Source organism: Dendrobates tinctorius, unplaced genomic scaffold, assembly GCF_039654945.1.
Source record: "Dendrobates tinctorius isolate UK_male_01 unplaced genomic scaffold, ASM3965494v1 ptg000070l, whole genome shotgun sequence".
NCBI lineage: Eukaryota > Metazoa > Chordata > Amphibia > Anura > Dendrobatidae > Dendrobates > Dendrobates tinctorius.
In genome coordinates, this window is record NW_027361738.1 from 99,614,275 (window position 1) to 99,879,856 (window position 265,582).

Genomic DNA, 265,582 nt, shown 5'->3' on the forward strand with positions numbered 1-265,582 from the left:
AAGATTATTACTATTAAGTCTTTCACACGTGCTGTTGCTTAGTTCTGTTCCTCCCATTCTATAGATGTAATTTTCATCTTTCTTGCCCAGATGTAGAATCTTGCATTTGTCCCTGTTAAATACCATTCTGTTAGTCGTATCCCAATGTTCAAGCTTATCTAAATCCTCCTATATCTTTTCTCTGTCTTCTCTAGTGTTAGCTATTTCTCCGTGTTTTGCATTATCTGCAAAATTAGTTTACCGTCAGTTCCCTTATCTAGATCATTTATAAAAATGTTGAAAAACACTGGGGCCAGGACAGAGCCTTGTGGTACCCCACTTGAGACATTCTTCCAAATGGATGTGCAGCTTTACTACCATTCTTTGGGTCCGATCACTAAGCCAGTTATGAATCCACCTAACAGTTGCCTTGTCAATCCCATACTTGGTCATATCTGCAAAAAGGATAGTGTGAGATACTTTATCAAATGCTTGCTGAAGTCAAGATATACTATATCTACCGCATTTCCCTGATCTACTCAGTCAGTGATTCCACCATAGAAGGAAATTAGATTAGTCTGGCATGACTTGTTTGCTGCAAACTCATGCTGGCTCTGGTTAATTACTGTATTTTTTTCCAAGTACTTACTGTATTTACTCGCGTATAAGACAACCAGAATATAAGCCGAGGCACCTAATTTAATTAAAAAAAAAAAAAAAAACTGGGAAAACTTATTGACTCGAGTATAAGCCTGGTATGCATGACCCCCTCGTCTCTACCCTGGTATGCATGGCCCCCTCGTTCCTACACTGGTATGCATGGCCCCCTCGTTCCTACCCTGGTATGCATGGCCCCCTCCTCCCTACCCTGTTATGCGTGGCCCCCTCATCCCCATCCTAGTATGCATGGCTGGGCGATCACATGTGCCCACTACTACGTGGGGAATGGGGCCAGATGTTATACACTGTGGGTAATGGGACCGGATGTTATACACCGGAGGGCAATGAGACTAGATGTTATAGACCTGGTGTAATGGGGTCGGATGTTATACACCGGGGTTAATGGGGCAACTGAACTGAAGCAGAAACCGGAATTCGCTGGCTACGTCATGCGCCCAATACTTTTCTCTATACAGTGTATGTGCAAGACGATTAACTGCTGCTCCATCGCCATCTGCTGGTCACTTTATAGTATGTGACCTCTTTTCTAGAACATACAGTAGCTGTTTTTCTCCTAACCTGTTTCACACTTCAGTCTTTTGCAATCAGTCACAATCCGTCAAAGTGTTCAAAAGACGGATCCTGTGCATATTGCAAAAAACTGATGCACTGGATCAGTTTTTATGACAGATCTGTTGTAGCAGCCTTGCTGTAGGAATTAAAGGAACAGAATTCTGGAGAAAGAGAGAGAAATAGATTTTGGGGTTAAATTAAAGGAAGAGAAATGATTCCGGGCATGCTCAGCTGCAAAAAAAACGGAATCCAGTGACAGATCTGTTTTTTGACGGCCAGTGATGGATCCTGCGCCCATAGGCTTCCATTATGGCCAACGACGGATGACCCTGGATCTGTCGCTGTCCGACTTTTCGACGTTGACAAAAAACGTTACTATGTCCGTTGTATCCAGCCGACGGACTCTGAATTTCCGACGGAGCTGTCAAAAGACGGATGAAACGTGTGGCTATCCGTCACAATCCGTCACTAATACAAGTCTATGAGAAAAAAACGCTGGATCCGGTTTTTTCAAAAAAGACGGACTGTGACTGATGGCAAAAAACTGAAGTGTGAAACAGGCCTAACATGTGAGTAACGCCATATTCACAGATGGAAGCGATTCAGGGTAAAATCTCTGACCCGACAAACCTATAAACAGTATTTTATTATTTTCTTCCATCTGTTCTGTGATGTCAGTAATGAAAGCAGCCCTGAGCCATGCAGTCAGCTCATCATAAATGTAATTTCTGGTATAGTGACATTTGTGTAGTCCTGCTCTGCTTCACGTACTGTCAGTTTTCATTGTTCTGTAATTCTATTTATGAACAAGGAAGCTCAGGATGAACTCAAATGGTCACTGCCTGATAGAGGAGCGCTGCAGGACTGGGCATTATGGTGGGTGGGGCACCAACATAGAAGATGGGAGGAATCCATGATATGTGATAACCACGTACTAGGATTGGTGGCATTGAGGACTTGGAGATATGACGCAAGGTGGTGTCCTCCTCAGATGATGATTGGTAAGAATGGACATTGCAGCATTTTCTGGGAATTGCGTGTCCGGAGGAAGCCGTGAGTAACCGGGACTCGGAGAATGAGTGCACACCACATCCACAACTTTCTCCAGAAACTTTTCTTAATTTATCTTTGGGTGTGGAGATCACTCATGTGTCACAGGAAACGCTCCCATTCTCCAAGACCAACGACTTCCTGGACTTAGTGTCACAAGGGCAAGAACGGCGTGAAAAGGAACCGGGCACCAAACCTACAGAGAATGACTTCATGTACGGGGGGATCTATGGGAGGCGTTGTTATATACAGTCACGGACAAAACTGGAGAGGGATACTAATCTGTTGTCACAAAGTGTCAATTTTGTTCTTAGAATGATCAGATGAATGAGGCATCCCTTACCATGAAGACAAACGTAATCTCAAAAATTGGTGAAGATTAAACTTCATGAACCTCAGTCATTTTTCAACCTATGTAACAACCTATGTAACTATATGTAAGCCTATTTCCCCAGATTTTCATCCATGATACAAAATGAGCTGCTTACATCATTTCAGTGATCTTCTGGTTAGCTCAGGATAAAATGTTAACAAGGACAAGGCAGCTGATATAATTCAATCAGAATGATAAAAGCAGGCTGGTTGTTATAACAAGGGGCTGGCGTTTGGAATAATGGTCTTCTTATAACCATGAGTACCTCCAAACAGTCAACATTGCCTTACAGGCATGGACATTGCTGCTTGTAAGATTTCCACTAAATCAACCATTTATCAGGATCATCAAGAATGTCACGGAAATTTCAAGACAGTTCACCTAAAGAAGATTCAGCTATAACATCAGATGAACACCAGTGCAGAGCTTGCTCAGGAATGGCAGCAGGCAGGTGTCAGTGTATCTGCAGGTACACAGAGGTGAAGGCTTTTGGAGGCAGACTGGTGTCAAGAAGGGAAGCAAAGGAGCCTCTCCTGTCCAAGAAAAACATCAAGGAAGACCGTCATTCTACAGGGATTGCACTGCAGAGGCCAGGGTTAAAATTATGTTCTCTAATAAAGACATAGAGTATAAGGACAACTGTAAGAACGATTGTCCAGAGAAGAGAAGGTGACGCTGCCATGAGTCCTTTGTCTGACAGCAGTAAAACCTGTGGGGGCTTCTCATCCATGGTGGGGCTAACTCAAAATTTTGCCTAAAAGCACAGCCATGAATAAAGAAAAGGAGCTAAACCTCCTCCAAGAACAACGTCTCCCATCATCCAGGACAATGTGCCGATGATGCTTATTCCACCATGAAGGAGATCATGTCACGAGGCAAATGTGAGTGCTTAGGTGCAAAACCTTTAAAGAGAACCTGTCAGCAGGATTTATTCCTATAAACTAAAGGCATGGCTATAATGGCAGTGATGCTGATTAATATGATACCTGATATGAAGGATCCGCTCCGTGGCTGCTGAATACTCACCTTATGAAGTTTTCAGAAAATGACGTCTTCTATACTCCATGACGTCTTCTATACTCCAGTGGGCTTCGTGGTGGGACGTGGGGACAGGCATGCAGGCACTGTATGTGGGTATATAGATATCACTGCTAGTCATCCAGTTCAGCCTATAATCATCAGAATAAATCCCCAGATCTACATCCTTCTAAAGAACCGAACAGTAACTGTAAGATACAATATTGTTCCGCTCCAGGAAGACGTCCAGGCCTCTCTTGAACCCTTCGATTGAGTTCGCCATCACCACCTCCTCAGGCAGGGAATTCCAGATTCTCACTGCCCTAACAGTAAAGAATCTTCTTCTATGTTGGTGGAAAAACCTTCTCTCCTCCAGACGCAGAGAATGCCCCCTTGTGACCGTCACCTTCCTTGGTTTAAACAGTTCCTCGGAGAGATATTTGTATTGTCCCCTTATATACGTATACATGGTTATTAGATCGCCCCTCAGTCATCCTTTTTCTAGACTAAATAATCCTAATTTTGCTAATCTCTCTGGGTATTGTAGTTCCCCCATCCCCTTTATTAATTTTGTTGCCCTCCTTTGTACTCGCTCTAGTTCCATTATATCCTTCCTGAGCATCGGTGCCCAAAACTGTACACAGTACTCCATGTGCGGTCTAACCAGGGATTTGTACAGAGGCAGTATAATGCTCTCATCATGTGTATCCAGACCTCTTTTAATGCACCCCATGATCCTGTTTGCCTTGGCAGCCGCTGCCTGGCACTGGCTGCTCCAGGTAAGTTTATCATTAACTAGGATCCCCAAGTCCTTCTCCATGTCAGATTTACCCAGTGGTTTACCATTCAGTGTGTAATGGTGATATTGATTCCTTCTTCCCATGTGTATAACCTTACATTTATCATTGTTAAACCGCATCTGCCACCTTTCCGCCCAAGGTTCCAACTTATCCAGATCCATCTGTAGCAGAATACTATCTTCTCTTGTATTGACTGCTTTACATAGTTTTGTATCATCTGCAAATATCGATATTTTACTGTGCAAACCTTCTACCAGATCGTTAATTAATATGTTGAAGAGAAGAGGTCCCAACACCGACCCCTGCAGTCCCCACTGGTCACAGAGACCCAGTTAGAGAATATACCATTTATACCATTGTCCCAGTCACCAGATTAAGGTCATCTCTAAGCTGGTCACACTTTGCCTTCCTAAAGTTAAGTGTTTCTGTGACTCCCTGACATGTCCCCCTAGCGAAACACAAGTGACACTGTACAATATTGTGGTCGCTATTTCCTACATGCCGACGACCTGCAGATCTGTTATTCTGTCAGGTCTGTTAGATAGTATTAGGTGTAAAGTGCTGCTCCTCTGGTTGGATTCTGCACCAATTGTGAGAGAATTTTTCTTGGTTATTAGCAGAAACCTGTCGCCTTTATGGGTTTCTCAGGTCTCTGTTTCCCAGTTAATATCCGGGTAGTTAAAGTAGTAGTTATATTCTTGTACATAGGGGCAGTATTATAGTAGTTATATTCTTGTACATAGGAGCAGTATTATAGTAGTTATATTCTTGTACATAGGGGGCAGTATTATAGTAGTTATATTCTTGTTCATAGGAGCAGTATTATAGTAGTTATATTCTTGTACATAGGGGGCAGTATTATAGTAGTTATATTCTTGTACATAGGAGCAGTATTATAGTAGTTATATTCTTGTACATAGGGGCAGTATTATAGTAGTTATATTCTTGTATATAGGGGGCAGTATTATAGTAGTTATATTCTTGTACATAGGAGCAGTATTATAGTAGTTATATTCTTGTACATAGGAGCAGTATTATAGTAGTTATATTCTTGTACATAGGAGCAGTATTATAGTAGTCATATTCTTGTACATAGGAGCAGTATTATAGTAGTTATATTCTTGTCCATAGAGGGCAGTATTATAGTAGCTATATTCTTGTACATAGGGGCAGTATTATAGTAGTTATATTCTTGTACATAGGGAGCAGTATTATAGTAGTCATATTCTTGTACATAGGAGCAGTATTATAATAGTTATATTCTTGTACATAGGAGCAGTGTTATAGTAGCTATATTCTTGTACATAGGGGCAGTATTATAGTAGTTATATTCTTGTATATAGGGGGCAGTATTATTGTAGTTATATTCTTGTACATAGGAGCAGTATTATAGTAGTTATATTCTTGTACATAGGTGGCAGTATTATAGTAGTTATATTCTTGTATATAGGGGCAGTATTGTAGTTATATTCTTGTACATAGGAGCAGTATTATAATAGTTATATTCTTGTACATAGGTGGCAGTATTATAGTAGTTATATTCTTGTATATAGGGGCAGTATTGTAGTTATATTCTTGTACATAGGAGCAGTATTATAATAGTTATATTCTTGTACATAGGTGGCAGTATTACAGTAGTTATATTCTTGTATATAGGGGCAGTATTATAGTAGTTATATTCTCTTGTACATAGGGGCAGTATTATAGTAGTTATATTCTTGTATATAGGAGCAGTATTATAGTAGTTATATTCTTGTACATAGGGGCAGCATTATAGTAGTTATATTCTTGTATATAGGGGGCAGTATTATAGTAGTTATATTCTTGTACATAGGGGGCAGTATTATAGTAGTTATATTCTTGTACATAGGGGCCAGTATTATAGTAGTTATATTCTTGTATATAGGGGGCAGTATTATAGTAGTTATATTCTTGTATATAGGGGCAGTATTATAGTAGTTATATTCTTGTACATAGGGAGCAGTATTATCTTTTGTGAATTGTTACTTGTACCCAGTAATTTTAGAATCTACATAACTTTCCTCTCCGCGCAGACGTCGCAGTTTCTGAATGGATCCGTGTCCTCCATGATATCGAGTCCATAGTCAGCACTTCCGTGTCGGCTGTAACACAAAGACTCTTTCAGTGTTGAGGGAATTTAATATCCTATAATTGGCTCTTAAAATTGTAATATTTTATTGTTCTTTATTGAACACCATTAATCGTCAGCATTGTTAAAAAGTATTTGCCCCCCCCCCCCCAATATAAAGGAGGGCAGGCCATTGTTTTGGAGAAAAACCCTCATGCATTCTTTGTGCCATGTTCTCCACATAACTGGAATCTTGTAGTCGTACATGCTGCAGAGAGTTGCAACCGATCAAAACAGTTTTATGACCTTCTGAGTCGCATTTATGCCTTCTTTTCTGGCGCAACGAAGAGGTGGGAAGTGGCCTCCGAGCATTTATCACAATTCGCACTAAAGGCTCTGTCTCCGACACGAAGGTGTGCTCGGCTGCAATCAGTGAAAGCCATTTTGTTTGATGAATCTTTAGAAGTCTTTGTACATGGCACTAAATATTCCAGTGACACATATACAGCGAAGCAAAGATTCTGTTGGATTCGCTTTGTCCGGACCCTTTTGTAGTCTCATTATGTGTTTGACATCTTGCTGCAGGTCGACCAAATCAGCCTGGCTTTACAGACGAAAACTATGACCCTCTCCAGCACAACTCCACTGGTTGAGGCCATCACTGCTGCCTTCACAGAGTATTTCACATTGGGGGTTCAAACAAGCAGAATGTAAAGCTGCCGATATATGGAAGAAGCTTGACATACCCACCGAGTACCCAGCAAACAGAATTAGGAAAAAAACTCGGCAATGCAATGATAAAGATTGCCAAGAGCCAGCGGAACGTGGAACGTTTAAACTTTGCTGATCCAGCAGTTGATGATGGAGAGATTCTGCTGGAGGAATTGAAGACACTGGCTAGGATGCTGCCTGATAATAAAGAATAATCTTTATTTTTATATAGCGCTAAAGGGCATGTCACACTAAGAGATATCGCTAGCAATATCGCTATAACTAGTGACGTTATAGCGATATTGCTAGTGATATTGCTGCATGTGATACTTACCTCCGACCGGCTCCCCCGCTGGTTATCGCTGATCGCGCGAGAACAGGCTGGACTGTTTCTCGTCGTCAGCTTCCTGCGGCGCTTCCTGCTGTGACGACGAGCGACGCGTGGAGCCGGGCGGGAGGACGCAGGATCGCCTGGTGTGACAGGTAAGTAGCGATCCCCGTCCCCAGCGATGTCGCTGGTGAGATCTGCCTGTGTGGCAGCTCACTAGCGACCACTTAGCGATGTACCAGCGATCCTGACCGCGTCATATCGCTGGTCGGGATCGCTGGTACATCGCTAAGTGTGACAGTACCTTAACATATTCTGCAGCGCTGTGCAGTTTGCACACATTATCACTGTCCCCGATGGGGCTCACAATCTAAATTCCCTATCAGTATGTCTCTGGAATGTGGGAGGAAACAGACAAACTCTTTGCAGATGTCATCCTTGGTGGGATTCGAACCCAGGACTCCAGCGCTGCACGGCTGCAGTGCTAACCACTGAGCCAACATAACAGCCACCCTCACAGAATGCAGCCCTAGTGCTGCTGAAGGTGGCTCCCCCACCCCAACAAGCCCTGATCATCTAACTCCACAGGAAACACTGCAATATCTGTTTTCTAACTAGCTGAACCTGGCATTCCCAAATCTGGTATTGGCATGGAAGCTCCTGCTAACAGTGCCCGTTTCAGCTGAAAGAAGCTTATTAAAGACTTCCTCAGGTCCCAGATGTCTCAAGAAAGGTTAAATGCATTGGCAATTCTGTCAGTTGAGTCACAAGAAGCAGAAGGTGTAGATTTTAATCAAGTTATACGTTGTTTTGCCGCTGAAATAAACAGGAGAAAAGCTTTTTAGCAATTTTCAAATCAAATCTTTGGTTTGCCACCGAATTGCACTACTGGTTTGTTTTGTTTTGTTTTCTTGCTTTTTATAGCTCTTTAGCTGCATTTTTGCACATGTCACTTATTGGGGTCAGTCGTCAGCACTACAAATTGACAGTGAATTCTAAACAATGGGACAACGAATGCTGATGTGTTGTGATGCTGCAGCCCATTTTGTACTTTTACAAATGTTCTACGTTAATACTTTCTAATGTTTACTGTAAAGTGTTTTCCATTAAAAAATTGTCATTCAATGTATATGCAGTGTTTTCTTCTAACAATAAAATGCCTACTGGTAACTGAGGAGGTGGGAGTAGGTCACAAAAATTGGCATATAAGGGGCTGACTTATATAAAGCCCCTCTGCTGTATGGTATTGTAGAATTTACAATAGCGATCACTCATGTAAGAAGTGAAATCTGACATTGTACTATACCTTTATTTCTCTACTGTAGCCCACTGAGACGCTTTCGCCCGGGGCCCTCAAAAACCTGGAGACGGCCCTGGTAACAGTACAGACTGGATGGTCTCTCATGTATTGGGCAGAGACTTGTGACTGTTCATCCAGTTCTCCTGATTCATAAGTATACAATGGGTGTAACCCGCCGGCTTCTTCGTTCAGAATTTGTATCTATGAGGAGTATGGGACGAATTCTTTTGTTTTTTGTTGTTTTTTTTTCCCACTTGAAAATTTTCTTTAATATGTGAATAGGGCAAAAAAATAGATAAATTATTTCCGAGCCAAGGATGCAGATTGTGATCGTAGGCTAAACTCGTCAACGGCATCACATGTGAATTTAGTCATAACGTATCTTCCTTCATCAATTCATGCGTCCTACAGTCTGAACCTCCAGAGACTAAATGGTTGATAGCAGGGAGCAGTAGAGACTGTATATGCATTGGAAGCAGCGGCAGCCTGACCCTTGTGTTTATAGGCTCCTCTGCCATATGAGAAGACCCCAGAAGAACAGATGACACATGGGAGGTGGGCGCCTTGTTATAGACTTTATCCCCAGCTGAAAATTGCTGATAACAGAGAATACTAGAGTCTACAGCTGCCTTGAAAATGCAGAGATTGTCGAATGTCAGAGTCAAGAAAACTGATATGAAATAAGACCTTCCAGGAAGCCCCCATTGTCCCATCCCCTGATGACACCATGGATGCGGTGAAACATGTTGGGGGGCAGGAGTGAGGTTTAATGCTCCTGATATTTGCCTCATCTTTGGGTAGTACCCCGGGGGGCCGTATATTATATCTAGGATAAGTAATTTCCGTCTATAATAATGTAAATACTATCAGTATTGTCGTAGGGCAAATATTAATGTTTTATCTTCACCCTATGTTAGAAATGTATGTTTTAGCTATAAGGATTAAATGTCAGGTTTTATGACCTGTTAGTGAGGGTTAATATCCAGGGGCTTTGCCCTTATAAGCGTTTGATGTCGTACAGGTAAAGTGAATGTTTAGACTGCAAAATTCTATAATGAACAATTTTTTAACCACACCTCAATCCAATTCTTTATTATTACACTGGTGCGACTAGGTATTGCCCTCTTATAGTCCTCTGTCTATAAAGAAAACCTCTTCTCATTTCAAGCTGTCAGTAGTGGCACCACATGGAAGAGAAGTGTCACAAGACCTGAGAAAAAAGTAATTTCTTTACTCAATAAAGATGAAGGCTACAGGAAGATCAGCAAAGCTTTACTTATCAGTCAGATACTGGAGCAATAGTGATATAAAAATGTAACAGGTATAGATAGAGAAGAGTAGGGGTCCCGGGACAGAGCCTTGAGGGGAACAAGCAGAGAGGGGGTGGGATGAGGAGGTAATGTGGAAATGGTCGATGTTAAATGTGCAGTGGGAGAGGTATGAGGAGATTCAGAAAAGGGCAAGTACCCTGATACCAAGGTCAGTGAGGCTCTGTAGTAGGAGCGAGTGGTGGACAGTGTTGAAGGCAGAGGACCGGTCTAGAAGGAGGAGTATACAGAATTGTCTGTTGGCTTTGGTGGTGCGTTGTTAGTAATTTTGGTCAGAGCAGTTTCGGTGGAGTGGTGGGGATGGAAGCTGGACTGTAAGTTGTCAAAGAGTGAGTTAGATGGGAGAAAAGTTCAGCATGGACGTGCTGTTCAAGGAGTGATATGGGGCAATAGCTCCATTTCTGAAGAACAGATTGACATTGATTCGGTGGCCGAGTGTCTCCTGATCTGACCTCGACTGAACAGCTATGAGGAATTCTGAGAAGACACATGGTCACCACTCTTCATCCGGCACCCAGACTCTCACAGAGCTCCGTCTTGAAGAATGAAGAAAGATTGATGTTACAATATGTCACCAACTTGTTCATTCCGGTCCAAGAAGATTCTGTGCCGAACTTACACATCATGGGAGTCTTACATAAAATTAGAATACTAGATATAGTTTTTGTTGTGGTGTGTACTCATTTTTGCATAAACTACTTTGTGTAAAACTGAAGATTTTGTAATGAAAGTTATATTATTAACCTTTCCTTCACGTCATGAGTTACAAAAATTGTTCTATGAAACTTGTCAAAATCTTGGACTTTGCTCTTGTATTCAGTGAGAGGTTGATTATAAGTTTACTTTCCAAAAGGGGTGTACTTATTTATGCTGAGCATTAAATCTAAATATATATTCAAGCCAATCCTGATGTGCACATTAGCCCCAAAATGCTTTGTGTTCCTCAATTTCAAGGTTATCTGAAATGTGTTGTGAATCAGCTTCATGGGATGAAGAGGATCATCCTAATCCCAAAACTCATTCTGGGCATCAGCGAAGGCTAATTCTGAGTTGTTCTGTTAATCAGCATCATCTTCTGAAGAGTTAAGACCTAAAACGCGTTGTGTGATGAAAGGATGACGGTAATCTAGAAACACGTTGTCTACGAAGGGATGAACTAACGATTGATGCAGTCTGTGCACGAGGTCGGTCTTCAAATGCGTTAGTCATCAGCATCATGTGAGCATTTGCGCGGTCAGTCCCGAAAAGTGTTGTGTGCAACTGTGCTGTCCAATAAAGGCACCATGTTGATCTTGAAACACATATGTATTAGCCTCGTTTGATGAAAGAACAAGTCCAATCCACAAAACCCAGTTCTGAAATGCGTTGTGTGAATTGACACCATCCTATGAAGAGACTGAACAGACTCTACAACATGTGAAGGCGATATATCATGAGGGACATTTTTAAAGTCCATTTAGTATCTGCTTTCCCAATTTCCAACATGTTAAAAAAAAAAATGAAAAAAATTAAATATTCCCCCAAATTGCTTCAACTTCCTACAATAAAATGATCCAGAACGCGTTGTCTTCACCTGTATTATCAGATTTAGGGATGCGCCTGAGCCTCATGTGTTATGCGCATCATCATCATTTGGAGAATTTACGAGGTCGATCATCATCACTATATAATAAAGGGATGAGGCCGATCATGAAACGCGTTGTGTACGTCATCTGATGAGATCCCAGGAAGCTCCTAGTGCATCCACATCATTTAGAAAAGATAAAGTCCATTCTGAGATCTGTAGTGTGCATTACTTTCATACAATGAATGTGTGTGACATTCAGATCCTGAAATGCGTGGGAATCAATATATATTGAAGATCAGTTCACAATTCTGCAATGCATTGTCTAATGAGAAGACTGGGCATTAATATATGATCAAAAGATAACGACAACCCAGAAACGCACTGGAAATCGGCTTCATTTGATCAGAAGATGTGTCTGACCCTGAACGGCACGAGACAGATCTTCAAATGCGTTGTGGGCATCAGCGCCATCATCTCAGCAGGGGGATGTGGCTGACCGTCACTGCCAGAGGCCAATCTTCAAATGCATTGTGTGCATCAGCACAAACTGGAAAATTGATGAGATCCATCAGCAACATCTAATAAAGCTGAGACAAAGTAGCTGCACTCTCAATTCTGTAGTATGCAGACTCCGAATATATGGAGTTGGAGCTGCATTACTGCTGCAAAAATAGAGCTTAAAAATGAAGGGACTTATGCTCTCCTTAATTGGCCGACATGTAATAATGGGATAGGGTCGATCATAAAACGCGTCGGCCGCATCATTCGTCATAATCCGTGCTGCTTAATGGACGTCGCCCGCAGCTCAGGACTGGATAGTGGGAATATTTATCTTGTAGGACTGACTGTGTTTGGATCTTACCGAGCTGCCAGGTCCTGCCCGGATTCCCAATAATAAGGGCAGGATGCCGGAGGAAGAGATTGTGTCCCCTCCCTGCTAAGGAAACGGAGAGGGGGTGACAGCAGTGACAGGCCACCAGTCCTGATCACACAGGGGGGGCTTGGTCGGAGTGCTGCCAACGCTGACTGTTTACAATGACACAGGGTGTGACGTCCTGGCGAGTGTCCCTAGGTCCTGACTCGGGGACTCGTACGGTCACAGGTTTGTCCCTGGAGAGTTTTGGGATAATGTTACTGCGCCCACTGCAAGGCTCATTCCTGAGTCACATTCTCTGGTGGTCAGCGGGGGGGGGCTACAATCAGCCCCCAGACACCAATCACTGTCTGCCGTGACGTGGCCTCGATGTGTGAGGATTAGCCACTTTCCAATATACGTCATTTTTCAGTTCCTCGTCGGTTTCCAGATCTCTGCTTTCTATCAGTGAATAAGAACTTTCAGGCCCAGAAGTTGAAAATCCGTCGGCATCTGACACCAGAGACTTTGCTACAATTTACTTCAGTCTGAACAATCCTCTATGACAGAAAGCTGTGACCTTCCCAGCCGCGGCTCTCCAGTCTCCTCATTACCCAGCATGCACTTCTGGGGTCACACTCTCTTGCCTCATTCAGCAGCTCGGGTTGCGGAGCGCTGCCTGAGTATTTAGGTAGTTGACGTTGGTGTGTGGATTGCTCTGCGCCATGTGAAATTCCCACCATCGTTTCCTAGATGGGAGCTGCATAGCACTCCTCTGCTATACAGTGCTGCCTCCTGACAAACACAGCTCTGCTATGCTTCTGCTACTACACTAATCTCTGCTGCGTCTCATCCCTGAGTCTCCTGACCTCCTCAGTTCTGCTACATCAACTGCACTATTTTGCTCTGCTGTTTTCCCAACTCTGCTTCATTAGTCTTCCTATGCAGAGTCTCCAAATTATACAGCTGCTGTTCTTCCTGCTGCTATCCAGCCTCTACAGCATCTGTTACTCCAACTGCCTTCCCTCCTCTGCAGCCTCCATTGTTCCCGCTGGTTCTCCCCGCTGCATAAAAATTCATATATCCATTTTGTGGCCTCCATTCCTCCCCGTTCCTTCAGCTGTCATCCAGCCTCTGTCTTCCATCCCTCTAGCTTCCAGCCAGCCTCTATGGCCTCCGTTCCTCTAGCTGCCAGACAGCCTCTATGGCCTCCGTTCCTCTAGCTGCCAGACAGCCTCTATGGCCTCCGTTCCTCTAGCTGCCAGTCAGCCCCTATGGCCTCTGTTCCTCTAGCTGCCAGCCAGCCTCTATGGCCTCTGTTCCTCTAGCTGCCCTCCAGCCTCTATGGCCTCCGTTCCTCTAGCTGCCAGCCAGCCTCTATGGCCTCTGTTCCTCTAGCTGCCAGTCTCTATGGCCTCCATTCCCCTAGCTGCCATCGAGCCTCTATGGCCTCCGTTCCTCTAGCTGCCATCGAGCCTCTATGGCCTCCGTTCCTCTAGCTGCCATCCAGTCTCTATGGCCTCTGTTCCCCTAGCTGCCATCGAGCCTCTATGGCCTCCGTTCCTCTAGCTGCCATCCAGTCTCTATGGCCTCTGTTCCCCTAGCTGCCATCGAGCCTCTATGGCCTCCGTTCCTCTGGCTGCCATCGAGTCTCTATGGCCTCCGTTCCTCTGGCTGCCATCGAGCCTCTATGGCCTCCATTCCTTTAGCTGCCATCGAGCCTCTATGGCCTCCGTTCCTCTAGCTGCATCCAGCCTCTATGGCCTCCATTCCTCTAGCTGCTGTCCAGCCTCTATGGCCTCCATTCCTCTAGCTGCATCCAGCCTCTATGGCCTCCGTTCCTCTAGCTGCCATCCCACCTCGGTAGCCTCTGTTCCTTCAGCTGTCTTTCAGCCTCTTGCTCCAGCTGGTTCTCCTTGCTTGATTAACCTTCATCCATCCTTGCTGTGGCCTATATTCTTCCAACTATCTTTCAGTCTCTAAGTTCTCCATTCCTCTAGCTGCCACCCAACCTCTGTGGCCTCCATTCTTACACCTGTCTTCCAGCCTCGACGGCCTCCGTTCCTGCACATCCCATCCAGCCTCGACGGCCTCCGTTCCTGCACATCCCATCCAGCCTCGACGGCCTCCGTTCCTGCACATCCCATCCAGCCTCGACGGCCTCCGTTCCTGCACATCCCATCCAGCATAGACAGACAAATCCACAATTCCTAGCAGCTGAACATTTTGCTGCAAGAAATCAGAAAAGATTCTCCCTAAAATCATAGTAAACTTTATTAAATTATTATTCACAAAACATAATGGGAGCCACAACCTCCAGAGGGGACGGTGCAGAAGGAGAGGCCGAGATGTCTCCGGAGCCTGGATGAAATCTATGAGGAATGTAATTGCTTATAATGACATGCTCCTGGGCTCAGTGAGCAAAGGAAAATATTTGTTGTAGCAAAAGTAAATAAAAGTAACCAACTAATATTCTGAATAAAGTGCTCAGTGCCTAAATTATAAGGTGACATTACCCAGCGTGGCCTCCTATGTACAGTCACAAAAAAATGAGCAATCTATAGAAACCCTAATAAGTGTAAGTTGGATGCAACAAACCCTAGAAAATGCCACATATCAGGGTTACATGTGTGACTGCTACAGGAAAAGTATAAGTTAACAAAGCATTTCCTATTAGCACATCACCTTGTACACTGTTTCACATATGCTTACACGTCATCCCTCTGTGGGCTCCATTTCTGCATATGACATCCTGTCTCCCAGCCTCTATGACCTCCGTACCTGCACATTCCATCCCACCTCAATGGTCTTTGTTCCTGCACACACCATCCCGCCTCTATGGCCTCCGTTCCTGCACATGCCATCCCGCCTCAATGGTCTTTGTTCCTGCACATGCCATTCCGCCTCTATGGCCTCCGTTCCTGCACACGCCATCCCATCTCTACAGCCTTCGGTCCTCCAACTGTCTCCCAGCCTCTATGACCTCCTTACCTGCCCGTGCCATCCCGCCTCTATGACCTTTGTTCCTTCACATGCCATCCAAACTTTATGGTCTCTGTTCCTGCACACACCATCCTGCCTCTGCAGCCTCCGTTCCTGCACACACCATCCCTCCGCTGCATCCTCCGTTCCTGCACACATAATCCTGCCTCTATGACCTTTGTCCTCTATGGCCTCTGTTCCTGCACATGCCATCCAGCCTCTATGGCCTCTGTTCCTGCACATGCCATCCAGCCTCTATGGCCTCCGTTCCTGCACATGCCATCCAGCCTCTATGGCCTCCGTTCCTGCACATGCCATCCAGCCTCTATGGCCTCCGTTCCTGCACATGCCATCCAGCCTCTATGGCCTCCGTTCCAGCACACGCGATCCCGCCTCTGCAACCTCTGTTCCTGCACATGGCATCCCGCCTCTGCAGCCTCCATTACTGCGGCTGATTCCCCTTGCTGTATCCGTACTACATTCCATCTGTTCATTCAGATCAAGGGTCCGGTATCAAGCAAATGAAATGAAGAAATGTTTGTCCTCTGGACTGATACAGGGAATCCTTGCAGGTAAAATGTAGGAAACTATCTGGACAGGATGGAGGTTTGTGCTGCTGATGTGTCTGCCGCTCACAGAGGATTGTCCACACCGGACCCCTCTGATGTGAGATATATTTGGTTTGTGCAGATTTTCAGTATTGTCACCAGTCACTGACAGCAAGTAGAGGTCTAGAGCATTGCGGCCTAGGACACCGTTGATTGGAATGTGCTTTTTTCTACGATGCGCTTCAGTCACTGAGAATCCAGGGATGATATACTGTACATTGGAGTCAGACGCGATATTTCCTGCAGGCAGCAGAATAATAAAATACTTTCCAGGAAAACCTGCTGTCCCCGAGTATAGCCCTGACCTGTGTGACTGCGGTGATGAGTGATTGTGGCGGCGCTGCTTCCAATCATCTTCATATTGTCCTGCTTTCTCCAAAATAGTATTCCCATCCTTATTAGTCATACATGGAGACAGTCAGCACGCAGGATCAAATATGAGAGCTGAATGAAGCTTTACCCTTCCATCCCAGTACTATGCGGCTCATTACTTAGGCACTGTAATGTATTCTTCAGGTGCTAAAAAAAGCACTATGTGACCGCTGTATGTCAGCATTGTATTCGCAGAATATGTGCTCACGCGACGGCTCTTATGTTGGCAGAGTATGGTAGGATTACATGAGCACTGAATGACCATAATATAGTATCACCTATGGCCGGTGTATGTGAGCACTATATGGAAATTCTCACGGTGACCTGCGGTGAACTCAGTGACTTTTTTCTCACTGTGCTGAGGTCACCACAGTTCAGGGGTTCGGCTGGGAAAGCAGCCTCACTGACCAGCGGTAACCCCGATGATGTGACTGCTGGTCACGAGCAGCTCATTCATCAGTGGTTCTGAGGACGTTCGCATCTTGGCACTGTCCAGGTTGAAAACGGTTTATCCCCAGATCTGGATTACCGTTGTGGGACAGAACAACGGACAGGTGAGGGGTATTGTTTTTTTTTTTAAAGGAAACGGGGGCTTCAGTGGAATTAGGCGTTAGGTGAGTATAACTGGGTTTGTGATTTTTAAATAAAAAATGTGTAACAACCCTGCTGGCATCACTGCATGGCCTCCCATCCCCCACACACCAACTTACTCACTGCTACAGGCCATGCTGTGATTTCTGTCTGCTGCCAGCTTCATGCTTTGTGCCTCTTGCTTCCTGTCTGCTCTCTGCATGCTTCCTGGCTATGTGCATAGGGAGGCGGCACCGGCACTCTCTGGTTCTTATGGAATCGGTGTGCACCTGCCTAATGTGCTTCCGGCCAATCATCAAGAGGTCTCTGGTATTTAGGGCAGCTCCACCCAGTGGAACTTGCCTGTGCAATCTCCTAACTCGGTGTCTTGCTGCTGAGCTGCCAGGCCTTGTTCTGTTTCGCCTTCTCTGGAGGCTTTATTCCTAGCTTTGCTGTGTACCTGTCTTTCCACCCTCCAGGAGGCAGAATATCCTGGTCTCGTTGCTATTGCTCCCAGACTTATCTTGTACCTATCCTCTCTGCCCACCAGGGGGCAGTACATCCTGGTCCCTGTGTCCTTGGTCCTGTACTTTGTCTCATACCGTTACCTTGTCTGAACTCTGTTCTACCTCTGTTAGTCTCCTTGTCTTTGGTTCTTTTCCTGCTGTGTCTTTCCTTGTGTTCCCTCTGTCTGCCTGTGTTCCGCACTCTTGTGGCTCAGTTTGTGCTCCGCACTCTCGCGGCTCTGCCTTGTTCTGGTTCTGCTGCTGCAGAACCTCTTGCTGCTCTACTGCTCTTCTCCGCAGCCTTGCTGTTCTCCTCCTGTGTGAACAGGTCCAAATCTGTTCCTTCATACTCCATTTCTTCCTGCCAGTACCAGTACCTTCACCTGCTGTGTGAAAAGGTCTCTACCTATTCCTCCATTTCTTCCTGTCAGTACCAGTACCTGCACTTGCTGTGTGAACAAGACCCTACCTATTCCATACACCACTCCTTCCTACCCGTGTCCCTGTGCCTTCCAGTTGGTCCCTGCCTCTGTGTCTCAGCCATGCCCGCTGTGCTCACCTGTCTGTCTGCTACTCGTGCCTGTCGCATGTACCGTCTCCCCAAGTGGGATCAGCAGCCACAGCTAGACACCGCCCTGGAGTGGTACCTGGCAGCTGCCTGCCACACAAGCTTGACCTCACTATCAGAGGCTCCAGTGAAAACCAAGGCAGAAGTCTTAGTCACGCCCCTTCCAGGGTAGTCTGGTTTGTTGCACAGTGGGGCCCAACCAGTCAGGGCGTGAGTGTGACAAAATGGAAAACTTTTGTTTTATTTCTAATAAAAAAACTTTATTCCTGCTGTGTCTTTATTTACCATGTAACTATAGGATTAGTAATGGATAGGTGTCTTATAGACGCCTCTCCATTATTAATCCGTGGGCTTGATGTCACCTGACAATACAAAGGTGATATCAACAAATATGAACCCCACTTGTCACCGCTACTGGGCAAATGGGAAGACCTGGGCAAAGTGCCAGAATTGGGGCATCTAATAGATGTGCCTTTGGGCTGCTATTTTTAGGCTAAGAGGGCCAATATTCATGGCCCCTTACCAGCCTGAGAATGCCAGTCCCCAGCTGTCTGCTTTAGCAAGGCTGGTTGTCAAAAATGGGGGGGCCCCCACACCGTTATTTTTAATTATTTAAATAATTAAAAAATACGGCATGGGAAGTGGGACCCCTCCTCTATTCTTGATAACCAACCTTTCTGAAGCTGAGGGTTGCAGACCGCAAGTGTCAGTTTTGCCTGACTGGTTATCAAAAATACAAGTTTTTTTTTAATTATTGCGCAGGTGGCGTGTGATGAATACTCCCAACAGCCACCACCTGCCTTCGCTCTTATCAGTTGAATATAACTCCTCATTCTCCCCTGCTCTTGCTGATCGCCGGCAGAGCAGGGGAGAACGATGAGTCGTCTTTAGAACCCATCTCCGGGGAACATCGCTTACTGTACGACTGCTTGTCAGACGCCGGTACGTGTGGTACTGATGAGGCATACGTGTCCCGCAAGTATTACACACATGGACACTGATATCTCCAGTACTGGTCTTTCTGGTTCCTGAAATTTCAGGACGTGTGCACCCGGCCTTATACATCTGGATGAGAAACAGATAGAGGAAAACTGAAAAAAAAAAAAAATCAGACTTAAAGAAAGAAATTAAAAAGTGTCGCAAAAGGTATATAAGGCGGAGAAACAACAATGATGAATGGCGGCCAGTGTGAGTAATCTTCCTCTTGGCTCTGCTGAGCAGACACCTCCCAAACTGGCTGTGCGCACCTGGCGTCGGAGGAGCTCCGCACCGTAGAGCCCGTCGTTTCTGTTCCTGCCAGCAGACGACAATGGGATCCGCATCAAACCAGAAAGATCCCCAACTCCTGGAAGGGTACGTACAACTAGATCCATGATCTACCCCCTGATCTGCAGCTCTGGTCCATCAGGGGTCACGACCTCTGATTCTCCAGTACAAGTCTCAGCATGCACTGACTACCTGCAGCCTGCACGTCACGCTGAGGCTAGTAGTTCCACAAGTGCAGGAGACACTTTATTCGTTTGCATAAGAAAAAATTATTAAACATTTTGAGAAAACTTGCGTGAGAAAAATGTAAATGTCCTCGTCACATGCTTTATAATACTGAATGTACTACAACTCCCATCATAGCATCAGCTACAACCCAAAGTTATCCTGTATCTGACCTTACCCTGTGTGACACTGTCTGCTGAGCCGTGTATCTAATCCTCTCCTGTGTGATACCGACTGCTGAGCCGTGTATCTAATCCTCTCCTGTGGGATACTGACTGCTGAGCCGTGTATCTAATCCTCTCCTGTGTGATACTGACTGCTGAGCAGTGTATCTAATCCTATCCTGTGTGATACCGACTGCTGAGCCGTGTATCCAATCCTCCTGTGTGATACCGACTGCTGAGCCGTGTATCCAATCCTATCCTGTGTGATACCGACTGCTGAGCCGTGTATCTAATCCTATCCCGTGTGATACCGACTGCTGAGCCGTGTATCTAATCCTATCCCGTGTGATACCGACTGCTGAGCCGTGTATCTAATCCTCTCCCGTGTGATACTGACTGCTGAGCCATGTATCTAATCCTATCCCGTGTGATACTGACTGCTGAGCCGTGTATCTAATCCTATCCTGTGTGATACTGTCTGCTGAGCCATGTATCTAATCCTATCCTGTGTGATACTGTCTGCTGAGCCGTGTATCTAATCCTATGTGATACTCTATTGTGCCCCCTTATATCAATGCCCCCCTCTATTGTGCCCCCTTGTAATACTGCCCCCACCTCTATTGTGCCCCCTTGTAATACTGCCCACACTGCTATTGTGCCCCTTGTATTAATGCCCTGCCTCTATTGTGCCCCGCTGCCGCTCATGGTGACTGACGCAGGGCGCTGCTGCCCGGCCGGGTCCTGGTGTTTAATGCTGTGAATTCTGCTCTCTTAGTCACACACTTTTTGGGAAAACACAGGGACGAGTGTCGTGTATCAGAAGCCTGGATGTGTCCGACCCCTGAATAATACGGGAAACGACAAACAACGTCCCCCCAATGCTACCACATAAGACTAGATAACACCGCCACACTATAACCGGGACAGCAATGCCATATTGCTGACTGTTTCCACCATGCAGTGGTCAGATATACTGCAGATCGCCTGCGGGATCACCAGACTGGACAATCCATAAAATACGGGTCAGCAGGTGATGCTGCCGCCGACTGCCGTTGATCGCCATCTCCTCCATCCGCCATGACGGCGTTTTTCCAGCTGTGATTCACTTTTGCAGAATTTGAGCTCATTAAACATAAGGCCTCGTTCACACTCAGCGTCTGTTCTCAGAAAGCATCACCAGATCGTCTGCACAACGAATCCCCCCTGCGCCCAGCGACTTACACTGGCTCCTGCGCCATTCCTCGTGGCCATTACTTTTTCATGTGTTTGTGGAAAAGCTGAGGACAACCAATGTGCCCACCATAAGAGCGGCCACAGGGAGGGTCAAACCATCGCCGTAACTCCAGTGGCAGGACCATGATGTCCGGATCGGCCCCAGACACTTGTCAGCTTCATATACAGCTCTGGCAAAAATTAAGAGACCACTGCACAGTTTTATAAAAATCCGCTTCTCTCCATGTCTGACAGCCATTCCATTCCAGTGTCAGCTGAATTCCAACCGGAGTCCACCTCATTCTACTTAATGTGCTTCTGATTAGGTGATCACCTGAACCAAATCTTATTTAACAAAGGAAAGTATAAAACCCTGCTGTGGTGTTCACAATGCTCCTGCAATAGGACAAGCTGGATGGCAAAACAAGTGCTAGTGATATCCCAAAAGGAATAGGAATTAAAAAATTACTTTTAACCATGCCAAAGGAGCTGAAAAGAAAAGTCTTGAGTGAGGAAAAGAAGGGATCAATTCTGGTGTTACTAGCAGAGGGATACAGTGAGCGTCATCATGCCTCCATCCTTAAAATTCCTAAGATGGCAGTCCATTACAACAAGGTCAAGCAGCAGACATTGGGGACAACAAAGCTACAGATCGGCAGAGGGCGAAAACGACTCTCCACTGACCGGGATGACCGTCATCTTATTCGAATGTCACTCAGCAAACGCAGGATGACATCAAGTGACCTACAAAAGAAATGGCAGCTGGGGTGAAGTGCATGGCAAGAACAGCTCATAACAGGCTCCTAGAGGCAGGGCTCAAGTCATGTAAAGCTAGAAAAAAACCTTTCATCAATGAGAAGCAAAGGAGAGCCAGGCTGAAGTTTACCAAACACCATAAGGATTGGACCCTAGAGGACTGGAGTAAGGTAATCTTCTCTGATGAGTCTAATTTTCACCTTTGCCCAACACCTGGTCATCTAATGGTTAGACGGAGACCTGGAGAGGTGTACAAGCCACAGTGTCTTGTACCCACTGTGATATTTGGTGGAGGATCGGTGATGATCTGGGGATGTTTCAGCAAAGCTGGAATTGGGCAGGTTAATCTTTGTGAAGGACGTATGAATCAAGCCACATACAAGGTTATCCTGGAAAACAGCTGATTCCTTCTGCTCAGGCAATGTTCCCCAACTCTGAGGACAATGCGCCATGCCACACAGCTAGGTCAGTCAATGTGTGGATGAAGGACCACCACATCCAATCCCTGTCATGGCCGCCCAATCTCCAGACCTGAACCCCACTGAGAACCTCTGGAATGTAATCAGGAGGAAGATGGAGAGTCACAAGCCATCAAACAAAGAACTGCTGACATGTGTGTCCCAGGAGCGGCATAAGGTCACCCAAAAGCCGTGTGAGAGACTGGAGGAAAGCAGCCAAGACGCAGGAAAGCTGGGATTAACAATCATGGGGATCCCACAGAATATTGATTTCTGAACTCTTCCTGAGGTAAAACATTAGCATTGTTGTTTCTAAATGATTATGAACTTGTTTTCTTTGCATTTTTTAAGGTCTGCAAGCACTCTGCATTTTTTTTTTTCCTTTGACCATTTCTCATTTTCTAAAAATACAAAATTTATTGCTTGGAAATTCGGAGACATGTTGTCAGTAGTGTTGGAATAATGCATATTGATCTGTATGTATTGCAACAACTACTACTGTACTGTTTTATATATTGTGCATTTTGTGAGATTGTTAACAAAGTTCAGTGAAGAAAAAAAAAAAAAACAGACAGGATGCCCCCTCCTTCTCTTCCCTTCTTGCTGTTGTATTGCTCCCATGCTGCAAGCCACAGCAGATACCAGACTGATCACATTTCATGCTGTAAGCTGTTCAACCTGGATATGAATAAATCTACATTCTGTGTTGCTGACTCTGGATGTTACGCTGATTAATCCGCTGCTAACAAGTTATGGGCCCAGAGTCCTAGAGTCCCAGATCCCCAGAGCACAGAGAAAAGAAAGGAAGACAGCAAAGATGGCCACCAGCAGCAGCAACTCCATGAAGTTTACAGTACCAAGTCTCACTAACCAGAATTATCATTCCCGGAAATTCAAAGTGAAAATGCTGCTGATAAGAGAAGGTACATGGAAATACACACAGGAGCCTAAACCTGTACCTGTACCTAGACCCAGTATCACAGGAGTGGAAAGAGATGGATCAGAAAGCACAAAGTACCATATCACTCAGTATAGATGATGATCAGATTGTGCATGTGTGTAAAAGTGAAACTGCAAGAGAAATGTGGGAGCAGCTGCAAAAGGTGCATAAGAGGATAAATTTATGCAATAAACTTTATCTTATGAGAAAATTGTACCAGTCTAAACTACAGAATGGCCAGGATATGCAGGACTACATAACAAGCATTCTAGAGATTGTAGAATGCCTGAGAGGCATTGGGGAAGATTTGAAGGACTTTCATGTAGCTGAATTACTGCTTAGTGGTCTTCCAGAAAACTATGACACGCTTGTAACCGCACTAGATGCGCGCCCAGATGATGAGCTTACATTGGAATATGTCAGAGGGAAGCTCATAGATAAATATAAGCAGAAAGCGGAAGGTGTAAACAGCAGGACATGCGATGCAGAATCTGCTTTACAGACACAAAATCTAAATGATAACAGAAAGCACCTAAAAGAAACACGTGAATGTTTTGTTTGCAAGAAATCAGGACATTTGAAAGCCGACTGCAGAGTCTGGAAAGCTAGAATGAATCAGCTGAAAAAGCAAAGCAGTCTTCAAAGGGTTAAAAGTGCTGTGTCTGCAGAAAATGATTCTGTGAATACTGAAACTGCATTTACTGTCAGTGTAAATACATCAAAGCATGCATGGTGTATAGACTCTGGAGCAACTAGTCACATGACTAATAACAGGGACTTCTTTTCTAAGCTTAACCAAAGTAAGTCAGAGAATGTGATTATGGCTAATGGTCAGTACATGACTTCACAAGGTATAGGAGATGGTTATAGTGATTGTCAAATCTCACCAACACAAAGCAAGAAGATCCCAGTAAAAGATGTGCTCTATGTGCCTAGTCTTGAGAGTAATTTACTATCTGTGAAGAAACTCACAAAACAAGGAAATGAAGTTACATTTAAGCATGATAGCTGCATCATCTCAAAAGAGGGCCACATATGAGCAGAAGGAAAAATCACAAATGAACTTTACCAGCTTAAATGCAAAGTGTGTGTGTACACTGCTCGGGAAGAAAGGCACAATAACTGCATTCATGTATGGCATAGGCGCCTAGCACACAGAGACCCAGAAGCAATAAGGAAGTTAGTTCAAAAGCAACTAGCTGAGGACATTACAATTGATCTATGTAACCAGATAATGAAATGTACTAGCTGCATCAAAGGGAAAATGTCTAGAAAAGCTTTTCCTAAGAGAAGTTCTACAAGAACAGAACAGACACTAGATTTAATACATACAGATGTCTGTGGTCCAATGAGCACTCAGACTCCTGGGAAGAAGAGATATTTTCTCACATTTATTGATGATCATTCAAGATATACAGTTGTCCATCTGCTTCACAGCAAGAAAGAAGTTCCAGAGAAACTTGAAGTATATCTAGCTGAGGTATATAATAAATTTGAGAGAATGCCAAAGATTCTACGTGTAGATAATGGGACTGAATACACAAGTAATGAGACACAGAGCATTTTAAAGAAAAATGGAATCCTATTTCAGACCACTGTACCGTACAATCCTGAGCAAAATGGTGTTGCGGAAAGAAGGAACCGAACACTCTGTGAAAGTGGAAGAAGTATGTTGTTTGATGCAAATCTGCCCAAAGCGTATTGGGGTGAAGCAATCATGACAGCTTGCTATCTTCAGAACAGACTACCAGGTAAAGCTACAGAGAAAACTCCGTTTGAGCAATGGAACAGCAGAAAGCCAAAACTACATCATATAAGAATATTCGGAAGTAAAGCGCTTGTACATGTTCCCAAAGAAAGGCGAACTAAGTGGGAATCTCACGCTAAGGAAGGGATCCTGGTAGGCTACAGTGAAACCCAGAAAGGTTATAGGATTCTACACCCAGAAACAAACAAGGTCACAATAAGTAGAGATGTAGTGATTGATGAGAACTTTGTGTCCCCCAAGTTTTGTGACATCACGCCAGTAGTCCAGCTGAAGTCACAATTACAAGACAATAACAAGGAGGATGTAGAGGTCTGGCTGGATTCTTCAACCACTGAAGGAACAACAGAAAAATCATTTGAATCTGAAATCAGGAGATCGTCAAGATCAAACAAAGGCGTACCAGCTAAACGTCATTCCTACATAGTCAAGACACTACCAGAATCAGAGCCGCAGTCATGGGATGAAATGCAAGAACTACCTGTCCAGTCCATGAAAGAACAAAGTGGATCAATGCTGCTAATGAGGACAACCAAGGATGCATTAAACTTGCATGCAGTGAAAAGATCAGTGCTAGAACCAAGCACATTGACGTCAGACATCATCATTTACGTGATTTGATAGATCGTGGCATAATTCAGTTCGTCTATTGTGAAACTGATAAGATGGCAGCTGACATTATGACAAAGCCATTGCCATGAGCCAGGTTCCAAGAATTGAGGACCACACTGGGGCTAAGAGGATAAGTAGTTGTTGAGTGGGGGTGTTGGAATAATGCATATTGATCTGTATGTATTGCAACAACTACTACTGTACTGTTTTATATATTGTGCATATTGTGAGATTGTTAACAGAGTTCAGTGGGAAAAAAAACCCAGACAGGATGCCCTCTCCTTCTCTTCCCTTCTTGCTGTTGTAATGCTCCCATGCTGCAAGCCACAGCAACCAGACTGATCACATTTTATGCTGTAAGCTGTTCAACCTGGATATGAATAAATCTACATTCTGTGTTGCTGACTCTGGATGTTACGCTGATTAATCCGCTGCTAACAAGTAGTTTTGTAGAATAAAAGAGAAATTTACATTTTACTCAAAAATATAAAGAGAAAAATCAGACAAACTGAACATTTTGCAGTGGTCTCTTAATATTTGCCAGAGATGTACAGTATGTCTATGACGCTGTTGATTCATAGAATGGTAGAGTTGGAAGGGACCTCCTGGGCCATCTGGTCCAACCCCCTGCTCAAAGCAGGATTCGCTAAATCATCCCAGACAGATGTCTGTCCAGCCTCTGTTTGAAGACTTCTATTGAAGGAGAACTCACCACCTCTCGTGGCCGCCTGTTCCACTCATTGATCACTCTAACTGTCAAGTTTTTTCTAATATCTAATCTGTGTCTCCTCCCATTCCGTTTCATCCCATTGCTTCTAGTCTTTCCTTGAGCAAATGACAATAAAGATGATCCTTCTACACTGTGACAGCCCTTGAGATATTTGTAGACAGCTATTAAGTCTCCTCTCAGTCTTCTCTTCTGCAAGCTAAACATTCCAAAATCCTGCAACCTTTCCTCATAAGACATGGTTTGCAGACCGGCCACCATTCTGGTCGTTCTTTTCTGAACTTGCACCAGTTTGTTGATGTCTTTTTTAAAATGTGGTGCCCAAAACTGGACACAGTATTCCAGATGAGCTCTGACCAAAGAGGAGTAGAGGGAAATAATGACTTTACGTGATCTAGACTGTATGCTTCTGTTAATACATCCTAGAATTGCATTTGCCTTTTTTTGCTGCTGCATCACACTGTTGACTCATTCAGTCTGTGATCTATTAGTATACCCAAGTCTTTTTCACATGTGCTGTTGCTTAGCCCTATTCCTCCCATTCTGCATATGCTTTTTTCATTTTTAGTGCCCAGATGTAGTACTTTGCATTTTTCCCTGTTAAAAACCATTCTGTTGCTGCCCACTGCTCCAGTTTATGTATATCTTTTTGAATCCTCTCTCTCTCTCTTCTCTAGTATTAGCTATCCCTCCTAGCTTTGTGTCATCAGCAAATATAATCAGTTTACCCTCAATTCCTTCATCTAAATCATTGATAAAGATGTTGAACCGTACAGGGCCCAGGACAGAGCCCTGTGGTACCCCACTTGAGACATTCTTCCAACTGGATGTGCAGCCATTTACGACCACTCTTTGGGTCCGATCACTGAGCCAGTTATGAATCCACCTAACAGTTGCCTTGTCCATTCCATACCTAGTCATTTTTTCAATAAGGATTGTATGAGATACTTTGTCAAATGCTTTGCTGAAGTCAAGATATACTATATCTACAGCATTTCCTTGATCCACCCAATCAGTGATTCTGGGTCACCCTCACACCCAGGGCAGTGGGGTACTCGGTACCGGGCCCGATGGTCCTCAATGGGAGATGTCACGGTAGCTGTGACCCGGCCCATGGCCCTGGGCGCCCATTGTAAATGTTCAGTGTCAATGTGTAAGTCGTGACGCCACCTGTGGTGTTCGGCTATGAAGATGTAAGCCGACGTTGCCGACAGAGCCTCTGGGACAGATGGTGTGGTGCAGCAGTGATGTTATAGCCCTCCACAGGCAGGGCTGTAGTCCCAGGGCAGAGTAGGTGAAGTGACACGTACAGTAGATGGTGTAGTGTCAGGCGCAAGGGATGTAGCAGTGCTGGGCAGGTTGGCGCAGGAATAAGTGGAGGACACCAAGGCATGTAGTTCCAAAGCATTACTCATAGTCTGTTGTACAAACAGGTGCCTGCCTCCGTACCGTGTTCTCCGGGTCAGGGACTCAGTCAACCTCCAGGCCAGATGGAATACTCCTTTCCAACACTCCGCCAACATGTGCCTTTCTGAACATCTCCTATAGCGCCTTTGAGTGAAGTACTCCTAGTACTGAGTTACACTGGAGTTCCTCATGTCCGATGTTCTTATGAACTCTACTTGTACGGCAGACAGCTGTAGCCTGCTTCAGGGACTTCTTGCTACTAAGTCCCGGCTCACTATCCAGTTGCTGTTGTGCCCCCAAGTCTTGTGTGGGAATAAAGTGGTCACTACTTCTATTCCTCCGGTGTCTGCTGCAGGACCATTAGTATCCTTACAACCTCGGGGACCGGGCCCCGGCCTTGCGCTTGGAACTTCTAGGAAGGGTTCTCTTCTAACCCACGTCCTCTGTTCCCTTTTACTCCTCACGTTCCGTACTAGTCTTTCTTTCTACGGAGAATCAGGCTTTCAGTCTATGTTGTTCTCTCTCTCCTTTCCCGTGCCAGCAGACCCAGGTCACTGGGATCTGCTGCAGCACTTCCATCCATCTATCCCCCTCTCCAGGGATCTTCTTCTCTCCAACTCTAACCAACTGACTGACTGACCGTTGTCCTCAACTCTTCCCACTCTTTGTAATGTAATCTAACTCCACCCACCTCCCAGCACGTTTCGTGTTCCAAGCAGGGAGCCACCAATGGGTGCTTTGCTATACTCCAAGCAGGGAGCCACCAATGGGTGCTTTGCTATACTCCAAGCAGGGAGCCGCCGAAGGTGCTTTGCTACACTACTTTGTGGTGTGGGGTGTAGGTGTTGGAGCGTGGTCAGGAGTCTCCACCTTACCTGGATGGTGGGATACCACACCTCAGAAGGAGGTGCAGTACCTCTGTGGTGACTGAGCCTCAGGGGCACCAAAATTCTGTCATAGAAGGAAATTAAGTTAGTCTGACATGACTTATTAGTTAAAAACCCATGCTGACTCTGGTTAATCACTTCATTCTTATCCAGGTACTGACATACATGTTGTTTTATAATTTGTTCAAAGATCTTTCCTGTGTAGGGATTCGACTCGCTTAGGTGCAGCGGGAGACAAACATGAGGCACGTTCCTTTAAAATTTCACCAGGTTTATTACTCCATAAACCATAGACAGCATAACACTGAAATGTAACCTTCACTTCAGGCAAAGGAACAGAAATGTCCGTGGCTTCAGACTCGGACTGAGAGTCTCAGCAAATGCTGGGAGCTGTAGTCCTCCCCATATACACTCTCTGTAGTGTCCCACCTGGACACATGGAAGTCTGTTCACACTCTGACAGACTCCCTCCACTCTCTCACATGTGCCAAACACCTCAATTACATAGCCCTGTAACCACACCCACAGGTGATCACATGGCTATGACATCACTAAAGGTTGTATTGCACATACAGTCTTCCCTGACACAGTGTAACAGAAAGATCAGCAGTACCTCTGCTGATCAATACACCCTGGATCCTGCATCCCAAGGCCACCCACCTTGAGACCCATAATGGTCATTTAGGACCCTGCTCCTGTTACCACACTGAATGTGCCTGTACACCCGTCCTGGGACACCCACACAGCGCCCCCTAGCTGACATAGTGGTCACTACACCACACCTGGTATAGAAGTCAGACTCACCGGCCTATAGTTGCCTGGGTCCACCTTCTTCCCCTTTTTGGGTCAGGACATTGCGGGCTTGAGAAGCCCGCCAACTCTGCTAGGACAATTGCTCCCATCCAGATTGGGGATGCTGAGAAAGACCACACTGAGAATAGTAGTCGTACAGTACACAGACCATTTACTCTGTGAAATAGTGTCCGCAGGTATCTGTCATAGCAAGTCAGCAGACATTGCCCAAAGTCATGGAAGAAGGGACAAGAACCGGGATCCACGTCGAGTGTTTGCCTTCTGCAGAGAAGACCTCTGGGGCGATTACTTCCAGGGAGGAGCAGTGACTGACATTCAACCCCTGAGGGGCAGCTGGCTCTGTGATTGGTGGAACAGCAGCTACAAGGCGCCAGTCAATCTTACAATCAGCCCCTGCAGACACTGTGCACTCACGCATCAGGTGTATACAGCGTATACTCACACTGAGGACATACAGGGTGCAATTTATCAACATCAATGTTTCGTACCCCAGTTTTGCCGACCTTTTTGCTGCAGTAAGGTGTGTTTGTTAATGAATTCGGTGAATTGTTCAATTGGCGTGCGGCACTTCCAGAAATGTTACCAACCCCTGGTGCCATCATTTAGGCCACGACAGTGACGTAAATTTTCATGAATTAGTTGGGGGTGCTTGGTCCTGCCAAAGATCTGATCGCTTTTCTAAAAGCTGGAGTGAAGTAAAATTGCCAGAAATTAAAAAAGTTTATGCAGCTCTTTCCGCTCTGAGCGCCGACCGGTTAGGACTTCTAACCTGCAGGATTACATTGTGGTAAAGGAGAAATATGCCAAGTTCCTGCCCCACAGCTCGGGACGCTATGCCGCGAAGCGTTTCCGCAAAGCTCAGTGTCCTATTGTGGAGCGTCTTACAAACTCCCTCATGATGCACGGGAGGAACAACGGCAAGAAGCTGATGACCGTCAGGATTGTGAAGCATGCTTTTGAGATCATTCACCTGCTGACCGGAGAGAACCCTCTGCAAGTGTTGGTGAACGCCATCATCAACAGCGGTCCCCGGGAAGACTCTTCTCGTATCGGCAGAGCTGAAACAGTGAGGAGACAGGCTGTGGATGTGTCCCCCCTCCGAAGAGTCAACCAGGCCATCTGGCTCCTCTGTACCGGGGCTCGTGAAGCCGCCTTCAGGAACATTAAGACCATCGCAGAGTGTGTGGCCAACGAGCTCATCAATGCTGCCAAGGGCTCATCCAATTCCTACGCCATCAAGAAGAAAGATGAACTGGAGAGCGTTGCCAAATCCAACCGCTAAGTCGGCGCTGATCTCTGCTCATGCTTCACAGCAATTAAAAAATATATGTCAAAAAAAAAGTTTATGCAGAAATTTTGCTAAATTTGAAGGTGTTTTACATCAGAATTCTCCCCAAAACAACTTGATGGATCTGGGGCTCAGTGGGTCTCACACAGGAGGTGATACTGGAGTGGGCAGGAGCAGCTCCGTGCTTCCTCAGAGGTGCCGGTGTAACAAGGTGGCACGGGGTGGTAGTCATGTCCGAGTCTATTAAAGCAACAGTCCAGAAGCCCCCCCGGCCCCTTGCATATGAAAAAGACAGGTGCGGTCCCTGTCCTACAGCACAGTCAATTACCTTCTTTCCACACTCACTGCAGCGAGTGTTAGGCGTCAGATTCCTGGCACTGCACAACGGGAATCCAGAGCCAGACATCCTGCGATCTCCCATTCTCCGACTGCTCAAACTCCTGCTCAGCAATCACGGCGAGCCAGGCATTCTCCTCAGACTCGTTCTGTGAGCCTGGATGTTGCTGCCACCTCCAGTGCAGCAATGGTAGCGCAACCTGCTTTGCAGGGAACCGCTCCAGAGGCTAAGTCCTCGTGCCATGCTACTGGGCATGCCCGCAATGTGCCCTCTCAGTGGAGAGCAGGGGTCACATGTGCAGGTCCTGTGTCAGATCTGATTGGTCCTTCCTAAAGTATTGGAAGGTCCCGGAAGCGCATGGCTATAAAAGCTCCGCATGGCGGCTCGGCCATGCGCTAGTGTAGCATATTATTCTGTGTGTGTATGGTGAGGGATGCATGGACTGGTGTCTGACTCATTATGAAACCCCTACCCTCTGATATTACGAGTGGTGACTGAGTGTGCATAGTCAGCTCCAGGGTTGTGGCAAGCTACACGCCACTTGCTCCACGCCTACACTAGCGTCCGTCGGCACCCGGTTCTTGGCGCCGACGCTTGCGGCCTTAGCTGCCGCTGCGCTGCAATACCAGCAGCTATTGGTGTTCGCGGCTGCGACGCCACACGCCGGCTCCTGTGACGTTAACAGGGCCAGCGTCTTTGCATATATTTTTGCCAAGCGACTGTGTCTGAACAGAGCCGCTCTTAGCGTTCGGGTGACGTTAACCCGTGCGCACTACGGCACCTTCTGGTGCATCCGCCATTGTCCAGCAGCGGTCTAGTCACCTACCGCACAGTGGACCCCGGGCGGCGAACGCACCTCCTATTATTTATATTTGGTGCGTTCCGCCGTGCCTAACATTACACTAGCGCCAGGGTCTGGCTGGCAATGGCAGACGTGCAGCAGTTGCAACGCTATATTCGACAGCTGGAGAGCAGGTTGGCGGCTATTGAGAGCGCCAACTCAGCAGCGAATACCGCGCTAGCTGCTGCCCAGACAGTCGCCGAGGCTGTCTCGCGTGCGCTCGCTCTCTTGCCCATGCCGACAGTTTCTCGCCTCCCGCTTCCCGACAAATTTTCGGGTGACAGCGCCACCTGTAGGGGATTCGTCAGTCAGTGCTCAATTCAGCTTGAGTTACTGGCTGCACGGTTTCCTACAGAGCGGGCTAAGGTGGGGTTTATTGTGTCACTTTTGTCTGGCAGAGCATTACAGTGGGCCACGCCATTGTGGGAACGTGATGATCCCGTGGTTCAGGGTGCTGCGCAGTTCCTCGCGGCTCTGAAGCAGGTCTTTTTGGGACCACGGATCACGCACGACACCTCTTTACAATTACTCTCCCTAACACAGGGGTCACTCTCGGTCAGCCATTATGCCGTCCGGTTCCGGACATTGGCTTCCGAATTAGATTGGCCGGACAAAGCCTTAGTCCCGGTGTTTTGGAGAGGGTTGGCGGAGCACGTTAAAGACGCTCTAGCTACCAGAGAGGTTCCCACAAGTCTGGAGGATTTGATTGCCGTTTCCACCCGCATTGACCTCCGGTTTGCGGAGCGCAGGCTGGAACGGGCACAATCCAGACGTAGGGTTAACTTGGCTCCCACATTCACCGAACCACTAATATACTCCGCACAGGAGCTTTCACCCTCTGAACCTATGGAGGTGTCTCACACCGGCTCTAAGCCACGACCAATGCGAAGCTCTGCACGTTGCTATCAGTGCCGACAGTTTGGTCACCCGGCTAGCACGTGTCCTCTGCGGGCGAAAAGGCGTCCACGCCCAGTGGCCGTAGGTAGTGGGCAGTCCAATATGAAACCCTTCTCACCCAAACCGGTATTCCGGGGCATCTTAGACAGTGGGTCCTCCACCTGGGAGGCAGAGGTTACCGTGGACTCTGGGGCTGAGGGGAACTTTATGTCTTCTACCTTCGCCCAGAAACACGCAATTCCCCTGGTATTATTACCTCAGCCTCTGACCATCAGGGTGGTTAACGGAGCACCGTTACCCTCTCAGGTGACCCATCAGACAGCTCCACTAGGGCTCTCTATCTCACCCTCTCATCATGAGACTCTGTCCCTGCTAATCCTGCCGGACGGCATCGATCAGGTGCTGCTCGGGGTTCCCTGGCTTCGGTGCCACTCTCCTCATATCGAGTGGGCGACAGGGAAGATACTGGCCCGGAGCCAGGACTGCGAGGGGAGATGTCTGAGGGGCAGTCTTCAGGTGGCTTCCACTGAAGTGCCTGCGGATCTCTCCGCACTACCTAAACCCTACCACCAATACGCGGACGTCTTCTCCAAAAAATCTGCAGAGACTCTCCCGCCGCACTGTCCTTACGACTGCCCGATAGACCTCATGCCAGGCACAGAACCTCCTAGAGGCTGTGTGTATCCACTATCTCTCCCTGAGACTGAAGCCATGTCACAATACATCCGGGAGAACCTGGCTAGAGGTTTTATCAGAAAGTCGGTGTCACCGACTGGTGAAGGGTTCTTCTTCGTTCAGAAGAAGAGCGGAGAGTTACGCCCCTGCATTGACTACAGCGGTCTCAATGCGATCACGGTTAAAAACAAATACCCTCTACCGTTGATCTCTGAGTTGTTTGACAGGTTGCGAGGGGCCCAGATCTTTACTAAGTTGGATCTGCGAGGGGCATACAACCTGATCCGCATTCGCAAAGGAGACGAATGGAAGACAGTTTTTAATACGAGGGATGGCCATTACGAATATCTGGTTATGCCTTTTAGCCTTTGTAATGCGCCAGCTGTCTTCCAGGATTTTGTCAATGACGTCTTCCGCGACATGCTTTCTACCTCGGTGGTGGTATATCTGGATGATATACTCATCTTTTCGCCAGATTTCACTACCCACCGGAGGGACGTCTGCAGGGTCTTCGACCGTCTGCGGGCGATTTCCTCTTTGCCAAGCTGGAGAAGTGCCAGTTTGAGCAGGAGTCCTTGCCGTTCCTGGGCTATATCATCTCGGCCCAGGGGCTGGCCATGGATCCTGCCAAACTGCAAGCGGTAATGGACTGGCAAGAACCTCGTTCACTCAAAGCGGTGCAGCGCTTTCTGGGGTTCGTGAACTATTACCGCCAGTTTATACCACACTTTTCCACCCTGGTAGCTCCTTTGGTTGCTCTCACCAAAAAAGGAGCTAACCCCAACGCTTGGTCTGAACAGGTCTCCAAGGCCTTCGCGGCTATAAAGTCTCATTTTGCTGGCGCTCCCATCCTACATCGTCCCGATGTGAACAAGCCATTTATACTAGAGCTAGATGCCTCCTCTGTCGGTGCAGGAGCAGTTCTTTTCCAAAAGGACGCTCAAGGTCGGAAGCATCCCTGCTTCTTCTTCTCAAAGACCTTCTCACCGGCAGAGAAGAATTACTCCATCGGTGACAGGGAGCTGCTAGCCATGAAGTTGGCCTTTTCAGAATGGAGACATCTCCTGGAGGGGGCTCGGTTTCCCTTCCAGGTATATACGGACCATAAAAATCTGGTCTATTTACAGACTGCCCAGCGCCTAAACTCCCGTCAGGCTAGGTGGTCGCTCTTCTTTTCCCGCTTCCGCTTCACCCTGCACTACCTTTCTGGAGAGAAGAACGTCCGTGCGGATGCTCTCTCACGCTCGGTGGTCTCGGCGGAAGGAGGAGAGGCTGAGCCTCGGTTAATTCTCCCGCCGGAGAGTTTTACGACCGTGGCTCCAGTCGCTCTCGAGTCAGTGCCACCAGGCAAGACCTTGGTGCCTCCTCAGCTACGGCCGGAGGTCCTCGCCTGGGCACATGCCTCCAGGGTGGGTGGTCATTTTGGCAATAAACGGACCACCGAACTCCTGGCAAGGTCATATTGGTGGCCACATATGGCTCGAGATGTCAAGGAATACGTTCAAGCATGCGTCTCGTGTGCTCGAAACAGACCCTCTAGACAGAGGCCGGCGGGGCTGTTGTATCCCCTGCCAGTGGCGGAAAGACCGTGGGAGATGGTTGGCATGGATTTCATAGTTCGCCTGCCCAAGTCTGGTGGCAGTACGGTCATCTGGGTGGTCACCGACCATTTTTCCAAAATGGTGCACCTGGTGCCACTCGCACGCCTGCCTTCCGCTCGAGGTCTGGCCACTTTGTTTATTAAGCACGTATTCCGTTTGCATGGCATGCCGGACAAAATTGTGAGTGACCGAGGTCCCCAGTTTGCGTCTCGGTTGTGGAGGGAGCTCTGCAGCCTACTCAGCATCGAGCTAAATCTGTCCTCCGCCTACCATCCCGAGACGAATGGCTTGGTCGAGAGAGCCAATCAAACCTTGGTCACCTATCTACGGCATTTTGTCTCTGCCAGGCAGGATGACTGGGCATCCTTGCTACCTTGGGCTGAATTTGCCCTAAACAATGCGGTGGCTGATTCCACTGGACAGACGCCCTTCCTCTTAAACTACGGTCAACATCCACGGCGTCCCTGTCCCAATGCCAGTGTCCTCCACTGACTCCAGGGTGGCAGACTGGGCAGTGGAGGCCCAGGACATTTGGGATCGCACTCAGGATGCTATTCGGGCATCTAAAGAAAGGATGAGGGCGTCCGCCGACACGCATCGGCGGCCCGCGCCAAGCTTCTCCCCTGGCGACATGGTATGGCTCTCTACCCGAAATATTAAACTGCGGGTCGAGTCTCCCAAGTTCGCACCGCGATACATTGGACCATTCAAGGTCCTCGAGCGACTTAGCTCGGTGGTCTACCGCCTGGCTCTTCCTCCACATTTGGCCATTTTGGACGTGTTCCATGTGTCCCTCCTCAAACCAGTTCACATGATTCGGTTTTCTGAGTCATCTGCCGGGTCATCAGACTTATCGTCTGACGAGTTTGAGGTTAACGCCATCGTGGGGCGCAGGTTTGTCCGTGGCAAAAAATTTTATTTGGTGGACTGGAAGGGTCATGGTCCCGAGGCTCGGACCTGGGAGCCGGTGGAAAACATTCATGCACCGCTCCTGATCGCGGCCTTTGAGCGCAGTGAGTCTCAGTGGGGGGGGGCCCTAGGAGGGGGGGTTATGTTAGGCGTCGGATTCCTGGCACTGCACAGCGGGAATCCAGAGCCAGACATCCTGCGATCTCCCATTCTCCTCCGACCGCTCGGACTCCTGCTCAGCAATCACGGCGAGCCAGGCATTCTCCTCAGACTCGTTCTGTGAGCCTGGATGTTGCTGCCACCTCCAGTGCAGCAATGGTAGCGCAACCTGCTTTGCAGGGAACCGCTCCAGAGGCTAAGTCCTCGTGCCATGCTACTGGGCATGCCCGCAACGTGCCCTCTCAGTGGAGAGCAGGGGTCACATGTGCAGGTCCTGTGTCGGATCTGATTGGTCCTTCCTAAAGTATTGGAAGGTCCCGGAAGCGCATGGCTATAAAAGCTCCGCATGGCGGCTTGGCCATACGCTAGTGTAGCATATTATTCTGTGTGTGTATGGTGAGGGATGCATGGACTGGTGTCTGACTCATTATGAAACCCCTACCCTCTGATATTACGAGTGGTGACTGAGTGTGTTTAGTCAGCTCCAGGTTTGTGGCAAGCTACACGCCACTTGCTCCACGCCTACACTAGCGTCCGTCGGCGCCCGGTTCTCGGCACCGACGCTTGTGTCCTTAGCTGCCGCTGCGCTGCAATACCAGCAGCTATTGGTGTTCGCGGCTGCGACGCCACACGCCGGCTCCTGTGACGTTAACAGGACCAGCGTCTTTGCATATATTTTTGCCGAGCGATTCTGTGTCTGAACAGAGCCGCTCTTAGCGTTCGGGTGACGTTAACCTGTGCGCACTACGGCACGTTCTGGTGCATCTGCCATTGTCCAGCAGCGGTCTAGTCACCTACCGCACGGTGGACCCCGGGCGGCGAACGCACCTCCTATTATTTATATTTGGTGCGTTCCGCCGTCCCTAACAGTGAGGATCCAGGAAAAACATGACAGGCACAGTTCTGGAAAACGTTACCGAACATGAAATAATGCTTTCTGCTCTGTCTCCACAGCTACTTGAGGCCAGTCAGTATCAGTGGCTCCCTCCTGAACTGGAGAGCCACAGCCGTCTTTCTGATGACTGTCCCAGGGTCCTTCTACACTGCTTGGTAAACTGAGGCAGAGGTCTGCGGAAGCTTTGTCCTGTCGTCAGGGGCACCTTCTGCTCATAGCCATACGAGTGTCTTGCCCTGGGCAAGCCTGCCTGGGCACTGATTGGGAGACAGGACCTTCCTGTTCCTTTGAGTCTGCTGACCCAGCCCACCGGATGAACTCTTCCTATCCCTTTTGTTAACACGTTCATTACAACACAGTATATACAATACAAGGGCATGAGACGAAAGAGCATCACACAGTACACATAGCATTAATAAAACAGTAAAATGTAGGCAAACCATCCAGGCACCGCACGGGGCACTCATGCCCGGCATCCAGGAGAGAGTGAGCACTGAGGGTCTCCCCACTACCACCTTACACCCCTCCCTCCCAAAATATGGTTGTCCCCGACCATAACGGCTCCTGAAACAAAAGGTGACATAGTTCATAAAAACACACTTAATCTCTTAAATATGTCCATCTGACCCTGGTCCCTTTGATCCAGGGACCTATAAAACATACCCTGGACCGATGGCCACTTAACACAGTTCTCACATTCCTGACCTGAGGGTCCCCACCACCTCCTTACACCGGTGTACTACACTGATTGGCGAAGCTGCCGGCAGAGTAGTGCTGTATTGTGCTTCCAGTCTGCTGGACTCTTGTTTCGGCACTGTTGACTGAGCTATTTAACCCCATCATGTGTGACACTGTTGGCTGAGCCACCCATCTAATATCACCATGTTTGATACGGTTTCCTGCGGCACACATCTAACTCTGCCATGTCTCACACCGCCTGCTGAGTCACATATTTAATCTCGTCATATATGATACCATCTACTGAGCCATGTATCCAATGATATCATGTGTGATACCTTCTGCTGCTTAGCCATGTATCTACCAATGTCACATGTGATACTGTTTGCTGAGCTGTGTATCTAATCCTATTCTGTGACACTGCTGAGCTGTGTCTAATCCTATCCTGTGTGATACGGTCTGCTGAGCCATTTATCTAATCCTCTCCTATGTGATGCTGAATGCTGAGCCGTGTATCCAATCCTATCCTGTGTGATACTGTCTGCTGAGGCAGTGTATCTAATCCCATCATGTATGATACGCGTTGCAGCGCCACGTTTGCCCGGGTGCGTGTTTGCCGCTCAGCGCCGCCCTGGCACATTACAGTTTAAGCCTTGAGACAATCGTTTTTTTATTTTGCAATGATCGGGTGGAGAAATCTTGCAAATCGCCGTCTCATTTCCCCCCCCAGTATCACTCTCAGCACAACGCAATCTGTAGGGCAGGTCGTGGCTCCGGAGGGCCGGCGCACGGTGACAGGGGGCTACCTCGTTTGGGAAGGGCCGCTCCTGAGCATTGTTATTTGGGGGGAAAAGGAAAAGACACTTCCTGTCTGAGTCTTGTTCTGCGGAGTTCGAGGGAAGGAGATTTACCCATTTATAAATGGGCAACTCCACCAGTCGCCTCAAGGACCTGCCGTCGCCCTTCTCCATAAACTGCTGCTACAAGGAGGAGGAAGCGGCCGAGGAGGAGGTGGCCCTGACCGAGAAGGTGACCCCCAGGTGAGTACCTGCCACCCGGCAGACCCCACCATGTAAACCCATAATCTGTGCATGAATTTCGGGGGAGTGAAAAGTTCTAGAACTTTATAATACATTTGTTTCACGTCTTCACCATTTTCATGATCTTTGCTGTCAGTGAATGAGAACTTCGGCCTCAGTGACGCCGTATATGACCGGCCCAGCGGTTACATTGTATCCAGTGTGGACAATGCTCTGTGAGCGGAACAGCCTGCACCGACACATTGTAACAAAGTCATTTTGTGCATTGAACGTTTGCTCATTTATGGGGTTCACCGCATGTACCCGAGTTCTCAGCAAGCAGAGAACCTAGAAACAGAGAAAAACTGAAGTTTATCAGAAAGACGGAGAACTTCTCGCTTATTAACCCCGTGACTCCCTGGCTCTGACACTTGGGGCTAACACCTGTGCTAGGAGCTTTATGGTGGAGCATTGAGTCCAGAGCCTGGAAAGTGGTCAGGATGATTGTAAGCTCCGCAGCCAAGTGCAGCCGGCCATGGGCGCCTTACCGTGCCGGAGCTACCTCACGGTCAGTCTGGACCTGGAGCCACCAGACTCCGGATACATTGTGTTCCTTCATTGTATCCTGCTAGCAATGGATCAGTGATCCCGGCCGCTGGCTGCAGACACCGGATCAGTGCTCACCACTGAATGGGCCGTAGCTGGTTGTCAGCGCTGGGTTAACCCTTCGAGAACATGCCAAGTTATCCAGAAGTGCACGGGCCTGCGGAGGTTTAGTCCTGGGCTCAGGGTCAGAACTATAGTGGGTGCAGCCGCACAGGGGCCCAAGAAGTCCGGGGGCCACAGCCACCTCAAAGACATGGAATTGTGCAATATGAGGAGCTATTGGGCTGCACAGTGCACAGGGGCCCGCTCCTGTCTGTGTCCCCCAGAGGTGCAGACTAATAGGGCCCAGATATGAGAAGATGGAGACCTGTAATAGTCGGGGGCCCCGTTAGTGGAGATTTTGCATTAAGACCCACAAGCTTCAAGTTTTGCATCTGCTACGAGGTGAGTGGTCACAAGTAATGAGGGTCTTAAGAATGACTTTGGGTTCATTGCTGGACTTCTGAGACTTGTTTGATCAAATAATCAAAACCAGGTTAGGATTAACATTTTCTTTTCATCGATGAGGTTGAGAGTTGGATCATGTGGGTGCATTGCAGGGGTCCGAGTGTATGGTCGGGTGCATTGCAGGGGTCCGGATGTATGGTCAGGTGCATTGCAGGGGTCCGGGTGTAGGGTCGGGTGCATTGCAGGGGTCTGGGTGTTTGGTCAGGTATATTGCAAGGGTTCGGGTGTATGGTCGGGTGCATTGCAGGGGTCCGGGTGTATGGTCGGGTGCATTGCAGGGGTCCGGGTGTATGGTCGGGTGCATTGCAGGGGTCCGGGTGTATGGTCCGGTGCATTGGAGGGGTTCGGGTGTATAGTCGGGTGCATTGCAGGGGTCCGGGTGTATGGTCGGGTGTCTAGCATGGGTCCGGGTGTATGGTCGGGTGTATAGCAGGGGTCCGGGTGTATGGTCGGGTGTATAGCAGGGGTCCGGGTGTATGGTCGGGTGTATTGCAGGGGTCCGGGTGTTTGGTCGGGTGCATTGCAGGGGTCCGGGTGTATGGTCAGGTGCATGGTCGGGTGCATTGCAGGGGTCCGGGTGTATGGTCGGGTGCATTGCAGGGGTCCGGGTGTATGGTCGGGTGCATTGCAGGGGTCCGGGTGTATGGTCGGGTGCATTGCAGGGGTCCGGGTGTATGGTCGGGTGCATTGCAGGGGTCCGGGTGTATGGTCGGGTGCATTGCAGGGGTCCGGGTGTATGGTCGGGGGTAGTGCAGGGGTCCGGGTGTATTGCAGAGGTCCGGGTGTATGGTTGGGTGTATTGCAGGGGTCCGGGTGTATGGTCGGCGGTATTGCAGGGGTCCGGGTATATGGTCGGAGCTAGTGCAGGGGTCCGGGTGTATTGCAGGGGACCAGGTGTATGGTCGGGGGCATTGCAGGGGTCCAGGTGTATGGTCGGGGGCACTGCAGGGGTCCGGGTGTATGGTCGGGGGCATTGCAGGGGTCCGGGTGTATTGCAGGGGTCCGGGTGTATGGTCGGGGGGCATTGCAGGGGACCAGGTGTATGGTCGGAGCTAGTGCAGGGGTCCGGGTGTATGGTCGGGGGCACTGCAGGGGTCCGGGTGTATGGTCGGGGGCACTGCAGGGGTCCGGGTGTATGGTCGGGGGCACTGCAGGGGTCCGGGTGTATGGTCGGGGGCACTGCAGGGGTCCGGGTGTATGGTCGGGGGCACTGCAGGGGACCGGGTGTATGGTCGGGGGCAGTGCAGGGGTCCGGGTGTATGGTCGGGGGCACTGCAGGGGTCCGGGTGTATGGTCGGGGGCACTGCAGGGGTCCGGGTGTATGGTCGGGGGCATTGCTGGGGTCCGGGTGTATGGTCGGGGGCACTGCAGGGGTCCGGGTGTATGGTCGGGGGCACTGCAGGGGTCCGGGTGTATGGTCGGGGGCATTGCAGGGGTCCGGGTGTATGGTCGGGGGCACTGCAGGGGTCCGGGTGTATGGTCGGGGGCATTGCAAGGGTCTGGGTGTATAATTGGGTGCATTGCAGGGGTCCGGGTGTATGGTCGGGGGCATTGCAGGGGTCTGGGTGTATGATTGGGTGCATTGCAGGGATCCGGGTGTATTGTGGGTGGCAGCATCACAAGTAATGTTTATGTATGTGGCTGCGATGTTTCACGTCACGTGAACCAAATAATCTAAAATAGAACCTTATAGAAAACCTGAAAAAAAAAAAAAGCTTGTAAAAAACACAACCACATTTATAAAGGGATTCTATCAGCACAGAATGACTGTTCAAACCAAGCACAGGCACTCGGAGCAGCATGGTGCGGCCACTTGTTTCCCGCCTTCTCTGCTCCATCAACTGTCAATCAAGTCAGAGGAGGAGGAGCCGAGGGAAGGTGCAGGTGAATGTCTGATCGCCGGTGCTTGGAGTGATCAGTCACTCTGTGCTGAGGATCCTTTAGTGCAAAATCCAAGTCTTTCTGCATCAAAAATGTAAAAAGGAGAAACTGCAACAAAAATGCAAATCAGAACAGATTACAGTGCGGACACTGCAGCGATAAAGTGGGGAAAACGCACAGTGGAAACAAGACCTGAGTGTAAGGCTATGTGCACACGCTGCGGTTTTTGCTGCGGTTCCGGCTCTGCGGAACCGCAGCAGTTCCGCAGACATGGTACTTTACCATGTTAGCCTATGGGTTTTCAAAACCGCAGTGCTCACGCTGCGTTTTTTTCCGCGCGGTTTTGCTGCGGTTTTTTTTTTGGCAGCATGTCAATTATTACTGCAGATTCTGCTGCGGTTTCACATCTTTAACATAGTAGAGGTGTGAAACCGCAGGCCAAACTGCAGCAAAACCGCAGGTCACTTTACCTGCGGTTCCGGGGGAAAAAACACGCAGGTGAATCTGCAGTGTGTGCATATAGCCTAACGCTCTGCAGCCTGGCAGCAGTGTATATTCCCTTAGTATCGGTGTATATTCCCGTAGTATCGGTGTGTAACGCTCTGCAGCCTGGCAGCGGTGTATATTCCCCTAGTATCGGTGTGTAATGCTCTGCAGCCTGGCAGCAGTGTGTATTCCCCTAGTATCGGTGTGTAATGCTCTGCAGCCTGGCAGCAGTGTGTTTTCCCCTAGTATCGGTGTGTAATGCTCTGCAGCCTGGCAGCAGTGTATATTCCCGTAGTATCTGTGTGTAATGCTCTGCAGCCTGGCAGCAGTGTATATTCCTGTAGTATCGGTGTGTAATGCTCTGCAGCCTGGCAGCAGTGTGTATTCCCGTAGTATCGGTGTGTAATGCTCTGCAGCCTGGCAGCAGTGTATATTCCCGTAGTATCGGCGTGTAATGCTCTGCAGCCTGGCAGCGGTGTGTATTCCCGTAGTATCGGCGTGTAATGCTCTGCAGCCTGGCAGCGGTGTGTATTCTCGTAGTATCGGTGTGTAATGCTCTGCATACTGGCAGCAGTGTATATTCCCGCAGTATCGGCGTGTAATGCTCTGCAGCCTGGCAGCAGTGTATATTCCCGTAGTATCTGTGTGTAATGCTCTGCAGCCTGGCAGCAGTGTATATTCCTGTAGTATCGGTGTGTAATGCTCTGCAGCCTGGCAGCAGTGTGTATTCCCGCAGTATCGGTGTGTAATGCTCTGCATACTGGCAGCAGTGTATATTCCCGCAGTATCGAGACATTTATATACATCTACTCCCTGTACATTTGGAGTACAACAAATATATACCATATGCATTTGTGTAATTTATATCCTGGCCGCTGCATTCACACACATCCACCGCCCTGGCATTAATTCTCCACACTCCATCCATATTGGCCCCTCGCTCCTTTCCTCTCCTATGTATAGCACTCATGCTCTTTTCACATTGTTAAATTGCACAGATCCAGCCAGTCCCACCATTCAACACCAGAGACGCTCTCACAAATCACTTAACCATCTGCTCACTCTTTCTATCCTCCTTCTCCTAGTTGCAGGAGACATTGCTCCCAACCCTGGTCCCCCATGTTATAGAAAGTCAAACCCCCCCACTGCTACACTCAGAAACCCCTCTAATCTTATTAATATTCCCTGCATGCCATCTGTCTCTCTTAATTGTGCACTTTGGAATTCTCGCTCAGTGTGTAACAAACTCTCCTTCATTCATGACTTCTTCCTTTCTAATTCTCTTAACCTTCTGGCTCTTACTGAAACCTGGATCCAGCAGTCAGATACTACCGCTGCTGCTGCTCTTTCATACGGGGGGCTACACTTCTCTCATACCCCAAGATCAGACAATAGAGCAGGTGGAGGCGTTGGTCTGCTCCTATCACCAAAATGTACCTTTCAGGTTATCCCTCAACTACCCTCACTTGTCTTCCCTTCTTTTGAGGTCCATGCCGTCAGACTCTACACCCCCTTCTCCATGCGAGTGGCGGTGGTATATCGTCCTCCCGGCCCCTCCCATCAGTTCCTGGATCATTTTGCCACTTGGCTTCCACATTTTCTCTCCTGTGACATCCCTACCCTCATCATGGGAGATTTCAACATCCCCATTGCTCTTCCCCTCTCCCCATCTGCTACTCACCTTTTATCTCTAACCTCCTCATTTGGCCTTTCGCAGCTTACTAATTCTCCAACGCATGAAGACGGAAACTCCCTCGACTTGGTCTTCTCTCGGCTTTGTGCAGTGGATGATTTTGCAAACTCCCCTCTCCCGCTCTCTGACCACAATCTTCTTTCATTCTCTATAAAGAACTGCCAGGCTGCTCAGGTCACCCCCACTGTCCAGACTTATAGAAACACACAGGCCATTAACACCCAGAAACTTCTGAAGAACTTGCAGTCTTCATTGGCCCCTATCTCCTCCCTCTCATGTCCTGATTCTGCTTTGAAGCATTACAATGAAACACTTCAAAGTGCCCTGGATGAATTTGCACCCCCTATAAATAGAACACCACAACGCAGACGGCGACAACCCTGGCACACGGTGCAAACACGTTTCCTGCAGCGGTGCTCCAGGTGCGCCGAACGTCTGTGGAGAAAATCCAATCTACACGAAGATTTCATCCATTTTAAGTTTATGCTTAGAACATACAACACTGCCCTTCACCTCTCCAAACAAACCTATTTCAACACCCTCATCATCTCACTGTCCAATAACCCGAAACGTCTCTTTGACACTTTTCATTCTCTACTCAACCCAAGAGTACAGGCCCCAACCACTGAGCTCCGAGCTGACGATCTGGCCAATTACTTCAAAGAAAAAATTGACCAGATCTGACAGGAAATTATCTCCAAATCCCCTCATACCATGCACTGTCCTCCCTCCCCCACTGCATCTAACTCACTCTCTGATTTTGAACCAGTCACAGAAGAAGAAGTAAGCAGGCTCCTTGCATCTTCTCGCCCAACTACTTGCACCAGTGACCCATTTCCGTCACATCTCCTCCAGTCCCTTTCCCCTGCTGTCACCCCTCACCTAACTAAAATATTTAACCTCTCTCTCTCTTCTGGTATTTTTCCCTCCTCATTTAAGCATGCCATCATACATCCACTACTTAAAAAACCATCCCTCGACCAAAATTGTGCCGCTAACTATAGACCTGTCTCTAATCTTCCCTTCATCTCTAAACTCCTGGAACGCCTGGTCCACTCCCGTCTTATCCGCTATCTCTCAGAAAACTCTGTTCTCGACCCTCTCCAATCCGGTTTCCGCTCTTTACACTCCACTGAAACTGCCCTCACTAAAGTCTCTAATGATCTGCTAACAGCTAAATCAAATGGTCATTACTCCATGCTAATTCTCCTGGATCTCTCTGCAGCATTCGACACTGTGGATCATCAGCTCCTCCTCACTATGCTCCATTCCATTGGCCTCAAGGACACCGTTCTCTCCTGGTTCTCCTCCTATCTCTCCGACCGCTCCTTTACTGTTTCTTTTGCCGGTTCCTCCTCCTCTCACCTTCCTCTTACTGTTGGGGTTCCTCAAGGATCGGTTCTAGGCCCCCTCCTCTTCTCCTTGTACACTGCCCCTATTGGTCAAACAATCAGTAGATTTGGTTTCCAGTACCATCTCTATGCTGATGACACCCAATTATACGCTTCTTCTCCTGACATCACGCCAGCCTTTCTAGAAAACACTGGCGATTGTCTAAACGCTGTGTCTAATATCATGTCCTCACTATATCTGAAACTGAACCTGTCAAAGACTGAACTCCTGGTGTTTCCTCCCTCTACTAATGTACCTATACCCAACATTGCCATTTCCGTCTGTGGTTCCACTATTACTCCCCAGCAACATGCCCGCTGTCTTGGGGTCATACTTGATTCCGAGCTTTCCTTTGCCCCCCACATTCGATCACTGGCTCGCTCTTGTCATCTGCACCTCAAAAACATTTCTAGAATTCGACCTTTTCTTACTTTTGACTCTGCAAAAACTCTTACTGTTTCTCTTATTCATTCTCGTCTTGACTATTGTAACTCTCTTCTAATCGGTCTCCCTCTTACAAAACTCTCCCCTCTCCAATCTGTCTTGAATGCTGCAGCCAGGATCATATTCCTCACCAATCGTTACACCGATGCCTCTACCTTGTGCCAGTCATTACACTGGCTACCCATCCACTCCAGAATTCAGTATAAACTTATTACCCTCACCCACAAAGCCCTCCATGGCTCAGCACCACCCTACATCTCCTCCCTTGTTTCAGTATACCACCCTACCCGCGCCCTCCGTTCTGCTGATGACCTGAGGTTAGTATCCTCAATAGTCAGAACCTCCCACTCCCGTCTCCAAGACTTTACACGTGCCGCGCCAATTCTTTGGAATGCACTTCCCAGGTCAATACGATTAGTCCCCAGTCCCCACAATTTTAAGCGTGTCCTGAAAACGCATTTATTCAGACTGGCCTATCGCCTCAACACATTAACCTAACCTATCCCTGTGTGGCAGAGCCAAAAATTTTACCATAACCAGGTTCCCAGCATCATGTTCCCACATGCTTTATGCATCCATTAGCCCTCTGTGTCTGTACTGTTACACACTTAACATTATGGCTGGTCCATACAATCAGGGCAACTGTTACCACCCACCTTTCGTGTCTACCTCTTTCCTCATAGACTGTAAGCTTGCGAGCAGGGCCCTCACTCCTCTTGGTATTTGTTATAATCTACTGTATGTGATTATTGTTATGCTGTAATGTCTATTGTCTGTACAAATCCCCTCTGAAATGTAAAGTGCTGCGGAATATGTCGGCGCTATAAAAATAAAATTTATTATTATTATTATTATTATTATTATCGGCGTGTAATGCTCTGCATACTGGCAGCAGTGTATATTCCCGCAGTATCGGTGTGTAATGCTCTGCAGCCTGGCAGCAGTGTGTATTCTCGTAGTATCGGTGTGTAATGCTCTGCATACTGGCAGCAGTGTATATTCCCGCAGTATCGGCGTGTAATGCTCTGCATACTGGCAGCAGTGTATATTCCCGTAGTATCTGTGTGTAATGCTCTGCAGCCTGGCAGCAGTGTATATTCCTGTAGTATCGGTGTGTAATGCTCTGCAGCCTGGCAGCAGTGTGTATTCCCGTAGTATCGGCGTGTAATGCTCTGCAGCCTGGCAGCAGTGTATATTCCCGTAGTATCGGCGTGTAATGCTCTGCAGCCTGGCAGCGGTGTGTATTCCCGTAGTATCGGCGTGTAATGCTCTGCAGCCTGGCAGCAGTGTGTATTCCCGTAGTATCGGCGTGTAATGCTCTGCAGCCTGGCAGCGGTGTGTATTCCCGTAGTATCGGCGTGTAATGCTCTGCAGCCTGGCAGCGGTGTGTATTCCCGTAGTATCGGCGTGTAATGCTCTGCAGCCTGGCAGCGGTGTGTATTCCCGTAGTATCGGCGTGTAATGCTCTGCAGCCTGGCAGCGGTGTGTATTCCCATAGTATCGGTGTGTAACGCTCTGCAGCCTGGCAGCAGTGTGTATTCCCGTAGTATCGGTGTATATTCCCGTAGTATCGGTGTGTAATGCTCTGCAGCCTGGCAGCGGTGTATATTCCCCTAGTATCGGTGTGTAATGCTCTGCAGCCTGGCAGCGGTGTGTATTCCCATAGTATCGGTGTGTAATGCTCTGCAGCCTGGCAGCAGTGTATATTCCCGTAGTATCTGTGTGTAATGCTCTGCAGCCTGGCAGCAGTGTATATTCCCGTAGTATCGGTGTGTAATGCTCTGCAGCCTGGCAGCGGTGTGTATTCCCCTAGTATCGGTGTGTAATGCTCTGCAGCCTGGCAGCGGTGTGTATTCCCCTAGTATCGGTGTGTAATGCTCTGCAGCCTGGCAGCAGTGTGTATTCCCGTAGTATCGGTGTGTAATGCTCTGCAGCCTGGCAGCGGTGTGTATTCCCGTAGTATCGGTGTGTAATGCTCTGCAGCCTGGCAGCGGTGTATATTCCCGTAGTATCGGTGTGTAATGCTCTGCAGCCTGGCAGCGGTGTGTATTCCCCTAGTATCGGTGTGTAATGCTCTGCAGCCTGGCAGCGGTGTATATTCCCGTAGTATCGGTGTGTAATGCTCTGCAGCCTGTCAGTGGTGTATATTCCCGTAGTATCGGTGTGTAATGCTCTGCAGCCTGGCAGCGGTGTATATTCCCGTAGTATCGGTGTGTAATGCTCTGCAGCCTGGCAGCGGTGTGTATTCCCGTAGTATCGGTGTGTAATGCTCTGCAGCCTGGCAGTGGTGTATATTCCCGTAGTATCGGTGTGTAATGCTCTGCAGCCTGGCAGTGGTGTATATTCCCGTAGTATCGGTGTGTAATGCTCTGCAGCCTGGCAGCGGTGTATATTCCCGTAGTATCGGTGTGTAATGCTCTGCAGCCTGGCAGCAGTGTATATTCCCGTAGTATCGGTGTGTAATGCTTTGCAGCCTGGCAGCGGTGTATATTCCCGTAGTATCGGTGTGTAATGCTCTGCAGCCTGGCAGCAGTGTGTATTCCCGTAGTATCAGTGTGTAATGCTCTGCAGCCTGGCAGCAGTGTATATTCCCGTAGTATCGGTGTGTAATGCTCTGCAGCATATATCCTGTGGCTCTGCAGCCTGGCAGCAGTGTATATTCCTGTAGTATCGGTGTGTAATGCTCTGCAGCCTGGCAGCAGTGTATATTCCCGTAGTATCGGTGTGTAATGCTCTGCAGCCTGGCAGCAGTGTGTATTCCCGTAGTATCGGTGTGTAATGCTCTGCAGCCTGGCAGCGGTGTATATTCCCGTAGTATCGGTGTGTAATGCTCTGCAGCCTGGCAGCAGTGTATATTCCCGTAGTATCGGTGTGTAATGCTCTGCAGCCTGGCAGCAGTGTGTATTCCCGTAGTATCGGCGTGTAATGCTCTGCAGCCTGGCAGCAGTGTGTATTCCCCTAGTATCGGCGTGTAATGCTCTGGAGCCTGGCAGCGGTGTATATTCCCGTAGTATCGGTGTGTAATGCTCTGCAGCCTGGCAGCGGTGTATATTCCCGTAGTATCGGTGTGTAATGCTCTGCAGCCTGGCAGCGGTGTGTATTCCCGTAGTGTCGGTGTGTAATGCTCTGCAGCCTGGAAGCGGTGTGTATTCTCGTAGTATCGGTGTGTAATGCTCTGCAGCCTGGCAGCGGTGTGTATTCCCGTAGTATCGGTGTGTAATGCTCTGCAGCCTGGCAGCGGTGTATATTCCCGTAGTATCGGTGTGTAATGCTCTGCAGCCTGGCAGCGGTGTATATTCCCGTAGTATCGGTGTGTAATGCTCTGCAGCCTGGCAGCGGTGTATATTCCCGTAGTATCGGTGTGTAATGCTCTGCAGCCTGGCAGCGGTGTATATTCCCGTAGTATCGGTGTGTAATGCTCTGCAGCCTGGCAGCAGTGTGTATTCTCGTAGTATCGGTGTGTAATGCTCTGCAGCCTGGCAGCAGTGTGTATTCCCGTAGTATCAGTGTGTAATGCTCTGCAGCCTGGCAGCAGTGTATATTCCCGTAGTATCGGTGTGTAATGCTCTGCAGCATATATCCTGTGGCTCTGCAGCCTGGCAGCAGTGTATATTCCTGTAGTATCGGTGTGTAATGCTCTGCAGCCTGGCAGCAGTGTGTATTCTCTTAGTATCGGTGTGTAATGCTCTGCAGCCTGGCAGCGGTGTATATTCCCGTAGTATCGGTGTGTAATGCTCTGCAGCCTGGCAGCAGTGTATATTCCCGTAGTATCGGTGTGTAATGCTCTGCAGCCTGGCAGCAGTGTGTATTCCCGTAGTATCGGCGTGTAATGCTCTGCAGCCTGGCAGCAGTGTGTATTCCCCTAGTATCGGCGTGTAATGCTCTGCAGCCTGGCAGCGGTGTATATTCCCGTAGTATCGGTGTGTAATGCTCTGCAGCCTGGCAGCGGTGTATATTCCCGTAGTATCGGTGTGTAATGCTCTGCAGCCTGGCAGCGGTGTGTATTCCCGTAGTGTCGGTGTGTAATGCTCTGCAGCCTGGAAGCGGTGTGTATTCTCGTAGTATCGGTGTGTAATGCTCTGCAGCCTGGCAGCGGTGTGTATTCTCGTAGTATCGGTGTGTAATGCTCTGCAGCCTGGAAGCGGTGTGTATTCTCGTAGTATCGGTGTGTAATGCTCTGCAGCCTGGCAGCGGTGTGTATTCCCGTAGTATCGGTGTGTAATGCTCTGCAGCCTGGCAGCGGTGTATATTCCCGTAGTATCGGTGTGTAATGCTCTGCAGCCTGGCAGCGGTGTATATTCCCGTAGTATCGGTGTGTAATGCTCTGCAGCCTGGCAGCAGTGTATATTCCCGTAGTATCAGTGTGTAATGCTCTGCAGCCTGGCAGCAGTGTATATTCCTGTAGTATCGGTGTGTAATGCTCTGCAGCCTGGCAGCAGTGTGTATTCTCTTAGTATCGGTGTGTAATGCTCTGCAGCCTGGCAGCGGTGTATATTCCCGTAGTATCGGTGTGTAATGCTCTGCAGCCTGGCAGCTGTGTATATTCCCGTAGTATCGGTGTGTAATGCTCTGCAGCCTGGCAGCAGTGTATATTCCCGTAGTATCGGTGTGTAATGCTCTGCAGCCTGGCAGCAGTGTGTATTCTCTTAGTATCGGTGTGTAATGCTCTGCAGCCTGGCAGCAGTGTATATTCCCCTAGTATCGGTGTGTAATGCTCTGCAGCCTGGCAGCAGTGTGTATTCTCTTAGTATCGGTGTGTAATGCTCTGCAGCCTGGCAGCAGTGTGTATTCTCTTAGTATCGGTGTGTAATGCTCTGCAGCCTGGCAGCAGTGTATATTCCCGTAGTATCGGTGTGTAATGCTCTGCAGCCTGGCAGCAGTGTATATTCCCGTAGTATCGGTGTGTAATGCTCTGCAGCCTGGCAGCAGTGTATATTCCCGTAGTATCGGTGTGTAATGCTCTGCAGCCTGGCAGCAGTGTATATTCCCGTAGTATCGGTGTGTAATGCTCTGCAGCCTGGCAGCAGAGTATATTCCCCTAGTATCGGTGTGTAATGCTCTGCAGCCTGGCAGCAGTGTGTATTCTCTTAGTATCGGTGTGTAATGCTCTGCAGCCTGGCAGCAGTGTATATTCCCGTAGTATCGGTGTGTAATGCTCTGCAGCATATATCCTGTGGCTCTGCAGGTGTTGATGGCACAGGCCCTGGATATAGCTCCGTCCGCCGCCAGCTCTTGTGCCCGGATCAGGTGTCCGCGCCCGGCTGTACATAGCTGACTAGTGAGAAAGGTCAGTGGAAGTGACGGCACCGAGCTGGGACTGAGAGGATGAAGGCAGGAGCTCAGGGGTAAATAGTGAGTACGCTGCGTGATGGTGAACAGTGAGTAAGAGCACCATTGTGTCACACAGGATGCGACTTTCTGATGGTGACTGTGGAGATTAGAGGTCAGCTGAAGGTATCATTATAATCACTGGCATGGCTGGGGTATTAATGAGCCAAGTGCAGAGGAGATCAGTGAGTAAGTCGCCTGTAGATTAGTATGCAAGTGTGTGTGTGAAACTTTACGTGGCCGTGAGTGTGTGCTCCAAGAGTTAATAAACCTTGTATTTAGTGTGTTTGTAAGTACATTATGCTAGAAATCCTGCATCAGTGAGTAAGTGGGTCGGAAACACGATCAGTGAGTTTACACTTCCGCAGTATATAAGGGCACACGGGAAGCCAAGCGTTCCCACCATGCCCATCTGGCTTTAGTACTTGGATCAGAAATGTTTGATCACTGAGTAAGTATCAGTCATTAATCAGGTGAGAGAAACTGGATCAGTGAGTAGGTGCTGCATGACTATCGTAATCTAGGAATACTAAGGCTGTTTACATGGAGCAGAGGGAGGTTGCAGAGCAGAATATGCGTTTTACAATTGCAGTGTTTTTTATGCATTTTCGGTGCATAAAATCAACTGTTCTAAACATGTGGAGTGGACAAATCACACACTTGATCCGCCGGAAGATCACGGCAAGAGCGCAGGAATAATGCTTAGTCAATGAATGTGTGCGCAGAAAGTGGAGCATCACACTGTACTTGTAAATGGGTCGGAAACACTGGATCAGTGAGAAAGTACTCAATGTATTAAGAACAGAAACACCAGATGAGTGAATGTGTGCTAGAAATGCTCCTTGTATTACCCGTCATCTGTCACACGTCCTGAGTATCGGTGTGTAAGTGCTCTCTGTATTACCAATCGGTGAGTATGTGCACTACTATAAAAGTGTCCGAAACGCTGTGTATCAGTGAGTAAGTGCTCAACTAAAAAGTGTCCGGTGCTCTTTCTTTTACTAAGGATGCTGATTTACTCTTTGCATTAGTCATTATTAGTGTGTGGTTTTATTGTATTGGTGAGTAGTGTTGAGCGATACCATCCGATATCGTGAAATATCGGATCGGACCGATACCCAAAAAGTATCAGATATCGCCGATTCCGATACCGGAAACCAATGTAAGTCAATGGGACAGAAATATCGGAATTAAAATAAACCCTTTCTTTCCTTGTAGTTTAATTCTACATGAAGAAAAACAACTAAGACTAATGTAGAATGTATTGTGGGAGGTGGAGGAGACATTAAAGCCATAGAGGTTTAGCCCAATCAAATGGAATAGCATATGTTGACTGTGCAGACGGCACTTCTGAGCAGCAACTGGCGACGATGTTGGAGCCCAGGGTCAATCAGGGTGTAGGCTGAGGCCTAATTTCATCAAGTTTAATATCTGTTGTAGACTACTACTGATTTTAAACGTGCTCCAATTAGGCCTCTGGCTCCACTCTGTCTCTAGTATTTACCCTGGCCTCCAACACCGCCAGTTGCTGCTCAAAAGTGCCGTCTGCACAATCAACACTTGTTCCTGTGTTACTGGGGTTCAGTAACGTCAGCTGATCCCCTGATGTGTGTCCGGCAATGTCTCCTGCTTTGTCCACATTCCCACTACTAGTGCCATGAAGTCCCGGAAGGTGTCAGTCTCCACCAGCCTGAATGACAGCATTTCAAGGGCCAGTAGTTTGGCAATGCCAGCATTCAGAGCCTGTGCTCGGGGATGGTTTGCCGAGTATGGCCCCATTTTCTCCAATGCCTGTGCTACCGATGGCTGTAGAGTGGCTTGGGAGTGTGAGGATGACAGGGAACGTGGTACTGTGGGGGGAATGTCACAGGGTCTCTGGACAACAGTGCCAGAGGTTCTTCCATGGCGATCTTGTGAGGAAGCCGAACCAGCTGTGTGTGAGCTGGAGGAAGAGGCCACAACACGAGCTGAAGAGGTGGTAGGTGGTGCTGTACGTTGGCCTACGTCTTCAGTGTGTCTGTGTAACTCCACCTCGTGCTTGGTCCGCACATGTTTCCACATATTTGTGGTATTCAGGTTGCTGACACTTTTCCCTCTTTTTGACTTTCTGATTACACAGCTTGCATTTGACAAAGCAAATGTCATCTGCAACTGTGTCAAAAAAGGACCACGCACTGCAAGTCTTGGGAGCGCCCGTTTTGGGTTTTGGAAGAGGAATGCTCCTAACAGGTGCCGAAGTGGAGGCTACAGGCAACCAAGTCTGCCCCCTCCCTCTCCCTCCTGTTTTGGCCTTTCGGGAATCTCCAATCAATCAATCAATCAAATTTATTATCGCCAAGTACATATTACATATATACAAGGAATTCTTTGTGGCAAAGAGGCAACATAATATATAACAACAGATACAACAAGTAACATCTAACAAGACAGATACAGTATATAGTCTACACATGACGATTTAATTGTTGAACAGAGCGTGGATAGAAGCTGTTCATATGGCGGTTGGTGCTGCATTTGGGGACTCTGAAGCGACGTCCTGAAGGGAGTAGTTGGAATGAGGAGTGTCCCGGGTGAGAGGGATCGGATGAAATTTTCAATGCGTGGGATCGAATACTCTTATCATAAAGATCCTGGATTTTAGGCAGGGGGGAGCCTATAATTCTCTCTGCTGTTCTGAAAGTCCTTTGTAAGCGGAGTTTGTCATGCGCAGTGGCTCCCCCATACCAGACTATCAGAGAGGAACAAATCACAGATCTGATGACAGCATTAAAGAATAAGATCAGCAGATTCTTAGACAAACCATATCTTTTCAGCTGACACAGGAAGAACATCCTCTGTTGTGCTTTTCTTATAACAGCATCCACGTTTTTCCCCCATTTAAGATCATGAGAGATGATAACACCAAGGAATTTGGTCTCTGTGACCCTAAGAACCACTTCGTCATGGATGTAGATTGGAAGTATCTCATGTTGATCTTTCCTAAAATCCACAACCATCTCAGCAGTTTTTTTAGTGTTGAGTACAAGATTATTGGCTTTACACCAGTCACATATTCTTTCCACCTCACTCCGATACAAGTCTTCAGCATTTCCCCTGATGAGACCAATCAGTGTCATATCATCGGCAAATTTCAAGATTTTTATTGAGTCTGCTGAAGAGATGCAATCATTCGTATAGAGAGAAAACAGTAACGGGGACAAAACACACCCCTGAGGTGCCCCGATGTTTGTGACCAAGGTGTCCAAAGTGAATGGTCCAACTTTTACACTCTGTATCCTGGCTGTCAGGAAGTTATAAATCCACAAGCATAAGTTGAGAGGGACTCCAAGAGCTACCATTTTCTTATGAAGTAAATTCGGATCAATGGTATTGAACGCTGAGCTAAAGTCCATGAAAAGAATCCGGACATATGAGTGCCGTTCATCTGTATGATCCAAAATGTACTTCAGTGCCAGATTGACAGTGTCGTTTGCCGAACGATTCTCCTTATAGGCAAACTGAAGCGGGTCCCATAGCTTTTGCGTGAATTTTATCAGGTGGGACATCATAATTCTTTCGAAGACTTTCATAGCTACAGATGTGAGTGCTACTGGTCTATAGTCGTTCAACTCAGAGGATCCCACTTTCTTGGGGACAGGGATAATTGTGGAATTTTTCCAACAGTGAGGTACAATGCACTCTTTCAGTGACACATTGTATATATTTGTCAGTATAGGGGCAAGCTGGGTAGCACATACTTTCAGACACATTGGAGATACACCATCAGGGCCAGGTGCCTTTTTGACCTTAAGCATCTCTTCCCCAGAGCTGCTCCCACCACCTTCCTGTTCCTCACGCCATGATGGGTCAAGGACCTCATCATCTAAACTCCCCTCTTCAAACACCTGCTTCTCCTGGGTAGTCTCGCCAGCACAGTACGCACCAGAAAGTGGCACCTGAGTCTCATCATCTGATGCGTACTGAAGTGTGCTGACCATAGGCACTGGCCCACCCGCCTCTTCAGATTCAGAGGGACAAAGCTGTTGCACATCACTGCATACTCCCTCTTCTTCACATTCTAGAATGCTGCTTGGCTGGCCCCCTCTTTCCAAGCCAAGAGATTCAGAGAACAGAAGTAGAGATAGCTCCTGTCCAGGGCTATCTCACTGCCTGGGCAATTTGGCAGGTGATGAAGAGACAGATGGTTGCTCTTCAGTGCTCTGGCCCTGAGAGGATGTGGAAGTAATTGAAGTTGATGCGTTAGCTGCCATCCATCCGACAACGGCTTCAATTTGTTCGTCCCGCAGCAGTGGGGTACGGCGAGTTCCTACAAAGCTGCGCATAAAGAACTGTTGCCTGGTAAAACTGGGGAATGCGGAGTCACTGGTGCCCGCAGCAGGCACAGAATCCCCACGTCCTCTCCCTGCAGAATCCCCACGTCCTCTCCCGGCTGCAACTCCACGACCACGTGCCTTACTCCCTGCCTTCTTCATCTTAGTAGACTGATAAAGATAGGCAGAAAAGTACAAAGGGGGGCTTGGTGTGCTTATTCCTGAACAGCTGCTAACAGGTATAAGAAACACAAATTTTATAAAGTGTGTGTGTGGACTACACTTTAATAGGAGCTAATGTGGCCTACACAACTGTCAAATGGAGTGTTTGGTGAACTTTATTTCCGTGGTTTTTTTTTAAAAAACAAAACAAAAAGGATGTGACGAAAGACGTGAAAGCGATAGTATCACAAACTTTATGGAGCTATTACAATGCAGGAAGGTAACCTACAATGCAATAGATGAGGCTCCAAAAAATAGGCTAATACTAATCTGGCTGCGGCTGCAGGGCACAAGCCAGAAAAAAGGCTCCTCTATCTACGCCTATATAGTGTTTGCAACCAACCAATGTAGATGGATACGGATGGAAGCACTCTAATAGGAGAAAAAAAATCAGGAAAAATGAGCTGCAATAAAACAAAAAAAGGACTATGTATGACGCAGTGACGCACGCTGAGCGGACTACAACCAGAGGTGGCTGCAGAACACACTACATCGTGAGCTGCACTCACACACAGAGACCTCACAGACAGCCGTGAACAGTGCAGAGAACTGGGCACTAGCACTGAAAGGCTGCAGAAAGGCTCCGCAGTCTACTCCTATAGTGTTTGCAACCAATGTAGATGGATACGGATGGATGCACACTAATAGGAGAATTAATGAAAAATGAGCAGCAATAAAACAAAAATAAATATGTATGAGGCAGTGACGCACGCTGAGCGGCCTACAACCAGAGGTGGCTGCAGGACACACTACAGCGTGAGCTGCACTCACACAGACCTTGCAGACAGCTGTGAACAGCGCTGCAAGGCAAAAGAAAGCTACACTGATTGATAATGTAGCCTGGGTAAAGCACAATATTATTTAGCAAATCGCTATCTCTAACTGTCCCTCACAGTCTTGAACAGCAGCCTGTCCCTAACTGAATTCACAGCAGAGTGAACCCTAAATGGCGGCGGCTTTTATAGTGCATCATGACATCATTTCAGCAGCCAATGACAGCCATGCCATTAGTTAACATGCCTACATGCCTAACAAGATGTGCCCACATTTCTGAGGATTCCTCATTGGCTGAATCAAATCAAACTGGCTCATAGCATTATGGGAACTTCCGATTCCGGTGTTCGATATGCTAAAAGTATCGGAACTCAGTATCGGAATTCCGATACCCGATATTTGCGGTATCGGAATGCTCGACACTATTGGTGTGTAAATGCTCTAACGATTAGTATTTGTCAGTGTATTGTGGGGAAGTGCTCTGTCGATGTATTGGTGGGGAAGTGCTCTGTCGATGTATTGGTGGGGAAGTGCTCTGTCGATTAGTAAGGGTCTGTGATGTGGTGAATAAGTGCTTGGTCATTTAGTATGAGTTGGTGTATTAGTGAGTAATATGTCACGATCCCGGCCGCTGACACCGGTATGTCACGGACGGAGGGGCGTACTGCCAATACACGGCTATCACATGCACAGGGGGGCTTATCTTAGTTATCCCACCGCTGCCACAATGTGATGGAAAAAAAAAAAAACCAGCAAGCTAGTCTTGCCCTAACAATTTATCACAGGGGGGTTATTTTGGGTGTCCCACCACTAACAACAATACTTCACGAAACTTTTCAGTTCCACTTTGGAACTCGTAGCTCTCCGGCACCCTCCTTACCCTCAGGTCAGTCAGGTAACTACACCAGGGATAATTGGTTGCCGACCGGCTGCTTCAATGTGGACTGGCCACCCGGCACGCTGCAGTGAGGGAATTATAAAATGCTCTGGCCGCAGCCACCCAATTAGCTTATAAAATCAGCAGTACCTGGGACCCAGACCACACTTTGCCGCCACCAGCTCCCGATTTCTCTGATTAAGTTATAAACTTAATAGAGGGGTTCGAAGCCAACCCAATTCAGTAGCGTAATTATCTTAAAGGCACGTAAATTCATTTTTAGAGCATGAAGACAGACTAATAAAGTTATAGTTTATTCCCCAAAGGCAGGCAGTGATTACACAGATAAAGATTTTACAAAGTTGAGACATTAGATATGTACAATGCAAATATAAAATAAACGGGTTTAAAGAAAGCAGAGATTAACACTTACATTTGCTTAGATGGACTTAGGCTAACCATGTGCTCTGTAATTTAATAAGGGCCTGGGTATTGGTGGGGAAGTTCTCTGTTGATTAGTAAGGGTCAGTGTATTGATGAGTAAGTCCTCTGAATAGTGGTCTAATTATTATGTTTTTACGTAATAGTCTACTTCTAAGTGAGTGCTAATATTGGGCCGTGTATTAGTAATCTGTGCATTAGTTGCTGATTTCTAATCTCCCTGTGTATTAGTAACAATATGCAGGAAAACCAAAAGATAAAGCAACATGAGCCCTAGTAAAGAGCGAATGCAAGATCTGACCCCAGACCCCTGGACACCGACATTCATAAAAGGGAGCACTCTATCAGTGCATCAGGACTGCTATGTATAGCTAAAATCACGATCTCCTATGAACAGCGGCCATGGTCTGACTGTCACAGGATGAGCATAATGACAGGCACAGGGGTCATCAGCAGACCCTCAGCTGTCTTGACAAACTAGGGAGCGTGGAATGATAAGCCCCCACCCCACCTCTGCCGGTACTGTTAAATGCTGCTTTCAGAGATTGACAGCGGGATGCAACAGGTTAACAGCCATGCGTGAAGATTTGCTCCACCCACAGCTGTTAGAGGTACATGATGGCTGATTAAATCAGCCGTCATGTGCAGGAAAAATTGCGGGCTCTGAGTGTGAGCCCACATCAATGGCAGGGACATACATCAAAGGTCATGAATGGGGTTAAAGAGATGAATTGTCTTGACCAGTTGCATGCCATTATAGGTAACCAACACATCCATGAATTATATAAATAACTAGGAACAATGCAATGCGTATGTCAGGATCCAAAAACTTATGAAATTCAGTACATTCCTCAATATTACCTGTCCAGATGAAGAAAACATTGCCTATGTACCTCCACCATCTCAATGTATTGTCAAAATGGTAGGATAATAAGACAAGGTTGTCCTCCAATTCCCACATGGCAATATTGACCTAGGTAGGAGTTATGTTTGTGCCCATGGCGGTCCCACACAACTGAACGCAGACTCAAGTGAAGAGAGTACAGAGGCCAACTTTTTTACAAGACTCTAAGTGTAAGCGTAAAAAACATTTGCGGACTGCACCTTGTCATTTTCTGTATGCAAATTATATTTTTGATCTTTGGTCATATCTGTATTTAAAGTTGCTTCTAACATTGCTGTATTTACTTGAAAAATGGTCAATATTAAAGCTGAAATGTTTAATATTTGAGCATGAAAAAGTAATTTTGTTCACCTTATTGATTTTTGAGTGGCTATTAGTGAGTTTGTGCTGATTATGCTGTGAATAAGGCTAAGTTCACACTTGCCTTTGGGTAGAGTGCGTAGGGCTGCGTACTTCCTCCCTTAATCTCCGCCTACTGACTTCTTCCCCTAAGCTCCGTATGCGTCCTGCGTACCTATCTTTAACATTAGGTACGCAGGGACATGCATTGTATGCGGATGCATCTCCATGCGTCGTATTGATGTGCGCGCCGACCACAGAGAAATGCAACATGTTGCTCTACCCAAACACAAGTGTGAACAAGGCCTTAGTGAGCTAGTGCTTTGTGTACTAACGAGTTTTGTGAGTTAGTGGTCTTAAAGGGGTATTCTCAAATTGTTTCTTCCTGGCAGGGTGAGCTCCCTTCCTAGAGTGACCGTTGTGGTGAGTAGCAGAGTTGTAGCATTAGTAGATCTATAAAGCTCAGCACAAGTTCTGCTGTAATACATTCTGCTGTCAGTGCTTTGTCCTGAAGTGTACACAGTATATTTACATATAGAGAAAACAGGGCATTTGAACAAGCACACCACTCTGGACAATGTAAGGGGAGGCCAGGACTATAGTCATGGCCAGAGACCCTAAAGCATCAGTGTCCCGGCCTTCCTTCACAGAGAATTGCATTACACTCTTCAGAGTACCTGCGTCTCCAGGTTCCGGTCCCCCTGGGCATTTCCCAAGCAACCATGGCCCATCGAGGCGACTCCTAGAAATCAAGACACAGTCCAGAGTTACTTGAACGGTTTCTTTACTGATAACTTCACACAGTATACCCACAGTTGGCTCATCATGGGATGCTCATTCAACTTTACTTGCTTCCTCAGCTTTCCTTACTTTGCTGACGCTTCTAAATGACACATAACCGGACCATCTTAAACTGCTTCCCAGTTTCTTCCTGGCCTAACGTCACCATGATGACAATTCCTTCTGTCTGTTTCTCCCCAGACAGGTTTGGTTGCCTCTGGAAAACCATCTGTACCATTCCCTGCAAACCTTCAACTTCCTTCTGTTCCTCACTCCAACCGACTCCCGCCCTAAAGGCCTCCTCCCAGGCTATGAGTCGCCACATCTTTCTACTGTACTGGCCCACTGTAATGATGTCCAGTGGCCATGGATAATGTGGGCTGTCACTGCTTAACGTTGCGTGGCTGCCGAGCCGTCCTGGACCTATAGCCCATGTGGACACTTCGGGCACCCTGGCCCTGTCTGAACTCACTTCCCTTCTCTGTCCTTAACTCCCGGCAGCCCCTCCTACACTTTACCCTATCCTGCTACGAATTCTATACACTAGAGTACCCCCCTCCAGTGTCCAAAAGAGCTACGCTTTCCCTATACTGTAAATGACAAACCATGAAATGCAGTAAACACAACTATGTGCAAGTAAACGCAATAATACAGTAAAATGTAAAGACAAAACAATGGTAATACCCAGAAGGGGTATCAGTACCATGTCATACGTGCGGTAATACATGTAAACATGTAGCAGTACCAGGTAGCAAAGAGTAATAAATGCAACAATGAACATTTTTGCTTAACCCCTTTACAACAGCAAGAGTCATGATTAGGAGACCTGCTCTGGGACAAGTCCATGCTGCGGACTGATGATTTTGCAAGACCTATAACATCATCTTGTCAGTGGCTGAGAGGGAGATGGAGGGAGGTAAGCCAATAACAATAATGGGCTGGAGAGAGCTGACTGGTATGTTAGGAGTTAACGTCTCTTCTGCAATGTATCTACTGCTCACACTGGCCAGGGTCTAGGCAAGCACTAAATGTAAAGTGCTGCTGAATATGTTGACGCTATAGAAGTAAAAATATTTATTATTATAGTGCCTGAGCTCTATGGAAACCAGCGGTATATTATGAAAGATAAAAGCTTTCATGTTAGAAAAACAAAAGCAGATAGAGAAAGCAAGTCAATTGCAAACTTGCTTATTTTCATGTTGTCTAACTAATTAAAGTAATTTAATAACTTGAAAATACCCTTTTAATCTGAATAAATGCTCTGTATGTTTAGTCTTCTGTACATTAGTAAAGGTCCGAGTATTGGCGAGTAAGTGCTCTCTGCATTATTAAGGTTCCAAGTATTGGTGCGTAAGTGCTCTGTGCATTAGTAAGGGTCCGAGTATTGGTGCATAAGTGCTCTCTGCATTAGCATGGGTCTGAGTATTGGTGAGTAAGTGCTCTCTGCATTAGTATGGGTCTGAGAATTGGTGCGTAAGTGCTCTGCATTAGTAAGGGTCTGAGTATTGGTGCATAAGTGCTCTCTGCATTAGTACGGGTCTGAGTATTGGCAAGTGCTTTGTGCATTAGTAATGGTCCGAGTATTGGTGAGTAAGTGCTCTCTGCATTAGTAAGGGTCCGAGTATTGGTGAGTAAGTGCTCTCTGCATTAGTAAGGGTCCGAGTATTGGTGAGTAAGTGCTCTCTGCATTAGTATGGGTCTGAGTATTGGTGAGTAAGTGCTCTGTGCATTAGTAAGGGTCTGAGTATTGGTGCATAAGTGCTCTCTGCATTAGTACGGGTCTGAGTATTGGCAAGTGCTCTCTGCATTAGTAAGGGTCTGAGTATTGGTGAGTAAGTGCTCTATGCATTAGTAAGGGTCCGAGTATTGGTGAGTAAGTGCTCTCTGCATTAGTATGGGTCTGAGTATTGGTGAGTCAGTGCTGTCTGCATTAGTTTTGGGTCTGAAAATTGGTGCGTAAGTGCTCTGTGCATTAGTAAGGGTCCGAGTATTGGTGCGTAAGTGCTCTGTGCATTAGTAAGGGTCCGAGTATTGGTGCGTAAGTGCTCTGTGCATTAGTAAGGGTCCGAGTATTGGTGAGTAAGTGCTCTGTGCATTAGTAAGGGTCCGAGTATTGGTGAGTAAGTGCTCTCTGCATTAGTAAGGGCCCGAGTACTAATCATTCCTCTTATTGACCAATATTGAAGCTTTTGAAAGGACGCATGATGGATTGGGGGGTCCGTGCTATATCTCTTCACTGCAGCCAGGTGACCCCCAAGCCCTCAAGTGAATAGAAATTCCTGATCGGGATGCCAAGGACTGAGGGCCCAGAGGTAAATGTGCCCTGGTAGATGCTGCTCTCTGTGTCCGTCTTTACTGGACCCACGACGGGAATGACAACGTTTCCACTGATTGTGATGGACGCTCCTGGTTTCACCTCTGCAGAGCATCGCTCTTCTCCCTAAGTGATAAGTTCTGAGTATTATTACACCACTGATCTGTCAGATCCATACAGATTTACTCTGCAGAGCGTTACTCCAGATATATTCTGCAGACTGTCTTACTCATCAGTGATCGGTTCTGGGCACCGATGCCACCTGGAGAATGACGGGCATCCCTGAGTTTGTCCTCTGGTTATTTTTGGCAGCGTTAGGTATTATTAGGGGCTCATGTGATAAGTGTATCGCAGGACATTGTATTCATATGCTGGCAGCTTCATCACGCTGCTATCCATCAATCCACCCAGGGGTCACCGCAAGACGCTCACACACCGCAGACTGTAGGAAGAGCTATGAGGTGGACTGCATTGTATAGCAGATAATACAAGTCGGTGCAGTGTAGAGAGGCAGTCAAACATGTGGCAGATTATACAAGTCAGTGCAACATGGAGAGGTAATCTAATGCAATGCATATAGTGCACTACATGATGCAATTCAGTGTGACATGGAGAGGTAGTGCATTGTATAGCAGATAATACAAGTCAGCGTAGTGAAGAGAAGTAGTGTACTATATGGCAGATTATATAAGTCAGTGCAGCATGGTAAGGTAGTGCATTGTATAAGAGGATAATACAAGTCAGTGCAGTGTAGAGAGGCAGTATAATATATGGCAGATCATACAAGTCAGTGCATAATGAAGAGGCACTACATTGTACAGGACACCATAGTCGATGCCAGTATGTATAACCTACAGAGACAGTTACCTGTACAGCAAATAATACATAACTACTTAGCATGGAGAGGTAGTCTACTGTACAGGAGATAATGAGTCCGATGTGTCCTGTGACCATGTGTAAGGTTGTGGCCAAAAGTATTGACACCCCTGCAATTCTGTCAGATAATACTCCGTTTCTTCCTGAAAATGATTGCAAACACAAATTCTTTGGTGGTATTACCTTCATTTAATTTGTCTTAAATGAAAAAACACAAAAGAGAATGAAGCAAAACATTGATCATTTCACACAAAACTCCAAAAATGGGCCAAACAAAAGTATTGGCACCCTCAGCCTAATACTTGGTTGCACAACCTTTAGCCAAAATAACTGTAGCCAACCGCTTCCGGTAACCATCAATGAGTTTCTTACAATGCTCTGCTGGAATTTTAGACCATTCTTCTTTGGTAAACTGCTCCAGGTCCCTGATATTAGAAGGGTGCCTTCTCCAAACTGCCATTTTTAGATCTCTCCACAGGTGTTCTATGGGATTCAGGTCTGGACTCATTGCTGGCCACCTTAGAAGTCTCCAGTGCTTTCTCTCAAACCATTTTCTAGTGCTTTTTGAAGTGTGTTTTGGGTCATTGTCCTGCTGGAAGACCCATGACCTCTGAGGGAGACCCAGCTTTCTCATGCTGGGCCCTACATTATGCTGCAAAATTTGTTGGTAGTCTTCAGACTTCATAATGCCATGCACACGGTCAAGCAGTCCAGTGCCAGAGGCAGCAAAGCAACCCCAAAACATCAGGGAATCTCCGCCATGTTTGACTGTAGGGACCATGTTCTTTTCTTTGAATGCCTCTTTTTTTCTCTTGTAAATTCTATGCTGATGCCTTTGCCCAAAAAGCTCTACTTTTGTCTCATCTGACCAGAGAACATTCTTCCAAAACATTTTAGGCTTTTTCAGGTAAGTTTTGGCAAACTCCAGCCTGGCTTTTTTATGTCTCGGGGTAAGAAGTGGGGTCTTCCTGGGTCTCCTACCATACAGTCCCTTTTCATTCAGACACCGACGGATAGTACGGGTTGACACTGTTGTACCCTCGGACTGCAGGGCAGCTTGAACTTGTTTGGATGTTAGTCGAGGTTCTTTATCCAACATCTGCACAATCTTGCGTTGAAATCTGTTGTCAATTTTTCTTTTCCGTCCACATCTAGGGAGGTTAGCCACAGTGCCATGGGCTTTACACTTCTTGATGACACTGCGCACGGTAGACACAGGAACATTCTGGTCTTTGGAGATGGACATGTAGCCTTGAGATTGCTCATGCTTCCTCACAATTTGGTTTCTCAAGTCCTCAGACAGTTCTTTGGTCTTTCTTTTCTCCATGCTCAATGTGGTACACACAAGGACACAGGACAGAGGTTGAGTCAACTTTAATCCATGTCAACTGGCTGCAAGTGGGATTTAGTTATTGCCAACACCTGTTAGGTGCCACAGGTAAGTTACAGGTGCTGTTAATTACACAAATTAGAGAAGCATCACATGATTTTTTGAACAGTGCCAATACTTTTGTCCACCCTCTTTTTTATGTTTGGTGTGGAATTATATCCAATTTGGCTTTAGGACAATTCTTTTTGTGTTTTTTCATTTAAGACAAATTAAATGAAGATAATAATACCAAAGAATTTGTGTTTGCAATCATTTTCAGGAAGAAACTGAGTATTATCTGACAGAATTGCAGGTGTGTCAATACTTTTGGCCATAACTGTAGATGCATGCACTTAGATGTTGCATTGCCGGCTGCGTGACGCATGGCAGCCTGCAGAATACGGGGGGCGCAGGGGTCTTCACGCTGTATAATTTAACATTTTCATTGCCCGGACGCCATCACAATGCCAGGATCGCTCATGTTTGGCCGCCGTTTGCATTATTCTCACCCGTTTTGCGACTATTTGAAAAGACGTTCACTAAAGATGAGCAGGATGATCGGAGCGCGACGCCGCACCGGACCTGCTAATCAGAAGGGGACGCCGGCAGGTGGGGGGTCCGCAGGGCTCTAGTGACGCTGTCATGGACTATGGATGTGGCCGCTGGACCAGGGCCCTGCCAATCAGTTCCTCTACACTGGTGCACAGTGCCCACCCGAAGACGTCCCCACAATCTGTGATATTGGGGATATTTGCTGTTTTTGGGACAGAAAAGCCAGAAGGTCGAGGTTTTGCTTTGCTATGTGAAGTACAGCAGATTCCTCTAGAGCTGCTCCCTCTGCCATCACTAGGTGGGCAAGGGTGACCCTTATCCGAACACTCCTGCCCCTCATACGTCTGGGCTCAGCCTGAACATGTTCTCAATGGGGAGAGGGGAGAACCCGCTGACAGTCGCCTGCGACAAGTCTGATTTGGGGTAACAGCACCACAAAGGCTTCGGGTCGGCACTGCCCGTCTGCTCTTCAGCTGTTTTCTTCCTTTCTTAGTCCTGAAGGAAGAGGTATGTGGTCCCCGGTGGGACTTGATGTGGAGCTGATGACGTGGAGGTCACTGATCCAACCCTTCTCCCAGGTGTCCGCACCAGTGCGAGGAAGGACGTGCCCAGTTCCAGCATTAACGTCTCATTTCCCATTAAATCTGAGCCAGTGAAGCCGCCGTGCGCGGTGCCAGGATCTCCATTGTTCTGTGCAGGAAGGTGACGTCCATCGCTTCACTTTCCCGTGCACGGCTCCCTGCGCCTCCTGTCCTGATAAACACGTCCCCCCATCACTAGGAGTTTTACTAATCCGTTATTTCTCAATTTCCACCATTGTAAACTGGAAACTGTCAGCAAGCTGCTGTTGTTGGATCTTGTGTCCCTGCTCAGTGTAATAGTGCCCTGCTGTGAATGGTCCGTGGCACAGATTGGTCACATCCTAATGCACATTTCATACCATTATTGTATCACAGATCATCAACAAACTGCGGCTGTCAAGTGTTAATTACATTGTAACGTCTCACTGCAACATTATTACCGCGGTAAAGTGTGAGGTGGTGTTCTCCTCTCCCACATGTCTGGTAGATTTACAGGTTTTGCCATATGTCTGATATATGTGAGTCTGGCACCAGCACTTGTATTGATAAGCGGGGTCTTCTTCCCCCATCTGTTACCAGAGAGGTTACCACTGATATGATAGTGTAGTAAGTAGTAACTCAAGAAAATAAGCAACAACAGAACTTGCAACTGGCCCTGTCGGGTCCCGTACAGACTAGATGCCCTGACCTCGCAGTCCCTAATGGTTCATATGTGAGCTGCGATAGCCCTAAGCACAGACTAGAAGATGGCAGATCAGACCTAGGCTGCCTGAAAGGCCGTCGAGCGCCTCACGTTCCTCCTAAGGAAGCAGAGGGCAAAGCAGAGTGTAAATTACCTATAAAAGGGAAAGTGTGCTGAAATAGAAGAGATCCTAGAGTGAGAAAAACAAACCACGAAATCCAAAATTAAGGATTAAGTCTGCACTGTTAGAGAATATGCTGCCTACTTCCTACAAAGAAACAGAAGATGGAGGGAAAAGAACATAAACAGCAGATAGATGAACCCTAGCTGGTCTTTCACTGCCCAGCTTCAACTACAGCAGTAAGGCTGGGCAACCAAATGAGACTATCACCGGCAGGAAATACCAGCAGGGGGAATGTATATAAAGCTACACCCAAAAGGTGATAGGGAAGATAAATGAGTAAATGAAAACACCTGTTACCCTCAAAAGAATGAAGCCAGGATTAACAGACACTAAACACCCAAAGAAAAGATGTATCTGCTGTGGCTCGGGGAACAGAGAAGCCGAACACAAAGCACAGAATCAAGGGTTCAAACCCAAACACATGAAATATACACATGGTCACGTAGTTTTGAAAAAAAAAAAAAAAAGTCAATGGAGTGTGAAGAACATTATATATCCTATACTGATCCTGAGTTACAGCCTGTATTATACCCCAGAGCTGCACTCACTATTCTGCTGGTGCAGTCACTGTGTACATACATTACGTTACTGACCCTGGGTTACATCCTGCATTATACTCCAGAGCTGCACTCACTATTCTGCTGGTGCAGTCACTGTGTACATACAGTACATTACTGATCCTGAGTTACATCCTGTATTATACCCCAGAGCTGCACTCACTATTCTGCTGGTGCAGTCACTGTGTACATACATTACATTACTGATCCTGAGTTACATCCTGTATTATACCCCAGAGCTGCACTCACTATTCTGCTGGTGCAGTCACTGTGTACATACATTACATTACTGATCCTGAGTTACCTCCTGTATTATACTCCAGAGCTGCACTCACTATTCTGCTGGTGCAGTCACTGTGTACATACATTACTGATCCTGAGTTACCTCCTGTATTATACCCCAGAGCTGCACTCACTATTCTACTGGTGCAGTCACTGTGTCCATACATTACATTAGTGATCCTGAGTTACCTCCTGTATTATACCCCAGAGCTGCACTCACTATTCTGCTGGTGCAGTCACTGTGTACATACATTACATTACTGATCCTGAGTTACCTCTTGTATTATACCCCAGAGCTGCACTCACTATTCTGCTGGTGCAGTCACTGTGTACATACATTACATTACTGATCCTGAGTTACATCCTGTATTATACCCCAGAGCAGCACTCACTATTCTGCTGGTGCAGTCACTGTGTACATACATTACACTACTGATCCTGAGTTACCTCCTGTATTATACCCCAGAGCTGCACTCACTATTCTGCTGGTGCAGTCACTGTGTACATACATTACATTACTGATCCTGAGTTACATCCTGTATTATACCCAGAGCTGCACTCACTATTCTGCTGGTGCAGTCACTGTGTACATACATTACATTGCTGATCCTCAGTTACATCCTGTATTATACCCCAGAGCTGCACTCACTATTCTGCTGGTGCAGTCACTGTGTACATACATTACTGATCCTGAGTTACATCCCGTATTATACTCCAGAGCTGCACTCACTATTCTGCTGGTGCAGTCACTGTGTACATACATTACTAATCCTGTTTTCCCCTTACAGTCCTGCTAATGGAGGTCAGAACCAAAAATGTCTTCGCATCAAGAACTGGGAGAACCGGACGCTGTCCTACGACATACTGAATGTGCAGGCCGAGCAGGTACTGGAATGGCTACATACTCTGGATATATGTTATACTTTAACCTTTTTGATTTCTTCTTGGAATGCTTCTCCTGCTTCCAGCTATTTCTGGTAACAGGACTGTTTTATGGAATTGCTATTCATGCAGTTCTCCTGTGGAAAGCCAGTATGGTGAATAATACATAATATGAAGCAGTGATTTACCAGTGCCACCTAGTGGTAAGACGTCAGTTTACATCATCCAAGAATTCCTAACCAATCCAATGTAAATGGTTCTCTGCTGAGTTCTGCTGCATGGTCAGAACATCATTTAGTTTTTTCTTTATATTTCTGCGCCATTTTCCTCTCGTTTCCCATCTAAAGCTGAACTCTGCGGCTTTCTTGCACGGGGGATTGTGGGAGCTTAGATGATATACATTTAGAGCTGCGCTGTTATAGCACATGTCTGACTGCAGGGCGGCGTTATGCTGCTGTGTGCAATGCAGAATCTGGTAACTGCCATTCAATGTTGCATGCAGGACGTGCCCTGCACAAAGGCTCGCTGCTTGGGCTCCGTCATGTTTCCACCCCAGATGTCCTGTCCTCAACCACGAGAACCAAAATCCACAGAGGAACTTCTACCTAAGGCCAAAGACTTCATCAACCAGTACTACAACTCCATCAAAAGGTGAGTGTCTGCACCAGGAGGCCCAGGATGAGCACTTTTTTTTTGCATTGAAACAGATTTTCTCCTCCAGTGTCGGCTGCTGCTCCATTGATTCTACAACAGTTTTTTTTTTTTTTCTGTGCCCCTTTACTCCAAAGTTGTGCCCTTTCATTGAAAAAGATGCAAATTTTCCCTTTTAACCAATTGGTCGTATTCAACAGAATTTCTTACCGAAGAGATTAAATAATTTCGTATTAAAATGTAAATAATTATATTTTATCAACTGGACTAATACAGACGCAGCGATAGTGAATGTTTTTCTTTTTTAAATTTTTACATTTTTTTTATTTTTTTTTTAAATTTTGTAAAACTTTTTATTTCCTTTTTGGCGTTGTGATTGTTTGATCGCTTGATTTTTTTACTGCCCTGTGTCTGGGCTTCACAGGAGTACCAAAGTGGCTACGACAAGGGTAACCCATCGGCACCCTGCAGGAGGAAAGCGCCCGAATCGGTGCAACATCGGGATCATGTGACCTAAGTGTCCCAATCGGAGATTGACAATAGCATTTAAGTGGTTAAACAGCAGCGATCGAAGCCAGCACTGATCACTGCTGTCCGCGAGAGGTGTTGATTTAACAACTCCTGAGCGCGCTCCTTACAAACCAACGTTCTCGTAGTCTCATATCAGGAAGGGGTTAAAGTAAAACTCCCAACAATTAGTTTTTATGCATATAATGGTTACTGTGGCAACAATAGTAGTAGTGTGAGACAGCTCAGCTCAGCTACATCCATATATCAGCCAGGGACTGCATCCCCCGACCCAAGAGAAGACCACCCCTGACACCCAAATGTAAAGTTAGAAAAATAGAAGCCGCCCAATAACCTAAAACACATTTGTATCCGTCTCAGGTCCCAGGCGAAGTCACACATAGAGCGGATGAAGGAGGTGGAGCAGGAGATCCTCGCCACAGGGACCTATCAGCTCAAGGAGAGTGAGCTGATCTTTGGCGCCAAGCAGGCTTGGAGGAACGCCGCGCGGTGCGTGGGCCGGATACAGTGGTCCAAGCTTCAGGTACTCCCAGTCCGGGGTCTCTAATGTGGATCATTGTGTTTGTAAACATTCCGAGCTCTGGATACTTTGTATCTCTGTAGTTGTTTGACGCCAGAGACTGCAGGACCACCCACGAGATGTTCACCTACATCTGCAACCATATCAAATACTCCACCAACAAAGGCAATATCAGGTGCGTTGTTTTCATAGTAGTCTCTGAGGGAGGGGTCTTCAGAACAGCCCTGGAGCCCACCATACGTAGAAATTAAAGGGATTGTCCACGTAGTCCCTTGACAATAAGATAATTACAATATAAAGTGTCCCCCTGATGAAGCAATTTGTGGAGAAACCTGTCAGTAAGTGTTGAGTCTCCCTGCAGCTCCCCCACAGGAGAAATTAAGTATTACAATATGGCAAAAATATGAGGCTCCTGAACACCGGATAGCAGAGGACCCTCTTCTTTACTAACCCAGAATTCCCTAACGGGGTGTATGACAATGGATTTTCTAAAGTGGGAACCGCTCTTTAAATATTATATATGAAACTGGACGACCCCTTTAAGGTTCCCTTGATAATGGCTGACAATGCAGAGGATGTATGGTGGCGTTTCTCATGCATTCTCCATTCCGGGAGTCTACAACTTGCCCTCTTCCCTCCATATCGGGCAGCTTGGTAGCCGTCACTTCTGTGGATTTTTCATGTTATTTTTTCTTTCTGAGAACAGGTCGGCGATCACCATCTTCCCCCAGAGAAAAGATGGGACGTCAGATTTCCGGATCTGGAACAGCCAGTTAATCCGCTATGCGGGATACCGACAGGAGGACGAGACTGTGGTGGGAGATCCGATGAATGTGGAGTTGACCGAGGTGCGATTATTGTATTTTTTTTCTCCTCCAGTGCTGAACTCCTTAATTCTCCCCTTGCTTATGTCTTCCTTGGTCTCACGATCTTCTGCTCTATAGTCAGTGTTTCTTTATACTTCTCCTTTCAATGGTAAACGATTGTTAAAGGCATTAATGAGCACTTTCCACCTTACAGTTATGTGTCCAGCTGGGCTGGAAACCAAAAGGTGGCCGATTTGACGTGTTGCCTCTTCTCTTACAAGCCAATGGAGATGACCCAAAAATCTTTGAAATTCCACCTGAACTTGTCTTAGAGGTGCCCCTCAGACACCCAAAGTAAGGCACGAAGTCCTGCATGGCTTTCTTTTCTTGATGTGAATCGTAATATCTGTGGATTCACAAGAGTCCAAATGTGAAAGATGAAGAGCGTTCCCACCAAAAATGTTCAAGACGGATGTTTTCTTGCATTTATATTCCAAATATATTGATTTCTGAGCATGACACCTCCAGACCACCAGGGATGTAAAGGGGCTGTCCACTAGTAATAATACTTTTAGGGGTCTGGATGTCACAATTCTAAAATCTAAGCCCTTTTATATGTGTGTATTAAAATATAGCTCAATGTGATTTTAACAGAAGTTGTAAACCCCTGTAAATCTATTCACTGCTTAACACCACCATAAATGCTTTCACCACTTGCCCACTCTAGACCACCAGGGATGTCACTATTCACCACTCTGGCAAACCAGGCATGTCCCCATTAACCACTTTGTTATTGTAGACCACCATAGTTATCCCCCCTAACCACTTTCTTATTCTAGACCACACATGTCCATCCCCATTTACCCATTACTGCTCTAGACCACCATTTTTTTTTTTCTGTTACCCCTTTTTTCGGTGCCAAACATCCAAAGACATCCCCTGTGTGATATTTCCTGTTGATCGGTGATTTTTTTTGTTGTTTTTGGTCACTGACTACAATGAGACAATTTATCACATCTAAGTATTTGATTAACGTTTTTTGTGTTTTCTTTTGATTTCCAGCTACGAGTGGTTTTCAGAATTGGGATTGAAGTGGTACGCATTGCCTGCTGTGAGCAGCTTGCTCCTGGAGATTGGGGGGCTGGAGTTCCCAGCGGTGCCATTTAATGGCTGGTACATGAGCACCGAGATTGGGATGCGGAACCTGTGCGACTCGTATCGATACAATATAACTGAGGCGAGTGCATAGAACAGGACTTCCCTTTCCCCGGTCCGTACCGTAGTGGTGCTAGTCTGCCTGCCCCGGTAGACTCCCTGCCTTCCCTTCTTGTCCATATCATAGTGGTGCTAGTCACCTGCCCCGGTAGCCTCCCTTTTTGTCAGTACCGTAGTGGTGCTAGTCTGCCTGCCCCGGTAGACTCCCTGCCTTCCCTTCTTGTCCATATCGTAGTGGTGCTAGTCATCTTCCCCGGTAGCCTCCCTGCCTTCCCTTTTTGTCAGCACCGTAGTGGTGCTAGCCTGCCTGCCCCGGTAGACTCTCAGCCTTCCCTTCAGGCCGTTCCATAGTGGTGCTAGCTCGCCTGCCCCAGTAGACTCCCTGCCTTCCCTTCTTGTCCATACCATAGTGGTGCTAGCCTGCCTGCCCCGGTAGACTCCCTGCCTTCCATTCTTGTCTGTATCATAGTGGTGCTAGCCTGCCTGCCCCGGTAGACTCCTTGCCTTCCCTTCTTGTCCGTACTATAATGGTACTACCCCACCTGCCCCTGTAGACTCCCTGCCTTCCCTTCTTGTCCGTACCATAGTGGTACTACCCCACCTGCCCCTGTAGACTCCCTGCCTTCCCTTCTTGTCTGTCCCATAGTGGTACTACCCCACCTGCCCCTGTAGACTCCCTGCCTTCCCTTCTTGTCCGTACCATAGTGGTACTCCCCCACCTGTCCCTGTAGACGCCCTGCCTTCCTTTCTTGTCCGTACCATAGTGGTACTACCCCACCTGCCCCTGTAGACTCCCTGCCTTCCCTTCTTGTCCGTACCATAGTGGTACTACCCCACCTACCCCTGTAGACTCCCTGCCTTCCCTTCTTGTCCGTACCATAGTGGTACTACCCCACCTGTCTCTGTAGACTCCCTGCCTTCCCTTCTTGTCCGTACCATAGTGGTACTACCCCACCTGCCCCTGTAGACTCCCTGCCTTCCCTTCTTGTCCGTACCATAGTGGTACTACCCCACCTACCCCTGTAGACTCCCTGCCTTCCCTTCTTGTCCGTACCATAGTGGTACTACCCCACCTGCCCCTGTAGACTCCCTGCCTTCCCTTCTTGTCCGTACCATAGTGGTACTACCCCACCTACCCCTGTAGACTCCCTGCCTTCCCTTCTTGTCCGTACCATAGTGGTACTCCCCCACCTGTCCCTGTAGACGCCCTGCCTTCCTTTCTTGTCCGTACCATAGTGGTACTACCCCACCTGCCCCTGTAGACTCCCTGCCTTCCCTTCTTGTCCGTACCATAGTGGTACTACCCCACCTACCCCTGTAGACTCCCTGCCTTCCCTTCTTGTCCGTACCATAGTGGTACTACCCCACCTACCTCTGTAGACTCCCTGCCTTCCCTTCTTGTCCGTACCATAGTGGTACTACCCCACCTGTCTCTGTAGACTCCCTGCCTTCCCTTCTTGTCCGTACCATAGTGGTACTACCCCACCTACCCCTGTAGACTCCCTGCCTTCCCTTCTTGTCCGTACCATAGTGGTACTACCCCACCTACCCCTGTAGACTCCCTGCCTTCCCTTCTTGTCCGTACCATAGTGGTACTACCCCACCTGCCCCTGTAGACTCCCTGCCTTCCAGTCACAGCTTTAGTAAAAAACTGCGATGGAAAAGAACATGAAAAATGAACTTAAAACTGAATTCCAATGACAGGCAGCTGCTATAAAGGCTCATACAGTTTTAGGATGCATAAAAAGAAGAGCAAGGAAAAAAAAATCAGCATGAACTGACAAAAGTGAGAAATACTGTGTACAGTTTTGGAATGTCATTTTGCCGGTGTCTATGGATGTAGAGCGAGTCGGGAAAGCTCCTGGAGGTGGATGTGGGGGCACAGACTTTTCTCCATACATTGTATATATGTGTCCTGTATAACCTTATTTCTCCTGGGTTGCGCTCACACTTCCAGCTGCAGGAGCTCCAGTTCTGTCTTGTTGTAAGTTCTTCTACTTTCTGAGATGTTTCCTTAGATATTTTGGTGCAGATGTGAAGCCTGTACTATAAACACTTGTACGCAGATATTTCTCACTACTGGTGCATTACCAGATTGATTCAAACCTCGGCAATCTTCACAGGACGTGGCCAAGAAGCTCGGACTGGACACCAAGAAAACCTCATCCCTGTGGAAGGACCGAGCCGCTCTGGAGATTAACATCGCAGTCCTACATAGCTACCAGGTAACTCCACGTCTGTGCCACACAGTGGGGTTCTTTCCTCTGTGACCTGACCATGTGTAGGCTCCATGGTGCTCGCCTGGTCTTTTGTCATTATGTTCTGGCGTCATGTCTATTTCAGAGTGATAAGGTCACAATTGTGGACCACCATGCAGCCACAGAGTCCTTCATGAAACACATGGAACATGAGACTCGCCTACGAGGAGGTTGCCCAGCTGACTGGGTCTGGATTATCCCACCGATGTCTGCCAGTCTGACCCCAGTATTCCACCAAGAAATGGTCAATTACCACCTTTCTCCATCCTTTCTATACCAGGTACCTAAGAACTCTCTAAGGTCTCGTCTTCTACCTCCAGGGTCGGAGTCTCCGTATTTCTCCATGACTCCTCCAGCACTATTTCCATCTATCTTTTGGTCCCTCAATGGCTGTTGTGATTTCCGTCCTTTGTGTTATCAAGTTAATCGTACCTAGTTGGGTATCTTGCTACCATCAATGGTTGGTGAGACATTTCTTCTTTCTCAGACCCTCTCAGCCTATGTGACATCACTAGGACATTATCTGGTGGTCATAAATGACCATCCATAGACAAAATGTAAGAACGAAAAACGTAACTGCATGGATGACCATCCATCCAGTTTTCTGCTCTCAGGTTCTTGTCTATGTCCTCTTGACTCTTTCTTAATGACAGTCTTGATATTTTAGCCTGACCCCTGGAAGCACCACATCTGGAAGGGATCTCAGAGCACCATCACCAGGAAGAGAACCTTCAAGGAGGTAGCAAAGTAAGTGACAAAGATTTTGGAAGAGCTCAACATGTGGATTTTATCTAACGTTGTGAGACTAATGGGTCATCCCGTCCTGAAGAAACCCCACCACCACCATTGTGCTATATGTCCAAGCTAATAACCCAAAAGGTATTAATATATTCTCCTTTCTCCCCGTAGCGCTGTGAAGTTTTCTGCTAAACTGATGGGTCAGGCCATGGCTCGCAGGGTAAAAGCCACCATCCTCTATGCCACCGAGACCGGCCGCTCTGAGACCTATGCTCAGAAACTGTGCAACATCTTCACGTACGCCTTTGATCCCAAGGTAAGAAGATAGTTGTTGAGCACGAGGGCATGGTAACTTAAGTAAGAGGGTCCCAGTGAGTGTTTTGGGGTTTACAGTGGAGATGAGTGACTTGATAAGCAGGACCATAGTCCAGTGGACACCAGATGGGAGCCTTGTGGACTCCCTGCTACCTGCGGCATTTCTGGTACTTCCTCTGATTTGTAGGTCCAGTGCAATAACATCAAGTTGGGCCTACAAATCGAGAGGTTCCAGGATTCTGCAGGTAGGAGACGGTTCGTAGGGCTTGTGTCCTGTGATCACCGACTACAGATGTAGCCACTGGTCCAGGGTCTTGCAAATCGACTCGCTCATCCCTAGTTTAGAGCCTAAAGAGAATGGGGAACCTAAAGTGGATGCAACGTGGAATTATTGAACCGTGTCTTGACTATCAGATCGCTGGTAGTCAGATTCCAGCTGTGGAGGGTGATGGGGTTGGTGGGCCTCCTTGTAGCCATCACAGTCCTTTGTCATCTCTCCTCTGTAGGTGATCTGTATGGATCAGTACGATACGGTGGACTTGGTGCATGAGACGCTGGTTCTGGTAGTTACGAGCACGTTCGGCAACGGTGACCCACCAGAAAATGGCGAGGTAAATAATGCTGTGAAATCTTACCTGCTGCTGCAGTCGCGGTGTTATCTCTCCGAGTCCAACATCCTCTATACATCCGCCATTATACTTCATAGGGATTTGCCCGGGAACTTATGGAGATGACGTCCCCCAACATTGCTGCCCTCCAGCCGGAGCAACAGAAGTGAGTACACCGGGCTTTACCCTGCCAGAGTGAGGTGGAGCCATGAATGTCTGACCATCTATGATTTGCAACCAGCATTGTGTAGTGAATTGTATATAATTGTATTATACGAGCACTGTATGGCAGTATGATATCAGCACTATATGGTGGTATGATATGAGCACTCTAGGTTGGTATGATATGGGCACTGTTTGGCGGTACTATATATAGGCACTGTATTGCTGTATTATATGGGCACTCTATGGCAGTATTATATGAGCACTGGTGGTATTATATGAGCACTGTATGGATGTATTATGTGGGCTGTCTATGGTAGTATCATATGAGCACTGTATGGAAGTATGATATGGGCACTGTATGGCGGTACTATCTATGAACACTGTAAGGCTGTATTATGTGGGCACTATGATAGTATTATATAACCATTGTATGGCAGTATTTTATGGGCACAGTATGGCAATATCATATGAGCACTGTATGGCAGTATGATACGAGCACAGTATGGCACCATTTCCTTTCTGACCGTGCTAGACGATGTATGGTATGTTAATATTACCCGGTAGGGTTTGTGAAACCCTATATAGCATTATTATTTAGAACTGTAAGAACATTTTCATTGGCCCACATATGGCACAGTATCTGAGCACTAGAACATATGGCACTTTTACGGGTTATGGGTTGCAGTCTCCCCTGGTCTCTGGAGCCTAACGGCCCATATGAGAAGGGCAATGGTGTTGGGGCCAATGATAGTTGAGGACTTGTTGGTGATTTTGCATTGATATCGACAAGCTTCAAATTTAACCATTAAATCCAGAAACCGGTAGGGCCATGTCTCGTATCTTGGCTGCTGACTGCTCCCCAGGAATCATTATGGGGTGCTGGAGAGGGGTGCTGGCTTGGGGAGTCTGATTTCCTGACTTGTTAGTAATATGTCCTTCTGCTCCATATTTAGTCAGGAAAAACTACTTGGTAAAACTGGATGACAACTAATGGCAGCCATGTGGTCGTATTATTCCAGCAGGCAGACGCCGCTACTCCTCCAGAAAGCAATAGTCAATTCCCAGATTTGTTGAGATCACGGGCCGCACTAATCATTTATTATGTGATATTGTCCCCCCATCCAGCAGGAAACAGGATCCCCGGGAAGGAAGTGCTAAAGATTAATTTTAGAGCCCAGTCATGTTCTCACATTATTCAAAAAAGTCACAGCGGCCACATAAAGCGCACACGACGCGTGTTATCACAGCCGGCGTGTCCACACCAATCACTGTATACAGGATGATGTGTACTGACAAGTGCTATGGAGTCATGTGAGGCTTGTGGGAGAAGCTACATGTACACATAGGAGCAGTATTATAGTAGTTATATTCTTTTACATAGGGGCAGTATTATAGTAGTTATATTCTTGTATATAGGGAGCAGTATTATAGTAGTTATAGTCTTGTATATAGGGGCAGTATTATAGTAGTTATATTCTTGTACATAGGAGCAGTATTATAGTAGTTATATTCTTGTACGTAGGAGCAGTATTATAGTAGTTATATTCTTGTATATAGGGAGCAGTATTATAGTAGTTATATTCTTGTACATATGGGCAGTATTATAATTGTTATATTCTTGTACATAGGGGGCAGTATTATAGTAGTTATATTCTTGTACATAGGGAGCAGTATTATAGTAGTTTTATTCTTGTACATAGGGGCAGTATTATAGTAGTTTTATTCTTGTACATAGGGGCCGTATTATAGTAGTTATATTCTTGTACATAGGGACAGTATTATGGTAGTTATATTCTTGTACATAGGGGCAGTATTATGGTAGTTATATTCTTGTACATAGGGGCAGTATTATGGTAGTTATATTCTTGTACATAGGGGCAGTATTATAGTAGTTATATTCTTGTACATAGGGGGTAGTATTATAGTAGTTATATTCTTGTACATAGGGGGCAATATTATAGCAGTTATTTTCTTGTAGATAGGGGCAGTATTATAGTAGTTATATTCTTGTACATAGGAGCAGTATTATAGTAGTTATATTCTTGTACATAGGGGCAGTTTTATAGTAGTTATATTCTTGTACATAGGGGCAGTATTATAGTAGTTATATTCTTGTACATAGGAGCAGTATTATAGTAGTTATATTCTTGTATGTAGGAGCAGTATTATAGTAGTTATATTCTTGTATATAGGGAGCAGTATTATAGTAGTTATATTCTTGTACATATGGGCAGTATTATAATTGTTATATTCTTGTACATAGGGGGCAGTATTATAGTAGTTATATTCTTGTACATAGGGAGCAGTATTATAGTAGTTTTATTCTTGTACATAGGGGCAGTATTATAGTAGTTATATTCTTTTACATAGGGGCAGTATTATAGTAGTTATATTCTTGTACATAGGGGCAGTATTATAGTAGTTATATTCTTGTATATAGGGAGCAGTATTATAGTAGTTATAGTCTTGTATATAGGGGCAGTATTATAGTAGTTATATTCTTGTACATAGGAGCAGTATTATAGTAGTTATATTCTTGTATATAGGGAGCAGTATTATAGTAGTTATATTCTTGTACATATGGGCAGTATTATAATTGTTATATTCTTGTACATAGGGGGCAGTATTATAGTAGTTATATTCTTGTACATAGGGAGCAGTATTATAGTAGTTTTATTCTTGTACATAGGGGCAGTATTATAGTTTTATTCTTGTACATAGGGGCCGTATTATAGTAGTTATATTCTTGTACATAGGGACAGTATTATGGTAGTTATATTCTTGTACATAGGGGCAGTATTATGGTAGTTATATTCTTGTACATAGGGGCAGTATTATGGTAGTTATATTCTTGTACATAGGGGCAGTATTATAGTAGTTATATTCTTGTACATAGGGGGTAGTATTATAGTAGTTATATTCTTGTACATAGGGGGCAATATTATAGCAGTTATTTTCTTGTAGATAGGGGCAGTATTATAGTAGTTATATTCTTGTACATAGGAGCAGTATTATAGTAGTTATATTCTTGTACATAGGGGCAGTTTTATAGTAGTTATATTCTTGTACATAGGGGCAGTATTATAGTAGTTATATTCTTGTACATAGGAGCAGTATTATAGTAGTTATATTCTTGTATGTAGGAGCAGTATTATAGTAGTTATATTCTTGTATATAGGGAGCAGTATTATAGTAGTTATATTCTTGTACATAGGGGGCAGTATTATAGTAGTTATATTCTTGTACATAGGAGCAGTATTATAGTAGTTATATTCTTGTATGTAGGAGCAGTATTATAGTAGTTATATTCTTGTATATAGGGAGCAGTATTATAGTAGTTATATTCTTGTACATATGGGCAGTATTATAATTGTTATATTCTTGTACATAGGGGGCAGTATTATAGTAGTTATATTCTTGTACATAGGGAGCAGTATTATAGTAGTTTTATTCTTGTACATAGGGGCAGTATTATAGTAGTTTTATTCTTGTACATAGGGGCCGTATTATAGTAGTTATATTCTTGTACATAGGGGCAGTATTATGGTAGTTATATTCTTGTACATAGGGGCAGTATTATGGTAGTTATATTCTTGTACATAGGGGCAGTATTATAGTAGTTATATTCTTGTACATAGGGGGTAGTATTATAGTAGTTATATTCTTGTACATAGGGGGCAATATTATAGCAGTTATTTTCTTGTAGATAGGGGCAGTATTATAGTAGTTATATTCTTGTACATAGGAGCAGTATTATAGTAGTTATATTCTTGTACATAGGGGCAGTTTTATAGTAGTTATATTCTTGTACATAGGGGCAGTATTATAGTAGTTATATTCTTGTACATAGGGAGCAGTATTATAGTAGTTATATTCTTGTATATAGGGGCAGTATTATAGTAGTTATATTCTTGTATATAGGGCCAGTATTATAGTAGTTATATTCTTGTACATAGGAGCAGTATTATAGTAGTTATATTCTTGTACATAGGAGGCAGTATTGTAGTAGTTATATTCTTGTACATAGGGGGCAGTATTATAGTAGTTATATTCTTGTACATAGGGGGCAGTATTATAGTAGTTATATTCTTGTATATAGGGGCAGTATTATAGTAGTTATATTCTTGTATATAGGGCCAGTATTATAGTAGTTATATTCTTGTACATAGGAGCAGTATTATAGTAGTTATATTCTTGTACATAGGAGGCAGTATTGTAGTAGTTATATTCTTGTACATAGGGGGCAGTATTATAGTAGTTATATTCTTGTACATAGGGGGCAGTATTATAGTAGTTATATTCTTGTACATAGGGGCCAGTATTATAGTAGTTATATTCTTGTACATAGGGGCAGTATTATAGTAGTTATATTCTTGTACATAGGGGCAGTATTATAGTAGTTATATTCTTGTACATAGGGGCCAGTATTATAGTAGTTATATTCTTGTATATAGGGCCAGTATTATAGTAGTTATATTCTTGTACATAGGGGCAGTATTATAGTAGTTATATTCTTGTATATAGGGGCCAGTATTATAGTAGTTATATTCTTGTATATAGGGCCAGTATTATAGTAGTTATATTCTTGTACATAGGGGGCAGTATTATAGTAGTTATATTCTTGTACATAGGGGCCAGTATTATAGTAGTTATATTCTTGTATATAGGGGCCAGTATTATAGTAGTTATATTCTTGTACATAGGGGCAGTATTATAGTAGTTATATTCTTGTACATAGGAGCAGTATTATAGTAGTTATATTCTTGTACATAGGAGGCAGTATTGTAGTAGTTATATTCTTGTACATAGGGGGCAGTATTATAGTAGTTATATTCTTGTACATAGGGGCAGTATTATAGTAGTTATATTCTTGTACATAGGGGCCAGTATTTTCCCCTCTACTCTTACTAATGAATTTTTCCCATTTATATTCTAATTTTGCAGGAGTTACAAGACGCGATTTAACAGTGTCTCTCAGACTGATCAACTTGTTGCAACCTGGAAGAAGAAACGGAAGGAATCCAGTAACACTGACAGTGCGGGGCCCCTGGGGACGCTCAGGTAATGTTGTGATGTCTGTGGTAGCCATAATATCTTATTCTCGCCCGTCCTTCATTATCTTCTTTGATTTACAGGTTCTCGGTGTTCGGCCTGGGTTCTCGGGCGTACCCACATTTTTGTGCCTTTGGACACGCTGTAGACACCCGACTAGAGGAGCTGGGGGGAGAACGTATCCTGGAGATCGGGGAGGGCGATGAGCTCTGCGGGCAGGAGGACTCGTTCCGGGCCTGGGCCAAGGCCGTGTTCAAGGTGAGATGCTATTTAATATGACTTTCATGCCATTAGGGTATGTGCACACGGTGCAGATTCTGCTGTGGTTCCGCAGCGTTTCTGCAGCTGCGGGTCCGCAGCAGATTCTGCTGCGTTGTACAGTACCTTTATTTCCTATGGAAATAAAAAAAAGCTGTGCACATGCTGCGGTTTTTTTCCGCGCGGTTTTGTTGCGGTTTACAAACCGCAGAATGTCAATTGTTTGGTGCAGAAACGCTGCAGTTTTACACCTCTTCCATTATGAGGTGTAAAACCGCAGATAAACCGCAGGACTTTTGTCCTGCGGATTTGCCTGCGGTTTTCTCTACAGAATCCGCACACCCAAAAAACTACATGTGCACATAGCCTCATACGTTTGGGCCCCCGGCATCCAGTTTGTTTGTGACTATTTAGGTCTACAACTTCAGGAATCTATGGGTAAAAGGAAAAAAAAGATCACTAATGAATGGGTTTCACAGCAGGATGTAAAGCAAGATGTTGTTTCTATTAGCCCAGAGTGTAGCGTGTTGTACTGACATCTGGTGGACAGAATAAAAACTGCAGTATACTACTGTGCATTTTATATGGAAAATGTCCAGAAATTATTAAATGACATAAAAGAAAAGAAACCTTGTGACTTGCCTAATTCCAGTCTGGTTCTCACAGATATTCTGAGGGTGAGGATGGAAGCCATTAATCACCTAGACTCACACCACCCATCCTTATCTAACTGAAGATAAAGCTGACAATGGCCTTTAGTGCTCACACTGTTCTCCATCACTTTTCTCTTAGGTCAGGATGGGGTGGAGAGATAAAAAGTGACATCTGAAAATATAAAAAAAAAACAGATTTAAAGCTGTATAATACTTCCCAGCAACTGTGCTGCAACCACCTCCAGAGCTGCACTCACAATTCTACTGGCTGATATTTGGCACCTGTCTTCAGTTTCTCTCCATCGGCTTACCATATGCGCTCCCATAATACACGGGGAAGTGGCAGAATTGTGATTGCAGCTCTGGTTGTAAGCAGAGTAGATCATTATCATTATTTGCATCCTGTTTCCATGTCTTTTTACACTCCTGACTGTGGCTGAGTGTCGGATCGGCCGGTGCGGTGCGTTCGCCCAGGTCTCGCCTGTGACATGACCGTTTCCTCCTGGCTTCGTATTAGGGAGGGTCTATCCTGGACTGTGCTGGATAAACACTGCAGCCCCTCTATCACAATCGCTTTCCTTCCCTGCTGCTGAGAGGGGGAAATGGAGAGCGATAAGGAGGGAGGGACCCGCATGGAGCCACGATTGTCCTACAGTTCCACAACCACCAACATGGGGACATTAACCAATTCATGGCAGCAGGAAATTCTGCACGTGAAATAAGTATTGAACTCGTCACCAATTTTGTAAGTAAATCTATTTTTAAAGGTGTTATAGAAATGAAACTCTCCCCAGATGTCGGTAACAAACCGTCCAATCCACACAGGCAAAGAAGTCACCATAGATGTCCATAAATTATGTGTAATAATGAGAAAGTATTGAAAACGTTACTGAAATGTAATTAACATTTTGTACAAAAGCCTTTGTTTGTGATGAATCTTCAGGAGTCGGACACCTAATGTACAGTCATGGCCAAAAGTTTTGAGAATGACACAAATATTAATTTTTACAAAGTCTACTGCTTCATTTTTTCTAATGGCAATTTGCATATACTCCAGAATGTTATAAAGAGTGATCAGCTTAACAGCAATTACTTGCAAAGTCAATATTTGCCTAGAAAATGAACTTTATCCCCCAAAACACATTTCAACATCATGGCAGCCCTGCCTTAAAAGGACCAGCTAACATCGTTTCAGTGATTGATCTCCAGCCCTGTCCTCATCAACACCCACACCTGTGTTAATGGAGCAATCTGTCATGATTAAGTAAGAATGACACCACTGGACACTTTAAAAGGAGGCTGGTGCTTGGCATCATTGTTTCTCTTCTGTTAACCATGGTTATCTCTAAAGAAACACGTGCCGTCATCATTGCACTGCACACAAATGGCCTAACAGGGAAGAGTATCGCAGCTAGAAAGATTGCACCTCAGTCAACAATCTATCGCATCATCAAGAACTTCAAGGAGAGAGGTTCCCTGGTTGCCAAAAAGGCTCCAGGGTGCCCAAGAAAGACCAGCAAGCGCCAGGACCGCCTCTTAAAAGTGTTTCAGCTGCGGGATCGGGCTACCAGCAGTGCAGAGCTTGCTCAGGAATGGCAGCAGGCAGGTGTGAGTGCATCTGCACGGACTGTGAGGCGGAGACTCTTGGAGCAAGGCCTGGTCTCAAGGAGGGCAGCAAAGAAGCCACTTCTCTCCAGAAAAAACATCATGGACAGACTGATATTCTACAAGAGGTACAGGGAGTGGACTGCTGAGGACTGGGGTAAAGTCATTTTCTCTGATGAATCCCCTTTTTGATTGTTTGGGACATCTGGAAAACGGCTTATTCGGAGAAGACGAGGTGAGCGCTACCACCAGTCTTGTCTCATGCCAACTGTCAAGCATCCTGAAACCATTCATGTGTGGGGTTGCTTCTCAGCCAAGGGAATGGGCTCTCTCTCAGTCTTGCCTAAAAACACAGCCATGAATAAAGAATGGTACCAGAATGTCCTCCGAGAGCAACTTCTCCCAACCGTCCAAGAGCATTTTGGCGATCAACAATGCCTTTTTCAACATGATGGAGCACCTTGCCATAAAGCAAAGGTGATAACTAAATGGCTCAGGGAACAAAACATAGAGATTTTGGGACCATGGCCTGGAAACTCCCCAGATCTTAATCCCATTGAGAACTTGTGGTCAATCATCAAGAGACGGGTGGACAAACAAAAACCTTCAAATTCAGACAAAAGCATTGATTTTGCAAGAATGGACTATCAGCCAGGATTTGATCCAGAAGTTGATTGAGAGCATGCCAGGGAGAATTACTGAGGTCCTGAAGAAGAAGGGTCAACACTGCAAATATTGACTTGCTGCATTAACTCATTCTGTCAATATAACCTTTTGTTACTCATAATATTGTTGCAATTATATTTCTGTATGTGATAAAAACATCTGACAAACACACATAAAAACCAGAGGGCAGCAGATCATGTGAAAATATAATATTTGTGTCATTCTCAAAACTTTTGGCCATGACTGTATGGAGAAACTAGTCGCAGGCATTGCTCTGGTGTGATTTTGACCCATTCTTCCATACACTCGTCACATCCTGAAGCTTCCGTGGCTTCTTCTATGATCTCTGAGCTTTAGTTCCTTCCATACATTTTCTCTTGGATTCAGGTCCGGTAATCGGCTTGGCCATTCTAGCAGATTTATTTTCTTTCTCTGAAACCATTTGAGAGTTTCCTTGGCTGTGTGTTTCGGATTGATGTCTTGTTGAAATTCTTCTGTAACCAATGCCATTAGGATGTTTTGCAACAATAAGGTTGTGAAGGTCTTGAGACAGCTCACTGGTTTTACCCATTATGGAATGTTTCTTGTGTGGCCCCCTGAGGTAATGCGACCCCATTTTATACGACATAAGTAGAACCAGCTGATATTATTTGTCACTAAGTGGCAGGATTGCTTTCTAATTACTGATAGATTTACACTGGGGTCAGGACTTTCCAGGGCTAGTTGCACCTTTCTTTCTTCACGTATGCAATACTTTTTCCCTGTGTAATTTCTCATTATAAGACATAATTTAAGTACATCTATGGTTATTTCTTTGCCTGTGTGGATTAGATGGGTTTCTACCAACATCTGGTGAAAATGTAATGTCAGCACACCTTTAGAAATAGATTTACTTAGAAAATTGGTGACAAGTTCAATACACATTTCACCTACTGTTTGAACATATGCAGTAGATGTCACATGCAGTCCCATGTAACACCACATATAACACAGTGATATCTCTCTGAGCACAGATAATGTAATAGATGTCACTTGCAGTCCCATGTAACACCACATATAATACAGGGATAACTCTCTGACTGCAGATAATGTAGTAAATGTTACTTGCAGTCCTGTCTAACACCACAGATAACACAGGGATGCCTCTTAGTACAGATAATGTAGTAGATGTCACCTGCAGTCCTATGTAACACCACCTCTTTCTCCTCTTCTCAGGCCGCCTGTGATACATTCTGTGTTGGAGATGACACCGATTTAAATATTCAGGACTTTTTCCAAGCCAAAGGCAGCTGGCAGAGGTCCATGTACCGCATGTCCATCCAGGCCTCCTCCCCGGACCTTGTTACCGGTATTTCTGTGTTTTCTGCTTCACTTCTCTTGTACCTGACTTAAGTTACATACTGTCATTCTCCAGTCACCTCCAGAGCTGCATTCATAGTTCTGAGATCTGACCTCGTTTGTTCCAGCCTGTGATCCAGTATGGAGAAACTACATCTCCAAATATGCACTCACAGGTGTGTAGGAAGCTGAGATATGTGGAGCTGTCCTTGTGCTACCTGTGAGGAGTGAGACATTGGGGTCCCTGGGCTCACTGTTGGGTCTCTTTCTGTTTGGTCATATTTCTGCAATGTATGTATTACATCTGATCTGTTGGGTTTTGCTTCGATCCCTCTCAGGTCTTTCTCAGGTGCACAGGAGGAAGGTGTACGAGGCGACGCTCATCTCAAAGGAGAATTTACAGAGTGAGAAGTCCAGGTGAGGCGCTGGGGTTGGAACCATGCGATGGTCCAGCAGGATGATGTAGATCTGGTGTACAGGGACATTGTGAGGCTCCCGGTTGGTGGGGATCAGGCTTCTACTCTTATCCCACATGCTTTACACTGCGACTTCATTGCTTAACTTAAAATTTCTATGAAACAGTCCTAGGGGCACATTGTTTGTTTTGTTTTTTTTTTTATGTTGGAGGCGATAATGAGACACCACAACAATCTTTTGTTTCTTTTCCCTTTCCAGGCTCCCCTGTACTCCTCCAGACTTTCTACCCGCTCCCACAGACTCCTCTGTCCCTCTTCCTTGTTCTCCTGCAGGCTCCTCTGTCCCTCCTCCTGCAGGCTCCTCTGTCCCTCCTCCTTGTCCTCCTGCAGGCTCCTCTGTCCCTCCTCCTCGTCCTCCTGCAGGCTCCTCTGTCCCTCCTCCTTGTCCTCCTGCAGGCTCTGTCCCTCCTCCTTGTCCTCCTGCAGGCTCCTTTGTCCCTCCTCCTTGTCCTCCTGCAGGCTCCTTTGTCCCTCCTCCTTGTCCTCCTGCAGGCTCCTCTGTCCCTCCTCCTCGTCCTCCTGCAGGCTCCTCTGTCCCTCCTCCTCATCCTCCTGCAGGCTCCTCTGTCCCTCCTCCTCGTCCTCCTGCAGTCTCCTCTGTCCCTCCTCCTCGTCCTCCTGCAGGCCCTTCTGTCCCTCCTCATCGTCCTCCTGCAGGCCCTTCTGTCCCTCCTCATCGTCCTCCTGCAGGCCCTTCTGTCCCTCCTCATCGTCCTCCTGCAGGCCCTTCTGTCCCTCCTCATCGTCCTCCTGCAGGCCCTTCTGTCCCTCCTCATCGTCCTCCTGCAGGCCCTTCTGTCCCTCCTCATCGTCCTCCTGCAGGCCCTTCTGTCCCTTCTCATCGTCCTCCTGCAGGCCCTTCTGTCCCTCCTCATCATCCTCCTGCAGGCCCTTCTGTCCCTCCTCATCATCCTCCTGCAGGATCCTCTGTCCCCCCTCCTCATCCTCCTGCAGGCTTCTCTGTCCCTCCTCCTCCTGCAGGCTCCTCTGTACCTCCTCCTTGTCCTCCTGCAGGCTCCTCTGTTCCTCCTCCTCCTGCAGGCTCCTCTGTCCCCCCGCCTCCTTCTCGTCCTACTGCAGGCTCCTCTGTCCCTCCTCCTCGTCCTCCTGCAGGCTCCTCTGTCCCCCCTCCTCCTGCAGGCTCCTCTGTACCTCCTCCTTGTCCTCCTGCAGGCTCCTCTGTTCCTCCTCATCCTCCTGCAGGCTCCTCTGTTCCTCTTCCTCATCCTCCTGCAGGCTCCTCTGTCCCCCCTCCTCCTGCAGGCTCCTGTCCCTCCTTCTCGTCCTACTGCAGGCTCCTCTGTCCCCCCTCCTCCTGCAGGCTACTCTGTTCCTCCTCCTCATCCTCCTGCAGGCTCCTCTGTTCCTCGTCGTCCTGCAGTCTCCTCTGTCCCTCCTCCTCGTCCTCCTGCAGGCCCTTCTGTCCCTCCTCATCATCCTTTTGCAGTCTCCTCTCTCCCTACTCCTCGCCCTCCTGCAGGCTCCTCTGTCCCTCCTCCTCGTCCTCCTGCAGGCTCCTCTGTCCCCCCTCCTCGTCCTCCTGCAGGCTCCTCTGTCCCCCCTCCTCCTGCAGGCTACTCTGTCCCTCCTCCTCGTTCTCCTGCAGGCTCCTCTGTCCCTCCTCCTTGTCCTCCTGCAGGCTCCTCTGTCCCTCCTCCTCGTCCTCCTGCAGGCTCCTGTGTCCCCCCTCCTCCTGCAGGCTCCTCTGTCCCTCCTCCTCGTTCTCCTGCAGGCTCCTCTGTCCCTCCCTCCTCGTCCTCCTGCAGGCTCCTCTGTTCCTCCTCCTCTTGCAGGCTCCTCTGTCCCGCCCTCCTCGTCCTCCTGCAGGCTCCTCTGTTCCTCCTCATCGTCCTCCTGCAGGCTACTCTGTACCTCCTCCTCCTGCATTCTCCTCTGTCCCTCATCCTCCTTCAGGATCCTCTGTCCCTCCTCCTGCAGTCTCCTCTGTCCCTCCTCCTCGTCCTCCTGCAGGCCCTTCTGTCCCTCCTCATCGTCCTCCTGCAGGCTTCTATGTCCCTCCTGCTCATCCTCCTGCAGGCTCCTCTGTCCCTCATCCTCCTGCAGGCTCTGTTCCTCCTCCTCGTCCTCTTGCAGGCTCCTCTGTCCCTCGTCCTCCTGCAGTCTCCTCTGTCCCTACTCCTCGTCCTCCTGCAGGCCCCTCTGTCCCCCCTCCTCGTCGTCCTGCAGACTCCTCTGACCCCCCCTCATCCTCCTGCAGGCTCCTCTGTCCCTCCTCCTCATCCTCCTGCAGGCTCCTCTGTCCCTCCTCCTCGTCCTCCTGCAGTCTCCTCTGTCCCTCATCCTCGTCCTCCTGCAGGCCCTTCTGTCCCTCCTCCTCGTCCTCCTGCAGGCCCTTCTGTCCCTCCTCATCGTCCTCCTGCAGGCCCTTCTGTCCCTCCTCATCGTCCTCCTGCAGGCCCTTCTGTCCCTCCTCATCGTCCTCCTGCAGGCCCTTCTGTCCCTCCTCATCGTCCTCCTGCAGGCCCTTCTGTCCCTCCTCATCGTCCTCCTGCAGGCCCTTCTGTCCCTCCTCATCATCCTCCTGCAGGATCCTCTGTCCCCCCTCCTCATCCTCCTGCAGGCTTCTCTGTCCCTCCTCCTCCTGCAGGCTCCTCTGTACCTCCTCCTTGTCCTCCTGCAGGCTCCTCTGTTCCTCCTCCTCCTGCAGGCTCCTCTGTCCCCCCGCCTCCTTCTCGTCCTACTGCAGGCTCCTCTGTCCCTCCTCCTCGTCCTCCTGCAGGCTCCTCTGTCCCCCCTCCTCCTGCAGGCTCCTCTGTACCTCCTCCTTGTCCTCCTGCAGGCTCCTCTGTTCCTCCTCCTCATCCTCCTGCAGGCTCCTCTGTTCCTCTTCCTCATCCTCCTGCAGGCTCCTCTGTCCCCCCTCCTCCTGCAGGCTCCTGTCCCTCCTTCTCGTCCTACTGCAGGCTCCTCTGTCCCCCCTCCTCCTGCAGGCTACTCTGTTCCTCCTCCTCATCCTCCTGCAGGCTCCTCTGTTCCTCGTCGTCCTGCAGTCTCCTCTGTCCCTCCTCCTCGTCCTCCTGCAGGCCCTTCTGTCCCTCCTCATCATCCTTTTGCAGGCTCCTCTCTCCCTACTCCTCGCCCTCCTGCAGGCTCCTCTGTCCCTCCTCCTTGTCCTCCTGCAGTCTCCTCTGTCCCTCTTCCTCGTCCTCCTGCAGGCCCTTCTGTCCCTCCTCATCGTCCTCCTGCAGGCCCTTCTGTCCCTCCTCATCATCCTCCTGCAGGCTCCTCTGTCCCTCTCCTCGTCCTGCTGCAGGCTCCTCTGTCCCCCCTCCTCGTCCTCCTGCAGGCTTCTCTGTCCCTCCTCCTCCTGCAGGCTCCTCTGTACCTCCTCCTTGTCCTCCTGCAGACTCCTCTGTTCCTCCTCCTCATCCTCCTGCAGGCTCCTTTGTCCCCCCGCCTCCTGCAGGCTCCTCTGTCCCTCCTTATCCTACTGCAGGCTCCTCTGTCCCTCCTCCTCATCCTCCTGCAGGCTCCTCTGTTCCTCCTCATCCTCCTGCAGGCTCCTCTGTTCCTCCTCCTCATCCTCCTGCATTCTCCTCTGTCCCTCATCCTCCTTCAGGATCCTCTGTCCGTCCTCCTGCAGGCCCTTGTGTCCCTCCTCATCGTCCTCCTGCAGGCTGAGCTGTCCCTCCTCCTTGTTCTCCTGTAGGCTCCTCTGTCCCTCCTCCTTGTCCTCCTGCAGGCTCCTCTGTCCCTCCTCCTCGTCCTCCTGCAGGCTCCTCTGTCCCTCCTCCTCGTTCTCCTGCAGGCTCCTCTGTCCCTCCTCCTCGTTCTCCTGCAGGCTCCTCTGTCCCTCCTCCTCGTTCTCCTGCAGGCTCCTCTGTCCCTCCCTCCTCGTCCTCCTGCAGGCTCCTCTGTTCCTCCTCCTCTTGCAGGCTCCTCTGTCCCGCCCTCCTCGTCCTCCTGCAGGCTCCTCTGTCCCTCCTCATCGTCCTCCTGCAGGCTACTCTGTACCTCCTCCTCATCCTCCTTCAGGATCCTCTGTCCCTCCTCCTGCAGTCTCCTCTGTCCCTCCTCCTCGTCCTCCTGCAGGCCCTTCTGTCCCTCCTCATCGTCCTCCTACAGGCTTCTCTGTCCCTCCTGCTCGTCCTCCTGCAGGCTCCTCTGTCCCTCATCCTCCTGCAGGCTCCTCTGTCCCTCATCCTCCTGCAGGCTCTGTTCCTCCTCCTCGTCCTCCTGCAGTCTCCTCCGTTCCTCTGTCCCTCGTCCTCCTGCAGTCTCCTCTGTCCCTCCTCCTCGTCCTCCTGCAGGCCCTTCTGTCCCTCCTCATCATCCTCCTGCAAGCCCTTCTGTCCCTCCTCATCATCCTCCTGCAGGCCCTTCTGTCCCTCCTCATCATCCTCCTGCAGGATCCTCTGTCCCTACTCCTCGTCCTCCTGTTGGCTCCTCTGTCCCTCTCCTCGTCCTCCTGCAGGCTCCTCTGTCCCCCCTCCTCGTCCTCCTGCAGGCTTCTCTGTCCCTCCTCCTCCTGCAGGCTCCTCTGTACCTCCTCCTCCTGCAGGCTACTCTGTTCCTCCTCCTCGTCCTCCTGCAGGCTCCTCTGTTCCTCGTCGTCCTGCAGTCTCCTCTGTCCCTCCTCATCGTCCTCCTGCAGGCTCCTCTGTCCCCCCGCCTCCTGCAGTCACCTCTGTCCCTCTCCTCGTCCTGCTGCAGGCTCCTCTGTCCCCCCTCCTCGTCCTCCTGCAGGCTCCTCTGTCCCTCCTCCTCCTGCAGGCTCCTCTGTACCTCCTCCTTGTTCTCCTGCAGGCTCCTCTGTTCCTCCTCCTCATCCTCCTGCAGGCTCCTTTGTCCCCCCGCCTCCTGCAGGCTCCTCTGTCCCTCCTTCTCGTCCTACTGCAGGCTCCTCTGTCCCTCCTCCTCATCCTCCTGCAGGCTCCTCTGTTCCTCCTCCTCATCCTCCTGCAGGCTCCTCTGTTCCTCCTCCTCATCCATCTGCATTCTCCTCTGTCCCTCATCCTCCTTCAGGATCCTCTGTCCGTCCTCCTGCAGGCCCTTCTGTCCCTCCTCATCGTCCTCCTGCAGGCTGAGCTGTCCCTCCTCCTTGTTCTCCTGCAGGCTCCTCTGTCCCTCCTCCTTGTCCTCCTGCAGGCTCCTCTGTCCCTCCTCCTCGTCCTCCTGCAGGCTCCTCTGTCACTCCTCCTCGTCCTCCTGCAGGCTCCTCTGTCACTCCTCCTCGTCCTCCTGCAGGCTCCTCTGTCACTCCTCCTCGTCCTCCTGCAGGCTCCTCTGTCACTCCTCCTCGTCCTCCTGCAGGCTCCTCTGTTCCTCCTCCTCGTCCTCCTGCAGGCTCCTCTGTCCCTCCTCATCGTCCTCCTGAAGGCTCCTCTGTCCCTCCTCATCGTCCTCTTGCATTCTCCTCTGTCCCTCATCCTGCTTCAGGATCCTCTGTCCCTCCTCCTGCAGTCTCCTCTGTCCCTCTTCCTCGTCCTCCTGCAGGCCCTTCTGTCCCTCCTCATCGTCCTCCTGCAGGCTTCTCTGTCCCTCCTGCTCGTCCTGTTGCAGGCTCCTCTGTCCCTCATCCTCCTGCAGGCTCCTCTGTCCCTCATCCTCGTCCTCCTGCAGGCTCCTCTGTTCCTCTGTCCCTCGTCCTCCTGCAGTCTCCTCTGTCCCTCCTCCTCATCCTCCTGCAGTCTCCTCTGTCCCTCCTCCTCGTCCTCCTGCAGGCCCTTCTGTCCCTCCTCATCATCCTTTTGCAGGCTCCTCTGTCCCTACTCCTCTGTCCCCCCTCCTCGTCGTCCTGCAGACTCCTCTGTCCCTCCTCCTCATCCTCCTGCAGGCTCCTCTGTCCCTCCTCCTTGTCCTCCTGCAGTCTCCTCTGTCCCTCCTCCTTGTCCTCCTGCAGTCTCCTCTGTCGCTCCTCCTCGTCCTCCTGCAGGCCCTTCTGTCCCTCCTCATCATCCTCCTGCAGGCCCTTCTGTCCCTCCTCATCATCCTCCTGCAGGATCCTCTGTCCCTACTCCTCATCCTCCTGTTGGCTCCTCTGTCCCTCTCCTCGTCCTCCTGCAGGCTCCTCTGTCCCCCCTCCTCGTCCTCCTGCAGGCCCTTCTGTCCCTCCTCATCATCCTCCTGCAAGCCCTTCTGTCCCTCCTCATCATCCTCCTGCAGGCCCTTCTGTCCCTCCTCATCATCCTCCTGCAGGATCCTCTGTCCCTACTCCTCGTCCTCCTGTTGGCTCCTCTGTCCCTCTCCTCGTCCTCCTGCAGGCTCCTCTGTCCCCCCTCCTCGTCCTCCTGCAGGCTTCTCTGTCCCTCCTCCTCCTGCAGGCTCCTCTGTACCTCCTCCTCCTGCAGGCTACTCTGTTCCTCCTCCTCGTCCTCCTGCAGGCTCCTCTGTTCCTCGTCGTCCTGCAGTCTCCTCTGTCCCTCCTCATCGTCCTCCTGCAGGCTCCTCTGTCCCCCCGCCTCCTGCAGTCACCTCTGTCCCTCTCCTCGTCCTGCTGCAGGCTCCTCTGTCCCCCCTCCTCGTCCTCCTGCAGGCTCCTCTGTCCCTCCTCCTCCTGCAGGCTCCTCTGTACCTCCTCCTTGTTCTCCTGCAGGCTCCTCTGTTCCTCCTCCTCATCCTCCTGCAGGCTCCTTTGTCCCCCCGCCTCCTGCAGGCTCCTCTGTCCCTCCTTCTCGTCCTACTGCAGGCTCCTCTGTCCCTCCTCCTCATCCTCCTGCAGGCTCCTCTGTTCCTCCTCCTCATCCTCCTGCAGGCTCCTCTGTTCCTCCTCCTCATCCATCTGCATTCTCCTCTGTCCCTCATCCTCCTTCAGGATCCTCTGTCCGTCCTCCTGCAGGCCCTTCTGTCCCTCCTCATCGTCCTCCTGCAGGCTGAGCTGTCCCTCCTCCTTGTTCTCCTGCAGGCTCCTCTGTCCCTCCTCCTTGTCCTCCTGCAGGCTCCTCTGTCCCTCCTCCTCGTCCTCCTGCAGGCTCCTCTGTCCCTCCTCCTCGTCCTCCTGCAGGCTCCTCTGTCACTCCTCCTCGTCCTCCTGCAGGCTCCTCTGTCACTCCTCCTCGTCCTCCTGCAGGCTCCTCTGTCACTCCTCCTCGTCCTCCTGCAGGCTCCTCTGTTCCTCCTCCTCATCCTCCTGCAGGCTCCTCTGTCCCTCCTCATCGTCCTCCTGAAGGCTACTCTGTACCTCCTCCTCTTCCTCTTGCATTCTCCTCTGTCCCTCATCCTGCTTCAGGATCCTCTGTCCCTCCTCCTGCAGTCTCCTCTGTCCCTCTTCCTCGTCCTCCTGCAGGCCCTTCTGTCCCTCCTCATCGTCCTCCTGCAGGCTTCTCTGTCCCTCCTGCTCGTCCTGTTGCAGGCTCCTCTGTCCCTCATCCTCCTGCAGGCTCCTCTGTCCCTCATCCTCGTCCTCCTGCAGGCTCCTCTGTTCCTCTGTCCCTCGTCCTCCTGCAGTCTCCTCTGTCCCTCCTCCTCATCCTCCTGCAGTCTCCTCTGTCCCTCCTCCTCCTGCAGGCCCTTCTGTCCCTCCTCATCATCCTTTTGCAGGCTCCTCTGTCCCTACTCCTCTGTCCCCCCTCCTCGTCGTCCTGCAGACTCCTCTGTCCCTCCTCCTCATCCTCCTGCAGGCTCCTCTGTCCCTCCTCCTTGTCCTCCTGCAGTCTCCTCTGTCCCTCCTCCTTGTCCTCCTGCAGTCTCCTCTGTCGCTCCTCCTCGTCCTCCTGCAGGCCCTTCTGTCCCTCCTCATCATCCTCCTGCAGGCCCTTCTGTCCCTCCTCATCATCCTCCTGCAGGATCCTCTGTCCCTACTCCTCATCCTCCTGTTGGCTCCTCTGTCCCTCTCCTCGTCCTCCTGCAGGCTCTTCTGTCCCCCCTCCTCGTCCTCCTGCAGGCTTCTCTGTCCCTCCTCCTCCTGCAGGCTCCTCTGTACCTCCTCCTTGTCCTCCTGCAGGCTCCTCTGGTCCCCCCGCCTCCTGCAGGCTCCTCTGTCCCTCCTTCTCGTCCTACTGCAGGCTCCTCTGTCCCTCCTCCTTGTCCTCCTGCAGGCTCCTCTGTTCCTCCTCCTCATCCTCCTGCAGGCTCCTCTGTCCCATCTTCTCGTCCTACTGCAGGCTCCTCTGTCCCCCCTCCTCCTGCAGGCTACTCTGTTCCTCCTCCTCGTCCTCCTGCAGGCTCCTCTGTTCCTCGTCCTCCTGCAGTCTCCTCTGTCCCTCCTCCTCGTCCTCCTGCAGGCCCTTCTGTCCCTCCTCATCATCCTTTTGCAGGCTCCTCTCTCCCTACTCCTCGCCCTCCTGCAGGCTCCTCTGTCCCCCCCCTCATCCTCCTGCAGGCTCCTCTGTCCCTCCTCCTCGTCCTCCTGCACTCTCCTCTGTCCCTCCTACTTGTCCTCCTGCACTCTCCTCTGTCCCTCCTCCTCGTCCTCCTGCAAGCCCTTCTGTCCCTCCTCATCATCCTCCTGCAGGATCCTCTGTCCCTCCTCCTCGTCCTCCTGCAAGCCCTTCTGTCCCTCCTCATCATCCTCCTGCAGGATCCTCTGTCCCTACTCCTCGTCCTCCTGTTGGCTCCTCTGTCCCTCTCCTCGTCCTGCTGCAGGCTCCTCTGTCCCTCCTCCTTATCCTCCTGCAGGCTCCTCTGTCCCTCCTCCTCGTCCTCCTGCAGGCTCCTGTGTCCCCCCCTCCTCCTGCAGGCTCCTCTGTCCCTCCTCCTCGTTCTCTTGCAGGCTCCTCTGTCCCTCCTCCTCGTTCTCCTGCAGGCTCCTCTGTACCTCCTCCTCCTGCAGGCTACTCTGTTCCTCCTCCTCGTCCTCCTGCAGGCTCCTCTGTTCCTCGTCGTCCTGCAGTCTCCTCTGTCCCTCCTCCTCGTCCTCCTGCAGGCTTTGTCCCCCCGCTTCCTGCAGGCTCCTCTGTCCCTCCTTCTCGTCCTACTGCAGGCTCCTCTGTCCCTCCTCCTCATCCTCCTGCAGGCTCCTCTGTCCCTCCTCCTCGTCCTCCTGCAGGCTCCTCTGTCCCTCCTCCTCGTCCTCCTGCAGGCTCCTCTGTCCCTCCTCCTCATCCTCCTGCAGGCTCCTCTCTTCCTCTGTCCCCCCGCCTCCTGCAGGCTCCTCTGTCCCTCCTCCTCGTCCTCCTGCAGGCTCCTCTGTCCCTCCTCCTCTTCCTCCTGCAGGTTCCTCTGGCCCTCCTTCTCCTCTGGTATTGGGGAGAGCTATCAGAACCCTATAAAATATATCTTGTATTATGTGATGCATGCTATAACTTTTATGGGGTATTTTGTGAGGGGTGGTGTTATTTTTCTTGGAGGTGGTGGGGGTTCATTACGTAGCGATAGTAGGCATAACCATACTATGTCACCCACCTTCTGCCTCTCCTCTAACCTCAGCCGATCAACCATCATAATCAAACTGAACACCGAGGGTCAGGATGAGCTGAGATATTCTCCTGGAGACCACCTGGGGGTCTTCCCATGTAACCGAGAAGAGTTGGTGCAGGCTCTGCTAGAAAGAGTGGAAGACCCTCCTCCAGCTAACGACACCGTGCAGGTGGAAACCATGGACAAAGACTCGAACCGACGTAAGCAAGAGCTGCCGCCATCTTTAGTGTCCTACTTCTTTCTGCAGTCACTAGTTTTGCTTCACTGTATGTTTCTCCTCTCAGGTCTGGGGACAGGTCGTAAGGCTACCTGGGTCTCTGACACCAGAATCCCACCTTGTACTCTACGACAGGCTCTGACTAATTACCTGGACATTACTACGCCCCCCACACCTCAACTCCTGCAGCTGCTCAGCGTCCTCTGTGAGGATCCGGAGGAACGGCAGCGGCTAGAGATGCTCAGCCAGGTACGATATGGACCGCAGGTCATTAAGTGTTAAAAGTTTCAATACAACCCAACCTCCTTTCCTTCTTTGCCCATATTCTGTTGCTTAGAAAAAGGGGGAGTTGTTTAAGTTTATACCGCCCACGAGGAGCAGAAGGTGGAGCTGACATTATTTGGGCTCCTCCCCTTCTCATATATTACTCAGCGCTGTGGAGAACCTAAATATTCCCAAGGTGGCACTCACACAGAACCATTCATGTATATGTGCAAGCTTATACTATGATATAACTCGCCCCCACAGGATGCCCGTCAGTACGAGGAGTGGAAGTGGTACCGGTGCCCTACTCTGGTGGAGGTGCTGGAGGAATTCCCATCGATCAGTGTCCCCTGCTCCCTTCTACTGACGCAGCTACCCCTCCTCCAACCGCGATACTACTCCATCAGCTCCTCTCTGGAGGCCTACCCCGACCAGATACACCTGACTGTAGCAGTGGTGTTGTATCACTCGCAGGGTGAGTGTAACCTGTCAGGAACTATGGAGAAATGGCATAACGGAAAAAAAATGCACAAAATAATGGTACTCCGTATACTGTATATACACTGTCTGGTGTAAGAAAACTTACAAATCTGTACATAATCAATAACGTATTGTATGTGTTATGCAGAGAATAAAGGTCCACTGCATTATGGCGTGTGCTCAACATGGCTGGATCAGCTGACTCCTGGAGCCCCTGTGCCTTGTTTTGTCAGAGGGTAAGAACATCTCATAATATTGCCCCTATGTACAAGTATATAACTACTATAATACTGCTCCTATGTACAAGAATATAACTACTATAATACTGCCCCTGTGTGCAAGAATATAACTACTATAATACTGCCCCTATGTGCAAGAATATACCTACTATAATACCGCTCCTATGTACAAGAATATAACTACTATAATACCGCCCCTATGTACAAGAATATAACTAATACTGCCCCTATGTACAAGAATATAACTACTATAATACTGCCCCCTATGTACAAGAATATAACTGCTATAATACTCCCCCCTATGTACAAGAATATAACTACTATAATACTGCTCCTATGTACAGGAATATAACTACTATAATACTGCTCCTATGTACAAGAATATAACTACCATAATACTGCCCCTATGTACAAGAATATAACTACTATAATACTGCTCCTATGTACAAGAATATAATTACTATAATACTGCACTATGTACAAGAATATAACTACTATAATACTGCCCCCTATGTACAAGAATATAGCTACTATAATACTGCACCTACGTATGAGATTACATGTAGTGTCGGATTGATCTGACGTTTCGCTGTCTCTGTGCAGGGCTCCATCCTTCCATCTGCCATCTGACATTACGGCGCCCTGTATCCTCGTGGGGCCGGGGACGGGTATTGCACCCTTCAGGGGATTCTGGCAGCAGAGACTTTACGACCTTGAGAATAAAGGTAATAGTTATTGTATAGTTGCTTTTCCAGTTCTATGGCTCTGTTATTGTCATTATTTCCCTCTTGCAGGTTTAGTTCCTGGTGAAATGACTTTGGTCTTTGGATCCAGATGTCCAGAACTTGACCACATATATAAGGAGGAAACCTATGACGTCCAGAAGAGGGGTGCCCTCAGCCAGATCTACACTGCTTTCTCACGCCAGCCAGGCTGCCCAAAGGTTAGTGGTGATGCGACACTGGAAAGGGTTAACATGATTTTATTAAAGGGAACCTGTCACCAGGTTTGGCTGCTGAGATACGGCCGCTGCCTTTCAGAGCTGATATACAGCATTCTGTAATGATATGTATCTGTCCCCAACCCGACCTGTAAGGCTCTGTGCACACATTGCGGATTTTTCCACGCGGATTTGCCTAAATCCACAGGTTAATAGACCTGCGTTTTATCTGCGGATTATCCTGCGGTTTTCCCCTGCGGTTTGACACCTGATCATGGAGCAGGTGTCAAACCGCTGCGGAATCCGCATAAAGAAGTGACATGCTGCGGATTTAAATCTGCTCTGAAAAATCCGCAGCATATGCTCAGCGTTTTTTGTTTTGCTTTGATTACAACGCAGCAGAAACGGGCAAAAACCGCTGCGGATCTGCAGCAGAATCCGCAACGTGTGCACACACGCTAAAAGAAGAAAAATAACATACTCACCTGCAAGGCGGTCCGGTCCGAGGGGTGTCGCAGGTCCTGGTCTGGCGCCTCCTATCTTCTTGCGATGCTGTCCTCCTTCTTGCTTCGTGTGGATGACGCTTCTCCCCGGCATCGCGCTCCTGCGCAGGCGTACTTCTCTGACCTGTCGAGGGCAGAGCAAAGGACCTGCGACACCCCTTGGACCTGACCACCCCGCAGGTGAGTATAATAAAAGTTATTTTTCTTCTCTTACAGGTCGGGTTGGGGACGGATACAGCATTACAGAATGCTACATATCAGCCCTGAAAGGCAGCGACCGTATCTCATATCTGCCAAAACTGCTGACAGGTTCCCTTTAGTGAAAAAAAATGGTTAGACTTCCAGGGATTTTAGCTCTATGGATCACATTCGCCATCTAGTGGTCAGCTACAAGAATACATATGGCTTCCATAACAGCTCCATCAGCTGCATATTCCCATAAAGCCCTGAAATCAGTTCCAAGACGCCAAGTTGCTCCACTTTGGTAAATACTAATAAAAACCTCAATATCCATCTTAGCTAGCCGACTCATAGTGAAAGACTGCAAGTCCTGCTCCCCGAAGTCAAATAGAAAAAAAATGTGTGTTTTGAGACAGGATCTTATCCTGTTTCTCTGTATACAGGGCGCTCCCCCTAGTGGTGGCTGCAGACAGGCTCTTATCGTGTATCTCTGTATAAAGGGCGCTCCCCCTAGTGGTGGCTGCAGACAGGATCTTATCATGTATCTCTGTATACAGGGAGCTCCCCCTAGTGGTGACAGCAGACTGGATCTTATCATGTTTCTCTGTATACAGGGAGCTCCCCCTAGTGGTGACAGCAGACTGGATCTTATCATGTTTCTCTGTATACAGGGAGCTCCCCCTAGTGGTGACAGCAGACTGGATCTTATCATGTTTCTCTGTATACAGGGAGCTCCCCCTAGTGGTGGCTGCAGACAGGATCTTATGTTTTTCTGTATACAGGGGGCTCCCTCTAGTGGTGGCTGCAGACAGGATCTTTTCATGTTTCTCTGTATACAGGGAGCTCCCCCTAGTGGTGGCTGCAGACAGGATCTTATCATGTATCTCTGTATACAGGGAGCTCCCCCTAGTGGTGGCTGCAGACAGGATCTTATGTTTTTCTGTATACAGGGAGCTCCCTCTAGTGGTGGTTGCAGACAGGATCTTATCATGTATCTCTGTATACAGGGAGCTCCCCCTAGTGGTGACTACAGACAGGATCTTAAGTGTCTCTGTATACGGGTAACTCCCCATAGTGGTGGCTCTATAATGAATCCTTCTTCTCTTTCAGACTTATGTACAGGACATCCTGCGCATGCAGTTGGCGTGTCACGTGTACGAGGTGCTGCGTCACAGTAATGGACACATGTACATATGCGGTGACGTCACTATGGCCACTGACGTTCTGCAGACAGTTCAGCTCATATTGGTGTCTCAGGGGGACATGAGCATCGTTGAAGCTGGAGACTACATTGGGGAGTTGAGGGTACGAAAATTATGTGGAACTAAGAACTCCACCCGTTTATACGCTTTTATACTGTAGTTTGGCTCAGTAATGTCTTATACCCCAGTCACCTTCAGAGCTGTATTCAGCATTCTGCTGGTTCCCTGTTACTGGAGAGCAGTGCTTCACACTGGCGCTCAATTATACGCTCACATGTTTGGCTGTATACTGTAGATAATCCACCCATACACATACAAAAGAAACCAGCAGAATTGTGAATGCTACTCTGGAGGTAAATAAAGTGTAACACCTGCTGTTAATATGTGCAGTTGATGTAGATTTATGAAATGAGATGTGAATATCAGCTTTTTGGGGAGATTCAGCTGAGGGTTGAGATCAGATTGGTAGATAAGGGGGGAATATAGCGCCATGGTTGTGATTGGTAGAGGGATCATCGGGAGGAAAAATCAGAGCGAAGATTTTTTTTAAAGCAAATGTGTCGTCCGGAAATGAGTTGTTGATTAAATCACATTTTTGTCTTAAATCTTCACTTTGGATAATGTTTTTTTTTTGTTAATTTAGTAATCCTGCAATTTTCAAACTGGACGCTGGGGCTTTTTTTGACTTGTACTACCTGTCCTTTAAGGAAGGGTTTTCAGCAGGATCATTATCATTAGAGGCAGGATTTAAACGAGTCATTATTAGAACACAGCTAAAACACAGGATCCATTAATCACAATAGGTGGTATCACAGCTCACTTCCTCCCTCTTCTTTATCAATGACCTTTGCACACGCTCATTAGATGCTTCAATACAACACACTCTGCCCCTAATGTAGATGTACATTTCCAGAAATAATGGGAATGTAGGAGTCTAATATATGCCGGTGTGAGAATTGGAAGATTTCATTTTTTTTTTTTTATTTTGTTTTACATTTTTCAAGATTATTAAAAAAAAAAAAAAAAAAAAAAAAATTACTTAACACGAAAACCTGATTTAATTATTGGGGGCAGGATTACCAGAAGGCTGGTGGTGAGATCCATGGAAGATAGAGATTCAGGAGCTGCAATCAGATTGGGGATGGATGTAGTAAATGTTTATTGGGATCCGATTTTAGGTAGACAATTATCACATCCGATTCTAATATCTCAATATCTGCTGCATCCATTACAAATTTGATGTTATCAATCTGATCTCAAGGACTATAGCAGATGGACTGGATCAGATTGGTGGTGAATACATGGTCATTGATATGGTCGGCGCAGATCTTGGCATCATATTGATGGGATAAGCAGGTTTATCAGATTGGGGAGGTTTAAGATTAAATTAGTGGCAGATGTGTTATATGTAAGGAGTCTGATTATATATCTGCCTTCATTATAATCTATTCCAATGATTGCTGAGATCAGGTTGGAGAAGGCTGAACAGTCGTCTGGTCCATGGGACTGCATTAGATATTTCTCCAGATCACATTGGTGAGATTAGAGAATAGGATCGTACATTACTGAATTTACCGTGAGATTGGAAATGATCGTATTAGACGGTCTTAAGATCAGATTAGTGATGAGGGATCGTTATAGTTTATTTCTTGTCCCTTTCCTTCTTGCAGGACCAGAACAGATACCACGAGGACATTTTTGGCATCACACTGAGGACGCAGGAGGTGACATCTCGTGTGCGGTGTCAGTCCATGTCCCTGCAGGAGAAGCGAGAGACGTGATGGCCGCACCTAGGACGTGTTCACACTGGGAGAGGAGCACACGCTTACTACATAAAACTATTGCAGCGGGGAGGGTATATGCCCACGAAATCTGTCATTACGCTGGGTCAGATGCTGCAGTAAACCCCTGAAAGCCGACATCTTACTGGCTGCAGCAATTTATATTGGATGTCATATGTTGCACCCTCCATTTATAAGTAGAATCTTACAAGTTGAATTCACACCATGAACCACGTTCGGAGCCGCCTGCTCACACCGTGCACAAAATAAAAAAAAAAAATCTGCCCCCAACAGAATGACAGGGAAATAAGTTAGGTATTGGTGATGATGACAACGACGACGACGACGACAGCCCTCGCCATAAGGGGGCACTTCTATTTTTGGTTTTTTTTTTGCATATTAGGCTCTCAAAGACACGGTGGTCAGAGTCGCTCCTTACCTCGTGTCTCAGACATAAATTATCCCAGCCTCCAATCACTTTTTTTTTTTTTTAGAAAGTATAAAAAAAAAAATAAATGGCTGATTGACTGCACAGGGGGTAACACTGACATTTGTTACCCGAGGTGCCGCGCTGCTCCCACCATCAGCTTGTCTTCTCCATATGTGTGATAGCGACACAGATTCATAGTTGATTTATTTCCTCGATTTATTTCCTCATCTTGTACTTATCAATAAAGAGCAAATGTTTATTACCAGGCAGAGCGAGGATTCTCCAAGCAGTATCCCGTTATTATAGGACACTTGGTGCTGTTTAGACGCTGCCATCAGTGCAGCGATGGTAGATCTAGACCCTGACGCTCTGTGTAACCTCAGCCCTGGGTCACACAAGGATCCTCAGGGGTGGAGTCAGGCGCTCCTCTCTCCACACACAGTATACTCAATGCAGGGGAGTATCCATGCGAAAGATTATCACGGTACCGGATGGAAATAAACGCAGCCACATCACCCGAAGCAGGCAGAGGATTTCCTATTTACCCAGGGTCTGGTGTTTCATGTACTTCACGCTTGCCCTGGAAACGTCTGGCAGACGCTTATCAACCCTCTTGTTTCCTCACATATGTAGGGTATATAGAATATCATGTATGGTTTTGTGTACTTTTAGCACTGATACCACTATGGCTACCGGTACAACTTTCTTAGTCTTCTGAGAGAAAAATGGCCACGTCTATAGAGGCCTCCTGCATCTGAGGTTGGAGGACGTAAATGAAAATAGGGCAGGAACGGACAATACCAAAGAACATCAGCTTCATCAGTCCGGCCAGAGCTGTGCTAACAGAGAACAATAGCTTGTACTCACCAGTTTCTATTAGGCCTCCCTGGCCCCTATGCCACACGACTACACAAGAAACCACACGCAGAGCTACAAGGATGTAAACATTTATTGCAAAATGAGCCATGCCATAGCCCAGCGTCTGCAGTGCATCATTATAAGGTGTGGGCAGCTCCGCCGGGCACAGAGCCCCCACCAACCTCCTCATCTATAGGTGCAGCTTGGCACAGTCATCAGATGCATCTCTGTAATGAGTGCACACAAGATATGTACAGGTGGAGCAGGACACCATCAGAGACCCCCACAAAGCACCAATACTCCATGTACCAACACTCTCCGATGGTGGCTGGAGCGGTCTGAGGGGGTGCTCCAGCCTCATAGAGGCAGGGCACCTATAGAAATTATGTTCTTCACTACTGGCAGATAACAGAGAGCAGTAGCCGGAGCCATATCCCATGGTTAGGTGCTCACGCCGGGCAATCCATTTGTACACGTCACTTCCTGAGCAGCAGTGTAGTATAATAGTGTTATTACAGGACGCTGCCTTCACCCCTCGCTCCCGATCCTGGGGCTTGTACCTTTAAGCTCTGAATAGATAAACTTTATATATTTAAAGGTAATGCTAATAGGCAGGCAGCACAGAGAACTACATCCATGAAGGCAGGGCGAGCATTTAGTTTTATGGAGACCCCCTTTAAGAGGAAAAAAAAAAAAAACATTCAGAAAGAGCAGAGGATACCTCTGTCTGTAGTAACTATGGAGCGGGTGATGACACACCCAGAAGCAGCCGTGAGAGCAGCATGTGAAATGTGTTCGGCGCAGCAATGCTTAGACATGAATATGGGCGCTGTGCCCCCGGACAGACGGGCAGCGTATCCCTGGACAAAGGCACTTCTGTAACGCAGGTCCTGGCATCCACCAGGGATTTAGCACCAGCCTCTAGCCGAGAAGTCACCGTTGATGGCAGAGTGCTCTGTACACCTTCAATGAGGAGTGGTGGAACGACAATGATGGAGGTGGTAGTTGGAGAAACCATTGCAAAGCACCTTCAGTCTCGCACGAGGCAGGAGTCTGCGGGGTTGGACAGAGCGGCTGGAGGCAGCCAAGTCCTGTTGTTCTTCACCCGGTGACAATAGATAATAACACTGTAAGGAAATCTCCAAATACACAGCGAGCAGCTGATTCAAGTCACTGACATTGATACAGACACTGATCCTTTAAGGAGGACAGGGTTGTGGGGGGGACTCAAAGACCCCCCTTAATGTACAGCAAATGTCAGTGTCCCCCAATCCGCTCTCATACAAGCCAAGCACACACCAATATCTTCTGAAAGTGCTGATGTTGGGGGAAGCAAGACCCAAAACTCCATCCCAGGAACAAATATCTGCAAAGCCCGAGCTGAAAGAAAGACGAAAATATAGTGATGAAGAGAATGATGGCCTGCTGCATGCAATCCAGGCATCTGCGATACTCTGCTGCTGAGATACAATCTTATCCCACCACATTTAATACCATACTGCTGGGCCATGCATCTAATACCGCCACACACAAGACTGTGCTGCTGAACTTCTGCATCTAAGCCATCATGTGTGTTAGCAGCTGCTGAGCTGTGTATCTAATCCTATCATGTGATACGGAGAACTTCATTGCACTGTTCTCCAACCATGACTAACTATATATATATATAAAAATCGTCTTATGTCTGTCTGTAACTGAAATCGCAGGTCGTCGATTGGTCGCGCAACCAATTAGCGACAAGCGCAGCTGTTTAACTGTAGGCTGCGCCTGCCGCTGATTGGTCGTGGCCGCGACCAATCAGCAGCAGGCACGCGCAGGCCTTAATCTGTAAAAAAGAGAATTAAAATTATAAAAAAAAAAAAAAAAAAGGTTATTCTCACCTTCCGACAGCCTCCTGTCTTCTTTCCACGTGCCCGGCATCGCGTTCCCAGTAATGTTTTGCGGCTTAGACCGCTGATGATATCACTCTCGCAAGAAAGAAGACCGACGTAATCAGCGGTCTAAGCCGCAAAGCATTACTGGGAAAGCGAGGCTGGGCGGGTGGAAAGAAGACAGGAGGCCGTCGGAAGGTGAGAATAACTTATTTTTTAATATTTTTTTTACATGCTAGAGGGCCACGGCAGTGATTGGCCACGACGCTGATTGGTCGCAGCTACACGGAAAGGGAGGTGATGGGACCATGCATACCAGGATTGGGGAGTGAGGGGGACCATGCATACCAGGAAAGGGGGGGGTAATGGGGAGCATACATACCAGGATTGGGGTGTGAGGGGGACCATGCATACCAGGATTGGGGAGTGAGAGGACCATGCATTCTAGGACTGGGGGGTCAGGGGACCATGCATTCCAGGATAGAGGGTTGAAGGGTAGCATGCATATCAGGATTGGGGGTGAGAGAACCATACATATCAGGATTGGGGGGTGCATTATTATTAAATCTTCAAAAACAAACTGCATACATATTCTAGAATACCCGATGCATTAGAATCGGGCCACCATCTAGTGTGTGTGTGATAGATATATATATATATATATATATATATATATATATAAAAAATGATGAAAGCTCAGACTGTACATGTAATTATAGAATAATGTCTCCCCATCCTCCCCCTTAAATTAACTTTTTGCACCTCCTTTCCCTTGACCCAACTCACAGGAGTCCCGTGTGCTAGCTGCTTCCGCTGCTGCTTGTGCTGTGTGCCGCCTGGAGGGGGGTTCTTTCTTCAGCCTCCTGTTCCTCCTCCTCCCATCCACCAAGGCGCAGACCCCGATAGCCGGAGCGATGACCGGACCTGTTGCCTATAGTATGGAAACATGAGAGGTCAAGCCCTGCCGAGGCCAGGGGGTGGGGGCTCCACCGGCCCTGCCGAGGCCAGAGGGCCGGGGTAAAGGGATCCTAACGACATAAGGTGCAGGTAGGATCCCATAAGGGCCAGTAGAGCTGGATAGGAGGGGTCCTATGGATCCTATACCTGTATTTTTTTTTAATCACTGTACATGAACATACCTGCCACTTGTCTCTGATGCGGTGACATGTCTGCTGCCTGCCACATCCCTAGAGGGCGCTGTGACGAGCCCTGATTCTGGTGTACCTAGAATGACAAACCCGGAAATTCTCAGCCTCCTACTGACACAGAGAACCACAGGCCGGAGCTGTGCACAGACTCACGTATGGACAGAGCCATGTAGTCTTACCTCATGCATGTAAATGGCGTGTAAGCTCATCTCAGCTGATGCAAATTCAGAGGCCAAAAGAGACGAGTGAGAGATGCTCTGGATCTGAGACTCACTGGGAGACATGGTGCTGACAGAGAAGAGAATTATTAATGACAAGAGCTACTACCACTAACATCCATCAAAACTATTCGATTTCAATGAGTGCATTTTTACATTTGCAGTACAAGTTAATAACCTCCAGGTGGTGCTGTATACACAGATTTCAGAGGATCTCCCTTTACGGCATACAGTAATGAACTGATAAATGTGATCTGATCTGTTATGCACGATCATGAACCGTTTCCAACAAAAATACCTATATTTTAAGTCATACTCCATATTTTAGCCCATTGCCAAAACACCAGAAATGCGGTTAATAAGAAACGAGCAGCATTTTCTGCTTGGTCACTGACCTCTGCTGCAGGACCGTCCGGTCGCTGGTGTACAGTGAACTATTGGAGTGCATCCCATGTGGTCGGCTGGAGATCTGTGAAGCTGACAGAGATGCCAAGACACTCGCTGCAGCAGATGCTGTCGTAGTGGGCTGAGCAAAGCGGCGGTCTCGGGTGGGCAACCCACTGGCGGTCAGGACTGGATGGACCAGAACGCTGGCCAGCAAATTATCAGGCTAAAAAAAAAAAAAAAAGATGGAACAGCAGACTTGGCAACAGGCAGAAGTAAAAAGTGCAACGGGGGAAGGGCATGACAAAAATAATACAGCGGGGGCGGGCTTGACAGTACTGACCGCAGTCCCAGATTCATTTGATAGGATGGAGCTGCAGATGGGAGCGTCGCACAGAATCTGCTGGGCGGGGGGAGCGTTGGCTGCGTCTTGTTGAACCTTCTCCTTCACGTGGCCGATAAACATAGAGCTCTCCAGTGGGGGGTGCCACCGCGGGTTCGTGATCGCAAAGTGCATCAAAGACAACTCGGTCTTTCCATTCTCGGCCTGCTGGTAGACGGAGGCTTGAGTCTGCCCCTCTGACATCCACTGTAGGCAGCACAAAACCATGCAAGGGGGATAAAAGGTGGATGTGAGAAAGCAATATTACTGTACATCTATATCCTGGGGCACATGCCAGTCATCTGCAGCAATCTCTGGCATTACATCTATTAAGACCTTACACCAGTTTTTTCAACCTTTTTTTTCTAATCGTTAAAAAAAAAATGGAAGATCTATGGCTTTGTACTTACTGCTCTAGTGCAAACCTATGTGTCTTCAAGGTTACAGTTTGCAAACAAATCCCTTAAATGCAGACAAAGTCACTTAATTTCTATTTTAGAAGCATTGAAGCAATCAATAGGCTACAAAAATATTTAAACACGTTTTAAGGGTTAATTCACACTAGTCGTTTTTTCAGCGTTTTTTTCTACAGCAAAACCTGACCTCTTTGCAGGAAAAATTCATGTTTTCCTTGGTTTTGGCATGCTAGATTTGTCTCGTGTGTATGCTGATTAGAATCGAAAGAAAAATCTAAGTCCTATTCCAAAAAATGAGATTTTGGCATAAAAACGCTGCAAAACATGATGCCTGCGTTTTTTGGTGTGTTTTTTCACCACCAATTCAAGTCAATGGGTGAAGAGCACTGAAATAGAGCATGTCACTTATGTCCAAGATTACATGCAAAGCACAAAATACTGATGACAAAAAAAAAAAAACAACAATTTTGAGGTGCATTCCACTCTCTTTTTTCAGCATATTGCATGTTCTGTCCTTTTTTTCTTCGGCTGTGCACTCCTCCCATTTGGCACTGGTGATTTTAATTAGCAGGAGACTGCAATGTAAGGGGTCTAGCACATTTCTGCTATCAATGAAGCGCTTGATGGAGGCGAGTTTCTTTGCTCCTCACATTTCGTGTGGTGCTGTGAGGTGGTCATTGCTGTGGTTTTGTGCTGGTGCGGCCTGGAGTCATGGGGACTCTCTCTTGCAGCATGGGTGCTGTGAGACACCAGGCTGTCAGCTCTGCAGCTGCATTGCCGCTGTGGTGGTGGCCGACGCGCGGCTCCGCTCCGTTAGGGCGGTAGGGACCCACTATGAGGTTTGCTGTGATGTGGCAGTGGGCTTCATACAGTCTGATCAGAATGTTAAACTAAGGACCTCATGTTCAGTTACATATATTTTTGCCTAGCGGCATTAGATCATTGTATGATTTTTGGAGGTGCATTCCACCCTCTTTTTTCAGAGAAAAAACAAAACAAAAACTTTTTGTGCATGAACTTTCTGAAATCTCATAGGCTTTGCTGATACCGTAAAAAGCAGCTGAAAATTAGCATTATAAAACACAGCAAAAACACCCAGTGTGAACTTAGCCTAAAAGTAAAGCTCCCCCTGCCGGAGCTGCAATGAGTCACCTGTGGGTTTCCATGTTTCCTGATGTCCATTTGAGCAAATGAGCAGATATCACCGACTCCCACCACCTCCACGGAAAAGTTGCGGAAGAAATCAATGATTTCCAGGGACTTGGGACGCAGGGTGAAGATCAGGATGAATGGGGTGATGATGGGGCTGAGGAGTTCTTCTAGAATAAAGACCTACAGTAAAACGAATAGGAAGATATAAGACCCCCAGAATAAACAGAAACTCTACAACATACAACTACAGAAATAGTACAGCACTACAGAACCAGCTGTGAAATACACCACTACAGAACCAGCAGTGCACATGTCTGTAAGCCCCACACCACACAGTAATGGAATCCCCAACTATATTATGCCTCCCACACGTTATAGGTCCCGGGACTACTTACCGCCTTGTACTGGAAGAGCTGTGCCAACTCATCACGGGTTTCTGACTTATGAGCGTGCCCTTGCCAGTGGTCCGGCATGTAGTGTATGTGGGCTAGGACACATTGCAGGAGCTGCTCTGGGCACCACACCATGTGCTCATCAGGGATAAATGACCTGCAAGAAGAATATTAATAAAGAAGAGACACTACAACACACACAACCTGCACACAACCCCTATAATAAGTGCCACCCGTCCTGGAGAAGCATTCTGCTCTCTCACCTGGCTATAGTGACCAACACTCCCAAGACTGTAATGGCGGTCAGTATGTGCTGGACAGTTAACACATCTTCATCGTATACGGTTAGAGCGATGAGGACCGCCAGCAGGGACCCAGCAAAGAAGCCCAGGTTCTTGGCGGCAATGGCCAAAAGCGGAGAGGCGAAAGAGTTCATGTACTTTGTAGCCGGCTTATAACCGCGACTCAGTCGCGCTTGCAGCTCGTGCGTCAGCTCGTTAAAGTGGCGCAGGTAAAGTCGGCCGTACAGTGACCAACGTCTGGCGCCCAGGCTGCCTGGCTCCCTCTTGATGACTTCAGTGTAGCTGAAGAAGGCGTAGAGTATTTGCCAGACCAGTATAAATGGGCACAGGAAGAGGTTTGCCAGTCCGAGGAGGACGATGGTGCGGCTCAGCTCCTGAGCAAGCTCCAGCCTTTGCCCTGGACGCTTGTACTTGGGCTGCAGGTTCCATTTGTTTTGAAAAAGAGACCCTGGACCCCAGAAGAAGAGAAGCTCCAGGTTGTACTTAAGTCCCTGGCTGAGGAACGTGACATCCCCGGCCAGAGGGAGGTGAAAGCGGACAGGGAGGAGGCTCTTGTTGACCATGGCCACCATGTAGTTCTTGAAGCGTAGGATGCGGTGGTAGATGTCGAGCTCAGTCAGCTCCTTCTTGTGGACACACATGGGCTGCTCTCTCTGCAGGGAGATGAGACGGGACTGGACCTCCTGCCACGTGAAATTACACAACTCATCCTGCAAAAATGGAGCAACAGAGGAGCAGGAGAGACATTGACAATTAGGGGTAAAGATGAGGTACAGTGATACTGCTGGTGTGGATTCAGCTAGGCACAAGCAACAACAAACAATTAAGCATCTGCACCAACTTATTTCAGCCCAGTCGTGCTCTAGCCCAGTTGAATCGGCCCAGGACTTGTAATGTCAGGGCGGGCCAGAGAGACGCTGGGCTGGAGTATGTATATGTTGTGGTAATCCTCCCCCAACATACAGAGAGCAGCACAATACTCACAGACGGGATTTTCAGAGCTCGGATGTAGAACTTTCGGATCTCCCAGTAACTCAGCAGGTTACAGAACATCTTGATCAGGCGATAAAGCCAAAATATAGCCGCCATGACAAGAAGGAAGATGATCCATCCACTCTCCTGAATTCTGTGAGTGCAAAAGAGACAAGAAATACATATCTCATTACTTATCCTGTATTATACTCCAGAGCTGCACTCACTATTCTGCTGGTGCAGTCACTGTGTACATAAATTACATTACTGATAGAGTTGAGCGACTTTGGTAGGATCGGGTTTCATGAAACAAAATTTGTTTCAGATGAAACTCGTCCGACTAGGGCAAAAAAAGTCGGAGTTTCATCCGAAACCTGACCCCAATGCAAGTCAATGGGAAATAAAAGTCGGACGAAACTCCGACTTTTTTTGCCCTAGTCGGACGAGTTTCATCTGAAACAAATTTTGTTTCATGTAACCCGATCCGACCAAAGTCGCTCAACTCTAATTACTGATCCTGAGTTACATCCTGTATTATACCCCGGAGCTGCACTCACTATTCTGCTGGCAGATGGCGATTTTAAATCACTAGGTATAGATTAGGAATCAGTATTACTTCTCAGCATGGCACACACCTGAGGGCACATTGCTGGGCAGGCAGGATGGCATCAGCCAGGGTCACCTTGTTTCGGTCAGGACTGGCCCCTGAATGTGTGTGGTTGACCGGTTTGTTGGCAAAGAGGACGTCATATTCCACACAGTGAAATAGAAAGGTGGTGAACATAACGACAAACAGGAACTGGCTGCAAGGGAGGTAAAATGGGCAGAGGTTAAAAGAGAAGTCCCAAGATCATACAATCTATACTAACCACTTAGGATAAAGATTGATGAATGTCAGGGAGGAAAGAGTAATAGAGAATCAGAGCATCTCAGCAGACAGTATCACACATGGTAGGATTAGATATAACGACTCAGCAGACAAGTTTTCTACTTACACAAGTTCAAAGAAGTCGGACAGTACCATGCAGGCGAAGCCATTCTTCTGGTGAAAATGGTAAATGTGCAGCAAGTGGTCAAGGAAAAGTGCAAACAGGCAAATCAGCTCCACTGCAGCCCCCGGGTGTCAGTGTCGGGGCACGTGGTTATCTACGGGAGCAGTCCTTCTGTTCAGCCATGTCTCAGGTCTATCACTTCTCACACTGCGACAGTCACCCATCTTTTTTAGACTTCTGAACATTAAATCTGCCCCACTCCACCTCCCCCCCTTCTCCTCCCACTCCACCTCCCCCCCTCCCCTTCTCCTCCCAGTCCACCACCTCCCCCCCTCCCCTTCTCCTCCCAGTCCACCACCTCCCCCCCCTCCCCTTCTCCTCCCAGTCCACCACCTCCCCCCCCTCCCCTTCTCCTCCCAGTCCACCACCTCCCCCCCCTCCCCTTCTCCTCCCAGTCCACCACCTCCCCCCCCTCCCCTTCTCCTCCCAGTCCACCACCTCCCCCCCCTCCCCTTCTCCTCCCAGTCCACCACCTCCCCCCCCTCCCCTTCTCCTCCCAGTCCACCACCTCCCCCCCCTCCCCTTCTCCTCCCAGTCCACCACCTCCCCCCCCTCCCCTTCTCCTCCCAGTCCACCACCTCCCCCCCCTCCCCTTCTCCTCCCAGTCCACCACCTCCCCCCCCTCCCCTTCTCCTCCCAGTCCACCACCTCCCCCCCCTCCCCTTCTCCTCCCAGTCCACCACCTCCCCCCCTCCCCTTCTCCTCCCAGTCCACCACCTTCCCCCCCCTCCCCTTCTCCTCCCAGTCCACCACCTCCCCCCCTCTCCTTCTCCTCCCAGTCCACCACCTCCCCCCCCTCTCCTTCTCCTCCCAGTCCACCACCTCCCCCCCCTTCCCTTCTCCTCCCAGTCCACCACCTCCCCCCCCTTCCCTTCTCCTCCCAGTCCACCACCTCCCCACCCCTTCCCTTCTCCTCCCAGTCCACCACCTCCCCCCCTCCCCTTCTCCTCCCAGTCCACCCCCCCCCCCACTCCTCCGAGTTTTATTTGCAGCTTTTGTTAGTCCATCAGGAAGGATATTTTTGTGAAGAAGTTATCCAAGTTCTTAATGTGATGCCAGGAGTCTGGAGGGAGAGAAAGAACCCCAATTATAGTACACACATCTGTACTACAGCCCCTTATCTATGACGTGCCCTATCACTAGGTTCTTGTGTTGCGGGCGAACCTTTGGGTCCCCCCAATGGCTTGATATGACTGATACCTCTGAGCACCAACCACAACTTTTTCATTTTTCTCATACAATGTATTCCTCCATGAGTCTAAGGCCAGGATCACACTACCGTGTGCGATGCGAGAAACTCGCACAAGTCACTCGCATCATCAATCAGGACCGGAGCTGCAGCTGCATGTATTTCTAAGCAGCCGCTCCTCCGGTCCTGATTGCCGGTGGCAGCGCCGGGTGTTTATGCCAGAGACTCGTGCGAGTTGCTCGCATCACACACGGTAATGTGATCAAGGCCTTAAAAGGGTTGTCTGGAATTAAGGAAATAGTTGTCATCTTTGTAAAACAGTGCTACACTTGTGTACAGGTAGAGAGTGGTATTACAGCCCAGCTCCTAATTTGTTGAATAGGCGCTCATCCTCAGCAGCCACTTAGGCTACTTTCACATTAGCGTTTTTTAGCGCAGTGCTTCATGCACAATAGAAGCGCATGCAAAAAAACCCCGCATCATGCGCTTTGCATGCGTTTGCGGTTTTTAGGCACATGCGTTTTAACCAGTTTCTAGCCATGTTAACTCTTAAAACGCATGTGTTTGCAAACGCAGGCGTATGCATGTCCATGCGCACGCCTTTGTTCCCATACACTGTAATGCTATTTTGTCGCATTCTGTGCGCATGCGTTTTTTTACGCCGTTGGATAGACCCAAAAATGCAACAGGTTGCGTCTGGCGCACACCTTTAAAAAAAAAAAACACATGCGCACGAAAACGCATATGAACGCGTACAAACGCTAGACCATGTGTACGCCATGTTAAAGTGCGCATAACGCATGCACGCGCACGATGCGCAAAAAAACGCTAATGTGAAGCCAGCCTAAACAGTTTCTGGGCTTCGGCGTTCGGCTCTGTACAGGGTTTACGTCGTCTGATGCTGTGCGCAGGGGAGCTAAACAAACAGACCACCTCCAATCCGATCTCTTAAAGATGGGTCATAATTATAAAAGGAGTGGAAAATTACTTTAAAATGGTAGGATATCCCTTTAAGATATTTGCCGATCGCTGGTCGGGCTCTTACCTTTGACGGCCTCAGGAACGTGCACCAGTAAATCCTCTTCTCCCGGAGGCGAATCCTCCTCAAAGTCTTCTAACCTCTGATATTCTCGGAATTGCTCCTGCGGCTCCATCCTCAAGACATCGCCCTCTGCAGCTCAGCTGGGAATACAAAGCGTCAGCAGGTTATCCAGGGAGGCCCAGAGAGGAATTAACTTGCGTTTTGCTTTATTGGGTGAGGAAAAGTTAACACCGTAGTCACATTATTTGTTTGTTTTCTGCTGCAAAAACAATAAAAAATTGCGACCAAACGTCATCAGAAAGATATGTCCAGTCCTACAATCCGCAGTCTGGTGACATGTCTCTGACATGGAAGGGTTAGATTGAAACATAAAACTTTCCAGGTGCATAGAAATAAGTACTTTGTACTGATTTTTACTCCACTCACATCCAAAGCGGCACGCACAATTCTCCTGGGTTGCGGATGTGATGACATCAGACATTACCATGCTGTGTAAGGTGTTAGCTGGGTTATTAGTGATGTTTCTGGCATAGTTCATCTACCACCCAGCTTTGGATGTGACTAGAGTCCAGAAAAGACACAACCAGCAGAGGAGAATGTAACAAAAGGGCAACAAAAAGCTAGAGGATTTCTAAATTCAGCTCTGGATCTGACCAAAGATCCCAAAAGACAATGAACCAGCAGGAGGTGAGCAGAGATGTAAAGTCAAAGCTCCAAAAACAAGGCGGCAGATTCTCCTCTGGAAGTGAAGCACAGAACAGAGACTGAACTAGCAGGACATACTGGAAGATGTAACGTTAACCTCATGAGGATAGATTTCTAGATGCAACTTGGGATGTGACTGGAGACTCCAAGTGACACAGAATTAGGGAGATACGAAACGTCCAGAGCAGACAATGAACCAGCAAGGGATGCAGGGACACACGACATAAGTGCACTGCCGCAATTTTCTTAGGGCAATTTGGAAAATGACTGTATTCGAGAACAACCCTGAACTTGCAAGGTAATGCCGGGAGATATGAAGTATGATACCAGCAGATTTACATGTGACAGGAGCATAGCCCTTTTGGAGCTCCGCACACACTTTGCGCTCTGCAGGCTGCTCCGCCCTGTACCTTGTACCGTTGTGACCTCGGGGAGACGCACATTGTAGCGTCCGATCAGAACGAGGACCCGTTACGCCCGTCTGATTCCGCTGATAAGCCGATATAAACAGGGTTATTCTTAGCTTTTCCTGGAGACCTGCAGGCAGCACTTTCCCCCGGCTGAAGCACACGGTGTCCTGGCCCAGAGCCGAGTGACACAGTAACACAAGCCACGTGCAACTCCAGATAAACAAGTGCAAGAGGCGACGTATTAAGTGTCGCACCGTCCCACATTCATGTGTCACCACTAAGAGGGGGCCCTTAAAGCGGATATCCCCAAGGGAATAAAGCTTATTTAACCCCTTAACAACCGCCGATACGCCTTTTAACGGCAGCAGTAAAGGTACTTATGCCACAGCGCCCAGAATTAAAGGGAATCCGTCACACCCCTTTTTCGAATTTCAGATGCGGCCACCGCCATCAGGGGCTTATCTGCAGCATTCTGTAATGCATTCTGTAGTGCTGTAGATAAGCCCCCGATGTAACCTGAAAGAAAAAAAAAAAAAGTTAAGCCCCCGTCTCACATAGCGAGATCGTTAGCGAGATCGCTGAAACTTCACCGATTTTGTGACTCAACAGTGACCTCGCTACGTATGACACATAGCGGTGACCGCCCCCCCCGCTGGATATCGCTAATCGTGCTCGAATGTCCTGGGCCATTCTTTGATCGTTGGCGCCCGCTGGCCAGCGCGCATCGCTGTGTTTGACACCGACGAGTGATCTCATTGGCGACGCAGAACACATGGACACAGGTTGGAGTTGTCAGAATAGCTGCTGTGTGAAAAGGTCCCAACGACCGCCGAGGTCGTTATACGGATTGCCGCGTCGTTGGGTAGATCTGCCTGTTTGACAGCTCACCAGCGATCATGTAGTGACGCACCAGCGATCCTGACGAGGTCGTATCGTTGTCAGGATCGCTGGTGCGTCACATAGTGCAACGGTACCCTTAGATTATACTCACCCCGGCATTCGGTCCAGTCCAATGGCTGTCGCGGTCCGGTGCCTCCCATCTTCTAACGGTGACGTCCTCTTCTTTGCTGCCTGTCGTGGCTACTGCGCAGGCATACTTTATCTGTCCTGTTGAGGGCAGAGTAAAGTCCTGCAGTGTGCAGGCGCCGGGACTGGACTGGACAGAAAGAAGAGGATGTCATCGATAGAAGATGGGAGGCGGCCGGACACTAATCGGACCGGAACACCCCCCCCTCCCCCCCCCCCCCCCGGTGAGTATAATCTCTTTTTTTTCTCATCTTTCAGGTTACATCGGGGGCTTATCTACAGCATTACAGAATGCTGCAGATAAGCCCCCGATGGCGGTGCCTGCAGCTCATATTCGAAAAAAGGGGCGACAGATTTCCTTTAAGTATATTGCGCCCCCCAGTGTCAGAATTTCTCCAGAGTCTCAGCTGCTGGGGGTAGTTAAGACCCCAGAGTACATGATTCAGATCATTTTTTACAGACCCCAGTGTTGCAATCGACGTTATTTACGGCATAAAGGCGACGGCAAAAAAAAAAAAAAAAAAGTCCGATTTTCCATTTAATTTCTCTCTCCTCTGATGTGATCACACATCAAATGTGAAATGGGGTCCCTCCGAGGTCCCTGCAACCCTCCATGAAGTTTCCCGGGCCGCCAGCGTCTTCTTCCGGGAGAAAATGGAAGGTGCATGCGCAGTGCGCCCGCTGAGAAATTTTCCCTATTGGTTCATTTTGATCACTGTGATCGAAATAAAAAAAGTAGATCAAACCCCCCTTTAGTTAGGTAAAAATAATAATTAAAAAAAAAAAAATGTATTTATTTCCATTAGGGTTAGGCTAAAGCTAGGGTTGGAGTAAGAATTGGGGGGTTTCCACTGCTTAGGTACATCAGGGGGACTCCAGACGCGACATGGCGCCACCATTGATTCCAGCCAATTTTGCGGTCAAACGTTGCTCCCTCCCTTCTGAGCTCTGCCATGCGCCCAAACAGTGGTTTTCCCCCCACACACGGGGTATCGGTGTACTCAGGAGAAATTGCACAACAAATTTTATGGTCCAATTTCTCCTGATACCCTTGTGAAAATTAATTTAAAAAAAAAAAAAAAAAAAATAGTTCCAAAGTAAATTTTTAGTGAAACAAAGCAAAATGTTCATCTTTTTCCCTTCCACATTGCTTTGGTTCTCGTGAAGCACCTGAAGGGTTAATAAACTTCTTAAATATGGTTTTGTCCACCTGGATGGGTGCAGTTTTTAGAATGGGGTCACTTTTGGGTATTTTCTGTTATACTGATCCCCCAAACTCACTTCAAGTGTAATGTGGTCCCTAAAAAAAAAAAAAAAAAAAAAAAAAAAGGTTTTGTAGATTTTGTTGGAAAACTTAGAAATCGCTGATCAACTTTTAACCCATAACATCCTAACAAAAAAAGTTATGCTTCCAAAATTGTCCTGATGTAAAGTAGACATGTGCGAAATGTTATTTATTAACTATTTTGTGCGATATGACTCTCTGATTTAAGGGTAAAAAAAATTTAAATTTTGAAAATTGCAAAATGTTCAAAATTTTTGCCAAATTTCCATTTTCTTTCATAAATAAACGCAAGTTATATCGAAGAAATTTTACCACTAACATGAAGTACAATATGTCACGAAAAAACAATCTCAGAATCAGCGGGATCCGTTGGAGCGATCCAGAGCTTCATAAAGCGAGTGGTCAGATTGTAACAATTGGCATAGTCATTAAGTATAAAACTGGCTCTGTCACTAAGGGGTTAAGAGGACAGGGCGCAAGCTCCAATCTATAAAGTACTACATGTCACAGCTCTGCCCCACAGTTCTCACACTAATTTATATTACTTCAAATTAACATTTCTATATAAATCTGAAAATCAGTCATTTCCTAGGCCAATGTCTCTTTTGGATAAGCCGAGTAACAACCACGAGGTCCCCGGTACCTACAAGCAGGTACCCAGCTTTTCCAGACCCTTGAATAATTTAGAGGGACCTCATCCTTACAGCTTAAGAATTTCAAGTCGATTTTTCCAATCACATCCAAAGCTGCTTTTCGAAATTCCGCTGGTGGTCCCTGGTAACAGACAGCGGTTTATCTCCATCTCACCGAGAGCATGTGGAAACAGGAGGATTGGGAGTGCAGCTTTGGATGTGATTGGAGAATATCATGAGATAGCTCAGAATCAATTAAGTTTAAAAAAAATCGTTGTGCAAGATCCGACTGAAAACTGTGTGAAATTAGCAAATCTGGCACAATGCAGCAAAGGGTAAAAAATCATTTTAACCCTTCAATTTTTTTTTAATAGAAATTTGCAGATCAATTTGTGACTTGCTCTCAATTAGGATCCACTGGATCAAATAGATGTCTCCGGATCCCCCATATTATCGCCTCTGATTTACCTGCCAGTCTCAATGATCCTCCTGTCAGGCCACCCGCCGATGTCACCTGTCTGCACTGAGTCCAGGAGATGATTACCCAGAAAACACGCATGAAGCTCCACCCGGCTCACAGCAACCAACAACACGGGGTGTAATTAAGCAGTCACCGGTAATAATCCGACTGGTATTCCCTGTTTATAGTATACTATGTATATATATGATTTATATACTTCCATCAAAGGGTTAAGGACAGGATTTATCGAGAACTCGTAATTGGAGCAAAAGAAGGGAATTACACGACTATCCTGCCAGAGTGACGGGAAAGACAAAATGTTGTGCCTTGTGCTACAGTAATAAATGAGTAACGCCAAGCCCCGGCGCTGGGAAAGGCCCGCCGCCGCAAGGGCAAAGCGCCAACAAAGGCCCGCCGCCGCAAGGGCAAAGCACCGCGCCAACAAAGGCCCGCCGCCGCAAGGGCAAAGCTCTGCCATGAAGACTGACAAAAAGAACCATAACGGCAAAAGTCACCACAATGCTATCCTCTCCAACAGACAAAAGTCAGTGAGGCTGTAAGAATGGTTAAAAAAACAAAATACAATATACACACAACACCACAAGGTCATACTTAGATGATGAACTGCGTTGAGAAACATGTGATGGTGTCTCCGCAGTGTTGGATGTTGATCTCCATGAGTTCATTCATCCTCATTTTTCACAGTCTTTTACTAGGCATTGCTCCTACTGGCCAGTTTACTACTCCACACTGAAGAGGGGTAATACCCCAAAACAGCTGTCTGTGGATGGATACCATGCTTTGGCATAGGTGGTTTCCTTCATCGGAGACTGCCCTTCCCGTGGTTGTTCCTTCCCGGGGAAAGACCTGGCTAGTCATTGCTTGCGTTGAGAAACATGTGATGGTGTCTCCGCAGTGTTGGATGTTGATCTCCATGAGTTCATTCATCCTCATTTTTCACATACTTAGATGATGGTCTTATGGACAGACAGCTGCCACCATAAGACTATCCTCTGTCACAAAGAACAACTATAAGGCCATGTTATAGGACAGGATGAGAACAGTTGGCAGCGTTCTAACAAACCTAAAAAATCCCAAACAGATGATGGGACCATCAATAGACAAGTTTTATAAATACTCTATATATTATGAGATGTGTGAGGGTTAAAGCTGGTGATGGGACCGGGGCCCTAACTTCACGTGTTGCCTCAGTGTCGTCCACCACGCGTGGTATGTGGGGTGACTGCATTCATACATAGCTCAGGGAACACGTCACGGATAATTAGCAAGTGACTCATAATGAGCTGTGCACCGGAAACTGCCGTCATCTACTCTGTATTATACAGGCAAACAAACAACCGCAAATATACAATATATGTGGTATACACAGACTGGTGCCAAGCAAGAGGAGACCACGAAAAAACAGGGGCCCCAGCAGGTGAGGGGGCCACAAACCTCCCATCTATATGTGTGGGTGGGTAGGATCAGCCTCCAATCCTCCAAATAATGAGAAACCCAAAATATCAGACCTTCTTTCAAAGTTCCAAAAGTCAATATTAAAGACTCCAAAAAGCCATATGTGCTTGGTTCTCCATCAGGGCTGTTACAGGGTTCTGGAGTAAGGCGATAAGGCAATCCACAATAGAGGCCGGGGGGGCCGGGGGGGTGTAGAGAATTCTCAATAGGTGTCCTCAAGGAGGCCACCTGCAATTATTGAGGGTCCACAATAGGGACCATGACTTACAGGAAGTATCTGCAACAAATCGTTGACTTGGGGTACAGTGTTTTATTCATAACTGTGGTGAGGATTTTATTAGAGTGTCCCTCATGGGAATGTTTTTATAAATGGGTTCGGCTATCCACAACAGACACCCTCACTCACCTGTGAGGACCCTCTATATGGGCTTCTGACTTGGCCAAAAACTTTTTTGATCTAATATTTAATAAGTTGTCAATCATTGGTTTTTCCATTAAAGAATGGAGGTCCTCCAGGGTGAAACTCCTTTCTGCTTTATAGAGGGTGGGCTTCACCTTTTAGGGGAATTCCATTATGCAGAGTCTTACCTTTCCGTCCGATGTTGATCCAGAAAAGTAGAGTGTCATGGAAGTAAAATGAGATTCTTCTCACCTAGCTTCAGAATGACTTATGTATGCAATCCGTTTTTATCATCATCTTTTACATACTGTAATTGTCTAAATGATTTCTAGTTTACAAACTAATAAGATCGATAGATGTCTTGTAGATACATAATTTCACAAGCCCCCTACTATAATAAACTTGCACCTTTTAGTGCCTTTCATGTGGCACTAAGAGTGTTTAGCCTTATTTAACCTTTACAATAAATAATTCTACAAAAGAGAGACAGAGGGTTCCACCTATTTTTAATAACCAGCCAAGGTAAAGCAGATAGCTCGGTTCTGATATTATTAGGCTGGGAAGGTCTTTGTTATTGGGCTCATGACAGCCTAAAAATACCAGTCAACATTAGATGTGCCAATTCTGGCGCTTGACCCGGGCCATCGGGGTAATGATTTATAGGGTTGATGTCAGCTTTGTAATCAGGGTCGGACTGGGGTGTCTAGGGCCCACCAAGGGAATTAATTTTAGGGGCCCACCTACAGTAATGTACAACTCAACATTTAGGCTTTGAGACCACGGAATTACACCATGGGTTCTTTTGCCGTATATCCCACGCCAAATCTGCATCATTTCAGCATCCTAATTCTACTAAAAGCTGCACCGTTGTTCATATGCTGCAGATCTTTCCGCACTACGATTCATTTAATCCTTTAGGGCCGCAGGCCTGTTTTCACCTTAATGCCCAGGCCATTTTTTGCAAATCTGACCTGTGTTACTTTGAAGTTAAAAAGTGACCCCATTTTGGAATCTACACCCCCAAGGATTGACGTAGGGGGTATAGTGATCACTTTGTCCCAACAAGAGTTCCATCGTAGATGCTACACAGCCCAGCCAATCGAAGCGTTCGTATCTGCAGGGGGGGCTAAAATTCGCCCGGACCAGCCAGGCAGCGTTGCTGCCTGCCGGTCTTAGCGGCGAAAGCCTCCCGGTACCCGTGCGATTAGCTGCCCCAATAGGCAGCACAGGTCCCCAATAGGCAGGCACAGGTCCCCAATAGGCAGGCACAGGTCCCCAATAGGCAGGCACAGGTCCCCAATAGGCAGGCACAGGTCCCCAATAGGCAGGCACAGGTCCCCAATAGGCAGGCACAGGTCCCCAATAGGCAGCACATACAGACAGTAACTCACTGACCCGGCGTTGGCCTGTGTACCAGATACACAGGCGACAGGCTGCGACGCGCCTGACTCTGAAGAAGAAGAAGACTGTCACTGTAATCCCGCGGCCGCGGTTAAGGCCTCCTGGATGGCCAGGCCCCGCACCGCCCATCCTGCTCCTCCGGCCTCCGGGTGTGCGCAAATCACCGGTCCGTCACGCTGCCTGGGCTCAGCTCACATTGACTTGACAAGTCTGGGCAGTGGCGGTGACTCCTCCAGCGAGCTCCAGTTACCCGCCAATGCTGCACTGCGCGCAGGAATCAGTGCGCGGGGCGGGGGCCTCCGTGGTGTGCTGTGCTCTGTCCAGTAGTCAGAGACAGAGCAGAGAACGACCCGACGTATCAATGCGCGGTATCCGGCGCGGCGGGCGGGACTAGGAAGCAGAGCAAGAGTCCTCCTCTGCTCCTGCTCCTTGCCGGCTGCACTGCAGGAACATCAAAGTACCGGATCGGGGCTGTGAATCTCCCCGGTTCGGGGAACTGGCTGCTTTTTTAACAACCGGTTCCACCGAACCGGGGAGAACCCGCTGAAACCCACCCCTGGGCAGGGCCGGCTCCAGGTTTTTGAGGGCCCCGGGCGAAAAAGCCTCAGTTGGCCCCCCCTTAACACATACCACGACTCATGCCGTGTGACATCCGTGGTGACGGCCAAAAACGGACTTCTCTCTGTGTGGATCACACGGACATGGCAAAACACGTTCATGTGATGGAGGCTACTGATTAGTAGTGTACGCATGAAAGAAAGAAGAGAGGGGAAATAAAGAACAGAGAAAGAAAAAGAGAATGGAAGGAAGAACAGAGAAAGAGAAAGATACAGAGAGAGAAAGAACAAACAGAGAAAGAAAGAAAGAAAATAAAGAACAGAGAGAAAGAAAGGAAGAACAGAGAGAGAGAAAGAAAAGAACAGAGAAAGAGAAAGAAAGAGGGTAAAGAAAGAACAGAGAGAAGAAAGAAAAAGAACAAAGAGAAAGAAAGAGTGGACAGAAAAAAAGAACAGAGAGAAAGAAAGAAAGAAAGAAAGAAAGAAAGAAAGAAAGAAAGAAAGAAAGAAAGAAGGGAATAAAGAACAGAGAGGGAGAGAAAAAAGGGGAAAGAAAGAACGGAGAGAGAAAAAGAGTTGACAGAAAAAAAGAACAGGGAGAGAGAGAGAGAGAGAAAAAGAAAGAGGGGAAAGAACGGAGAGGAAGAGGGGAAAGAAAGAACAGAGAGAGAGAAAGAAAGAGAGGAAAGAGAACAGAGAGAGAAAGAAAGAAAGAAAGAAAGAAAGAGAACAGAGAGCGAAAGAACAGAGTGAGAGAAAAAAAAGATTAGAGAGAAAGAACAGAGAGAAAGAAACAGAGAAAGAAAAATTCTATAAAGATACTATAGCAGCCCAGCTCCCATTGTAGTGCCTACCTGAGCCTCCTGGTGCAGGACATATCATGATCCGCTCACATGGCCAACATCCCCGATTCCAAGGCGATCTCGCTGTCCGCTGTCAGAGGAGGACACGGTGATGGATCTGAAGCATTCCCTGAAGTGCCTCCATGGTTCCGTCACAATCTCCTACTGAAATTACCTAATTTCTGGTCAGCTTCCAGCACGTCACTTCCGGTAGAACGTTACGTGCAAGTTTTAAATTGCTCCTTGGGGCTCTGCTGTGTACTCCTGTGTCCCGCGGGGAAAGTATGCTCCCGGCTGGGGCAGTCTCTCTCTCAAAATCGGGACTGTCTCACTGGATCCGGGACAGTTGGGACTCGGGAGGTATAAATGCTCCCCACCATACACCTCGTACACGCACGGCTCCGCTTTGTATGCCTCGTACACACACGGCTCCACTCCGTACACCTTGTACACACGCAGCTTCACTCCGTACACACACGGCTCTGCTCTGCTCCATAAACACACGGCTCAGCTCCGTACACCTTGTACACACGCAGCTTCACTCCGTACACACACGGCTCTGCTCCGTACACCTCGTACACACACGGCTCTGCTCCGTACACCTCGTACACACACGGCTCTGCTCCGTACACCTCGTACACACACGGCTCTGCTCCGTACACCTCGTACACACACGGCTCTGCTACATCCACCTTGTTAAACCCCTCCCTGACCCCACACAAGTACACACACGGCTCTGCTACATCCACCTTGTTAAACCCCTCCCTGACCCCACACAAGTACACACACGGCTCTGCTACATCCACCTTGTAAAACCCCTCCCTGACCCCACACAAGTACACACACGGCTCTGCTACATCCACCTTGTAAAACCCCTCCCTGACCCCACACAAGTACACACACGGCTCTGCTACATCCACCTTGTAAAACCCCTCCCTGACCCCACACAAGTACACACACGGCTCTGCTACATCCACCTTGTAAAACCCCTCCCTGACCCCACACAAGTACACACACGGCTCTGCTACATCCACCTTGTAAAACCCCTCCCTGACCCCACACACGGCTCTGCTACATCCACCTTGTAAAACCCCTCCTGACCCCACACAAGTACACACACGGTCCTGCTACATCCACCTTGTAAACCCCTCCTGACCCCACACAAGTACACACACGGCTCTGCTACATCCACCTTGTTAAACCCCTCCCTGACCCCACACAAGTACACACACGGCTCTGCTCCGTACAACGTGTAAACCCCTCCTGACCCCACCCAAGAACACACACGGCTCTGCTACATCCACCTTGTTAAACCCCTCCCTGACCCCACACAAGTACACACACGGCTCTGCTACATCCACCTTGTAAAACCCCTCCCTGACCCCACACAAGTACACACACGGCTCTGCTACATCCACCTTGTAAACCCCTCCTGACCCCACACAAGGCTCTGCTACATCCACCTTGTTAAACCCCTCCCTGACCCCACACATGTACACACACGGCTCTGCTACATCCACCTTGTTAAACCCCTCCCTGACCCCACACAAGTACACACACGGCTCTGCTACATCCACCTTGTTAAACCCCTCCCTGACCCCACACAAGTACACACACGGCTCTGCTCCATACAACTTGTAAACCCCTCCCTGACCCCACCCAAGAACACACACGGCTCTGCTACATCCACCTTGTTAAACCCCTCCCTGACCCCACACAAGTACACACACGGCTCTGCTACATCCACCTTATAAACCCCTCCTGACCCCACACAAGTACACACACGGCTCTGCTACATCCACCTTGTTAAACCCCTCCCTGACCCCACTGTCCCACACAAACGTTACCTCATCCATCCAGACCAGCACCATAATGAAAAGCGACCAGCACAGCACAGTCCTGCAGCCACCCTGATCATGTGACCCAACTCTTCCCCTCCTGTGACCTCATCACAGGTCCTGTGCTGGCACCGCACACAAGATTACAGCTGAAGGAAGCGATGATCATTGCTGGCTGTAAGGGGCTGCGTCACTGCGTGGGTCCCTCTCAGAGGGCGCAGGATGGGGTCAGTACATGGGGGGCGTGGCGGCGGCCATCCCAGACAGCGTGAGTGGGCCCTCCCATCTCGCCAGGGCCCCGGCACTTGCCCGGGTGCTGACGCCGGCCCTGCCCCTGGGTACGAGCGACCAGTGAGTGACAGTGACATTCGGGGTCGCGGCCCACCGAGGGATCCAACGGTACCTCGGTGGGCCAGTCCGAGCCTGTTTGTAATGTCATCTGGCATCAAGCCCAGGGGTTAGCAATGGAGAGTCACCCATCAGACACCCCCATTCCTAACCCAGTAAGAACAAAAAAAAAAAAAAAAAAGACACAAAAATATGATGGCCAAGTTTCAAACAGGGCAGGCGTGACTCGGCGACTGTTAGTGGTGTAGTTACTGATATCACTGTTGCTCAGAGCCGCCAGGTCTCGCGGGAGTCACTCTAGGTCAAGTCTCACAGGTGATGACGTTACCGACATCATCGCTCACAAGACATGACTGGGAGTGACCTATGAAGAGTCACTCTCAGAACAACGCTCCATAGGTTGCAGGAGAGAATCGTTGGACGCCCTGAGAAGACCTTGGATTAAGTCGGAGCTGCAGGGATTATTTTTTATTAACACAGTGAATGAGGGAGAGTTTGTTTTTGTTTTCTCACCCCTTTTTATGTCTTTCAGGTTCCCATTTGTGGACTACTTCAGATTTTTTTTATATATTGGTGAAACAGGGCTGGAGTAAGGGGGGGTATTTTTTTTTTTTTTTAATAAAATATTTTTGTATGTGTTGTTTTCTTTTAACTTACTGGGTAAAATAATGAGGGCATCTGATAGACACTTCTCTATCACTAACCCCAGGGCTTGATGCCAGCTGACATCAACCGCAACTACCATTACCCCAACAGCCACCAAGGCATCGGGAAGACCCAGGCCAAGTGCCAGAATTGGCGCATTTCATGTGATGCGCCAGTCCTGGGGCAGCTGTAGGCTGGAATTTTTAGGCTGGAAAGTGTCCAATAACCAGGGACCTTCCCACCCTGATAATATAAGCCTGCAACAGTCTGCTTTACCTTGGCTAGCTGTCAAAAATAGGGAGAAGCAGACATCTTTTTTTCTTGTCTTTTTAATTTAATAGGTTTAATAAGGCAAAACACCCTTTAGTACCACAAGAAAGGCACAAAAGGGTGCTAGTTTATATGTAGGGGGGGTTTATGACTTTAAATTTCTACACATCTATCTAATCTATTTCTGTACTCGGCTGTTGAAATGTCGGGTTTCCTGGAGATGTGTGCAGGAAAAAGAAAAAAAAAAAAAAAATAAAAAAAAAAATCAGACAGTATACGCATAGTCCAGGTGTCTCCGTTTTATTTCTCGTACCCATTGACTTGCACTGGCGAGAGCGATCCGATTCTCCCATCCACTTTTCCTCAGTCTGATTAGAGCCGACTGAAAACTTGCAGATGAGCGCAGACTCACTGAATAACATTGGCCAAAGGGCGGTGTGAGGTTCTCACATTGCACTTATCCAATTTATACTCTCGTGTGAGCGAGGCCTCATATTGTATCAGGGGTCAGAGACAAATACTGAGGGCATAAACAGCAGTAAAGCACTGGAGGAGGCCGTCCCTTAGTTATGCAAGGTCAGGGCGGGGAGCGTTTCTTCACCCCTGGCCCAGATGAGAACGGCAGCAAGCTGCAATCAGTTGAAGAGGCAGTAGCTAGTGGTTTAGGGTCACCACATCACAGGAGTCACCCAGCGCCCACCACAGGCAGTGCAGACTGTAAACAGTGCTCTGCTCACCAACGACAGCTAGGTGGCGGGAAACAGAGCAGAACCACCATTGGGTCGGGCCACAAAAGCTATTCTCAGACAAGTCTTACAAATAAAGAAAAAAAAAAAATTATTTTGTTGTATAGAAAAAAAAAACAAAGCCAAATTGCAGAGAGATCAGATGTAAAATGCAGTCGGATATGACTTGCACTGAAGTCTATGGTAAGTGAGCCACATGTGACGTGTGACCAGGTACAGAAAATCCAACACTTGGAAACAATGTGTCACAGGTAACAATGAAAAAAGGATCTTCAAAATGTGGCTTAGTAGCGTTTATCTGACTCTCATGGAATAACCATTACAGGGAGGGTGTCGCATGGCTTAGCAGCAGCGCTACAGGGCGCCATTATAAACGGCATGCGGTTGGCTTGGTGGCTATGTCCTCTTACCAAGATACAGTGTTTGACCATGTTCCTTCAAAGTCTCAGATATAAAAGAATATCGTTGTTCATCGCATAGGATCACATTAGTGGCAGGCTTGCCTGGGCGGTAGCGATGACTCCCGTAATGTATCACTGCTGGCAGATGGGGTCCTGGTTTCCCCATCTTGTGCCCGGTAACAGCACTGGGAGGAGACGTGCGCTGCCTCATGTCTCATCCGGACCCATCCACACACAGCGCTCCAGGCCTACAGCAACTAATTATACAGATGATCCCAGGATCACAAGAACGAGTCCAAAATAAACTGACAACCACAAGATTCGGTGCAAAGGAGCACGAATATTCCAGCAGTCTTAGATACCGCAGCTCAGCAGACTGTATCACACGTGAGGATTTAGATACTTATTATTCTTATACACAACTGTTTACCTGCAACACATGAACGTCATCACCGATCATGTGTCTCAGCTAATACTCATAAAATGGAAACTGAGCATTATACCGCCATAGAGTTCACTAATATGATGAGAATGGCAACTATACAGTGTCCACATAATAGTAACACACAACACCGAATCTCCCCAGACATTACTGATCCTGAGTTACATCCTGTATTATACCCCAGAGCTGCACTCACTATTCTGCTGGTGCAGTCACTGTGTACATACATTACATTACTGATCCTGAGTTACCTCCTGTATTATACTCCAGAGCTGCACTCACTATTCTGCTGGTGCAGTCACTGTGTACATACATTACATTACTGATCCTGAGTTCCAGTTTGTATTATACTCCAGAGCAGCACTCATATTCCACATACTGACTCCACCAGCAGAATAGTGAGTGCAGTGCTGCCATATAACACAGTGTACTGTAGGTATTTCCTATTACATAGAAGTACATTACATAACACCACACATTACAGGATAAGACACAACACCATGTACTGTAGTGACCTGTGCTGCCTCTATGACTGTATCTCCCACAGATGCAACACTCTGCGGCCAGGAGTCGCCCACTGACAGGGGAGCTAACATACTAGATTCACCTAAACAAACTGCATGAAGAAGAGGCCAATGACTGACTGTGAAGGCAAAAGAAGTAATTTCTCCTTTAATTAGGTGAGGATGACACTAATATTCTAGAAGATCCAAACTATAAGGATTATTTCATATTATCATTTTGATAATCCGCCATCCTCCAGGTCACACCGGTGTAGGATTTCCGCAGATACATTCGGTATGAAGGCCTTCCTATACCTTCGGCAATAGCTATAATGACCAGACATTATCGACACTAAGAGGTCACTGACCTGATAATGTCCGGTCATTATATACACACATATTATAATCAGATCACTGACCTCTATAACGTACGTGTGTGTGTTGTGTGTGTTAGGCCATGTTCACACCTGCAGTATTTTACATCAGTATTTATCAGCCACAATCAGGAGGGGAAAGATATAATAGAGACATGTCACCACTTCTGTATTATCACCCACTTCTGGTTTACAAATACCGATGTAAAATACTGACCAAATACTGACCGTGTGAATGTGGCCTAATACAGGCACGCACACATTCTAGAGGTCACTGACCTGATTATAACGAGTGCATATAGGGGCTGAAAACTTCTCAGGTCAGTGACCTCACAGCTCCTATAATTTATACATGGTGACCGGACATTACGATCGCTCGGCCGCGCTCCATAGTCCCATAATAGACGGAGTCAGAATTCCCACTATCAGGAGATTCTGTACCCATGTAACAGATGGCAGCACCAGGCCGGTGAGGCCTGCGGACCCCTGTAATGACCCCCAGCAGGAGGGCCATGTAGAGGGCCCTGCTGACAGCAGAGGGTGCATGGCTCACCTTGTCCCAGGCTGTCCGGGGCTCCTCTTCTCATTGCAGCATGCAGATATTCCCTTGTATCCACAGCTGTGGTCCTGGGCTGGGGGTGTCTGGCTCTTGCTGTGGTCCTGGGCTGGGGGTGTCTGGCTCTTGCTGTGGCCCTGGGCTGGGGGTGTCTGGCTCTTGCTGTGGTCCTGGGCTGGGGGTGTCTGGCTCTTGCTGTGGCCCTGGGCTGGGGGTGTCTGGCTCTTGCTGTGGCCCTGGGCTGGGGGTGTCTGGCTCTTGCTGTGGCCCTGGGCTGGGGGTGTCTGGCTCTTGATGTGGTCCTGGGCTGGGGGTGTCTGGCTCTTGATGTGGTCCTGGGCTGGGGGTGTCTGGCTCTTGCTGTGGCCCTGGGCTGGGGGGTGTCTGGCTCTTGCTGTGGCCCTGGGCTGGGGGTGTCTGGCTCTTGCTGTGGCCCTGGGCTGGGGGTGTCTGGCTCTTGATGTGGCCCTGGGCTGGGGGGTCTCTGGCTCTTGTTGGGGCCCTGTCTGTGCTATTGTAGTGTCCCAGCCGGTGAGTGCAGGGATTAGGAGGGGGCGGGTCTGAGCACAGACCTCCCTGCGTCCTGATTGGCCGCTATCAGTGTCTTACACAAGCCCAGAGCTGACAACAAGCTGTAACCCCCTCCCTGCTGCAGCGCAGCAATCACCAGGCTTGAAGCCTGCACAGCATGGCTCAGTGCATGGCCCGCCTCCTTACATCATGTGACCTGTCCTATGTGTGCTGCTGAGCTGTGTATCTAATCCTGTGTCACACTGTCTGCTGAGTCACTGTATCTCATCCCATCATATGTGATCCTGCCTGCTGAGCCGTGTAGCGAACCCTTCCCTGTGTGATTCTGTCTACCAGGGACATTAACCAGTCATCACACTTGCTGGCGTTGCAAAACAGCTGGCATCATTCGACTGTTGGGAGTTATTACATTTTCCTTCCTTCTTTGTCTACAGTTGTGGCCAAAAGTTTTGAGACCACACAAATTTAGGTTTTCACAGATCGCTGCTTCAGATTTTATAGTAGCAGTTTACAAACTCTAGATTGTTATGAAGAAAGAATTGCTAAAAATTGCAGCGTCATTCCTTACTAGAAAAGTTATCTCACAGCACAAAAAAAACAAAACATTTCCATACATCCAAGATCCAGGGGGACTGTCCCATATTGGGGGCCATGTCTCCCACCTCTGCAGCGATGGCAGGCAGCTCAGGCTGTTATTGCTCCGGGCCGGCGTCCTTTTGTGCTATGTTCATTCATTGATTAAGGCTGTGTGCCCACGTAAGCTTTTTTTAAAAGTGTTTTTGAAGCATTTGTCCCGGTCAAAACGCTTCAAAAATGCATAAAAGCAGCATCCTATTCATTTTAAATTAATTCCGCACTTTTTGTGCACATTGATGCGTTTTTTTTTCCCGCTCAAAAAATGCTTAGCAGTCAAAAACGCAGCATGCTCATTAATTTTGCGGAAAAGTCCGCGTTTTTCGCTATTTTCTATGAGTCAGAAAATGCGTGGAACAAAACGTATCAAAAATGCGCAAAAAAAGCGCGGAAATAAAACGCGCGTTTTCTGGGAAGGTGTCCTGTTTTGAAGCAGAAATTTTCTGCATACGTGGGTTCAATCACATGAGCTGATAATTGTTTAATTAAAAGATGAACGATGAGATCGTAACTCACACGAGCAACATGTCAGACAAGGATGAATAGCGATCGTTACATTGGAACAAAACATCGAGCGCTGTTCACACTGACAGATCAGACGTGTAGGCGCCTTCAACACCCAAATGCTAAGACTAGTCAGCGCGTGGCCGCAAGTTTGCAAATCACAGACGTGCAGTCACGTCTGTTAGGAACGGCGGAACGCACTAAATAAAAATAATAATAAAGTGCGTTCGCCGCTCGGGGGCCACCGTGCAGTAGATGATATGACTGCTGCTAAGTGGTGGCAGGCAAGCAATATGGCGGAAATGCGCACGTGGGTTAAACGTCACCCAGGTGCGCAGAGCAATCTCTGTTAAGTCACAGAGGTGCCAACAAAGACAAATACAATAAGGCTGAGCCTGTTGGAGTCACAGTACTCAGAGTAAATGCACACACGGTATCTGGTCACAGGAGCAGGAACTAAGACAGAGGGGCTGCGTCCGTCTAGACCTACCGTGCGTGCGACGTTGCTACTGTGGACGCCAAGGAGGGATGCAACTGCAGCGCGGCGTAGGACACTGCCGCTAGACGACAAAGCTAGTACACAAGCACAATGTCGGACGCTAGCAACTGTGGATGATGTAGTGCTGGCGCTGACTCTAAGCTTAGTCCCTGTCCACATACATAATATCAGAGGGAAGGGTTTCAAATGAGTCATTCACCAGAATCATACATCCATCATCATACACACAGTAGCAACTAGAGACTATACTAGCGCATGGAGATAAACAGCAAGACACCGCAGAATGTAAGGGTCTGGATTCCTGCAGAGCAGGCGCAGAAACCTGATGCCTAACAACGTCACTGTCCACACGCACCAGGACTACCAGGGGATTGTGACAGCGTGCACATTGCACATTGTCACGATTCAGCAGTTGCATGGAAGGCCTGCTGTCTTTTGTCCCGTCTGAACAACCCCTTTTATTCTTTGCCTCTGAAGCCAATTTTAATTTCTACAATTTGCGTTTTTCCTCTGGTTCTTATAAGAGCCATAACTTTGTAACTTTTTCCCCTGAGGTCGCCATATGAGGGCTTTTTTTTGCAGGAAGGACAGCATCCATTTTACCATATAATGCATTGAAAAATGAGAGAAATAATCCATGTAGGATAAATTGGTAAATTTTTTTTGCAATTCTGCCATTGTTATTACATTGCTCTCAATCACTTTCTAACATTTTCTTTGTGTGGTCATGGGACAATGAGGACGTAAATGGATGTAGTGAAGGGCACGCGCCGCATAGTCTCTTCATCTTTATCTTCTAGGAAACTTGGGAATTACCATATGCATTTTCACTGAATTGCAGCCCAGCAACAAAGAAGACCTGCTTACATCATTTCAGTGATCTTCTCATTAGCTCAGGAGAAAGTGTTAATGAGGAAAAGGCAGCTGACATCATTCTGTCATACTTATTGAATTGTAAGTAATGAATGATTGATTTTGAAGGTGGCTAGGGCGTGAAATCATTGTCATCTTCTATTAACCATGGCTAACTCCAAATAAACGAGTGCCGTAAACACTGCTTTGCATCAAAAGGGCTTTACAGGCAAGTACATTGGTGCTAAGACAGCCCAATAATCAAAAATGTATTGGGTCATCAAAAACTTCAAAGAAAGGATTAACAGCCATGAAGAAGACGTCAGAGTCTTCTCCTTTCTTCCAACTGCACCTTTAACCCAATCCCACCTCTTCCCTCTCTAATCCTCCCCTCTTTTGAAGTCCACTCTGTCTGCATCTACTCTCCCTCCAACCTCCAAGTAGCTGTCATATACCGACCTCCTGGCCCGACCACTACCTTCATTGACCAATTCTCTACCTGGCTTCTTCACTTTCTTTCAACTGACATCCCCACTGTCATCAGGGGTGACTTCAACATCCCCACTGATACCCTTCAGTTAGCAGCCTCCAAACTCCTGTCCCTTAGGCCTGGGTCACACTAACCGACGCAAAATACGGTCAGTATCTTACATGCGTAATACGGATGAATTACTCCTAAATAGTGCTCCGTATGTCATCCGTAAGCAAGGTGTGGTCGCGTATTTTGCGCACGTCAGCATCCGTATGTAATCCGTATGGCGAGATTTTCTCGCAGGCTTGCAAAATGGACATATAATGGAGCCCTATGACAGGGTTTCTAACAGAAACCAAAGAATAGATATAGACACATAGAATGCTTATATATAAATATATATTTATATATATATATATGTATTCTATGTGTCTATATCTATTCTTTCGTTTCTTTATTAAACCTGTGTGAGTTTACTGTATCGTGCACTGAATTGCCGGCTTTGCTAAAAGACACCTGGTGCATATTTCTCGCAAGTCAAATGTGTGGTCCGTGTGTAATCCGTATTTTTTGCGCACCCATAGTCTTGCATTGGCGTACTACGGCCATGGTACGCTGACAATCGCAGCATGCTGCGATTGGCACGGACCGTAGAATACGGATGAGAAATATACGGCTGGTGCGAGGTACCCCATAATCATTGGTCCGTGTGTAATGCGTGCTTTTAACGCCTCACACTCGTCCGTATTCCTCGCCAGTGTGACCCCGGCCTTACTTCTTCCTTTGGACTTACTCAGTGGTCCTCCTCAGCCACCCACGCAGACGGACACACATTAGACCTGGTCTTCACCCGTCTCTGCTCCCTATCTAACTTCACAACCTCCCCTCTCCCTCTATCTGACCACCATCTACTCACTTTCTCATCCCTGTCCTCCTCTCCTGGCACCCATGTCCAGCAACATGTGCACCCCCGCAGAAACCTTGAACACCTAGACACCCACGCGCTCTCTGACTCTATTCTACCACTGGCATCCATATCCTCACTCCAAGACACAGACAGTGCCACTGCTTTCTACAATGCCAGTCTCGCATCAGCTATTGACACGGTCGCCCCTCTCGCTCATGGCAGAATGTGACATACCAACAGACAACCCTGGCACAATAACACCACTAAAAAGCTCCGGCAAGTGTCCAGGGCTGCAGAGCGGCATTGGAAGAACACAAATTTGCAAGATGACTTCACTGCATTCAAACAGACAACACTCGCTTTCAAATCTGCCCTCACCTCTGCTAAACAGGCCTACTTCACAACCCTGGTATATTCCCTATCCTACAATCCCAAACAGTTATTCAAAACTTTCAACTCCTTCCTCCGCCCACCACTGCCCCCTCCAACCTCCCTCATCTCTGCTGAGGACTTTGCCACACACTTCAAAAATAAGATCGACCAAACAAGGCAAGTCTTCATTGTTCAACCACCAAAACCCCATTGTATATCGGACCAATGCCCAAACCCCATAACCTCCCTCTCCAACATCACTGAAGGGGAGCTTAATCACCTCTTCTCCAAATCGCACCTCACAACCTGTGCACTTGACCCCATCCTACCTCCTCCCCAACCTCACCACCACACTTATCCCATCCCTAACCCACCTCTTCAACCTATTACTAACGTCTGGTACCTTCCCTTCTGCTTTTAAACATGCCACAATCACGCCTATCCTTAAAAAGCCAACCCTCGACCCAACCGCTATGTGCAGCTATCGCCCAATATAGTAACATAGTTATTAAGGTTGAAGGGAGACTTTAAGTCCATCTAGTTCAACCCATATCCTATCCTAACTTGCCCTAACATGTTGATCCAGAGGAAGGCAAAAAAAAACCCATGTGGCAAACAGTAAGCTTCACATTGGGGAAAAGAAATTACTTCCCGACTACACATACGGCAATCAGACTAGCTCCCTGGATCAACGCAATATTAAGGAAACTAGTGTATATACCCTGTAATATTATACTTTTCAAGAAAGGCATCCAGTCCCTTCTTAAATTCCAGGCTGAACTTTCCTCCCTCCTCTCATCTAACTTGCTCATTGACAATCTACAATCTGGTTTCCACCCCCATCACTCCACTGAGACAGCACTGACCAAAATTACTAATGACCTACTTACAGCCAAAGCTAACGGACAATACTCTATACTCCTGCTTCTAGACCTGTCCTCTGCATTCGACACAGTTGACCACTGCCTCCTACTACAGATCCTCTCCTCCTTTCTCATCAAAGACCTCACCCTATCCTGGATCTCCTCATACCTTTCAAACCGCACATTCAGCGTCTCCCACTCCCAAACTACCTCCTCATCCCACCCTCTCTCTGTTGGAGTCCCCCAAGGCTCTGTTCTAGGACCCCTACTCTTCTCAATTTATACCCTTGGCCTGGGTCAACTCAAAGTCCTATGGCTTCCAGTACCATCTATAGGCTGACGACACTCAGATCTACCACTCTGGCCCAGATGTCACCTCTCTGCTGCCCAGGATCCCAGAGTGTCTATCAGCCATATCCTCCTTCTTCTCCTCTCGCTTCAAGCTTAATGTGGACAAATCTGAACTCATCATCTTTCCTCCATCTCACAGATCCTCCTTACCTGACCTATCTATCACAATTAATGACATCACGCTTTCCCAATGTTAGGCGTCGGATTTCTGTCGCTGCACAGCGAGAATCCCGAGCCTTACTTCCAGCGGTCTCTCATTTCTCTCCAGCCGCAGAGGAGGTTGCTCCGCAAACTCCTCGGTCCAGGCGCTTTACCCAGACCAGCTCCGTGGGTTTACTTGCTGCTGCCACCTCTGGTGCAGCTATGACAATACATGCTGCATACCTCCCAACTTTTGAAGAAGGCAAAGAGGGACAAAGGCTTTGGTGCGACAAATTTAGACCACGCCCCTAGCCACACCCATTTAAGCAGTCACGCCCATATCCACACCCAACCGCACCCATTTAGCACTGCTGATCACACTGACTGGTACTGAGGGCACAGTGGCTGGCATTATGGGCACACTGACTGGCACTAAGGAAGAGAGAAAACAGAGAGAGAAAACAGAGAGAAAGAAAGGAGAGCGAGAGAGAAAGAAAGAACAGAGAAACAAGAAAGAACAGAGAGAGAAAGAAAAAGGGGAAAGAACAGAGAGAGACAGAGAGAGAGAAAGAACAGAGAGAAAGAAAGAGGAAAGAAAAAGAAAGGGGAAAGAAAGAACAGAGAGAAAGAAAAAAGAAAGATTAGAGAGAGAAAGAAAGAACAGAGAGAGAGAGAAAATGAGGGAAAGAAAGAACAAAGAAAGAAAGAAACAGAGAGAAAGAAATAAAGAAATATTGTATAAAGATACTATAGCAGCTCGGCTCCCATTGTAGTGCCCACCTGAGCCTCCCGATGCAGGACATATCATGATCCGCTCACATGGCCGGCATCCCCGATTCCAAGGCGATCCTGCTGTCATCGGAGGACATGTTGATGGATCTGAAGCATTCCTAGTTCCGTCACAATCTCCTCATTAAATTATCTCATTTCCGGTCAGCTTCCAGCACATCACTTCAAGTGGAACGTCATGTGCGAGTTTTAAAATGCTCCTCGGGGCTCTGCCGTGTACTCCTGTGTCCGTGGGAAAAGCCCGCTTTGTATGCTTCGTACACACTTGGCTCCGCTCCGTTCATCCCGTACACATATGGCTCCACTCCGTACACACACGGCTCCGGTCCGAACACCTCGTACACTCGCGGCTCCTCTCCGTACACCTCGCACACGCGTGGCTCCGCTCCGTACACCTCGTACACGTGCGGCTCCACTCTGTACACCTCGTACACATGCGGCTTCTCTCCGTACACCTTGTACACACGAAGCTCCGCCCCGTACACATCTCCAGTATGTACACCTCGTACAAACACGGCTCCGGTCCGTACACCTCGTACACGCGCGGCTCCTCTCCGTACACCTCGTACACGTGCGGCTCCGCTCCTTACACCTCGTACACGCGCGGCTCCGCTCCGTACACCTCGTACATGCGCGGTTCCGCACACCTCGTACACGCGCGGCTCCGCACACCTCGTACACGCGCGGCTCCGCACACCTCGTACACACGCTGCTCTGCTCCGAACACCCCGCACACAGCTCCGCTATGTACACCTCGTACACACACGGCTCCGGTCCGTACACCTCGTACACGAGCGGCTCCGCTCCGTACACGCGTGGCTCTGCTCCGTACACCTCATACACGTGCGTCTCCACTCCGTACACCTCATACACGTGCGGCTCCGCTCCATACACCTCGTACACGCGCGGCTCCGCTCCATACACCTCGTACACGCGCGGCTCCGCTCCATACACCTCGTACACGCGCGGCTCCGCTCCGAACACCTCATACACACACGGCTCCTCTCCGTACACCCTGTACACACACAGCTCCGCACACCTCGTACACAAGCGGCTCCTCTCCGTACACCTCATACACACGTGGCTCCGATCCGTACACCCCGTACACATCTCCGCTATGTACACCTTGTACATACACGGCTCCACTCCGTACACACATTGCTATGCTCCATACACACACAGCTCTGCTACATCCTCCCTGTAAACCCCTCCTGACCCCACAAATAAACTTCACTCATCCAGCACCATGACAACCAGCACAGCAGAGTCCTGCACACACTGAGGCACCTGATCACTGCAGCAGCCCCTCACAGCCTGCAATGAACGCTAGGGTGTAGTTAGTTCTCTTCTCTGTGCGCACAGGACATGTGACTCCTGACCCCTCCCCTCCTGTGACCTCATCACAGGTCCTGTGTGCACAGAGAAGAGAACTACACCCTAGCGTTCATTGCAGGCGGTGCGTCTCTGGGAGGGCGGGTATGGGGAGGGGCGTGCGGCTTGTCTCCCTGCAGTGTGGGACAAATAGTATAGCGGGCGGGACAGCGGGTGGAAAGGGCAAAAACGGGACTGTCCCGCGGAATCCAGGACACTTTGGAGCTATGCATGCTGCTCAGCAGCGAGATTCTCCAGGGACTAAGTCCCCATGTCAGGCCACTGAGCATGCCCGTGGAGTGATCTCCCATTGGAGATCGAAGGTCACGTGCTCAGTTCCTGCTCCTGTTCGGATTGCCCCATCCGAGAAACCAGGAAGGTCCCGGACGCTCGCGGCTATAAAAGGTTCGCATGGCCACTCGGCCATGCGCTAGGATAAGACTGTATTTACAGACTATGTGGAGTAAGTGATGTATGCACGAATGAATGTCTCTGGTGAATGACTCATTAAGAAACCCCTACCCTTGGTACGCATGTGTTGTGCAGCCTAGCCTGCTAGCGCCCAGGCTTAGGCGTAGGTAGGACAGAGGTTGAGTCAGGCATCAGTCCTCACCAGGGACTCGGCACGCCTCAGTGCACGTCCTCCATAGCCAGCGTCTATAGCGGCGTTCGCGGCAGCGACGCCGCTCGTTCAGTGGGCCTAGAAGGACTCTAACCCCATGTCCTTGGGGTAGAGTTCTGCGGCCGTACACTGTGCGCTCTTTTGGCCGGGCTCTGTGAGCTTAACAGGCTCCGGCATTTACGTTCAGCGGTTCTGTGCATTGAGTTCTCCCCTGTTCACATTGGGTGATGTAACCCACGTGTGACTGGTTTCACACCGCTTAATTCTTCCCGGGCTGCGAACGCACCTGCTATTATTTTATAATTTGGTGCGTTCCGCCAGCCCTAACACCAAAGTACCGGAACTCCGCTGCCTTGGAGTGACCCTTGACTCTGCCCTGTCCTTCAAACCGCACATCCAAGCTCTTTCTACCTCCTGTCGCCTCCAGCTCAAAAATATTTCCAGAATCCGTCCCTTCCTCAACCCTCAATCTACTAAATTGCTTGTGCACGCCCTCATGATCTCCCGCCTCGACTACTGCAACATCCTTTTCTGTGGTCTCCCTGCTAACACCCTCGCACCTCTCCAGTCCATCCTTAACTCTGCTGCCCGACTAATTCATCTCTCTCCTCGCTGTTCCTCCGCTTCTCCCCTCTGCAAATCTCTTCACTGGCTTCCATTCCCTCAGCGTATCCAGTTCAAATTACTAATGCTGACCTACAAGGCCATCTGTAACCTGTCTCCCCCATATGTCTCTGAACTAATCTCCCGATACCTTCCCTCACGTAATCTCCAGTCATCACAAGACCGCCTTCTCTCCTCCACACTTATTCGCTCCTCACCCAACCGCCTCCAAGACTTCTCTCAAATAGCCCCCATCCTCTGGAATTCTTTGCCCCAACATGTCCGACTATCAACCACATTCGGATCCTTCAGACAAAACATGGAAACCCACCTCTTCAAGAAAGCCTAGTTTTGTGAATTTGCTTTCTGGCCTACCTTTGGTTACTAGTGAAGGTAGTGGAGCTGGTTATATTGACAGAGGGGTCGCAAGTTCTCTTTCTGAGCTCCCTCTGGTGGTTACTGGAGGTAATGGAGCTGATCTGATTAACAGAGGCTTGCCACCTGATAATGAGGACAATTGGAAATCTGGAGTTTCTGATTGGATTTAAGACAGCCGACTCCCACTATCCCTGCTGGTGATTTTGAGGTCTTAGTTTCCAGCTCAGTCCCTGCATGCTCAGCTAAGTGTTCTTTTGCTATTGTTCACATTTGATCTGGTTTTGTCTATTTCAGTTTTGTGTCGTCAGCGAGCTCTGGCTGGGGCTATGCTGAATCTCCATCCATATGTTACTGCTTGTGCCAGTTTGTTTTTGTCCCTTATTAGATTGGCCTCTTTTTGCTCTGCTTTCAGAATATACCAGAGTGCTGATACAGTGGGCGAAGTCGTGCGACTTCAGTATTTTTCTATCAGACGTGTTGGACATTTTTTGCGTGATTGCAGACAGTGTCTTTCCTTTCCTGTCCTGTCTAGTTAGTGTGGGCCCCATCGTTTGCTCAGTCTATTTTCCTACCTGCGTTTGTGTTTTCATCTTGTCTCACCGACAATGTATGTTGGGGGGCTATCTATTCCTTTGGGGTCTGCTCTGGGGCAGTTTAGATTTCCCCTTTCTTGCTTTAGGCTTATTTAGCTCTCTGGCTGTGTCGAGGCGTCTAGGATCATCGTAGGTACGCTCCACAGCTACTGCTAGTTGTGTGGATAGGATCAGGGGTCCGCAATCCGCTTAGTTACCAACCTCTCTGGTTTTCTGTGGCTTAGCTTGGTCTTGCTCTCCTCCTCGGTGACCCAATCTTAACACTACAGCCTGCAATGACCCCCCTGCCTCCTCACCACTACCGGAGATATCACCTCAACCAACACCGGAACTGCTGCAACCCATCAACCTACTGTCTCCTTCCCCACCATCCTGTAGCTTGTAAGCCCGAAAGGGCAGGGTCCTCTCTCCTCTGTATCAGTCTGTCATTGTAAGTTTGTTTACTGTAAGTGATATCTGTAATTTGTATGTAACCCCTTCTTATGTACAGCACCATGGCATCAATGGTGCTATATAAATAAATAATAATAATAATAATAATAATAAGTGCCCCAGAAAGTCCATTTAGTGTCAGGACCATCTCCTAAAGAGGATGCAGCTACAGGATTGGTTCAACACAAGTGCAGAGCTTGCTTAGGAATGGCAGCAGGCAGATGTCAGTGCATCAGCAGTGAGGCAGAAGCTTTTGGGAGGTTGCTTGTTGTTAGGAATGGCAGCAAAAATGATACTTCTCTCCAAGAAAAACATCCAGGACAGACTGACATTCTGCATGAAGTACAAAGATGGGTTTGCAGAGGACTGGGGTAAAGTTATGGTCTCTGATGAAGCCCCCTAACACTGTTTGGGCCACCTGTAAGAATGATTATCCGGAGAAGAGAAGGTGACGCTGCCATGAGTCCTGTGTCTGACCGCAGTAAATCCTCCTGAGACCATTCATGAGTGGGGGCTTCTCATCCATGGAGGGGCGCACTCACAATGTGTGGGGGCTTCTCATCCATCGAGGGGCTCATTCACAATGTGGGTGGGCTTCACTTCTATGGAGAGGCTCAATCACCTACACCTCAGAACACAGATATGAATAAATAATTTGATGTAATTCTCCTACAAACACAACTTCTCCCATCATCCAGGACAATGTGTTGATGATGCTTTTTCCAGCACGATGGAGATCACGTCACAAAGCAAAAGAGAGAATTAAGTGGCTCAATGACAAAACATTGAGATTTTAGGTCCAGGAAAATCCCCAGATCTCAGTCCCATTGAGAAGCTACGGTCAATCCTCAAAAGAGACAAAACCCAGAAATTATGATAAACTCCGATCCTTGATGAGACAAGAATGGGCGGCCATCAGTCAGGAACTGCCCAGAAGCCAATATCCAGTTGCCAGGTGAAGGGCAGAAGTCAGGAGAATATCGGACAGTGCAGGGAATATTGAGGAATCACAGAGACTTCATGGATTTGTCAATAAAGGTGCAAATTATGAGATATTTATAATTATACGTCCGTAACCATATAAACATCCGACTAAGAGAGCGAAAACGCTGAAGAGACAAAAAGTGAAAACCAAAATCTGTCAGTCTCAAAACTTTTGGCCACGACTGTACATTGGGGCAGCAGTAATAGTAATGGGGCACTGTGTAAAAACATTACTATGGGAGGGGGCGGTATTACTAATGAGGGCACTGACATGGGACATAAATACTATTACATATGGAAGGGAATATTACTCATGGGGACACTCTAGTGGAGTATTATTACTAATATGGGCACTCTAGAGTAGTATTACTACTAATATGGGCACTCGAGGAGTTTTATTACAAATATGGGCACTCTTGAGGAGTAGTACTACTAATATGGGCACTCTAGAGGAGTATTACTATTAATAGTGGCACTCTAGAGGAGTAGTATTACTTATAAGGGCATTTCAATTGAGTACTATTACAAATAAGGGTACTCTATAGGCTTATTATTACTAATAAGGGAACTATAGGGAAGTATAATTACAGATAGAGGCACTCTAGACGAGTATTATTACTAATTATTGCACACTAGGCGAGTATTGTTACTAATCGAGGCATTCTAAAGGTGTTTTATCACCAATAGTGGCACACTAAAAAAGTATTATTACTAATAGGGGCACTCTATGGGAGTTTTACTAAGAAAGGCACCCTAAAAGATTATTACTACTAATAAGGGCACTCTAGAGGAGTTTTATTACTAATAGGGGAACTCTAGGGGACTGGTATTACAAATAATGACACTCTAGGGGAGTATTATTACTAAAAAGGGCTCTCTACAGGAGTAATATTACAAATAGGGGTACTCTAGTGGAGTACTATTATTAATAGTGGCACTAGAGAGTATTATTACTAATAGTGGCACTCTGAAGGAGTTATATTACAAATAGGAGCACTCAAGAGGAGAATTATTACTATATATAAAATAATATAGTGGCGCTTAATTATAGAGACTCTAGCAGCATAAGTAAGAGACAATGGTCACCACAAATGTCAAAATTGAATTCTAGATATATAAATTACTATTGCGCTCAGAGACACTAATTGTATGGGGTTAATGCCTAAAGGATTTTTATGAAAGTGGCTCTATTCAATACGCACTACCAAAATATCCCATCAAAAGTACAAAAACCTGATAAAAAAGGGATTATGGCAAATTCATATTGCGCTCAGAGACACTAATTATATAGGGTTAGTACCTAGAGTATTTTCATGGAAGTGACTCTATTCAATACTCACTATTAAAATACTGTATGCCACCAAAAATACAAAAACCTGATAAAAAAGGGATTATGGCAAATTCATATAAATGCAGTTAAAATACCAGTGTGCTAATTTAAATTACAAGGAAATAATTACCTCATATATAAAATATGAAGCCGTTCATGGTATCCCAGGAAGAGGGAGAGGCAAAGAGGAAGCGGTAATTCAAAGCGTTACTGTCCCACGTTCACTTGAGCGATGAGAAGCGATAGTCCAGCTTATTATAACAAAGTCCAGGTGAGTGTGGTCCGTGATTACCTTTCAAACGAAGCTCCTGGAAACCATCTGCAGAGACTTTGAAGACTTAGGCAAGGAAGTGAAAGAACTGGGAGCGCAGGTGGTCTTCTCTTCCATCCTCCCAGTGGATGGCCATGGAACAAGGAGGTGGAATAAGATTCTGCAGGTGAACAACTGGCTACGTCGATGGTGCCGTCAGCAACGATTTGGATTTCTGGATCACGGAGTGAACTACTTATACGATGGACTACTTGCTAGAGATGGGGTGCACCTTACGAAGACTGGAAAGCATGTATTTGGAAGTCGCCTTGCTACACTTGTAAGGAGAGCTTTAAACTAGAACAACATGGGAAGGGAAGCAAAAGACCAGAAAAAGCCATACACCTGACAAATGCTATTGAGAACTCTGCTATTAGAAGTGGAAAGGAAGAACAAAGACGAAAGAATCTAATAAATAAAAATATTGGAGAAAGAGAAACCAATCACAAAATAAAATGTTTCTATACTAATGCACAAAGCATGGGCAACAAACAAGGAGAATTGGAACTACTAACACAGGAAAAGAAATATGATGTCATTGGAATCACTGAAACTTGGTGGGACAATACACATGATTGGAATACAAGACTAGAAGGATACAACTTATTTGCAAGAAACAGACTTGATAAACGAGGAGGGGGTGTTGCATTGTATGTTAGAAACGCGTATATCTGCACAGAGATTGAAGCTTCAGAGACTGGGAGTTCTGTGGAAACTGTTTGGGTAAGAATACAAGGACAGAACAATGGAAAGGACACCATTGTAGGCATTTACTACAGGCCGCCTGTGCAAGCTGAAGATATGGATGAACTCTTTATGCATCAAATGGCCAAGTTCTCCAAAAAATATGACATAGTTGTTATGGGAGATTTCAACTATCCAGACATTTGTTGGGAATCTCTCTCAGGCAAAACTAACAGGTCAAGGAAATTCTTATCCTCTCTTGCTGACAACTTTATCTTCCAAAAGGTAGGGGAGAAAACAAGGGGAACTGCTACCTTGGATCTAATCCTTATAAACAGGGAGGAAATGGTTGAGGAGGTAAAAGTGGCTGGAACCCTAGGAGGTAGCGACCATGCTATTTTAGAATTTTGGATAACTAGAGGCGGAAGACCTGTGAAGACTCAGACGTCAAGGTTAGATTTCAGAAAGGCAGATTTTAAGGGATTCAGAAAGATAATTGGAGGGATCCAATGGCTGGATATCCTTAAAGACAAAAATGTCCAGGAAGGATGGGAAATCTTGAAAAATGAAATTCTCAAAGCACAGTTGTTAACAATTCCGAAAAGAGGGAAGAATAGGAAGCATTTAAGGAAACCAGGATGGGTGAACACAGAACTTAAGCACATGCTAAAAAGGAAGAAAAAAATGTTTATAAAATGGAAAGAGGGAGGCATATCTAAAGAAGAATATAATGCTGTCTGCAGAACCTGCAGGGCACAAATCAGATTAGCTAAAGCTGAAAATGAATTGAGGCTTGCAAGAGATGTCAAAAGCAATAATAAAGGATTTTGGGGATATGTCAAAAGTAAAAGAAAAGTCAAAGATGCTATAGGATTTTTACAGGATGAAAATGATGAAATGGTAAGACAGGATGTTGAGAAGGCTGAACTTTTAAATTCCTATTTTGCATCTGTTTTCTCTCAGAAAGGAAATGTAACACCAACTGTTATTCACTGTCCTATTAAGGGAATAGAAGAATCCAGGATATCTATAAACAGAAAGATAGTGAGGAAACACTTAGCTAACCTAAATGAATTCAAGTCTCCAGGTCCAGATGAATTACACCCCAGAGTACTGAAGGAGATAGCAGAAGAAATTTTTGAACCCCTCTCCATAATCTTTGAAAATTCTTGGAGAACAGGAGAAGTGCCAGAAGACTGGAGAAGAGCAAATGTTGTTCCTATCTTCAAAAAGGGGAAGAAGGTGGACCCAGGCAACTATAGGCCGGTGAGTCTGACTTCTATACCAGGAAAGATCTTTGAACAAATTATTAAACAACATGTATGTCAATACCTGGATAAGAATGAAGTGATCAAACAGAGTCAGCATGGGTTTGTAACTAATAAGTCATGTCAGACTAACTTAATTTCCTTCTATGACGGTATCACTGATTGGGTGGATCAAGGAAATGCTGTAGATATAGTATATCTTGACTTCAGCAAAGCATTTGACAAAGTCTCTCATACAATCCTTATTGAAAAAATGACTAAGTATGGAATGGACAAGGCAACTGTTAGGTGGATTCATAACTGGCTTAGTGATCGGACCCAAAGAGTGGTCGTAAATGGCTGCACATCCAGTTGGAAGAATGTCTCAAGTGGGGTACCACAGGGCTCTGTCCTGGGCCCTGTATTGTTCAACATCTTTATCAACGATTTAGATGAAGGAATTGAGGGTAAACTGATTAAATTTACTGATGACACAAAGCTAGGAGGGATAGCTAATACTAGAGAAGAGAGAGAGAGGATTCAAAAAGATTTAAATAAACTGGAGAAGTGGGCAGCAACTAACAGAATGGTTTTTAACAGGGAGAAATGCAAAGTACTACATCTGGGCAATAAAAATGAAAAAAGCATATATAGAATGGGAGGAATAGGGCTAAGTGACAGCACATGTGAAAAAGACTTGGGTATACTAATAGATCACAGACTGAATATGAGTCAACAGTGTGATGCAGCAGCAAAAAAGGCAAATGCAATTCTAGGATGTATTAACAGAAGCATACAGTCTAGATCACGTGAAGTCATTATTTCCCTCTACTCCTCTTTGGTCAGACCTCATCTGGAATATTGTGTCCAGTTTTGGGCACCACATTTTAAAAAAGACATCAACAAACTGGAGCAAGTTCAGAAAAGAGCGACCAGAATGGTGACCGGTCTGCAAACCCTGTCTTATGAGGAAAGGTTGCAGGATTTGGGAATGTTTAGTTTGCAAAAGAGAAGACTGAGAGGAGACTTAATAGCTGTCTACAAATATCTAAAGGGCTGTCACATTGTAGAAGGATCAACTTTATTCTCATTTGCACAAGGAAAGACTAGAAGCAATGGGATGAAACTGAATGGGAGGAGACACAGATTAGATATTAGAAAAAACTTTTTGACAGTTAGAGTGATCAATGAGTGGAACAGGCTGCCACGAGAAGTCATGAGTTCTCCTTCAATGGAAGTCTTCAAACAGAGGCTGGACAGACATCTGACTGGGATGATTTAGCGAATCCTGCTTTGAGCAGGGGGTTGGACCAGATGGCCCAGGAGGTCTCTTCCAACTCTACGATTCTATGATTCTATGATTCTATGATTCCTCCGGCGGGTAGCAGCCACCGTTCTGGGATTACCTTTTGCCTGGATACCAGAATGGTGGCTGATATCCATATCTTATATGCTAGCAAACAAGGTCTTTGGAACTGTACACATATTAAAAGGTAGCCTCAGGCCATAGTACCCAAACCACCACATGCACTAGCCCACTAGCCATGGAATTACTCCCCATAACACTGAATACAAAAAGAGAAATGGAGTACTAGATCCACGAAAAATGATTAAAATCAAAAAGCTTTATTAGTCTCATATGTATGAGATACCAAAACAACAATTAAGACAATTTCATGCCATTATAGGGTAATTTGTACAAGGTTAGGGTGCAGCAGAAAACGTGCAGCAATGCAGAGCAACCCAACTGGAATAATAATAGTAAAGATGCAGCTTTTAATAAAGTGACAGTGCTTAAAATTATTATATATACAATCATACATAACGAGAAAACCGGTTACCCGTGTAGTTAAAAATTGAGGCACAAAAAGTCAATCATATTAGCATAGTAGCAATAGTGACCACACACAAGGGTCCCAGAGTTCAAAACATCTTACCCATGGATACTCTGCATGCCACACAGCAAGCCCCTACGCGAGTTTCGCGTAGGCTTCGTCGGGGAGCATCCATGGGTAAGATGTTTTGATCTCTGGGACCCTTGTGTGTGGTCACTATTGCTACTATGCTAATATGATTAACTTTTTGTGCCTCAATCTTAATTGTTTCTCAACCTACAAAAATGTCACCGTGGCCGAACGGGACAAACCAACCCCTAGGCCAGCCATAACAACCAAAAAAGAGAAAGGATTGGGACCGAAAGGTACACAGTCCCAATCAAATAAATAATCAGTATAAATAAAATAGCATAACAAAAAAATTATCGAAAAAATAGGGTTTTTTTAGAAAAGTATATAAATTTTATTAAAGCACAAAATACATAATAGACAGGGTATTCAGCGATGGGAATAGAGATATCAGCCAAACAATTACGTATAGCAGATAGAAAATTGCAATACAAAAGAAACAAACGTCACCCCACCCGCAATACAAAAATAGTTATCGGCTATAGTCTATATCAAATATGAGGGTAGTAGCCACAGAACAATAACATATAAGTGTAAAGTGCATATGTGATAGAATCAATATGGCACACAGGAAAAAACGGCTGATGAACTCCATGTCATTTCTAAATATAATATCCCGGAGCAGCACATGCATATAAGTGCATATAAATCAAAAAAGCACATCAAGCAGCCGGCTAACAAGCTGTAAATTACCTTGAGACATGATTGCCGTGTATTGAGGGTGGAGGGACGCAGAGAGGCCCAGACGTGCGTTTCACCGCACCCCTATTTTTTCGATAATTTTTTGCTATGCTATATTATTTATACTGATTATTTATTTGATTGGGACTGTGTACCTTTCGGTCCCAATCCTTTCTCTTTTTTATCTTGTTGTTTTGGTATTTCATACATATGAGACTAATAAAGAATTTTGATTTTAATCCTTTTTGGTGTATCTAGTACTCCATTTCTTTTTGTATTCATATCTTATATACTGTATGAGGTAATTATTTCCTTGTAATAATAATAATAAATTTTATTTCTATAGCGCCGACATATTCCGCAGCACTTTACATTTCAGAGGGGACTTGTACAGACAATAGACATTACAGCATAACAATAATCACATAGATCATAACAGATACCAAGAGGAATGAGGGCCCTGCTCGCAAGCTTACAGTCTATGAGGAAAAAAAGGGAGACGCGAAAGGTGGGTGGTAACTGTTGCCCTGATTGTATAGACCAGCCATAATGTTAAGTAACAGTACAGACGCAGAGGGTTAATGGATGCATAAAGCATGTGGGAACATGATGCGGGAAACCTGGTTATGGTAAAACTTTTGGCTGTGCCACACAGGGATAGATTAGGTTAATGTTTTGAGGCGATAGGCCAGTCTGAATAAATGCATTTTCAGGGCACGCTTAAAATTGTGGGGATTGGGGACTAATCGTATTGACCTGGGAAGTGCATTCCAAATAATTGGCGCAGAACGTGTAAAGTCTTGGAGACGGGAATGGGAGGTTCTGATAATTGAGGATGCAAACCTCAGGTCATCAGCAGAATGCAGGGCGCGGGTAGGATGGCATACTGAAACAAGGGAGGAGATGTAGGGTGGTGCTGAGCCATGAAGAGCTTTGTGGGTGAGGGTAATAAGTTTGTACTGGACTCTGGAGTGGATGGGTAGCCAGTGTAATGACTGGCACAAGGTAGAGGCATTGGTGTAACGATTGGCGAGGAATAAGATCCTGGCAGCAGCATTCAAGACAGATTGGAGGGGGCAGAGTTTGGTAAGAGGGAAACCGATTAGAAGAGAGTTACTATAGTCGAGACGAGAATGAATAAGAGAAACAGTCAGAGTTTTTGCAGAGTCAAAAGTAAGAAAAGGTCGAATTCTAGAAATGTTTTTGAGGTGCAGATAACAAGAGCGAGCCAGTGATCGAATGTGGGGGGCGAAGGAAAGCTCGGAGTCAAGCATGACCCCAAGACAGCGGGCATGTTGCTGGGGAGTAATAGTAGAACCACACACGGAAATGGCAATGTCGGGTATAGGTACATTAGTAGCGGGAGGAAACACAAGGAGTTCAGTCTTTGACAGGTTCAGTTTCAGATATAGTGAGGACATGATGTTAGACACAGCGTTTAGACAATCGCTGGTGTTTTCTAGAAAGGCAGGCGTGATGTCAGGAGAAGAAGCGTATAATTGGGTGTCATCAGCATAGAGATGGTGCTGGAAACCAAATCTACTGATTGTTTGACCAATAGGGGCAGTGTACAAAGAGAAGAGGAGGGGTCCTAGGACTGATCCTTGTGGAACCCCAACAGTAAGGCTATGTGCACACGCTGCGGATTCCGCTGCGGTTTTTTCCGCGCGGAAACGCAGGTAAAACCGCAGGTAAAGTGACCTGCGGTTTTGCTGTGTTTTGGCCTGCGGTTTTGGCCTGCGGTTTCACACCTCTACTATGTTAAAGGTGTGAAACCGCAGCAGAATCCGCAGAAACAATTGACATGCTGCAGAAAAAAAACCGCAGCAAAACCGCGCGGAAAAAAACGCAGCGTGAGCACTGCGGTTTTGAAAACCCATAGGCTAACATGGTAAAGAACCATGTCTGCGGAACTGCTGCGGTTCCGCAGGGCCAACACCGCAGCGGAACCGCAGCAAAAACCGCAGCGTGTGCACATAGCCTAAGGCTGTGTGCACACGGTGCGGATTCTGCTGCGTTTCCGCAGCGGTTTTGCCCCTGCGGAAACGCAGCAGTTCCGCTGACCAAGTACAGTACAATGAAACCCTATGGGGTTTCAAAAACGCTGTGCTGACGGTGCGTTTTTTTCCGCGCGGTTTTGCTGCGGTTTAAAAACCGCAGCATGTCAATTGTTTGTGTGGTTTCCGCAGCGGTTTCACACCTTTAACATAGTAGAGGTGTGAAACCGCAGGGCAAAACCGCAGACCAAGCCGCAGGAAAACCGCAGGTCACTTTACCTGCGGTTTTACCTGCGTTTCCGCGTGGAAAAATCCGCAGCGGAATCCGCAACGTGTGCACACAGCCTAAGGGGAAGATGAGAGGAGGAGGAGCCAGCAAAAGATACACTAAAGGAGTGGTCAGAGAGATAGGAGGAGAACCAGGAGAGAACGGTGTCCTTGAGGCCAATGGAAAGGAGCATAGTGAGGAGGAGCTGATGATCCACAGTGTCGAATGCTGCAGAGAGATCCAAGAGAATTAGCATGGAGTAATGACCATTTGATTTAGCTGTTAGTAGATCATTAGAGACTTTAGTGAGGGCAGTTTCAGAAGAGTGTAAAGAGCGGAAACCGGATTGGAGAGGGTCGAGAAGCGAGTTATCAGAGAGATAACGGATAAGACGGGAATGGACCAGGCGTTCCAGGCAGGGCTGTGGAGTCGGAGTCGTGGAGTCGGTGCTCATTTTGGTGGAGTCGGTATAAAATGGACCGACTCCGACTCCTAAAATATATAATAAATTGGGTACAGTAATTCAACGCAGAATGTGCTGAATATTTTTTCATAGGAATTTGGGAAAGTTATGAAATGTCCTATAAATGGCTGTTATATTCCTGATCTAAGGCTACATTCACACACAGCGTTCTTGCTGCGTTTTTTGAGGATACGTTTTTTCAGCTGCAAAAGCCGATCAGCTTTTTAAAAAACTGCATCACCTGAAAGGTTTTTGAGCTCATAGCTAATGTTTTCAATAGCAAAAGCAGATTAGAAATCTGCTCTATCTATCCATTTATCCATATCTGTCTGTCCATATCTTATCTGTACCAAAAAGAATGAAAACCGGGTAGTACACAGACTAACACTCCTTTTTTTAGCACCAGTCAGGTACACCTCATAGCTGCCCAAAAGGACGCCCAGGACAGGTATTGCTCATCTTCAGTAACACATCAACATCAATTGATAGTTGGAATAAATAGACTGCATTCACCACATCTTCTTAAGGTGCAGGCTTTATTTTCAAGTGTAGGGGTGTGCAGTATCAGGTTCTGCAGCAGCTGAAGTGTGCAGTATGAGGTTCTGCCCCCCTCCAGGTTTGATCCTGGCTACGTCCATGGTGTGAATGTAGCCTGAGGATCTAGGCTTTGTCTTAGCTGAGATAAGTCATAGTGTTATCTATAATAATAAATGCCCTAAGCAACTTCCGGTTGTAACAACTTCCGTCCAGTTGTAACCGGTGACGTCACCGCACACCTCTTTCCATGTTAACCCTCAACACACACACACTCCACTCACCTTTCACCATCTCCACTCACGTCCACTCACTCTTTCACTCCACATACGACCCTTTCTCTCACTCCGTCTCTCATACTCACGCCGTCATCGCCGCTGATCCACGATCCCCGACATCATCTTCCGCCGGCGCCATCCTGGATCCAGACGTCCTCCACGCCGGCGACATGTTCTTGCGGCGACGCCATTTTGGATCGACGAAATCCCGCGATAGTCAAGATGGCGTCGCCGCAAGAACATGTCGCCGGCGAGGACGACGTCGGGATCCAAAATGGCGTCAGCGAAAACTCGCGAGATTTCGTCGACGCCATTTTGGATCCCGACGTCGTCCACGCCGGCGACATGTTCTTCCGGCGACGCCATCTTGACCATCGCGGGATTTCACGATACTCAAGATAGCGTCGTCGCAAGAACATGTCGCCGGCGTGGACAACGTCTGGATCCAGGATGGCGCCGGCGGAAGATGTCGGGGATCGTGGAGCAGCGGCGATGACGGCGTGAGTATGAGAGATGGCGTGAGAGAAGGGGTCGTATGTGGAGTGAAAGAGTGAGTGGAGATGGTGAAAGGTGAGGAGTGTGTGTTGAGGAGTGTGTGTGTTGAGGGTTAACATGGCAAGAGGTGTGATGCTATCGCATATATATATATATATATATATATATATATATATATACACACACAGTACAGACCAAAAGTTTGGACACACCTCATTGCTTTGCACACTCTTGGCATTCTCTTGATGAGCTTCTGGAGGTAGTCACCGGAAATGGTTTTCACTGCACAGGTGTGCCCTGTCAGGTTTAATAAGTGGGATTTCTTGCCTTATAAGTGGGGTTGGAACCATCAGTTGTGTTGTGCAGATGTCTGGTGGATACACAGCTGATAGTCCTACTGAATAGACTGTTAGAATTTGTATTATGGCAAGACAAAAGCAGCTAAGTAAAGAAAAATGAGTGGCTATCATTACTTTAAGAAATAAAAGTCAGTCAGTACGAAAAATTGGGAAAACTTTGAATGTGTCCCGAAGTGGCAAAAACCATCAAGCGCTACAAAGAAACTGGCTCACATGAGGACCGGCCCAAGAAAGGAAGACCAAGTCACCTCTGCTGCGGAGGATAAGTTCATCCGAGTCACCAGCCTCAGAAATTGCAGGTTAACAGCTCAGATTAGAGACCAGGTCAATGCAAAGAGTTCTAGCAGCAGACACATCTCTACAACAACTGTTATGAGGAGACTTTGTGCAGCAGGCCTTCATGGTAAAATAGTTCCTAGGAAACCACTGCTAAGGACAGGCAACAAGCAGGAGAGACTTGTTTGGGCTAGAGAACACAAGGAATGGACATTAGACCAGTGGAAATCTGTGCTTTGGTCTGATGAGTCCAAATTTGAGATCTTTGGTTCCAACCACCGTGTCTTTGTGCGACGCAGAAAAGGTGAACGGATGGACTCTACATGCCTGGTTCCCACCGTGAAGCATGGAGGAGGAGGTGTGATGGTGTGGGGGTGCTTTGCTGGTGACACTGTTGGGGATTTATTCAAAATTGAAGGCATACTGAACCAGCATGGCTACCACAGCATCTTGCAGGGGCATGCTATTCCATCCGGTTTGCGTTTAGTTGGACCATCATTTATTTTTCACCAGGACAATGACCCCAAACACACCTCCAGGCTGTGTAAGGGCTATTTGACCAAGAAGGAGAGTGATGGGGTGCTACGCCAGATGACCTGGCCTCCACAGTCACCAGACCTGAACCCTATCGAGATGGTTTGGGGTGAGCTGGACCGCAGAGTGAAGGCAAAAGGGCCAACAAGTGCTAAGCATCACTGAGAACTCCTTCAAGACTGTTGGAAGACCATTTCCGGAGATTACCTCTTGAAGCTCATCAAGAGAATGCCAAGAGTGTGCAAAGCAGTAATCAAAGCAAAAGGTGGCTTCTTTGAAGAACCTAGAATATAAGACATATTTTCAGGTGTTTCACACTTTTGTTAATTATATAATTCCACATGTGCTAATTCATAGTTTTGATGCCTTCAGAATGAATCTACAATTTTCATAGTCATGAAAATAAAGAAAACTCTTTGAATGAGAAAGTGTGTCCAAACTTTTGGTCTGTACTGTATATATGTAATCGATATTACATAGTGTATTACATATTTACAATTTATTACAGTTTTTTGTGTTCTAAAGTTGTATTCCAATAAATATATATTCTGTTCTATCTAAATATCTTGATTATTGGATCATAAAAATGATTAAATGTCTGATGTTCACATTGTACTACAATAAATTTTTCACTTAAATATAAGCAATATGTGTGGGAGTCGGTGTAAGGGAAATTGAGGAGTCGGAGTCGCAGGTTTGGCTTACCGGCTTCACAGCCCTGGTTCCAGGAGTTTAGAGATGAAGGGAAGATTAGAGACAGGTCTATAGTTAGCGGCACAGTTTTGGTCAACGGATGGTTTTTTAAGTAGCGGATGTATGACGGCATGCTTAAATGGGAAGGGAAAGATACCAGAAGAGAGAGAGGTTAAATATTTTAGTTAGGTGAGGGGTGACAGCAGGGGAAGGGGCTGGAGTAGATGGGACGGAAATGGGTCACTGGTGCAAGTGGTTGGGCGAGAAGATGCAAGGAGCCTGCTTACTTCTTCTTCTGTGACTGGTTCAAAATCAGAGAGTGAGCTAGATGCAGTGGGGGAGGGAGGACAGTGCATGGTATGAGGTGATTGGGAGATAATTTCCTGTCGGATCTGGTCAATTTTTTCTTTGAAGTAATTGGCCAGATCGTCAGCTCGAAGCTCTGTGGTTGGGGCCTGTACTCTTGGGTTGAGTGGAGAATGAAAAGTGTCAAAGAGACGTTTTGGGTTATTGGACAGTTAGGTGATCAGGGTGTTGAAATAGGTTTGTTTTGAGAGGTGAAGGGCAGTGTTGTATGTTCTAAGCATAAACTTATATTGGATGAAATCTTCGGGTAGGTTGGATTTTCTCCACAGACGTTCGACGCACCTGCTGCAGGAAATGTGTTTGCAGGGTGGGCCAGGGTTGTCGCCGTCTGTGTTGTGGTGTTCTATGTATAGGAGGTGCAAATTCATCCAGGGCACTTTGAAGTGTTTCATTGTAATGCTTCAATGCAGAATCAGGACATGAGAGGGAGGAGATAGGGGCCAATGAAGACTGCACGTTCTTCATAAGTTTCTGGGTGTTAATGGCCTGTATGTTTCTATAAATATGGACAGTGGGGGTGACCTGGGCAGCCTGGCAGTTCTTGATAGAGAATGAAAGAAGATTGTGGTCAGATAGCGGGAGAGGGGAGTTTGCAAAATAATCCACTGCACAAAGCCAAGAGAAGACCAAGTCGAGGGAGTTTCTGTCTTCATGCGTTGGAGAATTAGTAAGCTTCAAAAGGCCAAACGAGGAGGTTAGAGATATATTTTAAATTAGCACACTGGTATTTTAACTGTATTTATATGAATTTGCCATATTCCCTTTTTTTATCAGGTTTTTGTATTTTTGGTGGCATATTTTAATAGTGCGTATTTAATAGAGTCACTTCCATGAAAATACCTAGGTACTAACCCTATATAATTAGTGTCTCTGAGAACAATATGAATTTGCCATAATCCCTTTTTTATCAGGTTTTTGTACTTTTGGTGGCATATTTTGGTAGTGCGTATTGAACAGAGCCACTTTCATAAAAATCCTCTAGGCATTAACCCCATACAATTAGTGTCTCTGAGAGCAATAGTAATTTATATATCTAGAGTATTATTACTAATAAGGGCACTCTAGGGGAGTACTGCTACTAATAGGGGCACTATAGGGAAGTATTATTACTAATAGAGGCACTCTAGGGGGAGTATTATTACTAATCAAAGCACTATAAAGGAGTATTATCACTAATAGTGGCACTCTAGAGCAGGGGTCCCCAACCGCCGGTCCGCGGCCCAGCACCGGGCCGCTGCAGTGCCCTTGCCGGTCCGCGGACAAAAGGGGAGCCAGGGGCGGTCAGTGGCGTAGCGGGGGCTGGGGCGGTGCGCAGCAATTCTTAGACTGCCCTCGTGTAGCGGCGGCCAGGGAGCGATCCAAGCAGCTCCGCTGCCTGCAAGAGGGAATAGCAGGAGCGGAGCTGCAAGGACCCGTCCACTGCGTCCAACTTCCTGCCCGCCGCCCGCGCTTCCTGTCTCTGACTGACACAGAGAGGAGCGCGCCGCTGCTGTGTCAGAGCAAGGAAGCGCGGGCGATGCTGCGGACAGGTGAGAGGAGAGAGGTGGTGTGTGTGTATATATAATGTGTGTGTGTACATGTATGTCTGTGTGTGTACATGTATGTCTGTGTGTGTGTGTTTGTCTGTGTTTGTGTAGGTGGAGCCTGGCCCTGGAGGAGATGGGGACATGAGGAGAAGACCGTGATGGGGAGAGAAGGCCATGATGCCTGGGGTGATGGGAGAAGGCCATGATGGGGGTGATGGAGAGAAGGCATTGATGGGAGTGATGGAGAGACGTCAGTGATGGGGTGAAGGCAATGATGGGGAGATGGGAGTGATGGGGTGAAGGCAATGATGGAGAGACGGCAGTGATGGAGTGAAGGCAGTGATGGAGAGACGGCAGTGATGGGGTGAAGGCAGTGATGGGGAGAAGGGAGTGATGGGGTGAAGGCAATGATGGAGAGAAGGCAGTGATGGGGTGAAGGCAATGATGGGGAGAAGGGAGTGATGGGGTGAAGGCAGTGATGGAGAGACGGAAGTGATGGGGTGAAGGCAATGATGGAGAGACGGCAGTGATGGGGTGAAGGCAATGATAGAGAGACGTCAGTGATGGGGTGAAGGCAATGATGGGGAGATGGGAGTGATGGGGTGAAGGCAATGATGGAGAGACGGCAGTGATGGAGTGAAGGCAGTGATGGAGAGACGGCAGTGATGGGGTGAAGGCAGTGATGGGGAGAAGGGAGTGATGGGGTGAAGGCAATGATGGAGAGAAGGCAGTGATGGGGTGAAGGCAATGATGGGGAGAAGGGAGTGATGGGGTGAAGGCAGTGATGGAGAGACGGAAGTGATGGGGTGAAGGCAATGATGGAGAGACGGCAGTGATGGGGTGAAGGCAATGATAGAGAGACGGCAGTGATGGGGTGAAGGCAGTGATGGAGAGACGGCAGTGATGGGGTGAAGGCAATGATGGAGAGACGGCAGTGATGGGGTGAAGGCAATGATGGAGAGACGGCAGTGATGGGGTGAAGGCAATGATGGGGTGAAGGCAATGATGGAGAGACGGCAGTGATGGGGTGAAGGCAATGATGGGGAGAAGGGAGTGATGGGGTAAAGGCAATGATGGGGAGAAGGGAGTGATGGGGTGAAGGCAATGATGGGGTGATGGAGCAGGCAAGGATGGGGGTGATGGAGCACTCATTCAAAACCTATGGTGAGTTGAGTCACATTATAAATGTTATTTAATTATAAGTATGCACTGCTACACTACAACCGCGTCCATAGCCCCGCCCCCTTATGACCAAAGCCCCACCCCTGCCACACCTCCATCCCCGCCCTGCCGGGCCATGGAAGAATGGTCTTCCTTGAAACCGGTCCCTGGTGCAAAAAAGGTTGGGGACCACTGCTCTAGAGGAGTATTATTACTAACCGGGCACTAGAAGAGTAACACTAATAATTTCTCTCTAGATGAGTATTATTAATAGGGGCACTCTAGATGAGTATTATTGCTAATAAGAGCACTCTAGGGGAGTTTAATTACTGATAGGGCACTCAGAATCATAGAATCGTAGAGTTGTAAGGGACCTCCTGGGCCATCTGGTCCAACCCCCTGCTCAAAGCAGGATTCGCTAAATCATCCCAGTCAGATGTCTGTCCAGCCTCTGTTTGAAGACTTCCATTGAAGGAGAACTCACCACTTCTCGTGGCAGCCTGTTCCACTCATTGATCACTCTGTCAAAAAGTTTTTTCTAATATCTAATCTGTGTCTCCTCCCATTCAGTTTCATCCCATTGCTTCTAGTCTTTCCTTATGCAAATGAGAATAAAGATGATCCTTCTACAATGTGACAGCCCTTTAGATATTTGTAGACAGCTATTAAGTCTCCTCTCAGTCTTCTCTTTTGCAAACTAAACATTCCCAAATCCTGCAACCTTTCCTCATAAAACAGGGTTTGCAGACCGGTCACCATTCTAGTCGCTCTTTTCTGAACTTGCTCCAGTTTGTTGATGTCTTTTTTAAAATGTGGTGCCCAAAACTGGTCACAATATTCCAGATGGGGTCTGACCAAAAAGGAGTAGAGGGCAATAATGACTTCACATGATCTAGACTGTATGCTTCTGTTAATACATCCTAGAATTGCATTTGCCTTTTTTGCTGCTGCATCACACTGTTGACTCATATTCAGTCTGTGATCTATTAGTATACCCAAGTCTTTTTCACATGTGCTGTTGCTTAACCCTATTCCTCCCATTCTGTATATGCTTATTTCATTTTTATTGCCCAGAAGTAGTACTTTGCATTTTTCCCTGTTAAAAACCATTCTGTTAGTTGCTGCCCACTGCTTCAGTTTATTTATATCTTTTTGAATCCTCTCTCTCTCTTCTCTAGTATTAGCTATCCCTCCTAGCTTTGTGTCATCAGCAAATTTAATCAGTTTACCCTCAATTCCTTCATCTAAATCGATGATAAAGATGTTGAACAATACAGGGCCCAGGACAGAGCCCTGTGGTACCCCACTTGAGACATTCTTCCAACTGGATGTGCAGCCATTTACGACCACTCTTTGGGTCAGATCACTAAGCCAGTTATGAATCCACCTAACAGTTGCCTTGTCCATTCCATACTTAGTCATTTTTTCAATAAGGATTGTATGAGATACTTTGTCAAATGCTTTGCTGAAGTCAAGATATACTATATCTACAGCATTTCCTTGATCCACCCAATCAGTGATTCCGTCATAGAAGGAAATTAAGTTAGTCTGACATGACTTATTAGTTACAAACCCATGCTGACTCTGTTTAATCACTTCATTCTTATCCAGGTACTGACATACATGTTGTTTAATAATTTGTTCAAAGATCTTTCCTGGTATAGAAGTCAGACTCACCGGCCTATAGTTGCCTGGGTCCACCTTCTTCCCCTTTTTGAAGATAGGAACAACATTTGCTCTTCTCCAGTCTTCTGGGACTTCTCCTGTTCTCCAAGAATTTTCAAAGATTATGGAGGGGTATGAGTATTGTTACTAATAAGGGCAATCTAGAGGAGTATTATTAATACGGGTACGTTAAAGTAGCATTATTACTAGCAAGGGCACTCTAAAGGAGTATTATCACTAATAGTAGCTATCTAGAACAGTATTATTACTAAGAGGGGCACTCTAAGGTAGTATTATTACCAATAATAGGAATATTATTACTGATGGGGGCAGTCTAGAGAAGTACTATTACTAGTGGGGCACTTTAGAAGAGTATTATTACAAGTAGGGGCACTCTAGAGGAGTTTTCTTACTAGTAGGGGCATTATAGGAGTATTATTACTAGTAGGGGCACTTTAGAAGAGTATTATTACAAGTAGGGGCACTCTAAAGGAGTATTATTAGTAGTAGGGGCACTCTAGAGGAGTTTTATTATTAGTAGGGACACTATAGGAGTATTATTACTAGTAAGGGCACTCTAGAGCAGTTTTATTACTGGTAGGGGCACTATAGGAGTATTATTACTAGTAGGGGCACTCTAGAGGAGTTTTATTACTAGTAGGGGCACTATAGGAGTATTATTACTAGTAGGGGCACTCTAGAGGAGTATTATTAGTAGTAGGGGCACTCTAGAGGAGTTTTATTACTAGTAGGGGCACTATAGGAGTATTATTACTATAAAGACACAAAATGTCGGACTTATATACTCATTTGGCCGAAATGAAGAGACCCAGCAATGATCATATCAAAAACAAAAAGTTTATTGAAAATTGTTAAAATACTTATAAAAAAGACAAAATGCCCAGCAGAAGGAAAACGCCAAAAACACAACAAAAAATATATATAATGTTATAAAGGTAACACTATACAAAAATCTGGTTTACCCTAAGCTAATAGACATGAATTAGCAGCTAAAGTGCAGACACAATGTAAACTGTAATGCTAATTACATGTAAACCTAGACGCTAAACTCCAGTCCCAGCAATAAAATATTATCATGGATAACATGAGTTCTCCAAGGTAAACTATTATTCTAGATAAAAGATAAAGAAATTAATAAAAGAAAAAAAATATATATATTGAAATTAAAAATATTGAAAGAAAACCCCACCCACCCCTTAAAAAATGCCACTAATAACATGTTTTATCCAGAGCCAATGGTATCGTAGGAAAGATGCGAATCCCAAACTTTCATTAAGGCCTGTGATAAAACACTCCGGGATCGCCTTTGCTGGGGTCAAAGGTCACGTGCGTTCAGCATGAAACTCAGGCGCAGAGCTGGGATTCGGGTATAACTGACACTGAGTAAGGTTTATTAATGGTGAAAGCAATGCATAAAGGAAATAAAACATAAAACAAATCCTTGCCTGTCCGGCACTAACTAAACAAGGTACAACCTAACTACCAACTGGCGGGCTTCTCCCGTCCAGCCAAACCACAGTTGCAGTGGGCACTGCTTTCACTCACGTGTGTCTCTCACACAGACAGGCTCTCTGTGTTCCCAGGCTGAGCCACTCACACAACCACCTGGCATCCTTTTATATCTGCCTCCCATTATTCATTAGTAACCAGGTGCGATACTGACCAGACTAGGCCACATAGGAAAGGTATCTGGGCGAGATATACCTGCCCTCATCCACTATTCCCACATGATTCTCACATATCCCCCCCCTCTGCTCAGACCACTCCGGTCGAGCAATGACACCCGCCAAACAGTGCACTCGGGACAGGGCATCTGTATTCCCCATCTGTACCCCTGGGCGGTGCTCCACCGTAAAAGTGTAGGCCTGCAGTGCAAGGAACCACCAGGTCACTTGGCTATTCCGTTCCTTGTTCAAGTGCATCCACTTGAGAGGGGCATGGTCAGTGATCAGCCTGAACTTTCTGCCCACCAGGTAATATTTGAGGGCCTCTAGAGCCCAATTAATGGCTAGGCACTCTTTTTCTATGACTGCATACTTTTGCTCATGTTTGTTCAGCTTCCTGCTGAGATAGAGGACTGGGTGTTCCACTCCGTCCCTCACTTGTGACAGTACGGACCCGATACCGGTATCAGAGGCATCCGTTTGTACCACAAACTCGCTGAAGAAGTCCGGAGTCACCAGTACTGGTTGAGAGCAAAGTGCCCATTTTAGGCTATGGAAGGCTTCTTCAGCCGCTAAACTCCATTTAATCATGACGGAGTCTTTCCCTTTTGTAAGATCCGTCAGGGGGGTAGCGTTGGCTGCAAAATTGGGTATGAACCGGCGATAATAGCCGGCGATCCCCAGAAAGGCTTGCACCTGCTTCTTGTTGACAGGTTGCGGCCAGTCCTGAACCGCTTGAATCTTATCGACCTGGGGTTTAACAATACCCCTCCCAATTACATACCCCATATACCGGGCTTCTTCTAGCCCGATATGACATTTCTTGGGGTTCGCGGTTAGACCTGCCTCCAACAGGTCGTCAATCACAGCTTGTACTTTCTGGAGATGAGTCTCCCAGTCCAAGCTGTAAATGACAATGTCATCCAAATAGGCCGAAGCGTACCGCCTATGTGGCCTCAGGACTCGATCCATCAGTCTCTGGAAGGTCGCCGGTGCAACGTGCAGTCCAAACGGCATATACACATACTGAAATAAACCTTCCGGCGTAGCAAATGCCGTCTTTTCTCTGGCAGCCTCAGCCAGAGGGATCTGCCAATACCCCTTTGTTAGATCTAGGGTCGTAATATACCGGGCTTTTCCTAACCGATCTATTAACTCGTCGACCCGGGGCATAGGGTAGGCATCAAATTTTGAGACCGCATTCAGTTTCCTGAAGTCACTGCAGAACCGGATGGTGCCGTTCGGTTTAGGAATTAGCACAATCGGGCTGGACCAAGCACTGTGCGATTCCTCAATGACTCCTAACTCTAACATTGCCTTCACTTCTCGAGAAACGGCTTCACGGCACGCTTCCGGGATTCGGTAGGGTTTTGCGTGAACTGTGACACCAGGTTCCGTTACGATGTCATGTTTCATTAGCGTAGTCTGCCCGGGTTTTTCTGAGAAAAACTTTTGGTTGTGAAGTAGAAACTGCCTGACCTCAGTCTTTTCCCGCTCCGAGAGAGTCTCTGCAACCGTACCTCCGGTACGGTATGCGAGCAGACGGGACGGGCCAGCTCCGCTGACAAGGCAGACCGATCTTTCCAGGGTTTTATCAGATTTACATGATAAATCTGTTCAGATTTCCGTTTACCTGCCTGGTATACTTTGCAATTTACTTCACCAACTCTTTCCTTAATCTCAAAGCGGCCCTGCCACTTTGCCAGGAACTTACTGTCCACCGTGGGGACCAGGATCAACACCCTATCTCCGGGTGCAAACGTACAGATCTTGGCGCCCCTATCATAGATTCTTTTTTGGGCTCCTTGAGCCTGCATCATGTGTTCTTTGACGATAGGCATAACAGCCGCAATACGGCCCTGCATTTGTGTGACGTGATCTATCACCGTTTTAAACGGAGTGACCTGAACCTCCCAGGTTTCTTTTGCAACGTCTAACAGTCCGCAAGGACGTCGGATGTACAATAACTCGAAAGGCGAGAATCCCGTGGAAGACTGGGGTACTTCCCTGAAGGCAAAAAGCAAATACGGAAGTAAATAGTCCCAGTTCTTCCCATCCTTGTCTATCACCTTTCTCAGCATCTGCTTCAGAGTTTTATTGAACCGTTCGACCAACCCGTCTGTTTGAGGGTGATACACGGATGTGCGTAACTGTTCGATTTGTAACAATCGGCAGAGCTCCTTCATTACCCTGGACATAAAGGGGGTCCCCTGGTCGGTGAGTATCTGTTTTGGTATACCGACCCGACTAAACACCTGCACCAGTTCCTTGGCAATCGTCTTGGTGGCCGTGTGACGCAAAGGGATGGCCTCCGGGTAACGAGTGGCATAATCCAAGATGACCAGGATATGTTGGTGTCCACGTGCAGACCGTGGAAGGGGCCCAACTAAATCCATCCCAATCCTCTCAAACGGGACTTCAATAATAGGTAGGGGTACCAAAGGGCTACAGAACCGGGGCTTAGGTGCAGAGGCTTGGCAGTCAGGACAAGACTCACAATATACACGAATATCGTGATGCATGCCTGGCCAAACAAAACAGTGTAATATCCTTTCGGTGGTTTTCTGGACTCCCAGGTGATCTCCCATCACATGTCCGTGGGCCAGGTCCAGCACCTGCCGCCGGTAGGGTTTTGGCATGACTAATAGTTGCACCGTGTCTTCCCCCTTTTTCTCTATCTGATAGAGTAAATCATTCTCCAGAACCATGTAAGGATATGCCAGCCTAGAGCCAGGTTCTACGGGTACCCCATTTATCACTTTTACATTTGTCCTAGCATGAGAAAGGGTAGGATCCTTTATTTGCTCGCTTTGGAAGTCATCTTTCTGAACTTCTAAATCCGGCAAACGGGGAGGTGGACGGCTGTTGGCCTCCTCCTCTTCCCCGGTCTCCTCCGTATCACCCGCCATGACTGAAAACGGGAACTGCAGGTCATTTCCAGCAGACTCTTCCCCCGAGTCTTCCGGGGAGACCTCTTCCAGGGGTTCGGGACCCACACGCGCCCTGGGAGAAGAATCATGTACACTATTACCCTGGGGTATCAACTGATTCTCCCTCAATTGCCAGAAGTGGGGAAATTCCCGGCCCAGGATAACATCATGCAATAACGCCGGGACAAGTCCCACTTTATGTTGCACAGACCCATAGGAAGTAGTAATGCATATGACCGTGGTGAGGTACGAACAGGTGTCTCCATGCACACACGTTACAGAAAACTTGTCTGATGGTCCAGTTGGGGCTGACACCAGACTGGCCTTCACCAGAGTCACCACACTTCCCGAGTCTAACAGTGCCACCACATTTTTTCCATCAACAGTTAAATCACACAAGTGTTTTTCCACATCCTTTTGACCAGCATTCACACTCACGTCCCGTGCAACCATAGACATGCGGTTTTTAGAGTCTGTGACGTCGCACTGCATGGGTTAAGTAGTGAGCGGACAGTTCGCAACAATGTGTCCCATCTCTTGGCAGCGGAAACACCTAACGGGCCCCTTGCTTAGACAATAGTTCGTTACTCTCGGCCTCGCAGTGCGGGCAGTCCCGTTTTCCTCCCCCACTGTCTTAGGGATTTTTCCTTCTCCCCTACTCCCTGGAACAGTCTTACCGGTTCCACGTGGAGACGATGAAGAATGAGGTGGGGTAGCGTCGTCTCGGAGTCCTTCCGCCACGGAGTAACGTTCAACCAGATCCACCAGTTGATCTGCCATCATAGGATTTCCATGGCTTACCCACTTCCTCAGGGCTGGCGGTAGAGCTCTCAGGTACTTGTCCATGACGACTCTCTGGATTATCTCTGGCGCTGTCAACACCTCGGGTTGTAGCCACTTCTTCGTCACGTGGATCAGGTCGAACATCTGTGACCGCGGTGGTTTATCCGGCTGATAAGTCCATTGATGCACTCTCTGTGCACGGACAGCGGTCGTCACTCCCAGCCGGGCCAAGATCTCGGCTTTCAGTTTGTCAAAGTCCTGCGCAGCTTCAGGCTCTAAGTCATAATAAGCCTTTTGGGCCTCACCGGAAAGAAACGGGGCAATCAGGCCGACCCATCGTGCCTTTGGCCATTTTTCTCGCACCGCCGTCCGTTCAAACGTGGTCAGGTATGCCTCGACGTCATCTTCGGTCGTCATCTTCTGCCAGTACCGACTCACGTGAATCACTCTCGACTCTGCTTCCAGGTTAACCTCAGGTAAGCTTGCCAGGTGCTGCACCACCTGCTGGAGAAGCGAATGATCGGTAGCTGTCCTGTCCACCAACTCCTTCAGCTGGGCCATCATCACCCGATTAGCTTCTTGCTGGACGGCGGTGGACTGTACCAGCGCTTTCACCACGTCCTCCATGCTCATGCTTCCAACGTGATGCCCGCGTTCTCCACCACAATGTGATAAAACACTCCGGGATCGCCATTGCTGGGGTCAAAGGTCACGTGTGTTCAGCATGAAACTCAGGCGCAGAGCTGGGATTCGGGTATAACTGACACTGGGTCAGGTTTATTAATGGTGAAAGCAATGCATAAAGGAAATAAAACATAAAACAAATCCTTGCCTGTCCGGCACTAACTAAACAAGGTACAACCTAACTACCAACTGGCGGGCTTCTCCCGTCCAGCCAAACCACAGTTGCAGTGGGCACTGCTTTCACTCACGTGTGTCTCTCACACAGACAGGCTCTCTGTGTTCCCAGGCTGAGCCACTCACACAACCACCTGGCATCCTTTTATATCCGCCTCCCATTATTCATTAGTAACCAGGTGCGATACTGACCAGACTAGGCCACATAGGAAAGGTATCTGGGCGAGATATACCTGCCCTCATCCACTATTCCCACATGATTCTCACAGGCCTCTGACACTCACCTCTGACACGCCCCCGGAAGAAGCGATGGCGAAACGCGCGTTGGGGTAGGGGAGGTCACGCCACGCACTGCCACAGACGCCTGCTTACATGAGGTAATTGTCCCTTTGTACTTTTTGCCTCTTTTGCACTTAGGATTGTTATCCATGATGATAATATATTATTGCTGGGACTGGAGTTTAGCGTCTAGGTTTATATGTAATTAGCATTACAGTTTACATTGTGTCTGCACTTTAGCTGCTAATTCATGTCTATTAGCTTAGAGTAAACCAGATTTTTGTATACTGTTACCTTTATAACATTATATTTTTTTTTTTGCTGTGTTTTTGGCATTTTCCTTCTGCTGGGCATTTTGTCTTTTTTATAAGTATTTTAACAATTTTCAATAAACTTTTTGTTTTTAATATGATCATTGCTGGGTCTCTTCAGTTCAGCAAAATGAGTATATAAGTCCGATATTTTGTTTCTTTATGGTTTAATGAAGTGCCAGTATACTTGGTATAAGGACTATTTTGTTGATGTATTGAGTATTATTACTAGTAGGGGCACTCTAGAGGAGTTTTATTACTAGTAGGGGAACTATAGGATTATTATTACTAGTAGGGGAACTCTAGAGGAGTTTTATTACTAGTAGGGGCACTCTAGAGGAGTTTTATTTCTAGTAGGGGCACTCTAGAGGAGTATTATTACTAGTAGGGGCACTCTAGAGGAGTTTTATTTCTAGTAGGGGCACTCTAGAGTTTTATTACTAGTAGAGGCACTCTAGAGGAGTTTTATTTCTAGTAGGGGCACTCTAGAGGAGTATTATTACTAGTAGGGGCACTCTAGAGGAGTATTATTACTAGTAGGGGCACTATAGGAGTATTATTACTAGTAGGGGCACTCTAGAGGAGTTTTATTACTAGTAGGGGCACTCTAGAGGAGTTTTATTTCTAGTAGGGGTACTGTAGAGGAGTTTTATTACTAGTAGGGGCACTCTAGAGGAGTTTTATTACTAGTAGAGGCACTCTTGAGGAGTTTTATTACTAGTAGGGGCACTATAGGAGTATTATTACTAGTAGGGGCACTCTAGAGGAGTTTTATTTCTAGTAGGGGCACTCTAGAGGAGTTTTATTACTAGTAGGGGCACTCTAGAGGAGTTTTATTACTAGTAGGGGCACTATAGGAGTATTATTACTAGTAGGGGCACTCTAGAGAAGTTTTATTTCTAGTAGGGGCACTCTAGAGGAGTTTTATTACTAGTAGGGGCACTATAGGAGTATTATTACTAGTAAGGGCACTCTAGAGGAGTTTTATTACTAGTAGGGGCACTCTAGAGGAGTTTTATTACTAGTAGGGGCACTATAGGAGTATTATTACTAGTAAGGGCACGCTAGAGGAGTTTTATTACTAGTAGGTGCACTATAGGAGTATTATTACTTGTAGGGGCACTCGAGGAGTTTTATTACTAGTAGGGGCACTCTAGAGGAGTATTATTACTAGTAGGGGCACTATAGGAGTATTATTACTAGTAGGGGCACTCTAGAGGAGTTTTATTACTAGTAGGGGCACTATAGGAGTATTATTTCTAGTAGGGGCACTCTAGAGGAGTTTTATTACTAGTAGGGGCACTCGAGTTTTATTCTAGTAGGGGCACTCGAGGAGTTTTATTACTAGTAGGGGCACTATAGGAGTATTATTACTAGTAGGGGCACTATAGGAGTATTATTTCTAGTAGGGCACTCTAGAGGAGTTTTATTACTAGTAGGGGCACCCGAGTTTTATTCTAGTAGGGGCTCTCTAGAGGAGTTTTATTACTAATAGGGGCACCCGAGTTTTATTCTAGTAGGGGCTCTCTAGAGGAGTTTTATTACTAGTAGGGGCACTATAGAGGAGTTTTATTACTAGTAGGGGCACTATAGTATTATTACTAGTAGGGGCACTCTAGAGGAGTTTTATTACTAGTAGGGGCACTCTAGAGGAGTTTTATTACTAGTAGGGGCACTCTAGAGGAGTTTTATTACTAGTAGGGGCACTCTAGAGGAGTTTTATTACTAGTAAGGGCACTATAGGAGTATTATTACTAGTAGGGGCACTATAGGAGTATTATTTCTAGTAGGGGCACTCTAGAGGAGTTGTGCTACTAGTAGGGGCACTATAGGAGTATTATTTCTAGTAGGGGCATTCTAGAGGAGTTTAATTACTAGTAGGGGCACTCGAGTTTTATTACTAGTAGGGGCACTATAGGAGTATTATTTCCAGTAGGGGCACTCTAGAGGAGTTTTATTACTAGTAGGGGCACTCTAGAGGAGTTTTATTACTAGTAGGGGCACTCTAGAGGAGTATTATTACTAGTAGGGGCACTATAGGAGTATTATTACTAGTAGGGGGACTCTAGGAGTTTTATTACTAGTAAGGGCACTATAGGAGTATTATTACTAGTAGGGGCACTATAGGAGTATTATTTCTAGTAGGGGCACTCTAGAGGAGTTTTATTACTAGTAGGGGCACTATAGGAGTATTATTTCTAGTAGGGGGAATCTAGAGGAGTTTTATTACTAATAGGGGCACCAGAGTTTTATTCTAGTAGGGGCACTATAGGAGTTTTATTACTAGTAGGGGCACTATAGGAGTTATTATTACTAGTAGGGGCACTCTAGAGGAGTTTTATTACTAGTAGGGGCACTATAGAGGAGTTTTATTACTAGTAGGGGCACTATAGGAGTATTATTACAAGTAGGGGCACTCTAGAGGAGTTTTATTACTAGTAGGGGCACTCTAGAGGAGTTTTATTACTAGTAGGGGCACTCTAGAGGAGTTTTATTACTAGTAGGGGCACTCTAGAGGATTTTATTACTAGTAGGGGCACTATAGGAGTATTATTACTTGAAGGGGCACTCGAGGAGTTTTATTACTAGTAGGGGCACTCTAGAGGAGTATTATTACAAGTAGGGGCACTATAGGAGTATTATTACTAGTAGGGGCACTCTAGAGGAGTTTTATTACTAGTAGGGGCACTATAGGAGTATTATTACTAGTAGGGGCACTATAGGAGTATTATTTCTAGTAGGGGCACTCTAGAGGAGTTTTATTACCAGTAGGGGCACTATAGGAGTATTATTTCTAGTAGGGGCACTCTAGAGGAGTTTTATTACTAGTAGGGGCACTCTAGAGGAGTTTTATTACTAGTAGGGGCATTATAGGAGTATTATTACTAGTAGGGGCACTCTAGAGGAGTTTTATTTCTAGTAGGGGCACTCTAGAGGAGTTTTATTACTAGTAGGGGCACCCGAGTTTTATTCTAGTAGGGGCTCTCTAGAGGAGTTTTATTACTAATAGGGGCACCCGAGTTTTATTCTAGTAGGGGCTCTCTAGAGGAGTTTTATTACTAGTAGGGGCACTATAGAGGAGTTTTATTACTAGTAGGGGCACTATAGGAGTATTATTACTTGAAGGGGCACTCGAGGAGTTTTATTACTAGTAGGGGCACTCTAGAGGAGTATTATTACTAGTAGGGGCACTATAGGAGTATTATTACTAGTAGGGGCACTCTAGAGGAGTTTTATTACTAGTAGGGGCACTATAGGAGTATTATTTCTAGTAGGGGGACTCTAGAGGAGTTTTATTACTAGTAGGGGCACTCTAGAGGAGTATTATTACTAGTAGGGGCATTATAGGAGTATTACTAGTAGGGGCACGCTAGAGGAGTTTTATTTCTAGTAGGGGCACTCTAGAGGAGTTTTATTACTAGTAGGGGCACCCGAGTTTTATTCTAGTAGGGGCTCTCTAGAGGAGTTTTATTACTAATAGGGGCACCCGAGTTTTATTCTAGTAGGGGCTCTCTAGAGGAGTTTTATTACTAGTAGGGGCACTATAGAGTTTTATTACTAGTAGGGGCACTATAGGAGTATTATTACTAGTAGGGGCACTCTAGAGGAGTTTTATTACTAGTAGGGGCACTCTAGAGGAGTTTTATTACTAGTAGGGGCACTCTAGAGGAGTTTTATTACTAGTAAGGGCACTATAGGAGTATTATTACTAGTAGGGGCACTATAGGAGTATTATTTCTAGTAGGGGCACTCTAGAGGAGTTGTATTACTAGTAGGGGCACTATAGGAGTATTATTTCTAGTAGGGGCACTCTAGAGGAGTTTAATTACTAGTAGGGGCACTCAAATTTTATTCTAGTAGGGGCACTCTAGAGGAGTTTTATTACTAGTAGGGGCACTATAGGAGTATTATTTCCAGTAGGGGCACTCTAGAGGAGTTTTATTACTAGCAGGGGCACTCTAGAGGAGTTTTATTACTAGTAGGGGCACTCTAGAGGAGTATTATTACTAGTAGGGGCACTATAGGAGTATTATTACTAGTAGGGGGACTCTAGAGGAGTTTTATTACTAGTAAGGGCACTATAGGAGTATTATTACTAGTAGGGGCACTATAGGAGTATTATTTCTAGTAGGGGCACTCTAGAGGAGTTTTATTACTAGTAGGGGCACTATAGGAGTATTATTTCTAGTAGGGGCAATCTAGAGGAGTTTTATTACTAATAGGGGCACCAGAGTTTTATTCTAGTAGGGGCACCATAGAGGAGTTTTATTACTAGTAGGGGCACTATAGGAGTATTATTACTAGTAGGGGCACTCTAGAGGAGTTTTATTACTAGTAGGGGCACTATAGAGGAGTTTTATTACTAGTAGGGGCACTATAGGAGTATTATTACTAGTAGGGGCACTCTAGAGGAGTATTATTACTAGTAGGGGCACTCTAGAGGAGTTTTATTACTAGTAGGGGCACTCTAGAGGATTTTATTACTAGTAGGGGCACTATAGTATTATTACTTGAAGGGGCACTCGAGTTTTATTACTAGTAGGGGCACTCTAGAGGAGTTTTATTACTAGTAGGGGCACTCTAGAGTTTTATTTCTAGTAGGGGCACTCTAGAGGAGTATTATTACTAGTAGGGGCATTATAGGAGTATTACTAGTAGGGGCACGCTAGAGGAGTATTACTAGTAGGGGCACTCTAGAGGAGTATTATTACTAGTAGGGGCACTATAGGAGTATTATTACTAGTAGGGGCACTCTAGACGAGTTTTATTACTAGTAGGGGCACTATAGGAGTATTATTTCTAGTAGGGGCACTCTAGAGGAGTTTTATTACTAGTAGGGGCACTATAGGAGTATTATTTCTAGTAGGGGCACTCTAGAGAAGTTTTATTACTAGTAGGGGCACTCTAGAGGAGTTTTATTACTAGTAGGGGCACTATAGGAGTATTATTACTAGTAGGGGCACTCTAGAGGAGTTTTATTACTAGTAGGGGCACTATAGGAGTATTATTTCTAGTAGGGGCACTCTAGAGAAGTTTTATTACTAGTAGGGGCACTCTAGAGGAGTTTTATTACTAGTAGGGGCATTATAGGAGTATTACTACTAGTAGGGGCACTCTAGGAGTTTTATTACTAGTAGGGGCACTCTAGAGGAGTTTTATTACTAGTAGGGGCACTCTAGAGGAGTTTTATTACTAGTAGGGGCACTCTAGAGGAGTTTTATTACTAGTAGGGGCACTATAGGAGTATTATTACTAGTAGGGGCACTCTAGAGGAGTATTATTACTAGTAGGGGCACTCTAGAGGAGTTTTATTACTAGTAGGGGCACTCTAGAGGATTTTATTACTAGTAGGGGCACTATAGTATTATTACTTGAAGGGGCACTCGAGTTTTATTACTAGTAGGGGCACTCTAGAGGAGTTTTATTACTAGTAGGGGCACTCTAGAGTTTTATTTCTAGTAGGGGCACTCTAGAGGAGTATTATTACTAGTAGGGGCATTATAGGAGTATTACTAGTAGGGGCACGCTAGAGGAGTATTACTAGTAGGGGCACTCTAGAGGAGTATTATTACTAGTAGGGGCACTATAGGAGTATTATTACTAGTAGGGGCACTCTAGACGAGTTTTATTACTAGTAGGGGCACTATAGGAGTATTATTTCTAGTAGGGGCACTCTAGAGGAGTTTTATTACTAGTAGGGGCACTATAGGAGTATTATTTCTAGTAGGGGCACTCTAGAGAAGTTTTATTACTAGTAGGGGCACTCTAGAGGAGTTGTATTACTAGTAGGGGCACTATAGGAGTATTATTACTAGTAGGGGCACTCTAGAGGAGTTTTATTACTAGTAGGGGCACTATAGGAGTATTATTTCTAGTAGGGGCACTCTAGAGAAGTTTTATTACTAGTAGGGGCACTCTAGAGGAGTTTTATTACTAGTAGGGGCATTATAGGAGTATTACTACTAGTAGGGGCACTCTAGGAGTTTTATTACTAGTAGGGGCACTCTAGAGGAGTTTTATTACTAGTAGGGGCACTCTAGAGGAGTATTATTACTAGTAGGGGCATTATAGGAGTATTACTAGTAGGGGCACTCTAGAGAAGTTTTATTACTAGTAGGGGCACTCTAGAGGAGTATTATTACTAGTAGGGGCATTATAGGAGTATTACTAGTAGGGGCATTATAGGAGTATTACTAGTAGGGGCACTCTAGAGGAGTATTATTACTATTAGTAATAAGGCCACTATAGAGGAGTATTATTACTACTTGGTTTACTGTAGAAAAGTATTTTTTATTAATAGGGGCAATATAGGAGTTGTAAACTGTAAAAGAATAAAATGTAATGAGGTGACAAAATCCCACAGACACACGTTATGTCGGGAGAAGCGTCATGGCGGCCCTGGGCTGTACAGAGAGGAGCACACAGCAGATGCTGGCCCCTTGGGTGTCATTATAAACCAGCACACTTATACCGATATCGGCAGGGTTGTAGCAGGACGTCTGCTGCCGCTGCGCCACCATTGGTAGAACTGAAGGAACAAATCACCACAAAATGGCGACATTTTCCTGTCACAGTTGCTTCTCCCTCAGAACAAGTCTTCACCTGCTCAACCTTCCCGCCCTGAGGTCACGTGACAAACGCCGCGCTTTCTGATTGGTGCTCACTGTGTGTCGTCCCCTCAGGGTCTCTCTGGCCCTCACACACAGCCTGACCCCTCACAGCGACTCCTCCACAGCGGCCCATTACCAGACAAGGGACACCCGCCTCTAGATCAGCGACTAACCACTCCCCCCTACGATCACAAGATCAATGTCCAGCCAATCAGTGTGAGTCGGGGGCGGGGTAGTTGCCGGTGGGGGCGGAGCTCAGTGGAGGCTGCCGGTGTCCGCTGCCGGTGTCCGCTGCCGGTCATGCTGCTGCTGCACGTCTTGCAGGCCGGTCTCCGGCGCTGCCCGGGCCGCGTCAGGTAAGAACTGACGTCATACGCACAGCCCGACGGGAACTGTAGTTTCGTTGACGAGTGAGAGACTACAACTCCCAGCATGCACGGGGAGGCCGAGACAGTGTCCTTCTATGTGACTCTGACAGAGGGGAACTAGGAGTGTCAAGTAAGACCTGTAGAGCTGCTGCCTAAAGTTCCAGCTCCTCCTGACATGAGGGCTTGTGAAGGACTACAAGTCCCAGCATGCTGCTGCTTATTCTATAGATATCTCTCTGCTTGCTGTCAGTGACTAGAAACCTCAGATTCCCTGCACACAGATGTGACAGCAAGCAGAGGTGCAGCCGAAGGCCGGCGGTGACCTCTGCGCCTTCTCCTCCAGGCTCCGGTGACCCCTGCGCCCTCTCCTCCAGGCTCCGGTGACCCCTGCGCCCTCTCCTCCAGGCTCCGGTGACCCCTGCGCCCTCTCCTCCAGGCTCCGGTGACCCCTGCGCCCTCTCCTCCAGGCTCCGGTGACCCCTGCGCCCTCTCCTCCAGGCTCCGGTGACCCCTGCGCCCTCTCCTCCAGGCTCCGGTGACCCCTGCGCCCTCTCCTCCAGGCTCCGGTGACCCCTGCGCCCTCTCCTCCAGGCTCCGGTGACCCCTGCGCCCTCTCCTCCAGGCTCCGGTGACCCCTGCGCCCTCTCCTCCAGGCTCCGGTGACCCCTGCGCCCTCTCCTCCAGGCTCCGGTGACCCCTGCGCCCTCTCCTCCAGGCTCCGGTGACCCCTGCGCCCTCTCCTCCAGGCTCCGGTGACCCCTGCGCCCTCTCCTCCAGGCTCCGGTGACCCCTGCGCCCTCTCCTCCAGGCTCCGGTGACCCCTGCGCCCTCTCCTCCAGGCTCCGGTGACCCCTGCGCCCTCTCCTCCAGGCTCCGGTGACCCCTGCGCCCTCTCCTCCAGGCTCCGGTGACCCCTGCGCCCTCTCCTCCAGGCTCCGGTGACCCCTGCGCCCTCTCCTCCAGGCTCCGGTGACCCCTGCGCCCTCTCCTCCAGGCTCCGGTGACCCCTGCGCCCTCTCCTCCAGGCTCCGGTGACCCCTGCGCCCTCTCCTCCAGGCTCCGGTGACCCCTGCGCCCTCTCCTCCAGGCTCCGGTGACCCCTGCGCCCTCTCCTCCAGGCTCCGGTGACCCCTGGGCCCTCTCCTCCAGGCTCCCGTGACCCCTGGGCCCTCTCCTCCAGGCTCCGGTGACCCCTGCGCCTTCTCTTCCAGGCTCCCGTGACCCCTGGGCCCTCTCCTCCAGGCTCCCGTGACCCCTGCGCCTTCTCTTCCAGGCTCCCGTGACCCCTGGGCCCTCTCCTCCAGGCTCCGGTGACCCCTGCGCCCTCTCCTCCAGGCTCCCGTGACCCCTGCGCCTTCTCTTCCAGGCTCCCGTGACCCCTGCGCCTTCTCTTCCAGGCTCCCGTGACCCCTGCGCCTTCTCTTCCAGGCTCCCGTGACCCCTGCGCCTTCTCTTCCAGGCTCCCGTGACCCCTGCGCCTTCTCTTCCAGGCTCCCGTGACCCCTGCGCCTTCTCTTCCAGGCTCCCGTGACCCCTGCGCCTTCTCTTCCAGGCTCCCGTGACCCCTGCGCCTTCTCTTCCAGGCTCCCGTGACCCCTGCGCCTTCTCTTCCAGGCTCCCGTGACCCCTGCGCCTTCTCTTCCAGGCTCCCGTGACCCCTGCGCCTTCTCTTCCAGGCTCCCGTGACCCCTGCGCCTTCTCTTCCAGGCTCCCGTGACCCCTGCGCCTTCTCTTCCAGGCTCCCGTGACCCCTGCGCCTTCTCTTCCAGGCTCCCGTGACCCCTGCGCCTTCTCTTCCAGGCTCCCGTGACCCCTGCGCCTTCTCTTCCAGGCTCCCGTGACCCCTGCGCCTTCTCTTCCAGGCTCCCGTGACCCCTGCGCCTTCTCTTCCAGGCTCCCGTGACCCCTGCGCCTTCTCTTCCAGGCTCCCGTGACCCCTGCGCCTTCTCTTCCAGGCTCCCGTGACCCCTGCGCCTTCTCTTCCAGGCTCCCGTGACCCCTGCGCCTTCTCTTCCAGGCTCCCGTGACCCCTGCGCCTTCTCTTCCAGGCTCCCGTGACCCCTGCGCCTTCTCTTCCAGGCTCCCGTGACCCCTGCGCCTTCTCTTCCAGGCTCCCGTGACCCCTGCGCCTTCTCTTCCAGGCTCCCGTGACCCCTGCGCCTTCTCTTCCAGGCTCCCGTGACCCCTGCGCCTTCTCTTCCAGGCTCCCGTGACCCCTGCGCCTTCTCTTCCAGGCTCCCGTGACCCCTGCGCCTTCTCTTCCAGGCTCCCGTGACCCCTGCGCCTTCTCTTCCAGGCTCCCGTGACCCCTGCGCCTTCTCTTCCAGGCTCCCGTGACCCCTGCGCCTTCTCTTCCAGGCTCCCGTGACCCCTGCGCCTTCTCTTCCAGGCTCCCGTGACCCCTGCGCCTTCTCTTCCAGGCTCCCGTGACCCCTGCGCCTTCTCTTCCAGGCTCCCGTGACCCCTGCGCCTTCTCTTCCAGGCTCCCGTGACCCCTGCGCCTTCTCTTCCAGGCTCCCGTGACCCCTGCGCCTTCTCTTCCAGGCTCCCGTGACCCCTGCGCCTTCTCTTCCAGGCTCCCGTGACCCCTGCGCCTTCTCTTCCAGGCTCCCGTGACCCCTGCGCCTTCTCTTCCAGGCTCCCGTGACCCCTGCGCCTTCTCTTCCAGGCTCCCGTGACCCCTGCGCCTTCTCTTTCAGGCTCCCGTGACCCCTGCGCCTTCTCTTTCAGGCTCCCGTGACCCCTGCGCCTTCTCTTTCAGGCTCCCGTGACCCCTGCGCCTTCTCTTCCAGGCTCCGGTGACCTCTGTGCCTTCTCTTCCAGGCTCCTGTCACTGACCTGCGTCTCCCGAACTCGTCCTTCAGCGCCACGTTTGCAGCTGTACGCCCGCCTCCGAGATGCCCCCCGCCGCACCCCCAACAAGGGCAGGACGCTGGCGCTGCTGCTGGGCCCCACCCTCACGGGACTGGGAGTGAAGGGCGCCCTGTGCCAGGTGAAGGTGCAGCGCCCCCCGCCCGTCCTGTCCGAGAGCCGCAAACCGGAGCCTGAGTTCTGCTGGAGAGAATTCTGGAAACTTCTGCAGCCGCAGCTCCTGGCGCTGATGTCAGCCGTGATTGTAAGGGAGTGACGTCATGTGTGAGCAGCAGAATACTGAGCGCAGCTCTGGGGTATAAGCATATATGCAATGACTGTACCAGCAGAATAGTGAGTGCAGCTCTGGAGTATAATACAGGATGTAACTCAGGATATGTAATGTATGTACACAGTGACTGCACCAGCAGAATAGTGAGTGCAGCTCTGGGGTATAATACAGGATGTAACTCAGGATCTGTAATGTAATGTATGTACACATTGACTGCACCAGCAGAATAGTGAGTGCAGCTCTGGGGTATAATACAGGATGTAACTCAGGATCAGTATTGTATGTACACAGTGACTGCACCAGCAGAATAGTGAGTGCAGCTTTGGAGTATAATACAGGATGTAACTCAGGATCAGTATTGTATGTACACAGTGACTGCACCAGCAGAATAGTGAGTGCAGCTCTGGGGTATAATACAGGATGTAACTCAGGATCAGTAATGTATGTACACAGTGACTGCACCAGCAGAATAGTGAGTGCAGCTCTGGAGTATAATACAGGAGGTAACTCAGGATCAGTAATGTATGTACACAGTGACTGCACCAGCAGAATAGTGAGCGCAGCTCTGGAGTATAATACAGGATGTAACTCAGGATCAGTAATGTAATGTATGTACACAGTGACTGCACCAGCAGAATAGTGAGTGCAGCTCTGGAGCATAATACAGGATGTAACTTGGGATCAGTAATGTATGTACACAGTGACTGCACCAGCAGAATAGTGAGTGCAGCTCTGGGGTATAATACAGGAGGTAACTCAGGATCAGTAATGTATGTACACAGTGACTGCACTAGCAGAATAGTGAGTGCAGCTCTGGAGTATAATACAGGATGTAACTCAGGATCAGTAATGCATGTACACAGTGACTGCACCAGCAGAATATTGAGTGCAGCTCTGGAGCATAATACAGGATGTAACTTGGGATCAGTAATGTATGTACACAGTGACTGCACCAGCAGAATAGTGAGTGCAGCTCTGGAGCATAATACAGGATGTAACTTGGGATCAGTAATGTATGTACACAGTGACTGCACCAGCAGAATAGTGAGTGCAGCTCTGGAGCATAATACAGGATGTAACTTGGGATCAGTAATGTATGTACACAGTGACTGCACCAGCAGAATAGTGAGTGCAGCTCTGGGGTATAATACAGGAGGTAACTCAGGATCAGTAATGTATGTACACAGTGACTGCACCAGCAGAATAGTGAGTGCAGCTCTGGGGTATAATACAGGAGGTAACTCAGGATCAGTAATGTATGTACACAGTGACTGCACCAGCAGAATAGTGAGTGCAGCTCTGGAGTATAATACAGGAGGTAACTCAGGATCAGTAATGTAATGTATGTACACAGTGACTGCACCAGCAGAATAGTGAGTGCAGCTCTGGAGTATAATACAGGATGTAACTCAGGATCAGTAATGTATGTACACAGTGACTGCACCAGCAGAATAGTGAGTGCAGCTCTGGAGTATAATACAGGAGGTAACTCAGGATCAGTAATGTAATGTATGTACACAGTGACTGCACCAGCAGAATAGTGAGCGCAGCTCTGGAGTATAATACAGGATGTTACTCAGGATCAGTAATGTATGTACACAGTGACTGCACCAGCAGAATAGTGAGTGCAGCTCTGGGGTATAATACAGGATGTAACTTGGGATCAGTAATGTATGTACACAGTGACTGCACCAGCAGAATAGTGAGTGCAGCTCTGGAGTATAATACAGGAGGTAACTCAGGATCAGTAATGTATGTACACAGTGACTGCACCAGCAGAATAGTGAGCGCAGCATAATACAGGATGTAACTCAGGATCAGTAATGTATGTACACAGTGACTGCACCAGCAGAATAATGAGTGCAGCTCTGGAGCATAATACAGGATGTAACTTGGGATCAGTAATGTATGTACACAGTGACTGCACTAGCAGAATAGTGAGTGCAGCTCTGGAGTATAATACAGGATGTAACTCAGGATCAGTAATGCATGTACACAGTGACTGCACCAGCAGAATATTGAGTGCAGCTCTGGAGCATAATACAGGATGTAACTTGGGATCAGTAATGTATGTACACAGTGACTGCACCAGCAGAATAGTGAGCGCAGCATAATACAGGATGTAACTCAGGATCAGTAATGTATGTACACAGTGACTGCACCAGCAGAATAATGAGTGCAGCTCTGGAGCATAATACAGGATGTAACTTGGGATCAGTAATGTATGTACACAGTGACTGCACTAGCAGAATAGTGAGTGCAGCTCTGGAGTATAATACAGGATGTAACTCAGGATCAGTAATGCATGTACACAGTGACTGCACCAGCAGAATATTGAGTGCAGCTCTGGAGCATAATACAGGATGTAACTTGGGATCAGTAATGTATGTACACAGTGACTGCACCAGCAGAATAGTGAGTGCAGCTCTGGAGTATTATACAGAAGGTAACTCAGGATCAGTAATGTATGTACACAGTGACTGCACCAGCAGAATAGTGAGTGCAGCTTAATACAGGATGTAACTTGGGATCAGTAATGTATGTACACAGTGACTGCACCAGCAGAATAATGAGTGCAGCTCTGGAGCATAATACAGGATGTAACTTGGGATCAGTAATGTATGTACACAGTGACTGCACCAGCAGAATAGTGAGTGCAGCTCTGGAGCATAATACAGGATGTAACTTGGGATCAGTAATGTATGTACACAGTGACTGCACCAGCAGAATAATGAGTGCAGCTCTGGAGCATAATACAGGATGTAACTTGGGATCAGTAATGTATGTACACAGTGACTGCACCAGCAGAATAGTGAGTGCAGCTCTGGAGCATAATACAGGATGTAACTTGGGATCAGTAATGTATGTACACAGTGTGTGCACCAGCAGAATAGTGAGTGCAGCTCTGGAGCATAATACAGGATGTAACTTGTGATCAGTAATGTATGTACACAGTGACTGCACCAGCAGAATAGTGAGTGCAGCTCTGGGGTATAATACAGGAGGTAACTCAGGATCAGTAATGTATGTACACAGTGACTGCACCAGCAGAATAGTGAGTGCAGCTCTGGGGTATAATACAGGAGGTAACTCAGGATCAGTAATGTAATGTATGTACACAGTGACTGCACCAGCAGAATAGTGAGTGCAGCTCTGGAGTATAATACAGGATGTAACTCAGGATCAGTAATGTATGTACACAGTGACTGCACCAGCAGAATAGTGAGTGCAGCTCTGGAGTATAATACAGGAGGTAACTCAGGATCAGTAATGTAATGTATGTACACAGTGACTGCACCAGCAGAATAGTGAGCGCAGCTCTGGAGTATAATACAGGATGTTACTCAGGATCAGTAATGTATGTACACAGTGACTGCACCAGCAGAATAGTGAGTGCAGCTCTGGGGTATAATACAGGATGTAACTTGGGATCAGTAATGTATGTACACAGTGACTGCACCAGCAGAATAGTGAGTGCAGCTCTGGAGTATAATACAGGAGGTAACTCAGGATCAGTAATGTATGTACAAAGTGACTGCACCAGCAGAATAGTGAGCGCAGCATAATACAGGATGTAACTCAGGATCAGTAATGTATGTACACAGTGACTGCACCAGCAGAATAATGAGTGCAGCTCTGGAGCATAATACAGGATGTAACTTGGGATCAGTAATGTATGTACACAGTGACTGCACCAGCAGAATAGTGAGTGCAGCTCTGGGGTATAATACAGGAGGTAACTCAGGATCAGTAATGTATGTACACAGTGACTGCACCAGCAGAATAGTGAGCGCAGCATAATACAGGATGTAACTCAGGATCAGTAATGTATGTACACAGTGACTGCACCAGCAGAATAATGAGTGCAGCTCTGGAGCATAATACAGGATGTAACTTGGGATCAGTAATGTATGTACACAGTGACTGCACTAGCAGAATAGTGAGTGCAGCTCTGGAGTATAATACAGGATGTAACTCAGGATCAGTAATGCATGTACACAGTGACTGCACCAGCAGAATATTGAGTGCAGCTCTGGAGCATAATACAGGATGTAACTTGGGATCAGTAATGTATGTACACAGTGACTGCACCAGCAGAATAGTGAGTGCAGCTCTGGAGTATTATACAGGAGGTAACTCAGGATCAGTAATGTATGTACACAGTGACTGCACCAGCAGAATAGTGAGCGCAGCATAATACAGGATGTAACTCAGGATCAGTAATGTATGTACACAGTGACTGCACCAGCAGAATAATGAGTGCAGCTCTGGAGCATAATACAGGATGTAACTTGGGATCAGTAATGTATTTACACAGTGACTGCACCAGCAGAATAGTGAGTGCAGCTCTGGAGCATAATACAGGATGTAACTTGGGATCAGTGACTGCACCAGCAGAATAGTGAGTGCAGCTCTGGAGCATAATACAGGATGTAACTTGGGATCAGTAATGTATGTACACAGTGACTGCACCAGCAGAATAGTGAGTGCAGCTCTGGGGTATAATACAGGAGGTAACTCAGGATCAGTAATGTATGTACACAGTGACTGCACCAGCAGAATAGTGAGTGCAGCTCTGGGGTATAATACAGGAGGTAACTCAGGATCAGTAATGTATGTACACAGTGACTGCACCAGCAGAATAGTGAGTGCAGCTCTGGAGTATAATACAGGAGGTAACTCAGGATCAGTAATGTAATGTATGTACACAGTGACTGCACCAGCAGAATAGTGAGTGCAGCTCTGGAGTATAATACAGGATGTAACTCAGGATCAGTAATGTATGTACACAGTGACTGCACCAGCAGAATAGTGAGTGCAGCTCTGGAGTATAATACAGGAGGTAACTCAGGATCAGTAATGTAATGTATGTACACAGTGACTGCACCAGCAGAATAGTGAGCGCAGCTCTGGAGTATAATACAGGATGTTACTCAGGATCAGTAATGTATGTACACAGTGACTGCACCAGCAGAATAGTGAGTGCAGCTCTGGGGTATAATACAGGATGTAACTTGGGATCAGTAATGTATGTACACAGTGACTGCACCAGCAGAATAGTGAGTGCAGCTCTGGAGTATAATACAGGAGGTAACTCAGGATCAGTAATGTATGTACACAGTGACTGCACCAGCAGAATAGTGAGCGCAGCATAATACAGGATGTAACTCAGGATCAGTAATGTATGTACACAGTGACTGCACCAGCAGAATAATGAGTGCAGCTCTGGAGCATAATACAGGATGTAACTTGGGATCAGTAATGTATGTACACAGTGACTGCACCAGCAGAATAATGAGTGCAGCTCTGGAGCATAATACAGGATGTAACTTGGGATCAGTAATGTATGTACACAGTGACTGCACCAGCAGAATAGTGAGTGCAGCTCTGGAGCATAATACAGGATGTAACTTGGGATCAGTAATGTATGTACACAGTGACTTCACCAGCAGAATAGTGAGTGCAGCTCTGGGGTATAATACAGGAGGTAACTCAGGATCAGTAATGTATGTACACAGTGACTGTACCAGCAGAATAGTGAGTGCAGCTCTGGAGTATAATACAGGGTGTAACTCAGGATCAGTAATGTATGTACACAGTGACTGCACCAGCAGAATAGTGAGTGCAGCTCTGGAAGAGGTCGGTGTATAATTGTGTACAGTCTGTATATGGTGGATATTTAGCTCCTGTGCAGTAATTTCCCTCCTTTATCAGCCAGTTTTGCTGGATCCGTTGTTAATCTGTGATTTCATCCGTCTCTATCTTCTTTTCTCAGTTGGCTTTCGGAGCGGCGTTGCTGAATATTCAGATCCCGCTCATTCTCGGAGAGCTGGTGAATGTAGTTGCCCGCTACACAAGGGAACATGCGGGAAACTACCTCCGAGAAATCCGCGCTCCGGCTGTGAAGCTGCTGTCTTTGTATGCAGCTCAGGTAAGCGCCTCCCTGGTCTACAGGCTGACAGAAGAGCTGACAATCTATAGGTCAGGCATGTAGCTGTACGCTGCCAAAATTTACCTCCCGTCTTCACCATTGGGATGTTCCCAATACACCTGCAACTATAGATCGGTGCGACCTCTGGTGGTTATTGGTGGCATTGCAGGAATCAGCACTATAATGAGAGTACTAAAGTATGTATTAATTAGACCATCCTTAAATAATATTTATCCTTCTGGCTCTCTTGTAGATTTCCATGGGAGTTTTCTGATAATTGTCATCATCACTGTTTGCAGGCATTTCCCTTTTTGACCAGTGGATGGTGACATTTCTATCGAATTGTGTATCATTATGTATGTACATTACTGACTCTTGTTTGCATCTCTCAGGGATTACTTACCTGTGGATATATCATTCTGCTGTCTCGAGTTGGGGAACAAGTGGCCGGGAGTATGAGGAAGTCTTTGTTCACCTCCCTTCTACAGTGAGTGTTGTGTACGGACTCATCCTGTGTCCGGCGTAATGTCATCTAATAGCAGATCATTGTATCCATAGGTTCAGTCAGCTACGTAGTGCTGGGGTATTCTACTCCCAACACGGCGGCCGTCTTTCCAGGGCTCCTGAGCCCCCCTCCCGTGCGACACGATGGCGAGTGCAGATGGGTTGTCTTGAAATATAGGGGTCTTCTGAAGGCTTCCATGGCCGCCATGGATTTATTCAGACCAGTAATTTTACAATACACTGCAGGATTAAATGTAAAAAAAAACCACTGCACAATATTTAAGAAAAATATAAAAAATTAGGTCAGTCACTTTTTCACAAATATAGTAGCAAAATGTAAAATAAAATGCTTATTTGGAATTACGGCGTGGGTGAATGCTCACAACAATAAAATCTAAAAATAATTATCTCATACTGTGAATTACTGAAAGAAGAAATTGAAAACACCAGAATTGACCTATTTTGATGTCGCATTGACCCCCAAATATAAAAACACTCAAAATGTAGAGTGTACCTCAATATTGCACAACATAGAAAAAGATTTTCCAGCGTCTCCAGGAGATAAAATAACAATTGCTTTATTGAAAATATAAAATCTTCTTACCATCAAGTAAAAACGACATAAAGAGGCATATGGAGGGGAGCACTTTCCTACGCATTCCATGATTAAGCCCTTTCAGGGTGAAACGCGTAGGAAAGTGCTCCCCTCCATATGCCTCTTTATGTTGTTTTTACTTGATGGTAAGAAGATTTTATATTTTCAATAAAGCAATTGTTATTTTATCTCCTGGAGACGCTGGAAAATCTTTTTCTATGTTGTGCATGCACTATACACCCGGGTCAGGGTGTTTCCGTGCGTCGGAGGTGTGATTAGGAGTGAAGAGGGGTGAGCAGAAAATTTCCTTTTGTGTACCTCAATATTAACGTCAACTCGGCACGCAACATACGAGTCATCGCACAACTCCATCGGGAAGATAAAAAAGTTGGGAATGTCAGGAAATAACGACACAAAACTTTTTTTTTGTTTTTGTTTACAAAGTTCTGATATTTTTTCATCCACTAAAATATAGAAAACACCAGACAAGTTTGGTGTCGCCGTAATCGCACCGACTTGGAGAATCACGATCTCGGGTGATTTTTTTTTTTTTTTTTTTTTTTTAACCTTACACTGAACACCATAAATATAAAACCTAAGAAACGATTGAATTTCAGTTATTTGTTCATCATTTCACTACACTTGGAATTTTTCCCATTTTTCAGCACATTATACGGTAAATCGAATGGTATCAGTCACAACTACAACTTTTGTAGCTAAAAAACAAGCCGTTACCTGGACAGAAAAATAAAAATTAAAAAAAAAAATCGCAAAAAGATGTATAACGGCCTAGTCTTTAAGGGGTTAATTAAGTGTCTAATTCCTCTCTATTACCGAGACCTCTGCCTGCTGTCAGTGATGCAAGGGAATTATTCAGAGACTGAAAAACCCAACCTGATCTAGTTCTGCTGACACAGCTGAGGGTTTGTCACAGTGTTTTGTTGTAGATAAACACAGCAGCACAATGATGCCCTGGACTGCAGGTTAATGCTTTTCTGATCTTTTTTTCTGCCACAGTCAGGATGTAGCTTTCTTTGATGCTCAGAAGACCGGACTTTTAGTAAATCGTCTCACCTCCGACGTCCAAGAGTTCAAGTCGGCCTTTAAGCAAGTGATATCCCAGGTGAGTCGGTGCGAGGTGTCTTGTCCTAATCAGTAATGGAGGGGGAAGCAGGAACACAATGTGATGCAATACAGATCTGATGCCATTCTGGGTCCTTAGAAAGCCGTGTGGAATCCTTAATGGCTACTTTAATAACTTGTAGGGCCTCAGGAACATCACCCAGACATTCGGCTGCTTCGTATCCCTCTATTACATCTCCCCAAAACTGACGGGCCTCCTGGTGGTGGTGATGCCCTTGCTGGTAGGAGCTGGGGCCGTCATCGGTTCCTTTTTGCGCAGATTGTCACGTCGGGCCCAGGAGCAGGTGAGAGGCCCCTCCGCGGATATCACCTGCATATGTGACATTGGTCGTGTGAACGACGTATTTTATTTGCAGATTGCAAAAGCGACGGGTGTGGCCGATGAGGCGATAGGAAATGTGCGCACAGTGAGAGCGTTTGCCATGGAAGACCGCGAGGTGGAGTGAGTATTGGAGAGCACAGCACTCCACTAATTATCTGCTGAAGCCTTGTAATTCCAGGTGCTGGGTCAGCACGGACAGCCATATAGTGCCCCAGCTTTCCCAGATAAGGATATAGGTTTGACATGATATTGCTCTGCTCCTTGCGTCCTGTGACGTGTCTCTTCCATCCACGTAGGTTGTACTCAGCCGAGGTGGACAAGTCGGCTCAGATGAATGAAGTCCTGGGTATTGGCATCGCTGTATTCCAGGGTCTCTCCAACGTCGCTCTGAACTGTAAGTTACACTCGGGGGTGCAGTATGGGGCGTAGGCAGTGGGAGGCGCTGCTGATGTGACGGCCTTCGCTAGGTATTGGAAGTCCTGCATGCATCCTAATAATTAAAGCCTGCCTAGCCACCATCGATGCCATGTCAGCAGCGCCTCCCGCCTCTCATTATAGAAGTGAGAGATGTAGAATAACCCCCTAGGATTATACGGTAAGGACGCATCCTAGTGTGGGGTCTGCAGAGCTGTATACATCATATGAGACCCCCCGTCACACACTGATCCTCTCTTCTTTTCTCCAGGTATTGTCCTGGGAACCATATTTGCCGGCGGTTCTTTAATGGCAGGAAATGAACTCTCAGCCGGGGATCTCATGTCCTTTTTGGTGGCTTCTCAGACCGTACAGAGGTTTGTCCGCTGGGTACTTTTATGTCACTACGGAGGATCGGTGCAACAATGTTGGTACCTCCTTACTGTCTTTTTTATTTTACACAGGTCTATGGCAAACACCTCAGTTCTGTTTGGACAGGTGAGCATGATGGGAACCGAGATCTGAAGAGGTGGGAATAAGAAAAAACGTAACGATCCCTGGTCCCCCGTTATACTATACTATTGCATCATACGAAAGCTGGTGCAAATTGATTTGCAAGATCCGGTCCAGTGCCACGTCATAGTCTTTGGCCACTGGACGGCAGCCCCCCTGAAAACCGCCTCATCTGTGGCTCTTCTTTTGATTAGTCAGTCTGGGGCGATGTCACATGTGTTGACATTAGTCCAGACATTAGTCCAGTCCGGCTAACCATTTTAAGTTTATGCTTAGAACATACAACACTGCCCTTCACCTCTCCAAACAAACCTATTTCAACACCCTCATCATCTCACTGTCCAATAACCCGAAACGTCTCTTTGACACTTTTCATTCTCTACTCAATCCAAGAGTACAGGCCCCAACCACGGAGCTCCGAGCTGACGATCTGGCCAATTACTTCAAAGAAAAAATTGACCAGATCCGACAGGAAATTATCTCCAAATCCCCTCATACCATGCACTGTCCTCCCTCCCCCACTGCATCTAACTCACTCTCTGATTTTGAACCAGTCACAGAAGAAGAAGTAAGCAGGCTCCTTGCATCTTCTCGCCCAACTACTTGCACCAGTGACCCATTTCCGTCACATCTCCTCCAGTCCCTTTCCCCTGCTGTCACCCCTCACCTAACTAAAATATTTAACCTCTCTCTCTCTTCTGGTATTTTTCCCTCCTCATTTAAGCATGCCATCATACATCCACTACTTAAAAAACCATCCCTCGACCAAAACTGTGCCGCTAACTATAGACCTGTCTCTAATCTTCCCTTCATCTCTAAACTCCTGGAACGCCTGGTCCACTCCCGTCTTATCCGCTATCTCTCAGAAAACTCTGTTCTCGACCCTCTCCAATCCGGTTTCCGCTCTTTACACTCCACTGAAACTGCCCTCACTAAAGTCTCTAATGATCTGCTAACAGCTAAATCAAATGGTCATTACTCCATGCTAATTCTCTTGGATCTCTCTGCAGCATTCGACACTGTGGATCATCAGCTCCTCCTCACTATGCTCCATTCCATTGGCCTCAAGGACACCGTTCTCTCCTGGTTCTCCTCCTATCTCTCCGACCGCTCCTTTACTGTTTCTTTTGCCGGTTCCTCCTCTTCTCACCTTCCCCTTACTGTTGGGGTTCCTCAAGGATCGGTTCTAGGCCCCCTCCTCTTCTCCTTGTACACTGCCCCTATTGGTCAAACAATCAGTAGATTTGGTTTCCATTACCATCACTATGCTGATGACACCCAATTATACGCTTCTTCTCCTGACATCACGCCAGCCTTTCTAGAAAACACTGGCGATTGTCTAAACGCTGTGTCTAACATCATGTCCTCACTATATCTGAAACTGAACCTGTCAAAGACTGAACTCCTGGTGTTTCCTCCCTCTACTAATGTACCTATACCCGACATTGCCATTTCCGTCTGTGGTTCCACTATTACTCCCCAGCAACATGCCCGCTGTCTTGGGGTCATACTTGATTCCGAGCTTTCCTTTGCCCCCCACATTCGATCACTGGCTCGCTCTTGTCATCTGCACCTCAAAAACATTTCTAGAATTCGACCTTTTCTTACTTTTGACTCTGCAAAAACTCTGACTGTTTCTCTTATTCATTCTCATCTCGACTATTGTAACTCTCTTCTAATCGGTCTCCCTCTTACCAAACTCTCCCCTCTCCAATCTGTCTTGAATGCTGCAGCCAGGATCATATTCCTCGCCAATCGTTACACCGATGCCTCTACCTTGTGCCAGTCATTACACTGGCTACCCATCCACTCCAGAATTCAGTATAAACTTATTACCCTCACCCACAAAGCCCTCCATGGCTCAGCACCACCCTACATCTCCTCCCTTGTTTCAGTATACCACCCTACCCGCGCCCTCCGTTCTGCTGATGACCTGAGGTTAGTATCCTCAATAGTCAGAACCTCCCACTCCCGTCTCCAAGACTTTACACGTGCCGCGCCAATTCTTTGGAATGCACTTCCCAGGTCAATACGATTAGTCCCCAATCCCCACAATTTTAAGCGTGTCCTGAAAACGCATTTATTCAGACTGGCCTATCGCCTCAACACATTAACCTAACCTATCCCTGTGTGGCAGAGCCAAAAGTTTTACCATAACCAGGTTCCCAGCATCATGTTCCCACATGCTTTATGCATCCATTAGCCCTCTGTGTCTGTACTGTTACACACTTAACATTATGGCTGGTCCATACAATCAGGGCAACTGTTACCACCCACCTTTCATGTCTACCTCTTTCCTCATAGACTGTAAGCTTGCGAGCAGGGCCCTCACTCCTCTTGGTATTTGTTATAATCTACTGTATGTGATTATTGTTATGCTGTAATGTCTATTGTCTGTACAAATCCCCTCTGAAATGTAAAGTGCTGCGGAATATGTCGGCGCTATAAAAATAAAATGTATTATTATTATTATTATTATTATTATTAGAGTCTTGGACACTGTCAGGTAAAAGGTGGATCTCAGGGCTCCTGTCCAGCGGCCACAGAGTACTGACATGAATCCTTGACCGGATCTTACTAATGGATTTCCACCAAATCTCATGAGGACCATACAGTTCCTGCGATCCGCCATAATAGTACGTCACGGCTATGGTGTCAGCAATGGAGCTGGCTGTAATATACACTGCATCAATACTGACCACAGCATCTAAGTGGTTAACAGAAGGAGGAGGCTTCATTTTATTCCCCACCTTATCTCCCCCATGTGATTGTGATAGCTGCACATTGAAGTATAACAACGAAAAACATAAAACAAAACATTATCCTGATTAAAATTGCTTTATCCAAATAAATAAAGTGTCCATAATGAGCGTCACCACATCCGGGAATTATAGAATTATCACATTATAAAAACCCCCAATGGTGAACACTGCAAAAAATACCAGAATTACTTTTTTTGGTAATCCCACCAAATATACTCCAAACCAAAAAAATCTCATCCCGCAAAAAAAAAAAAAAACAACATTGCACAACTCAATCGACAGATTAATAAGAACGTTGCAGTTCAATATAAAAAAAATAGGGTTTGATTGTGGAAAAAATGGGAAAACATAAAATAACCGTATAGACGTGGACTAGTCCTAGTGAAGACGATCTATTATAGTGCACACAGCGAGCGGAGCAAAATGGAAATCATAAAAGGCTGGAGGAATTATTACTTTTTAAAAAAGAAAAAAAAACTTCTTCCCCTCCCCCTTCAGAAAAAGTTTATAAAAGAACACGCGCTCTCATGGCCACACCATCCCCGGGGGGCGCTCTTTCTGGCTTTTATGATGGTCTTGGGCTGAAATGTCATATTTGCAAACCTTTTTAGCAATTGTCCCCCCCATTTATAGGATGCATTTCTGTCTCTTAGGTGGTCCGGGGTCTTAGTGCAGGGGGCCGAGTCTTTGAGTTCATGCGTTTGCAGCCAGAGATCCCGCTGAGAGGAGGGAAGAAACTTCCTCAGCTGAGGGGAGAAATCCACTTCAGTAATGTCTCCTTCAGGTAAGATCTGGGGGTTTAGCAATGTTGGCAAGGTGGTCTTACGCTCCGTAGAATGGGGGGGATTCGTCCACAAAGATGGTGCAAGCTCTGGAGCTTTAGTAAATCTCTGGTGGTGTCTGGCACTGCAGCTCTGTTACATGGAAGTGAATGGAGCCAAGCTGCAATACCACTCACAACCTGTGAAAGACGCTGTCTTTATTTTCTATTCCTGAGCGACCCCTTTAATATTTCATTGACCGGCGATGGCAGGAGGGAGACGGATAAGGCTGCACAATAATACACCTCTGCTTCTCCAGTTATCCCACTCGGCCAGGACAAGAAGTCTTGAGTGGATTTGACCTGCACCTTCCCCCTGGTAAGACGGTGGCCATCGTGGGACAGTCAGGGGGAGGTAAGAACAGAAGCGTGACAGAGACCCCTTTCTTTTGGAAGGTCACAGTTTCTTTACCTCTGTACAATAATAATAATAATAATCTTTATATAGCGCCAACATATTCCGCAGCGCTTTACAGTTTAACAGTTTCAAAACACAAGTCATAAGTAACAACGTTAACAATACAATAATTAAAGCAAAATAAGCCGCCCCTGCTCGTGAGAGCTTACACTCTACAATGAGGTGGGGGAGATACAGAGGACAGGTGTGTATCTACAGGGGTGTATTTACAATGATGGTTCAGGCGTCTTGAGGGAGTGAGGGATGGATGGAGAGAGTGAATGGGCTACACACTCACACATAGAATGACTGATTAGTGAACGTGATAGGCCGCTCCGAACAGATGTGTTTTGAGGGAGCGCCTGAAACTATGCAAATTGTGGATAGTCCTAATTTTTGTAGAGCATTCCAGAGGATTGGCGCAGCGCGGGAGAAGTCTTGGAGTCGGGAGTGGGAGGTACGGATTAGTGCAGAGGTTAGGCGAAAGTCATTTGCAGAGCTCAGCGATCGGCTAGGCCGATGGACAGAAATGAGGGAGGAGATGTAGGGGGGTGCCGCACTGTGGAGAGCTTTGTGGGTGAGAACAAGTACTTTGAATTGGATCCTGTACAATATTTATTCCCACCATTGTTTGTGCTGGGATTTAGGAAAGTCCACGGTGGCTGCGCTGGTGGAGCGATTCTACGACCCCAGCAGGGGTGCGGTGGAGCTGGACGGAGTCGACATCCGATTACTGGACCCCTCATGGTTAAGAGGAGAGGTCATCGGATTCATTAATCAGGTGAGAGACAGATCCGATACTACAGCAAGGGCCCGATAATGGAAACCGAGCCGGAGGTCATCCGTCGGGTACGTTATATTCTGCCCCGACGGATGACAGTGACAAAGAAGTTACACCGGTCTGTAAGTGACAGCGGAGGTCACTGCTCCGTAATAAGGTGAAAGACGAACCGCCTGCTCTGTAATAAGGAGAGAGACGGGCCGACAGCTCTGTAATAAAAAGACAAACCGACTGGTCTGTAATAAGGAGAGAGACAAACCGCCTGCTCTGTAATAAGGAGAGAGACGAACCGCCTGCTCTGTAATAAGGAGAGAGACGAGCCAACTGCTCTGTAATAAGGAGAGAGACGAGCCGACTGCTCTGTAATAAGGAGAGAGACGGGCCGACTGCTCTGTAATAAGGAGAGAGACGAGCCGACTGCTCTGTAATGAGACAGACAAGCTGACTGCTCTGTAATAACGTGAGAGACGAGATGACTGGTCTGTAATAAGGTGAGAGATGAGCCGACTGGTCTGTAATAAGGAGAGACAGACGAGCCGACTGCTCTGTAATAAGGAGAGAGACGAGCCGACTGCTCTGTAATAAGGAGAGAGACGAGCCGACTGCTCTGTAATAAGGAGAGAGACGAGCCGACTGCTCTGTAATAAGGAGAGCGACTAGCCAACTGCTCTGTAATAAAGAACCAATCGACTGGTCTGTAATAAGGAGAGAGACGAGCCGACTGCTCTGTAATAAGGAGACAGACAAGCTGACTGCTCTGTAATAACGTGAGAGACGAGATGACTGGTCTGTAATAAGGTGAGAGATGAGCCGACTGGTCTGTAATAAGGAGAGACAGACAAGCCGACTGCTCTGTAATAAGGAGAGAGACGAGCCGACTGCTCTGTAGTAAGGAGAGAGACGAGCCGACTGCTCTGTAGTAAGGAGAGAGACGAGCCGACTGGTCTGTAATAAGGAGAGAGACGAGCCGACTGCTCTGTAATAAGGAGAGAGACGAGCCGACTGCTCTGTAATAAGGAGAGAGACGAGCCGACTGCTCTGTAATAAGGAGAGAGACTAGCCAACTGCTCTGTAATAAAGAACCAATCGACTGGTCTGTAATAAGGAGAGAGACGAGCCGACTGCTCTGTAATAAGGAGAGAGATGAGCCGACTGCTCTGTAATAAGGAGAGAGACGGGCCGACTGGTCTGTAATAAGGAGAGAGACGAGCCGACTGCTCTGTAATAAGGAGAGAGACGAGCCGACTGCTCTGTAATAAGGAGAGAGACGAGCCGACTGGTCTGTAATAAGGAGAGAGACGGGCCGACTGCTCTGTAATAAGGAGAGAGACAAGCCGACTGCTCTGTAATAAGGAGAGAGACAAGCCGACTGCTCTGTAATAAGGAGAGAGACGGGCCGACTGCTCTGTAATAAGGAGAGAGACGAGCCGACTGCTCTGTAATAAGGAGACAAATCGACTGGTCTGTAATAAGGAGAGAGACGAGCCAACTGCTCTGTAATAAGGAGAGAGATGGGCAGACTGCTTTGTAATAAAGAGAGAGACGGGCCGACTGCTTTGTAATAAAGAGAGAGACGGGCCGACTGCTCTGTAACAAGGTGATAGAGGAGAACAGGGCGGTGTACTGAGCCGGCAGATAAGGTCACTGCTGTAATGAGGCTGCAGAGGAGCTCGGCATACTCATAGTTTGGGGTGGCCTCACTGTTCTCAGGTCACAGAGGATGCGGCTGCGGGGTCTTGTAGAGACATCGTGTAGATATCGCTGCTTATTGTTCGCTCTCCTGTCTCTCAGGAACCTGTTCTTTTTGGAACAAGCATCATGGAGAATATTCGCTTTGGACGACCGGACGCCAGTGACGCTGAGGTCCAAGAAGCTGCGAAACTGGCAAATGCCGATGACTTTATCCGGAACTTTCCAGATGGATATAATACACTGCTAGGTGAGTCATATCTCCTGTCTCAAAGAGTGACCCCTACTATACGCACAGCCCCTTAATATAAGCTCAGCCTCTTATTATAAGCACGGCCCTATTATAAGCACAGTGTCCCCTATTGTAACCAAGGCCCTTATTATAAGCACGGCCCCTACTATAAGCACAGTGACCCCTACTATAAGCATAGCCCCCTATTATAAGCACAGTGTCCTCTTATAAGCACAGTGTCCCCTACTATAAGCATAGCCCCCTATTATAAGCACAGTGTCCTCTAATAAGCACAGTGTCCCCTACTATAAGCATAGCCCCCTATTATAAGCACAGTGTCCCCTACTATAAGCATAGCCCCCTATTATAAGCAGTGTCCTCTATTATAAGCACAGTGCCCCTACTATAAGCATAGCCCCCTATTATAAGCACAGTGTCCCCTACTATAAGCACAGTGTCCTCTATTATAAGCACAGTGTCCCCTACTATAAGCATAGCCCCCTATTATAAGCACAGTGTCCCCAACTATAAGCATAGCCCCCTATTATAAGCACAGTGTCCTCTATTATAAGCACAGTGCCCCTACTATAAGCATAGCCCCCTATTATAAGCACAGTGTCCCCTACTATAAGCACAGTGTCCTCTATTATAAGCACAGTGTCCCCTACTATAAGCATAGCCCCCTATTATAAGCACAGTGTCCCCTACTATAAGCACAGTGTTCTCTATTATAAGCACAGTGTCCCCTACTATAAGCATAGCCCCCTATTATAAGCACAGTTTCCCCTACTATAAGCACAGTGTCCCCTATTGTAAGCATGGCCTTATTATCAGCACAGCCCCTATTATAAGGATGGTGTCCCCTATTATAAGCGTGGCCATTACTCTGCCCTCCCCGCACCCTGACACTTGGCACATTGCATAAATATGACCCAGATCTTTACAAGTTGGCCGCGGAGCCTCGTGCTCTGTAATGAGGTAGTAGAGGAGTTTCATCGCTGTGTATTAGGGCAGGAGAGGAGCAGATCTGGCACATTGTGAAAATGCACCGTGAAAACAGCACTTTACAGTTGTTGCCTTCATGCAATTTTACATCAAAGCATAACATTTTGTGAAAATAATGAAGCAAAATTCACGTTAGTTGTTAAAGATTTGACCCCAGAAGAAACTTACAACACTCAAAATAAGCAAAAAAGTTCAAAACCTGCGGTGTTCATACATGCACATATTGGCACATAGTTTCCGAAAGGCAAAATGCCAGTAAACGTCCGAGGCAAACAAGCTGCCTGATTTGGCGCAGGGTTAATTCTATGTGCGATAACTCACACCTTAATCTTTAGAAAAAAGCCCCCTTTATATGTGACAGAGCACATATCCTATCTGGGGTCACAGGAGGCAGTACAGGAGGAAAGACAACAGAAGAGGGGTGATAACATGAGCATAAGTTTTTGTTCCTTTGGGTCACATGAGGCAGTACAGTAGGATGACAGTAACAGTGGTGATAACATGAAGAAAAGCTCTTGTTCCTCTTCCCTTTGGGGCACAGGAGGAAGGATGACAGTAAGAGGGGTGATAACATTCAGGGCTGTGGAGTCGGAGTCGGAGTTAGTTTTGGTTGGAGTCGGAGTCGGTAGAAATGTACCGACTCCGACTCCAGCTTTAAAAAAATGTATTAATATTTCATAATTGAACTTTCATATGAATTTTATAAATGTTACTCAAATATATATGTTCTATCAAACTGAACAACAGTGATAAGCAGTTCTGCTGGAGATAGAGACATTTCTTACCTCTTGTGTGTCACTGTTCTCCACTGCCCTTATCTAATCTTATACTTGGTTAACCTCATGCTGCCCCAACCCCCCTACTTACAATGTATGAAACTGAAAGTGAAAATGTGTTGCAAATTCTTAGTAGTAAAGCTCCTCCTCTAGACTAGATCATACTAGGTGTGCGTCTTCCAAGCATCTCACAGCTGCCTGCTACTCAGAAGAGGAAGACTGTAAGAAGTATTATCCTTTCAACAAACTTTGCATCAGTTAACTGTGAGTACATGAGGAATAATAACAGTATTACTGACCACTATATCAGTTGTACGACCTGGCAATAATTTTGTACAATTGTTTTTAGGAAAAACAATTGTCATTTGGATTGTGAATGCAGAATTAAAAACCTGAGAATGTCAAAGAAGCATCACATTAAATCAGCTGTATTTGAACATTTCACCATCACTCAAGATAGAAAACATTATGTCTGTCAGTGTATGACAAATGATCCAGACGAAAACAAATGCTGTGAAGCCAAGATGAGTGCATATTCAGGCAAAGATAAAAATGCTCCTACCAGAGCTTCTAATCTAAAGAGACATTTACAGCGCTTTCATCCAGAAGTACTGAAAGCAGTGGATGAGAAAGACTGCATCCAAACCAATGAACCAGTGCCCAGCTCTTCCAGCCAAACAAAGGAGCAGAGAACTTTGCAGCCATCAGTTGCAAGATATTTTGTCAGTGACAAAGTTACTGTGACAATGACAGTAGATACATTTAAAAAACAGATCATAGAGCTTGTTGTAAAGGATAGTGTGCCTATTTCATTATTTTCACGACCAGCTTTTATGTGTCTGAATGGGGAAATGGCCCGCAAGCTTGGTGTTTCTCTGGAGAGAGAGAGTATTAGAAAATTAGTAATCGAAGAAGCTTTTAAACAAAAGGAAGAACTTAAAAAAACTCTCAAGGGACGCTTTCTGTTTCTTAAAATGGATGCCTGCACACGTCACAGAGTGAACTATTTTGCCATCAATGTCCGATTTGTTTGTGACAAAAATGAAATAGTTATCAAGACATTGGCAGTAAAAGACACCAAAGCTCATCACACCAGTGAGTTTCTCCAGGTCTTGGTGGAAAAGGTTCTGCAAGACTATGAACCTAAAAAAGAGCAAGTTCTTTCTGTCGTAACTGACAATGCTTCAAATATGATGAGTACTATTAAGCTAATGAATGAGAGTAATGATGGTGACCAGCAGCTAGAAGAACATTCTGGGTCCACAGACACAGAAATGTTTGAAATAGAGGAACACAGTATTGTAACTGAGGAGCAAACTGAAGTTGCTTCAGATGAACAGCAACATGATAGTTTAGATGATCTTGTTGAAACTGTGTCAATATGTTCTTTCATTCATCACATGCGCTGTGTTGTGCATACGCTACAGCTGGCTATAAGAGACAGTCTGCAAGAAGGACATGCTGCTGCACTGATTGGCAAGGTGAGAAAATTGGCTACTGTTGCCAGAACCCCTAAAGTTGACTCAATTTTGAAGAGACGTGCTGGAAAAGGGGCAATTATTGATCAAGCCACACGATGGGGCAGTACTTAATGATTCAGCGCTTGGTTGAACTGAAAACCTTTCTTGTAGACATGGCTAACCCTCAACTGATGCTAAATGAAAGTCAGTGGAATCAGGTGACTGAGCTGGAAAAATTGCTAGAGCACCCATTTACAGTGACTAAAAAATTACAAGCAGAGGACTTAACTCCAGGTATTTTCTTAAAGGAGTGGAAGAACCTGATGTTTCGCCTGTCCCAAAGAGGAGGGTTAATTGCAAGTGGCATTGCTACATCAATGAAACGGAGAGAGGAGCTACTATTACAAAATAACATTCTTTTGGCAGCTGTTTATGTAGACCCAATGCATCGGATTCTTCTAGATGATCAACAGCTAAGTAAAGGAAAAGAAGCTCTGTTTGAAATAGCAGTAAGGATGAAAGGGTTGCAGAACAGTCAGGAGGAACAAGAAGAATTTGGTCGTCCTGCCACATCTTCAACCTCATCATCAACTGATGAAGAATTTAATTTCGAAAAATATTTGGATCACAAGGACCGTGCAAGGCGTTCCCGCATAGAAGAAGAATCATCCCCATCAAGGAACACAGCCAGTACATTTCAGCAGAATTTTTCATGTGCACTAAAAGAAATTGAGAAATTTGACCGTTCATCAAAAATAACAGTGCAACAAGCGATTCCTCTGTATCCTGACATTGTCAGAGATGTTGCCCGAGTGGTTACTGCTTTGCCACCAACACAAGTTAGTGTAGAGAGGTTGTTCTCTGCTCTCAAAATAATTAGATCAGATTTGAGGGCATCCATGAAGGAGGATCTGACAGAGGCAATACTTTTTCTGAGGACAAATTTATAGATTTCTTCTTATTAACTGCATAAAAGTGTTTATTGCATATTTACTTACAGTTTATAAAAGTTTATAAAAGTTATTTGCTATATTCTAATTGTATTCTAATAAATGTAGTTTTTGCTCTAAGTGGTCTGATTACTTATATGATGGTGAGAAACTGAATAAGCACGATGTTTAATATTTTACAACAGTAAATTTGTTGTTATGAATTGGCCATTTATGAAGGAGTTGGAGTTGGAGTCGGAGCCTGATAAAATCCAGGAGTCGGAGTCGCAACTGTGGCTTACTGACTCCACAGCCCTGATAACATGAGGATAAGTTCCTGTATTTACCCTGGGGGTTGTGTAGGTCGTACAGAGGGACAGATGACAGTAACTGGCTGTAATTGATAAGAAGGGTGATAACATGAGGATAAGTTCCTGTATACTCCATCCTTGTACTTGTGTCACATCATTTTTTTGGACCCATTTCTCTTGACTGACAGGTGAGCGTGGAGTCACCCTCTCCGGAGGTCAGAAGCAGCGAGTGGCCATCGCCCGCGCTCTCCTCAAAGACCCCCGGATATTAATCTTAGATGAGGCCACAAGTGCGCTGGACGCAGAGTCTGAGAGGATGGTGCAGATGGCGCTGGATCGCGCTTCCTCCGGCCGCACCGTCTTGGTCATTGCCCATCGGCTCAGCACCATTGCAGATGCCGATTTCATCGTGGTCTTATCAAAGGGCCGTATCGCAGAGGTGAGCCTACAGTCCTTACTTAAAGGGGTTGTCCAGGGTGGTGATTTTGTTGAGCTATCTTGAAGATAGGACATCAGTATTGTATGGGTGAGTGTCGGACATCCCCACTGATCAGTTATCAGCGATCAGGTGTACCCCATTGTCCTGGCTCAGCTCTTATCCACATTAGGCCGGGATCACACATGCGAGAAACTCGAATGAGTATCGCATCTTAATACCCGGCACTGCCACCGGCACCCGGGCACGGAGCGTGCGACTCCCATGTATTTCTATGCAGCCGCACGCTCCGCTCCCGAGTGCCGGTGGCAGTGCCGGGTATTAAGATGTGAGAATCGTTCGAGTTTCTCACATGTGTGATCCCGGCCTTAATGAGAGAGTTTCAGATCCTCTCCACACGCTGCAGCCCTGGACGCTCCTGTAAGAAAGAGTGAGGTCCTTTATTGTGTCACTGCCAATGGAGATCTACCTGCTTGGTGCTGTCAGATATTGCCCCTATACTGACAAATATATACAATGTGTCACTGAAAGAGTGCGTTGTACCTCAGTGTTGGAAAAGTTCCACAATTATCCCTGTCCCCAAGAAAGTGGGATCCTCTGAGTTGAACGACTATAGACCAGTAGCACTCACATCTGTAGCTATGAAAGTCTTCGAAAGAATTATGATGTCCCACCTGATAAAATTCACGCAGAAGCTATGGGACCCGCTTCAGTTTGCCTATAAGGAGAATCGTTCAGCAAACGACACTGTCAATCTGGCACTGAAGTACATTTTGGATCATACAGATGAACTGCACTCATATGTCCGGATTCTTTTCATGGACTTTAGCTCAGCGTTCAATACCATTGATCCGAATTTACTTCATAAGAAAATGGTAGCTCTTGGAGTCCTCCTCAACTTATGCTTGTGGATTTATAACTTCCTGACAGCCAGGATACAGAGTGTAAAAGTTGGACCATTCACTTCGGACACCTCGGTCACAAACATCGGGGCACCTTAGGGGTGTGTTTTGTCCGTACAGGAGAAAAGCTGCTTGCTTGTGTCCGACCCTCACAACTATACACACGAGAGGAGCTGCTTGCCTGGGTCTGAGCTTTCTTACATACCAGAGAGGATCTACATGCTTATGTCTGATCCACATTACATACAGGAGAGGAGCTGCTCGCTTGTGTCTGATCCACATTACATACAGGAGAGGAGCTGCTCGCTTGTGTCTGATCCACATTACATACAGGAGAGGAGCTGCTCGCTTGTGTCTGATCCACATTACATACAGGAGAGGAGCTGCTCGCTTGTGTCTGATCCACATTACATACAGGAGAGGAGCTGCTCGCTTGTGTCTGAACCACATTACATACAGGAGAGGAGCTGCTCGCTTGTTTCTGAACCACATTACATACAGGAGAGGAGCGGCTCGCTTGTATCTGATCCTTATTACATACAGGAGAGGAGCTACTCGCTTGTATCTGATCCTTATTACATACAGGAGAGGAGCTGCTCGCTTGTATCTGATCCTTATTACATACAGGAGAGGAGCTGCTCGCTTGTATCTGATCCATGTTACATACAGGAGAGGAGCTGCTCGCTTATTTCTGTGTAACAAAGCTGCTTCTCATCTTTCATTCTCAGAGCGGGACGCACCGTGAGCTGCTTCGGACGGGCGGCCTGTACGCAGAGCTGATCCGGAGGCAAAGCCAGGACCCCCCGGGATACAACACATAGAAAACCTCACGGCCTCACCCCCCAAAAATACAGCCGAAGGCCATGAAACCAGCACGAAGACGCCAGAAAACCACCACCAGGAGGCAGACGAGACCCCAGCCTGCTGCAGAACATTATTTCTGTATACAGGAGAGAAGATCCCAGCTGATACCAGCTGTCAATCACTACGTACAGGAGAGGAGCTGCACACTGCATACAGGACAACACTCCAAACTGAGCTCACATCCTAATGCATTTATACAAGGATCCTATGTAGGAGAGAAGTGTCCTATAATGTGACAATAGTAGACAGGAGAGGAGCTCCACACTGATATCACTTGTGTATTACATGTTGGAGAACGGAAAAAAACTTGACAATTTGCAGTCACATGACCAAGGTCTGGGGTGGACTAGGAGTTGAGAGGAGCCCCCTGATCACATCAGATGCTAATCCTCAGAGCTGCTACATAAAGGAGAGGAGCTGCACTCAGGTCTCTGCTGCTACTCAGTTTATATAAAGAAGAAATAAGGTCAGATTATCTGGACACTGAATCTGGATGTGGTGACTACTCTGTAACCTCATATAGTGTATGTGTGATATATATATATATATATATATATATATATATACACACACATAGTATATACTGTATCTAGCATCACATGGATACACCGCTCCATCTCAGGAACGTAGGGGTCCGAAGCTGCAGCATTATACAATCTACTCATTATTTACTGCCCGGCCAATGTAATAAAAGATTGATTTATTACTGTTCCACTGGTGCAGTCACTGTGTACATACATTACATTACTGATCCTGAGTTACATCCTGTATTATACTCCAGAGCTGCACTCACTATTCTGCTGGTGCAGTCACTGTGTACATACATTACATTACTGATCCTGAGTTACCTCCTGTATTATACTCCAGAGCTGCACTCACTATTCTGCTGGTGCAGTCACTGTGTACATACATTACATTACTGATCCTGAGTTACCTCCTGTATTATACTCCAGAGCTGCACTCACTATTCTGCTGGTGCAGTCACTGTGTACATACATTACATTACTGATCCTGAGTTACCTCCTGTATTATACTCCAGAGCTGCACTCACTATTCTGCTGGTGCAGTCACTGTGTACAGACATTACATCACTGATCCTGAGTTACATCCTGTATTATACTCCAGAGCTGCACTCACTATTCTGCTGGTGCAGTCACTGTGTACATACATTACATTACTGATCCTGAGTTACATCCTGTATTATACTCCAGAGCTGGACACACTATTCTGCTGGTGCAGTCACTGTGTACATTACATTACTGATCCTGAGTTACATCCTGTATTATACTCCAGAGCTGCACTCACTATTCTGCTGGTGCAGTCACTGTGTACATTACATTACTGATCCTGAGTTACATCCTGTATTATACCCCAGAGCTGCACTCACTATTCTGCTGGTGCACTGTCACTGTGTACATACATTACATTACTGATCCTGAGTTACCTCCTGTATTATACCCCAGAGCTGCACTCACTATTCTGCTGGTGCAGTCAATGTGTACATACATTACATTACTGATCCAGAGTTACATCCTGTATTATACTCCAGAGCTGCACTCACTATTCTGCTGGTGCAGTCAATGTGTACATACATTACATTACTGATCCAGAGTTACATCCTGTATTATACTCCAGAGCTGCACTCACTATTCTGCTGGTGCAGTCACTGTGTACATATATTACATTACTGATCCTGAGTTACATCCTGTATCTCTTTTATTATAAAAATATAAAAAACACAATACATAATACATAAGACAGACAAAAACAACATTCCAGAACTAAAAAACAAGACAAAACCATACAGAAACATACAACGCCTGCGCAAAACTTGCAATGTCCTTTGTGGTCCTCAAGCTTTCCAGCTTGGAAGGCCCCCAGCAGGAACTCTCCAACAACACTATACAATTTAAAAAATAAAAATAAAAAACCCCAGATATAATCCATTCATCCTCATGCATACCCGTTCACAACCCATTCACGTTTCCCACCCATACCTATATACAAATAACTAAAGAAATACTTCCGGCCCATACTGCCTCAAAACTAGCTTTAGCTATTAACTTGGCAAAAAGAACCGCCACCGAGCTTAACACCCCTATCCTTTTTTTTTTTTTTTTTTAATTTTTCCCCCCACCTTTTTTCCTCACCACAGGTCCATATACGTCCATGGCCTATCACTCCACAAGGTCCATAACAGTTCGTGGCCTTATCACATCTACTTGAGGAGCACGAAAGTTTTATGCCCCTCAAGAAAAAAAACCCTCCACCATTTGCCTCCGATGTGCTCCAGCATGCCTTTTTCCTCCATGGTCCATGGTATATCTCCACTTGCCACTTCCCTTGACTTGGGGTCGTTTGATTTTTCCATTCTCACCTCCCCCATTCACCCCCCTCCCAACCTCACTATACCCTCCCATGCCCTCTAACTAAAAGAAAATAATAACACATACACATAATAACATACAATACAATACATAATACAATATAACACCAAAATATAATTAATTACTAAATACACCATACCCTTCAAAACGTTTCTTACAGGCCCAAGTTCAGTGCCTGCAAGCCCAATATCCATTAATGCGCTATGTTTCCAAAACAAAAGACTAGAGTGGCATGCTTTTAGCCCACCACCAGAAAAAGGAGTTCTCGAGGCCCCGTCCCTCACTAACTCATTCACCCTGTCCCTTAACAGCTAAGACTGTCCCTGCTTCTGTCCCTAAAGAAACTGTCCCTATCTGTCCCTTCCTGTCCCTACTCTACCTAACTTATCATAACTAACTCTCTATCTGTCCCTCAGTGCCTGTCCCTCCCTGTCCCTATCTGCCCCTACTTGTGTCCCTAACACACCCAGTCAAACTTATGCTATCCCTACCCTCATTCACACGGAGCTAGCTCTCCCTTGAGTGCGTTTTTAAAAGGAGAGGCCTCTCCAAAGCCAAGAGGCCTTCCTCACACCCAACCTTTCGAACTCCAAAGAACAGACCTTCACCAGGTCACCCAAGATGTTTCCTACCACCTCATCCCTTGGGAGGGTTTTTTTCCCGCGTCGAAACTAGGCACCGTGCATTCCAAGTGTAGAACCTAACCACTACACTGACTAGGAATAAAGTGCACGGGTCCCGACCACCCAGGGATCTGAACGCTCCATAGGCCCACTCAGCGTAGGAGAGGGACGCCAGCCGCGGCCAACGTATGGAAGCACCCACCCTGTTGTAAACCTCTGCCTATGACCTATGTTGTATCACCTGCCCTCCTGTCTCCCATTCCTGGAAGAAGGGCTGAAGCCAACCCTTGCAGGAGACTACCCACGGAGGAGCCCTCTCTAGCCAGAGGTTGGAGATGTTAGTCTTAAGAAAGGTGTTTACTAGAAACACCACCGGGTTGACCATACCCAACCCGCCTAGTCTCCTCGTACGGTATGTAACCTCCCTCTTGATTAGGTAAACCTATTCCCCCATAACAATTGGAAGAACAGGCTATAGACCCGTGTCCAGAGAGCTTCCGGCAAGATGCACACACTGCCCAGGTATATCAATAAAGGTAGCAGAAAGCCTTTAGCCAGGGCAACCCTTTCCCTCAAGGTTAAAGACCAACCCTTCCATTGGTCCACCTTTTGGGCGGCGATCTTAAGTCTGCCCTCCCAATTTTGCTGGGAGTAATCCCCGGGGCCAAATTCGATGCCTAGAATTTTGGCGGTGGCCTGGGGCCCTGGAAGGGTGTCCGGGAGATCAAACCTGGGATCTCCCCCTCCCAGCCAGAGACTTTCACACTTATCCCGGTTGATCATGGACCCGGATGCCTCCGAGTAGCGCACTACCTCCGACATGACCCAATCCGCCTCCCCTCTCGAGGACACGAAAAGGGAAACATCATCGGCGTACGCCACCACCCTCAGAGAGGACCCAGAGCCCGCCTGGTCCATCCCGACTCCCGCCAACGGTCCACGATCTACCCTCCTTAGGAAGGGATCGATCGCGAACGCGTATAAAAGCGGGCTCAGCGGACAGCCCTGACGGACCCCAGAACCCACCTCAAAAGGGCGACCTGACCAACTGTTCACCAGCGGAAAAGTCTCAGCCCCTTGGTACAAGATCTCTAACCATTTTACAAACCTCCCAGGCAGACCATACCTCAAAAGGACAGACCAGAGGTACTCGTGGTTGACCCGGTCAAAGGCCTTCGCTTGATCTAATGACAGCAAGTACCCCTTCCAGTGACCTGCCCTACCCTGCTCCACTGCCTCTCGGACACCGAGCACAGCACTAAAAGTACTGCGGCCTGGAACAGAGCAATGCTGGGCCCCTGAAAGGAGCCGGGGTGCAAACTTCACCAGCCGATTAAACAGCACCTTGGCCAGAACCTTCCGGTCCGTATCGAGAAGCGCTATGGGACGCCAATTCTCGATACGGGACGGATCCTTACCCTTTGACAGAATAATGAGGGCTGACTTCCTCATTGAGTCGGGAAGAGTGCCCGAGGAGAGACACTCATTAAATACCCCTGTCAAGAGGGGGACCAAGGAGTCCCTAAAAGTCTTATAGAACTCGGATGTTAAGCCATCCGGACCTGGCGATTTCTTGGGCCGAAGCCCATCAATGGCCAGTCTCACTTCCTCTTCCCTGATTTCTTCTGCCAAAACACCAAGAGAGGGATCACCCCCTGGCTCAGGGACGGTTTCAGCCAGGAAAGCCGACATCCCGTCCCGATCCAGATCTTTCTTCTCCAAGAGGTTTGAGTAGAAGGATCTGACCACCTCCAGGATCCCTCATTTGGATCTGTTCAGGGACCCCGTACTGTCGATCAGTCCTGTTACCATCTTACAATTCACTGACATCTTACAGTTTCTGTAAGGGTCGGGCGAGCGGTACTTCCCGAAGTCCCTCTCAAAAACCAAAGATGTGTGCCTATCATACTGACACCTCTTGAGCAAAGATTTCACTCTGGAGATTTCCTCACGGTCACCTCCAGTCGAGACAAGCTGCTCGAGTTTCCTCCCCAGAGCCTGATACAAGCGGTGCCTGTTCAGACTTCTGAGGTTCGAGAGCTGATGGAAGAACCTCGCCACCCGCTTTTTGAAGATCTCCCACCACTCTGACTTACTACTACAGAGATCCAACAGCGGTACCTGGCTCTGAAGAAAATCCTCGAAGGATTGTCTCACCTCCGCTTCTTCCAGCAGGGACGAATTGAGCTTCCACAGCCCTCTTCCCATCCGAGGAGTCTCTGCAACATTCAGAGAAAACAAAATTAAACAGTGGTCGGAGAACTCCACCTCAACGGCGGACACAGCAGAAAAGATGGCGTCCTCCTTCAAAAAAAACCTGTCTATTCTAGACCTACTGCTACCCCTATGGTAGGTGAAACCCCCGTGCCCTGCGTGTGCCGGATGTGGACATCCACCAGGCGAGCTTCACTGGCTATGCTATTCAACGCGACGCTATCATAAGCCAGGCGATCTCCGGGACCCCCCCGGTCACGGGACCTCGTAATGGTGTTGAAGTCCCCACCGAAGACCACCTGCCGGCTCGTAAAAAGAAAGGGCTTGATCCTCAGGAAGAGACATTTGCGGTCCCACTTGGATTGTGGGCCGTAGATGTTGATGAGCCGGAGCTCTTGTCCCCTCATGAAGACATCTAGGATCAGGCACCTCCCCATTTCCAACTCAGTAACCCGTCGGCATTCAACAGCTGCAGTCTTAAAAAGGACTGCTACCCCGCTATACGGCTCGGCCGCAAGAGACCAGTATGAGGGCCCGCACCTCCACTCCCTCCGTGCTTTATAGATGGCCCCCATGTCTGTTAGTCTGGTCTCTTGCAAGAATAAAATTTCTGCCTCAATCCGGGAGAAAAAATCAAAGGCCGTGAAGCGAGCCGCATCTGACTTTATGCTGGCAACATTAATAGATGCCATCATGGGTGATCCAAGTTGGATGGCCAACTTCTTACCACTGCTATCACCTCCACCTGGGGAGGGGTCGGACACCTTCCTTTTCAGGGAAGCTCCCGTTGTGTCCATCCCACCCCCCCCCGGTGTCCTCGCCCCCGGGTTCCAGGTCTGTCCCCCCCCAGGAGCAACACTGCCCCCTGAGGGACGGACCCGACCATCCCCCGAAGGACCCTCCGGTGGTACCCCCGGCCCAGCATCCTCGTCTTGCGGCCCATCATCCGAGCATCCGAGGACGCTGAACCGGTTGGAGAGATCAATCAGAGGGGGGTCAGTGGGCCCTTCCGTGCGCACCCTGGTGGTCGGGGGCGGGGGAGATTTTGAAGGCTTGCCAGCCTTCTTCCCCCCCGATTTTTTACGATTGGCACGTTTGCTTTTGCCACCCGCTGCTGTAGGCTGCTCCTGGACCTCCTCATCAACACTTTCATACTGTGAGGACCCGTCCGAGTCAGCCGCTTTATCCTCCCTCTCCATCCTCCTGATCTCCTCTCTCACCACACTCTCCCTCAGGACCTCAGAGGCTTTTGCCACGGGCCTGGAGGGAGGAGCAGGCATCGACCCGGTTGCCCGAGACTTCACCTGCCCCCCACCCCCCATGGCGTTTTTCTTGCCTCCGCACGTACGCGGGGCCCCTCACCTTGGCATTGCCCTTCCTCACCGGTCCCTCAGCCCCTTCCCCTCCGCCACCACCTGCCACAGCTGCAGGAGCGCCGCCAGAGGTTTCTCCCTCACGGACTCCTCCCGCCGGGCCTGCAGTGGCATTAGAAAAGGAGCGAGGGCAGCGGCTGAGAGGGTTACCTAGGTCACCACACAGGTGACACCGAATGTCTTTACACGAGGCGGCCAGATGACCTACCCCACCACACAAGGCACATTTCTGTACCTTGCAGCTAGCGCTGAAGTGAGTGGGGTCGCCGCACTTGTGGCAGACCTTCGGCTGTCCCTGGTAGAAGACCAGGATCCTGTCCCTTCCCAGGAACGCCGAGGAAGGGATGTGGGTGACCGTGCAGCCGGAAACCTTCAATTTAACCATGAAGGTCCAGCCCCCCGACCAGATGCCGAATTCGTCCCTGTTCTTTTTGGGGACCTCGGTGACTTCCCCGTAACGGGAAAGCCACGTCATAATGTCCACGCCGGCAAGTGACTCGTTACAAGTGACCACGGTCACTCGCTTGACGGAATTTTGGCGAGACACCGCTTGCGCAACAAAGTCTCGCCATCCGGGCTCTTCCCGCACCAGCTCATAGTTAGACCAGAAGAGCTCAAGCCCCTCTGGTCGCACAAAGCTGACGTCGAAGAAGCGAGACGCCGAAGGATGTATCAGGGCAAAGATGTCATTCGCCCCAAAGCCCATCTTAAGGAGGAGCTCCACCACCTTGCTCCTAGGTGGACAAGTTTCACTGCCCCCCCACCTAAGACGGACCACATTCCTGCTTTGCGGCCCCTGCCCGGCTGTGGGGAGAGACCAAACAGTCCCTCCCTCCCTTTGGTTTTGGAAGGCAGCAAGGCCGTGTCTCTCTATCCAGAAAGACAAGTCCACTGTCCTCCCCTCTACCACTATCGACCTTTCTCCTTTTTTGAGGGCCTCCAGGAAACGGTGGTGCAAAGCGCCGTCCCTGGAGCCCGGAGGCGAGGAGAACCCCCAGGACCACCCCGACCCCCAGCCGCGGCCCCCGCATAATTGCGTTGGGGTCTTGCGGCCGGAGTGGCAGACGGGCCAGCCCTCCCACCACTACCACCACTTGTGCTAGCACCCTCATTCGTCCTCCCACTCACTCTCCCATTCACTCTTTTATTATTTGCATTCACTCCAGCACGTTCACCAACATTCACAGTAGCACTCACTCCCTCATCCATGTCACTCATATCACCATTCACTTCAGCAAACATCTCCTCAAATATGTCCACTCCGCTTTCGTACTCACTCTCACTCGCACAATTGGTGAACATAGTAACATTATTTACATTATTTACATTTCCTGAACTAGTGCAGTTCCTCTCTTTGCCTGCTGGGGGCCCTGAGCTCTGTTGCTGGGAGCTACTCCAGCTCCTGTCCAGGAGCGCCGCTGCCCCTTTAAATGCCTCAGTGCTGATGACATCATGCACTCTGCCCTGGCTGGGCCTAGGAGCAGCAGCAGCTCCTGGTTTCAGCTCCATTTTTTTTTCTTTTGCCGAGTTTTGTTTACTCTGGGCAGGGACGGCCACTGGCACCGCTCCCTGCCCTGCACTTTTCTTCACCCCCGCCGCCGGCTTGCCAGGGAGCGCCAGAGTCCCCGCACCCTCAGATGAAGGTAGGTGGGCTGGGGACCCCAACAACTCCCCGCCAGCTTTTGGGGGCAGCACAGCATTACTTGGAAGGGTGGGTGGGACAGAGGGCAGCGGGCTCGCAGTGGCCATGCCCCCCCCGCCGGTCACAGCCATCCCAGGCAGAGCCGCGGCCCCCTGCGAGGCCACGGCCCCCCCCGGGTGACGCGAGCACAGCGGGCGGAGCCGCGACCGCTGAGGCCACGCGCCCCCCGCCAGTCACAGCCACCACGGGCAGAGCAGCGACCCCTTGCAAGGCCACGCCCCCCGGGTGACGCAGACGCAGCGGGTGGGACGACGGCGGAGGAGGACATGCCCCCCCCCCCGCACGCCGCAGCCTTTGCAGGCCGGGCAACACTCGGGGAGGCCACGCCCCCCTCACAGACCACCGCCGCCACCCTATGCCCACCACTTGAGACAGGCAAGGCAGGCCACTCCCCCTCGTCGCCCAGCGGCGGCGGAGCCCCCTGCACGGACCCCTTTTTGGGTCGACGTGCCAGAGACCCCGCTCTCACCACAGGCGCCGACATGGGAGCGACCAGCACTTTGCACCGCCTCAGCTGCTGCTTGATGTTCTGTTCGCCCTTCCTAGGCTTCTGGACCCCCACTAGCGATCCAGACTTAGCGGATCCGTACGTGGGGGGTCCAGAAGCCCCAGCACTCGCCGCCGGAGGTGCGGCCCTGGCTGTACCAACTTTACCTGGTGCCAGGCCAGCCCCCCCTGCCACCGAGGGCTGAGCCTGGACACCACCACCAACACAACAACCAGCACCGACCTCCATGTCGCTGCCCTGGTCTGAACTGTCACCAGATGCGACAGTCAGGTCACAACAGTCTCTTTCTCCCCGCTCCCTCGCTGCGGACCCACCACAGGGCCCGAGCCGGGGTGGGTAGCGGGTTCCACACAGCGGGACAGAGGGGCCCCGGGAAGAGGAGCAAAAACCAGTTGTTCCTCCACGTCTTCAGAGGCCTTACGCCTGCGCCTCCTGTTTCTCCTCCTCCCGGTTGCCTCATCCTCCTGGCAGACCTCATACCCAAACAACAGCGTGCCAATCCGTGCTGGGGATTCCATCTGCCGTACTTGCCTGAGGATGAGGCAGCCCCCCTCAGTATTACTCCCGCTCCCTCCATCCTCCCCCTCGCTCCTGCTTTCCTCCGCGTTACTGGAGTCCAGCGGGAGGGCCACCTGCTCGGGGGCTATCCCACTGCATGTTACCTGACTCACGCTGGTGTCCGCCAGGTCTTCAGGTGGAGGTGGCCCGGGTGTGGTGTGGGCGCCATCTTGCTCTTCCTCCTCCTCGCTTTCCTCCACCTGGATGGGGACTTCTGACCCCCCAGCAGACCCACCGGCCATGGCCCTGAACCGGTCCTCGTTTTGAAGCTTTTCCTGGAAGGGGCCGCTGCCGGCCATGATGGTACTTCGCCGGTCCTCCAGGGCCCGAATCTCCCCTTTCAGCCGCTTGACCGTGGCGGTGACCTCCGCTCTCTTTGAGGCAGGGAGCCTGTTTTTACTGATGACCCGGGCTCCCTCCAACTCCCCCCGGAGTCTCCTGAGCTGCTTGCCGGCCTCCTCGTACTCGGAGAGGTGGGCATGAATGCGGGAGGCGTAGGTGGTAGCTGGCTCTCCCGCAACCTTGGAGCCCCAGATGTTAAGGGGGGGGCCCCGCCTCACCTCTGCCGGCTGCTGCACCTCCGGGGGAAGGGCCCGCCACAGCCTTCACTTCAGGGGTCCCGGACCCTGGAGCCTTGCGGCCCCCTGGGGTCCGCTTGTTCCCCATCCCTGGGACTGGCTGGCTGTGCCTTGGGCCTCCTGGTGGTGGATGAGGCCCCCCACCCCCAGCTGGCTTGCCGGAGGGTGGGAGCCAGGGGCACAGCCCCGGCGCTCAGTCCCAGGGAGAGTCCTCTTTCCTGGGAAGGGGGCAGATGGAAAGTCCTTGCAGGAAAAAAAAAACCTCCCTTCCTAGGAGCTTAGCAAAACCCCAGCCTGCAGAGGCTCAGCTGCGACGCTCCTCCTCTTCTGGGGTGTGTCCAGAGCTGCACTCACTATTCTGCTGGTGCAGTCACTGTGTACATACATTACATTACTGATCCTGAGTTACATCCTGTATTATACTCCAGAGCTGCACTCACTATTCTGCTGGTGCAGTCACTGTGTACATACATTACATATCCTGAGTTACATCCCGTATTATACTCCAGAGCTGCACTCACTATTCTGCTGGTGCAGTCACTGTATACATACATTACATTACTGATCCTGAGTTACATCCTGTATTATACTCCAGAGCTGCACTCACTATTCTGCTGGTGCAGTCACTGTGTACATTACATTACTGATCCTTTGTTACATCCTGTATTATACCCCAGAGCTGCACTCACTATTCTGCTGGTGCAGTCACTGTGTACATACATTACTGATCCTGAGTTACATCCTGTATTATACTCCAGAGCTGCACTCACTATTCTGCTGGTGCAGTCACTGTGTACATACATTACTGATCCTGAGTTACATCCTGTATTATACTCCAGAGCTGCACTCACTATTCTGCTGGTGCAGGCACTGTGTACATACATTACATTACTGATCCTGAGTTACATCCTGTATTATACTCCAGAGCTGCGCTCACTAGTCTGCTGGTGCAGTCACTGTGTACATATATTACATTACTGATCCTGAGTTACATCCTGTATTATACCCCAGAGCTGCACTCACTGTTCTGCTGGTACACTGTCACTGTGTACATACATTACATTACTGATCCTGAGTTACATCCTGTATTATACCCCAGAGCTGCACTCACTGTTCTGCTGGTGCACTGTCACTGTGTACATACATTACATTACTGATCCTGAGTTACATCCTGTATTATACCCCAGAGCTGCGCTCACTATTCTGCTGGTGCAGTCACTGTGTACATACATTACATTACTGATCCTGAGTTACATCCTGTAGCTCTTTTTTATTATAAAAGTATCAAAACACAATACATAACAGACTACATAATACAAAACACAATACATAGCAGACAAACAATGCTCCCGACATAAATATTTGTGCAAACCTCGCAATTTTACCTGATCCCCCAGGCTTTCCAGCCTAGAGGGCCCCAGCAGGATCCCTCCACCCCTATACAACTTGAAATAAAGAAACCCCTATGTAACACATTCATCCCCTACGCACACCCTTTCACACTCCATTCGCGCTTTGCACCCATACCTATATACAAGTAATAAAGAAAAAAAACCATATTCCGGCCCTTCTGCCTTAAAAAAAAAACCATAGCCACTTATACTGGCAAAACCCCAGCACCAGCCTAACACCTCTACGAAAATTTTTTTTTTTTTTTTTTTTTTATCATCCCCCCACCACACCCAAGGTCCAAAAGTCCATGGCCCATTACACGAAACACACAAGGTCCATCAATGTTCATGGCCTATCACATCTATCTCTTGGCAAAAACAGTTTATGCTCCAAGAGGAAAACCCTCACCCGGCTCCACCCAAAACCTATGCTATTTACCACGTGGTCCATTCTTCTTTTCCTTTCCACGATTTGTCCATCCACTTTCCCTTCAGATAAAGGTCCTCTTTTCCCATTCTCACCCCCCATTCACCCCCCTCCCAACCTCACTACACCCTCCCATGCACTCCTAACTAAAACAAAAGAAAGTATGTATAATACACAAAAATACAAATATACAATATATATCTACATATACACCACATAACATTATTACCATATTTGTTTTGGCTTGCCACCACACACTTTCCTTTGCTGACCCAAGATCAGTGCCTGCAAGCCCAATATCCATTAATGCTCTATGTTTCCAAAACAAAAGTCTAGAGTGGCATGCTTTAGCCCACCACCAGGAAAAGGAGTTCTCGAGGCCCCGTCCCTCACTAACTCATTCACCCTGTCCCTCAACAACTAAGACTGTCCCTGCTTCTGTCCCTAAAGAAACTGTCCCTATCTGTCCCTACTCCACCTAACTTAATAGAAAGTTAGTTATATCTGTCCCTCAGTGCCTGTCCCTCCCTGTCCCTATCTGACCCTACTTCTGTCCCTAGCACACCCAGTGAAACTTATGCTATCCCTACCCTCATTCACACGGAGCTAGCTCTCCCTTGAGTGCGTTTTTAAAAGGAGAGGCCTCTCCAAAGCCAAGAGGCCTTCCTCACACCCAACCTTTCGAACTCCAAAGAACGGACCTTCACCAGGTCACCCAAGATGTTTCCTACCACCTCATCCCTTGGGAGGGTTTTTTTCCGCGTCGAAACTAGGCACCGTGCATTCCAAGTGTAGAACCTAACCACTACACTGACTAGAAATAAAGTGCACGGGTCCCGGCCACCCAGGGATCTGAACGCTCCATAAACCCACTCAGCGTAGGAGAGGGACGCCAGCCGCGGCCAACGTATGGAAGCACCCACCCTGTTGTACACCTCAGCATTAAAGGGACACTGAAGCAGGAAGTGCTCCATGCTTTCCAGCACGTCGCCACACTCCTCACGGGGACAACCCCGATCATCGGATTTCCTGCACTTCAGGTTATCCTTTACATACAGCCTCCCGTGGAAGCAACGCCAGGTCAAGTCCCAAAACTTCATGGGGATCCGCTTAGAATTTAAAAGCCCCAGCCCGACCTCCAGATCCCGGCCTGGGCAATCCTTAAGGGCCAGGGGCTTCTGGAAATGGGTCAACAGGACCCTCCTGTCAAGGCATTGCCTCGACATGGTCCTGATTTCCCACATTCCCAGACCCCACCGGCGGATCACCTTCAGAACCGGGGTAGCGTAAGCCGGGAGATGCCCATGAGGTGTGCGTAGGTCCTTCACCTGCCCTCCTGTCTCCCATTCCTGGAAGAAAGGCCAAAGCCAACCCTTGCAGGAGACTACCCACGGAGGAGCCCTCTCTAGCCAGAGGTTGGAGATGTTAGTCTTAAGAAAGGTGTTTACTAGAAACACCACCAGGTTGACCATACCCAACCCGCCTAGTCTCCTCGTACGGTATGTAACCTCCCTCTTGATTAGGTTAAGCCTATTCCCCCATAACAATTGGAAGAACAGGCTATAGACCCGTGTCCAGAGAGGTTCCGGCAAGATGCACACACTGCCCAGGTATATTAATAAAGGTAGCAGAAAGCCTTTAGCCAGGGCAACCCTTTCCCTCAGGGTTAAAGACCAACCCTTCCATTGGTCCACCTTTTGGGCAGCGATCTTAAGTCATACTGACACCTCTTGAGCAAAGATTTCACTCTGGAGATTTCCTCACGGTCACCTCCAGTCGAGACAAGCTGCTCGAGTTTCCTCCCCAGGGCCTGGTACAAGCGGTGCCTGTTCAGACTCCTGAGGCTCGAGAGCTGACGGAAGAACCCCGCCACCCGCTTTTTGAAGATCTCCCACCACTCTGACTTACTACTACAGAGATCCAACAGCGGTACCTGGCTCTGAAGAAAGTCCTCGAAGGATTGTCTCACCTCCGCTTCTTCCAGCAGGGACGAATTGAGCTTCCACAGCCCTCTTCCCATCCGATGAGTCTCTGCAACATTCAGAGAAAAGAAAATTAGACAGTGATCGGAGAACTCCACCTCAACGGCGGACACAGCAGAAAAGATGGCGTCCTCCTTCAAAAAAAACCTGTCTATTCTAGACCTACAGCTACCCCTATGGTAGGTGAAACCTCCGTGACCTGGGGTGTGCCGGATGTGGACATCCACCAGGCGAGCTTCGCTGGCTATGCTATTCAACGCGACGCTATCATAAGCCAGGCGATCTCCGGGACCCCCCCGGTCACGGGACCTCGTAATGGTGTTGAAGTCCCCACCGAAGACCACCTGCCGGCTCGTAAAAAGAAAGGGCTTGATCCTCAGGAAGAGACATTTGCGGTCCCACTTGGACTGCGGGCCGTAGATGTTGATGAGCCGGAGCTCTTGTCCCCTCATGAAGACATCTAGGATCAGGCACCTTCCCATTTCCAACTCAGTAACCCGTCGGCATTCAACAGCTGCAGTCTTAAAAAGGACTGCCACCCCGCTATACGGCTCGGCCGCAAGAGACCAGTATGAGGGCCCGCACCTCCACTCCCTCCGTGCTTTATAGATGGCCCCCATGTCTGTTAGTCTGGTCTCTTGCAAGAATAAAATTTCTGCCTCAATCCGGGAGAAAAAAATCAAAGGCCGTGAAACGAGCCGCATCTGACTTTATGCTGGCAACATTAATAGATGCCAGCGTCAACGGGGCGAGTTCCGCCATCATGGGTGATCAAGTTGGATGGCCAACTTCTTACCACTGCTATCACCTCCACCTGGGGAGGGGTCGGACACCTTCCTTTTCAGGGAAGCTCCCGTTGTGTCCATCCCACCCCCCCCCCCGGTGTCCTCGCCCCCGGGTTCCAGGTCTGTCCCCCCCCAGGAGGAACACTGCCCCCTGAGGGACGGACCCGAGCATCCCCCGAAGGACCCTCCGGTGGTACCCCCGGCCCAGCATCCTCGTCTTGCGGCCCATCATCCGAGCCTCCGAGGACGCTGAACCGGTTGGAGAGATCAATCAGAGGGGGGTCAGCGGGCCCTTCCGTGCGCACCCTGGTGGTCGGGGGCGGGGGAGATTTTGAAGGCTTGCCAGCCTTCTTCCCCCCCGATTTGTTACGATTGGCACGTTTACTTTTGCCACCCGCTGCTGTAGGTTGCTCCTGGACCTCCTCATCAACACTTTCATACTGTGAGGACCCGTCCGAGTCAGCCGCTTTATCCTCCCTCTCCATCCTCCTGATCTCCTCTCTCACCACACTCTCCCTCAGGACCTCAGAGGCTTTTGCCACGGGCCTGGAGGGAGGAGCAGGCATCGACCCGGTTGCCCGAGACTTCACCTGCCCCCCACCCCCATGGCGTTTTTCTTGCCTCCGCACATACGCGGGGCCCCTCTCTTTGGCATTGCCCTTCCTCACCGGTCCCTCAGCCCCTTCCCCTCCGCCACCACCTGCCACAGCTGCAGGAGCGCCGCCAGAGGTTTCTCCCTCACAGACTCCTCCCGCCGGGCCTGCAGCGGCATTAGAAAAGGAGCGAGGGCAGCGGCTGAGAGGGTGACCTAGGTCACCACACAAGTGACACCGAATGTCCTTACACGAGGCGGCCAGATGACCTACCCCACCACACAAGGCACATTTCTGTACCTTGCAGCTAGCGCTGAAGTGAGTGGGGTCGCCGCACTTGTGGCAGACCTTCGGTTGCCCCTGGTAGAAGACCAGGATCCTGTCCCTTCCCAGGAACGCCGAGGAAGGGATGTGGGTGACCGTGCCGCCGGAAACCTTCAGTTTAACCATGAAGGTCCAGCCCCCCGACCAGATGCCGAATTCGTCCCTGTTCTTTTTGGGGACCTCGGTGACTTCCCCGTAACGGGAAAGCCACTTCATAATGTCCACGCCGGCAAGTGACTCGTTACAAGTGACCACGGTCACTCGCTTGACGGAATTTTGGCGAGACACCGCTTGCGCAACGAAGTCTCGCCATCCGGGCTCTTCCCGCACCAGCTCATAGTTAGACCAGAAGAGCTCAAGCCCCTCTGGCCGCACAAAACTGACGTCGAAGAAGCGGGACGCCGAAGGATGTATCAGGGCAAAGATGTAATTCGCCCCGAAGCCCATCTTAAGGAGGAGCTCCACCACCTTGCTCCTAGGTGGACAAGCTTCACTGCCCCCCAACCTAAGACGGACCACATTCATCCTTTGCGGCCCCTGCCCGGCTGTGGGGAGAGACCAAACAGTCCCTCCCTCCCTTTGGTTTTGGAAGGCAGCAAGGCCGTGTCTCTCTATCCAGAAAGACAAGTCCACTGTCCTCCCCTCTACCACTATCGACCTTTCTCCTTTTTTGAGGGCCTCCAGGAAACGGTGGTGCAAAGCGCCGTCCCTGGAGCCCGGAGGCGAGGAGACCCCCCCAGGACCACCCCGAGGACCACCCCGACCCCCAGCCGCGGCCCCCGCATAACTATGTTGGGGTCTTGCGGCCAGGGGGGCAGACGGGCCAGCCCTCCCACCACTACCACCACTTGTGCCAGCACCCTCATTCGTTCTCCCACTCACTCTCCCATTCACTCTTTTATTATTTGCATTCACCCCAGCATTCACTCCAGCACACTCACCCACATTCACAGTAGCACTCACTCCTTCATCCATGTCACTCATATCACCATTCACTTCAGCAAACATCTCCTCAAATATGTCCACTCCACTTTCGTACTCACTCACTCGCACAATTGGTGAACATAGCAACATTATTTACATTTCCCGAACCAGTGCAGTTCCTCTCTTTGCCTGCTGGGGGCCCTGAGCTCTCTTGCTGGGAGCTACTCCAGCTCCTGTCCAGGAGCGCTGCTGCCCCTTTAAATGCCTCAGTGCAGATGACATCATGCACCCTGCCCTGGCTGGGCCTAGGAGCAACAGCAGCTCCTGGTTTCAGCTCCATTTTTTTTCCTTTTTCTAAGGTTTCCTTGCTCTGGGCAGGGACGGCCACTGGCACCGCTCCCTGCCCTGCACTTTTCTTCACCCCCGCCGCCGGCTTGCCAGGGAGCGCCAGAGTCCCCGCACCCCCAGATGAAGGTAGGTGGGCCGGGGACCCCGACAACTCTCCGCCAGCTTTTGGGGGCAGCACAGCATTACTTAGAAGGGTGGGTGGGACAGAGGGCAGCGGGCCCGCCGCGGCCCCCTGCGAGGCCACGGCCCCCCCGGGTGACGCGAGCACAGCGGGCGGAGCCGCGACCGCTGAGGCCACGCCCCCCCACCAGTCACAGCCACCACGGGCACAGCAGCGACCCCTTGCGAGGCCACGCCCCCCCGGGCGACGCAGACGCAGCGGGTGGGACGACGGCCGAGGAGGACAGGCCCCCCGCACGCCGCAGCCTTTGCAGGCCGGGCAACACTCGGGGAGGCCACGCCCCCCTCACGGACCACCGCCGCCACCCTATGCCCACCACTTGAGACGGGCAAGGCCGGCCACTCCCCCTCGTCGCCCAGCGGCGGCGGAGCCACCTGCACGGACCCCTTTTTGGGTCGACGTGCCGGAGACCCCGCTCTCACCACAGGCGCCGACATGGGAGCGACCAGCACTTTGCACCGCCTCAGCTGCTGCTTGATGTTCTGTTCGCCCTTCCTAGGCTTCTGGACCCCCACTAGCGATCCAGACTTAGCGGATCCGTACGTGGGGGGTCCAGAAGCCCCAGCACTCGCCGCCGGAGGTGCGGCCCTGGCTTTACCAACTTTGCCTGGTGCCAGGCCAGCCCCCCCTGCCACCGAGGGCTGAGCCTGGACACCACCACAACCAGCACCGACCTCCATGTCGCTGCCCTGGTCTGAACTGTCACCAGATGCGACAGTCAGGTCACAACAGTCATCTCTCTCCCCGCTCCCTTGCTGCGGACCCACCACAGGGCCCGAGCCGGGGTGGGTAGCGGGTTCCACACAGTGGGACAGAGGGGCCCCGGGAAGAGGAGCAAAAACCAGTTGTTCCTCCACGCCTTCAGAGGCCTTACGCCTGCGCCTCCTGTTTCTCCTCTTCCCGGTTGCCTCATCCTCCGGGCAGACCTCATACCCAAACAACAGCGTGCCAAACCGTGCTGGGGATTCAGTCTGCCGTACTTGTTTAAGGATGAGGCAGCCCCCCTCAGAACTACTTCTGCTCCCTCCATCCTCCCCCTCGCTCCCGCTTTCCTCCGCGTTACTGGAGTCCAGCGGGAGGGCCACCTGCTCAGGGGCTATCTCGCTGCATGTTACCTGGCTCTCGCTGGTGTCCGCCAGGTCTTCAGGTGGAGGCGGCCCGGGTGTGGTGTGGGCGCCATCTTGCTCTTCCTCCTCCTCGCTTTCCTCCACCTGGGTGGGGACTCCTGACCCCCCAGGAGACCCACCGGCCATGGCCCTGAACCGGTCCTCGTTCTGCAGCTTCTCCTGGAAGGGGCCGCTGCCGGCCATGATGGTACTTCGCCGGTCCTCCAGGGCCCGAATCTCCCCTTTCAGCCGCTTGACCGTGGCGGTGACCTCCGCTCTCTTTGAGGCAGGGAGCCTGTTTTTACTGATGACCCGGGCTCCCTCCAACTCCCCCCGGAGTCTCCTGAGCTGCTTGCCGGCCTCCTCGTACTTGGAGAGGTGGGCATGAATGCGGGAGGAGTAGGTGGTAGCTGGCTCTCCCGCAACCTTGGAGCCCCAGATGTTAAGGGGGGGCCCCGCCTCACCTCTGCCGGCTGCTGCACCTCCGGGGGAAGGGCCCGCCACAGCCTTCACTTCGGGGGTCCCAGACCCTGGAGCCTTGCGGCCCCCTGGGGTCCGCTTTTTCCCCATCCCTGGGACTAGCTGGCTGTGCCTTGGGCCTCCTGGTGGTGGATGAGGCCCCCCACCCCCAGCTGGCTTGCCGGAGGGTGGGAGCCAGGGGCACAGCCCCGGCGCTCAGTCCCAGGGAGAGTCCTCTTTCCTGGGAAGGGGGCAGATGGAAAGTCCTTGCAGAAAAAAAAACCTCCCTTCCCAGGAGCTTAGCAAAACCCCAGCCTTCAGATGCTCAGCTGCGACGCTCCTCCTCTTCCTGGGCGTGCCCAGAGCTGCACTCACTATTCTGCTGGTGCAGTCACTGTGTACATACATACATTACTGATCCTGAGTTACATCCTGTATTATACTCCAGAGCTGCACTCACTATTCTGCTGGTGCAGTCACTGTGTACATACATTACATTACTGATCCTGAGTTACATCCTGTATTATACTCCAGAGCTGCACTCAGTATCCTGCTATTGCAGTCACTGTGTACATACATTACATTACTGATCCTGAGTTACATCCTGTATTATACTCCAGAGCTGCACTCACTTTTCTGCTGGTGCAGTCACTGTGTACATACATTATATTACTGATCCTGAGTTACATCCTGTATTATACCCCAGAGCTGCACTCACTATTCTGCTGGTGCAGTCACTGTGTACATACAATACTGATCCTGAGTTACCTCCTGTATTATACCCCAGAGCTGCGCTCACTAGTCTGCTGGTGCAGTCACTGTGTACATACATTACATTACTGATCCTGAGTTACCTCCTGTATTATACTCCAGAGCTGTACTCACTATTCTGCTGGTGCAGTCACTGTGTACATACATTACATTACTGATCCTGAGTTACCTCCTGTATTATACCCCAGAGCTGCGCTCACTAGTCTGCTGGTGCAGTCACTGTGTACATACATTACATTACTGATCCTGAGTTACCTCCTGTATTATACTCCAGAGCTGTACTCACTATTCTGCTGGTGCAGTCACTGTGTACATACATTACATTACTGATCCTGAGTTACCTCCTGTATTATACTCAAGAGCTGCACTCACTATTCTGCTGGTGCAGTCACTGTGTACATACATTACATTACTGATCCTGAGTTACATCCTGTATTATACCCCAGAGCTGCACTCACTATTCTGCTGGTGCAGTCACTGTGTACATACATTACATTACTGATCCTGAGTTACCTCCTGTATTATACCCCAGAGCTGCACTCACTATTCTGCTGGTGCAGTCACTGTGTACATACATTACATTACTGATCCTGAGTTACATCCTGTATTATACCCCAGAGCTGCACTCACTATTCTGCTGGTGCAGTCACTGTGTACATACATTACATTACTGATCCTGAGTTACCTCCTGTATTATACCCCAGAGCTGCACTCACTATTCTGCTGGTGCAGTCACTGTGTACATACATTACATTACTGATCCTGAGTTACATCCTGTATTATACTCCAGAGCTGCACTCACTATTCTGCTGGTGCAGTCACTGTGTACATACATTACATTACTGATCCTGAGTTACATCCTGTATTATACCCCAGAGCTGCACTCACTATTCTGCTGGTGCAGTCACTGTGTACATACATTACATTACTGATCCTGAGTTACCTCCTGTATTATACTCCAGAGCTGTACTCACTATTCTGCTGGTGCAGTCACTGTGTACATACATTACATTACTGATCCTGAGTTACCTTCTGTATGGGCTGTAGCCGCCATGTTGCTCCTCTCACCTGTTGGGTGTACACATATAAACAAATAAGGATAACTCCGCCCATATCTCCATAACAACAGCGTTCTTAATGAGCCTGGGCGGGCTTTGTGGCTGGTTATTTCCATGGTGATGACTTCTGCCGTGATGTCACCCAGTATTCTATCCCCATTGGCCAGGAGAGTGCCTTTTTTGCATATATTAGCGAAGGGGCGGGGCTTTTGTCCGCGCATGCGCATTTGCAGATCGGCCTGACAGCGGAAAGATGCAGAAATACGAGAAGCTGGAAAAGATTGGAGAAGGTGAGAAAACGGCGGAGACGGCAGGAGAGGCCGGGGACGTGCGGCCTGGGCGGTGCTGAGGAGAGTGCGCGCTGACCGGGGACGGGAGCTGCGTATTGTAGTACGGAAAGCGACTACTGCCCCCCCCTGTCCTCTGTGGCGTAGGGGCGGACCGCTGCCCCCCCCCCTGTCCTCTGTGGCGTAGGGGCGGACCGCTGCCCCCCCCCCCCGTCCTCTGTGGCGTAGGGGCGGACCGCTGCCCCCCCCCGTCCTCTTCCATCGTATAATGTTAGTTATAATTGATGTACCTGATCTGAGCTTCGTCTTCGTTATGACGCTTTAGATCCTGATGATGTCATCGGTGATGGGCGGTGTGGCGTTTGGTTGGGTGACGTCGTCGGTGATTGGTAGTTTGGCTTTGAGCAGGTTGATGTCGTCGGCGATGTGGCGTTGAGGCGGGTGATGACGTCGATGATGGACGCTGTCACGTTGAGGCGGGTGATGACGTCGGTGATGATGGGCGATGTGGCGTTGAGGCAGGTGATGGGCGGTGTGGCGTTGAGGCGGGTGATGTCATCGGTGATGGGCGGTGTGGCGTTGAGGCGGGTGATGGCGTCTTCGGTGATGGGCGTTGAGGCGGGTGATGGCGTCTTCGGTGATGGGCGGTGTGGCGTTGAGGCGGGTGATGGCGTCTTCGGTGATGGGCGGTGTGACGGGTGATGGCGTCTTCGGTGGTGGGCGGTGTGACGGGTGATGGCGTCTTCGGTGGTGGGCGGTGTGGCGGGTGATGGCGTCTTCAGTGATGGGCGGTGTGGCGGGTGATTGCGTCTTCGGTGATGGGCGGTGTGGCGGGTGATTGCGTCTTCGGTGATGGGCGGTGTGGCGGGTGATTGCGTCTTCGGTGATGGGCGGTGTGGCGGGTGATGGCGTCTTCGGTGATGGGCGGTGTGACGGGTGATGGCGTCTTCGGTGATGGGCGGTGTGACGGGTGATGGCGTCTTCGGTGGTGGGCGGTGTGACGGGTGATGGCGTCTTCGGTGGTGGGCGGTGTGACTGGTGATGGCGTCTTCGGTGATGGGCGGTGTGGCGGGTGATTGCGTCTTCGGTGATGGGCGGTGTGGCGGGTGATTGCGTCTTCGGTGATGGGCGGTGTGGCGGGTGATGGCGTCTTCGGTGATGGGCGGTGTGGCGGGTGATGGCGTCTTCGGTGATGGGCGGTGTGGCGGGTGATGGCGTCTTCGGTGATGGGCGGTGTGGCGGGTGATGGCGTCTTCGGTGATGGGCGGTGTGGCGGGTGATGGCGTCTTCGGTGATGGGCGGTGTGGCGTTGAGCAGGTTGATGTAGTCGGTGATGCCTCCTCTGTGTGGGGGGCAGCACTCTCGGCTCTGGTGCCCCCCTGTCATCCCTCACAGGAGGAGCTCAGGACACTCTTTTGTATGTGGTCTGAGTTAACCCCGTATATTCTCTCGCAGGAACGTACGGCACCGTGTTCAAAGCCAAGAACCGCGAGACCCACGAGATTGTGGCCCTGAAACGCGTGAGGCTGGACGATGATGATGAGGTGGTGATAGCTGCAGATGTGATGAGTACATGGGGGGGGGGTCTGTGCTGTATATGTCACCCCAATGTCTGTCTCTGCAGGGGGTCCCCAGCTCCGCTCTCCGTGAGATCTGTCTCCTGAAGGAGCTGAAGCACAAGAACATCGTCAGGTAACGGCGGCTGGTGGTCACACGTCTCCGATCTGCCCTCCGAAGGGGGCTGAGATTTAATCTTTCTTACACATCAGCATTGCTCGCCTTCCCCTGTGCCAGCGCTGCCCCCAGTCTTTGTTGACAGGCTGCAGCGGTGGTTCCATGGCTGTAGCCATTCGGTCAGCTCAGCAATCTAGTGCCATCTACAAGGGCTTTACCACTGAGCCCAGTGATTGGCTGCTGCAGGTTCATGAGCTGTCATTGTGCTGCCACCGCTGCAGCTTGTGACAAGGCCGTGGCAGAGAAGCAGCGATGGGGCCGCGGAGGGCGAGAAATGTCGCTACTGTTCTGTTTGACGAGTCTGTGGGCGTAAAGGAGGTTTGGTCTTATGCAGCAATCATGGTGACAAACACACATAGTAAGGTTATGGCTCGGAGGAGAAGGGAGGACACAAAAGAAGTATAGATAATTCCCCGGTTCTCGAGGTCGTGCCGCGCGGCTCCCCGTCCTCGCTCCGTGCCGCGCGGCTCCCCGTCCTCGCTCCGTGCCGCGCGGCTCCCCATCCTCACGCTGCCATTTCCCGTTTGCAGGTTACATGACGTTCTGCACAGTGACAAGAAGCTGACACTGGTCTTCGAGTATTGTGATCAGGTGAGTGGTGGCCCACCCTCGTAGACGGGGGGATTATTGCTGATCTCTCCTTGTAAAGTACCACAGCCTAAGTGCAGCCCCCCAGCTTATTTCCTCACCCCCTTCCCCGTGGGCATTTTGTCTGTCCAATCTATCATTTAATCAAGGATGTCAACCCCCGTGGTTCCTCCATTTTTCTCTCTTGCAGGGTCTGGGCACTGCACCCGTAGTAAGGGTCTTACAATACCCCTGCAGTCAGCAATATCCCTATTGGTGCCCACCCTGCGGCCTCTTTGGGACCCTCCTCGGCTCCTCTCCTCCTGAGAGATGATGAGTCGGCCACAAGAATTTGGGACCCATTTTGTCACTACCTGAGCCGTGACGTCCAGAGGGGCTCTCTGTTTACAGTGGCCGGTCCTGAGCCAAATCTTCTTTTCGTCACCCCTTCTGTGGGCGGTCAGTGCGATGCTTTCAGCCCTCTGTTCGCAGTGGCTGGTCACGTTTTTCGTCGTCCCTTCTGTGGGCGGTCCGGTGCGATGCTTTCAGCCCTCTGTTCGCGGTGGCTGGTCCCGTTTTTCGTCGTCCCTGCTGTGCGCGGTCCGGTGCGATGCTTTCAGCTCTCTGTTCGCGGTGGCTGGTCCCGTTTTTCATCGTCCCTGCTGTGCGCGGTCCGGTGCGATGCTTTCAGCCCTCTGTTCGCGGTGGCTGGTCCCGTTTTTCGTCGGCCCTGCTGTGCGCCGTCCGGTGCAATGCTTTCAGCCCTCTGTTCGCGGTGGCTGGTCCCGTTTTTCGTCGGCCCTGCTGTGCGCCGTCCGGTGCGATGCTTTCAGCCCTCTGTTCGCGGTGGCTGGTCCCGTTTTTCGTCGGCCCTGCTGTGCGCCGTCCGGTGCGATGCTTTCAGCCCTCTGTTCGCGGTGGCTGGTCCCGTTTTTCGTCGGCCCTGCTGTGCGCCGTCCGATGCGATGCTTTCAGCCCTCTGTTCGCGGTGGCTGGTCCCGTTTTTCGTCGGCCCTGCTGTGCGCCGTCCGATGCGATGCTTTCAGCCCTCTGTTCGCGGTGGCTGGTCCCGTTTTTCGTCGTCCCTGCTGTGCGCGGTCTGGTGCTATGCTTTCAGCCCTCTGTTCGCGGTGGCTGGTCCCTTTTTTCGTCGGCCCTGCTGTGCGCCGTCCGGTGCGATGCTTTCAGCCCTCTGTTCGCGGTGGCTGGTCCCGTTTTTCGTCGGCCCTGCTGTGCGCCGTCCGGTGCGATGCTTTCAGCCCTCTGTTCGCGGTGGCTGGTCCCGTTTTTCGTCGTCCCTGCTGTGCGCGGTCTAGTGCTATGCTTTCAGCCCTCTGTTCGCGGTGGCTGGTCCCTTTTTTCGTCGGCCCTGCTGTGCGCGGTCTAGTGCTATGCTTTCAGCCCTCTGTTCGCGGTGGCTGGTCCCTTTTTTCGTCGGCCCTGCTGTGCGCCGTCCGGTGCGATGCTTTCAGCCCTCTGTTCGCGGTGGCTGGTCCCGTTTTTCGTCGGCCCTGCTGTGCGCCGTCCGGTGCGATGCTTTCAGCCCTCTGTTCGCGGTGGCTGGTCCCGTTTTTCGTCGGCCCTGCTGTGCGCCGTCCGATGCGATGCTTTCAGCCCTCTGTTCGCGGTGGCTGGTCCCGTTTTTCGTCGTCCCTGCTGTGCGCGGTCTGGTGCTATGCTTTCAGCCCTCTGTTCGCGGTGGCTGGTCCCTTTTTTCGTCGGCCCTGCTGTGCGCCGTCCGGTGCGATGCTTTCAGCCCTCTGTTCGCGGTGGCTGGTCCCGTTTTTCGTCGGCCCTGCTGTGCGCCGTCCGGTGCGATGCTTTCAGCCCTCTGTTCGCGGTGGCTGGTCCCGTTTTTCGTCGTCCCTGCTGTGCGCGGTCTAGTGCTATGCTTTCAGCCCTCTGTTCGCGGTGGCTGGTCCCTTTTTTCGTCGGCCCTGCTGTGCGCGGTCTAGTGCTATGCTTTCAGCCCTCTGTTCGCGGTGGCTGGTCCCTTTTTTCGTCGGCCCTGCTGTGCGCCGTCCGGTGCGATGCTTTCAGCCCTCTGTTCGCGGTGGCTGGTCCCGTTTTTCGTCGGCCCTGCTGTGCGCCGTCCGGTGCGATGCTTTCAGCCCTCTGTTCGCGGTGGCTGGTCCCGTTTTTCGTCGGCCCTGCTGTGCGCCGTCCGGTGCGATGCTTTCAGCCCTCTGTTCGCGGTGGCTGGTCCCGTTTTTCGTCGTCCCTGCTGTGCGCGGTCTAGTGCTATGCTTTCAGCCCTCTGTTCGCGGTGGCTGGTCCCTTTTTTCGTCGGCCCTGCTGTGCGCCGTCCGGTGCGATGCTTTCAGCCCTCTGTTCGCGGTGGCTGGTCCCGTTTTTCGTCGGCCCTGCTGTGCGCCGTCCGGTGCGATGCTTTCAGCCCTCTGTTCGCGGTGGCTGGTCCCGTTTTTCGTCGGCCCTGCTGTGCGCCGTCCGGTGCGATGCTTTCAGTGCTGCAGACATTGAGCTGCGCAGTTTGTAATCCTCATCCAGAAAGTGTAAGGAATCTTGCTGAGCGGCTCCTCTTGTGACGCTGCACTTGGTGCAGTTCTGGGGTTCCACAGGGGTCTTGTGTCTTTACCTCCCGCCCCAGTCGCCCCATGATCCAAGCACACGTCCGCACACGCATTATATTGGTCTCGCAGACAATCTGGATACACTGCAGTCTGTATAAGGACATTCCGAACACTTTTTTGTTCTTTATCCACATTTCTTGGGGTCCGGACCACCAAACATCTCCGACTTAGCAGTGTAATCTCTGTGTTATCTTGTGTAGGGTCTTCTGAAAATTCCTTCCCGCATTTACATTGTCGGACAAACCTTGTATCTTCCTTATTCCCTCCCCCAGACCTCGTTATTCCCAGCCTCGCAGTGGGATCACCTCTCCCTGTATTTTGTGCTCTTGTTGGATCCAGCCGACACTGTCCTTCCTCTCACATTACTTGTGCTCTTCTGTGGGGTCTCTGCTCTTCTTCCAGGTTTCCAAACATCGAGGCCCTCCCGTGCGGACCCCCCTATATTTGCTCACATGGGCACAGGTACCAGATCCGTTGGTCCGTCATTGGACGTCTTGACGGGATCCTTCTGGTCCTTGTTTCCTCTATCTTACTGGAGACCCTGCTGCTCCTTCTTGTCTCCTCTCCCCAGAGTTATTTTGTAGATGCCTTTTGCTTTATGTTCTGGGTGACAATCGCCATGCTTACTCTTTCTCTTTTCCTGACTCTGTTCTCAAGTGTCGCTGCGGCTGGATCCACAACTCCAGCATTCGGCCGACCTCATCAGCGTCCACAGCAGTAATCTATTAATTCGTCAGAACGGACGTTTTCTCGCCACCATTCACCGTCTTTGTTTCGTCAGATGCTGTGTGCTCAGCTGTACAGCAAGGGGTCATCTCTCCTCGTCACGGGGGCACATCATACAGCCTCATGGAAGGGTTGGCTTATATCTCTCCAGCGGTCTTCTGTGCCCCCTGACAAACTGAGAAAGAAGGAATTTTTTAGGCAAGGTGCAAAAATCCTTTTTTTTTTTTTTTTTTTTTGCGTTTCTATTGCTGGGAGTTGTTGTCTCCCTGATGGTGGTGATTGCAGTTGATGTAAATCAGACTAATCCTCCCTCAAATATCATGATGCCCCCCCCCCCCCCCCCAGCCTTAGAAGGAGCAAGAATCAAACTTTTTTTTTTCCATGACAGGATCTGAAGAAATACTTTGACAGCTGTAACGGCGACTTAGATCCAGAAATCGTGAAGGTAAAATCATTGTATCAGCTTGTCTCATACGAGTCTGTGCCCTTGGGGCGGCCATATTGGAAACGCATGGTGCGGACCACTCAGCAGGATGTTGTGCTGTACGGCAGCCCCCAATACGCCCCCATGTACTGTGGTATATGACGTCTCTAACTTCTGTCTCCTTTTAGTCCTTCATGTATCAGCTGCTGAAGGGTCTCGCCTTCTGCCACAGTCGCAACGTTCTGCACCGAGACCTGAAGCCTCAGAACCTGCTCATCAACCGGGTAAGCTGAGATGGAGGAGGGGATGGAGATGCGATCAGTGCCCGGCCGGGGCTTAAATCTGTCTCTTTGGTCGGCCCCAGGCTGGAAAAGTCACCTAAAACTTTTTAAGATGTAGAGTGATATTTTTTTGTTGAGTCCTATGGAGTCGGCACGAGCTGGTACTGTCGGGTGGAGGCTGTTTGTACATGGCTTTGACCTTGGTGCCCACTGTCTCCTCAGAATGGGGAGCTGAAGCTGGCAGACTTCGGCCTGGCGCGGGCGTTTGGGATCCCAGTTCGGTGCTACTCTGCGGAGGTGAGCCTGGCACTAATGTCCGGTAAGTTGCACCCCGGACTTCCCTGCCCCTCTTACACCCGTGTATCCTCCTGTCCTCTAGGTGGTGACACTCTGGTATCGCCCGCCTGATGTGCTTTTTGGGGCCAAGCTTTACTCCACCTCTATAGACATGTGGTCGGCCGGCTGCATCTTCGCAGGTAAGTCTGCAGGTCGCATCCTGGCAATAGGCGCGGGTCATGTGCTGTACGTTATTAATAATAATCTTTATATAGCGCCAACATATTCCGCAGCGCTTTACAGTTTAACAGTTTCAAAACACAAGTCATAAGTAACGTTAACAATACAATAATTAAAGCGAAATAAGCCGCCCCTGCTGGTGAGAGCTTACACTCTACCATGAGGTGGGGGAGATACAGAGTACAGGTGTGTATTTACAATGAAGGTCCAGCCATCTTGAGGGAGTGAGGGATGGATGGAGATTGTGAATGGGCTACACGCGCACACTTACACATAGAATGACTTTGATTAGTGAACGTGATAGGCCGCTCTGAACAAGTGTGTTTTGAGGGAGCGCCTGAAACTATGCAAACTGTGCTTAGTCCTAATTTCTTGGGGTAGAGCATTCCAGAGGATAGGAGCAGCACGGGAGTGGGAGGTACGGATTAGTGCAGGGGTTAGTCGAAAGTCGTTTTCAGAGCGCAGTGATCGGCTAGGCCGATAGACAGAAATGAGGGAGGAGATGTAAGGGGTGCCGCACTGTGGAGAGCTTTGTGGGTGAGAACAAGTACTTTGAATTGGATCCTATAATAATAGGCAGCCAGTGTAATGACTGACGAAGAGCGGACGCGTCCGAGTACCGATTAGCCAGATGGACGACCCTGGCTGCTGCATTAAATATGGACTGGAGAGGGGATAGTCGAGTGACGGGGAGGCCAATTAATAGAGCGTTGCAGTAGTACAGGCGGGAGTGGATCAATGCTACAGTGAGGGTTTTTGTTTCCGTGGTGAGAAAAGGGCGGATTCTAGAGATGTTCTTTAGGTGTAAGCGGCAAGAGCGGGCAAGAGATTGTATATGGGATGTGAAGGAGAGATTGGTGTCAAACATAACACCCAGACAGCGCGCCTGCTGCCGGGGTGTTATTGTGGTACCATCCACGGAGAGGGAAATGTCAGATTTAGGGAGGTTAATAGACGGCGGGAGCAGAAGAAGTTCAGTTTTGGAGAGGTTGAGTTTCAGATAGAGAGCGGACATGATGTTGGAGACTGCGGACAGACAGTCACTGGCGTTCAGTAGTACAGCGGGGGTGAGGTCAGGGGATGACGTGTATAGTTGTGTGTCATCAGCATAAAGATGGTACCGAAAGCCAAATCTGCTGATGGTCTGTCCAATTGGGGCTGTGTAGAGAGAAAAGAGAAGGGGGCCAAGGACTGAGCCCTGAGGTCCCCCGACAGCGAGAGGAAGAGGAGATGAAGTGGAGCCAGAGAACAAAACACTGAAGGAGCGGTCAGAGAGATAGGAAGAGAACCAGGAGAGAGCAGTGTCCTTAACGCCTAGTGACTGGAGCCTAGAGAGTAGGAGATGGTGGTCAACAGTATATTATTCTTGTCCCATCCTCGCCCCGCAGAGCTGGCCAATGCCGGGAGGCCGCTGTTTCCTGGAAACGACGTAGACGACCAACTGAAGAGGATTTTCCGATATCCTTTTTCCGCCGTGGATGTGTCGGGGGAGGGGGTGTAGACTTTGGGGAGCAGACCATGTAGTCGGGACTGTTCCTTAACCCGGCACACATTGCTTGGGACCCCGACAGAGGAGCAGTGGCAGGCCATGACCAAGTTACCCGACTATAAGGTGAGCTGGGGGGCTACAGATGTCTGGCTGTAGGGTAAAGATGGAGGCGGCCGTGCTCAGGACCGGGACTGAGACGACAAGGCGGCCGTGATGCAAACCAGCGCAGCTTAAAGGGGTTGTCCCAACTCTGCAAATATTTACCCGAAAACAGGAAAGGGGAGAACTTGCTGATCACTGGGGTACAATCGATAGCCCTCCATCGATCCCAAGAGCAGGGTCCTGAAATGCCCCTTGTAATGAAGGGGGGAGGACACATCTGCCATCTATGGACAGAGATAAGGGCGCAGCAAGCAGAGGTGGCGATAAGGAGACTGGGAGTTCATGAGTGGCGGCGGCGGCGCACGCGTGTCCCACATAAACGTCTGCCAGGCATATCTGAACAGAGTGTGACCCAGCAATCAGCAAAGAATCACTGAATATGAAGATCTCTGCTTGCTGTCAGTGGACTGAAATTCCAGCTGCATGGCCCCTTACACAAGAGCCGATACACTGTAACGAAGCAATCAGCTGTGTGGCATCAGCAGGTTCCCGGCCTCCAGTTGTGCTTGCTGTCAGAGTTTGAAATGAAAACCCAACCTGATCACATCAAACCCGCACCCAGCTTGTGACCATGACGGTCCGTTATAGTAAGCCGAGGCTCCAGGTCAGGACTGAATGTGAAGCAAAATGTTTCCAGTCACTTACAGGAAGCGGAGATTGTGAAAATGTGCAGTCTAATAATAAATTAATGCAAGAGAAAGTTTTAACCAAAAGTTCCCCGTTTCTTGTGATTTAGTTTGCTATTCTGCCCCTAGATGGCAGCACTGTGGTTTACCTGGTGCAGCGCCGTCCTCCATGCAGTGGTCGTACCTGGTACTGCAGTCTAGCTACGTCTGTAGTCTCTCTGCTCCCGCTTTATGTGGACAATCTGATTGGATCATTTCTGTTTTTTCCTTTTCCAGCCTTACCCCATGTACCCGGCGACTACATCTCTGGTGAATGTTGTACCCAAGCTGAACGCAACCGGAAGAGACTTATTACAGGTATCTCAGCCACAAGATAACGCATCTAAACCTGTCGTCTATCCATCTCACGAGCGACTACAACTCCCAGCTTTCATAAAATAGACAGCTGTGGCTCTCTAAGTCATTTTGCTATCAGGAAACCATCAGCAAGTTGGTGTAGACGGATCTGTTGATCTTATTGGATGCCTTTCTAATATCTTGATTTCTTATTGACGACGGGGTGCTTGTTATCATCCCACCCTGACACTGCCCGCCTCGTTATTGTGAAAAGCGGAATTTCCACCCAACATTGACCTGCTGCGATAGTATCCATGGGTGCGAGGTGTTTGGAAGGCAGGGCAGCAGTCAGCCTACTTGTTGATGGTTTCCAGGAGACTTTTTTTTTTTTTTTTTTTACACAAAACATGACCGTAGTAAAATGAAGGCAGCGAGACCCTGAATTTTGGCCCGTTGGACCCCAGTGATGTAACCCCTGATGTACCGGTTATTAGAGCTTGTGGTATAAGTTAGGTACAGCACCCATCTGTGGGCTAAGTAATGTATGATCTATGGGGGTCTTGCAACTGGAACCCCACTTATCACAAGCATCCCAAAGACCCTGGTGGGGACGGAGCACGTGCGATGGCTGTCCATAACGGTGGTGCACTGCTGCTTCGTTCACATAGCGGGCTCTGCACCCCGTGTTCGGGGCCAGTGGGGGTCTCGGAAGGCTCCTGTGATCATACGCCTGTCCTATTTTATATACTGTTTATGGGCCGGCCCCGTCGTAGCCCCTCAGCATCTCACCGAGACCCTAATGATCCTTCACCCCGATTCTCTTCTCTGTTTCCAGAACTTGCTGAAGTGTAACCCGGTGCAGAGGATTTCGGCAGATGAGGCTCTTCAGCACCCGTACTTTGCAGATTACTGCCCGCCATAGACGCCCAAACGCCGCCTCCCCTCCCCCCCGAATCCCACCTTTATTCCCAGTCATACATACTGTCAGTAACCTGCCCACCCTGCAAGGTCAGACACCCCGTATTCATGTCCTACCCGATCTGTGGAGGCGGAGCTTCTTGGAGTAGTCTCCACCCATTATACTGAGTGGGTGGGGCTTACTGTTAATGGGCGGGGCTTATTCACAACCACGGGCTGTGTACATGTGGGTGCAGCCCAGCAGGGGGCAGGCATGAGAAATCATTCCAGAATCCCAATCAATGCAGCCTTACATCATCATCATCATCATCCTCCTTCCCCTAATTTATTTTGTAACCCTCTCATTACCTCCTCCGATACACTTGTATATTTTAATGTACATTTTTGGAATGTTTTTTTTTGCTTTGTTTTTTTTTCCATTGATCCTGGAGAAATGCAGATTTATTTTACAGACAATCAAGGTTTATTTATTTTTTTTATAAAGATTTAAAAGGGTTTTGAATTTTGAAGGATCTGCCATCAGCGGCCTCGTACACAGGACACGTCCAGGGTCTTAAAGGGTCCGGCTGCTTTGGGGGTCTCTACACAATATTGGAGATGGTTGTAATGTTGCGGCTCATCCTTGTGCTATATAAATGCTCGGACCTCCCCTGCTGTGTGGACACGTGTGCACCCTCATGTGTCTTCCCCAGGAACACAGGATCCGGCCATCGCCAGCAGTGGAGTTTATGGAAACTTCACAATAGTATAAGGGATTCACTTGGCAAAATGCTCCAAAAAAATATATTCACCGGGTGCAGTAGACGCACCTGCCGGGGTAATGCTCTGCACCAGGTGGAGCAAATAAGTCTGCCTAATGGAAATTTTGGCTTTTTACAAGGTGTTTTGGGCCAGAGATGAACACTTCTAGTTCTCATTAGATGTAATGTCTGATTGTCCCGGGGTCCCTGAAGGTCACACACAGGAAATCGCGCAGAACGAAAATGACTCCTCCAGCCCTAAATACCTCATGTTCCAGACTAGAGGACGCATGCAGAAAATAGGAAAAGCGTATTTCCTCCAAAGTAAAATTTCACTTTTGTAAAAAGGAGGAATCAATGTCACTAATATAATGCACTTGGTTTTAGCAGGAGGTAATGGATGTCTGTGGCTGCAAATACATGTACACAACACTGCTATATGCTCACACCCGCCTCTGCTGGTTCACCAGGACGCGCGCGCGCACCCGCCTCTGCTGGTTCACCAGGACGCACGCGCGCACCCGCCTCTGCTGGTTCACCAGGACGCACGCGCGCACCCGCCTCTGCTGGTTCACCAGGACGCACGCGCGCACCCGCCTCTGCTGGTTCACCAGGACGCGCGCGCGCGCACCCGCCTCTGCTGGTTCACCAGGACGCGCGCACCCGCCTCTGCTGGTTCACCAGGACGCGCGCGCGCGCACCTGCCTCTGCTGCTTCACCAGGACCCACGCGCGCACCTGCCTCTGCTGCTTCACCAGGACGCGCGCGCGCACCTGCCTCTGCTGCTCCACCAGGACGCGCGCGCGCACACCTGCCTCTGCTGCTTCACCAGGACGCGCGCGCGCACCTGCCTCTGCTGCTTCACCAGGACGCGCGCGCGCACCTGCCTTTGCTGCTTCACCAGGACGCGCGCGCGCACCTGCCTCTGCTGCTTCACCAGGACGCGCGCGCGCGCACACCTGCCTCTGCTGCTTCACCAGGACGCGCGCGCGCGCACACCTGCCTCTGCTGCTTCACCAGGAAGCGCGCGCGCACACCTGCCTCTGCTGCTTCACCAGGACGCGCGCGCGCACACCTGCCTCTGCTGCTTCACCAGGACGCGCGCGCGCGCACCTGCCTCTGCTGCTTCACCAGGACGCGCGCGCGCACCTGCCTCTGCTGCTTCACCAGGACGAGCGCGCACACCTGCCTCTGCTGCTTCACCAGGACGCGCGCGTGCGCACACCCGCCTCTGCTATGCCAGATTAACTTGTGTGCTGAAGCGTCTCCCAGGCTTGTAATTGATCGGCTCCGATGATGTGCCGGCAGCTTCCTCTCCCTCCTGCCCTGCTCCGATCACATAGATCAGTGTCGGCTGGGAGGAGAGCGCCGTTCTCTGTGAACGGGAATGATGATGCGTTCTTGTTCTTGATCATAGAAAGCTTCCTCTGAACTGAAACACGCAGACACTTTTTAGCATGATGTTTTTTTTTTCCCCATAAACAGTATTAGGGCCCAGCGGCCCCTGTGCCTGGGTCTCGTTGGAGACCCCTTGTTGTCTTAGGTTGTTTTAATTACACAATCAAGTGGGTGTTAATGAAGCCGCAGAACAGCCCCTTCTCCACACCGGATCTTCCAGGTTATGATCTGTGGCACCATGTGGCGGCATAACATTTATTATTGTGAGACCATTGTGTACAAATCGAACTGGTGAGGAATCCATCATGGACACTAAAGCACCAGAGATTATCGCATCTTTAGTCTTTGGTAGGACGCACGGTTTTGTCAGCACCGGATCTCGCCAGCGTGGAAGAGGAGGATCTTCGTCCATTGTGGTGAGGAACGAGGAGATGTCTGCTTCCTCCATGATTATAACATCCATCATCCTCCAAACACGAGCCCTCCGCCCCGAAGAGATGCAATACTCCAACCACGAGCCCTGCGCCCCCAGGAGGAGGAGCAATCCTCCAAACACGAGCCCTCCGCCCCCAGGAGGGGCAATCCTCCAACCACGAGCCCTGTGCCCCCAGGAGGAGCAATCCTCCAACCACGAGCCCTCCACCCCCAGGAGGAGGAACAATCCTCCAACCACGAGCCCTGCGCCCCCAGGAGGAGCAATCCTCCAACCACGAGCCTCTGCCCCCAGGAGGAGGAACAATCCTCCAACGAGCCCTCCGCCCCGAGGAGGAGGAGCAATCCTCCAACCACGAGCCCTCCTCCCCGAGGAGGAGGAACAATCCTCCAACCACGAGCCCTCCGCCCCGAGGAGGAGGAACAATCCTCCAACCACGAGCCCTGCGCCCCCAGGAGGAGCAATACTCCAACCACGAGCCCTGCGCCCCCAGGAGGAGCAATACTCCAACCACGAGCCCTGCGCCCCCAGGAGGAGCAATACTCCAACCACGAGCCCTGTGCCCCCAGGAGGAGGAGCAATCCTCCAACCACGAGCCCTGCGCCCCCAGGAGGAGCAATACTCCAACCACGAGCCCTGCGCCCCCAGGAGGAGCAATACTCCAACCACGAGCCCTGTGCCCCCAGGAGGAGGAGCAATCCTCCAACCACGAGCCCTGCGCCCCCAGGAGGAGCAATACTCCAACCACGAGCCCTGCGCCCCCAGGAGGAGCAATACTCCACGAGCCCTGTGCCCCCAGGAGGAGGAGCAATCCTCCAACCACGAGCCCTCCGCCCCCAAGAGGGGCAACCCTCCATGGGGTGTACTGATGTCACCGGCGCTCCAGATCCTTCTCCAGGACTGAACACTGGCATTGTTCTGGAAAGTTCCCAGGTCAGTGCCCGGCGCTACAGAAAGAACATTTATTGGTGATTCTGGAAAGACTTCTCCAGAATTCAATATGTTGTTAACATTTGTTTTTTAGCAAGCAGCTTTTCTTTATATTTTTTTTTTACATGTATTTTTATGTTAGCATTTTTTTTTTTGGGGGGGGGGGGGGCATAATTTAAATTATTTAGTCTTTTAATCAGTATGTGATCAGGGGAATGAGGCTTCTGTTATGTTACAAGACAAAATAACCAGATTATTCCTGTCCAGACACGCTGGGATAGTGCATCTTTTGTAGGTGGAGAGCCGGCAGGGCGTCCGTCGGAACAAGAGTTTGTTCTTCTGTTTATTGGAAGCGTTTTCGTTTGTTTCTCTTTCTCGTGTTTTTTTAGTTCATATACATCTTTCAGTAATGCCAAGAAAGTTCAAGAGTCGGAGACAAAGTTTTACGTCACTTGTAAAAAAAAAAAAAAAAAAAAAAGTGTACTGTGATCTGGAATGGTATCGAGCACCAGATATGTGCTAACAAAAAACAAGCCTTGGATCGCAGTGCTCGGAGGATGCGGCCCGACCTCTGCCTGTAGATATAGAAGCAAAATGGAAACATCCAGCGTCCGCAGGAAGTGAGGGGACGATATTAAAACATTATTTTATTAGCAACATAGTTAAATAAAGGGAAAAATTTAAAAATCAAAACGTACAAAGAAAATAGAAGAACACGGGTCAACACGTTTCGACCATAACTGCTCTAGGTCCTGACAAAAGTAGTTCACATCATTTGCCATTTACCATTCCAATGGCTTAGAGGGAAACTAAACAACCATGTAACAGATTGATATTCATCAAGCAGAAATATCAAAGGAATCACATCTAAAACCAAATATACCGTTATTTACCCCAATTTTCCATCTACAATGAGGCCGGTCTTACATAGCGAAGACCCTACTGTTCCCAAGTGTCCAGATTTTGTGCCAGCTCTGACCTCACTGTGTAGGAAGCATCCGGCAATGTGAGACTGATCCTACTTTGGAAGGAAGTTCATCAGAACCTCACTTCTTATCTCCAGAGGATCGGATCTTACCCATGATTAAGACTTGTCTAAAGAACAATCACAGCTTCTAAGTTCCGAACTCGAAGGACGGAATCGACTCCACGAAGACGAGAATATGCCGGTATCGTAGCCGAGAGAGTGATCCTGTGATGGAGGCCCATGGACATCGACACCGGGCAGATGAGCGCCGACTCTTCATAGACTCCTCAAACGTTATAGTGATAACCTACAAGCTGATATGAAACTGGTGTTAGAAAAAATCCAGTATGAAAAATATAACTGGAATAGCTGTGGAGGTGATTATTGCTTGGATTGGTACTTGGGTAACCTGTGAACAGGATGGGAAGTCTTGCCGTATACCATTACCGTGGCCTAAACGTGAATCTCTGGTTCCTGGACCAAAAGGACCAAAAAAAATGTATTAACTGAACTGAAACAGTAGATTTCCATCAAATAGGATCAATTAAACAATTCGTCGAAGCACTTGATAAAAATTCTGCTTCATTTATGTACTTGAGATCTAAATTCCCAAAGTTATGGGTGAAAAAACTGAAAGGCGGCAATATTGTAGGGCCACGGAGATGGATGATGAGCAATTTCAGGAACGGTTAAATCCATTGCGGAAAGCAGCCTGGCCGGCCGTCACAAATGTCTCCGCTTCTTTTCTCAGAATTGTAAAGCAAAAAACGTCAATGATTTTGTGAAATCTTACCAAGCGATTGGCTGCATCATGTCCTTACGATTTCATTTCTTGGATTTCTTCCCATAAAATCTTGGTTGTATCAGTGACCAGCACGGAGAACGTTCTCATCAGCAGATGTCTACGATTGAACGGAGCCCCAGTATACTGGCCGCCGACTATTGCTGGACCAAGAAGAGAGCAAAGTATGCCCATAAATCATCAAATTTTTGTCTAGGCATTCGGTATTTCATATTATATTGACTACATAAGTATTTTTTTTTTCATATTTCTATAAAACTGTGTGTCACAAAAAACATCTAGATGGAATAAATTTGAAAGTATATTTGAATTTGGCACAAATTATATTTAAATCCAGAGGGAAAGAGGTTTGTGTGTATGAAAGAAAAAAACTATTTTTTGTCTTCCAATTAGTATTGAGCAAGCGTGCTAGGACGAGGTGTTATCCCACCATGCTCAAGTGCTAAACGAGCATTTCGGCACGCTCCAGTCTCTGCCTATCAAACAGGCAATCCATGAATGTGGTGCGGCTGTCGAACAGCTACAAGACCTGCAGCCACGACGACTCGAGGATATTTTTCGAGCAATCGGAAAATACACGATTAAGTCCCGGGCGTTTTCAGATCACACCTTATTACTACTCCCTGTGTTATTTTTACCTGTCTCCCTGTGCATGTAGACTGAAAGATAGCGGCCATTTAATAGCCGGTGATAGGCCCAACGCACTTCCCATGTGCACAGAACAATCGGTGATATGATTGTTGTGCGCATAGACCGTCATTTTTCTTGGCAGCGCAATTCCTATGTACAAAGGCAAGCTGAAAAAAAGCACTCCGGCGTTTGTTTTTTTATTTTCCCTCCTTTTACTACGTTTGTTTTTTATTTTCCCTCCTTTTACTATTTAGCAGTGTATGTGTAGTGATTGCAGTCAAATACTTCTTGTTTGCCGCCTTCTGCCGTTTCCAGCGCTGCTCTAGTTCTCTGCTGCACGACATGACTGCAGCTCTGACTTGCCTGATCGCTTTTCTGATCAATTGTCCCTTCCTTAATGGAAGCCTGTGAGATCCTCGTTCTGAGTGTTCCTCAAATTGAGACAGTGACCCTTAATCCACGCAGAAGACCCTGAGCCAACAAATCACCAATACGGTTACATGATGCAGGAGATGAGCGGCGCAGCGCTGGAAACGACAGAAGACGGCGATCGGTAAGTATTTTACTGCGCACAGAACACACATTACTGACTGGTAACAGGCGGCTCCTCTTAAAGATGTTGTGTTTGCTCATACTGTCGGGGTCGTAAACGACAATAAATCCTCATTCACCAGTCATTCCAAATCATTGTGCGAGAGCAAAACATCTGGTACCAATTAAGAATGACTCAGACACGCAGCTGATTCAGTCTTAGCTAATGTCCCGCATCCACACCTGTCAGGAGCAGTACAACAACTGGCTTTATTTACAAATACACAATACTATACTGAGTGTTAGGGGAAGGCGTGCATTAGGCGGGGTTTATGCAGTATACATCTAGTGTCCAGTCTCTCTCTGATTCGTCAAAACGTCTCCCGATGGTTACTTCTTCTTCACATTCCTGAGTTATCTTTTTTAGGAGAAATGAAACTTAACTTAACTCTTTAGACACTGAATTTAAGTGAAAGTGAACACTGGCAGCCATCTTTAATACAGTTACATTTGCATTAGCAAGCAATTAGGAAAAACTTATTGTTTCACAGTATAAAAGTATAAAAGTTATATAAGAAAATATATTTTCACCTTGACAATCCCCCCTAAACACTAAGTTTTTCCCTTAATGAAAGATCCTTCGAGACTGTCCATGCGATGGGAAAAGGGGAGGTGGATTTCTTCATCCAGACACCTCAGAAGCTCTCCCCTAGCGAGAGGCCTCCAGGCAGCTGAACCCTTCACTAACCTCACATGGAGTTCTCCCGCTGTCCCTAAACTAAGTCTCTTAACATCATCTGAGAATGGGGGGTTTTGTCTACTCTCTTGAGGGGAATATACTTAGGGATCTCCCCTAGATCAGTACCATCGTACTCTGGTGGGTCTACTTCTTGATTGAGGAAGGTGCCAGTCGGAGTTGCTTTGGCAATAACCTTTTTATACAAGGGAATAACACAACAAAGAGTTATCGATCCAATTACAAGGAGGGCAATCAGTACTATACAAGCTTGTTGAAGGAATCCCTTGAGTCCACCCAACCAGCCGGAAAAGAAAGATGTGTCTACTCCAGCATTAGTTTTCAATTCTGCTGCTAACCCAGTTATCTTTTTAAGGGCTATCATGGTTTTTCCATTCACTCCAGAGTTCTGAGGGATATAGGTACAACACTCCTCTCCCACAATCCCACAAACTCCTCCTTTCTCAGCTAATATCATATCAAGGACTAGTCGATTTTGGAGTGTCATTCTAGTGTTAGGGCCCAATTCTTCAACTATACCTTGGAAGGCATCTTGGCTGAAATTGACAAACCTTTGTTCACTGTAATATATGTAATTGATCCATTCAACATTTTTATTAATCTGCACCTGTGGGATTATAGAAGCAAAGCCAGCATAGATCTGGTTCTGGGCTTTAAATTGGTCAGGCACCCCCCTTGGCACTCCAATAGCATCAATATATACTAGTGGATCTTCTTCATAACTCATATGGAGCTGATCGAGGCTTCTCCTTTTCCTGGTAGGTTCATCAGGTATCTTTGGATCCCAGGGTAGAATCTTGAACTGCATAGCTAGTTTAACAAGGGTGCATTGGCCTGTCCAGGCATTTGGCAACCTAGGACGGAGCTTACCATCTCCACATAACCAATAAATGTCATACATATATTGTGTATGTTTGATTAACAAGTCAGTATCTAGAGAACTATTCTCTTTGCAGAAACCTGTCTCGAAGATCCCTACTGGTGTACCTGTGGTGTCGTGGGAATTATAGCAGGTGTAATTGTCAGCTAATACAGTTACTTCTCCTGGGACCTTTAGTTTGGGTTCCTTATGAATTAGTGGGACGTAATCTGGGCAATCAGTGGGCTTCAAACCTTTCAACAAATTCATGACACAGGCAGTGGTGTTGTCATCAGGGAAAAGCAATGCATGTGTGTATAGGTGTGTATTCGCAGCAGCACAAGCAATACATCCTACAGAGATATTCTGGACTTTTACATTGTACCTCACCCATTCTAACCACAAATTTTTCCTTGGGGCTGTTTGTGTTTCTATGGAGAAAACCTCTTGCCAACTGAGACCTGGAATGGGGATCACTTCATTAACTACATTTTGCAAACGCTCACCTGGGCCTATTTTAGGTGTACTGGTAACGGGGGCCTTGGTTGGTCTGAAGCTAATATCCTGAAGCCGTATATGGCCTAAATACGCATAAGGTCCAGCACTAAATACATAATTATAATGCCTTCCTAGTACGAACGTCTGCAGATCAGCAGATTGAGGGCTTTCAAGATTTAGGAGAAGGGGGTGACAGCTTCTACCCCATTTACAGCCCCTAAATGGTTGCAGAAGGGCTGTTAGATGCATTCTCTCACGAAGACTCCTACCCGTCCCATCCTTGGGGAACATGGCTTCGCTAGGTTTATATCCCCAATCATTCCCCGTACTCCAGGCAGCATCTGTCCAATAATGACAATTATTGTTGTCTTGTCTGGTAACACACATATAGAACTGGATGATCCCCTCTACCACCCGTTCAGTCTCAAGGCACTTGACTACATCACAGAAATCAAATCGCCAGATATTCACCGGGGCTGTCAGGTTTACCCAGAGAATAAAGGGACCAGAATTCTTATTTACAATAGGGGCCGAAGAGGTAGGGGCGAGGATGGCCCCCAGTCCCAAGGTCAAAAACAACAGCAACATTTCCCTTCAGTCACTACTGTGACTAAACACTGGTTCGGTCTCTTTTACAGTGTGAAGCATGAATCCAGGTGCTCTTTCCTTCAAGTTTTACTGCAGTGGGGGTGACCAGGATCACCGTGTGGGGTCCTTCCAATCTCGGCTGGAGACAATCTCTGCGCACAAACTTTTTCACATACACCAGGTCTCCTGGCACAAAGTCATGGACCACGTCACCTGTGGATTCTGGAAGAGAAGCAGAAACTGTAGAGTGGGTGTTAGACAGTTCCTTAGACAATGCAATCACAAATTGTACAACTTTATCATTTGTCTCAGACAACTCTTGTGGCCTAATGTCTCCTATTTTAGGTGGAGCACCAAAAAGAATCTCAAAGGGAGTCAGGCCGTGTTTTCCCTGTGGGGTGTGTCTGATATGGTATAGGACCACGGGGAGCAAATCTGGCCATGGGAGTGGGTGGTCCTGGCTCATTTTAAGCAACTGGGTCTTAATTGTGGAGTTCATTCTCTCAACTTTGGCTGAACTGGAGGGGTGATAGGGGGTGTGCAGACCCAAATCTGTCCCTAACATGTGCCACAATTCCTCGTAGACATTGGCAGTGAAGGCTGGGCCTTGATCTGATTCAACAACTTCGGGAATTCCAAATCTGCACGAAATTTCAGTGATGAGCTTCTTAGCTGTAGTTTTGGCAGTCATGTTGGTCACTGAGTAGGCTTCGGGCCATCCTGAGAACATATCCACAGCCACTAGGACGTACTCATACTTTCCTGACTTGGGCATCTGAATATGATCAACCTGGATTCTCTGCCAAGGGTAGTCTGGTTTGGCAAGATGCTGAAGTGGAACCTTGGCGGTGGCTGTTGGGTTACAGATGGCACAGACTGGGCAGGCTCTTGAGTAGGCTGTGACAGTGGTAGAGATTCCTGGGGCCCAGTAGAGCTTCTTGATACAGGCCAGAGCTTGGTTCTTTCCTCGATGAGTTGATCCATGAGCCCATGCTGCAACGGCTGGATACATTCTTTTGGGTAGACAGGGTTTCCCATCCACCTTATAGAGTCTAGGAAATTGGTATTGTCCGGCAGAACTACGATTCCCATGAATGGCTCCTGCAGCTTCCCACTGCTTCTTTTCTTCTTTAGAGGTCAACTTTTGTTCTTCCCACAATCTCTCTTCAGGTGGTCGGGCTGGCTTCCAGACAGATCCGGTGGCAGGGTATTCCATTTCCATGTCTTCTATCAACTCCCTCTTCTTTCTTCGGGCTTCGGACTTCTCAAAGTCTCGTTCTTCTTCGGCTTGGGTAGCTTCTTTGGTTGCCTGTTCTCTTGTTTGTGCTCTGGTAAGCACAGGCATCACAGGTGTATCAGTGCCTTCCCAACAGGGTTTTTCTGGTGCTGTTTCTTCTTCTTCCCACTTTGCTGAGACATTCTTTATGGCAGCAGCTTTGGCAGCTTGATCTGCTAAATGGTTTCCTCTAGTCTCCTTCGAATTGACTTTCCCGTGAGCTTTGACCTTGATCACCGCAATTTGTACAGGTAGCTCCAATGCCTTCATCAGGGCTTTAATCCTTAGTGCATGTTTAACAGGGGTTCCTGTAGCCGTAATGAACCCTCGGGACTTCCACAGGAATCCAAAATCGTGACAGATTCCATAGCCGTATCTTGAGTCAGTGTAGACATTGGCCGTCTTCCCTTCTGCTAGATAACATGCTTGTTGTAGGGCCACAAGTTCGGCTTCTTGAGCCGAAAGGTGAGGTGGCAAGGCTTCAGCCAGAAGGACTTCTGTTTCAGTGGTGACCGCATATCCAGTGTGGAACTTGCCATAAGAGTCTGCAAATCGAGATCCATCAGTCCATAGTTGCAAATCAGGGTTGAGAAGTTCTTGAGTTACCACATTTTGTGGTGCAGAGGCTTCTTGTTCCAGTGCTTTTACACAGTCATGCGGGTCATCAGGTGACCTCCCGTCTGGTAAGTCCTTATACCCGTCAGGGAACTCCCCCCTAGAATGTGGAAGCAAAGTGGCTGGGTTGATGGTAGTACATTTCTGGAAGGTGATGTTGGAGGGCAGAAGTAGAGAGCACTGAAGTCTGAGTTGTCTTTGGCTCGTTAGATGCTTAGGAGATGTTTGTTGGAGGACAGCAGAGAGATCATGTCCAGCTTGAATGACCAAGTCATGACCAAGTGCTATGTCAGCAGACTTATCCAGAAGAACATGGGCTGCATGCACAGCCTTGAGGCAGGAAGGAACAGTTCTGGCAACAGGGTCTAGCCTGGCTGAGTAGTAGGCCAGAGGACGGAAACGATCAGCATGTTTCTGTGCCAGCACACCAGAGGCATGTCCTTCAGATTCTGAAACAAAGAGATGAAACGGCTGAGTGTAGTCAGGGAGACCCAGAGCAGGGGCGCTGACAACAGCTTCCTTGAGAGCCAGGAAACAGTCCTTTTGCTGAGCATAGATATACGGATTTTCAGCATGATCCCAGTCCGGTCCTCCAGTCTTGAGGCAATCATACAAAGGTTGCATGAGTCTTGAAGCATCCGGAATCCACTGTCTGCAGTAGGTAATGAGTCCTAAGAAAGACTGCATAGCAGAGTATGTCTTTGGATAAGTGATATCCTCGATTGCATGTTTTCTGTCCTCGGTGAGGTGTCTCGAGCCTTGAGAGATGCAGTGTCCGAGGAAGACGACTTTCTCTTTGCACCACTGGACCTTGGCCTTTGAGACTTTGCAGTTGGCAGAATGAAGAAAAAGGAGCAAGGACTCAGAAGCAGCAAACAGATTCTCTTCAGTTCCACAGAGGAGTAGGTCATCAACATACTGGAGAAGCGTGACATGAAGATTCTGTAACACCCACGGATCCAGGGTCATCTTCATAGCATGAGTGAACTGGTTAGGGGAGTTCTGGGCACCCTGTGGTGTCCTGGTCCAGGTCAGCTGAGATCCTTGAAACGTGAAGGCAAATAAAAACTGTGAGTCTTCATGAAGCGGGACACTGAAGAAAGCATTAGCCAGGTCAATAACGGTGAAGAGTGTTGCTGAAGTAGGCACTTGAGAAAGCAAGGTGTTTGGGTTGGGTACCACAGGAGTTTCCAAGATGGTGGCTGAATTGACTGCTCTGAGGTCCTGTACAAGTCTGTACTTCGGAGGGTCTCCAGGAGCTGTCTTCTTCACTGGAAACAGGGGTGTGTTACAGGGTGAAACACATCTGATTAGCACTCCAGAATGTAAGAGGGAGGTAATCTGAACTCCAAGGCTCCAATCTTGGGCAGCCTTAAGCGGATACTGAGGTAGTCTGGGGTATGGGTGCCCAGGTTTGAGGTGGACTTTTACTGGAGGCACTTTGAGCAGACCCACATCCTCAGGTCCAGTTGACCACAGAGTGGTAGGTAGATTGGGCAAATCCGGGGAAGGTGTCGTTTGCAGAGTCATCATCATCAGAGGGAAAGCCTTAAGGACACAACGATCTTCAGTGCCTTGTTGTGAGGCAGGATCTTGTAATTGCAATTCCATCCCTTGATCACCGAAGATGATGGTAGCGTGAAGCCTTTGAAGGAGGTCAGCTCCTAGAAGGTTGACGGGGCAGGTTTCAGACACCAGAAATTTGGCAAAGACACCAGAGAATGGGCCAGCTGGGACGGGAACAGTGAGTGGTGATGAGGTTTGTTGACCTTCAACTCCAATACATGTGAGGAAATCTGAAGACAGGGAGATTGTAGGAGGCAGCTGAGATGAAGAGATAACAGAGGTGGCCGCCCCAGTGTCCACTAAGAACTTGAGAGGTTGATTGTCCACTTCCAGGGTCACTGTACCACAAGACGAGGAAGTACAGGTGGCGGGAAAAGTGGGCACCGGTTGGCCTGAACTTCATGAGTGTGGAGGAGGAAGAGGTCTCTGAGGGTGCCCCCTGCGAGGACAACTTCTTCTCATATGACCAGGGCTGGCACACTCCCAACACAGAGGTCTCCCTTGGTCATCACGAACTGGTCTGTCCCTGTAGTTTTGGCCCTGGGACCCTCTCGGCCTCAAGCGTGGTGATCCATACTGATCCTGAGCCTGATACACCATAACAGGTACTTCTGAGGCTTCTGCCATATACATGGCTGGTTTCTTCTTGCCTTTGTCCTTCTGTGCTTCCTTCTCTGCTTCCTTTTCTGCTTCTTTTTCTTCCCTTTGAAGCATTTTCTGATAACTCTTCACAACAGTGAGGGCCTGTTTTAGGGGACCATCAGGTAATTCGGGACAAAGCTTCATGACCTTATCCTTCAGTGGATCTTCCAGACCATCAATAAAAGCACGGACCAACAAGGCTGCCTGCGTCTTCACATGAGTTGAATAACCCAAGTCTTCAAACTGCATAGTTAGTCTGGCAGCGTATTTCTCCACAGCTTCACCAGATTCTTGTTGTATATCCTGTATTGATCCTGCTTCGTCACAGAGACGATCCTGGGTCCACTTTGTGAGTTGAGCGATAAACTCCTTTCCAGACTTGAACTTGTTGAGAGGTCCTGCTTTAGTGGGGTCCAATTCCTTCATGATGGTGGGGAGAAAATATTCGGAGGCTTTGATTGAGGTGATGCCTGATAGATCAGACCATGTAGCCCCGTAGATGCTCCTAGTCTGTTCCAGTTTCCTTACATACTGCATGGGAAATTTGTCCGGGTCAGGTAACTTGTTAACAATAGCATCAATTTGTACCGGAGTGAAGGGTTTGTATTTCAGCTTCAGCCCTTCTTCTTCTTCGTCATGTGTCACTGCCTCATCCTTCGGGGCAGTTGGGGGTGCTGTGGGTATTACCTCATCCAGGGGCTTTATACCTGTGTGCATCAGTGGTATCATGTATTCAGCTTCCAAGGGCATGATGCCCTCTAATCCGGATTCATGGTAACAGATGATCCTAACTTCTTGTAAATCGAGATCTGGGGTTGATTGGAGACAATTCTTGATGACTTCAACGTGTTCCTTCATACAGGGGCCCAGTGGGTATCCAAAGAGTCCTGAAGATATCAATGGTATAGCCAAAGTTCTACGAGGAAGTGTATCTCTCCCTAGCCGTCCTGCAAAGATAAGCACTGTCTGTAAGGCGGTCTGCAATATTGTACGGCAATGCTCGGGTGTCCTGTAATCATATATAGGGCCTGCAGTGTGTAACACTATATCACAGGGCAAATTCCCTCCCTGGGTGGACATAGCGTCTCCTGGATGCAAGGGGCCATAATTGGTAAGGTAGGCCTGACACTCTTGGGTTATGGCTGGGCCTCCCTTTTTAGCTATCTGTTGGGCCAAACCACCTCTATGCGACAGGGTAGAGTTAGCTGGGTTCACTATGGCTCCTACCTGGTGGGTAACTATGTCCCCATACCCCACTGAGAAAAGAACCTGGGAGCCCTGAGGTGTGATGTAATAGCGTGAATGACAGGGGAACCAGATTTCAGGGTCATGGGGCAACCTAGAGGATTTGTTGAGAGGGGTAGGTAGTGGGCTCCTTCCGGGCCGGGGGGATTCGAACGGACCTAATAGCAGTGGCGGGGCAGGGGGAATTGTAGCAACCTGATTGTCAGAATCTTCTGATCCCTCATCATCTCCGATAGCTTGGCGCCTCATACGCATTACGGACCGGAAAGCCGTACTGCCGGTCAGGGCATCAAGAGTGAAGGGACCTTGACCAGGTGTATTTACAAATATCACAGTGGGTTGCACCGGGAGACTAGGCCCAGAGGCCGGAACAGAAACAGGAACATTAGAGGTGGGAACAGCATCGGTCGGTGCCGGAGGTTTCTCAGGAAGTGGTGGTCCCTGATAGTACTCGCCGGAAAGTGTTACCAGCGGACATAGTGGCTGGGGAGGAATTCCGGGTGCACCAAGATGGCTGCCGGTGGAGGCGTGGCATGCCCCACTTCCGTCCATGGTCTGGGCGGAACCCCAAGGACGGCCCGCCCCACACACACGGCAGGTTTCCACCCAGGTTGGATTCTGCACGCCACAAACAGGACACACCCACGCTTCTGGAGAGCTCGTCTTGTCGCCATTATAGGGCTGTGGTTGGGACTGCATTTTCATCATCAGTGGCACGGCGGCCATTTTACAATCTATAAGATCACAGTTCAAAGGCATTTTATAACCAAACACAGGTTCCGCATTGTCTGATCCTCCTTCCCCATCAATCTCTTTCCATCCTTCATTCTTCAAGCCTCGCGCAACTCGCAGATGAGCTTGTGCTTGTTCTAACAATCCTTTATCTTTCAACATGCCTCGTTTGTTCTCTATGAGATTATGCCACATAGCCGGCTGTAATCTCCCTGACGAGGGCAATCCTACATGCTTATACAATCTCTCAACATTCTTGACTGCCTTCTTGCCTTCCCGTGACGCTACTATTGCCTTGACCTCCACAGCATCCTCATCTAACTTGTGGGGCACAGACTTCTTCTGCTTTAAGATACGCAGCATGACTCTTACAGAATACTATGGTTCTCTGCAGAAAAACCACTGGTAGCGATATCAACACTGATGTTCCACAGTACGGAGCCTCACGTTCGACGTACTAGGAAAAGAGCCTCGCGCTCAATATTTCCTTTCCCTAACCTTGAACAGCAGTGATTAACAGATTATCCTGCCACGATATTCCAACAGTCGGGAGGCGGTCTCCTAGTGAGAGCCCTCCACAGAAATACAGGTGGTCCCTTCTCGGGACGTCTTAATTACCTAGCTGGTACAATATCACAGAGGCTGCGTCTCCTATCCCTTCCTCTAGGTTGCCCCACAATCTGCAACTAGCTCAATTTATCACTCCACTTCACTACTAGACAATAGTCACGGGTAGGGTGGTTAAATGGAGTACAATGACCGGTGGAGGAGGTGTGGTGTACACGAGGACGCGCAGAATGCGACGTCTCTCAGTTGCTGGTTCAGAGCGTGGCACAGGATCGCACTCAGTCTCACCACTCGACCGGTCACCCCTCAGACCCAAGGAGACCACAGACAAACCAATAACGGCTGAGACACTAGCAAGTGTGACACATACAGTGTATATGATCTCACTTACCGTGTTTTGGAGGGTGATCAGTCCTCGAGGTCAGCCACTACAGGTATCATCCACAGACATCCAGGCATGGGTCCAGAGGAGCCTCGGATCACTGTCCACGCCCCCCGTTGGGCTCCAAATTGTCGGGGTCGTAAACGACAATAAATCCTCATTCACCAGTCATTCCAAATCATTGTGCGAGCGCAAAACATCTGGTACCAATTAAGAATGACTCAGACACGCAGCTGATTCAGTCTTAGCTAATGTCCCGCATCCACACCTGTCAGGAGCAGTACAACAACTGGCTTTATTTACAAATACACAATACTATATTGAGTGTTAGGGGAAGGCATGCATTAGGCGGGGTTTATGCAGTATACATCTAGTGTCCAGTCTCTCTCTGATTCGTCAAAAAGTCTCCCGATGGTTACTTCTTCACATTCCTGAGTTATCTTTTTTTAGGAGAAATGAAACTTAACTCTTTAGACACTGAATTTAAGTGAAAGTGAACACTGGCAGCCATCTTTAATACAGTTACATTTGCATTAGCAAGCAATTAGGAAAAACTTATTGTTTCACAGTATAAAAGTATAAAAGTTATATAAGAAAATATATTTTCACCTTGACAATACATGGGGTGACTTGCAGCCTGTTCACATAGCCCATTATGGGGAAACGGGTTCCTAGGAGGACACATGCCCCATAATTGGCCTGTGTAAATGCCCCCAAAACCATATTTGACATCATCTGGTTGCAGTTTGCTCCTTTTTTTTGGGCATGGTGTGCATTATCTGGTTGCTAAAATCATCGTTCATTCTGTTGAAGGTGAATTTTACAAAAAGTCGAACAATCCAGAATTTGGAAATTTTGTTGCAGTTCACATAGTGCGAATTCAGCTAAACCCGTGTCCAGTCAGACGACGAGGCCCCAGACAACGTGTGTCTTTACGTCTGAGTTTTCCCAGGTACAGAATGAGGATGGCGGAAGATGATGCATGGGGGGCTCGGAGCATCAGATGGCGTGCACAAGGGAGCGGCAAACTTGAGTATTTTTTTTTTTTCTTTTTACCATGTGGTTGTTAGACCCCAGAGTAAAACTATCGATCTGCGAATTCTAATCTCTGCTGATTCGCTCCTCTCTAATCTGGACCCTACACTGCGTGGACTTTATGGCCCGACCTTATCGGCTGCTGCGGGATATTTCTCTTGGACCCCGTTCTGTGCTCTATGCTTGTCTGTACTTATCTGGACACCACCGACTATTTGATTTTTTTTGTGCGTCCTGCTCACCTGTCCGGTGTTACTTTCCTCCGGTTGCTTTGCGCCGAGTCTGGCGCTATTCATCTCGATGCTTTATTACTATCAGGACAGATGGGATACACTTCTTCATTGTTGTGACGGCATAGTCATCTTCAGATGTATGCCTGGAACGTTTTATTTTAGAGTATTGCGAACAAATACAATAGAACATAAAACACACATAGATCACTGCAAATTATGAGAAGTAAAGAGTATGCAGGCCTCATGAAGAATAATGTGATAGTCTTCAGGAGTAAAGTCTCCGAGTGCTGATAATAGAAAACGCTATGAACTCTCGGGGTCAGCGCACTTGCAAAGAAAATAAACACAGATTATAAATGCAAGAAGATAACAGGATGGCGTGTATATATTTACGTGACACATATACATTGTGTATCTATGGTGAGGAGCGATGGAGCGCTAATGGCTGAACCTGGATTTCTTGTTCCTCTTGATCGTTCTGAACATTTCTAGATTTCCACCTTTCTTTCTGTCACACTCGTCTGGAGAAGGTCCCATAGCTCTTCATGACTTTTCTTTTATCTTGGAAAAGATAAAAGAAAAGTCAAACTCTGAGGAACGTTCCGTAGAACTCCAGTGCAGATTTGTAATGTCATGTGTGACTGGATACAGCGCCTCCAGCAGGGCGAATTTCTATAATAAATAGAAGAAAAGCCCGAGCCAGCTCACCAACCACAGCGCAGAACCTCGTCTGGACCCAACGATAGTTGATAGTAGACAGAAACATAAGGGGCTTTTATCAGATGGAACGCCCCTTATGTTTCTGTCGAATTTCTTTAACACCCGCTGTGTTAACACATTCAGGATTTTTCACGTTTTTTTAGCGCTTTTCCCCTGCAAAAACGCTTAAAAAAAGAGCTTACATTAAGTATCCTATTATTAGAATGAAATCCGCAATTTTTGGGCCCTATGACGCTTTTTTTTTTCCCGGAAAAAAACGCAGCATGTTCATTAAGTTTGCAGAAAATCTGCGGATTTCATTGTATTTGGATGCTCTGTAAAAAAAAAAAAACCATGAAAAATCTGCAATAAAAAAACATGAAAAAAAATGCAAAAAAAAATTTGCAGATTTTCTGGGAAGGAGTCTGCTTTTTTTTTTTCTCAGAAAATTTCTGCATACGTGTGCACATAGCCTGAGGCATGAAATATTTTTCTCATCCAAGAGAATAGGAGCGCACTATGTTCACCATCTAATCGGAGTGTGATTGGCATAAGTGACCAGATTCTGTGTGATGAGGAGATACCTGGTGGTTTACACCTTGCCTTAGTTGCACTGCAGACAGAAATGCATGTAACCTGTGGATGTTGGTGTGCTGCTGCTGCTCCTCTTTTTTCAGGCTCTCTGGCTGCTGCAGCTGCATCTCCTTCCTTCCCTTCACCTTCTACAATTTACTGCTTTATGCTGGAAGGATTTATTTTTAGTGACTGAAGTTTCTGACTTTGTACAGAAATCCCACAATAAGGGAAAGGTGAAATTATAGGCTGCTGGAAAGGGCTAGAATAATGCTGTAGGCAACATTATTGTTGCTCTGAAAATTCTGAAGCCTGAAGAAGACACAGATGATGTTGGTCTATAGGGTCCACCAGTTCTTTCTTATGATATATTAGTCATTGCATCATGGCTTCTGTACTAATGGAAACGGAGACTAGTATGAACAGATTATCATCATTTTACGATGACACTAAGGCATCATTCAGAATTCTGTGATTTTTCTGCCAAAACAGTCTAAGATTAATCAGTGTTTGGTCACTTGTCATTGTTTTTGGTCCAGTGACTTTCTCACATGGGAAAAAAATAAATTGCAAAACGTTTATTACAATGTTGGAATCGCACAGCACACGGACTGCAGGGATTTTTCACAGACCTGTAGACTTGAGTTAAGTTTGATCCGTGACGGATTTAAAAAAAAAAAAAAAAAGCCTCAATTTTTTTTTTTGTCTGTGGACACAAGTGACTAGAGAACAGCCCCATAGATTATAACGGGTACGTATATGATTCACATAGGTCTGAAAGAAGCATAATTGGGAGTTAGAAAAATGGGATTTGTTCTGAATTTACTCTAATTATGAGACACCAGAATTACTTGTTACAATATGAATCTCATTCTGGTGGTGGATGACTTTGTAGCCTTCTTTTTGGTCTTATAAGCCTTGGTGACCTCGCTGACCTCACTGAGTCCGGTCTCACACTTGGCTGAGTATCGGAAGTGGTAGGAAGAGTTTTCTTTTAGTCCATTCACTATTATGTTGTAATTGCTTCCATAGGCCCTGGACCATCCCTGCTGATTTACACATTTATACTCCACTTCATAGCTTTCAATGGTTTCTCTGCCATAATCTGCCGGTTGAAGCATCAGCTTCATTTCTTTGGCTGATCTTTCAGTAATCAGAGCAACATTGGCTTTGCAGGAGGCATACACTTCGTGGTCACCAGACCTCCACTCTGGTAATATTGTATGGTGACTCCAGGAACGGCACTGCATGCAACAGAAGTGACCAGAAACTGAGTATTCTCTGAGGCTCTATGTTCTCTAGCTAATTCTGTGAACGTGGCCACAAGATCTCTTATTTGCTTCTTTATTCCATTATTTTCAAACCATTGTTTGGTTTCGCCATCCATGAAGACATCCTGATGATCCCAGGTTTTCTTCTGAAGCCACGAGTTTAAGTATGAGAGGTACGAGTCCTCAGAAGTCAGAGAAGAGAAGTTAAAACAAATTGCGGTGTCAAAGTCCGGGTCAAGAATTGCCTTCATCAGCTCACTTTGCTCCGACACAACCCTGAAACCGGTCAGTTGCTTTAATGATGAAGAAACAACCTCCATCTCCAAACGACTTCTCCCCAGAAATTCCTGGATGTTCTGTTCTCTGAATGGAGATTTTTCTTTCCCGAAGAGAACATCTTCCAGAGTGGATTCATTCATATTCCCACAACGTACAGAGGGCAGAACTTTGGCCATCTTTTTCTGGAACATCAGTCGAAAACCTTCAAAAAGTTTTTTGAACTGGCTGATTTTGAAATAAAGAGTAGGAAATGTTTTAGCCGCCAGGTGTTTCATCATGTCATTACACTCCATGACGACTTCTGACATGTTCTGCATTATATTCTCTGCCGTGAAAATCAGGTGATCACTAATCTCTCTCACCAAGTGGGCAGCTTTATTATCCAAATCTTTTAATGGGTACAGCCAGACCTTCAGAGGCACAGCATTCTCCCCATCCTCCCCAATTAGTTTTGGTAGGCTTGTGTAGACTTCCTCAGCTTCCTCATAAGTGACTGGGTTTTTCTCCAAAGCAAAATCGCCATAAAATGTGCAGCTGAACTGGCGGACTTTTTCTGTTTTGTTGTCTTTATTTTTTAAATTCCCTGTAAGGTTTGCCATCTTCAGAGCAAAGTTTTTAAGCTTTCCTTGAATTTCTGTTACTTGCTTGGAGTCAGTAACTTTCTGGTCAAAGACGAAGAATGCCTGGGCGCCATATAAAATGCCAGTAACCACATGGGTTGCTATCCCTTTGTCGAATGCCTCATGGTAGGTGATGTTCTTGGTGCAGAGATGGTCCATACTGAGCTGTGAAAACTTGGTGGTTCTCTCGTACTTCAGCGTCACTCGGGCTTGTGCTTTCGATTCCTTTGTATCAGTAAGGTATTCTCCAGATCCTTCAACATTGATGGCTCCACTCCACAAACTCATTTTTAATCCTCCGGAGACTTTCAGGGCTGATGACTTATCAGAAACTGTGTCTGATGTCAGAACTTCGAAAGACGTGTGACATTTGGCCATTGTGCAAATATTCTTGTTCAGATCCTCTCTGTTCCATAGAGTGCTGGCTGAGAACACAAAGAAAATACAATGGCAATTATGTATTGATTAGGTAGAGACAGAATATTATAAAGATATTTGATCACTACTAAGAGAAAAAATAACTACAGCTCAAACCCTCAACGATAAGCTGTATGGGAGGAATCGCCATCAGAGCCACCACTGGGGAAATTAATTGCTAGTAATGCTGGGACCTGCAGGGTCCTCCAGAGGGGTAGACGGTATTTGTAGGTGCTCTCCAGTCTGCCTAAGTGTATGTGCACACGGTGTCCTTAAGACATGGGTGGATCCACTGAGGTTTTTCTAGGCAAAACCGATTTGAGGAAAAAGCCAGTGGTTCTTTTCTTGAAGCAAGGTTACTTGCAGTTTTTTTGTCATTTTTGCGACACCTCCAGTGCAGTTTTTTTTTTTTTTTTTTTAAAACTAACTAGCTGTCACGGGTTCATCGCAATAGAAAGGAGACAGAAAACCGCAGCGTCTGATTGCTCCTACTTCTGCACAGAATAGAAGTGCCTCACCTTTTTAAACTGTTCATTGGTCATGTTGAGAGCTAGGGCTCTCAGCTGAGCACAGTTACTCACTCCTATCCCATATATAATGTGAGTCCTGACCGACACACAGGGTCAGAGATAGCTTATGCTGCATGGCTGGGAGGATAGTAGTTGGTTATTATTGGAGAAGGCGTTCTGTGGATTTATCAGTGACTGTTTGGTTTAAGGGAGTGTGATAATTCCCTTCTCCTACTTTGGTTTTACCCCATCATCCACTCCCTGGTGCATTCATCTGTTATATGTGTGAGTATATTTGTATGTTTGGTATTTTTTGTTACCCCTCTTCATATTACCTGGTTATTCTGGTTGGTGTATTATAGTGCACTACTATTCCCCTCTTCCCTGGGTGGAGGAAGGGTACAGACTGAGGGCGAATTCACGATCTAAGACAAAGTACGTGGCCCCAGCATCTTCACCATCAGAAGTAACCCAGGGAGCAAGTAGAGCTAGGGCGCCCCCTAATGGTAGGGACAGGGAAGGAGCCCCTGGTCCCCCGACAGAGTTGTGAAATTACCTCTGACTGTAACCATTTTTTCTGATCCTTTATGGATCCTATTACTGCTCTGACAGAGCAACTGCAGCAGCTCCGTCTGGAGGTGGCAGATCTACTCATGGTTGTTTTGCAGCACCATAGCACTTCAGGTTTGGGGACCATGACTCCCAGTCAACCATTAGTGAACCCAAAGATCGCTTTGCCTGACAAGTTCTCTGGAGGGGGGGCATAACAAGTTTGTTGTTTTCCGAGAGGCCTGTAAGCTGTACTTCAGGTTACGTCCGGTTTCCTCAGGTACAGAGGAGCAACGTGTGGGGATAGTAATCTCGCTCCTCCAGTGGGACCTCCAAGCATGGGCGTTTTCTCTCCCGTCTGACTCACAATCGCTTCAGACGTTGGAGGGATTTTTTTGGGCACTGGCCCTTGTATATGATGACCCCTATTGCATCTCTCTGGCTGAGTCCACACTACGCCAACTTCAGCAAGGAGACCGGCCAGCGGAGGAATATTGTAAGGGTGAAGGATGCCCTACTCCAGACTCCAGTCTCCTTTGAGGCGGCCATGTCTCTGGCTATCCGGATTGATCGCTGTCTTCGCCAGATACAAAGGTACATCCCAAGGCGCTGGAGGTCCAGGGCCAAGAGAAACCAGGTCGGAGTCATTAGAGGAACTCATGCACGTGGGTGCGACAACTCATCCTGGAAACCAATCTGTAGTCAGGCACAAAGGGGTTGTTACAAAGTGTGTTGCTGCGGTAGAAAGGGCCATTCCGTGAGCATGTGTCCTTCCCAATCTTGATGTAAACCACGACCAGAAAACTAACAGGCACGGGTAGCGGGGAGGTTTGCAACCCTGGTGTACTTATCACCCCCGTGAGTAGGACACAAATTTTTCTGCCAGCCGAAATCCACCTGGGTGAGATTAACCCCTTAACTCCTGGGCCATTTTGCGTTTTAATTTTTTAATCCCTTTCTTCCCGGAACCATAACTTTTGTAATTTTTTATCAAAATGGCCATGTGAAGGCTTGTTTTTTTGCGGGACAAGTTGTACTTTTGAACAACACAAACGACTCCATTGGTTTTAGCATATCATGTACTGGAAAGTGGAGAAAAAATTCCAAGTGTGGTGAAATTGCAAAAAAAAAAAAAAAATTGCAACTCCAGTTTTTTTTTTCTTTTATCATGTTCACTAAATGCAAAAACTGACCTGCCATTATGATTCTCCAGGTCATTACGAGATCACAGAAAAATAAAAATGAACCTAGACATGTTTTGTAAGTGGTGAAAAAAATATCCAAACTTTGGTTAAAAAACAAAGACCTGTACCATCTTCACTTTTTTGTTTCTTGGGGTTGGGTAAGGGCTTATTTTTTGCGCACTAAGCGGACGTTTTTATTTATATTGATTTGGTGCAGATACGATCTTTTGATCACCCGTTATTGCATTTTATTGCACTATAGCGGCAACCCAAAAAAACTGAATTCTGGCGTTCTGACTTTTTCTCATTATACCGTTTATCGATCAGGTTACTCTAAACAGCTCTAACAGTTCTAAACAGCTGACATGTGCCGGAAAGATGTGGACTCAACCCCAGAGCCCACATCAAAGGGCTGGATTCTGACATGGCCAACGTCGGAAAGGGATTAAGGTGGACGTGTCTGCATTTCTGGACAGCGGGGCAGGAATTAACTTGATTGACACTAGGTTCATCCAGGTCCAGGGTCTCAAACCACATACTCTGTCCAGACTTATACCTATAATCTCCATCGACTCCACCTCCTTGAGACAGATGAGAGTTACATCTTCAGGTAGGGGCCATGCACTCAGAAGTTATTGACCGTTTTGTGCTAGAGCAGGGGTCTCAAACACGCAGCCCCCCTGAGGCTGCTTCATGCACTGTAGACCCCTTGGCGATCCCTGCCTGGTCCAGGGGGCCACCGACAGCAGCGTTCTATTTCAGCTGAACTGCCGCCCCCTGAGAGTCCGCAGTTCTGTAGGGCTGCAACATGGTCCAGCCTTAGCAGCTTTTCTAGACACTACAAATTAGACGTAGTCTCGGGACAACAGGTTGCCTTTAGTAGGAAGCGTACATGTCAGGCAGGTCTTACAAATACTCATAATAAGTTATTTGTTAAACTGGAGAAATGAACGCTCTCAGTTGAGGAGATCCCTATTCTGGGATATGCGTTATCATCCACCGGTTTTCGCATGGATCATGTGAAAGTCCGGGCGGTATTGGATTGGGATCGTCCTGGGGATTTGAAGTTTTTGGGTTTACCAACTATTACCGTAAGTTCATCAAAAACTTTTTGATAGTAGCCAAACTTCTGACGGATATGACTAGGAAGGGGACAGACTTTTCCAAGTGGTCCAGTCCGGCCAGGGAGGCATTTGATGCCTTGATGAACTGTGTTACATCTACGCCGATCCTCAAAGCCTGATGTCACTCAACCTTTTATCATCGAAGTTGACTCGTGTGAGCTGGGGGCTGTATTATCGCAGGGTGCTTCTCCTGGTAAATGGCGTCCATGTGCTTATTTTTCGAAAAAGAAACCTGTCGTCTGCAAAGAAAACTTATGACATAGGTAACTGAACTCTTGGCTATCAAGTGGGCTTTTGAAGAGTGATGTCATTTTCTGGTTCATCCTGTTATGGTAGTCGCGGATCATTAGAATCTGGTATATATTAAATCTGCTAAACCTTTTTGACGCCTCAACAGGCAAGATGGGCATTGTTCTTCACCAGGTTTAACATTTTTGTCACATATAGGCCAGTGAAGAAGAATATTAAGGCAGATGCCTTATCTCGTTTTCCTGGGGGTGGAAATAAATGTGAACCATTACCTATTCTACAAAATTGTATGGTTATGGCATCTATATGCTCCGATCTTGAAAAAGAGGTTGTTGACGCTCAAGGGGATGCCCCTGCTGCCTGTCTGTTAGGTAAACTGTTTGTGCCTGTGAATCTTCGTGTGAGAGTCCTTAGTGAACATCACGATTCGGTCTTGGCTGGACATCCTGGTAATAAAGCCACCGCTGATTTTCTTATCCTGCCTTTTTGGTGGTCTTGGTTTCATTAGGATGTCTAGGAGTATGTAGCCACCTGCAGTCTCTGTGCGCATTCTAAGACCTCTCATACTCTTCCGTAAGGGTCTCTCCAATCATTGGAGATTCCCAGTAGACCTTGGGACTCCCTTATCGGTCGATTTTTATCACGGATCTACCAGTGTTGGCGAGGAATACTGTAAATTCTGATGGTGGTGGATAGATTCAGTAAAATGTATCATGCTATTTCAATACCCGCTTTGCCAACACCAAGGACTAGGTCTAATGGGCAGTATGAACGGGTTGACCAGAATCTGAAGACAGATCGGGTGTTTTGGGTCTGAGAATCAGGAGGACTGGGTTAAATACTGGACTTACAGTTACATGAATTTGCAGTAAATAATCGAGTCTCCTGGTAACTCCCCGTTCTTCAGGGTGTACAGGTTCCCTCCTCAATTCAACCCATTTAATAAGAATCGTTCTTCTGGATTACCTGAAGGACGGTTTTCATCATCTATTACGTCTGTATGGCAGGGGGTTATTGATAATTTGAGGCAGATGGGATCCCAAAATATAAGAGGGGCTGACCGGAGATGTTTGGTGGGTCCAGACCTTTGTGTTGGTGACTTGGTGTGAAGTTGAAGGTTCCATCTTGGAAACTGGGTCCCAGGTTTATCAGTCCTTATAAGATCATAGCCATCATCAAACCCGTAACATTCTACCTTGCTTTGCCACCCGCTTTTAGGATCCATAATGTGTTTCATTGAACTTGCCTCAAAAAAATATGTTGCGTCTTCTGTACCATCACCGCTACCCACCATCTCCAGTCATTGTGCATGGAAACTTCGAATTTCAAATAGCAAAACTCTTGGATTCTTGCTTAGTTCATGGGTCGCTTCAGTATCTGGTACATTGGAAGGGATACGGTCCTGAAGAGAGGATGTGGGCACCAGCATCTGATGTCCATGCAGCCAGACTGATCCGGTCTTTTCACGTGGCACACTCTGATAAACCAGGGGGGGGTACTGTCAAGGGGTTACCGCAATAGAGAGGAGCCGGAAGACTGCAGCATCTGATTGTTACTACTCCTGCGCTGAATAGAAGCACTTTACCTTCTTTTTGAACTGTGTAAATTTCTTTTGGCAGTACAGGGGTTAATTTGCCATGTAGGGAGCTCTGGGAGTCTGAGCTCTCAGTTGTACACGGTTAGCCACTCCTATCCCCTGTATAATCTGAGTCCTGGCTGACACACATCGACAGAGCTAGCTTATGCTGCATGGCTGGGAGGAAAGGACTTGGTGGTTATATGAATAGGTGTTTGGTGGATTTATCTGTGACTGTTGCTTGGTTTAGTGAGTGTGATAATTCTCCTTTCTTCTCCTACATTGGTTTTACCGTATCCTCCATTCCCCGGTGTATTCCTCTGTTTATGTGAGTATATTTGTATGTTTTTTATTTTCAGTTACCCCTTTTCGTGTTATCTTGTTCATCTGGTTGGTGTACTACAGTGCACTACTACTCCCCTCTTCCCTGGGTGGGAGAATGGTACAGATGGAGGGCAAAATCAGGAGATAAGGCAAGGTACGTGGCCCCGGCATCTTCACCTTAAGTAACCCAGGGAACAGGGAGAGCTAGGGCACCCCCCAGCATTAGAGACAGGGAAGGAACCCCTGCTCCTAGGTCACCCGACAACAGAGTCGTGACACTAGCAGTTTCATGATGGTAGGCGCCCAAAGAATGAGCGTATTGTTTGTTTTAACAGTTTCATGGTTTCTGAACCCTGAATTCTTTCAAATAAGTTACAAAAGACTGAACTTGTGCACAACAATATAATTTATGTTCATTTTCACGATGCTTTTTCAGGCACAGTCTGCCACAAAAAGACGACGTGTGCACTTATCTTACTGATGTTGATCCTACATGGGATATTTTTTAAACCAAACACCTTATTTGTTCTCAAGTAGAGATTAAAGCGCTTTATCCATAACAGAAAGTGATAAATATTGTTCGCCAGAGTCATATTTGAGCATAGCGATCATGCTATCCTCGAATTTTGGATTACAAGAGGAGGAAGACCAGCAAGGACTCAGACTTTCAGGTTGGAATTCAGAAAGGCAGAATTTAATGGACTCAGAAAGAGGGTAGGAAAGTTCCAATGGCTGGATGTTCTAAAGGACAGAAATGTCCCGGCGGCCAGAGCGGTGAGTATTCCAGCAGCCCTGCTCTGCTTGTGAGCAGCGCATGACGTCCCTGCCATGTGCTGCTTACAAGCATAAAAGCAGCTGCTGGCTTTGGAACAAGATGCTGCCAGGGAGCGCCGGGAAGGTAAATGTAATGGGGTTTTTTTTATATGTTTTCTGATGGGGCCATGCACACTAGGACAAGATGGGAGGCCCTGCATACCAGGATAGGGATGGGGCCTTGCATACTAGTTTAGGGATGAGGGGGACCATTCCTGCCAGGATAGGGATGAGGGATCCATGCATACCAAGGTAGGGATGAGGGGAGTTCTGTGTATCAGGATGGGGATGAGGGTACCAGATATACCAGGATAGGGGATATTAAGTACAGAATTGACCACATTTTTTGCTTCAATATTTTTTCCCCCTAATTTCCTCCTCTAAAACCTAGGTGCATCTTTTGTTCCGAAAAATATGGTAATTATTCCCCCCTACTCATCCTTATTCAGGCCTCATCTGTAATACTGTGTTTAGTTCTGGGCAGCACATTTTTAAAAGACAGAAGAACTACCAGGATGGTGAGCAGACTGCAAAGTATGTCCTACGAGGAACGGTTACAGGATCTGGGAATGTTTAGCTTGAAAAAGAGAAGGCTAAGAAGAGACTTAATAGATGTCTACAAATATCTGAAGGGCTGTCACAGTGTAGATGGATCATCATTCTCATGTTCACATGGAAACAGGAGAAGCAATCGACGGAAACTGAAAGGTAGAAGATACAGATTAGATATTAGAAAAAGTTTTTGACAGTGAGGGTCATCAATGAATGGAACAGGATACCTCAAGAGGTGGTGAGTTCTCCTTCAATGGAAGTCTTCAAGCAGAGGCTGGACAGACATCTGTCAGATGGTTTAGTGAATCCTGCATTGAGCAGGGGGTTGGACACGATGACCCTGGCGGTCCCTTCCAACTCAAAAATTCTAGGATTCTATGATTTTTCTGCACAGGTGGACCCTAACACTGTAACCCCTGTTGATACTGAGAATTAAGTGGGCTGCAGCACCCGTCTTGCACTGTGGCCCCTCCATAGTTTGTCCCTGCATTGACTGCACCAGGAATCGCAGTACAACCCTATTCACTGACTTCTTCATTGTAAGTGTCAAGGGGATCATGCAGTTTAAGCACCACCAATTGAAAACTTATGGCACAAATCCCAGAAAATACAATCAATGATGGTATTAGAAAGCTTGCTTAAGGCTACTTTCACACATCAGTTTTTTGCCGTCAGGCATAATCCGGCTTTTTTTTTTTTTTTTTAGAAAAAACGGATTCGGCATAAATTTTGGAGAACTGTAGAAACGGATCCGTTTTTTTGCTGGATCCGTCTCTGTTCCTGGAGGCTGGCCAATTGGATCTGAGCATGCGCAGACTTAAAAAAACCGGATCCAGTTGCTGGATCCGTCTTTTTCTGGATCCGGCGCATTCCGGCGCCCATAGACTTTCATTGTAGCAAAAAGCTGGAAGCGCCGGATCCGGCGCTTCCGGCTTTTTCGCCAGAGACAAAAAACGTTACAGTAGACGTTTTTTCAAGACGCCGGAATGAGACAAGTTGCCGGATCCGGCAAAAAACGGATGAAACGCAATGCCATCCGGCACGATCCGGCGCTAATGCAAGTCAATGGGGAAAAACCGGATCCGGCATTGCATTTTGCCGGATCCGTTTTTTCCAAAAAAAAAAAGCCGGATCGCGCCTGAAGGCAAAAAACTGATGTGTGAAAGAGGCCTTAGACAAAGAAACAACATTTTTTTTCTAATGTCTAATAGTTACCTGGAATAAGTTTCTCTTCCCGACAGTCGTACAACATTCCAAGGGTGAAAGGGCATCCTAGGGATGGGATTTCCAAAGTCATTTTGACTGCTGTTCTTGATCCACCTGGAGGTTTGAGAGAGTATCAATTAAGAAAAAAAACACGATAAGGAGCTAGAGCATTGCAGGATTATGATTTGTCACTTCTGATGGCGAGATTAGATGAATTTAAAATTGCTTCCTCTCCTCTCACCACCAGATCCACTGAAGTCTCTGATGACAGGCACCACTGCAATATCAAAGCATTTCTTGGACAACATTAGGAAGTACAACTCCTGCTTCCAAGTGACATCATTTGGTGCAAAAAGAGACCTCCTTCTAGACCTGTCCTCTGCCTTCGACACAGTTGACCACTGCCTCCTACTACAGATCCTCTCTTTATTTGGTGTCAAAGACCTCGCCCTATCCTGGATCTCCTCATACCTTTCCAACCACACATCCAGCGTCTCCCACTCCCACACTACCTCCTCCTCTCGCCCTCTCTCTGTTGGAGTCCCCCAAGGCTCTGTTCTAGGACCCCTACTCTTCTCCATCTACACACTTGGCCTGGGGCAACTCATAAGGTCCCACGGATTCCAGCACCACCTTTATGCCGATCTACCTCTCTGGCCCAGACGTCACCTCTCTTCTCCAGAATCAGCCATATCGTCTTCCTTCTCCTCTCGCTTCCTCAAGCCCAATATGGACAAATATGAAGTAATTATCTTTCCTCCATCTCGCATACCTGATCTATCACAATAAGTGAAATCACACTTTCCTTCGTCCCGGAAATCCGCTGCCTCAGAGTAGCCCTTGACTCTGCCCTGTCCTTCAAACCTCACATCCAAGTTCTCTCCACCTCCTATCGCCTCCAGCTCAAAAATATTTCCAGAATCCATCCTTTCCTCAACCTTCACTCTACCAAAATGCTTGTGCATGCCCTCATCATCTCCCGCCTCGACTACTGCAACATCCTCCTCTGTGACCTACCTTCTAACACTCTCGCACCCCTCCAGTCCATCCTTAACTCTGCTGCACAACTAATTAATCTCCTCGCTACACTCCTGCTTCCCCTCTTTGCCAATCCCTTCACTGGCTCCCATTCCCTCAGCGTATCCAGTTTAAACTACTAACACTGACCAACAAAGCCATCTATAACCTGTCTCCTCCATATATCTCTGAACTAATCTCCCGGTATCTTCCCTCACATAATCTCTGGTCCTCCCAAGACCTCCTTCTCTCCTTCACACTTATTCTCTCCTCACCCACCTGCCTCCAAGATTTTTCCCCAATATCCCCCATCCTCTGGAATTCTGTGCCCCAACACATCCGGTTATCCACCACATTTGGATCCTTCAGACGGGACCTGAAAACCCATCTCTTCAAAAAAGCTTGCAACCTGTAATGACCCACGGCCACCTCAACATCTTCAGAGCTACTGCAACCCCCGACCCACTGTCTCATTCCCCATAATCCTGTGAAATGTAGGCCGCAGGGGTGGGGTCCTCTCTCCCCTCTGTATCAGTCTGTCATTGTTAGTTTTGTTTACTGTAAGTGATACCTGTAATTTGTATGTAACCCCCCTCCTCATGTACAGCACCATGGAATCAATGGTGCTATATAAATAAATAATATTCCTTTTTGACAGTTGCCCTACGCGTCACATTGATGACCTAATTCATAGACTGGGAAGAACAGCTTCTATCTCTACCCTAGATTTGTTTTATTGGCAAATTCCCTTTGAGAAATCAAAGGAAAAAATTATTTTGTGATCCCTAATAGTTTGTATCCATTCAAGAACATGCCATTTGTTCTTCATGGTGCTCCAGCTACTTTTCAGAAAGCTATGGGCCTACTCTTAAAAGATCATACTGCGTACAGTGCTGCTTCTCTAGACGATGTGCTTCGGGATTTAAAGAAACAAAGTACCTTGGATTTATTGCGGGCAATGGTAAAGTGAGGCCTTAAGTTTCCAAAATACAAGTCATCAAAGCAGCTGGTATTCCAACCACAAAAAAGATGTCCAATCTTTTTTGGGTCTTACAGATGTTTTGGTTCCAGACTTTGCCGAGTTTGCTGCTCCCCTAACTGACCTAACTAAAAGAACACGAAAGAGGCTGTGGTATGGAAAAAAGAATAGGAACTAGCTTTTAAGCAAATAAAATAATTTTTGTGTAATGATCCCGTCTTGCAAAGCCCAAACTTTGACAACCTATTTATTGTGCAGACGCACAGGTCAGAGGCTGGACTTGGTGCAGTCCTTAGCCAAGAGGTTAATGGTGAAGAACACACTATTCTTTAAGTAGAAAACTGTTTCCTCATGAACAAAAATACTCCACTATAGAGAAGGAAGGACTAGCAATAAAGTGGGGTTTGGAGGCATTACGTTACTAATAGGGAGAGAGTTCACCTTAGGAACAGATCATCATCATCATCATCCGCTTACCTGAATCCAAGCCATGAAATGCAAAAATGCCACAATTACAAGATGGTATTTAGCGTTACAGCCACTTAAGTTCCAACTAAAATACCGATCAGGGAAGGAGCACCAGAATGCAGCCATCGAAAGCAGCAAAAAAAAAAACCAGAAATGGAGAACTGTGACAACTTCTTACAAGATTTAGATTAAACAATGACTCATGTTGATACATTTGGTGCCGGATATAAAAGGAAAGTTGATCCTGACCTCGACTTACCAGGTCCTCACTGATGGGTGCAGCGACGACCACCGATGCAGCAGAACGTTTCCTTTTAGATTTCCAAGATGCTTCTACTCACAAAATCCTTAGTATTTCTGGAGGGTCACCCCAAAACCCAAGTTTTAGCAGCGCCCCGCACCAGTCAGCCGTGTGTGGAGTCTGCGCTCAGGATCCTCGCTGTACACTTAAGGGGGCGGGTCAATGCACAAATCGTACTAACGCAGAGACGTTTCCCACTTCCTTCCACTTCATCACTTACGTATAATGTTTCTGTCACTGCAGTAATGATCTGAGCTCAAAACAAACAGGTGAAATCATTTCAACGAGACAAGACACCACGGACCAGATTCATCAAATGTGATATTTTTTTGTTTTTCTTTAACCCATTTTTGCTAATATTTAGCACACATGAAAAAAAAAACAAAAAAAAAAAAACACAAAAATATTAGTGATGAGCGAGCATGCTCACCACTACTCGGTGCTCACCTGAGCATCTCACTGCTCGAGATGCTCTGAGCTCGTCGAGTATTTTTGGGGTTGCTTGGCGGGAGCTTGGGTCAATGAACCAATGAACATGCAGGGATCGGCACACACTAATGCCGCAGCCATGTTGGTTGTGGCATTACAGTGTTTGGCTGGCTGCACGTCATCAGGTCTATATCAGATCGGGCGCCGCCATACTCATTACCGTCAGCTCTGGAATCAGGCAGTGTAGGGAGAGCTGCTGCTGAGCTAGGAAGATATTTGCTTGTGTGTTAGTGTAGATATACCACAATATTAGCACATATCCATCTCACCTGACAGTCTTTCTGAGGACTAATAAAGCTCCATAGATGATAGTGCTAGGCAGGCAGTGTATGAGGCAGACTTCAGGGCATATAGCAAGAGGGTCCATTCCAGTTCTGTCTGCTGCTGCCTATTACAGATATTTCAAGACATAGCCCCATGTATCAGGGGCCAGGAATATATATATTTTTTTTTTTTTGGGGGGGGGGGAGACTTAATCCTGATTATTTGCTTTAAAAGCAATCCAGAGAACATCGTTTTTCTGCTCCATTTGCTTGTTGGCACTGCAGAATACAGCCAGATCCTTTCCATATTGCAGCGCTAAAAAGCCAGCTTTTTTTAACCTGGGGTTTGATCACATATCAGTGCGCTCAAAATTCTGCCATATCAGGCCTCCATTTAAATTTTGTTGCAGTGTCTTGGCAAAGTTATTGACACCAGTTTGCTGAAAAAAAAAAAATAGTTACCTACAGGCCAGATATATTAACCTGGAGTTTGTCCATCACACGGATCACATATCAGTGCGCTCCAAATTCAGTCATTTGTAGTGAACGTGGAAAATATTGCCCTACATTTAAAATGGGCAAGGTGCGTGGTAAGGGGGACAGGGAACTGGACGTGATCGTACATGCCGAGGCCATGGCCAAGCTGAAATTGTGCCACAACAAACAACATTTCGCCCAATCTTCCTGTCCCAAATACTAGGGGACTGCAGCACACCACTATTGAACCCAGATCAGTGCCAAAAGGTTATTGGTTGGATAGCGGATAATGCTTCCAGTCACTTTGTCACCACCACCACAAACTGCACAATACTGAAGAGTTGTGGACAGCTCTGTAAGAGCAGGCAGATCTGTGGCTGACACCACTGAACCTACAGTCAGGCATGGTCGTGTGTGACAATGGCCAGAACCTGGTAGCAGCTCTCAGATGAGGTGAGCTCACACACGTACCATGCCTGGCCCATGTGCTGAACCTCGTGGTTTCTCAAAAGCTACCCAGAGATGCCAGATCTGCTTGTGAAAGTACGCTGCCTGTGTGCCCATATTAGAAAGTCAGCTACAGCTTCCGCCGCCCTTGCCATGCTTCAGCAGTGTTTGCAGCTTCCGACTCACCGACTGGTGTGTCATGTCCCCATGCGATGAAACTCTACACTGCAGATGTTGGGAAGGATTTGTGAGCAGAAGAAGGAAGTTGTTGACTACCAGCATCAACAAGACCATCGGTATTCAGGTCAGACTCCACACAAGACATCAGGAGTGGACATGGATGTCAGACATATGTACCATTTTACAAAACTTTGAGGACTCCACCAAGATAGTGAGCGGTGATGACACCATAATTAGTGTCACCATCCCACTTCTCTGCCTTCTGAAACGCGCTCTACTCACAATCAAAGATGATGCATTGCAGGCGGAACACGATGAGATGGAGCAAGGAAGCATACAGGGTGATTACACACAGCCCAGCCTTATCTCATTGTGGATTGGGTGACAATGAGGAGCAGGAGTAGGAAGTACTGGAGCTAGTTTCATGCGCTATAGATGGTACTACCTGCACAACTGTTTGACCGTCTGCTCAGTGTGGATGGCCTGAGGACAGGGAGGAGGAGAGCATGGTCAGTCATCCCCTTGGTGAGGACACAGAAGTTTTGCCTTTTAGCAGTCTGTTACACATGGCTGAGTTTATGTTACGCTGCCTTTCTCGTGAGTCTCGCGTTCGCAAATTTTTGGGCGACAGTCATTACGGAAAATACCTACAAAGAATTGGAAGTATATGCCAAATATAAATGAATCAATCTTTATTCAAACGACAAATATTAAAAACAATAAAATGGAGATACATATGCATATAGATATTGCTGTTCACAGGCCAGAACCAGTAGGAACTACCAACTGCTAAAGATGCTATAATAGAGATTATATTGTGAAATACATGTGGTAGGTTGTTTAACCACATGTATTTCACAATATAATCTCTATTATAGCATCTTTAGCTGACAGGCTCTTATAAAAATGAACAAGGGCTGGATTGGGTCAGACTTCTCTACACCACCGAACAACAATGAAATCTAACCTCCAATACAGTGTCCTTTTTTGGCAGGTGTTTTCCCATGCACCTCTTCACACCCACACATGGTACACGTTTCCTGATTTTGGCTATTTGCTGTTATCCTTCTCATCCTCCCCCACCACCACTAGATCACCAGGGTGACCGTGGTCCGGGATCCAACATCCACAATTTTTTTTAAAGGGTGTTTATGATGCGCGTGAAAACAATTTTTATTCAATTTTATGTTCATGTGTACCCCCCAGGGGTAAATGTTTGTCAGCCCATACACTCAGTGCATGGGCATTACAAGTATAGGAGACCGACTCCTTTCTAACAGGAACATTTTTTAATTAGGCCCTCCTCCACGTCTCTTCCAAGGTGCATTGGAGTGCCTCCAAATTTTTGGTAGCCCTTGCATTCACTGGATAGGCAAATGGTATGGGAGACACTTCCTAATAATGGGAACATTGTTTTAAAGGAGGCCCTCCTGTACGTTGCTTCAAAGGGGGATTGTGGTTCGTCCAAATTTTGGGCAGCCCTGCCACTCATTGCATACGCAAAAACAGTATAGGAGACCAACTGTTTAATAATGGGAACAACTAAGCATAGCCGGCTGAAGGCTCTCTAAGGATAGTGAGGGTCGACTGCTGGAACTTTTAGAATAGTAAAGACCGCCTGATGGCCCTATAAAGATAGTCTTTGTGACATTCAGAGTCCCTCCTTAAATTAAACAGGATGTGTCTGGTGATGTGTCATACTCCACATGGCCACATAAGGTTGTAAAATGTTACAATGACATTTCCCAGTGAATGCATTTGTCTTAGTTGAAAGCAATGCTAAAGTTCAAAAACGCATCAAAACCAATTGTGGTTGCCATTTTCTTGAGTCTTAAACCTCTCGGGATCATGCATTTAATAAAACCACTGCTCCACTTTTATCAGCTCTTCTAGTTATTGAGTCCTTGTTAGATGAAAGTTCATCCAGAGCTTTTTCTGTTCATGTCAAATTAGAGGTGGTGGTTTCCTTCCTTGTTTTTTCTTTCAATGAATTAAGTTCCTTTTCTATAATTTCTTGAAAGTCATCAAGGACCGAGGGTCGAGATTGTATCGGATAAAAATAAGGGTTTTTAACTTTAAATTGGGAATTTTTATTAGCATTATTTTCCAGTGAGTCCGCTGCCAAATATTGCAGTGTCAAAATAGAACGTTATTCTTCAAAATTGGAAATTTTTGAAATATCAATATCATTGGTCTCATTGTTGCAAAATATTTCTTCTAATGTGTCATCATCCTTAAAGAAATGACATCTCAATGTAAGGTTCCTCGCAAGTTTATGTCCAATAAACTTTTACAGACGTCAAATTCATTAGTGGGGCTAAATGATAGTCAAAATGAACTCCTCTCTAAAGGACTATCGCTGAGAATGTAGCTCGAGAGGTTTATGACCGGAGGTGTGGTCAGGCATTCCTCTGCTTGATGTTTTTGTAGCGGTTTTTGTGTTTTACCCCCTCTTCCTCCCTTTGTGTTTTTTTTTTTTTTTTTAACCAAGGTCTTGTTGTGTTTCTTTGATTAAGTCCTCTGTTATAGATTGTATTACGGCTAGTAGAACTCGGCAGTGGGAATTCCATAGAAGAATCAGACCCCTTCTCCAATGTAAAAAAAAAAAATCATTATTTTCCAACGAAGAGTCAGTTCCATGAAAACTGACTTTTAGTAAATTTCTTATTCCCATGAGTGCTGCTACTTTTACCTTTTTTTTTCGAGGAGAATCCATTGGAGTTATGACGCTTCCAAATATACTCCTCGTTTTTGGCATAATCCTCCCGGTCTCGCTCAAATTTATATTTTTTTTTATGGACATGTTTTTTTCTTCCATGCGGGAAATTTTCTCCATCATGGACTTATTTAAAATATCACACTGTTGTGTTATAACAAAATCCTTCATTTCCAGTCTTAAATCCTGTGTTTTATTATTGACCAGTTCCTCTTGTTCTATGATACGTTTCGTTAATCGCATTGAACACTCCGTATATCTCGCCATTTAGTTTTTAATTTCGCCGAATAAATTGTGGTTATTTCCTTGAGTCTTAAACCTCTCGGGATCATGCATTTCTCTAATAAGTACAATCCCACCAAGTTTTCATTTCTTTCATCAATCAACTTTCTAAATTAGATATATGTAAAGATAAGTCACTGTTGCAAGGGGATTGCTCCACCACGTCCAAAGAAAACATTAAGGCCGCGTTATTGAGTCTTGGAAAGTTTTGTCCATAGATAAGGTCTGTGATCCCTACACTGGAAGGCTGTGACTCGCTGATAAAAGGAGACTCATATCTCAAAGACCAGAATAATTTTTTTTTTTTTTTTTGGCCAAGTTGCTTCCAGGATCGCTGCCTGATGAATGTTAGTGTCCGGTAACAGTTATCTGCTATGTAAGGAGAAGCAAGACAACACTCTGGAGTATAAAGAAATAAGAGAAAGGTCAGCTCACCCCTTAGATGTCCAGGAACCAGAACATGGAGAGTCTATAGTGCAGCAGGATTAGTAGTAATCGATAGAAGAGGTGATCCAGCTCTTTGTTCCATCATTTATTGAATCATAACTTTAAAATCCAGCATCACAACATACAGCCTAAGTGTCAGCAGCTTCCCCAGGGAGCCGTAAGCTGACGCGTTTCGAGCTTAGTGGCTCTTATTCATTTCTTGACATGGTAGTTATTTTTTGTCGGTCTTCTATACTAAATCCTGCCATGGTCAGATGTTAGGACGCTATTAATTCAAGTTAATTATTGTTAGTTATTTTTCACCTGTTCAAACAATTGGCGTCAATTCCAGTAGCAGAACTTAACTATATGAATAAAAGATAAAACAAAATCGACAATTTTTTGGCGACCTCCTCCTGATATGGGAGGAGTCTGAGGAGGCAGCTAGTGAATGTCAATTTACTAAACTGTCGGGGTAGCTATTGAGGGAGGGCTAAATTAACCCTTCACGGTTGAGCCAGTGATGTCCAAATTATTCCACAGAGTGTTGCTAGCAACTCAAATGACCACACGGAGACGGGGGTCTCTGTACAGGAGGATCGAAGC

The 265,582-nt window shown here is 47.9% G+C and overlaps 6 protein-coding genes across 10 annotated transcripts; 4 read left to right on the forward strand and 2 right to left on the reverse strand.

Annotated features, from left to right (window-relative positions):
- Positions 1–19,491: 19,491 nt before the first annotated feature.
- Positions 19,492–101,144, forward strand: NOS3 (nitric oxide synthase 3). 2 transcript variants are annotated; one of them, XM_073582213.1, is made up of 26 exons: positions 19,492–19,587; positions 67,935–68,031; positions 68,531–68,679; positions 69,568–69,730; positions 69,811–69,902; positions 70,434–70,575; positions 70,748–70,887; positions 71,596–71,770; positions 73,872–73,973; positions 74,092–74,286; positions 74,674–74,753; positions 74,916–75,060; positions 75,566–75,670; positions 75,766–75,833; positions 80,777–80,893; positions 80,968–81,142; positions 85,282–85,414; positions 85,743–85,821; positions 95,208–95,398; positions 95,483–95,664; positions 95,944–96,154; positions 96,308–96,395; positions 97,002–97,123; positions 97,193–97,341; positions 99,132–99,326; positions 100,894–101,144. In XM_073582213.1, exons 1-26 carry the CDS (start codon positions 19,544–19,546, stop codon positions 101,002–101,004), a joined length of 3,450 nt encoding a protein of 1,149 aa, XP_073438314.1. In that variant the 5' UTR covers positions 19,492–19,543; the 3' UTR covers positions 101,005–101,144. The 2 variants fall into 2 exon arrangements, with proteins under 2 accessions (XP_073438314.1, XP_073438313.1); XM_073582212.1 differs by lacking the exon at positions 19,492–19,587 and adding an exon at positions 38,549–38,786.
- Positions 30,241–30,767, forward strand: LOC141095850 (small ribosomal subunit protein uS7-like). The gene has a single exon (XM_073582207.1). It carries the CDS (start codon positions 30,362–30,364, stop codon positions 30,746–30,748), a length of 387 nt encoding a protein of 128 aa, XP_073438308.1. The 5' UTR covers positions 30,241–30,361; the 3' UTR covers positions 30,749–30,767.
- A 1,221-nt stretch (positions 101,145–102,365) lies between the features above and the next one.
- Positions 102,366–170,433, reverse strand: ATG9B (autophagy related 9B). Of its 3 annotated transcripts, none has more exons than XM_073582215.1 (15): positions 170,307–170,433; positions 112,816–112,952; positions 111,599–111,644; positions 110,525–110,587; positions 110,165–110,332; positions 109,542–109,683; positions 108,519–109,267; positions 108,259–108,412; positions 107,864–108,043; positions 106,257–106,502; positions 105,925–106,139; positions 105,491–105,599; positions 105,303–105,387; positions 104,950–105,094; positions 102,366–103,672 (listed from the first exon to the last, which is right to left on the reverse strand). In XM_073582215.1, exons 2-14 carry the CDS (start codon positions 112,922–112,924, stop codon positions 104,964–104,966), a joined length of 2,397 nt encoding a protein of 798 aa, XP_073438316.1. In that variant the 5' UTR covers positions 112,925–112,952; positions 170,307–170,433; the 3' UTR covers positions 102,366–103,672; positions 104,950–104,963. The 3 variants fall into 3 exon arrangements, with proteins under 3 accessions (XP_073438316.1, XP_073438318.1, XP_073438315.1); XM_073582217.1 differs by lacking the exon at positions 170,307–170,433 and adding an exon at positions 141,487–141,627; XM_073582214.1 differs by lacking the exon at positions 170,307–170,433 and adding an exon at positions 128,127–128,789.
- Positions 170,434–170,499: 66 nt separating this feature from the next.
- Positions 170,500–197,322, forward strand: ABCB8 (ATP binding cassette subfamily B member 8). 2 transcript variants are annotated; one of them, XM_073582218.1, is made up of 16 exons: positions 170,500–170,670; positions 173,506–173,797; positions 179,601–179,756; positions 180,149–180,243; positions 181,873–181,978; positions 182,121–182,282; positions 182,355–182,440; positions 182,617–182,714; positions 183,006–183,111; positions 183,199–183,232; positions 186,663–186,793; positions 187,090–187,184; positions 187,874–188,007; positions 189,799–189,946; positions 194,598–194,848; positions 196,476–197,322. In XM_073582218.1, the coding sequence occupies exons 1-16, from the start codon at positions 170,615–170,617 to the stop codon at positions 196,566–196,568; spliced, it is 2,043 nt and encodes a 680-aa protein (XP_073438319.1). In that variant the 5' UTR covers positions 170,500–170,614; the 3' UTR covers positions 196,569–197,322. The 2 variants fall into 2 exon arrangements, with proteins under 2 accessions (XP_073438319.1, XP_073438320.1); XM_073582219.1 differs by lacking the exon at positions 170,500–170,670 and having other exon boundaries at positions 173,762–173,849.
- Positions 197,323–217,037: 19,715 nt separating this feature from the next.
- Positions 217,038–228,016, forward strand: CDK5 (cyclin dependent kinase 5). The gene is made up of 12 exons (XM_073582220.1): positions 217,038–217,193; positions 218,646–218,734; positions 218,815–218,882; positions 219,455–219,515; positions 223,197–223,253; positions 223,421–223,516; positions 223,736–223,810; positions 223,893–223,989; positions 225,418–225,487; positions 225,581–225,641; positions 226,583–226,663; positions 227,478–228,016. The coding sequence occupies exons 1-12, from the start codon at positions 217,157–217,159 to the stop codon at positions 227,562–227,564; spliced, it is 879 nt and encodes a 292-aa protein (XP_073438321.1). The 5' UTR covers positions 217,038–217,156; the 3' UTR covers positions 227,565–228,016.
- A 15,782-nt stretch (positions 228,017–243,798) lies between these two features.
- LOC141095856 (stonustoxin subunit alpha-like) lies at positions 243,799–260,041 on the reverse strand. Its single transcript, XM_073582221.1, has 3 exons — positions 259,655–260,041; positions 256,941–257,045; positions 243,799–248,853 (listed from the first exon to the last, which is right to left on the reverse strand). Exons 2-3 carry the CDS (start codon positions 257,020–257,022, stop codon positions 247,412–247,414), a joined length of 1,524 nt encoding a protein of 507 aa, XP_073438322.1. The 5' UTR covers positions 257,023–257,045; positions 259,655–260,041; the 3' UTR covers positions 243,799–247,411.
- Between the last annotated feature and the right edge of the window lie 5,541 nt (positions 260,042–265,582).

Coding starts and splice junctions, on each gene's coding strand:
- LOC141095856 (XM_073582221.1), bottom strand. CDS start 257,022: ATGACTTTGGAAATCCCATCCCTAGGATGCCCTTTCACCCTTGGAATG. Junction 248,854..256,940: donor GGAAGAGAAACTTATTCCAG/GTAACTATTAGA, acceptor TTGTGTTCTCAG/CCAGCACTCTATGGAACAGA.
- ABCB8 (XM_073582218.1), top strand. CDS start 170,615: ATGCTGCTGCTGCACGTCTTGCAGGCCGGTCTCCGGCGCTGCCCGGGC. Junction 180,244..181,872: donor TTGTTCACCTCCCTTCTACA/GTGAGTGTTGTG, acceptor TTTCTGCCACAG/TCAGGATGTAGCTTTCTTTG. Junction 194,849..196,475: donor CAAAGGGCCGTATCGCAGAG/GTGAGCCTACAG, acceptor TTTCATTCTCAG/AGCGGGACGCACCGTGAGCT.
- ATG9B (XM_073582215.1), bottom strand. CDS start 112,924: ATGGAGCCGCAGGAGCAATTCCGAGAATATCAGAGGTTAGAAGACTTT. Junction 110,588..111,598: donor GATAACTTCTTCACAAAAAT/ATCCTTCCTGAT, acceptor CTTGCTGCACAT/TTACCATTTTCACCAGAAGA. Junction 106,503..107,863: donor GGAAACATGGAAACCCACAG/GTGACTCATTGC, acceptor TGCTGCCTACAG/TGGATGTCAGAGGGGCAGAC.
- LOC141095850 (XM_073582207.1), top strand. CDS start 30,362: ATGATGCACGGGAGGAACAACGGCAAGAAGCTGATGACCGTCAGGATT.
- CDK5 (XM_073582220.1), top strand. CDS start 217,157: ATGCAGAAATACGAGAAGCTGGAAAAGATTGGAGAAG. Junction 223,811..223,892: donor TTCGGTGCTACTCTGCGGAG/GTGAGCCTGGCA, acceptor CCTGTCCTCTAG/GTGGTGACACTCTGGTATCG. Junction 225,642..226,582: donor CCAAGTTACCCGACTATAAG/GTGAGCTGGGGG, acceptor TTCCTTTTCCAG/CCTTACCCCATGTACCCGGC.
- NOS3 (XM_073582212.1), top strand. CDS start 38,668: ATGGGCAACTCCACCAGTCGCCTCAAGGACCTGCCGTCGCCCTTCTCC. Junction 75,061..75,565: donor CGTACGCCTTTGATCCCAAG/GTAAGAAGATAG, acceptor TCTCCTCTGTAG/GTGATCTGTATGGATCAGTA. Junction 95,399..95,482: donor GGACAAAGACTCGAACCGAC/GTAAGCAAGAGC, acceptor TTCTCCTCTCAG/GTCTGGGGACAGGTCGTAAG.